Source organism: Haemorhous mexicanus, chromosome 3, assembly GCF_027477595.1.
Source record: "Haemorhous mexicanus isolate bHaeMex1 chromosome 3, bHaeMex1.pri, whole genome shotgun sequence".
In the NCBI taxonomy this organism is placed as follows: Eukaryota; Metazoa; Chordata; class Aves; order Passeriformes; family Fringillidae; genus Haemorhous; species Haemorhous mexicanus.
Window position 1 is genome coordinate 70,563,767 of NC_082343.1, and position 275,777 is coordinate 70,839,543.

At 40.6% G+C, this 275,777-nt stretch overlaps 3 protein-coding genes and 1 long non-coding RNA gene across 12 annotated transcripts; 2 read left to right on the forward strand and 2 right to left on the reverse strand.

The window, feature by feature from the left end:
* Nucleotides 1–47,623: 47,623 nt before the first annotated feature.
* Nucleotides 47,624–85,113, reverse strand: LOC132325209 (uncharacterized). The gene is made up of 3 exons (XR_009485847.1): nt 84,880–85,113; nt 50,246–50,403; nt 47,624–50,118 (listed from the first exon to the last, which is right to left on the reverse strand). It is a non-coding gene; the product is annotated as an uncharacterized LOC132325209 (long non-coding RNA).
* A 6,244-nt stretch (nt 85,114–91,357) lies between these two features.
* On the forward strand, nt 91,358–187,861 carry LAMA4 (laminin subunit alpha 4). Its single transcript, XM_059842260.1, has 38 exons — nt 91,358–92,004; nt 113,062–113,163; nt 122,813–122,937; nt 126,948–127,028; nt 131,597–131,811; nt 135,749–135,844; nt 137,700–137,851; nt 137,994–138,104; nt 140,692–140,803; nt 142,767–142,934; nt 143,686–143,879; nt 145,189–145,305; nt 146,844–146,992; nt 148,981–149,122; nt 150,190–150,286; nt 151,069–151,185; nt 151,806–151,991; nt 156,658–156,797; nt 157,975–158,148; nt 159,178–159,320; nt 159,666–159,828; nt 161,881–162,014; nt 163,175–163,346; nt 165,391–165,522; nt 166,546–166,688; nt 169,984–170,119; nt 171,257–171,394; nt 172,915–173,048; nt 174,307–174,471; nt 175,223–175,376; nt 176,120–176,310; nt 177,835–178,024; nt 178,848–179,003; nt 179,829–179,988; nt 180,986–181,116; nt 183,880–183,973; nt 184,956–185,075; nt 186,493–187,861. The coding sequence occupies exons 1-38, from the start codon at nt 91,804–91,806 to the stop codon at nt 186,636–186,638; spliced, it is 5,481 nt and encodes a 1,826-aa protein (XP_059698243.1). The 5' UTR covers nt 91,358–91,803; the 3' UTR covers nt 186,639–187,861.
* A 4,757-nt stretch (nt 187,862–192,618) lies between these two features.
* TUBE1 (tubulin epsilon 1) lies at nt 192,619–207,051 on the forward strand. 6 transcript variants are annotated; one of them, XM_059842261.1, is made up of 12 exons: nt 192,619–192,756; nt 192,830–192,903; nt 194,672–194,724; nt 196,830–196,905; nt 197,448–197,563; nt 198,574–198,695; nt 199,981–200,168; nt 200,974–201,149; nt 201,942–202,082; nt 203,609–203,749; nt 204,632–204,806; nt 205,866–207,051. In XM_059842261.1, exons 1-12 carry the CDS (start codon nt 192,732–192,734, stop codon nt 206,022–206,024), a joined length of 1,446 nt encoding a protein of 481 aa, XP_059698244.1. In that variant the 5' UTR covers nt 192,619–192,731; the 3' UTR covers nt 206,025–207,051. The 6 variants fall into 6 exon arrangements, with proteins under 6 accessions (XP_059698244.1, XP_059698247.1, XP_059698246.1 ...); XM_059842264.1 differs by having other exon boundaries at nt 196,830–196,887; XM_059842263.1 differs by having other exon boundaries at nt 196,833–196,905.
* On the reverse strand, nt 206,642–215,068 carry CCN6 (cellular communication network factor 6). Of its 4 annotated transcripts, none has more exons than XM_059842269.1 (5): nt 214,754–215,062; nt 211,252–211,502; nt 210,632–210,874; nt 208,349–208,542; nt 206,642–207,947 (listed from the first exon to the last, which is right to left on the reverse strand). In XM_059842269.1, exons 2-5 carry the CDS (start codon nt 211,364–211,366, stop codon nt 207,666–207,668), a joined length of 834 nt encoding a protein of 277 aa, XP_059698252.1. In that variant the 5' UTR covers nt 211,367–211,502; nt 214,754–215,062; the 3' UTR covers nt 206,642–207,665. The 4 variants fall into 4 exon arrangements, with proteins under 4 accessions (XP_059698252.1, XP_059698251.1, XP_059698253.1 ...); XM_059842268.1 differs by having other exon boundaries at nt 211,229–211,502; nt 214,754–215,061; XM_059842270.1 differs by lacking the exon at nt 208,349–208,542 and having other exon boundaries at nt 207,710–207,947; nt 211,229–211,502; nt 214,754–215,063.
* Between the last annotated feature and the right edge of the window lie 60,709 nt (nt 215,069–275,777).

Below are 275,777 nucleotides of genomic sequence, written 5' to 3' on the forward strand. Positions count from 1 at the left end.
AACCAGGGAGGATGTGTTCAGTTATGCATTTGGAGCATTGCATCTGAATTTTTCTGCATTGAAAACAGACTTTCTCATCATCTGAGGGGCGGAGTGACCCTGAAACAGTTGGATGATCTTCTTTATTTATATAGAAATGTAGTAAGCTGCTTACCAGATGGACTTGTTTGCAAGCTTGCCCACTTCTGACATGAATCAAATAATTTACAATGAGATTTTCTGGAAACCAGCAAGCCCCCCAAAAAAGAAAACCAATGTGATACCAGTACTGCCACCTCGTGCAGGCTCTGACCATTGCAGATGTTTTTCCTGCAGGAGCTTTACATTTTAGCAGCCCTGAGTGAGTGACACAGAAGTTATTAATGGAGCAGACCCTTTAAATGGCTGCACACAATACAAAGAATATTATTACCCTGTTACTCAGATCCCGTCCTTCAAAATCAACATCTGCAGCAACAAAAATCACTGTTGGATCTGATTCATAAGTGGACTTCCATATCATGCAGTGTAACTTGAATGGTTAATCATGATTCCTTACTTCAAGTGAAGAAATAAAAGGAAACACTGTGGAAAAGTGGGGAAGACAATGTGCTTTATGGAATGATTTGTTCCACCTGAGGAGAATGACCAAGGCAAAAGGAGTCAAAAATAAAGCAACAGGCATGATCACCAGGCAAATGGAAAAGAAAGATTGGCAAGTTAAAAACAAAGAAAATATCATAGCAAAGACCAATGGAAAAAAAGCTTGAAAATTGCTTTATGTTACTTTTTGCCAACTTGGCAATCAAACTAGGCATTTTTTCCTGAACTCAAGTAACACCGCTACATTTTTTTTTGCATCCTCTCCAAAAGCAGAGATGGTGATCAACAGACTGCTGAACTTCCAGATGTAATGCCTGCAGAGTTGTTTGTAGGGCTGAGCACTGCTGAGGGAGACAAGAGGGCTGGGTCAGTGTGTGACCAAGGACACACACTCCAAAGCAGTGTAAAGCTCTGGAACACTCCCACCCTCTCCCTGCCCCCTTTGCCCACCCCGCACCCGCCCAGGGTGGAGATGACCATGAGATCACTGAAGCAAGGCCTGCTGCCAGTGTGGAACTCTCCAGAATGTAATCCTCTCTTTTGGACATATGACACCAAAAATAAAGCAAGAATAACCAATTCAAGGACTAGGGAATATCAGACCGTGTTAGTAGGAGTGGTGAAAAGAGTAGCCAAGAAACAGGAGGGCAAAGAATCCCTCTGCCAAAGGATGTTCAAAGTTTACAAGAGCTCAAGGGCAGACTGGACAAATATGGCAAGAGAAATCCCCAGAATTGGCAGAGATGCACAAAATAAGCAGGACATATCTAACTCAGACAAGCAAGTAATTCCACATTCTCCATGTCACCCAGTCAAACACCCTGAGTCCAGAATTGTATGGATGCCTTAAAGAGAGCTCCCAGAAATCCTAGCAGAAACTGGAAAGCAGAACAAAGCTAGTTAGTCCTCCAAAAAATTAGTATTAATTTAAATTTCATTTGACTTAACAGAGACATGTTTTGTTCATGAGATAACCTCTCCCATAAAAATCAGTATAACCACAGCATTGGAAGGACTGTTTTTTTCACTATGACAAATACTATGTTTGAACTGAAATTGTGATTTTTTTTTTTTTTTTTTTTTTTTTTTTTTTTTTTTTTTTTTTACTTTTTAAATTGAACACTTTACCACAATTTCACAAAGCCTGGCTGGGTAAGGTTTCCCAAATTTTTATAAGAATTGTACCTGGAACTATCTCATTGTCCTTCCTCCCAGGAAAATTCCATGCACATAATAGCCCTTGACCACCTGTCCATCCACCAGTCAAATCAGAGTGGCAGATTTTGGGCAGAAATTGACTTTCACTGCAGCTACACATGTAGAGCAATTCTCCTGCTCACTATAAGAACGACAGCGTAGGGAGAAAGAGTGAGACCCATGAAACCTGCAGTCATACACAATGCTCAGACATTAAACAGTCACTGTTCTGCATGTCCTTGGATAACTGCAAAAAAGCTCAGGGAAGCTCTCCCTTATCACAGGCTCAGCTTTTGAAACTGCTTTTCATCTTGTCATTGTGGAACAAATTCCTTTCTCTTTCACAGGCCTTTTTTTTTTTTTTTTTTTTTTAGGGCCTTTTCTTTTTTTTTCCCTTACTACATCCAGCATAATAATGAACACCATAACTTCAGTTTTAATTGATTCATGTTTCTATATCACAGTGAAGAATTTAATTTAAGCAAAGTTGTCACAATTTGTTTGTCAGTGTAGCACATGGGGACAAGACTCACTGCCTGGAAAGCCTTAAAACAGGCTTTTTCAAAAATTTTGGTTTATTATACATTTCTGTGGAAAGCAACTGAAATATTTTATCAGAAAATTTATGGAAAATAGAATCTTGGATAGACAGAAAAACATATTAAATATCACATGGCTTTTATCACAGTCCAGTTTTTCTACTTTATCTGTACCCCTGCCATATCTGTTTGAGAATAAAAGAAAAAATTCTTCTGGAAAACATGAAAAATCACACTCCAGAAACAAAGAAGTATACTTGATAAAACATGAAAGCCCTGTCCTGGGATACATGTTTGAATAACTCTTTAAAATTAGAGAATTATGGAAATTGACATATTTGTTGCAAATGCTTATTTGTTGAGTGCTATTTGACATGTAGAATTATAGTTCACATCAATTTGTTCAGCATCACTAATGTGTCCTGCATATACATTACCTGCAGAGCTTTTAGATCCCTGTAACGTGGCTGCATCAGTGGGCAGTGGTTTAAGGAAATGAGATTAGCTCGATTTGAAGTCCCAGTGTCTAAATAAATTACTTCAGCTTCAAGACATCAGATGAGATGACATCCCAGACAAAATACATCATACTAAAGTATCTGGCAAGATTTTTATTGTGGATACAAAATGAAACAGGCAAATATAGTCATGCAATCTAAAAATCTCTGAACATCTATTTCTTAAAAACTGAATTAGTGTCTCATTTTCCCATTAATCAGTAGGCCATATCTCTTTCTGATCCTATAAATCCAATGTAGAGTGAGACACATTTCCAGATGTCTCTAGCACAAACACCTTATTCTGCGGAAATTGCAGAAATACTTTTCTCTCCATGACAATCTCCCTTTAGAAATACCCTTACAGCATGTGGAGTTACTTTTGTTTAAATTCGATGTGCCAGGGCAGGGAAACACAAACACTACAAGCATCCACTGTGTAGCAACTAAATCTGATTGAACCAATCTGATGATCAAAATGAGAAAGGCATTCTCTTCAGATCTCCATAACGTAAATCAAAAACATATTTAGGGGCATGGCTTAAGGTGAGAGCTTCACAAAGCCCGTGCAGACTGACTATCACATATAGGATTGCTCCTCTATTCTTTGTTGTTCCATCTGAAGAGTTGAGGTTACTGAGAGAAGAGGTAAAATTCAATCATTACAGTACCATATCTGCATTATCCTTTCATCTCTCTGTCTCCAGTTCTGTGACACCTTTTGTGCATCCTGATGCAATTTAAAACATTATTAACACAAACAATTGCTGCAGCTTTATCGGGGGGTGGTGTGTGCCATGAACCCACTGCTGCACCTGTATTATAATCAGCAAGCCAGTAGGCTGTGTCTAAAGCCAGTCCCCTGAGAAAGGGGCCTGAATGTGGGTCCATAGCCCAGAGCTTACAGCAGGAGCAACTGGAGCTCTGCGCCTGTGCAGCCAGGGCTGGAGAACACCCTGAGTTCCCTTGCTCCTGCCCAATGTATCTTGCTCCAAAGGGAGTCATTCAGATTGAAGTTACTTTCCCAGATTTTTTTTATAACCAGTGGAGAGCAGGCACCATCAAAGGATGCCTCATCTCACCCTAAAGTGCAGGCCTGCAGTGGGTGCCATCAAAAGTTCTTCAGAGGTTACTAGTCTGACTACAGGAGAAGATGAAGTCATTGCCTCGAACTCCTAAGAGATAAGGGGATGAGAAAACTGCTTAGCTGCCCCCCAGCACCTGCTTCTCATGAACAGAAAATTTTCAGAAAAAATTATCTACAAAGTAATTACAAACCTGCTAGAACTACAGAGTCTTATAGCTTCCATCAGTAAGGTTTTCCTGATTTCCTCTAGCTAAGCTTGGTGGTATGTGCCTGACTGAGGTATGGCACTGCATCACATGCCTGCTTAAAAACTATCAAAGTGTTTATCTGTCAATCTGCCTTTTGCTTCCCTTTGGAATTGTTCATTTATTTATACGCTGGAAAACTCTGTACAATGGATGGAAATAAAAACTCCCAATTCCGATCCTACAAAACATCCCAAAAGTTGTGGTTGGTTCCCAAAGTATTGTAGCCACACCTGTGTGGTTCTACATCAAATTGACTTTCTCAGTGGAAGACCAGAGTTTGTTACACAAGTCATAGTGGCAATCAGAAGCAATGACTTTATATTTTGGATTAAGATAATATATCTTTGTCTTGCACTGGATGGTTGCATACATAGCTCATGTTAGGCCTGGTATGAGTATGTTTTGATTTTTTATAAGATGCAGATTTGTCCATTGAAAGACAAAGTTTCCTTAGGAAAAAATACCATAAATCAGGACTGGAGGCCAAGAATTGCCATATTTTTTCATCTCTCTATATACATTCTTCTCTAGGAATACAGACATGAAAATAATGAAGTTGTGAGGAACAGAAGAGTTTTTGTACCTCATAGGAAACAATTTCAAGGTTCAGTCATCCCACTGTGCTTAAGGATGTGCTTTAATTTTTAACAGTTATGCAAGTTTTGCAAAATTAAATGCAAATTAATGGCAGGAGAACCAGATTAATGTTACTGATTAATTACAAGAGGGCAGAGAGGCAAAGGAGAGGACAGGGAAGCAGTGCATGATGGCAGGTCACTGTTGTGTTAGCCAGCTGCCAAAAGATGCAGGGTTAAAGTGGGAACATGCTGCTTCTGGCCCATCAAACCACCAAGAAAAAGCATGTCTGTGCAACTCAAGTGCAAAAAATCTGATGCTATAGGCATGTTGTTAAAGTGTTATTAACTATCATGGCAACTGTTAAATCCACATAATCTGAAAATGGGAACGAAAACTCTCTCCTTATTCAGCCCTTTTCCAGCTGCACTGGATTTGTTGATGTGACTGAGCAAATGCAGGGCCAGTGACAAATAAATATAATCAATGGGTGAAGTCTTGAAAAATCAACATCAGAAGTTGACATTTGGAGTTAGATCCTGTGTTTATATGTGACAGCCTTGTGACAGTAATGTCTACAGATTAACACAAAGGTTTCAGCATAGACTTCCCAAGGCATTTAATAATCTAAATCCTCCTATCATTCAAAACTCCAGACTCACCCCTCTACTAATCTGCTATATCAAACCCAGCACCATCCTGTATGGACATATTATGAGAGAGCAAAGGCTCAGACTCCCTTTACATACCATGGAAAAGTTTATGAGAACACAGGATTTAAAAAATACTAGAGAAAGGCTTCAAGAGGTAATTTGGCTCACAAAGCAAATCTTTTTGGCTTCTGGACTATATGTTTCACAAACTTGTCAGTCTGTCCACAAGATTTGAAAACACAGCCGTTGATTTTATAAGCTGCTTCTGGCACTTGCACAAATATTGGAGTAGCTTTTCAAAAAGTTAAGTATCGTGTAGTCAAAAGAACAGTTTCTAAGTGAACTTATCTGCTCTTACTAAATCTGCTTCCCTGAAATAATCATGGTTATTCCAGGAATGATAGCTACATACTGATCTACTGAAGCAGGTTTTCTGTTTGAGACTTAGGTTGGAGATAACATATGTTGTATTTTATTCAGCAAAAGATTGCCACACAAATGGCAGCATGAAATTGTGGAAGACCTTTTAATATTACTGCTTGGTATAGGTAAGATAGTAATAGAGAGATTGTAAGCCATAATATTAGGGCACAATCAATGCCCTTACAGAGTTGCCCAAGCCCTTGGCACACAAATTTGAAATTCAGCTCTACATCCCACAGAACATCCTACATGATGTTGGTGCATATAACAGATGTGAAGCTATTAAAGATTTGGCATGATTAGTTACATCACACAATATTCATAATTATTATTTGCTCTGTCAGTGAAATACAAGGGAGAGGAAAGTGCAGATTCAAATTCAAATATCACCAGACATGCATTATATGTGTCTGGGAAGGAGATGGAGTAAAATTCCCCTTCAGGCAGGGATGCTGCTCAGGTTCTGTTATTCAGATTGTGTTCTCTTAATCTTAGCAGCACAATCCTTCTGTGTCAGATTAAAATATTTTTAACTTCTTTTGACTCTTAACCCTCCTCTTCACCTTTGTTTCCATCTGTTACTGAACAAGCATACCTGAGCTACAATTGCCCTGGGGATTACACTAGGGAGAAACATAACAGGCTGGAGAGATGCAGTCCTGGTGGGAATGGGCTGTGCCAGCCTGTAGACCATCACACACGGTTCTGGCACTGGCCCTAGCTGACAGGAATTACACAGTCACAGTTACATAGGTGTGAAAGAGGAATTGTTTAGGTCTCTAAACCCATAGGCTAAAACAAGAGCAAAAACAGCCACCAGAATTCCAAGGACAAAGAACACTTGCTTCAGTGCATTTTGGGAAATATTGAGAGAATTAAGCTTCCAAAAGACAGGACAGAATCATAAATGAATTAACATATGACAGTGATGCAGTCACTCCTCCCACCAAGAATATGTGTCACCATTATTTCACAATTATTTCACAGTGACTGTAAGCAAAACCCAAATTTAGATCCACACATTTTTTGTCTACCAAAGTCTACAAGAGCATGGTAGAAGTCCAAAATTAGAGACCTAAATAACTTTGCCGATTCAACTTTTGATCTTGTTCTCTAACTTTCCTTTTCCTTTGTACATTTAATTGAGGATATCATGTATGTATTTACTGTTGCTTTTTCTTTGGTGCAAGAGAGTGTGTGGGGGTATCCAGATATCTAGAAAATGCTGTATTTGATCACTGTCTAAATACCACAGATGAAAATTTTCTTTTGCTCTCACTACAGGACCAGAGTGAATAAATGTCCTTGGAAGAGATATAATTCCAGAAGCACTAGGACTGCTTTACTAAAACAACTAAAAATGCCTGTATGGGCATCCCATAATTATAAACTAGTAATAATACATGAGTTAGTTTTTTTAGTAGGTGTAAATACACACTATATTTATATCCGTGAAATTTAGCAAAATGTGTGCTCCTTGTCTGGATATCCATGCTGAAGAAATAATGAAGGGCTTTTACATAGCCTGTAGCCTGCTGAATCTAATTATTAATTTTTTCCTTGAAGGAATATATCTTGATTTTGCTTTGAACAAGTGTCTTTCACATCTGCTCTGAAAAAGAGCCTACACACTGCACAGTTTAAAAGTAATTTCTCACCTTGAACTGCAGTGACATTTTTGGAGAACTGACGGAAGTTCTTCTTGGGCCTTTCTCCAGAGTTCAGCAGTTCCCAGGTTTTTTTACCAAGTTCATCCCAGAACCCACCATTTTACCTCATTTTTTTACCCCATCTTAGTAGAAGCTGTGGCTTTTATCTCCTGCACAGCTTTCTCTCACCTTCCTGGTGAAAGCACACATGACCATACAGTTTGGGGCAGAATAATGGCATTGCTTGCATTGTACAATACAGATAGTTATGGGATATAGATTGTTATTGCATGAAGGCATCTTGTCTTCTCAAATGTGCCTTATTTCTGTTTTTCAGGATGCAGAGAGTTCTCAGTTGTCTTAAGGCAACAACAGGTAGAATCAGGCACTTCCAGAGGATATTTGTGAAGGAGTGTTAGGTTTAGAAGCAAGATGAGAGGGGTCAGTGGGATTGCAGGGGATTTCTGTGGGTACCAGCAACACACAAGCAGAAATGACTCCATGTGCATGCAGCAGTTCCCTCTCACTCATCTGTGCATGTCAAACTGCAATGCTGTGCACAAAAGAGGGAACTCATGAGTATCTTGGCTGAAAGAAAATTCAAATTTCCCTAGACCTGCATGATTGTGAGTAGGATGGTGATACTTATGTGTGTTTACTTTGTCTGACAATGCTTTGTGAGTTACAAAGTTCATGGACAGCTCAGTCAAGAAGAAATTAAGCACTGTTTTAAAAGGAAAATAAATTTGCAAGCAATACTGAGTCTGGATGTTAGTGGTATTTGTCAAGTTCATATTATGTTTAGAGTGTATTGTCCAAACCTACAGAAATTACTTTTTGATAGTGGTAATGGCAGAAAAATTGAATGAGTTTTGAATTAATCTCTCTGTATATTAATTGCCAAATGTGTCAGGCTTCTAGTTTCCCTAGCTATGATTTTTTTTATGGTAGAGAGAGTACAGATTGGTTATTTATTTTTAGTGTAGTGTTGGTGACTAAGATGGACTGGAAACATATCATTTTTTTATATCTATATGTGTTTGTAAAATTAAAAAGAAAAACTGATGCTTCTTTTTGGCACATTTGTTTCCTTTGATGGTTTGAGTATTACTCAGAAATAGTTTAATTATGTGACCCCCTATTATGTTTGAATTGCTTTCAATCTGCTGATAAATCAAGCTCCATGATAACAAACAAAGCCCAGTTCTATTCATATCCCCTGTTATCAAGGAAAAAGAAAAAGAATAGTGACAAATGAAATATCAGTTATTATCAGTGAGAAACTTATATTTGCCATCAACAGAGGTGAATGCATCAGTCTACCTGATCCTCTGAGTTTTTGCCTATGATTCTATCCCCATGAATCTTTACTGCTGTTGATGGAAAATAGGAACACACAACCTGATTCACAGATCCTGATTTAACAGAAAACACGTTAGGTATTTGAATGAAGTCTCTCTCATACATGGTCCATGGCTGAAAAGTAGGGGTTTATATCATATGGTAAGCAGCAAGGCTGAATGTTCATTATAAAGGGTGCAATGATTCCATATAAGTATTGTTGTATGTGTTTCTACAGGATAGATGAATCACTCCAGGTTGTAGATAGATTAAATATTACTGAAATACAAAAAGCGTGTGTAAGTTTCATTTTAGGAAATATAAATTAGTAATAGAATAGGCTAAAATTGCAAAGCTTAAAAATATTCATAAAAGGAAGGGTGACAGCCACACTGGGAGGACTGAAAAGCCACAGAATTGAGATTCCTCCCAGTTCATGAATCATTCAGAGATTATTTCTAACTGAGGCACGTGGAGCCATACACTAGGGCTGTTCACTGAGTAGCTTGAGTGGTTGTTTGTCAGACAGCAGCACAGCAGGAGTGAAGGTGCTTATTTAGTCATGGGGAATGCTCTGTGTTCCTCAGCTGGAAAACTGATGTAGTAATGGGAGAGAGGAATGGCAAAGAAACTCATAAATTTAGCCACTGCACTTCAGTGGATCAAATAGGGACCACCTATGGGGTTTAGTGCTGCAGGACTTGAGCATCCATCATTCACCCTGTCCTGATCTCATCAAATTATCTGAAGTAGGAAAATTTGTACAGGGAGAAAAATAATTTCTCATGCTGGATTCCACAAATGTAACACACTGCACCCTAGTAATGAAAAATAGATAAAAATCTCACTCACATCCTAGGAAAACTTTGTCCTGTGAAGTTGGTGGAACATTTTGACTTCTGAGAGAGTTATGACACAGGCTCATAGTAGCTTGAAGGAGAGATAAGATGCACACAATGAATAAAGCACCACAGGGTCCTCCCCTGCTCAATGCAAGGGGCTGGATCTGAGTAGTGCCTTGATCCTTTCAATCCCATCATCTGTGATTTGCCATTGAAAAGACTTCCTTGCAGAGAGCTGACAGAAGTCCAGCTTTGTATGCAGGGGGAGCTGCAGGGACCGAGTCATTGTTGTTCTGTCATTGTCTAAGAAGCCTCTGTGTGCCAGTAGATATTTATAATCTGGTATGCTTTTTAATAAGTGTGCTATCTCCCAGAGAACAGCATGTTTAATATAATTCTGGAGGGATATATTAAACACAAGTTTCAAGTGAATGATGGAGCTTTCAGGGGAGGTGTGTGACAAGCTGCATTTGCAAGGCAAGGCTCTGTCCTCTCAGGAACACACTAGAAAAAACAACCAAGCTGCCACTTTGATTGGATCTCTTCCTGCTAATAAATTAAACAAATAAAGATGATTAAATAAAGTTTTCTGGATGCCATAAACTGAGAGAGGACCAGTGTACCTGCACATGAACATGAGTGTTTGCAGTAGAAAAATCAAGGCAGTTTAGTCAGGGCAGCAGCACTGCCCTACACAAATTTAATTTGGTCCAAATCATATAACACATAGAGATACCAAGCACAAAAAGATCCCTTTGCAGTAATTTTCTTACAGCAGAAAATTCACTTTGGCTTTGCACATGCAGTGCCACATTCTCACAAGGTGTAAAATATCACACAAAAAGCACGGGATAAAATTATCTGAACATTTCTAACAAAATTGACGGAACTATAAACCTTGTAAAGAGGAAATAATTCTCATTTTCTTCCTTACCCCTTCCCCCAAACCTCAGGCTTTTCATGAGATAATATATATGGAAGGCTTTTGTTTGAAAAGCCATATTTATACTTTCTCCAATAAACGAATATGAGAACATGCTGTGTTGCTGGAAACATGATAATTAGGTTTGCTGCAATATGAGAGCCTGAGGTGATGTAGTGGTAGATTAGGGCACACAAACCACATCCCTAAGCATTTTTCAGCAATCAGATGAGGAAATTATGAGATTTACAACTGCAACAGCTAGAGAAATAAAATATCTCTTCATAGCTCTCTCATTGCAACTAGAGCTCTGGGTGTTTTACTGTACATTGATGCTAGATTCCTTGTTCATGAAACAATGAGTAGGTCATCGATCCTGCATTTGGAGAGTACTTTTGAAATGTTTCTCTTTCAGTTAAAGCCCATAAGCACTTTCAGATAAAGAGGAATAGACACAGCAGCGAACACCAACTGAATATTTGAGCTGCATGTCAAAGCAACAGAATCAAATCAGTATCACTTTTCTTGCAGGTCAGCATAAGAACCAAAGACAAATACAGCACTGAATTGAAAGATAAAGTTCAGACCAGCTGGGTGATCAAAAAATTAAAACACAGACATCAGCATGATGAGACATTTCTCCATTTAGCTTTGTTAGTGAAAGGAGTTATCGACCCTGCCATAGTTTATTGGCTTCTGAAAAGCTGGTTTATTAAAACACACAACAGTGAAGAGGTATTGATTAATATTTTCTTTAAAGGTCTTGTAGGAGTCCCATTAAATATAATTTAACATCAAACAGACTTTTCAGAGGGGAAATGGTGTAAGTAAAATTTTGCCCAACTAATTTAATGGTGTCTTACTATAGTCCAGCTATTGGGACTGTCAATTGCACAGGTCTGTGATGATAATTTTGTTATAAAATATCAGTATTTTCTAGCAGCCTTTTATGGACACGAACAAAATTACCTTCAGTGAATACTAAGCCTCATGATACCTTTTCATCTGGTGCCCAGGTAACCACAAAGACAACAGTCTGTGCAGCTTTGAAGGAGATACAGAAACTGTTGGCTAATGCCGAAGAGTTAAGCACTTCAGAGCACATTATCAGGACATACTCCTCAGCTTTTGAGAGCAGGTCTTGACTCTTCAGCAGAGCAAAAAGCCTTTGCTGTGACACTTCAGTAAAACAGGAGCCAGCTGAGATAAGACCAGAGGTATAGTCACCACTATTCACTGGCTTCTCAAAATTAAATATTTTGCTCAACTACCCTATTCTTCTGTGGAGGTGTTTCCTCCTCCCAGAATGACTAACAACATTTTTCTGTTTGCTCCAGAGAGATTTCACTTACACTTACACTGGTTGAGTGTAGGGTGAAAACCAGCTAAGCCTGGTCATTTTATTGTCTATGGAATAGGTATGGTTTGACATCAATGGTCTTCAAAGAGCTGGTTTTATACCCTTCAGAACAGTTGGATTACAGATCCATGAAAAGCAAATTAAAAAAATAAAAGCTTTCTCTGAATGGAATCTATTTGCTCACCATATCTGGTAAAAAGTATTTTAAAATAAATGTAAATAAAATTTTTAAAAATTAAATTCACAATTTTCTGCTTGTTTTTTTTTTTTTTTTAAATAGGTTTGCTAATATAATTAGCATCACATTATATTCTAGAGCTATCTAGAGGCACACCAACACACAGGCAGCTTCAGCTCTGCCTCCCTGTATTTCCTTACAAGATTTGGGCATCAGGACCTATCTGACCAAACACCCAACAGGAGCCCACTTTCTCAAGTGTGGCATCTCATGCCACTGCTGTGGCCTGTGGGAGGAGAGGGGTGGCAGGGGGCAGCAGGCAGATCTTTTTCCTCTGGGATGGGATACATATGATGGAGTACAGAACAGTGAGGAGAGCTCTGAAACTGCCTGCAACCTCCACCATGTCTGCACACGGTGGCAGAAAGGAGCAAGAAATGCACCCCTTCTATTCCCAGCCACCACCACACAGAGTGGCAGGGACACTGGCATCGAGCTCCTGATCCTGCTGACTTCTCCCTCCCATGAGCTGGAGCACATACACTCACTGAACACATCACCACCATCTGCTCAAGGACAGGAATGCAGCATGTTGTTCAAACCATCTCCTTTGATGAGGCAATTTTTTTTTTTCTTGCTTGCTTTATTTTTAAATAAGCTTTTTGGTGGGGAGGACTGGAAGAGGTTGAAAATACTCATCATTTCTGATTTCACAAACCTGCAGGAACCAACAGTTGGCATTTGAAAGACACAGGAAGAGCAACATTACAAAACATCTTTATAGTCTTCTCTCCGTGTTCACTACTCTTTCCCACCAAACCCTGCTCATTGCTCTTCCAGCTAGAGGCCCCATGGAAAGCTTTCTATGCTAGTCAGCTGGAAGATGTGCTCAAAAGCTTTTTCCTTCCCTGCAGAGAAAGCGCCCTGGGCATCAGTTTGGAGAGGGGAGGAGCTGATAAATGAGGCAGAAATAGCTCAGCTGCTCTTCCATGGCCCACGAAGAAGAAATCCTTCCCCTTGTCCAGCAGAGATCCCTTCCTGATCTGGGTAGATGAATGGAAGCCCATTTTCCCTCAGGAAAGGGGAAAAGGCTGGGCACTGTACCTCTACACTGGTACAGATTTAAAGCTTTGATAATGCAGTTACTGCTTTGTTGTCAATCTCTGCAGCAATCTATGCTGGCCTAAAAAATAGATCACAGACACAAAATATTTTTCCAACTTCAGTGGTAAAAGGTAAAAATATTTACATGCAGTAAATGTCCACATGCATAAAAAACAATAAAAGCCAAACTTTGGCCTGCAGGAAGGAAAGAGCTATAGCACCACTGTAGGAAAGGGGCGGCCATGGCTTGTATCCAAGCTTAGCCAGTGTCATTTTCCTCAGCTTGCTACTTCAGTTGAACTGTGTTTGGGGTGGGCCTTGTCAAAAGCTGAGGAAAACAGGGACAAAGTTTATCCATTTCAAAACATGAAAAATAAGAGGTGGTTAAAGCATGTAATTCCTATTAAACACCTTTTATATACATATATCTTATTTAAAGTCATGGAAACTTGGAAAGAAGCAATTTGGTTATAGAGAAAAAGCATAAAAGAGACGTTTCATCTGCCATTTCTGTTTCAACTTTCTGTCAAAACCATTTCCTTTTATTCCTTATCTTACACTGCTGAAATCGAAACAGGGATGAAATACCTAGTGCTAGAGACACAAGGGCAAACACAGTCCTCTCCACAGAGGTTTACCCAGCCTGGCTGCTCCTGGCTTCAGTCCAGGCTCAGCTGTGTGGGGCAATTAAAGCAGTTGTACCTTCACAGTCACACAGCTACATCCCAGGCTCCCATACTGAGGGACTGGCTCCTCATCTTTGCTTGGACTGAAAGCGCACATCTCATTTGTTTCTTTCCCCTACCATAACTACTCCAGGACAGACAGGACAGAACAGGAAAGGACAGGTATCCCAAGCAGATCTCTTAACAGAAGAAGACCAAAAGTGCATTTTCCCATCTCTATCAGGAAATGACCCACCCTCCTCCATCTCCATCCATTCAGTTGCTCTCTTCTCCCTCCCACTTAATTTCCAGTTGGAAAAGTGCTGGTCACTGTCTTTTCCAAATGGGATCACACAACATCCCTTTGGCAATGGCACCAATGAGTGTGAAGAAAAGTAATATTAGGAACAAGGTACATGGAGCCTAAATTCTTCTAATGTAATTTGGAGCTGGAATTGATGAAAAAAGCCTGATTGAAGTTTGCTGCCAACAGTCCAGGAACCAGCAGCCAGTGCTCCCAGGAGCCTTGCCTGGGAACTGGCATCCAAAGGACAGGAGGTAGAAGGAGGGAGATGGCAAGGGCTTTGGAAAAGATTACGGCATGCACAGGAACTGACTTTCCAGCCCAAGAGCAACCTTAACTGGTGCCAAAGGAAGAAGTAATGAAAGGGATTTGTACTGACACAAAGAGGAAGGAGATGACAAAATGATATTCTGAATCCAACCTCAAGGAAAGCATTTAATGAAAAGAACAAAAATATGTGTTGAGAGGCCAAAAGGCCAGGAAGCCAAACGGGGAAAGCTGAATGGATCTATCATGTCCAAATTCTCAGCACTCCCAGACACTTTTGTAATCTTACCTACAAAAACAGAAGTTTAGAAGTTTAGACATTAGCACCTTACACAAGACCTCTACGAACATAAATGACTAGAGCACGATTGTCTCTATAATGTGACAAGAATACATCTGGAATTCAGATTAGTAAAAAATGCCAGGTTAGAAATAGCTATGTAAATATTGCTACAGTTAGCAGAAGAAGGTGCATACAGAAAAAGATAGTAGCCAGGATTCAGTACCAGATCATACCTTGTATTTGATAGTAATAATTAAAAAGTTAAGTGAGTCTGGACTTGGCCACAGAAAGACCCTCAGGTGAAGTAAACTGGGCCTGGAGACTTGACATAAAAAGGGTGCTATTTTTATGTACCTTTCCTTTAGGGTGCCATCACAACAGTGTGCAGAGAATCTGTTGATCCACAGAAAAAAGTATTTTGGTAAATGTGTTTTTCCAGTCTCTGTGGTCAGCAGAAGTCATGGGCACATATTTTCTCAAATGATCTTTTGAAAAAGACTTCTCTTCAATGACAGTGTATGGCCTTGCTCAGTAACTACAAGTATTTGTAAAATCAGGTAATTCCCCCTAACAAAATTTTAATATCAGCCAGCTACTGAGAGGTCATAACTGTAAATGCAGCATTATGTAGCCATGACAAAAGTGATCATATATACCAGACAATCTTTCTGTTGCAAGAAAGGCTAAAGCATGGAGTTATTTCCTATGAAACATCACAGATTTCTGGGATAGATATTCTATGTTTCATAGCCAAGGCTTCTGTTTCCAACATTGAGCAGAAACATTAGAAGTAAAACTTTGAAAAAGAGTGGAAATAAATTTGCAGTTGGACTTGATGAGCTTAAAGGTCCTTTCCAACCTAAATGTTTCTGTAATTCTATGACTGATTCTATGACTAGCTTTGCTTTTTGTTTGTTTTTTGGGAGGCAGAGGAATTGGAAAATATTGATTTTTACTCCTAAACATGTACTTAAGACACAGGACAAGTGTGTCTTGTCCTGTCATTTCTGAAGTCTTGTCCTGTCATTTCTGAGACAAAATGAAGTCAGCTTCAATGTGAAGATTTGAATGGGAAAGGCTGAGTCAAGTCTACATGCCCATTAATATTTGTATTTTTTTCTCTTTTCAAAGCTGGGGGGAAATTTGAGTTTTCCTCTTTGTATGGGATGCTTTCATGGTATAGTACAAAATGTATTGCAGTATTGCAATCAGTATAAAATGCACATGGTACATTTAAGATCAGTATAAAATCAGTACAGAAGCCAGACCACACTCTCTCACTACCCCATAAACAGTCTTTTAAGTCCTTTTAAGTCCTTATAAGTACACTCAGCTCCTTCACCTTGGTCCCACTTCCATCCATGCACTTTATCCGGCTGCTATTGGAGGTCATGCTGCTGCAGGAAACATGAGACACAGTGACAAAAAAGCCAGAAATGCAAGGTATTTCTTGCATTTCTTGGTAGAAAGTCCTGCTTCTTTTGTCCCTCTTGCCACTGCCCAAATTGCAGTCCTGATGCATCTCCTCTAAAAGAGACCAGGGGATCAGTTATAGAAGAAACCTATTCATCACCAAAGCTTCTGTGCAACATTAATCTTTTTTTTTTTTTTTTTGAGAATTCCAATCTCCACCTCACATTTTTATGTAACTGCACTAATAAGTGAAATTAATTCATATGATCTTTTGAGGCAGGGAATTTAGCATCAGATACACACTGACACAGCTCATATTCAACTCAAGTGAATATGGATTTTTTTCCTTTTTTCAATACCTTTTCACAACTAATCACAGTTAATTTAAATCTCTTTGTCATTATTCATGCCTGATGAAATTCAGTTTCATAAATTCCTTGCAGTAGAAACAACAATTTGACATTCATAAGTATCATTATATATAGAGAGAGAGAGAGTGAAAATTAATTTATTATCCTGAAGTAATACAAATGTATGACTGGAAGCAGGATGAGCTGTAAAAACTTCTGAAAAAAATATTGTAACACTCTGTATAGTCCATGTTTGTCAGCTTACATTTGCTCTGCTTGAACTGGGTTTTATTGAGGTAAATTAGCAGCAAGATGGGGATTCATACTTCAGACCTTTGTGCCATTCTCCCATGTGAAATCAGAATATAAGTGTATCATTGAGGCTGCCTATTCCCACTGCTCCTTTCTGCAGTTCCACTGATTTCCCACCCAGCTGAGAAAACACTTTGCTGTGAGACATGTGGCTGTGGAATGCTCGGAGCTCTGAAAAGGCTGGTGCATCCTCTGAAGTAGACAGCTTTGGAGAAACATAACATAGTTTTAAACAATTCCAAAAGACCGCAACAATATTTAACAAAAGCTCACCAAAAACTGTCCAAGATCCTGTAGCTGTTGCCATGGGCTTCTCTGGGTATGTTCCCCTGGCACATGCTGATGTAACTGAAACAGTGAATATATTATGGGCATAAAAGTACAACCCCAGCAGAAAAGTTGTGAGGAAATGCACCCTGGAGCAAATAAGGAATTGTAAAAATAGAGAGAAGTGGAAAATTAAAAGTAAAGATAACCTGTCTTTTCCAGCTTTAAGTTTTGCTCTCATGAGTGATTCTCAGGGATGAGAGCTACCCAAGTCTACTGCAGTTACCCCTTCCTGTGCATAGTTAGTTTGGCCTGACTCAAAGAGATCCCTCATACTTCCTTGAATTAAAAATTGTTATTCTTTTTGTTATTCAGAAAAAAATGAAGGTTTTCTACCATCATTCTGACACAGCCCCCATTAATGGAAAGGAAGAACCATTGCAGCAACAGATCCTGCTGAAGGATTTGAGGTGTGGTGGAATGATGATACAGACAAACTCCAAAGTCAACAAAAAATTCACAAAACTGTCTTGTGAGGTCTTATGAAAGAATAGGTAATGAAGAAAAGGGGTTGAAAAGCAGGAGGTCTCCTGGAAAAGGGTACCAACATCATTTACTCCATAAATTATTTCTGTGAAAGAAAGGTATGAAGCATTGCAAGGAATTACCTTTGCCAAATGAGGTGTCCATGTATCTTAAACATCACAGCAAAGTATACAGGAGGGGGAAATAGATTATTTAGATTACTAAGGACAAGCTTAAAAGTTCAATGCTGTGCCAAGAGTAGCAGGTAGGGGCATAGATAATGTTGCACTAGTGGCTGAATTTATAAATATGTTTATAGAAAAGAGGTAATGAAAAAATTGATCTACGAGGCAACTGAGATGAAAAGTACTGAGATATTGCTCAAAGAAAGTATGAAAGTCATATCTAAAACCAGAAAGATCTTTTTTCAAAATGGCAAGTCTTGACACACTGTCATCATAAATAATTTTAAAGAGCAGCTTTGTTGAATCACTAAGTCATTAGCAGTTACATTCTAAAAGGCATGGAAAAAGGTGAAAAGTCTGAAGAGGGCAGATGTGGCATCTGTTTTCAAGGAAGAGGGAAAAAAAAGGCATAGGAAACCAGGTACATACCTACTTCATTCCATTTTCAAGAGAAGTATTGGAACAGCTAAATGAATAAATTATTACAAGCATATAAATGAAATCAAAGTGATGAATAATAATATATATGGATTTTTCAGGAGCAAATTCTGTCAAATCAATATCAGTATTTTCTCTGACAGGGCAGCAGATCTGGCAAATAAAGGAGAAGCCATAGATGTGATTTATCTTGACATTAGACATGATTTTGAATATTTTATACAATTTTTCCCTAATCAGACTAGGGGAGTATACCTGAAAAGCTACATTCTGACAGGGCTTCCATGCTCTGAAAACAAAAAAATACAGTCAGCTGCATTTCATCTATAAAAGTGGTCAAAGTTAGAACCCCAGGAAAGAATGGTTAAGAAAAAAATCCAGATTATGTTTCAAGGAGTGTCTAAGCAAAGGGTGATCTCTTTATACTTTTATTTGTGAATTGTTTCGTTGCCTTTCTGAACCAGCATACTTTTTTCTTCCATCCAAAACATACTGTGGCAAGAAATACTAGGAGCTCTACTTCGGATTACAAGCAACATCTAGTGATTTTGAATCTGATTCTTGCTATTTACTTTGATTTTCACTAGTTCTTACTCTGAAAGAGAGAAAAATAAGTCTGTGTTCCCCTTGTCTATGGTACTTGTGATATGACAGACCTCAGCTGTATGTCTTTCTTAGGCTCCTCCTATCATCCTAGTTTCCCAATAGGATTAGTTGATTTTCACAGGGAAGCTGCTTTAGATCATTTTTCCTCAGACTTTTAAAGTTGTGCTGCACCTTCATTTTGATGGGTGATTTGACTGCTGTCAGTGCATAGAAGTGCTATTAAAATGTGTGCAGGTCTAAGAATAGGATTTGTGTCGTTGTTATTTAGAATCTGAGCATAGGTCAAAAAGAGCTTGTTAGTGCAGAACAAACAAACCCATATCAATATTGTATTGATATGGTACCAAAGAGATGTTGCCTGAAGTGCTCTATCCTTTTACTGATGATATTAGTGATGGAGAAAAACAAGACAAAAAAATGAACCCTTTGGACAGGACTGAGAAAAGCTCTCTGAGAATGATTAGGGACTGCACAAATAAACAACCTGGGAGGCAAGACTAGGGAAACTGGACTTGGTAATACTAATAAGCACAATCCAGGTTAGCTAGACAAAAATTCCCCTCTTCAAATAAGGGACAGAGTAAAGAAGTATTCCTGTGTCTATTTTTGTGGCAGGCAGGACAAGAGGTAGTCCCATGGCCAAAGAGCAAGGAGGAGCCCAGGAACACATGAGGAAAACCTTGTGGGTTGCAAGGCAAATGAAGCACTGGAGCCTGAAGTGGCTGAGGGACTCCATGAAGAAAGACCATAAAATGAGCTAGACAGATATCTGTGGGAATTATGACTCCTGGACTAGTGATGGAGAAAATAAACGTCTACCAATTCCTCCCATCTCTGGATTCTTCTGAATCCCTGAAAAGTAGTGAATTTTGAGAACACATAATTCTTTTAAGTTTTTTTTCTTTAAAGCATTGCTGGATTACCTTTACATAAAAATTGCCCATTTAATTTATAGGTTTGGTTTGATTTGTTTGTTTCTACCTCAGCAAAGATCAATGAAAAATTCACTGGGCCTAAATGGACCCTTTCGATACTTTGGATAGCAAAGCCAAATATAATCTTTTAAGATAAGTATTATTGCTTCACTTAACATTTTCTTTCTTAAATCTTTAAACTGTGTTAGATTCTACCTTGCTCAGCACTATTTATGGAACTTTGTGTGGCTTGTAGTTTCTTCAGATGACAATTGGGACTGATCCAACTCTGACAGCATGGCTTGCAAAGCCATCAGTCTTTGGGGAGAAGGCTCAAAAGTGCTTTCTCAGATTTCCACCTCATATTTCCAGCTCATAGCTGACCCTATTAATGCAAAATTGGTTTTGTTGTTTATCTGCCAAAGAGATAAAGCAGTTTAGAGATGTTTAGTAAATCTGTTCTTATTTTTATTTCTAACTTCCTCTCCCAAATTTGATTTTCCCTGAGGAAATCTGGTACAGGATATGCTTATGCTTGCTTTTCACTTTTCAGGCTGCTCAGAAAATGAATGGAAGCCTTTTTTTTTTTTTCTTCTACAGGATTTCCCACATAGTATATAGTTCATTAATAAAATTTTTCAAGAAACAGAAAAGAAATCAAAAATTTTTCACTCTTAAATTCAGCAGTTTCTGAGAAGCAAAGGTAAAAAATACAACCTGGTTTAACATTTCTTTTTTTAGCACTTACATATCCTTGACTGGATAAAATTACAGCTTCATCCAGAAAATAAACAATATTCCTGGTGTTGTATATTGTAGGCAATATTTCCAATATAATGTTTTAAAGATCCAGATGAAGTAGTATTAAAAGGGAAAACTGGAGGAGGGCACAAAGGGTTAATGGCCTTTCTTGGGAAAAACACTGCCTTGGGCTTTTCCCACAGTTGCCAGCAGTGACAAATCTGGAGGAAGGGGCTTTCAAGCAGGAGGAGGAGAGAGTGGAGAATGCAGAGCAGAAGTCGGAAAAAGAAGTCAGAGATTTTTGTGGTTTAAGGGGCTGCTTGAAAGGCAGAGGGGCTGCAAGCAGAGCTGCTCCTGTGCCACACAGCCTTATCTGGGGTGTACAGTACCAGCAGCACCAGCAGCCCTGGATGTGCCCCATCACACCTGCCAGATTAGCCCACAGATAGCAAATCTCTGCTTTTAAGCCCCTTATCTGGTTCAGTGTTCACTTCCAACAATTTCTAAAGCTAGTCATAGTCCCTCTGGGCATATTTTTATCTTCTGAAAAGCTGGTGGGGGGGAGACATTTCACCTCCCTCTTGGGTTTATCATCCTGACAGGCATGTGTCAGTCAGGCATTTGACTCTGCACCAGCCACTGCTGTGGTGGCAGCTGCTGCTGCTCTGGATGTGATCCTCCAAACGGATCCAAAGGGCCTTTCCTCCCCAGGGCCTTGTGCAGCAGGGCACTCGAGGTCAGCACAGATAAACACTGCCCACTCTCTTTTTTTTTGTCTGTCTTAAATTTTTTGTTTGTTTTATTTTTTGTTTGTTTGCTTGTTTCTCGGCTGGGAAGGAAGGCCTCTACCTCTCTCTCAGCAGACAGCAGCTGATTTGCCTTAATCGATGCATCCCCCTCCCCACACCTGCCCCAAACTGCAGACTGCTCCCATTTCAGATGTCTGTGCCAATAAATCCTTCATGAGATTTTCCATACTATCTTTGTATGACATGCTCACTTTGCTTTGTGAGGCAGGCTTAGCCTGCTCCGTGCCTAAGGCAGGCTTTTGAGGACATATGTGTGTAGGGATTTCACCCAGGAGCAAGGAAGCTAAAGGAGGAATTACCTGCCTATTATTGAATCACACCACTCTGTTTTGAAACTCACCCATTACACAGCATCTATTCAAAGCATGATTAATTTTCATCAGCTATTCACTGAACTTCACAAATGTTTGAGCAGTCAAGCAGTCCTTAAATGGAGGGATGAAGCCTATAAAAGTAATACCCAGACTTAAAAGAAGGGAGTGTTTTTCCAAGTACTAAAGGAAAAAAAGGTCAGCCTCTCTGAATTAGAAGATAATATTTCTGCTTCTCATAGTTAAATTTGAAATTACTAACTCCAATTAAACATTTGAACTTCATCTGTGTTTGAACTGAAAAAAAAATTATATGTGCTTTCATTTAGGTGATAAATAAAAAGTAAATTGTGCCCTTGCTAAACAGGTTTGGATTAATGTCTGAATTTTAAATGATTAGCTTTCACACTGCAAATAATCTCTTTTGAAAAATTAGGGGTATTTTTCTTCTGATTCTTTCAAGTCTCTTTAGTTCTGGTGAAAGCTGCTTGATTGACAGCCCTGGAAACAAACCAACAGTCTGAGCTCATGAGCAGTCTGGGCAGAGGGATGTAACATCCATAGCAACAGCATGAGTTCTCAAAAATTGCTGCTACATCTCAACGTGGACTTCACATATCTGGCTCCATGGGACACAGCCACACTGCCCAGGCAGATGTTGGCTTTTCAGGCCTGAAGAGAATGGTGCCCTTCAAACAATTCCCATCTTGGAGGATTTCTGTGAGGAGTAACATGAAAATACTACTGAGAAATGTGTACTCCCAGGGATCAGAGAAAAAAAAAAAAAAAAGAAGCAAACCCAGCTCTGAAGAATTTTTCTCAAGCTCTTCAAATTTGTTTTTCAAACTAGTGACAACTTTCAGCTCTATCCACCCACCAGTATTTCCTGTTTGGCAGAAGAGTGGAGGGAAGGGTAAGACGGGCAAAGTTCATTTCCCATTTGCATCACTAGTGAAAAAATTATCCTGCAGCTTTTATTATTATCATATGTGTGTGCTGTATAATTCAAAGGCAGATTAATCTCTTCTGAATAAATTTAATTTACAAAGTTGCACTGCACAAACACACTAATCGGAGTGGTGGTTAAGAAGTTGCACTATAAGGTATTGTGTGTAATTGCCAAACCTTTCTAAAGAAATCTGCAGTGCCCCAGAGCAGCATTGTGCTGACAAAAGCAGAACAGGAAGGAGATTTCTACTGCTGTCCCAAAGGTGTAGTCACCTGCACTAGGGCTAATGCCAGTGAATTAATCCGTGGGAACTGTGAGCTGGTCTTTCTGTCCACAAAGAGCCTTGCAAGTAATGTTAGACACTGCTGTAGAAAAGAGCATGTGAGGGAGACAAAAGATCTGAAAGTGACCCTCTCTTGCCATGAGAGCAGTCACAACCTCTCAAAAACCTCCTAGTCTATATCAGAAGAGGTTTTTACAGTGAAGTCCAAACCCTTTATATGTTTAGTACTTGAAACACTGCTCAGAGGGCAGGCAAACCCATCCCACCCAACACAACTTTGAAGGTCAGAGGAAAAGCCAGGGCAGAGCCAGGCTCTGTATTCTCTTATCTCCTCCAAATGTCCAGAAATGATGTTATGATGTCAGCAGCTCTTGTAACACCCTAAGCCCAGTACTTCAAGCCTTTAAGGACGTGATTATAATATTAATAAAACAAAGTATATATCTTTCAGAATGCACCTATTTTTTTCAGAATTAATCACCAAGCTCAAGCAAAAGAGAGACACATTTCGGGAAGCTTGTGTTCCATGTTTTTTCCATTTATATTAACAAATATCTTACTTTTTTTCTGGATTACCCTTGACAGTCGAAGAACATTCTTAAAAAAAATCTGTACTCTGGCCCCATCAATGTCCACTTTTGTACTAATGCTCAAAGGAAATTGCCAGTCAGGAATAATAAGATTCTTTGGTAAGAAGTACAGAGACTGATGAAATTCTGACCTATTTAAATCAGTGCCAATACTTTCATTAACTTCAACAGAATTAGAATTTCACCCATAGCATTTCTCTCATTTCAAACACATCAGTCTATGCTTTTATCATTGACTCCCTTCTCATGTCACTCAGTGCATTGTTTTTCTGCTTTTTACCTAGACATGGGTAGTGGGCCAGGAGTGTCTTTAGAGTCTTGCTTGAATGCTGGAGACACCAGAACAGATCATTACAGGATGTCTTTGACTTGAAAGCAGTCCAGGATAGGAAACCTTTATTTGTTCTTGAACAGCACTCAGTGTTAAGGCTGTCAGACCTCATCAGGGCTTGGTTACCACATAAGAAATCATTTAGAAAAGCTGGTTTGAACAGATGAGTAGGGTAACACATAATGCACCTCACTATTCACCTCACTCTCCTATAGGCAGTCACAATGGGCAGAGTATTCTGAGAGCAGGGACTTAATCAAAGCAAGTTTATGCCACATACTCCTGGGTATTCCTCATTCTTGGGGAATAATTACAGCTCCCCAGTCCAAATCACAAATGCACATGGACGTACAATGCGTGATGAATTGAGTTTCATTTTATCCAAATGCCCTACAAATTAGACCCTTTACACAAATGGCCTGAATGTTTTTCAGTCATGTGTCTGATGTCACTAGAATTTTCCTCCATTAAAATTGTTCTTTGATATAATTAAGCACTTTAATTGTCAGAACCAACAGGTGAAAGGAAATAACAGCTCTAGGTCAGATAATGCTTAATGCTTTATTCGCTTCTTGTAGTGCTTTGCAACTGTCAGCTCTTGTTTTTCACTAGAAGACTACTTAATAGATTTGTTTTCCTCTGCAATATTAAGCCCCAGTGTAAAATAACTTGCCATTACTTATGATTTCCACTCAATACCTCAGCTGGCTGCCAGCAGGGCTTGGGTGTCAGGCTGTGTACCAGAGTGAATTCCAGTGGGGACTGATGGGAGAGCAAGAGATCAAAAATTATGACTTCAGAAATCATTCCTTGTTCCTTTTAGAGCAAATTAGATCAATAGGGTCAGGCATCATTTCAGACCCACCCACCTGAGGCCTGAGGAGTTCTGCAGTAAGGAAAGAGGGTGTATTGACCACTCTACAAGAAGACAGCTTCACATGTGTTGAACTTTGCTGAGGTTCCGTAGGGAGAAGCTCAGTTAGTAGCAGTATCAGGTCATTTTACTTTGATCAAGAGCAAATCTTAGCAGAAATACTTCACTGGTTTCAGTGGAATAGCTTGTTCCAGTGAGGTGAAAAGGATTTGGCCCCGGAATTGCAGAACACACTTAGATTGACAACTACTCCTGTATTTTCTTTCTGCCTTAATGAAAGCTAAATGATACTTTAATGAGATCACGACACAGCAGGTCCAGGGGGACTGGCATGTAGACAGCACAGTTTATTCATAAGTTTACTTGCCTTCAGGTATCTAAATAACCACCACACATTGTGCAAGCAGCAGTGAGTGTTGGCTCCACATGCATTTCCATACAAGATATTCTCAATTTTCAAAATACAGGAGGGAAAACACACTACTTTGCCAACAGCTCTCCATCCTATGCCCACTTTCTTGTAAAAGGATTAGTGTAGTAACTTAATCTGAATGGTTATTTTCTGGGGCCAGAGTGTAATGCAATAGGCTATTACATGGGAAGGTCAGGCATTTTTAGTCAAAAATGAAGAAAGTAGAGGCCTGACTGAGGCCAAGGAAGACTGAAAACTTGGAGTGGCAGGCAAAACATAAAAAGCAGCTGGATTCACTACTCATGCGCTGACATGGCATTTTGCTAAGGATCTCATTCAGAGTGTCTCCTAACAGGTAATGCACCTGAAAGTCAGAAACAAAGCCTTTAGAAGCCATCTTCCTCAGCATATTGATAATGCAGAGTAAAAAGCTGTGCTACTGCAAAGTAACTGTTTATTACTGAGCTTGTCATTGCTTTGTGCATTTCCTCAGATACTGCCATGGAAAAGAGGGTTTTCCACCTCAGTTTCACATACCAGCCTTAAAGGTGTTGTGAAAGCAAACCCCTTCCCTGACGGGCTTCCAGACTTCACTTTCTCACTCATACAAGTGCATTGAAAAGATAAAATCTGTGAATCAGCAGAAAAAATAAGATCTAAAAGATCAGTAACTAACTAGATTTGAAGTCAAAGATTCATACAGCATGCTGGTTTGGAGGTTAACCAATGCCTCTTTCCACAATAGTCTCATTTTCCCTCTATCAATCCATGCCAGTGCAAGTTGTCACAAGTTCTCTCTCTCTGCAAAGACAATTTTCTACAAAGAGAGTGACCTGCCTTGGGTTATGGAAATGTATTTAATTCCCTCTGACATCTACCTCTGAGTATTCATTTCCTTCATCTTTGTGTTTGGGTCACAGAATGGGTCAGGTTGGAAGGGACCACAGAAGACGATCTGGTCCAACCTCCCTGCCCCAGCAGGGTCATCCACAGGATTGTGTCCAGGCAAGTCTTGAATATCTCCAGTGAGGGAGACTCCATAGAATCTCTGGGCAACCTGTTCCACAAGTTACCAGCAGACTAAAGAAGTTCTTCCTCATACTCAGGTGGAACTATTTTCTTTAGGTCTTCCATGACATATCAGCTGTAATGCTGGAAATATCTTCTATCTTTCCAGTCCTTAAAAAATACCAAGTTTACCACAACAGTTTACTTTCAAAACTTCACAAAGAAAGCTCTTTTTCTGCCTACTCATTTTCCCATCAGCTACCATTTCCTTTACACTTTGCAGCCAGCTTCAAACATGTAATTTGCCTCCATGCAATTCTTTTTGCTATCTGACATGACTGTGTGAAACATTTTGCTTGTACCTACAATAACTCTCCTGTTTCTACAAAACCTTTTTCAGCCCTTCCACTCTAAAATAGGAATTGCTTTCTCATTTTAGCAGCTTTTTCATCAAAGAAAAATTTTGAAATTAAAAATAAACAGCCTAAAAACCTTTGCAAGATAGTAGAAAAAATCTCATATTCCCTGTGAAAAAAGTGTCAAAAAAAGAGAGATAAAGTGAAGCAAGCACTGCTTTTTTTTTTCCTCATTTTGTAATGAAAAAAAGATTTTAAAATTTCTGTGTCCTCAGAAAAAGGAAGTAAATTTTCTGAAACTGACTTGGATACTCCAAGAAATTTGCTCTTTCATTGTGTGGATTTAAAGACTTGATAGTAGTCCATATCTTTTCAATAAAAGCAAAAGAATCTTTTATTGCCAAGCCATGGCCATCCCCAACATTCCATTTATAATTGCTGGTTTGATCCATGGAGTGACAGTCCCTGTATTCTGCAAGTTCTGTTTATCTTCTCACAGGGAGAGACCACACAACTCCACAGACCTTCCTGCTCACCTGTATTTCCCTGCTTTTCCATCCTGTAATACCAAAACTCTTTTTCAGAAGGTGGTGTCTATTTCCCATGCATTTGAACAATGTTTAATGCCTCCAATAAAACACAGCTTGTTACATTTCATCAGATGATAGGTTAACAGGAAATTTTTTAAATTATATGTTTGACTCTAACCCAACAAATTTTTCTGTCTTTGCAGATATTGATTTTGTCCAAATCCCATGCCCCTGGAGGCAGGCACAGACAAAAGAAGAACCTTCCCTCACATTTCACCCTTTCTCTCTCCTATTCTTATCACATTGAAATAATGATGCCATTTTCCCAGCTGGGAAGCCTTTCAAAATTGTACCTTTCTTACAAATGGAGGGCAAAAGTTCACAGAAAAGCCCTCTCAAGCCTTACAGAGTCAGAAATTACACTGGTGGGGTTCAGGAAATGCTGTGCACTCTCACAATGAGTAGAAACCTCAGTGGACCAGGTCACTGTCCTGAACTTAGGGCTTAGTTTCAGTACAGAGCTCACCAACCACTTGAAACTGAGAAGATGGTTTTTGGAAGTTTGGGTGGTCTATCAGCCTCACAGTTCCTTTGTCCCACTAGCCAAAACTCACAGTTCAATTTCCCCATCCTCTGTGAGGAAAACAGTGGCAAAAAAAAAAAAAAAAATAAATAAAAAGGCTGCTATCTAATTCACAAAATCTGAATCACATCTAAGCTCCAGCAATGTGGTTTATGGGTTATTCAGTCTCATTGTTATGTGCTTTGTACTAGCCAACACTGTAGCAACATGGAGCTACAGAATCATTGGCTAAGTTAGGAGGTTCAGAGCCTTAAGTAGTAAAATTTCCATAGATTATTCAAACGTACTCTCTCTGAAAAAGAAGAGAAATTACTTGCAAGGAATTTCTGTCCATAGAGGGGGCCAGAAATAGACAACACACTTCTGATTTTCTCCAGCTCACAACTGAAACCTAGTCCAGGAGAAACCAAATCCTTACAAGCCTGTAGAACTATTTTATCTTGAACAAGTTTCAATAAGCTGAGTTAGCATTTGGGATTGACCCATGCTGAATGGCAGGAACATTTTTACATGACCACAGCTACACACAGCTGCAGTGTGGTCAGGGATGGGCAGTGGTTTGCTTTTCTGTGCTATTCTGTGCCCACTGGGTATCACACTGTAGAAAATGAAAACATATGCACTCACTGTTATCAGAGATACTGCAAAATGACCAATCTGCTTGTATTTAAGATACTGTGCTATGGGCACTGTTCATTAAATAAACAAACACATGCTCTTTACAAGCCACAGCGCCACAAAATATTGACGTGCAGATAACAAAGTTTAAGTCTTGTTCAAAAATGCCAAACCCTTTTAGCTATCTTCTTTCTGTCTGTGTACTTTACTTTGATTGGATTTGCTCTGACACATTCAACTAATCATTGTGCCTGTATCTGAATAGAATATAAAGTTAAAATTACATTCGAGGATTTTTGCAGGTATCACACAAAAAATACTGAATATTTGGTTTTAGCTAATATTTCAGAGAATTCTGCATCTATCTAATTTGTTAACACTGATCTCACTGCAATATCAATATATAAAAAAGAAATTCTCTAAAGTTACATAGAGTTTGTAGCCACAATTGACAAGGCATATCTTTCAGAGACAGATTGTATCTCTATTTAAAATATACCCATAACTGTCGTGATGTATGCTAGCAAATCAAGCTCACAAACAAATGTGTGTGCTATAATTTGAAATGCTTCCATGAATAAATTTATATTCTGTCTGTCTTACAGTCTAGCTGCCTTAAAAAAAAAAAAACAACAAAAACCACCCAACTTCAGTGAGCTGAACATATATTCTTAGGGTGAAATTGCTGAGGGGATAAACATTTTGGCCTGTGCCTTGCTATACTGAAACAAGTGGGTATATCCCACATATTCAGGAGCAGTGAATGGATGTGTGGAGCTGCCTACTGACAACAAAAACCTGGAAAGTTTTCTTTATGCCATTGTTCCTCAGTCCAATCCACACAGAATGGGAGGTCTGGAAAAAAAGAATTGATGGAGATTTCAAGATGTGGACTTCTGCTTCATTGCCAGGTAAAATCATGTGCAGTAAAAGTGTTTAGCTTAGTATGTAAAGTTTCACTGAGGTCAAAATTTCTGCATAGCACATTTTGAGTTTGACCAGAATATGTTTTTTCATTCTTTCTATTTACCTAATTCTCATTAATAAGTTACAGCTACAACTGCCTCTAGAATCATGCATATTGAGAAAAATGCTGCTTAGTAGACTATTGCTGCAACAGAATCCCAAGTGCAGATTTCCTGGTGTGAAAGAGTGTGATTTTGCTAAAACCAAAGCTTGAAGTGAGTTGACTTAGTCTTGAAGGGGAGGAAATGTTCCTCTAAGGGCTGGGGGAAGTCTGGACTGGGAGCAGCGAAAGAGCAGAATAAGAGCTGCTTATTCCTGCCAGTGCCTGAGCCCCAGGGAGCTGGCTTGGTCTGTCCTGGCCAGCACTCCTCCACAAGAAATAAAGCAGTGTGAAACAAGCAGAAAACCCCTGAGCCTCAGTGGGGGCAGGCTCCCTGCCTCCTCCCCGGCCTCTCGCCCACGCTTTGAAGAAACCTGGAGCCACGTTTGTGATGTGACAATGGCCATGACAACAGCTGGTCATTTGGATCCATTTAGTTCTGAGGAAGCCCTAATGCCCCAAATAATATAGCTCTGTAGACACTCCCGACTTCCATGTCAAGTCAGCCCAGCTTTCCTCTGGGAAGAAATAATCTGTAGCAGTTCTCATCGGCAGGCAGCCAGCCTCCGTCTCAGGAAAAGTCCAATGTCTTTGAGGTTTTGTATCCTGTTAGGCACTAAGGTTGGTTACATTTTCTAGCAGCAGGGTGACAACAGTCAGCCTAGCACGGTTAATTAAAGGGATTTGCAGAAAGACTATCCAGCAGCTGACTTTTAACAGAGCTGGGTTTTTCCTGCAAGGGTGAAAGAGGTTACTTTGAGTACAGTTCTGTAAATTCGGAGAGTGATGCCCTCTCTGCACCTAAATAGGTTCACTGTAGTCATAAGCAGTGGTACAAGATTTAGGAACTGGTTTTGCATTTTCTTACATTAATTAAACTTCATGAGTTAGGTACTCTGAAGGACAGATGTAGTGCTGGCTGCCACTGCCAGAATTCTTGGGATTGTGTGCAGGGATCCACATTTCCAGTATGGGCTTAAACATGAAGCTCCACAACCTCAGCTTCCAGACACCAGAGCATACACAAGACACACTTGAGTTACCTGAAAAGGGTCTCCCTTTGTATTTCTTAAGCCAAAACACCCCCAACCACTAGTCACTCAGGGAAATGGCGTATCCTGGAATATCCTGGACCTTCAGGTGGATTGTTGGGCAAATGCCAAGGAGTGAGGACGGTGTACACAATTGGCTTAGACAAATAGGCTTTAAGGAAAATCTCTTAATGAGGCATCGTCATTCACTTGAAATTCTGGAATGGTAAAGCGTTTAGAAACTCAGCATCACAGCTCAGAAACATCCACAGTGAATCACGTGTGACAACTTTCATTTCTCTTTTCACACAGCTTCTCCATACAGATCTCCATTTTCTCCACTGTATTTGTTACCTTGAATGGTTTATTTTGTGCCTAATACCTGACACTATAGAGGAGAAATCTCTGCTTCTTTGTCTTGCTGTGCTCTTTTGTTCAAAGGAAAATGTATTTATCCCTAGGTTTCTTGATACATTATGTTTAATAAATAAGTTCATTTTCCCCAAGTCACATAAGTCACATCTTCCCTATGATCATAGGAGCATAAAACTTGCTTTCTGTGATCATTCATGCTCACAAAATTCAGTCACAAAATGCTTGAAAGCAGCAAATATTAAATGAGTGAAGAAAAAGGCCCTACAAATTCTCATTTACTTACAAACAAATATTGGCAGATAGCCTTTGTGTTAGAACTTCCACTGTAGTATGAATATAAATTACTAAAATTGAACTAAATTTAATTGAATTTTCTTTTGACCATAACTATGCCTTGTATATTATACTTTCATGCACCTGTAAAATGAGAGTTTGTGTGAGCACAAAAATTCTTTGTATGTCTTGCAAAGCTGAAAGAAAGCATTAACATGTATGGTAATCATAGAATGGATTGGGTTGGAAGGGACCATAAAGATCACTTTGTTCCAACCCCCTTGACGTGGGCAGGGACACCTTCCACTAGATCAGGTTGCTCAGAGCCCCATCCAACCTGGCCTTGAACACTTCCAGGGAGGGGCATCCACAGCTTCTCTGGGCAACCTGCTCCAGTGCCTTGCCCACCTCACAATAAATAATTTCTTGCTTATATCCCACATAAACCTACCCTGTTTGAGTTTAAAGACATCACCCCTTGCCCTATCAACACATGCCCTTGTAAAAAGTCTCTCTCCAGCTCTCTTGTAAGCTCCCTGTAGGTACCAAAATGTGCTGCAAGGTTTCCCCAGAGCCTTCTCTTGTCCAGCCCCAGCTCTCCCAGTCTGTCTCCATAGGAGAGGTGCTCCAGCCCTCTGACCACCTTCATGGCCTCCTCTGGGCTCCCTTTAGCAGGTCCACATCCTTCCTGTGCTGGGGACCCCAGAGCTGGACACAGCACTCCCGATGGGGTGTGTTGAGGGCAGAGCAGGTGGGGGAGGATCACGTCCCTCCCTCTGCTGGCCACGCTTCTCTTGATACAGCCAGGATGTGGTTCACTTTCTGGGCTGCCAGCACACATTGCAGGGTCACCTCAAGCTTAATGAACTTAAGTAAAAATTTTCAGCCCTTACCTTTACAGACCTTTTTAACTACTTAGTCCCTATAGAGATTGCAGCTTCCCCAAGACATTAGGCTGTAGTCAAATTCTCATTCATTAAACTGGAATTCTTTAGGCTCCTGAACCTTGGTTTGGGGATTGAAACAATACAATATTTGACTGCAAGATACACTGCTAATTCTTAAATGTGTATGTCAGAAATTTACTGCTGTTGTGCACTTGTTAATTCAATCCCTACTGAGAAAACAAGAACTCTTCCTCTCCAGCAAATCACTGCAAGGAATAATCAAATACTTTGCTAATAAAACAGTATCTCTTATTGATTCCTCTCTGGCTTGGCTTGATCTTATTTTCTGTTCTGTATTCATGTTTAACTGCCTTCACACATTAAATATACTTATTAAAAAATGAATGCTACAGATTTTTTTTATTGCTTGTTTGCATTAACTGTACATTAATAGATAAAGAGGGAAATATCCCCCACTCTGCGTGCATCTGAGGCAACAACCAATTGTGAGCTGCCTCTGGGCTCAGTGACCTAGAAACCAGCAATAAGACCCATAAAAATCAGATGCTGAAGAACAGCATCACAAACAGCTTCAGAAAAAGGATGAAAAATCATTGCACAAGTCCATAAGATGTAAATGCTTCTAAAATAATAATAATAATAATAATAATAATAATAATAATAATAATAATAATAATAATAATAATAATAATAATATCTCTTAAAAACAAAGTTAATGCCTCAAAAATATTTTCCGGCTCTATGTTTTCTATAATTTTTGCCTCTTTGAACATTCTCAGAGACCCCATCCTGTGCACAACACCACACTGAACGTCCCCATTTTTATTACAGAAATAGGCATTCCTCGTTCCTTAATACAACACAGAATGGTGGTTGTTAAGGTACAAAATCCATGAAAAATGAGGTTTTGGAACTACACAGAAAACACATAGCTGTTTTGATTCAAGACACCATAAGTGGTTCACAAAGCAGCTTTCAGTCAGTGAGAGACTCAAGTATGGAAATGAGCATACACCTATCAAAATCCCTGGAAAACAGAGAAAGAAAGTCACTTTAACATGAACAACTGGATTTTAGCTTTCACATAAAATCTTGCTGCTCTTAATTCGTTTCATCCTCTGAGCTGGGTCAATTAGAGACATGGCGTCCATAGCACATGACCTATAGCAGCCAAGCAGTCGTGAATGTCACCCAAAGTAGAAGTGAAAAATTATACAACTTTGGTCCACAATTCAGAATTGGTCATTTCTGCAAATACACAGCAGACCTGAGGAGAGTGATTTGGAATTGTGGAATGGTTATAACTCTGACAAAGACTTATTTCTAGGCTCATCTGGCATTTTTGCAGATGGAAGGTGTTCTATGATTCCAGGATTTTACACAATTTTCGGTGACAGGCAAAGAGAGAATGAGGTAAAGGCATTATGTCAATACATTGTGTGGGTACTCACTGATAATGGATTATCTCTTTAAATTGCTTAGACCTATTGTGCATGGGTCACTGTTAGTACTATCAAAATCTAAAAACAATAGCTGGCACACAAGACACAGAAATGATGTTGCAATGACAACAACATTACTTGCCAAAGAGAAAAGCTAAGCAGACACACATCATAATGTTTTAGATGTTTCACATGAGATGGTGGTGGCGATGATACTCATTACCAGAAACCCCAGGAACAACTCTGCACCGAGCACTGCACAAGCACAGAATATAATAAGTGAATTAAAACATTATCAAACAGGAGGTGAAACATAGCAAGGCCAGTTTTGTATCAGATCTTAGGTGTGCAGATTTCTTTTCACAACTGTGAATGCAAAAAAAAAAAAAAAAAAAAAAAAAAAAAAAAAAAAAAAAAAGCCAGGAAAACAGGCTAGAAATGTCCAAGGATTTGGTGCTTTCAGTTTTAACAGCTTAACAAGCCAATTAGGTAGGAGCAAACCTCTGGCTTCTGGCACTTTCTCAGTGGGATTCACATTTCTCACCAGTGTGTGCTGCCCTCAGCCTGAAAGAATTGCGTGCACTAGACCATTTTTAAATGCCTGCTTTCCTGCCTGTTTTCCTGTGTGCTTTGTTTCTCTCCTACCCAGAACAAGCTCTGCACCACAGGAGGTAAGCAGATAAAGGCTAAGGCAAGGTACTGGATAAAGGCTCCAGCTGTCCCAGGAGATTTGTTTTCTTCCTCACACACCACCTTCCTCTCAAGGAAGGTCTCAAGAATAGAAACAGAGCGAGTACATTTCACCCATTTTTTTTAAGATTCACACTTTCATCTGCTTGATAGTTAGATTTTCTTTTCCAGGAATTTTTCAATGTGGACACTACTGTCTGTCAATAGGATGGAGTGGGAAGGCATCCCTCCAGTTGAACTGATGTCGCCTTACCTTGACTGCCTCAAATTTAAAATAAATAAATGCAAACAAGAGGAGAGAGGTGTCAAGTGCAACACCTCCTCTTTGTTATTCAAACTTTTGAATAGTAGTTTTTCTATGACCCAGCCTGAGACCAAGTTCCATGCCACTTCCTGAGAAGGAAAAACTTGTCTGGCTTTCCCAGTCAGTGCAGACAAGGAATAGGCCTCTGGAAAGGAACTCAACATTTCTCTGCTGATGTCTTGTCTTGGTAACTGGTAGTGACATGGATGAAAGAGGGGAAAGCAGGAAAGAGAATGGAATGAAGGGTCACTTCACTCCTTACTTCCTTTTGCAACTCCTGGCTTCTGTAACATCACATATAGAAGAGTTTGCAATTCATGGGTGAGTTTTTCATGTTAGTTCTGTATTAACCAAAATCAGCAACTTTTCCATTTTCAGAATCACATTGTTTCAGGTTTTTCAGCTTGTTTTGCAGACAAAAGAATCAAAACCATTTGAAAGAAGGTCAGTAGGAGTTAAGTACATAATCCGTTTAGGATTTAGCAAATCCTACCCAGTCCTTTTTGCATTTCTAGGCACCTAACTACCCACTGTAAACAAGATCCTGTATAAATTTCTGTATTTTCAATGCCTAAGAGGATGAAACCACTGACTGTTGTCCAAGTTTTCTTTAACATTCCTGCCACTGCTGACTGGGGTGTCTGGTGGGCCCTTATGGGGAAGAGAGAAGAGATAGAAAGGTTGAAGAGACCAGGTTGTTTTCAGTGGAGAAGCTGAAGCTCCTTTCTCATCCTGCACATATAGGACAGCACTAGCTACAGCAGAGTATCCTAATGTAAATGAAAGAAGGATTTTGTAAGACATGCTTGAGAAATAGGATGTTGTCATCAGTTTTACTAAACTCACAGTGTCCTCAAGTCTTTTTTCTGAGATATGGGACTTGATACATTTGAAGAAAATGAACATCTGGTCAAAACAACAGCAGTTTGCTACATGAGAATCACTAAGGCACACTGCTCACAGCTGTTAAATACAGATGGCACTTTTGTAATAGCTATGACAGCATAACAATAAGTTGTGACAGTAGCTCAAAGTTATGACAGCACAACTAGGCAAGCATTTAATCACATTACAGGACATACAGGATGACAAAAGTAGTAATTCCAGGCCAAAAGGAAAACATTTCCACATTTTCTAAAAATTAAAAGCACTTGTACCAACAGCTTAATTATTACAGAGAGGTTATTCTAGTGAAACAGCAGCACTGCCCAAGAGCACTGAGGAAAGCACACCCCCTGAACTAACACCAAGCTGTTGCAGAGGGCTGTTGGGATCTGCTCTTGAAGCCACTGGTAGCTCTTTCATTTGGGTGAAAAGAGATTGGCATCACGTTCCCCATTCTGGGTAACCATAGCCCAGAGTTCAGAGAGGCAGGGACCCATCTCACCATAACTCCAGAGAGCAGGTAGGTGTACAGCCAGCCCTTTCTTTTCTCTTAGGCCATATTCATGCACACGCTGAGTATCCCCAAGCTGCTCCAGAATGCAAAAAAGCTGTGGTTACTCCCCTCCTGCCAGTCCTCCTGTTCAAGCTTGACAGATATCTTCAGTCCTCCCACAAAGGCTCATGCTTTATCACAGCACAACAAACAAAATCTCTGTAAAGGTTTTATTAGGATGGAGACTGAGCAGAGCCACAGGTCCAAGGCTTGGGTGGGTGAGACACAGCAGCATGCTGAAGGGACTCCCATCCAAGATCCGAGCCTCACTACAGCCCTTGTCTCTGAGGAGAAGCTACAATTTATAACATGCAAGCAAAATGAGTAATTTGGTGCTTTTAGATGGAGGTTACAAAATTATAATGTGCTGCTTTTTTTCTTGAGTGAGATTAAAATGTAGATTCTGTTGGCACTCCCATGTGCACACAGTGGAACACCAGTCAGAAGATGAAAATATTGTTAAAATGGCTATTTCCACTGTACACTGAAGTTACCTTGAAGAGTGATTCATATTTTATTTCAACCTTCCTCCCTCGAAAAAAAAAAAAAAATCAAGGTTCTGTTATTCAAAACTGCTTCTAACCTTGTATAGTTAATGTACATATAAAAAGTTTGCTCTGCTTGTTGCTTGGACACTGATAAAGGCATGTAACTCAACATAAACATGACATTTTTGAATGATGAAAGACAACCCACACAGCTGAGGTGGGTCAGAGAGGAATCACAATAAATTGGAGCAGCACCTCGATGGTATTTGATTAAGTGGATGTTGCTATATTGCTACCTTTAGCAATATATCTTTCTTTGCAATACTGTACCCAGAAAAACAATCTGAGCTTTAAGCTGCTCCCATAATACTCTATAATTGCTCCAGTCAAACAGCAAAAATTAGGACAAATGCAATATGAAAAACAGTCTCTAATCTGGCTCCGTTTTTTCTTTTTTAATGGTAACACTGAATATAACTCTGTGACACCTTCCCTGTTATTGCTGTCATCCATCCTTAATTACTGCTCTGAAGTGAAAGCAGGGGCCACAGTGGGAGTGTGTGGAAATGACCACTGCATGCCAGGGAAAACACCCCACCTCTCCTAGCAATGCCAGGGGCTCCAGGCTTTGCTGTAGACCCAGGAGCTTCACTCCCTGCCAATTAAGAGAACAGGATTTTCCCTTTGATAATATTTGTATTGGGTTTCCATGTCAAGGTTTTGCAGGAGGAGAGTAGAGGAGTGGAATCTGTAGGAAGCTGCTGGAAGCTTCCCCTGTGTCCAGCAGGATCAATGCCAGTTGACTCCAAGACAGACCTGCTGCTGGCCATGGCAGAGCCCAGCAGTGATTGTGGCAGTGCTTCTGGGATAACACATTTAAGAAGGGGGAAGTTAAACCCTGCACAACATCAGCAGCTGCCAGAAGAGAGGAGTGAGAATACATGAGAGAAAAACACTGTGAACACCAAGATTAATGAAGAAGGAATGGAAGGAAGTGCTCCAGGTGCCAGAGCAGACATTCCCCTGAAGCCTCTGGAGGACCCCATGCTGGACCAGGTGGATCCACCCAAAGGATGTTGTAATCACCTGGAGAGAGGAGCCCATGCTGGAGCAGGTTTCCTGGCTGGACTTGTGACCCCGCAGAGAACCCATGCTGGAGCAGCCTGTTCCTGTAGGACTGCACTCCATGAAGGGACCCACACTGGAGCAGTTTGTTTAGATCTGCAGCCTGTGGAAAAGACAGAGGTTGGAGAAGTTCATGAAGGACAGTCTCCCATGGGAGGGACCCCACAGTAGAGCAGAAGAGTGTGAGTAGTCTAGTCCTCCCCATGGAGAGAAATGAGTAGCAGTGTGATAGACCACAAACCCCATTTCCATACCCCAGCACTACCGGGGAAGGAGGTAGAGAAGTTAGGATTAAAATTAGGCCTATGAAGAAGGGAGGGGTGGGAGAAATTGTTTTTAAGGTATGGGGGTTTTTTTCCATATTACCCTATTTTTGACTGGATTAGCAATTAAATGATTTGGGTTGGAAGGGACCTTAAAAAAGTCATCTATTTCCAGCTCCATGCCATGGGCAGAGATGGCACCCACTAGACCAGTTTGGTCAAAGCCCCACTTAACATGGCCTTGGACAGTGGTAGGGCATCCAAAACTTCTCTGGGCAACCTGGTCCAGTGTCTCACCAACCTCACAATAAGGACTCTCTTTCTAATATCCAATCTAAACCTGTCCTCTTTCAGTTTAAAGCCATGCCCCCTTGTCCTATCACTACATGCCTTTGTAGAATGTGCTTCTCCAGCTCTCTTGTTGGCTCCCTGTGGGTACTGGAGGTCTATTAGGTCTCCCTGAAGCCTACTCTTCTGAGGCTGAATAACCTCAATTCTCTCTTCCTGGGAGGGGTGCCCCAGACCTCTTATCATATTTGTTGTACTTGCCTGAACCTGCTCTAGCAGGTGGGTGAATATCTTACTTTGAGGACCCCAGAGCTTTACACAGAAGCAAGCAAGTTATAAATTAGCTAAAACTTTTTCTGTTTCTAAGGCCCTTCTCAGAGATTTGTGTTGATATGCTGATAACCAGGGTCTGTTGGCCTAGAGGTTCAAATTTCTACAGCATCTACATAGCAATTTGACTCCAAGATGCAGCTGGATATATTTTCATTGAATAGTAAAATAGTTATCAGATGCTTATGCTTTGGATATGCCATCCCTTGCACAAAAACTCTTTATAAATGGATAAAGGGAATTCACACCCAAATGCTGGTGACATTTCTTCTTTTCTACATATACTGCATTTACAGTCTAGTCAAATTACTTCTCTCAGGCCATGCTTTTTCAACAGCCAGTCCTTCAGAAATAAGATCACTGAAATAAAGAAAGAGTTACAGTTCACATGCAACATAAGGAGAGGTCCTGGCAGAGTGAAAGCAGTTTATCTTCAACACAAAGAAGACATAAATACTTCTTATGCTACCAACAACTAATCAGATAAACTTTCTAGTGACTAACTTTGAAAGGAAAGACACTAAGTTTGCTAGAAATCAAGGGCAAGCACAGCAGCTAAATTATCTATCCACCCACATCTTTGCATAAATTTCTACTTGAATGTTATTAATCATTCATGTCATTGTTAAATTCTCTATGGTGTGTTTGCTTTTTCCCTATCAATATATGCATAAATCTATCTAATTAATACTAATATAAATGTTTACTGTGGGAAGGCAGAGATTGTTTACACTGAATTTCCAAGCTAAACCAAGTTACAGACATGATTCATAAAGAAAAAAAATCCAACAGTTTAGTCTCCAAAATTTTAAAAATAGTTTTAGCAAACCAATTGTGGGATCTTGAGCATTACAATCATGGGGCTACTTAAGAGTTTTTTGACATCCTTGCTAAACTTTATTTCTTTTCAGAAGGACATAAGCAAATACATTTGGTCAACAATATAAAAACTTGTAAATGTTTGATGAATTCTTTTAAGACTGAAATAGCATGAATAGGAGAAAACCTCTCTGGGAGCTGAGTTCCATATATACTTCTTCTTTGAAAATAGCTGTAAAAATGTTTTCCATTTACTTAGAACGGTAATACTTAAAGACATTTTGGTTTTTAATGTAATATTAAAATTTTAGACCATTTAATGGAATAGTAACTCCTACTCAGACTCTAAAAGTGCAATTGAGAATTTGTGTCTTTTTACAATTTTTATCTGAAACTGTAACTTATAGGGGAGCTGCTTTGGCTTGAGGCTACATTCAGTTATTACTGCTTGTTACCTACTAGATGCTGTCCTTCTGCATCCTGCCCTAAGGATCCTGCTTCCCCTATAAGCAACCCAATGCAGCTTGCACTGTGACATTAATCCAAAAGGCAGTTTTGCACTGTCTGTAATAAAAAAATTTACTATTAAAATTTTTATTGAAAGTTAAAAGTAATAATTTATAAAATCTCTTAAGAAACATTTGCATCTTATCTGAAAAAATAATTGAACTGCTGGCTTGTTGGAAAGGAAAATATCACTTTTTAGTTTACTCACTAAGAAGATATTCAACAAAAGTATAAAAGTGTTAATTCTTAAGTCAGTGTGTTTAGCCTCTGGAGCATATTTCAAGGCTGCAATGACAGAATGAACAATCTAATTCTTTTTGATATATTTAATTTGATTAGGGATTCAAGAGGCAATAAATATATTGTTCACATTATCTCAGCAGAACTGTTCTCTTCAGCTAGAGAAGAAAGTAACAAAGTTCAGAGTTATTCAGTATAACAATATTGAATAAATATTTTTGCCCAAATAAGAGGACAGATGATTTGTTATTCCTTAAAATGGAAATTATGATCACTTTGAAAAATTTCAGGGTTTTACCTGAGATGTATCTATTGCCTGGGAAAGCACATATATTAGTTGCCTACATCATTAGCTCTTTTCACTGTTCTCATAAAACCTGATAGCATCAAGTTCTTCTATTGTTCTTCTAATAAACATGAGATAAAAGATACTTTCCCTCCCCCTCTTTCCCATGTTTTTGTAGAGGATTCATGCCATGTCATGATGTAGGATCCTCTCCATGATTCGCAGTAGAGTTGGGCTATCCCCCCTGCCCAATTTCTGTTCTGAAATCACCACAGCACTCAGCATTACCTCTTTGATTAATCCTCCATAACTGTGGGGGAACAGTTGTATGGCCCAAATGCACATTTTGGGCTCTGTCTGTTGTCAAAAGCAAGCGTAAAGACAAGAGGGGGCAAATCCAAGCTCTGGATGTCAAACAGCTTCTTTAGGCTATTGACCAACACTCTTGAGGTACCTGTAAAGGACCCTGACAACCTGCACAGGGTGGATACTCTTGTTTTGGGCTGCTAAAACTTCCAGCAACATTTAATCCGGCTGCTCTTCACTCCCTCCCAGCTGCCAGCTCCTACCTAATAGGGCCAGTGGTGTAGCTAGGTCACATACATGCAAACAGTGTTAAACTAATTCTAGGTAAAGTAGCACAGCATTTTTGCATTTCTCTAACTTGCTGTCTGGGGGTTTACATGCTACTCTCCAAATGAGTGCAACTGAAAGGAAATAAAGGAATGTCTTGGTATTTTATAATCTTGAAACACATCACTACACCACTTACAAAAATAATAATATTCTGACAGGACTAGTCATATCAGCCCTGTTGGATCAACGTGTGTGGTCACCCTGCAGTTTCTCATCTAACCAAACCCCCTCATTCTGCCTGAACCAGGCTTCTGGGGAAGAGAATCTGCTGTGGAGCCCCTCCTATACTACTGACATCTCAGGGGCTGTAAACCACCTCCTGTCCTGCCTGCAGACTTCAAAACATATATGTGTAGACAGGCCAATATTCAAAGACAGACCAATAAATGGGGTTTTATAAGAGAACAATTCTACACCAGATGTTAACTGGTATATATCCAAGGAAGGGAAGTGCAGCCAATCAGTTGTCTAGAAAGACATTCCCTCTGATAGGATCCAGACTGAGATGCAGCCCTTAACCACATGATGACCATCGGAACAGGAATGATCCAGGCATCTTTTTTCCCTCATTTGCTATCTCCCTAAACTGCTACCACAGCAGGAGCTTGGACATCTGGATTAGAAAGAAACTATGGCATATCCCAGCTGTACTGCCAGTTCAGAGCACGAGGACAGCAGGGTGAGTTGAGGAGGCTGTAACCTAGATTGTACTCTAGCCTAATCTCCTGGCCACCTCTCAATCACCAGACAATGACTACTATATCTCAGATAAACTAGCCGCCAGACCTGTCCTCAAAATCAAAGTCAGTGAGGGCAGCAGCTTGCATTTTTGGGAGCACTAACATCAAAGCCAAGCAACTGTTTTAACTGCCTTGAAGAGAACGTGATCAATTTTCCAGCCCTTCAACTGCTTAACTCAGGAACATGTGTTTTTCTTAACGGGCAGCTCTTGCTGTTTGTTCCAAGTAATATTTTGAGTGAAAATCTATGAACCACACACTGCAAAAAATCATGTCCTGCCTGGTTCTACATTTATACATGAAAATATGTTCCAAGGGCTAATGTTCATCCTGAGGAAAAGGAGACTGCAGATTTTTAAAGATAAAATAATATTTTTAAGGTTTTGATTTTTTTTAATCTGCTTTTTCCTTTCCTCTCCACCTTCTGAGGTGCCCCAGACAGCTACATATGGTTCAAGCAGATTATATATTTCATCAGGACAGGTGACAGAAATCAAAAACACACCTAAGACACTTCAGAGACGCAGGAAAAATGAAATCAAGTTCTTTCAATAAATTTCACTTCTAGAAGACACCTCTATTTAAATGTAGAAGTGAAGCCATGAAATATTGAGGAAAAGGCAATGAAATGTGGAAGTTGTCATAAATCAAGAGACATAAAAATCTTGGAAATACACAGTAAGAACAAAGTTCAAACCTTATTAATGCTTCTATTATGGTTTACTGTAGTTGAATTTGTAAGATATACCACTCCAAATCTTTTTCTGTGAAGCCTTTGAAGGCTGTCCTGGTAAATAGGATTTTCTACAGCTATAAGATTCTGTAAGCCATATAAAAAAATATTTTCATAATAACAAATACAATCTTACAAATATTTAGTCAAACCCTGGTATAGATGTAAAAATAATAAATAACACATTATTAATTCCTTTGTCTGAACGTATGGAAGGAAAGAAATATTTAAAATTAATTGTTATTATTTTGATTCACTCAGAATAAGTCTTCCTTTTCAGTGCTCCAGTGAATGATAAATATCTGATGACAAAAGTCAATGTTTCAGAAAACATAGATAAGGACAGAAGCACTTGTTGTTTTGTCCACATTCTAGAACATCACCACAAAGGACAGAAAAATAAACCCAAATAGGTCATATTTTGAGAGCTTGTGCTCACAATTTCTTCTCTGTGGGTTACCACTAAGGCTGGTTACATGGGTGCCACCCCTGCAAGACTTGTCCCAGACTGACAGTAAAGCACAAACTCCAGGGCTAAAAGAGCCTGTGGGAGCTCCACCACTCTTCTTGTCAGGTGCATGTGCTCTCCCACCAGCAATCTCATGTGACAATTAGACAGATAGATAACAGGCACTATTACCAGAATGACAGCCAGACTCTCCTTTTATAATTACCTTCCATTTGCTTTTTGCACTACATCTTTCCATATATGATCTTACTTTATCTCCCTGATAAAAACATGGCAAGTCATTGTTCTGAATTAGCCATTGTGCTATAAACTACAGATTTTATCATTTGTGATATTTTGACTACCTGAGCCCTCCCTAAAAAAATTGAAGGTTTCTCATCTCCTGCTGACAGTGGCTTGTGAAATGCCAGTGTTTTCAACATGTGATCACGTTTGTGAGAGGGGTTGTCTTGATAAGTGCTGGAACACATTAGTCACTGAGGTTGTTGGTAAATGACTCTCAGTATCATTATTTCTATTTCATCTGAAATTCTGTGGTAATGAGGCTTTAAACACTGGCAGCGGGGAGGTAGAATAACATAATTTGTAATTTAAAAACTGTGTAAAATGGGACAAGTTGTAGAGTATTTGAGGGGATATTCTCATCTTAGTGCACAGGGCTAAAGCAGTTACTGCATTAGCACAGGGGAATGCAGAACATCCAGGGTTGAAAATGCAGCATTTGCATAATGCAGCCATTCTCAATTGAAAGAGAAATGGCACCAGAAAGACTTGAAAGTAGAAGACAGCAACATCTTCCGTGGTGGCACTACTGTGTGTTGCAATGGTGCCAGATTGTCCTGTCATCAGGGCAAAGCCACAAGTCCACAGAGACCCCAAAGAGCACACGGTGGTGGCCAGGGAGTTGGGCTGTCAAATCCCTCAGCTCCACACTCAGTTCACTGCACTCCACTTCTGGAGGTGTTCAGTGAGGATGGACTACAAACCTGAAGGAATTTTAGTAACATCACAATGACCAGTTTCAATGACAGTAGAACTTGAGCCCTTCACAAACCTACTGCTTCCATATTGGGAAAATAATTTGTTGTCTGTTTTCATGTTCAACAGCTTGCCAGTTGTCAAAATAGTCATTGTTTGTTAGGCATCAATTTAGTAAGGGGGGAAATGTCATCTAAAAGTTCTGGTTTTGATAAAAATGTCAAGACTGAAAAACGTAAATTAGTATTAGAAATTTCCCAGCCAAAACCAGAGTTTCCACTCCTAGCTGGTAGCGATTGGATGCATGCAGGATAAATTGTTGTATCGTCTTCAATTACAACTAAGAAATAAACTAAAAAATTTCTAATTAGCCTTAAATATATTTCACAGATATCCACTTAGGAATAGCTGTAGTGATGAAGCTAGTAAACATTGTCTCATGAATTCCTTGATTCAAGATGGATTAAATACATTTGCAAAGTGTTTTGTAAACTGAAATGCACCTTTCTGCAGTGCCTTTTTCTTTTTTTGTTGTGAATATTAGAGGAAAAATACATGTGAAATATTCACCTAGGCTATGCAATTAAGGAAATGTTTAATTGTGTGATGGTTTGGTTTGGATTTGCTTTTTTGTGTCATTGTTTAAAACACCATACAACTTACTATTCATTAATATTCATGCATTGTTATCTCTTAAGGCTCATGAATATTTTAGTTATATTCTCTGAATGCCTGTTATGAACTAATTTGATTATGGGAAAAACATCTGCTCAGTTTTGGATGCCCTTGCCCAAGAAAGATATAGTCAAGATTGATAACCTCCAAACACACACTACTATATATTTAAGTTGCAATTACTTGGTCTAAAGAAAAAAAAAAAAGTCAAATCTGATGTATAAACAGGTGAATAGTTAAAACCCCTCTTCTCCTCTGAGTGGACCTTCCAAACTCTGCCAAAGGCAAAAGCAAGGTAAAAGCGCAAATAAAAATAAAAAAGAGAAGGTGCTTGAAAATAGGTCAGTGTAGGAAGGAACTGCAATGAATGGGGGGCTCAAACTTGACAATTCGGAGCCCTTTTGGTGCAAAATGACCCCCCTCCCTTTTAATTTTTTAGTCTGTTGATTTTCTATGCAGTAGGACTAGGGAAGAATTTCTTGGAGAAGTAGCATAGGCAGGCTAGCAGATCTACTCTTCTGGCTTAACAGTAAATCAAAAGAGGTGGGAGCTTTACTTTCCCTGTTTATTAGCTTGTCTCCAGAATAATTATTCATTATAATAACTAACCAGTGCCCAAAATCTAGGAGCTTTAGTGTCTAAAGCTAAATTGTCTACATGAGTAGACAATTAGCAACCAATAGCAACATGTTCCAGGAAAACCAGGGAAATTTCACATATTCTTTGGCTTAGCTTGGAAGGAAAAGTCACAGCTTTCTGTGAGGAAAAATTAGATTCTGGAAAAATGAGATTCTGTAAGAATTTATCTGGTCTGGAGGTCACAGGCAAGCAACACACTCAAAGCAAACTGAATCAGAAAAGAAACAGGGCAGGAAAGAAAAAGTAGCAGCTTAGCTAAGTGGGAGGAAAATTTGCATTTTCTACTGTTCCTTAGCTGATTTGCAAGGCTTCAGGTTCTCAGGAGTTTAGTTTCTCTCACTGTTTTGTGGCACTATCAGTCCAGGTCCTTTCTAACTGGTCACCCTGTTTCCAAAGGAGCCTAAGAAAGCAGCCTATCTTACAGGCAAAGGAAGTACATCCCTTTTCAAAGCTTGCAGATGCAGTGTCAGGGATATCAAAATATGTCAGACAAAATCCAACCTTGTTGAAATTCCATGTGGGATAATCTTGTGACTTTGCAGAAATCTCTCTCTGACACTGTTTTGTTTCTTCAGCATGAGATCTAGTGATCATCTGTTCTGGAAAATTCACAAGGATGGTGACTAGTATATGAGAACTATAATATGAGAACTACTGAAAGTTAGATGTTTTCTTTAATCGCTGCTTTTCTTCTGAGACAAGCTGTAGAAAGATTACTGTCAAAATTTACCCTCAATTTCTAAAAAAAGCTGAGGGTCTCTGAAGTGCTAATGCAATACATTACAAAATCTTAAGCTAACTCTTTACAGAGAATTTGAAACAGGCATTAGCTGCAGTATCCTTGTTTCCCAAATCAGCTAGTCTGACTGATGAGCTGCTTCACCAGTTCACAGATGTGCAAGTGTTCCCACAGTGCTTTTGACATTTCCAAGCCTCTTTTGGAGGAAAGGCATCTGGGGAAAAAGAAAAAAAATGTAGTCTTTTTGCTCATTAATCTTTTGTCCTTTCAGAGACAAAAGTCAGAGCCTCTCTCTAAGTGGATGGTCATGACATGGATGTTTGTTCCCCAGGAAGGTTGTCTCAACAACACCTGGAGGAGCACAGGGTAAGCCTTTGATGCATGCATCTCTTTCTGGAGCAATTCCTCACCCAAATCCCAATCAGTGCTTCCTGAAGAGACCTATTTGAAAACAGACTTTTCTTGTATTTACTCATACCTGAAAGAGAGCGTATGCTTAAAGAAGCAGGTCCTAAATGAATCTTCTTGTCTTTAACTGAAAGATCCTAAAGCAAGATTCTTGCCTTGAAATAGAAAGAACCAAAATAATTTTTTACACCTTCTTGTCCAAAATTATTCAGGACCGATGGGAAACAATCCATGCTGAATAAGAGAACCAACAAAAAAATTGCTACTACTGGATGATTCCACACACAAGTTTTTACATATTGATCCTGTCTTTACTTGAAAAAAGTGAGTCTTTCAAGAAGTACTTGCAGGTTTTTTTGATCTTCTTAAATAGATTCTGTCAGCATCTCAATTTATTGAAAAGAAAGATTAGTTTTTCCACAGATATGGCAATTAGATTTTTTTTCCCCATAATTTAGAATTTTCCATTTTAGGTATTTAGAACTGCCATATTAATAAAATGTCTTTTATTTGAAGGGAGAGACTATTCAATCCAAACAAAGATAACAAGAGCATTCTTTCATTTGAATTCCAGATGATGCAAGGCTGATATTACCCGTGACTCGCCCAGGTGCAAAATTAGTGATAAACAGCAGTGACAACCTCTTGTACTATCCCCAGCGCTTCTGTCACTTCATGATCCATTTCTAATGTGTCATTCTGAAACAAATAGCACATGGCATATTTGCTGAGGTACTTTGGAAAGAAGCACTAGGGTAGTACCTTAGCCGATTCAGGAAATCCCCTGGAATTTAAACACTGAGACCATGTTTGGGCATTGCCTAACAATAGTTTTGCAATTGCAACTTCAAGTATTGTTTTTTATCTAATAATGCTCCAAGCAATTTTCAATGAGACACTGGAAAATACCATAACTGTACAGGAGTACAGTTCAGGAGTTGGCATCTCTTTGGGTTCACAGCATCACAAAACGGTTGAGTTAGAAAGGACCTCTGGAAGTTGTCTTGTCCAACTACCCTGCTCAAGCAGGGCCACCCAGAGCTGGTTACCAAGGACTGTGTCCAGACAGCTTTTGAAGATCTCCAGGGAAAGCGACATCTCAACTTGTATACACTGCTCACTCACCCTCCCACTGAAAGATTGTTTCCTGATGTTCTGAGAGAATCTCCTGTGTTTCAATTTGTGCCCATTGCCTGGCCAATTTCCTCTGGGCACGACTGAAAAAAGGCTGGCTCCATCCTCTTTGTACACTTCCTTTTGTTATTTATATACATTGGAAATGTTCCCCTGTGTCCTCTCCAGGCTGAACAGTCCCTGCTCTCAGTCTATTCTTGCAGGAAATGTGATCCAACTCCTTCATCATCTTAGTGACACCCCACTGGGCTTTCCTCAAAAGCTCTATAATTAAACATTTTGATTAAAAACAATGTTTTCCACTTAAAACTACAATTTGCAGACTCTCTTCCTTGTTTTCCCACTCATTACCAAAGCAGTCCTGTGTTGGCATTCAAGAAGATTCTGTTTCCTTCCTTTCTTCCCCATTTTCCTTTTTCTCCTGTTTCAGATTGTCCCTTGCACCAGATCAAATTGATGAAACACATCACGACTTGATAAGGAAATTTTCATTTAATGCCATCATTATTTCTGTGCCAAATATCAGTTCAAATGTCACAAAGCACCTAGAACAAGTCCTCTAACATTCACCCAAAAACATAACTATGAGGATATATGGAAAAAAATTAATTTGACATGCAGTTTGCCTAGGTTTTGAAGCAGAAAAGCAATTAAGAACATGAATCATGTTGTGGAAGATAAAAGCATGGGTGAAAACAGAAATACCCCGGGACTGGCTTCTGCTGAAAGCTGCAATCTGTCTGTACGTAGGAGGCCTTCAGAGTCTCTTTCCAGTGCTAAAGCTGCTTAGATCTGGGGGCAGGCTGATTCAGCAGTCTTGATCCACCTAGCAAAAGTGATGCCTCAGAGTGCACTGGTTCACAAAAGTGTCCTCCTCTCCTCCACATGGCGTTTGGGAGTGGGGGGTGCCCTCCGGTGCAATTTCACCAGCCCTGGACAATTACCACTGGGAACGAATGGGAGTATGCAGCAGAGATAATTGATGTCATGCACTGCCATCTGCTGTGTCTCTTCTCACACTACCACAGGAAACTCAAGCCTGGAAGATATGGAGCTCGAGACAAAACTATCACTGCATGTCATTCTCATTGGGTTTCAACAAGGGGTTGCATAAGGTTATGGATACAATACACAAAAGGATACAAAAGGCATGTATGTCCTCTAAAGGTCCAAATTTTTACACAGCAAAAGAGACTGTTCATATTTTTTCTTTTTGAAAACAGGCATTTAATGTGTACTAGCACATTAATGAGTGAAAGCGTATGTAAACTAGAATAATCATCATTGTCATAAGATGCTTTAAGAATATTTGGATGTGCTGCTGACTTTTATCCTATCCGAAAATTTATATTAAATCCAAGAGTGAGACCCAGAAAACCTGTCAAATATATTTGAATATATTCCAGCTCAGAATCTCCCCGGGACAGTAGCTACACTCTATTTATAGATAAAAAGCTAGTTGATGATCTGAAGGAGCAGCTGGCCTTTTGAAGTGCTAAGAGCAGACCACAAAGTGTTACATGGCAATTGCAGAGTGAGAAAAGACATAGACTCAGGACAGTGCAGGACTTTGTGAAGGAAACAGGAGTTTCATCATGGAAAGACTGGGAATATTGGCACCCCTGCCATACTCCTGCCAACTTCAATAGGACAAGTCATGGCATAACATTCTTCTCTCTGTAAAATGGGTATAATCCCCTAGTACCTTGCTGCATTATGCTGGAGATCTCCTTTATCCAAAAAAGTTATAACATTTGTTCATTTAATATCTATTCCTCCTTTCCATCCAGGTTCTGTAATCTCTCCATACATTCTACCATGGATCCATCCCATAACATGTTTTGTAGTCCCACCTGGTTTTTTATCGTCTTCATTGTATTTTTCTCTAACTGAACATTGTAATGGTATACAAAGCTGAAGAATTTCTATTGGAAAAGCAAAATTTCCTTACCTACACCTTTGCTTTCCTACCTACCTTACACAAAAACACGATTGAAGTCCAGTAGAACCAACCACTCTGCTTGGTTCTACCAGACTTCAGTCTTACTTTTGCATCAGAGCAGTGGAGGTTAAGTGATGAAAGTTGAGTCAGTGCTAAGAATGAGTGATAATTTTAAAGCTATTTTTTTTCGTTATTCTTTCTAATATTTCTTCGTTATGTCTTGGTACCTCAATGCCTCAATGCCTGAAATCTTCTACAGTCTAAAATTATTTGCCATTTTTACCGGAGTTTACACAGGTGGGTTTGTTTCCTCAGTCAAACACCAATGACTCTGTGTGGACAATAACAGGTTCTATGATGCTGGTACAATTTTCAGTTTGTGGGACATGGCATTATAACACTTAACCTGGATACATATGAACTACAAGAAGCTGCTATCCAAGGGTGTAGAATGGCCTGGCAAACCATACCAGGGGAGTTACGTGCAGCTTTTATCAGGGTGGAGCTATGAATCATGTATAGTCCCACAGGATATACCTGGAGTCCATTGCAACTCAGTATTGTCATATCTGCTCTGGGATTATCACATTTGCAGATATGAAAACATATTGAAAGGCTGATATAGAACTCAAAATGATCATGATAAATCAGAGGCACGGTCCAACAGAAATAAAATATTCAAAGGAGATGTGCAGAATTTACTGTAGTTAGATAAGGACTGTCAGCTGCACAGGTGCTGGATGGCAGATGACTAATCAGCTCTGAAAAAAAGGAGCTGGCAGTTACTATGGATCACAAGCTGAACATGAGTCAACAACATCATGATACTACAAAAAAAGAAAAACATCGCACTGAGGTGAAAAAATAGAAAATTAGTCTGCAGCACTGGCAGGATCATCTCTTCATCCTACACAGCACTGGCCAGACTTCAGCTGGGGAGCTGCACTGAGTGATGCTCTTAAAGAAATCTTCCAGCTTCTGGGCAAGAGTCTCCAGGAGACTGATGATTGAATGAGGTCTGGAACATAATCTGTGAAGAAGAAAAGAGGATATTTGACCTCTTCATCTATAGCAGAAAAGAGTCAAAAGGAACATGAGAACACTACAACATGTGCTCAGCAAAACTATGAAATTGCTGTCTTTGAGGATTGGCAAACCTGATTGAATGAGGTGTAATTCAGCCTGCAGTCCTAGCAACTTGAAAATCCTGTAGGATAAGAACACTTCTGTGAAGACATACTGAGAAAGTAGGGGATATTCAGCCTGGAGAACAGAAGGTTGTGAGACCTCACAGCTTCCAATACCTTAAGGGGGCCTACAAGAGAAGCAGAAAGGAACACTTAATCAGCAACTGTAGTGATAAGACAAGGAGCAATGAGTTCAAACTGAAATAAGGGAAAGTCAAGTTTGGTATACAGCAAAAATTCTTAACAGCGAGGATGCTGAACACTGGAACAGGTTGCCCAGAGAAATTGTTGATGCCCCATCCCTGGAAGAGTTCAAGGCCAGGTTGGATGGGGTTCTGAGCAACTGGGGCCCCATCTCATAGCAGGGGGACTGGAATTAGATCCTCTTTTATGTCACTTCCAACCCAAACCATTCTATGATTCTAGCATTCTATGTCATTGGGAGGAAGGGCTCCACGTCTTTGAGTTTTCAGGTTGGGAATGTTTAGTTTTGTTTGGTTTTGCAGGGTAGAGGTCTGTTTGGATTTTGACTGCTGAAAAAGTCTCTGTTGGCAAGAACAACTCCCTTCCCACACAGAGGTATTTGCAATAGAGATTTACACCAAATTGCACAGAGTGAAATCTATGCAAACACCAGCAGCAGACACCCCCCAGAGAGGAGTTTTATTGGAAGTGCTGACTGCAATGCACACTAAATACTCCCTTGTTTCTACCTCAGTTCATAACCAAACGCAGCAGTAATGGAACTTCTGCCCTGATCTCTAGGACATAGCCCTAGAAAGAATTCACCACACCGGGTTTTCCATTCCTTTCCCTTTTTTTCTCCCCCCAAGGTAAAAGCTCCATTTTGTCTTGTTTACTACTCATCAAAACCTTTATATTTAAAGAAATCTGTTTCTTATAGTTAGGGTATTTAGTTATATTGTGTGTGTGCTTCATTCCTAGTTGTTAAAAGTCTCTTTAAGAACCCAGTGGCTGGCATTCATTTTTTGTCTTGTTGGGTTTTTTTAAGATCATTGTAAAAATATTTCTTTGGGGGCTGAGGAGTGAACATACGTAAAAAATTAAACTTTACTAAAAAATAAACTTTATAAAAATATCCAAGAGCAGTGGTCACCCAGTGCTGGCATAATGCCAGATTTGACGCTATCTCTAACTTACTGGCAAGCTGTTTGCAGGGATATTTCTGATATAATTTCCTTATATCCATTGCAAATTTCCTTTTTATAAGGTGTTAGGTTCTATACTGCAGCTCTGGGAGCTATATTAAAGGATCTTATTATAGGACAGAAACAACAAGATATCTAGAAAGCTGGAGTGGAAGGTAAATATTTGTAGGAAATCCACGGGGATTCCACAGAGATTGCCTTTCAGTGGTTTCATGTATTATGTATGTTAAAAACACCATCTGGAATCCCAATAAGCATACCAAATAATATAACAGAATTTGGTTAAATAGGGAAACCTCTAAACATACAGGGAAAATTTCTCCATATAAAGATCACTCTTGTCTTCAACAAGTCAACATCAAATACCATCCTGCCCTCACTTGTTTTTGCCTACATTCATCTCTCTTACCAGAGAGAGGTACACAGTCACCACAGAGTAGCTTAATGGGGATGGAAGGAGAAAGGCAACAAAACATGAACGTTTTTTTCCAAATAGGATAAAGATGTGCATTTTCCTAGGTCAAGTATAGGAAGATCTAAGAAAGACACTAAGCTCCTGCTCTAACTGTTAAATTCAGTGCCTAGAGATGGTGAGAATAAATGCAGCCAACAGGGCTGCCTACAACATGTGGAGCAGCCTTTAAAGAGGGTGGAGGTTCATGCCTCAGTTAACACAGACTCTTGCAAAAGCCAAGCTCTCCCCGAGGTTTTAATGGCACCTGAAGGAAACAGATTAAGTCTTTAAGACTGTGTAAATTCGTGACAGAGAAAATGAGAAACACATATCTTGGTTAACATAAGTATAGCAACCTTCTATACATCCACAAAAGACACAGACAGATATTACTATGGATTCAAAACAAAGTGCAAAGCAAAGTGTTTCCCTCTGGGTTGTCAGCATCCTTCTTCAGCTGTCCAGTTGTTTCATATCTGAATAAAAAACCCTCCATTTATTTATGTAGTCACACTGACACCAGGGTTTTCTACAGAATCTCTCCTCATGTTGCCTCTGCACTCCACCTGGTTCCACTTAAGCTCATTAGTGAGGAATGATACCCCACAGGGTGGTTCCCAGCAGTGCTGGTCCTTTGCTCACAGAGCAGGGCCAGCTGCTCTCCTGCATCCTGCCGTGTCAGGGCAGGCTGCTGCCTGAGCTTGTGGTGCTGGACTCTGACAATAGGCAGGGACTACAACTCACAGTTTTGCCACTGGCCTAACTTCAAACATCCTCAGCATGGACACAGTAACGGGGCTGTTTACCTCTCTGAGGTAAAAAAAGTTGCTTCCAACTTACCTAAACTTATTTGGTGATGTTGAACTAATAAAACAAACCCTGAATAGCCTATTTTTAAAAACTGTTCATGTCTCTGTGTGCTGTAAATACTGTGATGTTTACTGCAGGGAAGCTGAAATTATGGAGACACCATGAGAGAAAATGAAAGGAAAATATCAAAGTATGCATTAAAAAACCCACTTGACATGTTTGCAAATAGACTTTCAAAACTTTTCAAACTTTTTGTTGCTGAAATTATGGTTGTTGATTATTATCAGCCAGCACATGTTTATCATGAGCTGTAAGATCAGAACAAAATAAAGCAGTTCCTAGAAAGAAAAATTACATGTGACTGCAAAATACCCCAAGAGAGGCTGATCTTTTCAGTGAGTGGTTTCTAAGAGTAAGGGCAATAATTTGTAACTGATTTTCCTTGTACATGCTCATCACCAGAGGGAAACATTTATCTGATGGTTGGTCTGCAGTGGAAGACAAAGTCAATCCACAGGCAAAGGGCACAGCTGGGCAGGCACCACCCTTGCTCAAGTCAAGGCAATAACCTGTGAGTGTGGGTCAACAGGGTGCAAGACCAGGTACAGACACAAGTTTAACCCAACTCAGGCAGGGACCAGCTTAAACACAGTTTCCAAAGCAAGGTGGGGGAAGCTGCAAACAGGACTTCCCTTGAATGAAGCTGGACCATGTCCCCCAGCTGCCAGGCAGGATGCACACCATGAAAACCTGATGCAACTGCAGAAACCTCTGCTGTCATGACTTAAATATATCTTGCATATGTCTGAGCTAGCATTAGCTCTTTTCCCCTAGTTTCTCATGCTTCAGCAAGAAATTCAAGTGTTCTAAGATACTGCAAGGAAAACTAGCAGCGCTCTAGTGCTTTGACAGCTGTGAAATATATCATGCTGTTTTCACAAATGGCTTTCCATTGCCTTTCCTCAGAAGATGTCCCAGCTAAATTTTGCAAACTCATGGGTACTTTGATAAGTATCAAATTACATAAGAGCTTATCTCTCAGGAGCAGATGAGCCCTTTGATATCAGTGAGTTTATTAGCTGATGCAGGATTTATCGAGTGCTTCCACAAATTCTCCACCCATCCTTACTGTCAGTGCATTTATATACATTTTAATGTACAAAGACTGGAACACATTGCATACAAACCATTTGACAGCTCCATCCTGGAGTAAAATTTTTATTCTTTTACTCAGGAATCCTTCTGTCTATCCTTCATCTCCATCAAAAGCAAACAAACTTTCCCAGTGACTGCTGCCCACCAGGAACCAAGTAGTTGCCTCGTTTCATATATAAACAGCAGTCAACTTTAATTAGCCTTTAATCTGTCAGTAGCCCTTTGGTAAGAAAACTACCCATTTATACTTCATTAATCATGTTTCAGCAGAGCAGGCCAGGATCTGCTAGTTCTGTGAGCAGAAACAGACTCTCTTGGGGGTTTTGGTTTGGGGTGTTTTTTTAAGGCCACAAACAAGGAAAAAGCATGAGTAGGTGTATGGACATGTGAGTGTGTTAATGAGTTCCATAGGAACTTGCCAGATGGAGGAGAGGCATTAATCTGCATTGCATGACATCACTGAGCAGATATTGGGAAGCACCACAGCCATTTCTTCTTAACCCTGCATTACATCTCTTCAGGCTGCACTGGACTTTACACTTTCAGAAAACCTCAAGACACAAAAACAGAACAAGAAAATAGAAAAGCTTTCAAGTTTTAGACAATGGAGACATTGCCTATTCTCATGACTGTTCAGTGAATGCTCTTAATTTGCTTTTGGGGGCTTTAACATTTTGGGGCAAAGGAGTTTGAGTTGCTTCAAAAGACAGACATTATATTAGATAGCTAAGTAAAAACTCTTATTTAAAAAGTCAGGTGAAATTTTTCTACTAGCTTCTGATCCATCTCAGTTTTTGTACATTCATAGCTAAAAATGCCCTGATCTCATTGAACACACTTATTGTAATCAGTGCAAAGTTCCCATGATTGTCACAAGTATGTGTAATAACAAACCAGAAGGATCAGAAGGTGACACAGAAGATTAATAAAGAAGAGCAAATCTCATGAAAGCTTATTAAAAAAAAATAAATAAAAAAATAAACCAAAAGGCTAAAGAAAAATCTGTGTTTCTCTTCCATCTTTTGATGTTCAACAGCTTCCACAAGAGCAAAAATGAAGACTTACATGTAAGTACTGTTGTAGGTGACATTTGAATTTTGGAAATACATTAAGTGCTTCTCATGCTTTCAGCTTGGTTTTGTCAGAGTCACTGATGAGTCTTTCCCAGATTGTCACTTTTCACTTTTGTTTTGCTCTTGAAGCAAGTGCCACACAGCTCAGTCATCCTGTCTTTCCCTTTCTTTGCCTAGACAGAGCAGTAGCAGGCTGGGTAAACTTCAACAAACTTCATGTTGTTTTTTAAGCTGCTGAGAAATACCCCTTTGGTGCCTGTGCTTGATTAACTATAGACTTGGAATCAACAGAGGAGAAAAATCTCATAAAACAGTGATGTATTTCACTGGCATATCTGATATAGCTACAGCAGCAGGATGCAGGCAGACTCAACAGATCATTTCTACACATGGGTGGGAGGCAGCTCCCCTCCCTCTGAACACAGAGTGTACCCACATCAAGGACAGAGATGGTCAATAAGACTCACACCCTGAAAAATACCTGTCTGCCTGATGAGAGGAACTCACCTGAACTAATTTACATGCTGGCCTTAGGATGACTCACTGCAGTTCAACATGATAAATCCCACTTGGGACACCTGAGCACTTGCACTCATTCCCTTATGGGAATGCAGCTCCCTGTGAGCTGGTGGAGGATCCCAAGAACCCTTGAACCACCCCAGCCAGAACATCACAATTTGACATGCAAACAGCACTTGACACACCACTAACACCTTACCCTGTCTCTCTCACTGCCAGACAGAATCTAAACTTGACAAAGGAACCACAGAAGTGGAATCATCTCTAACCATACCACCCCTGGCTGTCAAAAGCATCCACCTCCCCTCTCCCTAGCACTGAAGCCCTTCAAAACAAAGTCTCACTCCCAGACTACTCAATAGCCAGTCTTTTAAGTTGCAGGAATCATCAAAATATCATATTTCCAGAAGTCATCTCTCCGTGCTAGCGGCCCACAGGATCCAGTTCAGAGGGAGTCACCATTCTGGTGACTTCCTTGCAGGCAGCTTTGACAGCCCATCTCACTGCAGTTTCCCTGCCAGCCCCAAAATCTGCCAGCGCTTGGGGAGGTGAAGGATGGCAGCACTGGCAGGCTTAGGCTGCACAGGAGGAGCTCACTTCAGACATGCATGGCCCCATGCCTGGATGCCCTTGCAGCAGCATATCAACCTCTCATCCCCAGTGTCACAAACCCCCTGATCTTTTAATCTAAATGTTCACATCCTCACTCCCAAGAGTAAGAAACAGCTTATGCCTAGAAACCAACAATTGAAATCAAAGGACATTTCTCATCTGATGGTTAATGCTGTCCCCAGCAAGATCCCTTCTTTTCCTCAAGCCCCCTACCCAGCCACCAGCTCAGCAGGCACCACCTCATTTTCCCCCAGAAAGGCAGGATCAGACCTCAAGGCCCTGCTGCCTCAGCCTCCCACCCCAAGCTCAGCCCTGACATCCCCCATCTCTGCTCAGGCAGCCCAGCTCCAGCCTCCTCCCTTGTGCTGGTGGCACTGCAGAGGTACAGCCCAAACATCCTGCTGGAACCCAGGTCTATCCACATGCTGTGCTAATGGCCTGCATCACTATCTAGCCCATCAGTACCTACTAGTGCTTGCCACTCATTTTCAGGCATCATTTCACATTAATTACTGTTCTCTTATTTCATTAACAGCAGTAAAACGCTTTGATGAAGTCACTTCCCACCATGTCTCCATTTAAGTTCACCACTGGTACTTCTGAGATGAACAGCTCAGAGTTTGCAGCAATGGGTCAGTGAGAGCTGTAGACCTACAGATAGTCACATACTAATTTTGCATTATGGGAAATGGTGAAAAAGCTCTGACATTTGCTACTACTACATCTAAGAAAAAATGTAAACTGATGGAAAGCCAAAGGAAACACAGATGGGTTCTGTTTAATATGATGCCATATTGCAATTTAAAAAGGTCTTGTGCTGTGCTGTCTGACATGCTTCGCTTGGAAATGAAAACTTCTGGATTCCTCTCATTTCCTCTCCCCTAAACTAATGGCAGCAAACATTTGAAGCAATTGCTCCCCCTAAGCTTCACTCACTACTAAATTACAGACAATTTACAAAGTAGGTCAGAACCACGGAATGCTGTTTCCACGAAGATGCTCGATCTGGCACCCCGCTGAAGCTAATGAATCAACAAAATTTCATAAAATTTATTTTATTATTTTATTGATCTTTCCTTTTTTCCTGAGGAAAAAAGGCTAAGTCCCTACAGATACTTTTCAAAGGGACTAAACCCTAGCTAAAATCATTCTGAACTGTGTGGAAAAGACCAGAACAAACTTTCTAATAGGTATTACAGAACTGGTTGAAATGCAAGAGCATTTGCTGTGTTTAGAGATCTATGTTTAGAGATCTGTGTACTGTGCAAACTGTGCATGTTATTTCTCCTGATTTTATGCAGGATGCACAGGGCAGATTAAAATCCTAATGATGTTTTAGTCGTCCATATCCAAGAATCCATAGCTACGCTTAGGTACTGCATAACCATCAAGATACTGAAACTGCAGTCTCAAAACAATCCCTACTCAACACCTGCCCTCAAGTTTTTTTCATGAAGGGTACATGCTTGGCTCTCACTGGTGCAATTTTTTTGTACTTGAGCTCCAAAAGATTTTCAGCGCTGGTGACCTATTGAAAATGCAGGTCCCCCAACGAGGGGAGAGAATGATTCATCTGACTCCATCTTATCAGAAGGATAATTTATTACTTTATTATACTAAATTATATTAAAGAATACTATACTATACTATACTATACTATACTAAAGAATACAGAAAAGATACTTACTGAATACTAAAAAGATAGCAATAAAAACTCATTACTCTTTCCAGAGTCCCAATACAGCTTGGCCCTAGTTGGCCAATGAGTCACAACTCGCACCAGAGTCCAATCAGGCAGTCACCTTTGGGTAAACAATCTCCAAACACATTCCACATGAGCACAACACAGGAGAAGCAAATGAGATAAGAACTGTTTTCCTTTTCTTTGAGGCCTCTCTCGCTGCCTTTCCGCTTCCCAAGTGAAAAACCCTGGGCAAAGGAATTTTTTCAGAGAATGTGAATGGCACAGTGACCCCTTTTCTGTTTCCCAGGGTCCAACCTGCAGGACATTTTCAGAGCGTGAGCAGGCACGTCAGACATGCCCACATCACACAGCAGGTGCTCTGGACCATTATTTCCCCTGAGCAGTCCTGCTGACACAGTACTGACGTGTGTCAAGCAAAGCTCTAATGACTCTTTCTCAGAAGGTATTTTGATAAGCAGCTCTGTCTCTGAGTGGTTTTTTCCACACAGCTCGTTATCTACCAGGTGTCTCATGGCCAGGCAGCCACCTGCACAATAGGTTAACACTGACATTCATTGTCCAGATTGCTGATAGCTGCAGCACTCAGATATCTACTGAGTTGGCAGAGCTGACTCTAAGAGGTCACTTTCTAAAAAATTTTATTAAGCCTCTAAGAGGATCTCTCCCAAGGGCAACAATCACATTTGTGAATTTGTGTAAGATTTGCAGGAAAATTGAGATGCTGGTATATCCAGACATTTATAAAAGGTCATTAAGAATTTCCATTAGTGAGGAAGTAATTTGATAATAAAAGTTTGAGGGCATTCCATCAGAGGCAAATAAAGAAGGAATATTTAACATCAGATTAAATAATATGAGACCATTTTGCACCACATGGGTAACATTTGACTGCACTCCTAAAGCACTGTTGTGGGCAGTTTACCTGAGAAGAATGTCCACTAACTATGATTCCCCGGAAAAAAAAAAAAAAAATCTACACTACTGAAAGAAAAAAAAGGAATTTCACCCAGAAATGAGAATTATATGTGATGCTCCTCACAATGAGGAAAAGGTAGCCCAATGCAGAGCAAACAATATTGTAAAAATGGCACATTCAGAAAACATTTGAGGCAGAGAAGCGAAGGGTCTCAATGGATTTCATATGATAAATCAGAACAAACTGAGTGACCTGGTCCTTCACTAAATGAAAAAAAAACTGTTGGCAGGTGGCTTTTGCAAGGGCAATTCATTTACTACTTTATTTTTTTTCTTCAATCTTTCTGCTTCTATCTTCATTAAGAAAGTAAACTGGGCTCAGGTGGCTGACACAATTAACATCGGTGATAAAGTGGTAACAGCTCAGGCTAGAACAAAGACAAACTGGAGATTACTTACCTATGATACACAAACATTTAGTTCCACTTCCACTATCTCTAACCAACTCAGGGACCTGAATGAATTAATCTTTACACCTCTCAAAATTCATGGTGAAAAAGAGAAGTACCAGAACAATGCAAAACCCAATATAGTGCCCACATTTGAGAATGGAGAAAGGATGCAAAAATAGATATTGTAAAATGACTGACCTAAGTGTCATGCAAGGATAAATCCTGGAAAATATAAAGAAGATTTTTGTGACAATAGGGAGATAATCATCTAGCTGATATAAATTCTTTCAAGCCCAAACAGTGAAAAATAACAGAGCATGATTTCTCAATATGAAACTGGCAAAATAAATGGATCTGATTCTTGTGATCCCTTTGTGTAAAGAGAGCAGTGAATAATGTAGTAATGCTACTCATTGAAACCACCAGATTTAATTTCCCATCATGAAATCATGAAGCAAAACCTCAAAATCAAGGAATGAAGTGAAATGAACAGACTGGAAATGACATAGGCTGAAATAAAATGCAATTGAAATAAATAAAAAAAATTGAAAATAGAGTGCATGCAATTAATTGCAATGGATGACATGAGGTGCAGTGAAAAGGACCAAAGCATGCCAAATTGAGACTCATTGAAATCTTGAAATCTGGGAAAGCATTGAAACAAACAGGCAAGAGAAAACATATGATGAAAGAAATGCAATTATTAAAAAAAAAAAGAAAATTCAAAAAGTGAATACCATTACATGGAATGGCATGACATGAAGCGCAGTGAAATGGACAGTGAAATTTGCTGAAATGATATTCACTCACTGAAGTCACAAGATTTCATTTCCTTTAATGAAATGAATATTCATTAAAGGAGAAGAAATCTCAAAATCAGGTAACAAAGTGAAACAAACACAGGGAAGAGGAACTACAATGAATGGAATACAATCAAAAATAAAAAAAAAATTCTGAACTGAAGTGAAAACTATTCAATGAAATGGGATGCCCTCTTCAAGTTCACAGACTACTCAGCCTTTGACAGCCTTAGTTGGCTTTGGACTGAGAAACTGAATGTCCAGGGTGTCTGTCAGTGCTCTTCACCAGTCTTCATTGTCCCTAAGAGAGATGCATGATCTGAGTCATAAAGACACCAAACACAGTGGATGGAGCTTGTAGGTTTGGGAGGTTCATGTATTATTCCTAGTTCAGACTTCATTGTGTGCAGACAGAAAGTAACACAGGGAGAAAGAAAGTAGCACATTCTGAACCATAACAGTGATTTCCACATTTGTAATTAATGTTAATACGTTAATTATGAATGCATTAGAGTGAAATTATGCCATTTGCATTAGGAGTTATGCAATGTTAGTTTTATGACTGATGTAAAACAATCAGAGAACCAATTCAAAGTTTTCCATGTGGAAGGGCAATTGTTTTATCCTGTTGTTACTGGTTATCTCCAGTAGCTACATGATCATTTACCCTGGAGTGCTAGCACTCCAGCATGCTGAAAAGGATTATTTTGCTAAATTCAAATTCCAATTAGAAATTGTGAGTGGTTTTATTCCCTTTCCATCCCTTTTCCCAACAATCTCATTTTTTGCTCCTTCCTACAGCTGGAACACGTCTGTATATCAGCAGTGGGAGTTTGGCTTTATAATTTGTTCTCTCCAGGCCCACTGCCTTACCAAAGCATCCTGGTACCTCTGACAACTGACATGACAGTCAAGGAAAAGACCATGTTCCATTGCACCATGCAAAACATGCACGCAAAACGTGCTGTTAATTTTTGGCTTACAGATATCATAGTAAACAACTATATTGTAGACCACTGTGTCCTTGCTTCAGAGTTTGAGGAGGGGAACATAACCCAATCCAGCATACAGGGCAATGCAGACAGAGCCTTTACTTTGAACTAGAATGGGAGAAGCACACAAATAAGAAAGCTTATTTTCAGCAGGTTTTCCAGTCTGCATATCCTAACAACTTCTCTAATGGCTCTTTCCAGCATGTTGTTAGACCCTTTGCTTTATCTCTTTCTAAAGCTGTTAAGAGTCACACCCATTTCTAGAAAAGGGTTTCCACCAAGTCCCCCATGTAAAGTGATTTATTTTCATATTAATACTGTTATATCTATCTAGGCAAAAGAGAAGGATACATGTCAGACCTTATGTGTGAGCTGGTGTGCAGCCCCATAACCTTGAACCAAGGAGAAGAGGTGGTGACAGCGAGGCCTCAGCTGAGCATTGTTCTGTTTTGTCTCTCCCCTCGTTCATCCTTTTTGTGAAACCAATAAAATGCTTCAACCTGTCTTTCAAATTGCTTTTTCACACATCTGAGAGGATGCTGTGGAAGCATTGCTAATGATATGGTTTGCCTGAAAGTGCCTGAACGGATGATATATCATTTGGGGTAGTCTCAGATGAGCTAATCTCAAAGACAACTCATTAAATTGCAGTGGGAGAGAAAAATGTATTACCCTTTGACTCACACCAATGAACCTTCCTCTGCAAGGTTTTTGTTTAAGAACAGGGAAGCAGATGTAAGGGTGAGAGAGCAGGTGGCAGGGCAGGAGTTTGGGACTAAATGGGATACTAGAAAAAAAACTCTGGAGGATTAATTCTGACCTGGGAAAGATCTACTGAAATTCAGTTGTAATAAGGAGAGCACCACTAAGCAGAAAAAGGCAAAAATTGAGAGTTAATAAAGAATAGTCATGCTACAAAAATCTCACATGACACAGAAAGAGAGACAAAGTTGTTTTTCTAACTTAACCATCATCACTTGCATGTTCCCCTTGTCCAGAGCTGCCCATCTCCTCTTTCAAGGAGAACCTGTAGGTATAGATTCTGAAATACAAACAGAAAGATCAGCTCAGCAGGAAAAAAATGGTATTCCATTATTCACTTGGATGGGTTACTCACTGTATCAGAAAACAAAGGAGAAAATAATTTTTTTAAAAATCCATATAACAAAATAAACAAATAAAAAATCCATAAATATTTGGTAGCTTTCAATTGAAATTGCTCACAGTTACAGAAACAGTTTAAGGCGTTTAAAGAAGCTGCAGTGCAAAGAAATTCTTGACAGGTCCATATCTGGAAGTTTTAAATAAAAATTCAACCCTCAATAGCATAGAAATTTAAACAGGCCAGATGTTACGGGGATTTGGCATAGTTCAACGAGGGTAAAGTTACAAGTTTATTAACTACAGCAGCTGGTATTGAAGGATTTGCAATTTTTTTATGTAACACATAGCTGGTGCATGTAAGCACATGGGGGACATGGGAAAATGTTGTGAAAGCCCAACAAAACGAGAACTCATTTAAAAAAATTGGGAAAATGTGAAGTGTAAGGGGGTGTAATAAATTAAACGAACAGCAGAGGTCCTTGTTAAACAGCCTGCAGCCATACAAAGATGAAGAGATGCAATAAAGGTTCATTTATTTAGTTTGCCAGCAAGGATTTTTAAGAGCTTTTCTGAACTACAAAATCTTTTCAAATTATACCATTTGTAATTAAATCCATCTCCTTTGAACTAAATAGAATATGGGCCCTGTAGAGCTGTCCCCAGCTCACACATCTCCACAGCAGAGCTCCTGCAGTGAGTCTGAACTGGAACTTGGCAGCCCTGGGGAAGGACTGCTCTCCAGACAAGCTCATGAACCCATCCTGAAACCTCTTAAGAAAACATTTACATGGGTGATTAACTTATATTTAAACAATTTTATTAATTAACAGCGTGGATATAAAGAAATTACATCTTTAGATTTCACAACTATGTTTATCTAAAATAACACCAAAATGCCTCATAACACCTATTAGTTTCTTTTTTTCTTCCTCAAATACTTGAGAAAAGGGGTGAGTAGAGTGGTTTTGTTTCAGAGTAGTCAGACTTTTTCAAATAATAGCTTTAAGGAACAGCAGGCCTTGCTGAGGCATACTACTGTGCAGATGGTGGCATTCAAAATGCAATTTAACTTAAATGTAAAGGCAAAAAAGAAGAGCATGGGTTTGTTGATACTACATAAACTAGATTGCATTCCATCTGTCTGCATTGCAGATAGATTACTTTTTCATGGAAAATTATATATAGATAAATACATTCCTGGCATAAAAGCATCTAAGAGTAGCAAAGCACAGCAAATACATGAAAATAACTTGGTAGAAGTGTTTAACAAAACCACGTCAGCAAGCTGGATGCCCAGACTGCTACCAGCCTAAGCTTCAAGTTCTGCAGCCTGCATTTCACTTTATGGCATTCCCAAACCATCACCATTTGAGGTTCAAATTTTACACACTGTAGGATTTATCCCTCCCAGACTTTACCGGCTCAAGAGGAGAAACAAAAAATGCTCAGGTAAATTCTGGCAACCTTTTCTTCAAAATCTGGAAGTTTAGAGCACACATGTGATGGCAGTGACAGTGCAGCTTGTCTGTTAGTAATTGTTTTTCCTACCCAGTGAAAATCTGACCCAATTCAGTCAAGTCACAGAACCTTCAAAAGTAAAGTTTGTGCATGTTCAACAGAAGCTATGTTTACCTTTGCTGCTGAAGAATCTGAAGACCACACAATGAGGCATAAAACTGCACTATTGAGTTGCTCTAGAGTTGGTCCAGGAACCTCAGCTGAGAGGCAGATTTCTATATGTTTTTATTGGTCCTCCTGCTGGGTCTATGTGGAGCAGAAGAAAAAGCCTAACTCCATGATGCAAAGAGAGGTTTGTACTATCCATGTCTGACCAGCCACTCAGAATCACAGACATTTCCATCTTAACTTCTGTAGCTGTTTCACATTTACAGAGCTGGTTCAACTCGCCAAGTTGTTACAAAAACACAGTTACAAACTCTGAAAAACCCAGATTCTTGAGTAATGAGCGTTACAGAAAGCCCTGGAGAAATAAAATGCTTCATAAATCTACAGCATGCACTTCAGGGGTGTAGGATTGAGTGCAGTGACTTCTATTATGGTGGTGCTCTGAAAGGCAAAGTAGGTGCAGAGCTGCATTGTGTTGAGTTCTGTGGGTGGGGTCCCCCATCCCAGCCAGAGGTACCCATATGCCAATTTATAAACTGCTCATCATCCTGATTCCCTAAGAAAACACTGTCCATTCAGAAAAATTTATGCCTACTTAGGACATTATGCAGACCCTGTCCTGAAAAGTACAGTTTCACATATGAATTTGCCCACCTGTGTTTTCAGGCACAGATTCTGTGATGATACCAAACTTTCCAGCAGCTTTTAATAGTTAAGTAAACTCAGGAAACCACCTTTAGTAAAGATGCTTTTGTGAATATGAAATAGTTACAAATCAGTTCAGCTCTCTTTTTGTTTCGTATCGCTGTAGACAGAGAGAGAAGAGGCATGTTAAGAGTTGGAGTGGCATTACACAGCTTTTAGAAAAAGTGTCAGTGACATTCTCAACAACCCCATTTACCATGCCTAAGTCTGCAGAGTGGTTTGCATTCACCCACAGCGTGTGCTTGCCAGCATAGGAGTTAAAATGAACTGTCTCTCTGAAGCACCAGCCTCATTGATTACCCAGTCAAATGAGGTTTGATTCAGCACATCTCCAGTATAATTCCATCTCTAGTAAGCAAAAATATGTAATGATACTCCATCTTTTCACTCAGTTTGCATATGCTAAGCGCTGCCATTTTTTTAGTCACTTTTATTTTCTGTTTCCAAAAATTCTGTCATTCTGCTCTTATATTAAAACCCCACTTTGAAGATTTCTCAAGTTTCAGAGTCCTCCCCTGACAATATGCAAATATGGAGCTACCACATGAGAGCACTGCCAGTGAGTTTAGCCAGGAACACTTCAAACAGAATGCAGAGCAAATACCTGAAAACAATCTCCCATCTATCAGAGTTTTATATAACCAAATGATCCACTGATTTTCCAGTGAGGAGCTAAAGGCCAGTGAGTGAAGTGATGACCTTTGTTCCATATGTCTTGCCTTTAGCTGTCACTTACCATCCCTACACCAGCACATGCTCTGCCAACTAATCACACAGAGATTTGTGGTTGCTACACTTAAATCTTGGAAACTTGCCACATGTGTTCAGAAATTACAAGGGAAATTACAAACAGCTTCCCATATACATTAGTGCCCATTCTTCCAAGCAGTTTGAGATTCTTGAGTTTGGAGAAAGCTGAAAAATTCCCAATTTTTTACATATACTAAGGTCTTGCATAAAAATTTCATTTGCAAGAAATAGCTTTTCTTTTGAATTTCAATATTGTCTAGCAGGGACACATTTCTGCATGATACCATTCTCTGTATCCTTATTTATTCCTGAATGTAAAACATCACTCTAGCACCTCCCTCACTTAATGTGGTGTCACTTTTCCTGTTTCCAGGGTGACTGAGTTTTCCCTCAGCTGGACCAAGCGGAGGTGATGCATGCACCCTTCCGGGAATTGAATTCCATCCTCTAAAACATTCGCTGCTCTTTGTTCCATTTGTATGGAACATCCAGCCAGGGCTCTCTCCTCTAACTGTATCACTGCCTCACAAATCAAGGCATGAAGCCCTTCCTCATTCAAGAGGCTGTGTTTGTTGCCAAGGAGGATTCCACACAAAGGCAGAGAATTTAACTTGGCTTGTTTTGGTTTTGTTGTTGTTTTTTTTTTTTTTTTTAACCAGGTTAAAAAGACACAGACATCAACAGCAAGAGTTAGATCTGAATTTCTGCTCACTGTGTCATTTTCACCCTTAAAAAAAAAAATCATCTGGTGCATGAGTTCAACAAGAACAGAATTTAATTGTGCCAGATGAATGACGGAAGACTATAATGTTTAACTAAACCCCAGATAATTAAGGGGGGAAGCTTTATTTTATCAAATGGCACCTCTCTCTTTCAAGCAACTATGTATTTATTGGTATGGCTGCTTTTTCTGAACTTAATTAAATCAACAAAATCCCATATAAGCTTGCACAGCTGTATTGCCTTCCTGCAGTTTCAAACATTTTTACAATCTTGGGTGGAGCGTGAGATACCAGGTGCTTCAGCAACTAACTCTGAAAACAGAGTTAACAGATGTTATGCTCCCAAAGTGGAAATAAACATCTCTGCATTCCCATGACTAAAGCATCCTCTTTTATTCCTTACCAAGCAGCAATCAGAATACAGATTATTAACAAAATAAAACAAAATGCACTGCAGGGTAGGATAAAGAATTTTTAATGCTTCTGGGAAATAAAGAAGATAACATTTCTTCCTTTCTTTTTCCTGTCTGAATAAAAAGAATGCTGAAATGAAAAAAATATTATTGTGCAGCAGCTTCTCCCTTGATGTTGAGAAGTGAAACAGGCCTTTTAAAGCAGGTAAATATGCTATCATTTCTAAGTAGATCACTCTTTGAAGTGCTCAGTATTTTGAGAAGGGAGAGGAGGAGAAACATTTGAAAGATTAGGGAAACATTAAATTATTTTCAAGATGTTTAAACCTAAAAGTTAATCACATATACACAGATGGGTTATAAAACCAGATAATACAGTGGAAAAGCATTTCTAGAACTTTTTTTCACTTCTTGTTATTTTCTCAACAATCTAACACTAAATATAAATGAGTAGCCAAAATGAATGAAAAGAGCTGCTAGGTACCAAATAGCTTTCTGCACAGTGTGTGGTAAAATGGGATTACTGCAATGATTGAAAGGCAGATGAAACCTTTGGTAACTACAACAAATCTGTGTTGTGAGTTAGTGCCTGTTTGCTACAGTTGTGATTCCCCCCTCAGTCAGGTCTGTGACCATGCTGCCAGGGACCCCCACAGTGCAACATATGACCTTGTGACTGAGAATGCCCCTTCTGAGCCATTTCTAGCAACCCAAATATGCTCAAAGCTCAGCTACCAAAAGCTGGTCCTACAGTGTCGTGCTGGGACAACAACAGAGTCTCCCATAATTTCTTTTCATATTATTCTTATCACCCATCGTTGACATTTTCTGTCTCCATGTCAAGAAAGATCTCTCATTACAAGAACACTCACCATTGCAATCAGAAGCAAGCTGCAGGTGAAAAAGGAGGCATTTCCTGCCCATGGGAGAGCAGGAGAAAAGACTGCTCCTGCAAGTTGGATTTGAGGGTCAGCAGCCTGTGCTGGCTCCATGGCTTCACTCTCACACGCTGCAGAAAGCCAGACCATTGGTACAAGCTATGGCTGTGCACCCCCAGGCCAGCCTTAGAGGGCTTTATAGTCTCATTTGAAGAAGCCACCAGTCACTGGTGATTCCAAGTTCTGCAGCTGCCATCAGCCCTCAGCCTTCCTCCACCTCCAAATACCCACAGAAAAAATAGTACTAAAGCACTGCCAAAACCAAATCCTCCCAGACTACTGCCATCAAGGCCAAGCAGTGGAAACTGCTGAGAGAGGCAACACTCTACATGTTTTTGTGCCAAAATTCAAGTGTGTAATAACTAGGAATGTAGTCTCCTTTTTCTGCCACCTCTGAGAATGGGGCATCTCAGAAGGGCAACCCCAACCCCCTACCTACCCCTGACTGGAGAGCATGCCTACCCAAGGACTGTAGTTTGCATTCTACTGTCTCATTGTAGGGGAACAAAGAGACGAGGGGAATGAGAAGATATGACCACATAAAAACCAGACAGCAGATTTCCTTTCCCACTGGGCCCCCAAAAGTGATATACTGCCAGGAATTTCTCCTTTCAGCTTCCTGCACCCCCTCTTTCCTTCTGCATAATAATGCAGAGCATCAGGTGTACAGCTCAGCTCTGGAATGCCATGCACCAAAAATACCACACATCAGAAATGCCACAGTTTGGATGGAGGGCCTTACCACTAGTGCTGCACTTCACTTCTGCCTCCTTTAACATGAGCAGAAGACTGCACCTCCTGCAAGAAAGAGGCTACAGGGTAATGGCTATTTCTATTAACAGCTAAAAAAACAAACTTACAAACTTGTGAGACTTTGCTTTGGCTCATATCGGGTTTTCCTCAGTGTGTTCCCTTGATGCAGAGAAGGTCAGCTGCTGTCACTAAGAAATTAGCTATACCACATTTTCAGCTCCAGGTTGTGGCCTGAGAGTAACCACTGTAATTACTTTGGCTGTGATATCTCCTATTCTTCAGTTCTGCCATTCTAGACATAAGGCTAGCACATCTTTCTATGCCTGTGCTGGGAAGCAATGTCCACAAATAGTTTTATGTCCAGAAAACTTGAAACTATCTAATTTTATCAAGTTTATATTTACTTAAACTTGCTTCACCCATTCACTTTTTATCTTTATAACGCCTTTTTTTTTTTAATTTTAAATTCAGAAATGGTTGTTTCCCATAACTTTTTCAGCATCGCAACAGACCATGATGGAATATTTCCTAGTTGGCACAGGATATGAATTATAAGACACAAGATTATTAAATTTTCTCCTGCCTATGCATTTAGATTCCACCTTCACTAGTATTAACTCCCACTACTACTCTTTTGCCAGGTCCTCTGGACACTGGTGAGACACAAATACCTTGCTTTAACCACAGGAAAGCATGATTTGGGGAAGAAAAAGGCAATAATTCAAACATTACCAAAAGGCTTATGTCAGCTCTAAGCAAGGGTTAAAACAGCTGACAGAACAAGGAGTGTTTACTTTAGAAATCTACTTAGATCTGTCCTGGATCTATTCACTTCTAGCTCTTTGCTAAGACTGCTGGACAGCTGGCATCAGTATTTTACTCTTTCCTCAATATTTACAAATAGGTACATAAAAGTCAGAGGATGATGCTTTCAGAGATTTTCTAAATCCCTTCCTTTTGTATTTACCAGCCTGGGACATCTTGCAAGCCTGTCTCCTTGTAGGAAACACAGTTTAGTTGTATATGGGAACTGCTAGTTATGAACAACTTGGTGTGACTGAAAAGCAGCTGCTTTTCATTACCAGGATAAGCCTGATAAACATTCCAGTTAAACCTAGCACATATGATCTCTACAGGTCACAGTAGTTACCAGCAGACATTCATTTACAGAAATTATATTTGCACTGGCCTACCCACAATGCAATGGATAGGCTGGGAAATGAAATCCTCAAAAAAAACCACAACTGAGCTGCTGCTCTCAAAACCGAATCTCTTGTGTGTTTTAGAACTTTAAAAGGAAGGGAAAATATAATACTCATTTGTAATGAATAGCTGTCTCACTTTAAATACAAGGTGTTATCTCAGAGATGGGACATGAATATGCACAAGCTACACTGAAACAACTCTTTAAGACAGCAAAGTCAAAGGCGAGTCACCTGAATTTGGCACATTTCTGCACATCAATTAGGACACTGCTTCTAATTACAGAAATGGATAACAAGCTTGTCTGTGCTCGTCCAGTACACTAGAGGATGGTGTTCATTTAATGAGCATCCCACTGATAATTTGTTTTCTTCTCATTATTCACTCTCTGGGCCTCAGACTCATGTACAGCATGCTGTTCAGTTGTTCATTTTCCCGAGGGGTTTTTCCACAGGCTTGGCACAGCATCTGAGTGATTCATAAGCGGCATCCTTACATGTTGTGAGAACGTGGCTGTGTTTCACAAACAGGAATCTGAAACAGAGAGATATCCACAGGAAAAGTGCACGCTGATTTTGCAACACTGGTCATTGGAAAGTAGTTGCATGAATAAATTCTTGAGGAAGAAATACCCTGAGAATCAGGAGGTATGAAATGTCCCTGGCTGGTGGCAGCAGTTCTTTGGAACAGGTTTGGAACAGGGCACTGGGGAAGCAAATAATTGAGACAAGTTCAAAATTTGATCAGAAAAACACAAGGCAAAAAAAAAAAAAAATCCATTGAGGATTATATGATATAAAAATGACAACACTGGCTCAGAAGACAGTTCAGCACTAATTTTTGGAGTCAAGAAAAATACCACAGAGAATTATTACTGTGTGACACTCTTGTTCCTGTATGCTTTCCAGCAAGCCTGCTCCTGGCCACTGCCAGAGACAAGATGCAAGGAGGAGGGATTATTGGTGCTGGTCTGGCACAGCCACTCCCATCTCTGCTCTTAAACTAAACCTGGCTAAGCAACAGTTCTGAGTTTGGCCTGAGACTCTGAGATGGCTCCAGAGAGCTTTATCAACTATTAGGATGCTTTTAGTATACCAAGTAGCAATATGTTTGTCAGAAGGTGGATTGTGTATTTTAAGATCTCACTGGAATTCAAAGAGGCAACCAAATATTTTTGGTTGATAAGGTCCTGGCCTAAATGATCAGGTGATTAAGAGACTTTGGCTTTCAGATCTCAGTTCTCTCAGTGACACCTCTGATCTTGAAAATATTGGCCTTTGACTTCCTACAAACTCCCACAAAAATGCAGTAGCTTTTGATCACATAACTGGACAGTGACATAAGAAAAGGTATATATTAAATCTTTGCACTTTTCATACAACCTATTCAATATTCATGTATTCAATACTCCTAATAACATAAAATTAATGGCGTTAATATATGTAGCTTCTTTTAGGTAGGCCATGTTTATCTCAGATTTTTCCTGTCAGAAGTCACTAGATTTTTTTATATTATTATATTTTATTTCTTCCCTGGTATTCACCAAAGATTTGACATCTAACTATCATCATGAATCACACAAAGAACTGAGAATCCATCACCATATACTGGCAGAGGGATCTGTTGCCATTTTCTTGGAATGTCAGTGTGTCACCTTGTATTTAGGGAAAGAAGATTTTGATGCTGTATCTCTTGTTCCACTCTAAAGGATATTTACATAGGAAAAGTATTTTTGCCTTTCTTTGTCATACATTTTATGACCCTTTGAAAAACAAGAACACCAGCAAAATTATCTACACTTAGTTCTCTGCTGCCTGCAGATCTGTAAGAACAATGCCATAAAAGTCTGACCTGAAGGGATTTTCTAATGAGTCAATGATGTTTCTTTCATTGCTGAGAAACATCACCATCAAAAACAAGTTGGTGTAAGGATTTGCTTTGAATAAAGGTAAGTCAGAAAAGGTTTATAAGACCCAGAAGGGGATTTTAGGTATGAGAAGTCTCCATTCCAGAACAATGCTCTCCTGGGAGTGAGGAAAGGACAGTAAGGAGTAACATGAAGGGTTCCATAGCTTGGATGTGACTACTGCCTGTGAACCCTTCTCTCCATACCGCAGCTCTATACTGTAGAACTCATTAATTAAATAATCATGAGGCTGAGGAGGCAAACAGACTTTACAGCTTGCTGGTTCCAACTGGGAGAACCCATAACAAGTTCTATTTCCTTGTCACAAAGGGAAACCTAGAACAAGGTCCTAAACCTAGCATTTAGATGTTCCAGGTGAGTGTCCTGACTAACAAATTGTTGTTGCCTTGGGTTGATCTGGGAAAGGCAGAGAGGTTTTGTGGAAAGGGGCTTGGGAAGAGTTGATTTCTTCTAACTTTTGAAAACCTCTGAACAGTATCTGTTTCAATTTTCCTCTGAAAGGAAAAAGTTCAGAAACCAGAGTAACTCCTGCAAGATGAAAGAAGTATCCCCCTTCTGCCAAATTTCCCCTTCTCTCCTGGGGTCCAGCAGGACATGGCAGCTCCATGCAGGTTTATGCCTACAGAAATATCTTCCTGCCTGGAGTTCTAATGCGTGGGTACACACACGCCTTCCAGGTCAGGTTTTGAAATAACACATAACCCAGCTCAGTGTCTTCCACACGATTTCCACCTGAAAGGACTGACTGATGCCTTTCTCCACCAGCAGGAATTCTCACTTTCTCATGTTACAGCCAGCAACTGTTTCAAGTAAGGGGCTTTAGGACAAAGGCAAGAAGTCAGGTCTCTTCAGCTGGGAACACCATCCCCTAAGGACTCATCTGTACCAGCAAAGCACACAGGGCAGGTACCCAGCCTCTGTAGCATGATCATTCATTTTCTTAAATTATTATTGTAGTTAATGGCCCAATTTTGGTTCTTCTTGCCATGGTTTGGAGAATAGCACAGGATATATGGGGATATGACAGTCTGGTCAGAGACAGAGAAAACTAGATAAGCTTTCCCATGAATTGGTCTGGGAAGCTTTCGGGAGCGGGAGAAAAAGAATTGTAAACTATTTGCAGTGTTTGTAATAAGTTGTTTTTCTCATGAGATGTTTACTCCAAAGTGTGTCTTCTTAATTAGCCAATCATGTGAAATGTGTTGATTAAATGACCAATCAGGTCCACCTGTGTCAGACCAGGGTATAAAAGGGGGGGGGGGGGGGGGGGGGGGGGGGGGGGGGGCGCGCCAATAAAGTCAGGGCTTCTAGCCTTCTGACCTAGAGTTTGTGTTATTCCTGACTCAATGGTGACAGATCTAGACTTATTTCAACTAGGTTTTATGCCATTTTCTCCACTAAAGAGAAAAGATAAGTCCATGAATACAAATCTCTCTCCTTTTTTTTGCTAGATATAGGCATTGACCAGTGTGATTTGGGATGGGGACAACAGTTGACCTACAAGGCACTAAACTCTGTACCTGCTAATAATTAAGGCATTCTCCCACAAAATGGGACTTTCAGATATGACTCCCATCAGGCACAGTAAAGATTTAGGCTTGGATCTGCTGTAAAGACAAATTCACTTACCAGGAGCCTAGGCAAATACAGACAGTGGCTTCATTTCAAATGTCCTGCAGGCACAACATTTGTGTTGGATTGTGCCATGTTGAGCCTGAATGCAAAGGGATTTGACAAGTGCTCCTTCCCAGAGCAGGCAGCATGGATTAGTGCACACAGATCTGGCACAAAGACAAGTCTAAGTCCAAGCACACAAATCCCCAGGGACTCGTCTGTACCAGCAAAGCAAACAAGGCATGGACCCAGCCTCTGAAGCTGGATCATCCATTCTCATTATTAATATAATTATATTACTATAGCGGTTACTGTTCCAATATAAATATGTTAATGCCACACTTTTACTGTCTAGGACAGTGAATATTTTTTGTTGCTAGAGCCCAATGCTGTACATTATGACCAGAGACCATCAGTCAACCATTTAATTTTCTGCCCACATTAGAAACCAGAATGGATTCCTAAAATGGAGTATGTTGCAGCTCTGCTGATGTGTCCTGTAGCCATTCTTCCTCAGCTTATCCTGGCACTTGAACAAAGACTGAGTAACCCATTACTTCTGAAATATAACACTAATAATGTTATATTAATTTGGCTCTGAAGAGCCAAACTGAGGGCATAATTTCCCCACCTTCAATGTTTTCATACACACGTTGGAGAAAAGCTTTCTTTGTTTTGGTACAATAATCCACTTTACAATTATCAACAACACAGCAGGCTTGCTTGAAGAGATAAAGTCAGTGGAATACTTTTCTGCTGTAAACTATTGTAAATAGAACTATGTAGATAAAATAGTCATCTTGACTTTTTTTAAGGGGCAGTGTTTAATTTGAGTAGCTGTCATTGTTTCACTAAAGCATCAGCAGAAAGAAACAAAGAGCAGATGATCCTTGTTTCTTTTACATATTAACAATTTACTGAAATGACAAATCTCTAAAAAAAAAATAATCAAATTGTGTTTCATGGTGTCCCTATCTCTCATATATTTCACCTGGAGCAATAAAAATTCAGCAAAATAAGACCTTGATCCTGCAGAGCTTAAATACACATCCTTACCTTGCTTTATTTTCAATAGTGCTATTGAAATCAATAGTGATTAAGCTGAGTCCAGACAAAAGCTTTTTCAGGGTTGAGAACAAAGTACAATTTAAGGTAGCTAGCAGTAGCAGTTTGATTCTGAAAGAACAAATGTCATCATTTTTTATAAAGCTTCAGCAAATTGCCTCTCTGACATTTTTGGAAGTTATCTTGACAATCTTCTCCTGAATTATGTCAAGCTTGTGGAAACACACCATAATGCCATCACTTTATAAAATTTTGTCTTCCTGTGAAAGGTTCATGTAATCCTATTTTTACATGTTACTCACTACATTTCAAAAATAAATCAAGTTAATTCTGCACCACAAAGGTGTGGATGTAAGCATCTGAAGCCCAAAATTCAGACAGCCTTCATTGCTGCAAAGACTGACTCATGCTCAACATTTTGTATATCAGAACCCCAAGGTCTTTCACTGCTGAGCTGCTTTCCAGACAATAAGGTCCAATCCCATCTCCTTGCAGCTCCCTGAGGAGCTCACTGTCACTTGATGCTGATGGAGGTTTGAGTGACAGGCTTCAGGAGCAGGGTCAAGCTGAAAGATGTGTTTCTTTTCTCCCTGCACCATAAACAGCATCCCAGGAGAAGCCAGAAAAATGCCTTATTCTGCAGATCTCACTAGTTTACAGGGAAAGGTGGAAGTCCCTGGGAAGAATTGGTAAAAAGATTTCCTAGCTGAGGAAAGAGCTTAGAGGTCAGCAGATCCATGCAGGAAGGACCTGCTTCCCAGAATCCAGAGGTTTGGCAGTGGGATCTGACCAAATCCATATGAAAAAGCTGACACTTTTCAACACTAATACCTCCAGGACTTCTTAGAAGCTGAGGATGGCAATAGATTATTTTGTAGCACGTGTGCACATGTGACTGTCTAGTTTATTGGAATAATACCAAACAAAACAAGAGCAGACTAAGTTATCATCAATATACTACTAGCAAGGTGAGCATAATTTTTGCCATACATTGGAAAATAGAAAAAAGACATCACCTTGTAGAGGACCACTTCAAGGGAAATATAGGTTGGATATTAGGAAAAAGCCTTTTACAGAAAGGGTGATAAAGTTCTGGGATGGTCTGCCCAGGGAGGTGGTGGAGTTACCATCCCTGGATGTGTTTAAAAAAAGATTGGATGTGGCACTCAGTGCCATGGTTAGTTGAGGTGTTAGGGCATGGATTGGACTCCATTTAAGATCTCTTCCAACCTAGTCATTCTATGAATTCTGTAAATTCTGTGAATTCTGTGACTTAAAACTTACCCTGATACTTCCTTCAGGGGCTCAAGTTGTCACCTGGCCATCTGTGCAAGCTTAGGGAATAGACAGGAAAATCCAGTTTGTGGTCCTGTGGATTTGCTGCTTGCATGTGTACTAGCCATGCTGAGTACAAGAAGGAATAAAACTGAGATTTTACTGAGTTATCAGTTCTGCCAGGGAAGGACTCTACTATCCCCAAGGTAAGAGCCATACAGCTTTCCTAGCCTAAGGCATAATTCTTTTCAATCTGCTTGCAATAATCAAAGAAATGTTACTGCACCAAAAAGGACAAAAAACACAACTGATGTAACTCATCTGAAGCTACACAAACCCAGAAAGGACAAAACCAGAACCAGTAAAACCTCATGCACTAACAACATCACCATCTTTACTCTCACTTCCCCCAAGTTTCGTCTTCTCTGTTTCATCACTTTTGTTTCTCAGGCAAAATGGTTGTATATGCTGATAGAAAAGTCAAGGAGATGATGCTTTTTCTTTTTATATTTTTTCCTCACTAACATTCTTTGATCTTTTACTCCAGAAATAATAAAACTAAAACTCTCCTCTCATATCTGCCTCCAAACCTGGACAAGGTGAACTCAAACTACAACTTGTAATGTTCAGAGTTTAATGAAGATCCTATTTCCATTCCTCTTTTTCTGTATAAATCAATATCTTTATAGCTTTTGGCTTCTGTGCAACTTGAATTATCATCACTAACCAACTGCTGCAAATTTTAGAGTTGAAAGGCATGTAAAATGCTTCACAATATTAATTTCATTGCAGCTTTGATATTGTCTGATCCACTGAGCACTTGCTTTCCTCAAGAGAATGTTAATAGATAAAGTTCCCAAAGCTCCTTTCTAGACTTTATAACAAAATAAATAATGAAGAGGGGAAGTCAGAAGAACAAACAAGTCAGCTAGAGAATCTCTTAGAGCTTTTCTAAGTCTTGAATTTTCTAACTCTTGCAGATCAGTAGACCAGAAATGTTGACCAATTAAGACAATAACACAACTAGTTCAGAATCAACAGCTTCCAATTGCTTCAGAGTGCTCATATACAGAGAAAGGGCTATTCCTCAGTAGTATCATTGTACTTAAGCTTAGTTTGTACTTTCCTGAGAGTTTCCCAAGTAATAAATAAATTACTAAAAAACAGTGTGCTAAATTTCTTTCCAAGTACTAAATAGAGAGCTTCTAAGGCATTCAAGAACAGAACCTGTTTGGTTCCACATCTGTGCATGCACACTCCTTGGTGTCAGAGCCCAGGATATCTAACATCTGGCTGCCACACAGCCAGGACTGAGCCCTTGGTGCTGTGGCTGAAGTCCTCTCAGGCTGTCTGCTGTGCTGGCAGGGTCAGCTTGCCTGCACACACTCAGCAGTAATGAAGGGAAGGTATCCTGGTGCATTCACAGAGGTGTGTTTGTCACAGAGACAGAGCAGGGTGTTTCAGAGGCTGCTGCACAGTGCTGTGACCCAAGCAGCAGCAGCATCCTTGGGCAGTCAGTCACCCTGGCTATTCCACTTCCAACTGACCTTTGCAGCACAAACATCTCACCTGAGCACAGGCACCTTGGGCACCTCCCAGCAGCTACCTGCAAGCATGCCTGCAAGACCAGTGCAACCTTTGAATACTGTAATATATTCCTTGTAGTCAAAGCACAAGCAAAACCACAAAGTGGAAGCTTTCAGTTTATTGGAAAGTATTTGCCCTTTGACTAGGAGCACATCACATCCACAAAAGGAATGTGCCCTTTGCCTGTGCAGGTGTGACCTCTGCCCATGCCTTTCATGGCTCTTCCCCACGCCCTGCAGAGGCAGGCAGCCCTTCCTCTGGGAGCAGAAAGGCAGCTCAGGGCTGAAGTCTCCCTGTTCTGTGAAGTCCCTGTGCACGTAATCTCTGGGGTCTCAATACCTGCCAAGTGAGCAAGGAGCTTAATGCTAACATAGAAAGAGAAGGGAAGAGACTAAAAGTCTCTTCATAAAGTCTACTCAACCAAAAAAGGGAGATGTACATTTAGCATGAGAATACCTTTGTCACTACCTTTGGGGGAACAAGCAAAAGTGCAGATGCTCAGAGTTCAACCCCATGCATTTCTCTAACTGAGAAAGTGTTACAGAGGTAGCAGTGTACTGGTTAAGAAAATGATTCAGCCTCCAAATATTTCATGGCCAGGCAGGAAGTAGTCTTTAGCCAAGGAAACTGAAAGGAGAGCACTTTATACAGACTTCATTTGTGACAGGAGTTTTTTCCAAAGGTGATGTTCCGCTGCTTCTGTCTCCAAATAAAACTCCTTTTATAAATATAAATATAAATAAATAAATATTTATGTATTTATAATGTATATATATATATATATATATATATATATATATACAGCCCAGTTTTGTGTTTTAGACAGACTCAGTGCACAAAATGAGGGAAGTTTGCATGTTAAAGGAAATCAGTAGCCAGGGTCCATTCTGGATAAAATCTAAAAGGGATGTGGTTTCCATTTTAAAAGTAAACACAAAATTTCCTATACCAAACTCCTGGTGCTGCTAGCACTTTTTGCTATCAGCATTAGACAAAGCAATGACAATTGCATTACACAAGGAAATAAGCTTGTGAGTCCATGCTACCTTTGCATGTGTGTGAGCTTCTTTCCTTCCCTGCCTGTCTACCTCAGGAATGAAACAAAGTATTCTAGCAAATATTTAGTCAGAAGATGTCTACAGTCAGCATATTTGGGTCCAAAGATTCCAAAGTTGGCTTCTTACATGCAAAACAACCCTCTTTTGTATCCTTTATTAGGATATATAAACAAACATATTATAGAATACTATAAGTTTATACTGGTTTTTCTCTCCTGCAAAATGCAAAGTAAGTAATTTAGAAAATAGTTGTCAACATTTTCCTCATTTCTCTCTTCTTACTTCAGACCATTTGAAAGGAGGATCTTGTAAAGGATATTAAGACATTTGCCAAGGAGAGACAAGAAAGAGGCAAACCACACTCGGTATCTAAAAGTCAGTTTGGAATTGCATCTTCTAGGAGGTCAAAAATATATACATTACCTACCATGCAATCACTTACAGATTATTTTAATGCGCTGGCATCTCTGTGAATCTAAGTCTTTCCCATGATCCAGGGTGTGTGATGGAATTACTTTTTCTTGAGAGATGTAGGAAAGATGTTTCCCGTCAGTTACTGCTGCTCATTACTGCTGAAGAGTACTCCAGCTCTGTGACTGCAGTGAAGTCCCATATCCCAGGATCCCATGTACATTTGATGATGGCCATTGAGAAGGAGACCATTACTAAACAGTGGAAAATTCCAGTTTTGTGTCATACCTACTTTCTCTAAATTCATCAGGAACCAGAGAGAAGTAGCAGGAAAAAGCTAACAATGAAGCTGTCACTGCACTTGAAAACACATTCCAGTTCCAAGCCATGGCATGATCCCTCTTAAAAAACTTTGGTGATTGTTTCTAAGGTCATCATACAAGGATAATTTTGGCCTTGAAAGAGCTATTGTGCTTCCAGATATGTGAAGTCCCTTTCTAGACCAAATTAAACCCATAACATTTTTACATGTTGACATTTTCCTCTTCTTCTTCTTCCTCCTCCTCCTCATTTCCACTTCTTTCTTTTGTAAGATAATTAAATTGCAATACTGCTGAAAGGAAACAAATGCATTCGAAGGGAGGGGGTGGGCGAGGTCCAAAAGATGTAATCACAGTTCTCCATGATTCTGCACAAGAAAAACAGCTGCCAAACACTAGGCTTTTTAAAACAGCAGTTCTGTGTATTGGCACAGTCTCTGGAGTGGATTAATTCAGGGTGAACACCAACAATACACTCTGCTAAATACAGTGTTTTAAACCATCTTTTTCTTTTCTTTCTGTTGTTTTTCTTTTTAATAGAATCAATCACATTTGCTGAGGCTCAGTTGTGCTCTGGCTTTCAGTCTTGACTGCCAAGCTGCTCTGAATCTTTGTCTTTTATTCCACGTTGAAGCTTTGACCTTTGAGAATTTTTCCCAGATTAAGTGCTGAGAAACATTACTCATATTCAAATTGACATAGTTGTGTTGAAAAGGTTGTTTTTCCTCTGCCCAAAAAATCAGTGCTATGTCAGGCTAATAGCCTGACCTTGACAATGTTCTACCAGAGAAAGGGATCAGCCACAATATCTGGGCTGTCTCTGTCAGACAGTAGATATTGTCTGTTGTCTTGTAATCTCCTTACACATTTTTGAATCTTTCAGTGATTTTTTTCAAATAAATGTAAGAATACTGGAATGCAAATTCTGGGCTTAGTCATCTATATTGTATTGTATCCCAGCAAATCATCCGGTAAAGTGTTTCACTCATACAGACAATTGTTTTAGCAGGTAAGGAGTAACATTCATTAAAATAAATTTATTAAGATCTATTAAGGTTAAATGAGTGTTTCCCAAAGCATTCCTTTCCTCCTAAACATCAGTTCGTTTCTTGGACTACATGTAGTCATGATCAACATTTAATGTCTTCTGATTTGATTCTAGAAGTTTATCCTTTTTTTTCTTTTTTTTTTAATCCACACTGTGTTTCTGTATTTGTGAGCCCCTTTTATACAGATATATTTGTATATTGAACTATGTGGCCACTGTAAATGCAGAGAGAGTAAATTCTGGTCTCGTGCTTTACGTGGTAAGAAAAAATCTTTGCAGTCCAATCCTGGTTCAAGTAAATAAAAAAATTCCTGTGGATTCCGGAAGGGTCAAGACATCACCTTCTCTGTTCAATTGGCAGGACTATTAAATGACCCACATGACCTGGTTAAAAGATTGCAGTCTCTTTATATTTTCAAAAATTTTACTTATATTGTCTTACTGACATCTGCTTATTCATTAAGTCAGTTCAGCTATTGGGTTTGCATTTTATTTCATCAAAGTGTGTCTTAATGAGGCCCAATGAACTCTGCATTTGGGAAAAACACAAGCAAGTTATTCGAGTAAAGAAATTGATGAATCCTGACCAATGTTTCTGAATGATCCCTTCATTTAGAAGCCAGGGATCAGGTAAGATTTAGGATACCCTGCTCCTGAAATATAGCTTTTTTCCTAAACTATTAATTAAACTTGCACTGGCAGTAGTGCTTGCTGATCTCTTAGCAACCAAGTTCAGGGAGCCACATGGACTGAAAGCAATTTACTATTTTTGCAGGGTTAGTCTTCTTTCCTCTTCAGCTCCCTGAACCAGCTCACTACAGCATCAAAAAAAGACAGTGCTAGCACATGGACTCAGATCAGCATGAATTCTCAGGGAGTTTGAAAATAAGGCTTAAAGGCAATTAGACAGAAGAGTGAGAGCAGCACAGTGAGTGTCTGACTAAACTGACATCTGATGACTGCATTCAGTATACTCAGCTTATCACATTCATCATGTTGAACAGACCTATTGGACTAAAACACCCTGAAATTGTCAGCAGACCTGTTTAAATATGTAGCAACTTTGTTCAGAAACTACTCGTGAAAAGACCTGAAAGAGCAACTTCCTTTGGTTTTCAAGTTTGGGGCTTTTATTATCCCATATAATTCTATAAGAGAGGAGCAGTTCTATAAATCATTTTAAAGAGGTCCTAAGGAAACCTATGGAAAGACTCTTCTTTTCTTTCATGACACAATTTTCTATTCCTGATAGCACTATTAAAGCTGCATGGCAAATTTGTAATGAAAGTTTAAAACCCAGTTATTTGTATATTGTTTGCTTTTTTCTCTTCTGTCAAGAGCAATAACTTTAGGTTACCACAAGCAAACCCAGGTTAGCCTAAATCCACCATTAACCAACAACAGGTGGGCAAAAAGACAGGGCTGAGCTTTCAGTGCTAATGCACAAGTCCAAGAACTGTGAAATCCAGCCTTAACCATATAGCCTCAAAATGTAACCCCAAGAATTTGTCATCTCATGCCAGATAATGGCAGCCAAAACTTCCCACTCTTAATACCTTTATTTAAACTTTCTGGTTTTGCTGCATCAAAGAAAGCTAACAAAGAGAGCATGTGAGCACAGAATAACATCCTCGGATCAAAGCAGTCACATGGTGATTCAGGAGAGGGTGTGAACCACTGACATAATAAGAAGGTAAAAGAATCAAAAAGGAAAGGATATCTTGTATGATGAACAATGTAAAAATCAACTGCTCTAAGAGAGGACTCAGGCTGGAGTGTCTCATGGAAACTGGCAAACAAAAGACTTTTAGATATATTAATTTGACCTACAGGAAAACCTTCTCTGTCCCAGCAAGCACTGAGAAACCACAGTATGAGGCCCACAGCAATTATTTTTGTCTTTCTGCAAATGCAGTCAAAAAGGGAAGTTTCCTTTGTTAAATTTGATGGCCTGTATTAACAATCCACTCTTTTATGCAAATCATAGGATTTGGATGAAAACACAGAGTCCATTTCCAAGGTGGCCAAGTGTGATGTGTGCTGCTATGGATAAAATAACTGCAGCCACTTCAGCAGCCATAAATATTCCTGTCACACCAGTAAAATTTAAGAAACCACTCTATTGTCTGGTTCAAGCACTTGAAAATCCTGAAAAGATCTGAACCTAGAGCTAGATCATGAGAGACTGCCACAGAAACAGAAAGCAATCTAAGGCTCTAGCTGTGCTCATCAACTAAAAAAACCACAAACAGGAAATAGAAGATTAAAGACAGCTTTTTGCACCTGCAAGTAAGAATAAAACCTAAATGATAATGAAGAAAAATTTTGGCGGCTAGAAATAATTTCTCAGCTATGGAAACAAGTGATAGTCACTAAAGAAAATGTTGGTTTCCATGAAAACCACAATGGGAATGGCATCAAAGTGCTAGTGGGTTTATTGTTGTCTCCAAACCAGGAGTTTGGACAAGTGAATTAGATTTGTCAAAAAAAAAAAACAAACTTGTTTTCTATTCTGTAGCTTTATCAGGAGTTATCAGAGTGATGCTGGCTACACAAACATCATTTGAACTTCCCAACAATTATGAGGATAATGGCTGATGTTAGGGAGACAGAATGTGTGAGGGAATGATGCAGTAGGCTCTGAATCCAGAGGACTAGGACACATCTACTGGTGTTGCTTTTAAAATCAATACAGAACCTGAAAAGTCTGGCTACACCTCGCGGTGTAGAATTGAATCACAGGTGAAATCACCTCATTCTCTGTGAGTGAAGGCACACTTCTGCTCCACTCTACAGACGGTAACTTGACTGGATTGCTCCATTCACACAGCACATGGCAAAGCGCTCTGTGGGGAGCAGAAGGGGAGCACTGAAACTGGAATGCAAGTGGCATCCATCCACACTCATCACAGGTTAAAGGCTGTTATTCCAGCTGGCCTGATAGCCTGCAGTTACAGACTGGTTTACAGTACAGACCCATACAGACAAGGATGACCCATTTATTAGGGCTGTTAAAACACTTTCAGCTCAGAAATCAGGTCTTGTCACATCCTTCACCTTAATTATGAAGAGCAATTTCTCAAAAAGTTGTTGTCGGCCCAGGCCAAGAGAATCACCTGAGCTCAGTGCAAAGCTTAGAAAAGCCCAAAGAAATATTTTCAAAGGTATCTAAACAGTCCAGTGTTTAGCAAAATGTCAGGTATCTAGCTGTGAGACCTTCCCAGCAGGCCTAAACTTCCAATGCACAATTGAGGAGACATAAAAAAAGGGCAGTTTTCCCCAAAAACAATAGTTTGTTCCTTCATCAGTGTGTAGCAGATTTGCCTTTAAAAGTGCCCACATCACATTTGTGATCATCCTCGTTTAAGTTAATAACTTTCTGCCCCATAGAAAAAGCCACCAAGTAAAGCATCTGATTCTTGTGAAAGGCAAATGACTTTTCCTGTTACAGAGAAAGTCTGCCTAAGACACCAGAGGAGAATCAGCTGCCCCTGGTCATGCACACAGCCTGTGTACCTAAGGGCAGCTCCCTCGCAGCACTGGTCTGCTTGGAGGTTTACACAATGCCTGTCCACATGCATACGCATTCAGAGCTCCGATAGCTTAATAAAAGTAGACAAAGCATCAGGGATTTCCTCACAGCTATGCAAGCAAGTGTCTAAAACTGAAGGGACTTGCTTAATCTTGGAGCTGCCTGACTGCATAGCTAATAGCTTGGCAATTAGGGAGCTACCAGGATTCGTTTGTACGTGTGGGTAAGCAACTAAATCAGCCAATTTTCAACATGCATGCACACTTGCTCTGTCAGTTGGCTCCATCGTGGCTGGCTGCTGTCATAGCAAAACACTCTGTGCCAGCTGAAAGATGCTAGTGTCTCCTAAACCCTTTTTCATTCTGCTTTACCAGAAAAGGCAGCTTTGGTTTATGCAGATTTGTGTTATGGCACCAAGTCACTACGGGCAGAGTGTGACCCACACATTTGAAAGAAACTTTCTGTGGTGCTGGGTCTCTCTCAAAACAGCCGAAATCCCAAAGCTGCTGTTCTTTTTCCTCAGATCTGGGCAGATCTGGGTAGCGCTTACGCAATTCATTAGCCATCAAAACTTGCTATGGAGCCAGTTAGCAGCTGAAATGGTGTAGCTGTTGCTGTCAGCATTTCCTGGCAGAGGGACAGGGGACAGCTGCTCAGCCAGCTCTTTTGCTAGCAGAGAAGTTGGGGGAGCTGGTATTGTGCCTCCTGTCAAAGGGAATTGTTTTGCTATTCTATTGAATTCATCAGTTGGCCAAGGTGAAAATAACAAAAAAATGCAAAAAAGTTTTTTTAAAAATCTGAAAAACAGTGTTTACTGTACATGAAAATGACTTTCATCACTCTTGCTTTTAAGAGAAAATATGAAATTTCTGCAAAACAGTGTGAAAATTTTTTGGGGGTTTTATTGTAGGTCATAGTTTCAAACAAATACTTTCAGCTTATGCAAATTAAAACTGGTTTTGATTGCAGTGAAATCAGCAGTACAGTTTTTTTCACTTGTGGTTGAGACTTAAATGTCAAGGCCAAATGGGAAGTATAATAAACACAACCATTTTTTAAAAAATCTAATTAACTGCCTTCATTCTTTGCCTTTCTCATGTAAAGAGCTTCTATTATTCTTCTGCAATTGATTAAGCTCTTTCAGAAAAACTCAGAGCTCCAGCTGTCCATCATAATCAGTGAGCTCAGCTAATTGCATCATACTAGCCAGTGCCCTTTATCAGATAGTCAAGACTTTCATGAGCATTCATTTAGTGCCTGCAGAATTGCCATTAACAAATTAAGCTGTCAGGAGTACAGGTGGCAGAGTGAATCAAAATTTATTCCTCCTCCTTGCTTACTGGACGATTCAGGGGAATTAATTTTAGCATCTAAAACCAATAATCAAAGACAAAGCACCTTCACAGGTCTCTCCACTTAAAAAAAAAATCAGAACTAGAGAAACCAAGGATTTTAAAATATCCCCATCAGATGATTATACTGACAGGTAATAGGTGTGATGCAAAAATCAAGACATGTAAGTCTGGATCTGCCTTGCTGAACTCTTTGTGTTATAGGGAAACATTTCCTTTTCCCATCATAGTAGGAAAGTTTTTGACTGCATTTTAGGCTTGCTATGCAAGGCAACTAAGACTGACTTTTAAGCACTGCTGGCACAGAGCAATTTTAAAACTGGTGCAATGCTTAAAAAGGGAATGACTGAGCACACAGAGCTGGCTGGTGTTGGGATGGCCTCCTGTGGGACATGCTAGGTTGGAAAAGAATGTTCTTGCAAGTCCGCTATCTCTCCGCTACATCTAGCACAGAGGGACATGTCAGGGGAAGTTCAGAGATTTGAGGAGGCTTAAAACCCCACCAAACTTGCCAGAAAACAAGCTACACCAAGAGCTTTGCTTACCTAGTTAAACTGTTGTTGATCTCAGTATTGCTTCAGCTCTCTGTTGGATCACATTTTTGCTGTCAGCTGCAGGCAACATACTCCTTTTTAGCCACCAGCATATCCTCGGACTAAAGAGGATAAACTTGAAGGGATCTGAGACAATTTCTTCTTTGTGCTGACCTAGGAGGACCCCTGGGTAGTTTTTTTGGCAGTGAGCCAGAATATGTACTTTTGTATGACTTTATATCCAAGGCTAAGTTAAGCACTGGTGGATTTGGGAGAGTTGTTAGCCAGTTTTCCAGGATCTGGGCTTTTGGGTGTGGCTTTTTTTTCAGTTTTGCAAAGCTGTTTTATGGGCACTTCTACAGGGTTGTAAAATTCCGTGTGGATTTTTATGCAATATTTTCTTTTGCCAATGTTCCATTATTATGCTCAAACAACCGATGAGGAAGGGTGGGGAAGCTTCCCAGGAGGGAGACTGAATTCCAAGAAAAAAGTAGCGATATGCAGTCTGAATTAAACAAACTATTTGGGAGAGAAAGGGAAACGTCTAAAGACTCCAGACAGAGAGGAAAGAGGCCAGCAAAGCATAATGCATGGGGAAATGCTGCACTGTGGAGGAAGGCACTAAGTATGTCAGCTAATCAGAGTATGAGGACCATAAAAAAGTTGAGAATATCTGCTTGTAAGTAAGAATACATAAACTAAGTGGGGGTGGTTTTGTTTGCTTTAATCTTCTTTGGTCTTGTTGTTGTTAAGAGTAAACCCTTCCTGTCTTGACCAGGAAGAGCAGCTAGCCCCTTGTGTCCAAGGTTTCAGTGAAGGAGACAAGGAGACAGGATACAGTCAACAGGAGGAACTGTTCAACTAAGAGCAACCTCAAAAAGGAACTGCTGTAGATTTGGGCACTCTCCAATAAATTCTCAGAGGCAGTAAAGACACGAGTGGCATTATGAAGAATTAACAAGTTAGGAAGTACCTTTCTGAAGATTTGGAGAAGAATTACAAGGAGAAGAGCAAGAGGAAAAATTATAAGGAAATCTGAGTTTGGGACAGGTCTTCACTTAAAGAAAAGGATTTATCTTAGTGGGATCATTGTTAGTCAGAGCCACCTATTCTCTTCTGTGTGACATGATGTGTTGCTTTTATCTATAAAATCTGTCAACAACTCAAATAAACTACAAGCTATGCTAAAATGCCACCTCTTTCTCCAATAATGTATCTACTGATACTGATATTTATACTGGTACTAAGCACTGTCATTATCTACAGGCAAAACATACTCATCCTATTCCTCCTAACCAAATTCCCTCCAGACTCATACAAACCTACAAGCATAAAACTAGGGACAATTCCATTGTAAAAATAGTTTTTTAAAAAACAACTTTCACATAATATTTTGATTTGTTCTACCAAAGGTGTCATTTAGTGGCTATAACAGACTGACTAATTGATTTGTCTTGGCTAATTTTATCTTGTATGAACTTATATGAGAGACCATCTGGGAATATTAGGCTCTGGATGTGCAAGTCAAAATGTCAGAGCAAAATACTAGGTCAAGAAACTGAATGATTGGAATATTACAATGGTTCTCTTGCCATGGCAAGATGGCATGGGAATTGTAACAATAAATGAAAAGATTCAACTGTTTATCCTCAAAAGACAGGAAGCATGGCTCCCATCCCTGAAAATATCACCTTCATCTCACCAGCCTCATCTCTTCTAGTTCATTTTTTAACACCTGAGTGGCTTTGCTCTTTATGCAACACTACATATGACGGTGGTTTCTTTTCTCATGCACCCTTCTACAATTGAAGTTAGGCTAACACCTCTTACTCACCTCTAAGCAATTTGCTAGAAAAGCTGTCTCAGAAGCATACAGAATATTAGAATTCATAAGGAATTAAGTAGATATTATCATTAATCTTAGAATAGCACATCTATAGTTCAGGCCATTCAACATTAATAATGATATAGCAAGCGTGCCAGGAGGTTCAGATAAGACTGTTAAAAATTACCAGAAATACTAAAAGACTTTCATATTGAAAAACTGTGAAAATGTTATCATTACTTATTGGTTACCTCTGGGGACAGGACACTGGATTGGGAAAACACTACTCTAAATCTGACTGATTTCTAGCAACCACTGTAGGTTGGGTTTTTCAAGTTATCCAGTATTATAAATGTTGTGGTTAATTCCTAATCTTGCAAGGTCTATACAGTTCCCAAGGAGAAGGCTTTTAGCAAGAGAGAGAGGCAGGTTTTGCCTTGTTACACTCTGAAGATGGAAACTTTCAGACATCTTTCTTGGTAAACAAGGTTGTCTTTCACACTGTAGTTCTATTGAATTTAGTACTAAATTTCCATCAGATTAGCAAGATTTTGGCATGCTTAATTGAAGATTTACAGCGGAGAAATTGGGCAGTGACAAGTGTCGTGGCACAGAAATACTCTGAGGCTGGTTGTAAGCAACATGGAATGAGCCAGATCCCAGTGTTGCCAGTAACTAATAGCATGAGGGATAAGAACAGTTGGCTTTAAAATGTCTTCATGTGGGAAAATAATTAGCTGATGCCCTTAAATAGTATGGCAAAGAAACAAAGAACTTGTTTAAGTCTCCCTGCAGGGGTACAACTTGAAGTCTTACTGTATGACATCCTTGAAACCTACAGCATAAATTCTATCTTCCACCTGGCAACTGAGACTTCTAGTCCAAAACACATGAAATAAGTTTTAAAAAGTGATGTTTTGTTTGCATAACTACATTTCTACTAGCATCTCTCTCTGGCACAAATTGTGACGGAGAAATTCTTGCTTGATGCCCCTTGATTGCCACAGCTTTCTGCCTATACAGAATTCATTTGATGATACAAAGATATGCTGCCAACATCTTCTAACCTTTAGAAAGGTACTTTGAACACTGGTTCTGAAATATTTTGGATGGCAAACATCAGTCAACTGTCAACATTTCCACTGGACCACCATCCAACATTCCCAAATGTTCAGCTGGTAACATTTGGCACTAGAGCTCAACAGGCTGCTTGCAGATGTCCCATTGGGAACTGACAAACCACCAGGGGCCCACACACAAAAGCTTGAGATTGGTTAATTTGGAATATGTTATTTGTAATAAGCCTTCCTCTGGATTCTTCCTATTGTCTTTCACTGGTTCCACTGTCTATCACAGTGAATCAAAACCAAATGTTAAAGATGGGGGAAAGAACTTGTAAAAAGAACAGAGGATGATACAGTGAAAACAGAAGGAGAAACTCCTGTTTCTGCACCCTGCCATATTGAAGAAGTCCTGTTCCAAATCTCAGGCTGATTACGCCACACAGCTGCATCATCTCAGCCAAAGATTAGGAAAATGGAAGTCTACCACAGCATAAATTTATATTTAAAGATTTATATTTCATAAGCACTCTATGCATATTTTTAAATTTTTTTCAATTTTTACACAAATCTGCACTTCTTTTAAAAGGAATACTATCCTTTAAAGTATTTAAAATTAAATGCAGAAAGCTGCTTTTTTAAGCAGTTGGTTTTTAGCAAACTATTCCACTGTATAGTGATATCTAGGGGAATATGTAATATTTTCTGCTCAAAAGACTTTGGTCGTACTTTTTCTTGTATGGGACTAATATATTCGAGGAGACAGATCCTGTGAGCTGTGTTCTATTTTTTGTATTTCTTTAGAATAAATTATTCCCTATTTAATTATTCCGCCATTTGAAGTTATCTGTATTTCTTTTGTTATATAGAATCACAACATGAAATTTTTCAAATTTTTAATGCCTTAGGCCAGTCTGGGATTTTACAAAGATATTAAGCAGACAGCTTCAGCCTTTTAGGATTTTGATCCTGAGAATAATTACAGCATTTCCTCTTTCAAACTGCTGTAAATTAGCATCGTGAACTCTTCTACAGGGATACGAATATCTTTGTTCTGATTTTACATAAAGAAATACAATGTAGAAATTTTTTTTTTTCAATTGGCAACTTTTGCAGATTTCAAGAATATATTTTCTCTTTTCTCTAAATGTGTTTCAGGCATTTTGCATTATTATTAACCTACTAGGCAAGACACCTTCATCATACTCTGAAGTTCATTTGGTTACTTGCTACATAATGTGCAAAAGACAGCAGACTTTACTCAAAGAACTTGTAATCTTCACATCCTTAATGACATTTCTAATGGCATTTCTTGCTCTGGTGAAGCAGATGAATACTTGAAGGAAGTCCCTCAATGGAATGTGCAGGGTGCAGATGGTCAGTTGTCTGCACTGAGCAAGGCCCAGGATGCTGCTTCCTCCTGACAAGGTGGCCTCTAGAAAACACTCACAACAGTGCCACCCAAGTAAATTCTTACTCATAAGCTCGTGATTCATTCTTCCTCCATTCCTAGATAGAGCTCCAACCATTTGATTTGCGCTCTCACATAAACAGCAACCCCACCACCTCATCTTGCAGGCCTGTCTTTCATCAAAATACATGTTCAGCCATGACAGCACCCCAGTCATGCGAGCTATCCCCCACGTCCCTAACTGCACCAAAGTCATGGCCCTGTGAGTATCACAGACCTCTAATTCCTCGTGTTTACTCCCCGTGCTGCGTACCTTGGTGCACAGGCATTTCAGAGGGGTAATGGAGCGTGCCAGTTTCCCAGGAGGAGTGCAGGAGGTATGCACACACTTCAGGTGGTTGGCCTTCCGGTTCTTAGCTAGAGAGACAGCTAAGGAACATTTGCCACTGCTGTGGCTGGCCTGCTTATTCCCACCTGGATGCGATGCTCTGAGCGCTGCCACTTTGGACATCGTCCCGCAGGTCTTTCAGTTTAAAACCTGCCTTATCAAGCTGGCCAGCCAAATGCCTGGAAACAGACATAGAAGATTGGTTGGTGGTTGGTTTTTCAAAAAACAAAAAATATCCAAAAAATTTCCTCACATATTTTATGGAAATTTACTCCACAATTCACTGGGTAGTTAAAAATTTCCACTGCCACCATGGAAATTGCAATTCTACCATTTAATTTCAAGATGTTTTGTTCTCTTTCTTAGCCCTGCTTTGATGTTATCTTTACTATTCGAGGTTACCCCTGTAGCAGGAGGCCTAATGGGAGTGTCATGGAGTCCTTGCCTGGAGAGTCCCTGGTCTTCTGCATCCTACTTCAGACCTGTTACAGGCCATTTCCAGGACTGCCATTACCAGAGAGAATTAGAAAAGTCCTGGTAAACATGACATCTCACCCTCAGGCCCTGGGTGGACTGTGTGCTTGCCACTATATCAGGTTCAGCTAACAGAGAGATGCTTCTATTCCTCTCAGGGTGGAATAACCCTCAGCTACCATTTATTTCTTTTATTTCCTTCTCCTAACTTTGGTCCTGAATCTCATACCCTCGTGTCACACAGCATCTTCTTTTCTGCTGGGGGAATACTTTGCCCCACAAGCTTGAGTTGCCTTGCCTGCTCAGCTGCGAGATTTCTGAATTAGGCAGAGTTTCTTCAGAGTGAACCTCCTTATGTCACTCTGGTACAGCATTTATGGGTCCAAAACTATGCCTACAGGTGTATGGAAGTTACCAGAGCACCAAAAGTCTTCATTTTAGCCTTAAATCTCTACCAGCTGCTTCCTTGGTTGGCAATATCTTCAACCAGAAAGGAAAGGGTGAAGGGAAGGAAAAAGAAGGAATCCACTCTCAAAATGAAGCCTGGCAAGCCAATATCTGCGAAGATGTAAGAAAGAAGCCTGATTGGCCAATGGTGCTACCACTCCCTGCATTCAGGACCACTGATGGACAAGGTGCTGACCTCTTGGCTGGAGCAGTGCACATTAGTATAATTATACCCTGACTTCATCCCAAAACCTAGCAGGGATTACTGTCTTGTCTTTTTGAGATCGTAGTCACAAAATGAAGTCAGCTATGGGCAACATATTCAGCTGGCTTTCACATACACACTGGAAGCCTTGTTACCAGGGCCTCACAAAGCATCTCTTGAAAAAGGAATACAAGATGCTCTTTGTAAATAAAAGTTCATGAGTCTGAGGAATGAAGTCATTTTCCAAAATCGCAGTGAACGATATTCTTTTTCACAAGCCAGTGAGAAGCTGAGAACTGGGCTTGAGGGAAAGAAACTGAATGAAGTATGTTAGAGAAACCACTTAGCCCTATTAGCCCATGGCACAGCCAGGCTGTCTCCCTCCTCCTCTTCCTCCTCCTCCTCCTCCCGCCCACAGCCTCCCCTCCCCCATGACATAAGGAATGGCTAGTCTAGCGGGTTTTTATTTAATAAATTTGGCACCTTTCTGCCTTCCACTGAATAAACTGGAGATGTTAAAAAATAAACAGTCAGGAGAGTCAGTGATTTGTTTGGAGCAGTCAGATGGAGTTGTGGGGGGGTTGGCGTGGAGAGGGAGGAAAGGGTGACCTCACTTTCTGAACAGTAAAGTTTGAGTGGGAGGGTCTCCACACGAAAGGTAAAAGAGGGAATGATGTGAACATGTGAAGGAAGCCAGAGCACTGAACAGAGCGTCAGTCTGTATCCTGACAGGGGGAGATAAGGTGGCTGGAGAGCTAGCGGTGCTTTCCTGGAATACAATCTCTGTTTGACACTCTCTGCTTAAGCACTGCCCATCTGTATGTTATTGTGCTGGAGCCTCTGGGGAAAAAGAGGAGCCACAGGCACGGAGAGAGAACGAGGGAGGCAGCAAAAGCGTTTTTCTTCCCTTCTTTTCCTTTTTTTTTTTTCTTTTTTTTTCTTTTTTTTCCCCCTCTTTTAAATCGGGATCCGGTTAGACTGCCTTGAAGTGCCACATCTGGAAACTGAATGCTGAAAGAAAGTTAAAATAACTGAGGCACCACTAAGCCAAGGGGGGCTGATTGCAGAAGAGGGTAAACAATTACTGAGACGCTAGAAGACCACTGCTGGATGTAAGGGGAGGAAATGGCTTTGATCTCTGCCTGGCCCCTCATTTCTCCTGTATTTTTCTTTTTGAGATGCTTCTCCTCCAGCACAGCCTCGAGTGAGGGAAGCGTTTTTCAGTTTGACATTGAAGGTAGCTCAGCGGTCAGCACGCAAGAAGCCACTGTTATCAGAGGGCAGCAGCAGGCAGTAGCTACTGGAAGTTGGGTGCCCTTTGCTGAGGTACAGTAATTCCCTTCTCTCTCTAGTGTCTGCAATTTTCTGTTTTCACCTGTCTGTGTCAAAGCTCCCATCTGGTAAACGTTAGCTTAATCATTTGAGCCTTAAGCGATACAGGAGGATTTGGGGGTGAGGGGGGAGGTGGTCTGAGACGCCGCGTTTCGGGACTGGAGAGATACAGCTCAGACTTCAAAATGTACACATGCCCTGCCTGCTGTGAGAAGACAGCTGCTGTACTTTGCAGTGGAGCTGGCTTAGCATGTCTCTTACTTTCCTGCCAACATAATAACTAAACAGGCCTGTCCAAACAGAGCTATTTTACAAGAGTTAATTGTCACAACATTTTCTGCTTGCCTTGTAATTCCTGCAATTGTAATTCACTGAAATTTCCCAAAAGAGTCTGTCTTTTGATGGCAAACTGTCCTGTAGAAGTTTGTGCTTTTGCCTCTGAATACAATTCACCTCCAAAATATGAAGCTTGTTTCCACAGTGAAAGCAGGAGATGATAAATCAAATGCATCTAGGAAATTGCCTGCAGAGAACCCACCTGCAGAGATTTCAAGTTCCAAAAATGATGTGGTTGGGATTAGTGACAAATGAAATTAGAGAGATCTGAGAAGCAGATTGACAATGGAAAATTTTCCTCTGTTATTTTGGGATTGATTTATACTCATTATTTTAGCAACACTGCATGGGGAATGAGCTACTCAAAAATACATCTTGAGGAAATAATAAATTACTCCAGCATACACAGGGGGTGGGGTAAGGTTGGAAGTGGAACGGTGGATACAACACAGTAATATCTCATGCGTGGTAGATGCAAGGTAGGAGGCTAATTGAGTTCCATAAGGTCATGGGAAGGGAAAGAGTAGTTCTTCTAGCATAATTTCCAAAAATGAGGTGAGATTAGTGCAGCTGTGTCACTGTGACCATATCAAGATCACAATCTCCAATATCACACAGCTGATTTTCCACCTATCCTCCACTTGCCAGAATTAACAGCCATGGAAATAAGTGCATAAAGCCTTCAGACAGCCAGGGCTGCTGCTGCAGGGCAGGGCAGAGCTCATTCCCTTGCTCCAAGCAGCTGGATAGCCTCAGAAAACGCCTGCCCAGCCTGCCAGAGAGTCCTCATGAAACATGACCTGTGTGAGAAAACTGAAGGTTAAACCCTGCTTTGCTCAGCATAAGGACTCTCAGGATCCATCCCAGTTTTTGGACAGGCTTCATGGTGTGGGATGTACAGATTTTCTCCCCTGGCCTCTGATTAGCCCTGAGAAGCTGCATTGCCACCTGTTGCTTCCAACATGGAAAGTCCCTCAATGAAATGCCTGACTTAAGAGCTGGATGGGTTTTGTAGCTGCTTTTCATGGGATAATGAGCATAAGTGATTGTTAGTCTTTCTTGTTATGATAGCATAGTATGATTTTCCCAAAGACACAGTTCACATTTTTTCATGTACATCTATTAGATTTTATCTTGGGAAGGCATTGTGAGATATATTGGACACTTGCAAGGGAATGACACTTTAATTTCCTTCAACCATTTCAATCCTTTCTAAATTTTTGCTCAGGCCAACATAATAGACTCAATAACTGGTGTTTCCTCTGGTAGTTCACTTCAGCCCATGCAATGGCAGCACTTAGGCTCTGGATCCCATGTTACAACTGGATGACTATGCCTGGTATCACCACGCCAAGGCCCTTGGCTGCAGAACACTTTGGTTTCATGAAGAAGAAGCAGGGACTTCAGGACCCCTTGCTATGTGTATATTTCAGGCCTCACTTCCATGGCAATTTCCAAGGAGACCAGGCCCAGTAGGATGCTTTTTTGGGGCTAGGACAGATGTCTCTGTAACAGTGAGAACCTGCTTACTCATTGATCCACGTGTGTGGCTGGTAACAGGATTTGAGGAACGGGCTTTAAGCCTGGATGTTGATGTAGGGGCTGGAGAATGACAGTTTGGTAGTCTCTCATCCAAGGAAGGAACATTACTATTGGTCCTCAAAGAGCTTCTCCTTCCCACAGCTCACCCCACCTTCCCCAGCCTCAGGGACAGGGTTGTCCCAGCAGGTTTGAGTTTGAATCAGCCTCTTTGGGAGCACGAGCGCTTAACCCACAGCTCACAGTGAACCGCAGAGTAAACTCCCTTACACAGCGCGGTTTGATTCAGCTCCTTCGTCTAAATATTGACTCAGGCCTACAGCTCCCCCGAGCAGACAGAGGCTGTTAGTCATGTCAAATAGTGCCAAATTATACAAAGGGGGCAGTTTCACAGGGCAGAGTTACAAAGCCACAGATGGGGCTCCACTGTGGTCTGTGGTGACAGTCAGCTGCAACATGGAGTGCGCCAGGGGGAGCCTCCAAGATGTAACTGGTGGGATGCTCTTAGATCCCAGTAAGAGTTTGATATTATGAACCTATAGAAGAACAGGAGATCTCAATTAATTTAAATATGTATTAGTGAATGTTTCTCAGCTTTCCAATCCTCTTCCTTTACCATATGTAGCAATCCTAAACTGGAAGGACTTGGGAGAAGTGGTTTAAAAAATCAGAATTAATGAGGAACTTGGCTTTTTTTGGTTCTTTTCACCTGGAATTAGGATGAAAACCTCTTAAGATAAGAGAACTAACTACATTCTTAATGCTGATATGCTGTATTCATGCACAGCGAGTACCATGGCTCTGAGTTGGACTTCAGGCAACAGCAGCTACCTTGGTGCCCTCATTCTTAATCATTATGTGATCCAGAACACCTAAATTAGGCACATAAACTGTTCCTAGGTGTTTCAGTCAGAATCAATTGCTTATAAATTGATTAAAATGATCCAGAAAAGTATCATGACAAGGATTACAGTGTTAGGAATTTGAAGGTAGCTGAAAGATTCTGCAATCCAATTTGCCAACTCAGAGGAAGGTTAAGAAAAAAATTTGAACTTACTGTGTAAGTACATAAACAAGAAAAAAAATAGGCATGTTAGTCTAATAAATTAAGGTATTGGTATATGCAACAACTGGAAACTGAAGATGACTATGTTGAAACTACAAGTTAGTTAAAAATTTTATTTTCAGAAGTGACTAAGCACTGGATATTTTATTCAGTTGTGTTGGTTTGTCCATGAAGAGGCAGATCAATATGAAAAGCACTCTTAAGTACTCAGAGTACTTGCGTGCTATTTAGAAAAATTTAGTTCCTTGGCTCATAAAGATAATAAGGGGAGGTGGGGAGACATTACAGTGCTAAATCTTGATGTCTGTGGGGAGACAGAGAGAGTGCAGAGCATTGGATCCAGCTCATCAGTGCAACCCAACAAGACTTCAAATACTAGAGAGTATCACAAATGGTTCTCTGTGATCCACATTTTGTTGTCTCTCTCCTTAATGTAAAATGAATGTAAGGTGACATCCAGTAAAATATTCATTTCATTCTGATGTAAATGATTACAAGAGGCCAGAGACTAGTATAGGAGTTGAGTGTGGGAAGGATTAGGGGAAGAAAGGAAAGACAGACATTCTGTGGAGACATCTGCCAAGCCAAAAATAAGATAATCTCAAATGTCCTTCATGGAAAGAAGTGAAGTAAATAGTGGGAAAGGAAGTAAATTAAAGCAGGAAGACAAAGGAGAGGAAAAAATGAGAGCAAGAACGAGATAATCAAGAGTCTTAAGAGTAAAGAAAAAAAAAAAGTTGGGACAGGGAAGGAAGCCAATTCCCAGACTGAAGGAAGGCATGATATTGTTGGACAGATGGAAGAGGAAAACTGTTTCCAGCATCAGTGGTTTTGGCTCAGGGGAAAGGCAGAGAGGCAAAAGTCCTTTAAAGGAAACAATTATCATGATCAAGTCAAAATTAGCTATTTACTATAAGAGAAAGAGGCAGAAGTTACCTGATGGAGCTTGTGTGTTAAAAGGGCATGTTTGATGATCATTTTTTCCCACCTGACTTTGACCAGCAGCTGCTGATAAAACACAAGAAGCATTACTTGAGAAGCTTGCCTTCTGGTTCTCTAAAGTGATAAGCAATGATTAGCATGGGACTCGTGACAAACTCACCTCTCTAAAATGGCTCACATTAAATATATAAACTGACAGCAACCATAAGTCCCAGCCACAAGTCCCAGCCACTTGTTAACAAAAACCTGAAATATCACCAAATCGTCTTCACTGCTTTTCCCCAAAATGGCTGAAACAGAAAATCTTGCAAACCGTTGAGAGAAACTACAATTAGATCCTTACTTGTAGAATTAATCTGTTCAAAACAAGCTAGTACTACAAGAAGCAGCAGAAGACCTAAACCTGAGCCAAAAAGGGTTTTAGCTTGATAGGAACCTTTATATTCTGCATATACTTTTAAAAAGCAGATCTTTAGATTAATTCACTTCAGACCCTTGAGGTTATGTTAGGTTAACTCCTATAATGGGAAATTTGGATTTCTAGCTGCTGTTTTTTTCTGATACAACAAGGTTATGTTCTGAGAAACATCTATTAGTGGGGAGGAAGTTTTACTGCAGATGTTTGTGATTCCAACTTAAGTTTCTCATCAAAACTTTAATGAAAATCAGCTGCTTGGAGTAGTGCCACCAGTCTCCAAACCTTTTGAATCATAGGAGGCTGAAGCAAATGGAAGCACAAGACAGAGCAGATGCATAGTTGGAAGTTTTCTCCATTTCAAGAAGATGTATAAAACACCCACCAGAAAACAAAATTTAAACTGCAGTGTATTCCCACAATGTTTTGGGCAAGTACCAGCAAAGTGCCCTAAAGCTTATTCTGGGCTGTGAATCCAATAAAAGGCATTTTATGCCCGCTCTTATTCACAACATGGGAATCAAAGAAGGAATTAAAAGTCCAGATTTTCCAGGGGGCATGAGAAGAAATGAAAGAATTGCTTTCTGAAGAAAAACTTGGCCTGATTTAAACTGATAACAAATAGAGCTTCTAGTGTTCAAGAGCTGTGTAAAAGAGGTCTAGTTTCTGAGTAATGTATAAGCAGCTACTGATAATTTACAACTTGCTTCTGGATTTTGATTTCAAACACCAAAATATAGACCCTTCAGGTTTTATATTTTAATTGGTACTCTTGAATATTTGGATTTCATCCCAGTCCATTTTCACACATCACCATGAGCTAGGGATGTTTGGGTTATGCATCTGAATGCAAGATTCAACAACTGCTAAATAGCATTATACACAAAGCTGTTAGAGCTCCAAAGTTTTTGAAATCTAATTCTTTGTCATTAAAATCTCAAAGAGATTTTCCTAACTGTCAGTCAGGATACACAAAGTGTGTATTTGACAATGAAAACAGATTGACTAAAATACAGTAAATATTATCTGGCTTTGTCATTCCTTTTTAGCTGTATTTTTCAATTCTTTATATGTTTATTTCCTTGAAATACATACTTCATGAATACTACAACTCTTTTTTTTTTTCTCTTGTGAGAAACCAACAAGAAACAGTGCTAAACCCCACAGCATTCAAGGGTCAAAGAATGAGAGAGGGCTGTGAAAAATATTTTAGAAATTACTATTCCAACATTACCAGACTGTAAGAACAACTATGATGTTAATGTTTATGTCATAACATATGGAAGACAGGGAGTATGAGAGGAACTGGCACACCTGAATTAATTTGAAACATAATTTAGTAATTACAAGAAAAAAAAATACTCTATCTGGATGAACAACTTTCAATACGTTCTGTAAAAATAGACTTTTTAACTAAAACTGTAATACTCAGAACCACTGTTTGACTCTGCCTACCCAACGAAATTACTAAAAATTAGTTCATTCAATCTTTGACCATTGCTGCCAGTGTAACTACAGGCAAAGTAGTTACATAGAGCCAGTCCCTAAACCAGATACTTTCTGAGCTCTGTTACCGGTTACCACCCTACAATGCATCTTTTACTCTTTTATGAGACCTTTCAAGTGGCAAGAGATTAGCAGACCTTTCTGCCAAGGCTAATGCAAGGCCAGTATTTCCCAAGGATTCCTACTGTGGTTTTCCACCTCTGAGCCTGGATGCTAGCCCATGGAGAGCCACAGAGAGCCTGCCATTCATGACTCCCTTATGCTGTGCTCCCCACTCCTGACTCCAGGGACACTTCCTCAAAAGCACTTTGTGAAAGGAAGCATTTATCCAGATCCAGTATCAAAAAAAAAAAAAAAAAAAAAAATAAAAACAAAATCTGGCAGCACAAAATATAGCATAACCTTCCCTTCCCTGACTATTAGAATCCTTTATGCCCCAGAAAGGCTAACACAGCCTGGCCCGTTGAGGGTTGGCAAGGTCTCCAGAGCATCAGTACCTGGCACAGATCCATTCAGGGTGATGTGGGCAGGTATTGAAGGTCTAAACATGGTGTAAGGTCAGGGAATTAGCGTACTCTGCTCAGCCTTTTGCAGGTTTGTGGTTTTCTGTGGCTCTCTCCTTCCAGTCAATGGCAAGGATAGTCTGCAGAGGTTCAACAGGGTATCTAAGGCACAAGCTAATTCAGGGTGTTTGGTGGTAGATTTCTGTGAGGGATGAGAAAAAATTTGTTTTTCTCTTGATACATTGATTCTTCCCTCTCTTTGAGCCAACAGAAAATTTATTTCTTCATTATCAGACTGTGTCTATGATGAAACAAGACCAGAGGCATTGAGAGATAGAGGCAGGTTACCCCTTCTCCCCAGCCCTGGCTGTTCCCCTCTCCTTTCAGAGCACAGCCTCTGCCCAGCTTTATCCTGAATGTATGGCATGGAGTGCAAAATCAACCTTGCTGAGCTGTCTTACTCTCTTCCCACACATTTGCAAAGTGCTAAAGTAATCCAGGGGGAAAAGCCTTATTTCTGAGAACTGCCCAGAAACGTGGGATCTTCCCATCAGCCATCCCCAGCAGCTGTCTGTCTTGTACATAGCTGGGCTACCCTTGGGAGGCAGAGAAGGATGAAAGCTATTTCTCTTCATCTTTCAAGATTTTCACATTGCCTTGGGTTTCCTTCTAACAGGCTTTTAATTGATGCTACGGCTATTGGTCAAGCAGATCACTGTTCCTCTCTGCTGTGATTCCAACATTTCAAAGAGATGCAAAATCAAACCAGGAAATACTAGAAATCTGGAAGGGGGGAAATTGAAGCTTGAGATTTACCCTCTCGGTATCAACAGTGTCCCACAAGCACATTAGTACTTACTTTAAACCCCACTTTTCTTTTTCATCCATTGAAAATTTTTGTCTCTATCTGAAAATCTCTCAGGGAGTACTGTGGTTTGTCAACTGATTATGTCTCACTTATCTGAGAGACTCAGTGACTCAGAATGTACATTTCATGTACAAGTGGAGACTGGGTGGAGGGTGGTTAATAAGTAAACAACACAGGTTTATCCCTTTTCCTGTAAATTGAATAAACTTGGCATTTTTTTGAAAGAGAAAAACCAACCGGCTACACTTTCAAGGGCAGAGCTTCTATTTCCAACAGCGAGCATCTTGTAAGAGTAAGTTTTTCACTCAGTGGCAGAACAAAAAAGTAAATTAGAGACTGGTATCAATATCTGATTCTTAGCCAGCTTCCAGACAGCTAAAAGACTTCAGCCCTCCCCCTTTTGAGAGAATGCCTTTTAAGCAGAGGCTTTGTCTTCCCCACTGTATATGGAAAAAATGACTGTGCAGTTCTATGGAGAATGCCTAGCTGAGATATGTTTATGTTGGATCCAACCCCATCTCTGTTGCTGAATGGCAGTTTGTTTTCCACTTGAACTGGGGAAGGGATAACAGTCTGGAAACTTTTCAACACAGGAAATTTTTATAAAATTTAATACAATTACTTAGTCAAGGTAATAGATAATATTGTTGTTCTGCATAAAGCCATCTGGCTTTCAGCTGTTTCTTGGTTTTGGGAGTCCCCATCAGTCTGTCACTGCTGCAGCGGAGGCATGCACAAGCCCACCCAAGGAATCAGAATACAGTGTGACAGTGGGCTGGGGAAAGGGTTCTTTGTCATTTTTTTCTGCATGCCATTCTGAGCTTTGCTAACTGGTTTGGAGGTTACCCATGTGCAATTAGCCACATTCACTGTCTCTCTGACTGCCAGGTCTATCATGCCATAGGGAGAAATGGAGGTAACATTTTTTCCATGTCTTCCTGCTAGCCAGATTTTATCGAGAATTGTAGCAACTATTTTCAGTCTTGCAAGTTTTAGTTTTAGTGATCTCTGATCTTTGCACCTAAAACTTTGAGAAGAAAGTTTCCACTAGCTTCATAACCTGTCCTTTATTATCACCCGAAATAAACTTCTCTTTTGCAGGCTGATGAGTTGGTAACTCATAAATAATCCAAATTGTCTTGGATAAGTCAGCAAGTGAAGTTTTCAAGTTAAAAAGTTTTGTAGTGTCTTGTCCTGTGTCCCTTAAGGCAACCACAACTTTTCCAGTAAATTCTGAGGAGAGCTCAACCCCTCTGTATATATAAATGATGGAGAACTTCTAGTGTTTAGTCGCTGCTTAACACAGCAACAGTTGGAAAACCAGACTAAATTCAATCATCAGATACACTCTTTAGCAGCTGCAGACTGGCCAGACAGGGTCTGCCTGGCTCCAGACCAGCCCTGTGCTCTCAGGTGGGAGCATCACTGGGAATGCAGGCAAAAAGGAGCAATATTGAGATCCATGCACAGAGGCTGACAGAAAGGACACTGGTGACAGAAAATAATGCTTCATTTGTTTCACCACTCATTAAGCAGTTCATTTACTGAAAAAGCTTATATGTTCACAACCAGTGTCACTGCTTTATTTATTGTTGTTTTGGTGTTTGAAGATTCAACTTACTCAGATTCACAAAAATACACTGCTGCAGATTCATTGAGCATTTCATATCACTTATCCAGAACACTCCAAGAATTTGTCCAGATCTATGGCAAATGCACTCACTGAGGTTTTTTATCAAACCTATCTCATGTGGGAATTTAATTTAAAAATAAAAATATGCAAAAATATTGGAGGACTCTACTGAATGACAATTTAAGCGGGAAAGAATTTGCTTTTACATTTGTAATTTAAATAACAAAACAGAAACCTTGTTAGTGTGCAATTATTACTTTAGTTTGCAGTCTCATTAAATGCAATTAGAACTGAGATACCTGTCAAGATAAGTGGATAAAAAACCACCAGCATTGTGCCCAAATCTCTTCACCAACTTCTGGTTAATTTTTAATTTAAAACATCAGTGGAACACTGGAAATAATAAATATTTCGCAGTTAACAATGTCAGAAATTTAAAACAGTATAGGGATTTAATGGACTACACCAGGGTGCTTATTATAAAACTATCATAAACATTGATTTGGAGACTAAACTAAAAAATGTGTACCTCTCAGGAATGTTTACAGTTTTAAAAATGAATTTGAAATTGCAAATGGCTAATTTGCATGAGGTCTCTGCCTTTGAAATGGTAAATACTATAGAGTGGCTTTTTGCATGCAGACAGTTCCCTAACAGCTGTAGTGTCCTATTGAATGGAGTAATTAACTGTCTACCTGTGATGTCACACACTGAATTCATTTCTTCAGTAATTATAGTTAGAATGTGACCTTTCTTGTTCAGAAGAATTTGATACTGTAGACCAGAGGTAATGAAGGCTTATAGAAATTATAAATAGAGCTTGGAGGCCTAGGGGAAGCTGGTGAACAAGCTTGTTTGTTTTCAATTCTCTAGTTTGCAAGGCTTCAAAGCTCAGATAAATTTAGCAAAAAATCAACAGAGAATAAATAAAATTGCAGAGCAGATGTCCACTTTTGCCTGCAAGTTTTGGGGTACCTCATGGTGGAGAGCAGAACTTCTGTCTGTCTCTCTCTGTGATTACTTTGATGGTAGAACTTTGGCCAACAGGTCAGTTATTCACTTCTGAGGGCCTTATTCTCCAGAGAAAGACAAAGATCCTTCTGAAATGTCACTCCATAGGGATTTATATGTTCGAGTACAAAGGCAATCTTGAATTTATTACTCACAGTCTGGGAATTTAAAGTCCATTTATTTCTTCAAATGATAACTTAGAGTGAAGCATGACAGCTCTGTGAAAGAGCACCACCAGGGCATTTTATTTTTAAAATTAGTTATAGTTTACCTCAGAGGCTGGAAAACCTCACAGAAATCTCCTCCTTAGCCAAGACCTGCTCTAGGAAGATGCATGGAATAAATTAAGAGAAAATAATAGGACAGATAAAGGGGAAGTTACCATCAGAATTAATGTTCTTTGTACCGTGAGTAAGAGCTCTTGCTCTTAATTTTATTTTTTTTTAAGAGAAGAATGCTTTAATCATTGTATCTAACAGAAACAAATGCCATAGATGAGGTGATATTTTAAAAAACAACTATATCAAATAGATTTTTCCATATTCATCTTTCCTTCCCTGTATTAAAAAAAACCCAGATTTTCCTTAAATATCTGAAAAGCTCCCTTACAAAGTTAGTTTGAAGCTTTCATGTGAAACTTTATCACCAAACTGTAGTTCTTTCTCTCTATACTCTTTGACTAATCCTTTTCATATATCTAGTAAGCTCTGGCAGTAAATCGTTGCAGGCCACTCATAAAAATCACCCTCAAACACAAGAGTGAGGTCTAGCCCTTAGAAAGAATGGTGGGAAAAATGGGGAAGGCAGCACCAATGCCAAGCAGTGCTGTCTACATATCAAAATGTCTTCAAACTGTGGCTGTTTAGCTGAAGGCCAAAAACATTCTTTCAGCACTGCATTAAGAAAAGTCTTGGGTCCAGAAACAGCTTTATATTCACTGCAGACATCTGGAACAAGCAAAACACAGCTACCCGGAATGCCTGGTCACATGGGGATATTCAGTATTCCTGGTGGTTCTGACCAGTTCTCTTAAAAGACAGGGAGCTGTTGAGGAGTGCCACTGCTGGGTACACTGGGTACATCTGAGACACTGGGATTACACTGTGTGCTCTGCCATGGGTTTCACTGGGTACATCTGGATACAGTCCCAGACAATCAGCTCTAGGCAGCCCTGCTTGGACCAGTCAACATCCAGAGGTCCCTTCCAGCCTCAGCTATTCTGTGATTCTGCATGGCTGTGGTCATTATTCCATTTTACTGATGAGGAACTAAATGAAAGTGTAATGTGCATTGTCACACAAGACATGAGCAGAAGAATGTATTTTCTTGAGTCCCAGTGTTCTTATGAACATAATTGGAGAGCAGCTCATGCACGGAAACAAGGTGATGAGTTTCTTTGCTGTTCAGTGAGAAGGAATACTTTTTGTTATGTTAATTTCAAACAGTATAATGAAACTATTGCTGTGGAGGTGTTTGTAGATTAGAGGTGAAGCATATGTAATAAAGTGGGTGAGTGGCTGGGACCAGGTGCAGGGATGGGCAGGGATAGCAAAGATAGGGGAAGAGGAGTAGGAGGACAGAGGGAAAGCAGAACAGGGAGGACACAAGCATGAATAGAGAACAAGGCCACAACAGAATGGCTGTGGGAGCCAATGGGGGCAGGTGGAGATCCAAACCCTTCAGTGTAATGTTCAGCTGCTCCATTAATAGATACAGCCCAGGAGAAGCACCGAGGCCTCCCCCAAGAAGGGCCAATGAACAATCATCTCATCTGGTTGGCATTTACTGTAAGACTGTTTAAATGATATTCAAGCCTCGTTGCCAACAAGAGAGACACATAATATAGACAAGACTAAAAGGTAACCTATAAATAAAAGCTAGGGTAAGCTATAAATACAAACTGAGAAGCCATGGATTTGACCAATGCCTCACAACCTACAAACAGACTTCTTGGAAAATACTCTCTGCAGCAAACCCCTCATTGCTACAAGTACTCACTGTGCTTCTGAGGAAATTGTAACTGCCCAAATATACTTTGGCAAATTCAAGTACATACAAATTTTGGGAAGATGAGGTCTAGAAGAAATTAATAAACGAATTATTCACAACTACATACTTAGTTACTATTGTAAAAATGTGGCAGCAGCATGAATGACAGTCAAAATAATATCAGAGCTGTTATCAAGTACTTGTATATAAAGAGGCCAAGGACACCTTCTATAAATGCTTTCTCCCTTGTGTCTCAAAAAACCAGAACACAACAAAGCAGAGAAAATTTAATTAGACAAATTCTACCCCGAGTCATACACTTCAGGATCCCTCAGATCGCAGAGTCATGGAATGTTAAGAGTTTGAAGGGACCTTAAAGATCTTGTAATCCCAACCCCCCTGCCATGGCTGGCATTGTTGGAGAAGCAATAAAAATCAAAGTGTTTCAATACAGCCATCTGTTATCTCAAACATTTCAGCTTTTGAGAGGCAAAGACCACTGTCTCAAGCTTCTTTCTTACAAGGTATAATGTGAAAAAATGCGGAGCTTTACTTTGCATTTTTTGATGGCACTTTGCAGATGATCTCATGAACAGTCTGGTGTTCACGTGTCAAACAGACGAGAACAAAAACTGTGAAGAAGAGGAGCAATGCCAAATAATATTCAAAACAGAAAATAATATTACGAGCACTGTTTTCATGCAGTTATCTCTCGCAGGCCTACTCTTTTGGAAAACAGGAATCAGGAACCATGCAGAGGCATCTCAAAGCATCTGGTGGTGGGTTCAGTGATTTGCTATCTCCTAGTCAAGAAATGTGGCAAGTCAGCCTTTCATGGTTAGCTAGGCCAAATTAGAAAGATGGATTGCCTGCTGACACACACAGCTCAGATATCATACATGTACCTGTAAAATATGTACTGTCTCCAGGACACACATAAAAACAGCATAGTTCTAACTTTAAATGAATCCCAAAATTTTCTTAGGAGTTTCTCAGCCATAGTCAATATCTTGTCCCAAGACAAGATATTTTCAGCAAGAACTGGTGAGCTGGCACCACTGAGATCCTCATCCAAAAATGTGGAAAAGTCTAGGTGTGAAGCACATTGATTAATAAACACCTCATCAGTCTGGTAAACTCAATCTCTGATGGGCTCAGATTTTCCTGTCTGCTGATCCTATGCTGCAAGTACAGTTTATTTGTTTATTTGTGACCATGTAAGTTCATCCAGTCCTCTAGGACCAGGGCAAAAGCCAGCATGTGTCAGACAGCAGCAGGGCCCTGCAGAGCAGATATAGGTATATCTCTTTCTTCCACTTAACCCTTGTCCATCCCATTGTACCCACACACTTCTGAAATCCCACACAGTGAAAGGATACTCCCAAAAACTACAGATACTGAATTCTCAACCCGAAATTTAACCTCCAGCAGTAATTCTGTGATCAATAAAGTGCATGCTGGCTGTGTAAGATAGCCAGAGCTCCTGAGGGTGCTGCACACCAGTACAGAGGCTGACACCGAGCTGGAGTTGCACACAGTGCTTTCTGTCCATCTGCTGGGTTTCAAACTTTGGCAACAAGTGGAGAGAGGTTTCTTCTGCAGGTCACCAAAGGCAGGAGGGTCAGGAGAGTGGGATGCAGAGTTATCACAGCTCTTTTTGTTTGCATAAAGTTTCTCATCAGGCTGAAGAAGAACTAAATCTTTGTGTCTGTGCTTATGAATAACACATCTTTGACCTGAGGAATTTGAAATGTCTATTAGTTTGCTCCCAGAGAGCAAGAAGCAGTCAAATGACCATCAATCTACAGCTGAAAGACTGGATTTTAAAAATCCATGCTTAAATGCACTGGAAGTCAATTATGCCCCAAGCTGAAAAGCAGATGGGAAAGTCACATGTCTGTCCTCAGTGTCTTTTGATGAATGAAATACCAGAAGTATATTTGTATGTCCGTCCAAGGTAAAGAAAACAGTTTTGTAGTTAATGATTTCCAAGCATGATAAGCCATAGATTTTGTGCCTGCCCAGAGTGGTTTTAAGACAGGATGTCCATGGATTCAAACACTTTGTATATTTACATCCCAATTTGGCACAGCAATATTTTTAGTGTGCCTTTTGGAAGGTCCCAGAAAGTGTCCTCAGAATGGGATCATTCTTCTTTCTAGGCTAGATCTTCCCTGCATGTATGTAGAGAATTGTTTGGGTCTGTCAGACATCAAGATTTCCTTTATATCTATCCACTTTCTCCACCTGAACATGCTGATTTGTGGGACAGACTCTAAGGAGACTTTGCACTTCCCCAAGGATACAGGGCCCAGGAGTTTGGCCAGATCTGTGGCATAGCTGTTGCAGCCTGGACACTTCTGTCAGGCACAGCATGTCTGGTACGTGCTATAGGCTGCATCTCATGGAGTTTGTATACAGAGCTGGCACCTACACATGAGCCACCCTCCATGTCCCTCTAGGCTGTTTGGGGAGAGCAGCAGGGCCAGCTGACCCAATTTAGATACGTTTCCGTACACAAGAAATCAAACCACACCACGGGTGTCCAGCTGGCTTCTGGCCACATGGCATCCCATGTGGAGGTCTCCCAGTGGCTGACTCCCAGCTTGCTGTGGTTTAGCCTTCCAGCACAGGCACGCAGCTGCCAAGGCCAGCTCACCTCACACCAGCACGGGCACAGCTGTGTTAGCTCAGCACTGCACCTGGGGCACAGAGCTCCTCGGGGCTTCAGCCTGGGACTGCCTTCAGGGCTCACACAGACCTGCTGGGCGAGACCTGCTGAGTGCTGAATGTTTGGCAAGACTTCTGTGAGCTCTTGGCTGGGAATTGAAAGTGAAGTCCCTATTATAGGTGATCAAAACCAGCATTCTCTTTGGAAAAGAGTCCTGCCTGTTCTGAGGAAGCCAGGGAAACTGAAATAACATCAAATGTACAGTAGAGTACTGCTTTCTCAGGCTTGTTTCTCTAATGTTCCTATTTCTAATAAACAATTGCATAAATGAAAGTACTGGGAGATATTCAAGCAGGAAAACATCTTTATTTTTAGGAAGGGCAATAGGCTATTTATCTCAAGTTGGCCTAAGCAAACAAACTTCAAAAAGGCCTCAGAACTGTAGCTGCCAGTTTCAAATACTGCTTATAAAGCCAAATAAACAAAAGCAAGCATGCTTGGGTTGAGTTTGGAAATGTCCTCAAGGAGCAGAGGGCTGATGTTTCCATGGTAATGCCATGTACTTCCAGCAGACTGGTCTCTGCTTTCGAGACAAATAATTTAAAATGAATGGAGGTGGTTTCAAGTATTCACTCATCTCTGCAAGGTAAAAGATATAGAGTTTCAGAGATTTGATAAAACTTTGAGTCCAAAACCTCTGTTTTTCTAAACTTTTCCTTCCTGATGGATAAACATTACACATTGATATAGAGCTGCCAAGAAGGGGCATTACTCCACTCAATTTGTCTGATTGTTTTCATCAATTCATAGAAAACATGGACTTAAATTATCCATGTCCTACTTTACAGGTATCTATGGCTGATATGATACCTGTTATATCAGAGGAGCAACACTTTTCTGTTTTCTTTTCCCTGTGTTCTGAAGCAAAGCTTCATAATGTTCAAGTAGAATTTGTTTTCTTTTCTTTCATTCCATAAGAGACAATGGGAACTTCCAAGGGTCCTACAGTTCCAAAACTGTCACTCAATGTATGTCAAGTGATAAACATTATTATTCAAATAATTTACAATATGTGTCACAGTTCTCCATAAATGTTTTGATTGAGAGATAGCCTCTCAGGCCAGACTTCACGCTCCTCAAACTATGCCTTCCTTAGGTTTATGTCTTTTTATAATATTTTACCACCTTTACAGAAGAGATCAGACTGCAGAAAAAGGAGAATTGGAATGCACAAATATATTTTCAAGATTAAACTATATGGAAAATTAAATTTCATCAAGATAAAGAAAGTAAACAAACTGTCAGCTTAACCAGAGATAGCTATGTATGTACTTGGCCAAAATCAGATGAGAAGGTAATGAGAATTCTCTTCCACTGAGAAGAGAATAAAAGCTAAAAGGACATGATCAGGAACAGTTTCTAAGGCTGGAATAGTATATCATAATGATACTAGAGTCATTTATCTAACCTCTTGGCATATGAAGAAGTAATATATGGAGGCTGCCAGAAACTAAGAAAATGTGCATTTTTTTCCTCTTGCCATCAAAAACTACCCTTCTACACAAAACACAGTGTTTTCAATACAGGATAGAACTTATTTGTATTTTTGCAGATAGATCTGGGATATTATGTTAATTCAGTTAATTTTCATTTCATCACAAGCCCGTGAATTCATCAGGCTCAGCTGTGCCCAGATTGGATTCACTTTTACTATCCTGAACAGACTTTCTCTCTAGTAGTGAGACTCTACCAAGTAATACCATAATGTTTGATCTTTGCCTCATGCCTGAACATCCATGTAGCTCCCTGAGGATCCTCCTCAGACCTGGAAGGAAGCACTTTGGACTCTCTCTCGAGCAGCAGAGACCAAACACTGCTGGGAGCTACAAACAAGACTCTGCAGGCACTAAACTTAGAAGTGACTTGGCAGCTGATGTGCAATGGCAACTACTTTGAGTGCTGTTCCTTAGATTCAGTTCCCCACGTGCACCAGCTGTTTCCTCTTTCACAATGGTCCTGGAGGACAGCACCATCTTTTTCTTCTGGGCTTGTTCTGGACCAGATGTGATGGGATTCCTGGTCCAAGACTGAAAATAGTATCATGGATGTAACACAAGCTGAACTGTCCATTAAATGTCTATAAATGCAGACCATTTAACCCTGAATGCACATGCTTTTGTGAACCTCAGCACTTGGGAGGAAACTCTGTTAATAACAAGCACTGGTGCGAATCCAAGGGAGCCTTTTATCGTGGAAGAGACCTTTTGTGTGTTTACACACTCACAAGTCACAAGTTCCAGTACTAACTAAAGATATGTGCCATGTTTTCTTACCATCAGATGAGAGAGTCAATGGCTACATCTGAAGTACAGAATAAAGCAGTGTTGGGACCTCCTCGTCAAACAGGATAGCACAGCCTGTGTCCATGTGCTGAAACACTCCCTGTGTTTGCCCACAGAAGGGGAGCCCTATAAAAACTGCCTCTTGGGAGCACATCCTAACAGATGGCATGCCCTGAGCTGGGCCTGGTCATTGGGAGGAAAATCACTGTCTCTCAAGGAGCAAGATCAAGGCCTCCACACCTTGCCTTTCTTCAGCTGGCCAGTGCAGATGTGACCAAAGAGAATGCTCTGTGTGTGTTACCAGCACAACACTCTTCTTTTGGGGAAAGCAAACCAGAAGAGGCAGGTTCAGAGCAAACACACACCCCAGCTGCACCACTACTGCCAGCTGGCAGCAGGGAAGGAATGGGGGACCTGGTTCTGCCCTCAGTTTGCAGGTGCAGATCAGGAACAGGTACAATGAAATTGATGGAATGCTTGAATATAATATGGGAGTAAATTCACATTCTGTGTACGTGAATTGTCTTCCATCTTCAGTCCCATCTCACACCCAGACCAGCAGAAAGGTCTGAAGAAGCAGAAAATTGCTATAGGCTCCCCAGCACTTTCAGCATGCAGCTGGTTCTTGTTTTTAAGTAATGTAATCATTCAATCCAGATGCAGGGCTGGAGTAGGGGAATAAATGCCCCACGGGTACAGAGATTTTTCAGGAGATCAGCAAGGCCAAGATTTTATTGGATTTTTCAACTTGAACTGGAACAAACTTTATCCCTCAGGGGAAAAAAAATCTAATAATTGTGAAGACATAATTGCTAATGCAGACCTAACATTTTGGCCTTGTAATTGTCTTCACTATTCAGAAACAGACAGTGGACGGAAATGTTCCTCACTCAATTGCCTACATAACTATTTTGCAGGGAGGGTATTTCCATTTTGTTCCAGTCCTGTTTTTGCTTTGTATGCAATAATTTTGTGCTCCCAGAACATTGAGCAATTTGAATCCCTCAATTAGCTCAACACTCTAACACTTCTTTTTATAAATATGATGTTGGCTCAAGCTCTGGAACAACCAACCAATCACTCCATTATCACTAGCAGGGCAAGGAGCAACAGAAATATATCAGAATAATCAAGAATGCCTCAGAAAACTTCAGAGCCCAAAGGAAATTTGGATCCTATTTTCCCTTCATTCCCTTGTCCCTCATACCATTGATTGTCAATATCTCATTTCTGGTTTACATTGATGCAACCCATGGTTTAAAGTACTGTTTTAAAATAGTGAGCATCAGCACTTTCTAAGTTTTTTTGTGATTAATTGAATAGCATGGCGGGGGGAAAGACTATGAAAAAAATACCCAGATGACTTCCCCACATCTCATTTTGAAGAGGGGCTCTGACAGTGAAAATAGAGGGACCCAGACTTGAGGTAGATGTCTCAAGGAACTCAGAAGTGTGTCTGCTAGTAAAAGGAGGTAAACTGGTTCCCAGTGGACCTTAGCAATGTCTGTGCAGCCCTTGCCCTTAAGCTAAAACCAACAACGTAGCATTGACCTGCACTAACTTCTTACTGCTGGGTGTGTGGACTAGATGGAAGCTCTCTCGTGGCTGCAGTGCAGGCATACCATCAGTTGATGATAAATTATGAAGTTTAAATTATCATTATGGCTGACTAAAGGATTTTCATAGACACCTTTACAAGCATTCCAACATTTCCATTGTCCATATTCACTATCATAAGTAAAAACTTATTCTGCTTAGACCTGCAAAACTTTCAGAAAGCTTTCAGACAGACACCAGAGGAACACAGCTAGGACCACCCACTAGCTCTGTTCATCAGAGAATATAACAAGCTTTAGATCTGTATGGGTGGAAAGAAACATTGCAAAGGCAGACATTGGGACAAGAATCTGTTTTCAGTTTAGAAACTAACTGCCTCCCTTCCACAGTGTGTGGTGTAATCATTGAGCTGCAATCCTTAGTCTGGCGGGAGCCAGTCCTACCGCTGTGTAAAGACTAAACAACTGAAAGAAACAAGCAGTAGAAACAGACAGTATTTCTGCTGTCCCAAAGAGTCTGTGGTCTGAAAACTTTGCCTCCTAGGAGCTATTATCAAAGAAAATGTTTCCAAAACAAACCAAAAAAAATTCTGTGCACAAGAATGGTAAAGGCAACTGAGTTTTCCATTTATGTTCATCTCCACTTCTCAGAGTTCTCTGGGACAAGATGGGACTAATGATTAAATTCTAAACCTCTCTTTTAAAGCCTGCTGTTAGTCATCTCCTAAAATGTTGTTTTCTAAGCCAGCAGCTTGTCTGGCTGGACCTAGCCACACTTGGGAATGGAAGTTAACACGCAGCCGAGACTCAGGATTGCTGGCTCTTGCTAGCCAGAGCTCCCCAGCTGTAACTACAGCCCGCTGCAGACATGTGAGTGCAGGTCCCAGGAGTGACATGGCCACAGCATGGTGCCAGGGCTGGCTAGCCCCAGCCACCAGCAGGGATATTTGGCACTAGTGCTCACAGGCCAGTTTCTGCAGGCTGGGAGGAATCACTGTGGGGGTCTGCATTTGTACTGCATGCCTGCTGTTCTGCCATAGCTTTCCTGGGCATGAGAAGCTACAGGTGCTAAGCAATTTTTCTGCATAGTGCAGAAAAATACCTCATCCTTGATTCGAGGGCAACCCAGGAAAATAAGGAATAGGAAGATACAAAGGAAAGTTAATCCTGATTTGATCAGAGTAATAGAATAGGAAGCCTCTTAGCTCATACAAATGCAAGACACACACCCTTCAGAGTTATTTGAACTTAACACTTTTCCCACTTTTTTCAAGGGTAGGTGACCTCAAGAGCCACAGAATAAAAAATGTTCTGTACAGAGAGCCACAAAAAAATATTTCAGGAAAGTCTGGTGTACCTTAAGCTCTGACAGCCACCTCAGGGATGCTGTTTGTAAGTGATAGCAGAAACATCACTGTTGGCAAATCACTGGTGTGGCAAGTAATTTTTGGAGTGCTAAATTATTTGCCAGTGTCTTTATATCAGCTCTGCAACAATATTGCAAGACTTAGACAAGAGTGATATATTTAGGATCCAAAAATTCATTAATCTAGTATAATGCATGTGACACAGGGAGACTGGACAGGGTGAGCAGGGTGACAAAGGGTACCTGAGCTCACGGAGTTTACTGAGGAGGTCAGTCTGTGTACGTCTCACCAGCTTTGCATAATGAGGGAAATGTTCCTCAGTGAAGAACAAGAAGAATTTATACACAACACAACAAAAAACTATCCACTTTAATTTTCTTATTTCTCAGTCTTTGAAGGGTGCCTTAATAGCTTTGTATTTCTGATTCCTTATATTATTGCTTTAATTATTATTCAAAAGAAGGTGATCCAGATATTTACCATTTCTCTTTCATTTTGGTAAGCTCTGATAAATTATCAAAATTACTAAATTATATAAACAGGCAAAGCCACACATTTATTCAAAAGGGCATTGATCTTTGAAGGTATGTTTCTGTTTCCCACAGGTTATTCATCCAAATCTCATCAAAGCTTTGATGTAAAGTAAATTTTCTAAAGCGTTTTTCTCTTTTCTTTTCTTTTCTTTTCTTTTCTTTTCTTTTCTTTTCTTTTCTTTTCTTTTCTTTTCTTTTCTTTTCTTTTCTTTTCTTTTCTTTTCTTTTCTTTTCTTTTCTTTTCTTTTCTTTTCTTTTCTTTTCTTTCTTTTCTTTTTTCTTTTCTTTTTTCTTTTCTTTTCTTTTCTTTTCTTTTCTTTTCTTTTCTTTTCTTTTCTTTTCTTTTCTTTTCTTTTCTTTTCTTTTCTTTTCTTTTCTTTTCTTTTCTTTTCTTTTCTTTTCTTTTCTCAGTAAAAGCAATTCCTTTCCTATAAATACACCTTCTTTACCAAGTAAGGATTATGGTTTCTGGTTAACTCATCCTCTAGTACAACATGCAGTAAGAATCTGCCAGCTCCACACCCAGAGCTTGTCAGGGACAGGACACAGGCAGGAATGCTGACAGCTTTAACACTCTAAGGCAAAAAACCGAGCACCAGCACAGAGAGTGAAAGAACAGACTCAAGTTCAGCAGTGTGTGTGTGGTCTGCTACGATGGGGTTGGGCAGTGTGCTCTGGGGAGACCTGATGGCTGTAGCCTTGCTTTCCTCTCCTCTCACCAAACCCAATTCTCCAGCTACATATGCATAGGAAACACTTTTTTTCTCATTGCAGGGATGCCAAGAAGGATTTTATCGTACCAGCTCAGGAAAATGCTCTCCTTGCAACTGTAATGGCAATGCAAACAGATGCCTTGATGGATCTGGAATCTGTGTGGTAAGGAATTCCTCTGTTCTCTAATTGTCTGACTTTCAATACCGATGCTCAGTTTCAATATAATGCAAAAGCAGTGTCCGTACCACAGGAGCTTTTTGCTGAAGAAGTATCATAAGTAGGGGCAAGATCAATACCATAATAAATTATCCTGGCCAAAATTAATTCTCACTTAAATTATCTCTGCAGATTCAAAACACTTCCCTCATGCAGTATTTGTGACAGTTAGCATATGGAAAATTTTTAGTCCATCAGAAATATGGAAAGAGTTTTGTATACCTCTGGAGAAAAAGAATGTATAAATTCAAACACATTTCTTTCTCCCCTTTATGAATACAGTGGTGTGTATAATATAAACAATTTACAATGGTGAGTGACCCCTGTGAGTGTATAAACATGTGTTACCCAGAGCAATTCAGCTGCATGGCAGTCTCCTGCTGCCAAGGATCAACACGAGAAGGTTGAAACAATACACCAGGGGAAGAGTGTGCTGAATTCCAAGGTACTGTTACAATTTCCCACATGTTCAATCTGACTCAGAATCACCTCATACAGAAAGCTGTGGGTTAGTAATAGTAGTCAAACATTTGTAGCTCCAGAGAAAAAATCAGCCCAGTAAAACTAATCTCAACTACTAGTGGGCAATTAGGGCACTAATACACTAAAAAAAATGATGGAAGCTAATAGTGTTTAAACCACATAGCAAGAGCTAGGCACTAGTACACTTTTAGCAGGCTTGTAAAGAGTATAGCTTGTAAGAGCCCAGAACCCCTTGCTCTGCCATGTGTTACTTCTGACAAGTCATAAACCTTTGCCCTCAGTTTATCTCTTCATAAAATGGACTCACAATATTCACATACTTTGCTTTGTTGCAACCACTATCAAGTTTTCAGTTATTCAAATACATCAAGTCAAGTTCCATGGCATATTTCCTACCATTTTTATTTCTGTGGGAAGAAGACTATGCAGCTGTTCAGGACAAGAAAAATTACTATGGCTTGGCCATTGTAATGTGCTTAGAATTGTCTGGGTTTTGCAGAACACATATTGGCTTACTTTTTAATATTAAACTTTCAAAAGTGGTTTTAGACTGCCAGGCATTCCCAGCCATTCTCTTTCACATGCACAAGGCTTTTGGCTCATGGGATCATTGTCCCCTTTGTGACAATGTCAAGTGACAGTGATGCCAAGGGGAAATGTCTGATGGAAGACTTGGGAACCACATAGCTGGTCACACATCTGCTTCTGATGACCCTGGTCACCAGAGAGCTTCTGGAGTAGAATACATGAGTTAGGAAATTATTATATCCCCAGGTTACAAACACAACAGAACTGTTTCTTGTCTTCTACAAAAATATGGCTGAAGTCAAGGGTTCAAGACAAAAAAACAAAACCAGAAAATTTACAGTATCAGGAAGAAATTATCTGAAAGTAAATGTACATTCCTGATTGGTGTTTCTTCTCTTGGAAATAGCTAGGTAGTAAGGAATAAAGATAAAAGCTAAACCCTAGTTTATTGCTTGAGTTTAAATTGCCCTTTGATAGCTCATCTGAAGGATTTTAAAAGCCCTTAAGCTCAGGTCATTTATTTCTGGATAAAAAGGAACAGTGAAAATGCTTAAGTGAAATAAAAGTGAAAGGTAGAGGAAAAGTACAGAATGAAAAGGAGGTTTAAAGGTTTGATAAACCAGAGATACCCATGGGACTGCAGTAACAGGACCTTCCTGAAGACTCGGAAATTTCTGGAGAAGTTTGGAAGACTAATGAAATTGGTAAACAGCAAAATGTGACTGAGAAAGCCTGGGAGAAGAAAAGCTTAGAGAAAGATGTAACTTGAGTTACAGCAGGAAGAAGCATCATAGATTAATGAATTAATTCAATTTAGGAAAAGGTGACTTGATGGTTGGTTATGTGACTTGTATTAGAATCAGGGGACAAAGCAGCCTTCCCCAAGAGCTGGAGAAGGACGTGTAAGGATCTAGGCAAAGCCGGCTGAGGCATAAATGAGTCAATACCTCTATATCTGGGAGTTCCTGTGAAGAGATAGGACCCTGTGGTATGGAGAGCTCACCATTCTCCCTATTCTCAAATTTTAAGGCCACCTACTCCAATAAGTCTTGCAGTAGAAACCACCACACCTTGTAGTTAGATAAGATTTCCTGCATTCAGTTAGTTTTAATGAGCTGTGAGATAAATCTGTATTTATCCCACATTATTATTGCTGTCATCCCCTATTTTCATGATTACTTGCTATCTCCCTGCTTCCAAGAAGCAACAGCATTCTAAAGTTTTATCATTTATGGATTCTCCACCATAACCACATCTTACCTTAACCTTGAGCCATAGGTACAAACCATCTTTAGCAGCAGATCTTTAGAAGAACTGATCTTCCCCAAAGTTAAAGTTTTCTATATCTCCATGTTTATCAACATAATGGAATGATTTGAAGGATAAAAAAGCCATCACTTTTCAAAGTTAACTCTGCTAACCATACTAGAAGCTATAATAGCATGAAAGTAATAATAACAACGTGTTTCATTGGTAGATTTTTTTTTATAGTCTAAGTAATAACTAAGCTGTAAGACCTGAATAAATAGACAAGACAGTAAGAAAAGGAAAAAGTACTCTGCTTCAAAAGGGAAGAAAAGGTTGGGCCCCATATGATGCTCTGAGGCCATCATATTATGCAAATCCCTCAAATCAATTTGGCAAATGTAGTTCCCACAGCATACAAATTAATGAAATTTTCATTGGCCTGTGCCCTGAATTCAAAATCAAATAAAATTAAACCCTTTTAAATGATGCCTTAAGGTAGAGTGCTCTTATCTTTAATTTCTGCTGACATATATATATCTTGAGGTTCTGTTTCAAAACTTCTCTCAGCTTATTCATAGAGTGCAAATCAAATTCACGAGTCATTAAAAGCTTATTGAATGACACAGTCAATGAATCAACAATTTCCTTAGGTAACCAGACAGAAAAAATTATTGCAGACAGGGCCTTCCTTGCATAGATGTCCACATAAAACCGGCACAGAAATCAGTCACAGGACCCTGTGACTAAAACTGAAGAGACACACAGTCCATTTTGCTAGGACAGAAAATCACCCAAGTGTTAGAAGAATAGCCAGCACAGTGTCAGCTCTAGCAATGATATATTAAAAGAGAGATGTCAAATAATGCTTCATTTCAAGGACACTATCTGGTGATGCATGTAAAGCCAGTAGGGGAAAAAACACCAAATCATTGTAATGATCTTGAACTTTAGATTTTTACCGTATTTTTCTCAATCCTGGCTACAAGAAGAAAATTAGGTCTCTTTTCAGGCTCTAGCTTTTGATTTTGGAAACATGCATATATGTGATGTTAACTGGGTGAAACTGTAAGAGATTCAAGTGGCCATCTGCAGGCCCAGGGATGTGCATTTCCCCTGCATAAAGCCCATCAGGTTTTGTTGCTAGTAAGATAGGAAAGTCTGAAGGGAACATTTTACCTGCTGCACCATCCCCCAGACCATGTCCCACCAACAACCAACAGCTGACCTATTTCTTTAGAGCACCTCCACTGAGGGCTCGACATTTCAAAACTCAGACGTGGGAGTGGTCTACAAATGACTGATCATCAGAGGGGCTGTGATGGTCACCTCTGAAAAGAGTGGCATATGGAGGTGAAACAGCTTTTCTAAAGCCATGAACTGTCACACTTGCGTAGGATTGTGCAAGTAGTAAAATTCACAGGGCTTTACCATACTTAAAAATTTGATTGCACAGTCTAGGGAAGCAAGTTGCTTGAGGTGACTGCAATATATTATGGCAGTGACTCCAAAAGAACACAACAAAATGGATTGAAAGGCAGAAAGTTCTTTAAAAATACCAAGCTGTTTATCCAGGCAAAACTTTTGTAAGACTGAATATCAATGTCTTACATGAGGTGTCTACTGTTAATGGAGATTAGATCTTCCTCGATGCATGAAAACACAGAACAAAAGAAGTAAGTCTGGAGAAAGCATTATAGCAGAAGGTGAAGGCAAATTTCTTGCTTTATATAAGGTCTTGCTTTGTATAAGATCTTTATAGAAGGTATCCAAATACTCATAAGGAAATAAATAAATAAATAAATAAACAAATAAATGTGACCATTTTGGAACAGGAAAGACCAAACGATCCTCACAGTGGAGAGGATAAATCCACCGGTATCCTTTCCAGCCTTTTATGGAATTTTTTACAATAGAGCATATTGTCGTGTAAGTGATTTGTGTTTAAGCATTTGGGTTTACAGCTGAGTGGAAAGGTTGGAACAGATTTGGCAGTTCTGCCCAAGAGGATAATATGTTCCACATGGTTGCCAAGGCTGGTCTGGAGAACTGCCAGTGGATCTACAACCATCCATCAAGCATGAGCAAAAAGCAGTAGGGAGCTAGCAAAACTCCCCAGCTCATTAGGTACTTCTGCCTTCACAAAGAGCCTTGCTGCTTATAGCTCACTGCTTCTTTCTGCAAAGATGGGCTGCAGATATCTATACAGCATTGGTGACATATGTTTGAAAATCTAACCAGAATGCAGTGATTGTCAAAAACATTTGTGTTAGTCAACACATTTTATCAGGTATAGATATTTTCCTCCCTCCTAGCTATGTTTAAAGCTAGTATTTGTTGTCCTACCCAGTTCACTGTTGAAAACATGTGGCAGTGATCTCCAAAGTGTGAGCATTTTGTTTCCACTCCTACACAGCCAGTTCCATGAAGGAAATCAGGCCAGGACTGCAAGAAGGGGCTGCTGCTGCTCTCCCACCTGCTCAGCCACATTTGTCACAGTTAGCTACACCAAGTGATGGGTTGAGAAAGTAGTGGGCCAGGTGTGTTTGGCAAGGCATCATCTCCCACTTCACTAATACAGGACAAGGTCTATAAATCAAAAGTCTGACATAGAGTGGGAGAGGGTATTTTGACCCAAACCACATCAGGAAATTAGTTTTGTAGCTATTCTCTTTTTTTTTTTTTTTTTTTTTTTTTTTAATTTAGGTGTCTTTAGTGAAAAATTGCTCAATACTTTGTGTTTACTTTAAGTGCCTCATCTCCTTCTTCCATATGAAATTCTGAAAACTAATACTGCATCTCACCCACAATGGCTGGAGAGAGAAAGCCTGAAACCCTAAACCTCATAGATGGAAAAGATAAAACATGTACAACTCTTGGCTTTCAAGTTATTTTGATGCACTCTGGTTTTTATTATTATTATTATTTTGGGATAGCAACAAATTCTGGTGTGCTGGGATGGGCAATGCTATGCAGTTATGTAACCTCAGATGTTAGAGCATATATGAGGGGAAGTCTAAATCTACCTCCAAATACAGACTGCACAGCCATGTAAGCCACCTGCATCTCTTTACCTATATAATTTATTTATCCTTGTGAAATCTTCTGCATTAACAGTTGTTAAAAGACTGTCTCTCAGAAGGACAAGTAATAAGGGAGAAAAAAGGTAAACAGACAATTCCTAATACATTGCAACAACGGTTTTCATCTCCAAAGTAGTAAGATTGTCAAAGTTGGAGGACCCTTCCAGATTTCACAGACAATATTTAAGACCCTGCTATTTTAGGGGATTTTATTTGTGGTTTTGGAGAAGTGGGCAGGGTTGTTGTTGTACTAACTTTCGAGAGGCAGGGCTGAGTATTAACTTTTGATTTCCCCTGGAGTACCTCCATGCCATCCAGCATTAGGTGTCTAACAGGTGCTCTGCACCACTCTGTGGCAGGTCCTGTCTTTCTTCAACTTTAGAGGGTATACAGAAAACACAATCTGCTACCTATTTCCTATGGAGAAGGTCCAGACTGCCTAAATTGCACTTTGTTATCCCTCAGATGAAGTAATTTCCCTAAAACTGCATAAATGGCAGATTTAATGAAGCTGGTGCCTTTGAAGACCATCAGAATGAACTCTTTTCTTGCAAGTTCAGGTTCCTAAGTGAAGCTGGGGCAGATTCATGCCTCAGTTTTTCAGTAATAATAATTTATACAAGCATGCTTGTCTTGTGCTGGGAAACTTGTCCTAGTACTATTGCCTGAAGAGAAACAACAAACTTTTCATAATTATTTCTGCACAAATGTATGTACTGAGAAGAACTGCATCACATGAAGTGTTTTGTGGTCATTCCAGCTTTACTTCCAGTCAAATGGGTCTAGGAGCTCAGTGTTGATGATCATTTCCAAGTAACACCACACACCCCCCACACCCACTCATTGCACCATTCCATGTTCTTTTCATGTGTGCACTAAAAGTTACAGTAAGAACCAGGTAAAAATGCTTACACTGATTGCTGGCACTCAGTGAGTGTGCCAGAGAGGAGTACCAGGACCAGCTGAGACATTTTCTTACACAGGTAAATACAATCCTGCTACTCTGTCATCAGACAAGCTGCTGGTGTACTGAAGGATGAGTGATTTCTTGCTGCAGACTCATCTAGAAGGCTTTGGAAGCCAGGCTGCTACTGATCATCCACTCAAAATGATCCACAGAGAGACAAAACACTTTTCTCAAACTACCACGCCAGTGTCACCCAATGCTGAGAACCACCCACGAGCTGCAGGGAGGGTGTTCTCCCTGCCTTCAGGTGGGTCTCTTGGGCTTAATGCACTCAGCAGTTTAGCTGCAGGTGCAAAATAATGGGACATAAAATAAAGGACACCTTTTCTATCACTGTAAAAATGTGGCTCTAAATACACACAGAAGATCTGCCTTGCTAAATAAGATAAAGTAATTTTTACATAATCACTAACCAGAGAAAAACCACAAATGTGCACTTATATAATGGGGCATCTGTGGTAAGAGAGCCCTTTTTCACTTCCCTTCAGTTTAGATACAAAAATGCAGATTTGAGGAGCAACATTTGCTGTCCTGCTCTGTTCATTGCAGTCGTATTTGAGCTTTGGAAACCAGGAACAGATTTACTCTGTGAATACCCATGTGTTGTGAGCTGAGGACAAACAAGGTGAGGTGACTTGATCAGACACAGTGAAGGCTGCAACCAAACACACCCAAGGCCTCTGCCAGTGCTTCAGACACAGGGTGGCTCAAGCACTTCAAGTGTTGAGTGCCTACACTCCCCTGTATCTCTGGTGGTACACTACCATCATTTTTCCATTGGATAATGACAAATGAAAAATATCTTTAAAACTGTATTAGCTTTCCATAAGCCTTCTGGCTCTCACCACGTGCCCTGTGCTTAGTGCACTTCTTTCCTCCTCCTCCCTTTCCTCCTATTCAAACTTTCTCCTAGTATTCTCTCATTTTAGAGGCTCTTAACTAAAATAACCTTCTGGTTTTCCATATACTAAATATTTTATTCCTTACAGCAAATATGACTAAGTAAAGCCACCTTTAGCTCTAAAACCACTAATGGCTAGTCTAGTTAAAGATCTGTGGAATAAAAATTGACTTTTTTTCCTTTTTCTCATCACATTCTACTTGCTATAGAGTTCTCTGGCCAAATGACAGCCTTGCAGAAAGAATAATTTCTGGGCAGTGGGCTCCCTATGACTATTAAGTATGCAGGAAGCAAGACAAGCAAAGTCTTCTAGAATAAAAATGGATCTGAGCCTATAAATGAGTCCTAATTGGGGATCCTTTATGGAATTCAAATAAGGAATATTGGGTTTAAAAAAAAAAATCAGATGTGTTTTCACAAGCAAAACCAAAAACATCAATGTTGCCAAGACAAAATTCTGCCACTAAATCAAAGTCACAGCATGAGGATACAAAACCAAGTTAGGAATGTCTGTGCAAGTGAAGCTTGACTATTTATTTTCATTAAATGTCTTCCCTAATAACATTCCTCTCTTCTCACACTCTTTCTTCAAAGAACCCACCATGTGTGGAGAAGAAAGTGAGTGTCAAATCTGCAGGGGCTGCTGCAGGTGAACAGTTGGTTGGCTGAGCTCCCTCACCCCACCCCAGGGCTGTTGAAGGTATTCCAGCCACAGAGACACCGAGGTGCCCCTTGCCCCAGGCTAAGCAGCTCCCTCCCCTTTGGAGCACTCCTGAAACCCCACACACATCCTCCCTGTCAGTTCCTAGCTCCTGGGCCAGGTCCCATGCAGGGCCCCACTGGATCTTTCTGCAGCCCATGTATGATCTCCAGCAGAGGCAATGGGAGAGCCAGGCTAGGAGAGAACCTAAAATAGTTCCCATTTCTAAAGTCTCTGTTTCAGACTCCACCATCAGCCACAACTGCAGTATTAGAGAGTGTCACAGGGTACATACCTCTTGAATTCTTGGAATATCCATTTGTAAATCTGCTGCCCATTAATTTGTCTAAGGAATCCCTTTTTGTCCCTGCAAGTACTCTCACCTCCTGGCAAAAAGTAGCAGCAGTCTATGTTCTGTGTACTATATTCCACAATACAAGTACTGGGGGGCACTGACCTTTCAAGTCAGTGCCCCTCAGTCCTTGTATTGCAGAATTTGGGTGAACTATTGTATTGCATTCAGCTTATTTACAAACTTTTGAATTACACATAACAAACACACCCTCCTGCCTTTCTGTCCCAGCTGAGCAACCCTGCATTTTCTGTCTCTGTAAGACACTGGTGAATACTGGACAAAACTCATATCAGCAGCAAGGCTTAAGTGATGATCTGAACAGGTACTCTTCCTATGCTGAAAAGTTACTGTTGTATCCTACCCTAATTCCCTACCCTGTTTCAGCTTTCCATTTGCAAAAGAAACTTTTTTTCAAGTATCCTGTCTGCTTAGTTGTTTTTTTGTGGAACTCATGATAGATTACATCCTCTGATTCCCCTTGCTTATTTGCACCATTATTCAGCAGATAGTGAAGCAGGAATTCCTGAACCAGTTGATGCTTATTCATGTACTCAGAGGTCTTCTTCTTTATTATAGACATTGTCATCTTCCCAGGGATGGAAATCTGTCAGTATGCAGTTTCCATGATCCATGGTATTGGCTCAGAAGAGGAAAGAATCAAGGAAGCTACAGCAAATATGCACTGATAGGGTAGTTCTCCACATATGTCTGCCATGGATCTATTTCCTTGCTGTCTCAAGCCTGGCATAGCTGCTCACATCTGCACTGTGTCTACACAAAGTGCTGTAACCAGAGAGTTCTGATTCAGGGACACTACGAAACTCCTTGCACAGTTGCAAGAGTGGAAATCCTCTATATCCTTCCTACTCTTCCAAAGTAGCTTGGTGAGACAGCTCCCTATGCTCTTTTCCAGAAGCAGTCTTGCTGAAGCCTGTGTCTTGGCTCAAGTCTGTTGACAGTATTTACCAGCAGATACCTTTTCTTTAGTTTTGGAGTCATTAAAGGGGATTTTTCCCTTTTGGTACATGCAGTTCAAAACAAGGCTGGCAGCTACACCTGAGGAGTTCTGACACTTCTGCTCCAGCACCTTCCAGCCTCAAATGCCTGTTTTGTCCTGTAGAGCACCTTGTCAACCCTTGCTGCTGGTCACTGTAATCATTTATAATATTTTTATTTGCAGCTGTGTTAGCTTGTTTGCCCAAATCTGTCAATACCTGTCAAAGTGTGACATCAGCCACTCTTTCTGCTTGGCCAGGTCTTCAGCTAAGTGATCTTTTCTGAATTAGGCAGCACCTCCATTTAACTTCCACTGTTCTGTCTCCTTCCACTGCAGGGCTGCCAGAGGAACACCACAGGACAGCACTGCGAGCAGTGTCCCGATGGCTTCATTGGTGACGTTGTCAGGGGAGTGCCCACCTTCTGCCAGCCCTGCCCCTGCCCCCTGCCAGCACTTGCCAAGTATGTAAAGAGTCTTTGCCTCTCTTCCATTTGGCTTGCATTTGGCCCTTTCCAAGGTGGGGCCAGCATCCCTTCCTGAATGCAGGAGACAAAGGTTGCTGCCCTTGGCAAACACAGGGGTAAATAAGAGGACTACCAGTGCTCATGTTTACAAACACAGGAAACAGCATTTCATTTAGAAGGTGTAAAATATCTTTAAATGCTCATAACAATTCTTACCAAGCGGGGAGAGAATGAGAAAGTTCAAGTTCACCCTTTTATGTAGAAGAGATTATTCAGTTGTGTGGTTGCTTTTTAAAATCCCTTAAAGAACAATTCTCAAGAAAGGTGGCATCAGAGATTTTTATATGGTTGAGACAGAAAAAAAAGACAGACAGAAAGTTCAATCCATATCACCTGAAGAGTAAAACCAAACACAAAAAAGCATGAGTTTGCAGTCCCCTGAGTCTACAGCAGCTGGATCTGGTTAGCACAGTAACAGTTCAAAGGAAAGTGCTGGAGCATCTTGTGACAGTTACAGTGCCCCTTCAGCTGATGCCCAGCTACTTTTGGGTAAGAAACTCTGAAGCCTGACAGAAAACCAAGACCAAGTCAAAGAACTCCAGATGTTATGTGCTTTTAAAAAGAAAACACAAAATCCAAGCCACAACCAGCCATTAGAAACAATTAGTGGCATGTCAGTTATGCAGCTGAAAGAAATTATCAGCTTCCTCTTGCTCAGATTCATGCTGTGGGAGAGAGATATCTATGTGAATCCCACCACAGGGAGATGCTAGTAAACAGTTGCCAAGAGGCTGATGCTGGTTTTCAGGGAGCTAGCTGTTCCTCTCCTGTTGTTTCCCATCCTGCTTTCAGCAGGACGTCACAGCAAAGGGAATTTCATCCTCACTGTATTTGTTTGCTGTTGCTATAGGATTACTCACACAACCTTAAGGTGGGATGAGCTCCCTTTTGCTCAGCTTCTCAGGGCTCAAACTGGCAAAGGAACAAAATCACTCAAACTGGCAAAGGAACATAATTCCCACAGATCCCTTCTTGGCTTTTGCAGTGAGCTGCAGACATGTGAGAAGGGCCATGGGGTGAAGAAGAGCTTTTGCTGAAAAACTTCAGCTTTGCCTGGATTACAGAGAAGATCCTCCAGAGACAATGGAAGAACCTGACTTTGCTCACATGTAGAAAGGCTTAGGAGTGAGCAAGCTCGCAGATGAAGCAAACCATTCCTTCCAGTCTCAGTAGCAGCTGTAATGCCTGAAAAAATTAGAAATACAACAGTAGGGAGCAGTGCTTTTTTCCTTGGAAAAGTGGGGTTTTGTACCTGTTGGACACAGAGCAGTCCCTTTGGTGTAAGAAGCTGTTCTCTCAGCCACAGCCTTGGCTGCACGTACCTGAGGCACTTCCACATGAGCCTCAGGCTCTACCAAGCAAGGTCAGTCAGGCAAGGTCTGGTCTGTGCTCCCTACAGTTCCATTTGACACAGCGTGGCTGGGTCTGCATTCACCCAGACCCTGCCCTGTGCAGCAGCACAAAGGCTCTGCAGAGGTGCTCCCTGAGAGCAGGGAAGTGGATGGTCCACCAGGCCACAGAGCAGGGCTCAGTGCAGTGGGGCCAGCAGGGACTGTGGCTACAGCCTTTCTCTGCCAGTGCTGTGGGAGATGGCAGCAGAGGCCAAGGAGCAGTCCCAGTTTCAACATGCTCCTTAGCTAGGGACATTATGCTTCTCCTGCTCCAGACCACTAGGGAGAAGCAAACCCCAAACCCAAAACTCAGCAGCATGAAGCTGGGAAGGGAGAACAAATGTTGCAAGAAACCTGAATGCAGATGCCTCAGTATTAACAGCAATACATTGCTTGGACTCAATGAGCCTCAAGGGTCCCTTCATCCCAGAATATTCTGTGTTCTATGACATTGTCTCTGCTTTGAAACTACGTCAGTAAAAATCCACTTTGCTTCCTTGGTTTTCCCTCAGAAAAGTCCTGAAGGCAGTAATTAAAGGAACATCCCATCCCAAGTTACCTCATACCCCTATTTAAATAATGTGCAGAAACTGCCTGTTCAGCTTCTTGCATGAGACAGACCTGACCACAGAAATAGTCTTCAGCTGGGGCTGAAACAGGCAAAAAAAAATTGAGCAACATTAAGCTTTACTAAAGCTTAACTAAATTCAAAGAAAAAATGTTCTTTATTAGTTGTTTTATTTTATTTTCCTTCAATAATCCTACTACATATAAAGAGTAAGGCAAAATAACAACTCTACCAGAAGCAGAGAAGCAATAAATGGCTTAAAAACATCCAAAGGATGTTGGTTTTTATGCTGTTTTACTTTGGAAACAGAATACCAAATCTGTAAGCTGTCAGACTCACCAGATAGGTATTTTTTCCAGGAATTCAATAGTATTTCTAGATTTTCTGACCAGGCTGTCTTCATATCTTCTATCCTGGGAACTTTTGGAGCAACTTTTGGGCATTACACATGAAGTGTAATGTCATCTCTTTGGAACAAAAAAAACAGGATGGAGGTTGTTTCACAGTCCAGCAGATGTTACTTCTTTTCAAACCCAAGGAAATTACAAAGCCTTTTTCCCCCTAAAAGTTCACAAGAAGTATAAAACTTGAGGAAGATTTCAGTCCTACTTCATAACTTAGATCCACAATGTGGTTTTTGCAACTACGTGAAGGAATTAGACTTTGTTAAAGGAGACAAAGCCTGCCAAACTATTGTGACTTTCTCAACATGTCCTTGTAAAAGCCACACAGCAGTTAATTTGTAAATTCTGTGAGAGGAATCTCATTTTATGTTCTCTCTGGTTATACCAAATATTTTGAGACAGCAAAGATCCAGACAGATTTTTTGCCTCTGGTTGTCCAACCAGTTGAGAAACGCTGGCAGGAACTGAAATTATGCAGGAATTGTCATCAGCTTTCAATGCTGTTTGTTCCTGGAACACACAGTGCATGGATCAGGCACTTTCCCACTGCTCTGAGTCTTTTGTGCTGTGTGAAATGGATGCAACCCAGCCACAGCTGCCCAGCACCATATAACTGAGGAGATGTGTTTTAGCAACCATGGGCCTGCAGCTGGAGACTGCCACTCACTGCTCTGGTTGCATTCTAGTGCTGGAAGGAATTTATTCACACATATTACAAACTAACTAGAAACATCTTAGGACTGTATCTCTTTTTTCCTGTAAATGTATTTAAGCCATGTCCATCACTGTGTTTGAAATCCACATAAAATTTGCACTTTTCACATATGGCTACTGCTGTTTCTTGGGTCTCATATTTATTTAAACACTTATTAAATCCTGAAAACAAAAGAAAACAAAGGAATCCATGATTCAGAATCATGGCAGTAGAAATTACAGCCCAAGCCATTACTGCAGTCAGCATCACTACTTGGCATGTTGGTCTCAGAAGAGGCTGTAGACTCTTTCCATCTTACTTGGGAAGATGGTAGAGCAGCCCTGGTTACTGTGAACTCAGTTACTCTGGGTGAGGACAGCATTACTGAGGTCAGTCTTCATCACCAGGAACTTCCAGATTGGTATTTGAGAAAAACTGTAGGATTTGTAGGAAACTGCTGCACCCATTCCAAAATCTCAGTGAAGTGCTCACTGCAGTGTCTTGTACAAACATTTTACCCATTGGGATAACAGGCAGGAAACAATTAGGTTCACATGAGATCGACATTTATCTTATATCCCTTGTTTGAAGTGTGTGTATCAAAACCTGCAGATGTGTCTGATCCGCACAGCAAGACAACGACTTTCATACCTATCCATGTGTATTTATATAGCTCCATAGCTCTATACACTAATTACTGCTTCCTAAACTAATTTAAAGTCTAAACAAGGGGTATAATATAAATTATGTAGAGAGCTGAACACCCATTCAGCAATGAACAACCAAGAGCCAGAGTTCACACAGACAAATGTGTATACTGTAACCAAGAAACATTCCCAAGTGTCTGTCATTGCCTGGTATTCTAACTACTCATCCTGATGAAATTCCAGCTTTGCAGTCTCCTGTTACAGAAAAAGTGGAAGTGTGCGTTGTGTCTGCAAGGAAAACTATGCAGGACCCAACTGTGAAAGGTAAGAAACTCAAAGGATGGCTTGTTGGTCAGCAATACAGAAGTCCAGAATTTTTTCAGAGAATCTTGCCATACTGGGGAGAAATCTTATGCACGTGGCTTCATCAGGTAGAATTGTGTCTGGTAAATTATATTGTTCATTTCCTATTAAAAAGCACTAAAATTTGCTGTGGAGAAGTGTCAGCATAAGACAGACATTTACATATAATGTATTTTGATCTAGTTCTTGCACTTTGTGTACCTTCAAGTGGTGATCTGCCTAAAAGAAATGCCATTTAAAAGTAAAAAATACAAATCAGAAACAGCAGCTGAAGTGAAAAATATCCACCACATCGATGCCTCTTGCAATTCACCCCCTAAAATATGTAGCAGGTTTCTACCAAATAACTTTTACAAAAGCAAAGGAGAAAATCCACTATCAAGTCAAATTCTTAATGCAGATGCAGCTTTTTTCATTACATTTTAAATGCACTTCACCGACATGATTCAATAAAGTCAAGCAAACAATTATAGGCCAGTGTTGCTTTTCAACTTTCCCTTATGTCCATAAACAATTTCCAGTAAATATTCCCTAAATAACAAAGGACACAAATAAATTGAACTATACAGCAGAAATATAACTTCATGTGCTGTAAGAGGCTCTCTTACTTGTTATGAACACACATGGATGATGTTTCAATGAATGTCAAGGGCCTGATTATGATTCAGAAATTGTCCTTGAGCAGCCAATAAATTAAAAAAGCTCTAGCACAAAGACTGAAGGATATAGGATTGCTCAAACAAAGGCTTCCTGTACATTTCCTTCTGTTTTCCCTTAAAGCCCCTGAAGTATTTAAGTCTTTAGTCATCTGTCAATAATGGGCAAGCCTGGAATTCAAATGATACTTAATGGAACTGTCAGAGAAGGGAAAAAAGGGATACTTAAGATGCAAAGACAAATCAAAATGAAAAAGGTAAGATGAGCAATGAATATCATCCTTACAGATGATGCAAAATCATCAGTCAATTACCTCCACATCACTAACATCATGACAGCAACAGTGAAAGCAGATGGCACAAAAATAAAAAACCCACCCTTGTTTACAGGCCCACGGCTGTATTCTTTTGTTCCTTCAAAATGTCAGGTTTATACACAAAGGATAATGCAGACAATTAAAAGGTCATTGAGGTTCCTTAATGGTTATTAAAATGTCAACCCAGACTACAAGCAATACAAATCCTATGAAATGGGCAGCAGTAACACAGAAACAGCAGAAAATAACATCATCTTTGTTTTCTAATGGCCACTCCCCAGTCTGACACAGTGCATCTGTCTCAAGGAAGGTAAAGCTGTGTAGAAAAAGCTACAGAAAGGAATCAGCCTGTCCTGGTCACTACATTAAGAGCTTGGCTGATTGCTGGGGTAAGGTGCAAGCAGTGACAGGCAGGACTTGCCTTCTGGTCCTACTCTCACTTGTATCAGAAATGTCAAAATGTGTTTCAAAGCTGGATGATGCACTGCTTGCCCTGGCCCACTTGCTAAAGAGCAAGTCCCTACTTGGCACACACTGCTGCTGGGCACTGCCAGAAAAAGGTGGTGTGAACTCACAGGCACCCTAGCTAGCAACTGAGTAAACCAGCTTCCCAAATTGAAATTTAGGAATAATCATTTTTCTCCTGGACTTCAGCAGTAAGGCATCAGGGTGATAACTGATGCCATGCAGGTTTTGTTAATGCACAAATGTTAAAAAGAGCAACTGAACAAATTACAATTTACCAAATCCAAAGCAAATAGATGAAAAAGGTTCTTTTGGCCTTTCCAGAGAAGAGGAAGTTAATTTCGTGCTCACTAATAATTACAGGAAGCAGTTATGGCTGCAGAATGAAACAAAGACAACTTTGCAGTTTTATTATGGGAGAGGAAATATTCTTTTTTAGCAAAAAAGGGTCATTTATTGATACAATCTAGGAAAAGACATTTACTCCTGGCCTCTTAACTTTTTCAGGCCATAAAGTGCAGAGATGGAGCAGAACATTTCCAGTCAGTGGCTTCTGCTCTTTTCACATCCTACCCACAATTCAAAAGAGGTTAAAAGCTCAATACTATGAGATGCACTGAGTGGCAAATGGAAGAGTGAAGATAGCACATTTATTTTCAGCTCTAAAAGTTTCTTTTTGCTTTAAACACCTGCTCCAGATAAGAAGTTATGGCTAATAAAAGTGAGTCATAGAAGAGTTCAGTCTGGGAGGGACCTTAAAAGTCATCTGGTTCCAACCCCCTGCCATGGGCAGGGACACTTTCCACTAGACCAGGTTTCTCAGAGCCCAATCCAGCCTGGCCTTGAGTATTTCCAGGGATGGGACATCCACAAATTCTCTGGGCATCCTGCTCCAGTGCCTCAGGTGGTCATAAAAAGCAGCACTTGTGAAATGTATCTGTGGGGATGTGAGGAAATCTCCTCTACATTCCTGGCAAGTGAACTGAACCGTTTATTTTGGAAAAGAAGGGGGGAAATGGCCTTGTCCTGATGAGAGGGCAGACATGGCAGGGCTGGTGGGGATAGCACGCTGTTGTTGGTAGATGTGGGCAGCAGTGAGCAAAAGGCTGGTCTGACCCCAGCCCTGCTCAGTGGCCTCTGGGAACCTGGTGGCCACATTAGACAGATGATCATTTGGAAAATACCTGACTACAGAAAAACAAAAAAAACTGAAATTTTAGACAATCGGAGCAAGACTTCTGGCATGACTGACTAGCAGCTTTACCCATCACTGCCTGATCCAACTCCCATGGGAATGGGGAATGATTCAACCAAATCATAATCATAAATGACACTCTGCACTCGGTGTTGCACTCACAGTTCTTCAGGAGGTGCACAGAACTCCCGGCCACATTTTAATTCTTTACATCTGGGTCACCCAAATGATAAAATCTGCACCAAAGATTCTGGCAGTGTTGCAAAGAGACAGAAAGAGCCTTTGTCATTGACAAAAGCAGTGTCTGAGGCAGCCAAGTGGTTTATATTAAGATGCTTAAAATTTTATGTGTTTCTACAGTGAGGATTCAGTACTGGAACATGAACAAAGCAGTGTTGAAAAAATTGCTCTCTTTATCAAAAAAAAAAAAAAATATAGGAACAGATTAAAACTCAAAGTTTTTATCAGATCTCCCACATTTTCAGGGTTCAGACATGGCAGAACCTGAATTTGACTGTGTTCAGATTTCAGAAGACAAGTGACCTTGATTTAGGTACCCAGCCAGAATCTGGGAAAATTAATCTGCACTGCCTGAAGTGCTCACCCTCCCTTCTTACCAACAGCAGACAGAAAAAACAGCATCTTAAACAGTACTTTGGATGGGAAATAAGGACAACATTGTGATAAAACAGATTGAACTACAATAAATATTTCTTACCTAAATCATTGCAGCAACTATTCAATCCTCCAGTTCCTTCAGCCAGCAATTTTTACACCAGCCAGTTATTTCCCTCCTGTCAATTCTTCATTTCCAATTTTGGGGTATGGTCTTTGAGCTCCAGGCTTCTGCACCATGGGCATTAGTGCTCCATGCCCACCCCCGTACTAGTTCTCTTTGTGTCAAGGGTTGTTTGGCAAAAGCTCCCCTTGCTTGTAGGATTAAGCACATTCCCTGATATCAGCAGAAACATCTTTAACTGAGACTATTTCTTTTCCAAATAACCAAATCTGTTACTACCTCTTTGCTTAGGGCCACTGATCCATCCAGGAGCATTAATTGCTGGTGTGTCTATACTCTGAAAAAACACCATAATATTGACATGTCTCTCATTTTAAGATGAGAAATTTCTAGACTGAAATGCTTCCCAAACATACCAAGACATGATAAGAAATTTGGACCTATTTCAGGCCTTCACTGGGGTGCCTGGTACCCGCCTCCCTCTCTCCCTCTGCAGACCAAGAGAGGAATCCTCCCTGGTGACCGCTCTCAGCCTTTTACCCTCATCCAACAGGATAACACCAAACAGATCTGAAAACAGAGTCTGGTTCAGGGACTATTCTGTTTTGCAAAAACCAGAAGCCACCCCAATACCTCACCACAGAAGTATTTCTATAAACCTTTCCTGGTCAGTACTTTTTATGTACATTAATAATAGAAATAAGGTCTGAACTTCCTCTGAGTTTCAGCATCCTGAAATGCGGCCTCTTACCCCAGTTTCCTATATAACACAATATAGTTGGTCAGATACAGAGCTGAAAGAGACCAAAACAAACACTGTAGAGCTGCATTGCTGCCAAAGAAATTCTGTCACAGATTTTAAAACAATAGGGAGAAAATCATTTCACTGCTAAAGAAACGCAGAAAAAATAAATTAACGCAGACTGGTATGCTTGAGATACCAGGGGTGTTCCAGAAGGGGAAAATATATTACAGTACAGATTGAGATTAGAGCACAAAATAGCCTCTGCAGGAGTAAAGTTCCTAATTATCTCTCTGTCCATTAGAAGCTGCAGACAATGATCAATTCCTGGTAACACAAATAAGGTCAGAGACAAAAAGGTGTCACAGATAGGAATGTCATTGTTCGTCATTGCCGGTGTTGCTCTTCCTTTCAGGTGTGCCCCTGGTTACTATGGGAACCCTTTGCTAATTGGAAGCACTTGTAAAAAATGCGACTGCAATGGCAACTCAGACCCAAATCTGATTTTTGAAGACTGTGATGAAGTGACCGGCCAGTGCCGCAACTGCCTGCACCACACCAGCGGCTTCAACTGCGAACGATGCGCTCCGGGCTACTATGGGGATGCCAGATTGGCTAAAAACTGCACAGGTACTGTCTGCAGCCTGGTACAGCAGAGCTGAGCAGCACAGCACGGTCTGTCAGGGACCTCCCAGAAATCAGAGATGCCTGAACCAATTGTCAGATACCTGGGGCTCTGGGAGGCAGGTGATGGGATAATTTGGATGCCTGTTCAGTTGAATCATCCCAGGCACCAGAGAAATATCTCTTTCCATTTCCCATGACCAAGTCTCAGACCCCGGACTCCAACATCTCTAGTGCCTGATCAGGTTTAATGAAGGCCCTGTTGTGTTTTTCTGAATCTTGTTTTAAATAAGGTTCTCTAAGAGTTCTTTAGGCAAAGTCCTCACCTTTGCGCTTGTCCACACCATGACCGCTCAGGCTGATGATGCTTAAAAACTTGAAAGTATTTTTTATGGGAACAGGATCATCCTTCCCATCCTGACCCAATACCCACTCACTTTCTGTTATTTTCCACATTGGTGATGCATTCTGCATTTCCTACAAGTTTGTGTAAGCTTTCTAGTTGCTGTATTTTCACCCAAGAAGTACTTTCAGGGTCTGGTAAAGTGTACCCAGAATACCTCAGTAAAACATACCTGCACAGAGGGGTCGCAAAGTTTTGTCTCTAATATTGCCCTAATTTACATGGAGTTCAATCCAAACAGGGCTTTGACCTCATACCTTTTATCCTTGCTCTGGCTCTGGAAGTGAAGTTTACATCCTCTTTCAAAGCACTTAAGAACAGCCACTGCTAAAGGCAAAATGCAGGTACTCAGAGCAAGGACCTTGGGGCTCCCTTCTAAATTCTTTGGCAGGGGTCCCTCAAGGACCAGAACACAAAGGAGGGAGACAAAGTATTCCTACCTCAGCCTGTCTTGAAGGTAAGATAGTTGAAGCACACACTCAGCTTGTACTTCAGAAGTGCTCCAGGGCCTCCAGGTACACAGCTACAGGCCTCAGGGACTTAGCAATGTCTTGAACCTTCTTGCAACTCACTGTGTACTTGTTTTTTACTTCTTTATTATAAAGTGTTTTAGGACACACAGGATGGAGGCTGTGAGGATGCTATGCAATCACATGCCTTATGTGCTGCTATCTTCACTTGTAGGGGTCCACATATGATGCCATGATGGTCCTATCTGGTTCTATATTCCAGTGACAGCTGGAATTTGAGTGTACATCTCCAGGATGTAACTCACATCACAAAGTCACATGGTTGAATTCCATTTATGCTGAACAGGATGAGATGGTGCTCATGCACAGTGATCCCAAAAGCCAAAGCCATGTATCCCAACCAGCTAAAAAGACACCAGCTGTGGGGAACAGCATGCCCCAAAACTCACCACCTGCCTGGATTTAGGCAGCCAAGATGTTCATGAAATACAGCATGTCTGTGATTTTGAGGTGGCAAAAATAATTCTTGTTCAGAAACTTTACTGCCTAATTCACTTCACCTGAGATGACTTAACTGCAGTTGTCCCAGAAGGAATGATAGGATCCAGTCTGTGGGTCCTGAATTCCATGAGGCAGGAGGAACACACCTCTGCAAACCACAGCAATGGTGCCCTGCCCATGGCCAAAAGCACCTAAGAGTAACTTTGCCAGAAGTCTGAGAGTTACAGGGCATTCCAAATGTTTGGGCAGATTATGCAATAAGTGATTTTGGAAAGCATCTCTGAAAGTGAAGTTTTGAAACTCAAATCAAACTTTCATCACCTCAGTAGAGTTTTTCTGTTTGCACCCTTAAGGAGGTACACATGAGTTCTCTATACAGGCTGTTCACACAGACTTCAAATCAGTGTGGCAATTCTCTTCATTAGCACATTTCCTTGCAGTGTTTCATCTTTGCTAAAAATAAAAAGTGCTTGGGCACTTGAGTACATTGTGAGAGGTACAGCTTTTCTCTTTTCAGAAGTGAATTTAATCTTGAAGTTCACTGTAGCAAATTCTGATTTTGCAGTGTTATGTTTCAGAGAATTACACACTTCTTGTTTCATCTTCATTTCTGCTGAGCACCACAATGTGCTGTACTTGACAGTACAGTGCAGATTGCAGTGCATCAATACACCCATGATATTCCAACTATTTGTGTAGTTCACAGGGAAAACTTATCCTTTGTTTGGCTTTGTGGGACAATTAGGAACTATTGCTTAGAATTTATTCTGAAATAAGTCAAATATCTTCTTTAAACCAAAAATAGAGAAATAAAATTATTGCAAGAATCAAGCCAGTCTGCATATTTCCATAGAGCATCTCAAAGGGTATATAAAATAAAAGGCAAGACCACTAAATTAACAAACAGCTATATCAATCTAAAATCTTTGTTTTCCCTTTTGACTGGAAGACTAAACCAGGGTAAACTTAAAACTACCGTTCATAGTATGAATGGTACGAATGGTAGTTTTAAGTTGCTTTTAATTTTTTTTTTAACCACATATCCTTTAGCCATAGTTCAAAGCTCTCCACAAATGGCCCTCAGATATAAAGGTAAGTTTAGAAGCTTTCCCCACCAGCAAATTATGGTATCATTTAAAGTCTTAGTTCCCTACTAAAAATGTGGTACCTCTTAAACCAGTAGTTGAAAAATGGTCCAGACTACTTTTGGAATTAATTTGCTATAAGATTTTGAGTAGCAGACTCACAGGTATCCATTTAAATAAGAAGACACAATTTTATTTTCTTGAACACCAATTTCATTGAAATTTTATCCTTTTAAGTTTATTGCTACCTGGCCATAGCCCAGTCTCCATATTATAGGTAAAGAGAAATCTCTACTTTCAACTGATACTTTTCTTTCACTTCTTAAAAAAAAGAAATAACAATTCAAAGTAATCATAGATCCAAAAGCTGGGAGGCACAGATTTTGATAAGGTCAAAATGCTGACAGCATCAGAGAATTCATAAAAAATTTCTGTTTTTACATTAGTATAAAAACTGTACTAAAAACAGTACAAAAACACTAACAGTATTTTACTAACACTGGTCCACTTACACAAAATTATTCTGACGTTAGTACAGGATGCTTTCTTTGAAGTTGTTTTATGTATTTTCTCTTGACAAATCCTTGAACGTGCAGTGGGAAATGTAAATACAAGCCAATTCATACATAACAATTAATGGGCTGCAATAAAAAGGCAGTAAAATATTTCGTTATATGAGGTTCAGCTGAAACCATGAATCACAAGACCAAAATAAATTCCAGATAGATTGCTGCTGTTCTTGCGTTCTGCTTGAGTTCTTGTTATTGTATTGAAGTGTTCCAAGAATATTTTAATCTTTAAAATAATATATTTTAAAAGGCCAATTAAACCTTGAAAGAGGTTTAGAGATGTTAGATTAAAAATTGGGCTTTTTAAAAAGCCACTCATGCTGGCAATAAAAATGTTGCTTTCTCAAGTTTGAAAAAATATCAAACGTCATTTATTCATCATTGTAAGTGGTAGGAGATATTTACTTGTTGATACGTTCAAGCTGTCAGCGTAACTGGAGTCCGCTATCAATCCCTGATAGCTGCAAAGCCTTTTTAGTGACAGCCTGACAGAGTGCTGATAAATTCCACAGGGCTGTGGAGAGATTTGTTAACTAATAATTAACTTTAGTTGCCCGGCTTTTCTTAATACATCTCCTAAATGTCACCCTTTCTAGACATTGATGAACAACGGCCCTTCTGGGCAACTCTGGCCTCGCTGACTCATGACCAAGCTTTGAACAAGTAATTTCAGCAGAGGTGTTCTCACTCTTCTCTGGAAACAGAGGTGTTTCCACTTCATATTTTATTTGTTCAAATTTCACCAGCGCAAGAAACACCTTTTCGAAGTACTGAAAGGAAAATCAGTGCAATAAGTTCTTGATATTGGTTTGAATACCCACGCACAATCCTAAGTATAATAATTTCACTAGTCTTGGCAGGGGGGTTTGTACATTTTGAAGATTCTTCTTTCAAAAGTCCTTTCTTTTTCCCCAGCATGTAACTGTGGAGGCAGAATGTGTGACAGCCAGACTGGAGAATGCCTCGCAGACAGTCCTGAAGTTTCTACTGACACAGACTGCCCGACAATCAGTAAGAACATTGTCATAAAAACACCAATAATTAATGTTGCTCTTATATTTAGAAGACTGCAAATAGTAACTTAAGAGCTTGGTACTCCAGTGAGCTCAGGATTTTGACAGTGGTCCCACAGGGCACTTTAGTGTGTGAATATACACAATGTCCTGCTGATTGAGTACTTCAGCATGTTCTCACACACTTGTCTGAGTACAGACATATTTCCAACTCTGTGATGCAGACTGTACATTCAGGTCCAAACTGCAGAGCAGCAGTGAAGTTCTCACCAAAGCCATTTCCGTAGACCTTGAGACACACTGCCTGAAAAATAATATTCTGGCCCTAAAAGCTGTCCTCACAACTTTACCTGTGACATCTTGCATATAATTTATGGTTTTCTAGCTGTGGTTTAACCCCATCACCAACACAGCCACTCACTCACTCCAGCAGGAACAGGGAAAGGGTAAAAGCCAGAAAACTTGTGCACACACAAGCCACACACACTTTTGCAAACAAAGCAAAACAATTAATTCATTCACTTCTTCCCATGGGCAGGCAGGCATTCAGCCATCTCCAGGAGAGCAGAACCCCACCACCCATAATATTTACTTGGGAGGACAAATGCCATCACTCCAAATGCCCAACCCCCCGCCCCCCTTCCTCCTTCTTCTCCCCACTGTATTTACTGAGCATGATGTCACACGGTCTGGAATATCCCTTTGGTCAGCTGGGGTCACCTGTCCTGGCTGTGTCTCCTCTCAGTTTCCAGCACATCCCTAGTCTCATCACCAGCATGGCAGTACAAAACACAGAAAGGGTCTTGGCAGGGTGTAAGCCCTGCTCAGCAACAGCAAAAACATCTCTACATTATCAGCCCTGTGTTCAGCACAAATCCAAAACATGGTCCCATACTAGCCACTGAAATTAACTGTGCAGAAAATTACCCCAGTCAAAGCCAGTACATCTAATATAGATTGCTGCTGTTCACAACTTGGCATATGTCCATCAGTAAGTTCCTTGCCCACTATCTCCCATACCCTAATGACAGGAAGCCTGGGGAGTTTCCAGGAGTACTATGTTGTAGCTGTTGGTAACCACATGTATTTTTTTAAACGTTAGTGTATTTATACCTGTATAATGCAGAGTGTATAGCATGTATGGTTCCTGAACCAACTCCCAAGAAGAGGGGTCATGTGCCTGAAGAGCAATCAGAAGGAAAACATTCAGGGCCTGCTAAAATATCGAGCAAAAGTGTCTGTAGAAATCTGTGTTTCACATTCACCTAAGCCTCTTGCATTCAGTATTGGCACCAGCGTCACTATAAACAAGGTGGCACTGCAATCATTCATCAGGAACAAGAATATAATTCTGCAAAAGCACTTTCCAAGCACATTATAACTGTGGTTTTAAAAGTTGTCCTCATAACCAAGTAGGTGGCCAAGAGCCCATGTGCCGGACATCCTTATTTCTCATACCACTAAATTTTAAATATCAAGTTTGAGGCTCTGACAAAATGCATTTGGTTTTGTCTGACCTTCATCTGTTGTCCTTCAGTCCACAAACATGTAGCGCCTAGGGAATAGCCAGGAAATACCTCTCCCTCTCTCCCAACTGATTGCAGAATCCCTGTGTCAGCCTCTTTGAGCAGTCCCATCTGGTGCTGCTCAGCTAGAAATGTCATAACTGTACTGTGGAAATAACCTTGGAAGTGGGAGGATGAAAGTGAAAGAAAAGGGGTATCCACCAGCAAGCATCAGTGACAAAGAGAGTGAACATCATAGGTCAAGAGCACTATTGCATGAATTTAAGACACTCGCTGTAGCTGACACAAACACTAAAGAAAAATTATGCTGTCTTATTTTCTTATCAGGCTGCGATAAATGCATTTGGGATTTGACAGATGATATCCGGTTGTCAGTGCTGACTATTGACGAAAGCAAATCCACTTTACTGAGCATTTCTACAGGTGCTGCAGCTCAAAGGCGTTTGAATGACCTGAACCTCACTACCACTCATCTCCAGGTACAAGCATTGAGGATATTTTGGTTTTTTCATGTAGTTTGAATCTTTGAATTTCCACTCCATTCCTGTAAATTTCAATCCCTGCCCTCACTAGAGAAGGAGTTTGTTTTTAGATACACTGACTTTTTTTTCCCACACACAGGAGGCAATGTCCAAAAAGAAGAATCATGCTACACTTTGGACCATGCAGGTTGATGATGCTGCAGATGAGATGAATGATCTCGTCAGAGAAGCTGAAACACTTGATGAACAGGTTTGTTTACAGCCTTCTGCCAAAGCTCTGAGGGTTTGCACTTTGTCATATTCACCTGTTGGCATAAGAGGAGAGTACAGAATAGTCCCAGTTGGAAGGGACCTAAAATGATCATCCGGTCCAACAGTCTGAGGAATATAGGACCCACCAAAAGTCAAAGCATCCTATTAAGGGCCTTGTTCAAATGCCTCTTAGATCCTGACAGACATTAACCCTCTCTCTAAGAAACTTGTTCCAGTTCCTTTTCATTAAAAAAAAATTCTTAACATCTACTCTGACACTTTAGGTTCACCAAACAAGAGTGGATGTGGCCTGACAGCTGGAAGAACCTACTATTTCTATTCCTGTTTTGTAACTTTCTGCTTTAAATATGAATTAAAAGCATAAATTAATTATCAAGTCTTCTTCACAGAAATGGAAGGAGGTAAAAAATGTGTTGAGCGTGGTTGGAGGTTTGTCACCAGTCACAAAAATCTTCCCCTCAGGATCTGAGTTCCCACCTACCCCCTACACATCATGTTTGATCTGGGATAGACATGTTGCCTTTCTCATTCACATTGTAATTTCTAATTAAGTGAAGTAACCAACACTAAACTAATGCAGATTGATTTTGGGAGCATTTGTACTATATCTATTTTACATGTATGCTCTTTTAAAATTAAATTAGTCCTGATTGGACATTTCAAAATATATTACAAAACTGCCAAAAAAAAGATTTTTCATGTACCCACTGAGATGGGAGCTTGACCAGCACTCATGATATTTTTAATACAATTACAATCATAAATGTTGCATCCATATCCAGCTGCCAGGCTATAAAATTAAGGTCATCAGCTCTCATCTCCCACAACACTTTCATTGCATCCTAAAAGAATACTGATGTTAAGAGAAGAAATAGGGTTCAAAATTGCTTATCCCCTATTTTAAAAAGATAATATTCAACATCTTTCTGTTGCTGCAATATACATATATTAGTAAAATAAGTCACTCTATGTTATTATCAAAGATAGCCACAGCTGCCATACAACTAGATTATATTTCATGCTTATTGCAAAGTGCCAGACCTTTTATTCACTTCACCAATTCCTTCACAAGACAAATTTAAATTATACCTTAAATTAAAATTCAAATACAGGAGCAGGTAGGGGGGAAAAAACCAACACAAAGGAAAGTGGAAGAGAAAATTTAGGTTTGTGCGTTTTTAATCAACACTTACTTAGAAGAAAGGGCACATAAGATTTACACGGGCTATGCCTATGTTCAAGCGAGTTTGATTAAACCAACTCACACTCAGCTCCATACCTGTGAATATCTGTCTGAGCTCACACGCCTCAGTGTCCCTCTCTGTAGCTGGTGGGCAGACTGATTAAGGCATTTGGTTTTCTATGAATATTTAGTGAGTTTGGATAATAACATTTCATTTGCAGGACTATCTGGGGATTTCTTTCCTCATTCCTCAGTTTTACTGTCCCTGAACAAACAGCATTTCCTCTGGTCTTTTCTCCCTGGTTACTTCTAATGTTAGTTCCACATCAATACTTGTGGTTGCTTGTAAGGCAGGGAAATAATGACCCCAGACTCTGACAGTGGAAGACCACAATAGTAACTCTGAATATATTGAGCTATTTGCTATTTCAGGGTACATTTATGGAAAATGGGTGCTAGGGCTTGAGTGGGTTTTGCAGACACACCCAGCATTTTCTGTTCCGAGCATTTTACATGCATGTCCCTACATCTGGGGGATGGGTTGCTGCAGATTCTGATCTAAACCACAAAGGCAGGGTGAATGGACCAACTGTAGGCAAATCTTTCTGCTAAATACAACTCCTGTAACTACCTGTAACTCCCAAAGTCTGCACGGGATGAGTTTTTGAGTAAAACAGCACACAGCCTGAATATGAGGAAGATGGGAACTAGGAACGTTTCTACTAACCCTTACACTTGTTTTATCAGTCTTGTAACCCTTACAATTTGTTTCATCATTATTCCCATCCCTTTTAGTGGAGCTGTCCACCCTGGCCCTGCCTTCAAATGCCACCTGGGGCCTCCACAAACCCTAAGTAAGGGAACACAATGCAGAGTGCAGCCCCCAACACAATACGGTACGGGACTGTGTCTGTGCTCTTCAGAGTATTTTCAACCCTTGGGCTTTTTCTTTTCTTTAAGAAGTTGCAGAGCTGGGGACCTCACTTGAGGGAGACACAGGTCTAAAAAGAGTTGGGAACTTGACACCTTTTTCCTCATTCTATTTGCTTACTCAGGAAATGCCATACCCAGCAACAAAATGAGCCAGCCCCACTGAATGCCTCAGGAGACTTGGTAGATAGAGTTTTACAACTGTACATAATTTATGAAAATTTTATTGCAGCAAATGATGGATAAATATGAGACAGGATTTAATCTCTCACTCTGCAACTCTGAAAACACTGACAAGACAGATCTCCACTTTGAACACCTTTAAATACTACTTTATATGATAAAAAGGACTTCCACATGCTCACCAGGAGAAAGAAAAATGTGTGTTTATACTGCTTATCCTCACATCTGAAAAGAAATCTAATGTTTACCTCTCATGGTTTATTCATAGGGAAATGAAGCATCCAGCAAAGGCCGCCTGGTACAGAAGGAAACCACGGAGATCAACAACCGTGCTTCCCAGCTTGTGCAGCAGCTCAATGATATAAGAGATAACATTGAAGGTAAATAGATTCATTCCTGCTTCCTCTCAGTGTCAAGAATGTATTAATGAAACCTTCATGTATTAATGGATCATCAAGAACTTTTACTGTCCTATATATCAAAGGAAAATCTTCTGATATATAGGACAATATGTAATTTATGGCAACAGTGAACACCCTCTCAAGCACAACTGCACTCAAAAAAGATTTCCTAGTCAGAGATAATCATCTTCATCTGGAATATCTATGACATACCATTATCATCCTGAAATATAAAAATGAGATTTAACCAACTGCAGCCTCTTCTTCAGTACCTGCAGAAAGCAATGAAATCAATGTACTCAAAACCACCCCTGTCCCCTGTACACCTGCGACATGAAAGCCTCCATCCTGCTGCAGAACAGATTTCCCCCAGTCTTCAGCAAAGCCAACAGTAGGCAAAAGCTGTCTGTGGCACTAGAATAGAAATGCTGACTGGTAGCTGAGGTTAAATAGCCCTTTTCCAATTGAAAATATTTGATTAATAGACCTGATTAGTTCTATCTTGGCAGTTATTGCAAGCCATTTGGCAGCTTGTGTAAGGAAGAGTGGTTACATATCAACTGTTATCCTTGCTAATCCTTACCTTCATGGGTGCTCCATTACTTTCTCTCAGGAAACATATCATTAATATGTCCCATCACAAAAAAGAGCCAGGCTAAGACCATATAGTATGTTTTATTTGTACTGTATTTTTGCACCTCTGATGCTAAAAGAACATTGACTATCTGGCCATCTATCATATTTTATTTCTACAATTTGTGAGTAAAAGCGTCAGCATGAGCTTCACTGTATGTCACTAACAATCATGGTTGATGTCTGTGGATCACCTTTTTGTATCATGAATTGCTTTGGAGCAGGACAGGAACCACAAAAGGCAGATATGCATCTAATTTGGCACACAAATTGCACAATCATGTTAAGCTGTTATAGAAGAAAAAACATCCATGACTGTGAATAGAATGAAAACAGTTGGAAACAAGTAGGTGAAAATTATTTCCACCATGCCCAAAACTGTTCTTCTGCAGTTGCATTACCCATGTGCACATATAGATGTGCCAGCATAAGGAAAAAGAAATCCATGGTCTTCATCAGTTTCTGCTCAGTATGAGCCTTTAAAGCTTCACTAATGAGCTCAGGGCCCACCAAGGGCAGGCATACAGACACTCTGCCAAAGAATCAGTGGTGCCACAATTACACACCTATTTTTTATAAAAATCTTCCATAAGAATAATGCTGGTTTTGCCAACTTTGTTTACCCACAAAGCTAGTGACAAGCACTAGCCAAAGGCACACACATCACAGGACATAGAAGAGGAGGTGATTGGTATTCAAGGCCAGGGAGTGAGAAGTGAGTAAACTTTGTAATGATTACACTGGGAATGGGTAAACTCAATTTCAGCTGCAGGGATACAACAATGTTTTTTGGATTGAGACCAAAACCTTGAAATAGCATCTATCTCCAAACCAGCGAGGCAGCATCAGGCCAGAAGCCATATGTTACCTCCTTAGGGTGCTCAAACTTCTGCAGATGGAAAATGAGGTTCCTTCAGTCTCCTTAGCATTGTTATTATTTTATAAACAGCAGCACTTAAAAACCATGGTCCTAGGTGAAAGCTCCAGCCTGCTACATGCCACAGAATCCAAAATAAAATTATTCTCCCAGTCTATAAGAAATGTCAAGCCAAATAAAGCACACAACCCAAGACTGCTTAATCCCATCTTCTTCTGTTGAGACCTCCACATGTGACAGAAAGAGTGAATTATTTACAGGTTTAGTATTAAGATTGGATTAAACATAATAATTACCTACTATGGAGTTGAAGACAATTAAAACTTTGTTTTGCCATCAGGATCATCACAATTCACAAAAGTAAAAGCAGTCCACAGTATTTATTTCTCTGTAGTCATACGGAATCGACCATCTGTTCCCTTTTCCCCCTAGAAATCAGCAGCAAGTCAAAATACTATGCAATTCAACAAGAGCTGAGCCCTGAAGAAATTGCCCAGAAGCGGAGCATGGCTGAGGAGATGCTGAAGGAGATCAAACGCCGAAAGCCTTTCACTAATCAGAGGCAACTTGCAGATGAGGAAAAAAATGCAGCAGAGGAGTGTGAGTTTTAAGTCAGTTTTCCTTTCAGCCACATGCTGAGGCCCAGCTGGCAGGTGTTGGGCAGCTCTGGGTGTACTGCTGAGCCCTGTGGAGGACCAGCAGGCACTTGGCGAACACCAGCTGGTGTGCTGGAGACGCTGCTGCTCCCAAATTCCTGCCCCAAGTCCCTGCTGGTGCTTGGTGCTCCTCACAGCAGAATGGTGAGGAAAAGGTCTGTGTGTCTGTGTGTGTCTGTGCACTGCAGCACCTCAACAACAGCTGCTCAGGAAGGTTCATGGCAGGGCTGGCATGCTCATGTGAACATCATCCCCCATGCCAGCTCTGCTGTGGGGACAGCAAACACCAGCAGAGAGAGAAAAGCTGCTAGCATGGGAAAAAGTGGCAGCCTAATTCTCACAGCTTAGTGAACATGAGTCAGAACATGAGGCATAAAGACTGTCATCTCCAGAACAGGCTGCCTAGGTTTAACAATGAAAAACAAATGAAAAGCAGGCAAAGACAGACCTAGTTTCTTTTAATAAAATATATTTCAGAGGGGGAAGTAATAGGATTAAAATGAAATAGTAAAATGAGAGGTATCTTTCCTTCTCAAAAGAGAAAAGAAAATTAAAATCTAGGTATATAATCCCTCAAGTGAGCTTTACAAAATGTGTTTTACTGTCTCCTGAGTAACAGCAAAGAAATTGCTGTATAGGTACATTCTGTCAGAAATGCAAGCTTTGGATTTATTGGCCTCCAATTTTTCTCCCAGTGCTACAGCAAATTGAAGCATTTCACGAGAAGTACAACGACACCAGATCCCTGGTAACTGATGTGCTGGAGCAGCTCAGCGAACAGGATGTGAAGCTGTCAGACCTGGAGGAGGCATTAGGCGAGGCGCTTGACTATGTTACACAAGCAGAGGATATAAACAGGGAAAACACAGCCAGGCTCCAGAGGCAGGAGGTACTGTGCACCACATTTATCATAAGTGTTGACTGTGAACACTCCACCTCTGCCATTGCTTAAAACAGTAGATTGCACACAATTTAGATTCAGGAATCACCACACCAAAAAAGAATTTCTTGGAGCACTCAGCAGGATGAGTTTGACTCTTCAGTTCTAAGAAACAGCTTGTAGAAATGCAAGGTACTATTATCTATTTGTGGAGTGACAATAAATGAGAAGTTTTGGCAGGTCGTGCCTCATCAGACCGAGGAAGAGATGGATATTTATGCCTAGATTAGAAAGGCATGTTACAGTAAAACTCAAGAAGCTTGAAATTTCAGGTAGCATGGCTGCTACAAATATTGTGGTGGGATTACTTCATCCAATTTTGTCCTGACTTATAATGTGGGAGGGACTCATGTTCACACAACTAGATCTATTCTAAGAAAACAATTACTTGTAAAGACTCTGAGCTGCATTTGTGCCCTGGGCTGAGTGCATCCATACTGTCTGATCCAAATGTCCTCTAAACCACTTTAAACAAAATGCATCCCCACTTTTTCAAGAGGAGTTGACAGTTGCCCTTGAATTTTCAAGACCAAATCCATTGTCTAACTGCTCCACAACAGATACCTTGAAATTGGGTTTCCTACTTGCTAGGTGAACTTGCTAGATGAGCTATAAGGCTACAATAGTTTTCCCCTGTGTCCTGTCCAAATGAACAATTTCAGGGCTTTGAACAAAGTAAAGCTTCCACTCTGGAAGAGAGCTCAGAGGTGACCTGTCCCCTTCTCTTCAGAGCAGCTCTGTGATTCTTTCCCTGTTTTCAAAATTTCTTTTAAGGAATTCAAAACCAGAATATCCCACCTAAAATTTCTCATTTATTTTTTCAGCAAGGAAAAAAATTACAAAGAGGACAATTTTACTACTGGCAAGAAAAAGAGATCTCTGCACTGTAGATTTAAAAAAACTCCAGAAAAATATAGTCTCCAGATGACTATGAAAAATCCATTTTTAATTTGTCTCTGCTGTGCACTGAATAGTGCTTCATTCCAATAGCTACTTAGACTGTAACATAAAATGAAATTAATTTTTTTTAAATCATCCAACATTTCTTTTACAAAAGAAACAAACAAAAAGTAATTCACATCATAACATGTAGCAATTAGACCTGTCTTGGAAAATCAGACTTCTTAAATCTATTAGCTTAAATCTATTTAGCTCACCACTATCTTTTTATTAACTCCAGCACATTTAACAAAAATGATGAACACATCAAAGCACAAATGGTATTGGAAATGATTAACGTTTTGAGCTTTCTTTTTAGAAACAACACGAGAAGACAAAAGAGCAAATGAATGAAGTGAACAGCATTCTGCTCAGTGCCACAACTATTTTGGAAGGACCACAAAAGGTCAATTCTGAGTTAAGTGAAGTAATAAAGGTAAGTGCCTCAGTGGCTTGTTTAAATGATACGTTCTGATTTTTCAAAATCATGTTTAGATCACTAATGGAAAAACTCTCCTTCTTTATACTGCTTCCATGAAACACTAGTTAATATTCCCTGAAAAAGTAAATGGTTTTCTTGGATGAAAAGCTCTGTTATTACAATTTACTGCCTAAAAAAAATAATTCTAATATAAGGACACATTACTGTAGGCAAAGCATAATGAAAGACTATGCTATAGAGTTCTCAATTATTTCATTATAGGCAGCTGCCAAAAGATGTTCTGGTAAAAGATTGCATTATATGCTAAATTCCTTTCCTAGTGCCTAGGAGTGAGCATGGAAGAACACTAAATGTCCCAGATATCAGCATTAGAAGCAGGCACTGTGTCAAACATATATAGATTGTCATATAGAAATCTTTTTCTGGAACTACTATCCAGTGTTTTGAATCAGACATGGTGTTGAAGAAAATTTGTAGAAATTTTTGGGGTTTAGATTTTCTATGAGAAGATAAAGAAAATAAAACTAGGAATTTGATAACTAAAATATTTACCAAAGCTGCTTTCTTTCTTCATGACTTATTTTAAAATTTTGAAATAACTCAAGAAAAAATAAAATCTTCCACAAGCATTCATTTTGGTCACAGTTGCCCACTTCTTGACACAAAAGCATTTATAAAAAGTCATTAATTTTTCTTTGAAAAAAATAATTTGAGAAAATGACAACTTTGCAACCATCCCTGTGTTCAAGCAGTACGTTGGGGTTTTTCTCTGGTGTTTTGTGCAAAACAAATTTCTGCTGTTTACGTTTTGGGTTCCCCACTGTGGATGTTCACACTGCAGGGAAGGAAGTACAAACATCATACATTGTCCATCCTTATCAGCTGCAAGTATTTTCCCATTTCACCCATTCATCCTTCTCCCCTCTCTCAGTTTCATGCTTTTTCATGTGTTTTGTATTTATAATCACATGTTGCCACATTTCTAATCTTCAAACACATCGGCGAGCTTGTGTACTGGAGAGAAGGAGAATGCAGGCCTTTGGTCTTCCAACAAGTATTTCATAAAAGGAAGAACCATGGCTAAGGCAAAGGGATTCCACTTCTCCTTACCTATACATACATAGGTAGTATTTAGGTGGACTGATTTGCAAATTAGAGTAATCCAAGGTGTCTTAGCATGAGGAATCTCTCTGTGAAAGAAGGCAGAAAGGGGACCTCACTCTAAAAGACTTGTCATTGGCACAATTCTGGAGCAAGACTTTTACCACCTTTCTTTTTTATTTTATGCATCTCTCTCCAATGTGTTCTTAAGTGATTTCTGGAATTTTTGCTGATTTTTATCTTCCTGCATTTGCCTCCATACTTGCAATCACCATTAGATCTTTCCCATTTTTCTTTGAAAGATGTAAAATAAAACAACTACACCAGAAATCAAGGAACATTGTAATAATATAAAGGGTAAATAATAATCAAAATACAGACTTGATTTTTACAACTTTCATCTTCTTTCCTCCCTTCCCTGTTTTGTTCAGAATGCCTCAGGGTTCTACGCAGAAATAGATGGAGCAAAAAAGGAACTGCAAGAAAAAATAACCAACCTGTCCCTGTTTGATGATGAACTGGTAGAAAAGGCAATGCATCATGCACAAAACCTAAGAAGACTTGCTGATGAGCTGGATGGGTAAAATTTAACTTCAGCAGATTCTGTTCATGCAAGAGCCATTTACAGAACAGCAGAAAAGACAAGTAGAAGCGCAGTGACAATGAATAGGCACTGAACAAATCAGTGTTAAGTCTTGTGTAGAAGGACTTGCCATGGTCCACAGAGAACGGCTGAAGTTGAGCTAGGCAAAATCTACGGAACTTTTTAAAGAACAAGTATATATCTTGCATGACATTCTCTCTAGTCTAACTGGGCATGTTCTCTTCCTATAGCAAAATAGGAAAGGTGGATTAGTGAAAAGTAAAATAATACAAGCAAGATTAAATGGGGTCTTCAGAAACTGCTCATGTCAATAAGTTCATGTGCATTAAAAAAATGTTTAGCCTTACAGCTCTTAAATGAGCTTTGAGATAATTTTATTCCAAAAACAGTTATACAGATGGAGCAGTTCTGATGCTTAGTAGGTTCTGTCCCAATGAAAATGGCTCATAACAACATCAAAAAATTATTGCAAGTCTTTCTATTTGGCTGGAAGATACTAAACGCATGAACATTGCACCAATTTACTAAAAAAATCACTTCTAGGTAAATTTAATGATTTTTTTTTTTTTTTTTTTTTTTTTGCAATTGGGACTATCCATGAAAAAATCACTGCTGTAAATGAATTTTTAAATAAAATATGTCACCAAATTCTACCTTAAGTAATATCATAGGCATATGCTTTTGGAAGATAAGCTTACAACTACTCTTCAAGTATATTATCTAAATACTAGTTGTTTCTTAATATTCGTATGCCCTAGATAGGAGATTAAAATAGAGAAAAAAAATAACAGATGGTCTTCTTTTATGCAATTGTATAAAGCTGACATCTGAAACTGTTCTATAATGACACACAAACTACAGAAACATAAAAACCAAGCAATATGTTCAGTCTGAGATCAGCTAACTAGGGACAGCAGACTAACTTGAATTAAAATACCCCATATAACTACCCTTCCTCCCTTACCAAAATAATTTAAAATTTATTACCAAGTCAAACACATTAGGAATTTCACAAAAAGCAAACAAAAGTAATTACAAAATACCGAGATGGAATAATGCTGACTCCATTGTTTGTTGAGAAGATTGTCCTGCAGTGAAACTTTAATCCTTTAAAACATTTAGCCTGTCTTCAAAACATCTTGGTTTTATAGGTTTTCTTTATTAGCCGGTTAGGCTTTTATTTGATAGAGTTTATTGTTTTGCCTTAAGGGACTTTAGCAGAAAATTCTTGCAATAATGCTGAATCTGGAAATTTGATAATCTCTCGGTGTGCAAACACTTTGAAGTGAATGCACACATGTGCAAATACATCTATATTTAGAATCGATTTCTAAAATATACTTGGAAATCTGCTTATCACCAGAACATTAAAAAATAATATCTATTCAAAATTGTTAACAGAGGAATGTTGAGCACTGAACTGTCTTCTGTTTGGAATCCCCCCTGAAGACCAGTTATCACCTAATACACAGATCAAAACCATGCCATCAAAGGTTTCTTTCAGTCTAACTTCCTGCAAATTCTCATGGCTAGGGGTAGTTCTTCATCTGATTCTCCCCCTTTTCCCACTTACATTTGGAAAATATAGACAGGACAGTGACACAGCTATCCTGGTCACTGGAACACATAGGTCTTTCCATTCATGGATAGGAATTATTCCTAAAGAAGGATTACTGGTAGACTTGTTGTTCTGTTAATTTATGGAATATCTAATCTAGAAAAAAAAAGAAAGCAAAAGCTGAGTAGTCATTTGTTGCTACTCACATAAATGTTAAGGACAAAATTCTCAAAGGTAAATGGCAGGGAAGACTCTTCTATCCACACAGTTTTCACCTACTTCAGATTGGTCAGACACAATGAAGACAATACCAGTTAGGCCAAGTACATTTACGTGTGTGATTATGTAGTCAGAAACTACTTTGATTCAGTTTGGTTTCTTTCACCTTTTGCTCTCTATTTAACAGGAATTTGTATGGTGTTGATTCAAATGGTTTGGTACAAAGGGCAATCAATGCTTCAAATGTGTATGAAAACATTGCTGGTTATATCGAAGAAGCCAATGAAGTTGCATTGCTGGCACTGAACACAACAAACCGGGTCAAGGATGTAAGTAATTTTCCTAATCCCAGCTTTTACTTTACAATGTTTCAGAGACTTCAGGCACCTAATGTAAAGAAAAAACAAATTTATCTTAACTGGCAGTATTGAACTTCTCACTGCACAATTTTTTCTTTTATTATTTCCTGAATTAAATCCCATGTAGTTAATTATTCTTCCAGTCTGAAGTCCCCTGGTATTTAAAAAGACACAAAAGGTTCTTCTGTCCCTGTCCCATAGGGTGATGCTGCTCTGTATTGTCACTCACATTGAGACATATCTGTGAAATTACAGACAACTCCCTATTCCTGCAGGAACCTGAGCTGGCATTTAGTGCTTGAGTCCTCCTGCTTCACTCAGTGCCATGTGGCAGGAAATGTGATCAAGACATCACTGCATCTCATAGAAAATCAGGCTGAAATGGGACAAAGCCCACTCCTTACACAGTGTAAGTGTAAGGAGTGGGAGACTAATTCTTTCTCTGGCCTTACTGTTCAAAAATACTTCCTACAACTACAGGCATATTTTTTGTATGCCTGTGGTTAAGAACCTGTATACATGTTACTTACCAGCAATTTATTAGCGGGATAGCGAGAGGATTTGGGTTCATTAAAGGGGTCTGAACCCCAAAGGGCTGAGGGATTTCAAGTCCAGCCCTCTGTTTCCAGCATACTGCTACAGACTGCAAGGCAGCTCCCCATGAAGTGAAAGCATTAATCACCTATCTGAGGTGACAGTAGAAATGAACAGTCACAGTGACTAAATAACATGCAGCATCTAGTCATGTTTACTAAACTAGAGCTGATAAATTATGAGGATTTTCTCCATCTTTGTTACTCAGTACGGTTGTTTGGAAAACCATACATTTCTCTAAACTTTCTTAAAACAGAAAATTTTGCTTTTCAGACTTTTTTCCAATCCAACTGCCAATCTTAAATGTTAGCAAAGCAAATGAAACTGCAGTGACTTTGCAGTTGCATTTATATACAGGTAAAATATTGTCCACAATTAATCACAATAAAGTGGAATATTTTATAAGGGTTATTCTGACTTTCTTTTCTGGAACATGCTTGTAGGCTGCAGTTGGAATTGATACTCAGGTCATTTACCATAAAGGTAAAAGTGAAGAACTTCTCATCCGAGCCATGCAGCTACAACGGACAGCACATGACAGTAAATATACATCCTTTCTCCTTTCCCAATCAGTTTATAGCAATTAAAAATAAACAAAAGCACATTGAAATAAATTTCAGAAGCACATCACTAAGCAGAACTACTGCTGCAATAGAATAGGCTGTTGATTGAATTTACCACACAAAGTACTTGAAATGGCCATGGGCACAGTTTGAGTAACTCATGTTTTGTCATCCTACTAGATACTGATAGTTTATTTCATTTATGAAAAGTCCATTTACGATACAACTACCGTTTTAATATGTGACCCTGCAAACTGTTGTTCACTGGTAAACATACTCAGTTAAGTAGTTCAATTAAAATCAAATCACAGCAGCTTAAATGTTCAGAAAGCTAGATTTCACCAGTGGAGGGTAATAATAAATGTTAAAGTAGTTTGGCTTTTCTTCACTCTAAATGAAAGAAAGATCTAGAATTACAGAATTACTTTTTAAAATTTTGAGGACAATTTGAGACTAGTCCTGTGTGCCAGTTGCAGCTATTCTCAGCTCTTCTGGTAAAGCAAGGGCAAAGAGTACTGATTGCAACACAGCTCTCCAGGTTTTTGGAAGACACCCTGTGGCAAGCAGAGGTGCTGCAGGCTGGTTTTAACTTTAAATTATGTAAAGTCAGGAGTGCAAGTACGCCGTAAATTAAAAGAGGCCATGGTATCCTGTCCATGGCACAGTAAATGCCTAAGGACATACCTCCCCAGAACTGAATTTACCTTTTCAGACGCCACTTGGACACCCCTCAGCTGTACCTCCCTTTTGTCCCCGCAGGCAGCGGTTACACCATTGCAGACACCAGCTGGCAAGTCAATGGCACTTTTGCCAGAATGAACGCCCTGCGGAGCCAGCTGATGAGAGCCATCGCAAAAATGCAGTCAGCAGAGACAGGTTGGAAGAGGAACTTCATCTCTGTGATGCTTTATCTTCACACATTCAAGAGCACATTTTTATCTTTGAACACGGATGTGAAGTTGCTACTAAGAGTTCGTCACTGTGGGCACTTAGAAGAGTTTGGCTGAAACTTCTAGACCTAGATATCAAATATCCAGCTTTAACACTTTCAGAATTAAATTAAGTGTTTTGTCACTGAAATTTTTAACATTCTTCTTGAACCTTGTGCTGGTCTTGGCTGTGGTAGAGTTAATTTTCTTCACAGTGGCTAGCATGGAGCTGTGTTTTGGATTTTTGTTGGACACAGAGTTGATAATACAGAGATATTTTTGTTGCTACTGAGCAGGGCTTACACAGAGGCAAAGCCTTTTCTGCTTTTCATGCTGGTGAAGAGACTGGGGATGCATGGGAAGCTAAGAAGGAGCACAGCCAGGACAGCTGACCCCAACTGACCAAAAGAATATTCCATTCCATACGACATCATGCTCAGTGTATATAAACTGGAGGGAAGAAGAGAGAAGGGAAGGGGAAGACATAAAGTGGGGCGGGATGGGACACACGACACACTCGAATATTTGAAAGAGCTCATTTCCTATCCTTCCCTATTTGTTCTGTAGTGGAGGCCAGAGAGCGTTTGGAGCAAGCTCAGCTGAAGACCGCAGAGGCCGTAAGTGCTACCACGACAGTAACACAGGCTACAACCCCCATGGATGAGAACGTGAGGCTGTGGTCCCAAAACCTGCAAGACTTCCAGCACAATTCAGAGGCATATGACAGTGCTGTGCATTCAGCTGGGGATGCAGGTAGGGTGACCTGAAGTTTGCCATTCCTCAGTGTTAAAAAATCAGGAAATCACTGTAATTACATGTTGTATGAATTGTTTACGTTGCATATTCATCGCATATAGTCTTCTAGCATTTTGCCTCCACGAAAATTTTCAAAAATTAGCAGTTGTCTAGGTCTTGACTGTATTTTAAGAATGCTGGATCCTCAGGGACTTCCAAAAATTATTTAAACACTTAAGTGCTGAAGACTTACTGAATTCTAGTTCGTTTATATCAGGGCACCAAGGTCACACTGAATGGTAAACAGCTTGTTTAAACACTTCTTGCTATTACGGTTGGTGATATTTTGTTGTTTGCTTTTTAACATTGAGAAGCATTTGAAAACAGAGCCCTTTTGTCTTCAGGAGTGCAAACATGGAGAAAAAATGGTCCCTCACTTGATGAGCTTGTAGTCTAAACAAAGGGGTCAAAGAGGATAAAGGAGGAAATAAAATATTTAAGCAGAGTGATTTCTGGAGACGCTTGTAAACATCACATTAATTCCACTTTTATTATAATTTTTTATTATGAAAAATTTAAGGCAAATAAAAAGACAAAAAGAAAAGCTAAGGCAGACTACAAGATTAAAATGAAGATTATAGGGAAGAGTAGAAAAAGAGATGCGAAGATTAAGCAGAAATGAACTGTAGAAAGAAGGAAAAAGGAAATGTAGAAAGAAGGAAAAGAATAATTGGGGAAGAAAATAATCAATCTAGAAATGAAAATACTTGGAATAAAAAGCTGATTACAGCACCACTATTTATTACTCCGTGTATTCTTGACTCTGTTCCGGAGGCTCACTAACCCTAAGATATTCATGGCTAGGGAGGTTGGAAGTCCAGAACAAGTAATTTCCTTCACGCTTCTGATGATACCATCATCTTCAGACCTGTTCAGTGGTGCCTGGCCTCCGAAAAGTGCCCCAGAGAAATTCCACAACCTCATTGACTCTGTCTCCAGAAAGTCTGAATCTCAGATTTACTGCCCTAAATTCTTTCTCCTTCTGTCAGGAAGTTTGCAACCCAAATGTCATTTTACTGCAAATGGTGTAATGAGCACCAAACCCAACATTGTTTCTAGTGTTCCAAAGTCACAGTCTTCCCTCTCAGCTGGGGAATCCCAAGAGTCATGTTATTTTCAGAATTCCATGATCCATAAGACCCTTACCCCTAGCATTTTTGGTTAAGTGAGTGCTCCCAAGAACTGGTATAGAAGTGGTTCCCTTTACAAGAAGAAATTCAGTGCTATTCAATATCCCAATTTCTGGCTCCAGAACTGGAGGAAGCTCAGATTTCTCTGAGCTTTTCATCAAAAAGAAACAGTGAACTTGTCCCTCTGGGAATGGGTAAGCTCACTGCTAGTCACTGCACAGAGCTCCATAAGAGTGTAGTTAATATAACAGCACTTGTACTGGATTGCATTGCTGTAAAATGTTTTTGATCACCACAGAGCAGTTTAGGCTATGGGCTCTAATTACCATGTAAAATAATGCAAATGTGGATATGATTGGCCTCCCAGGTGGGAATGGTATGATGAAAAACTTCCAAGAGAAACTGTGTGCTGTAGCTTACACATGAGGCTGTTTTTATTCACCTTTACACTTGATTTACATTTAACATTTTCCCTTCCCAGCGCAGTGGGTAGAGCAGCAACACAGACTGCATTTGGCTCTTCATGCTCAAAATGCTCGCAGACATACAGGATTAAAAAAAATCTGCTCATACTAGCTCTTGTACTGGAGAAAATATTTCCAGCAGCATTTGAGGTGCTCTGTAAGAGTGAACAGAGTTAAAATGGCCAGCTCTCCCTTGGTTATGTTCCCAAAAAGGAACAAGAACAGCTCCTATGTGATGTGCCTGGAAAAAATGTCTGTGAGGGTGTGTTTGCAGGTCAGGAGTCACCTTGAAAATATTTGTTCCTATGTGAGCTCCTGGAGGGCATGCTGACCTCTGACAAACTAACTGTTGGAGAGATGCTGATATCCAACCTACAGCAAAGTGTGCCTTAGTACATTTGTGGAGGAAGCTTTCCCATGGCATTTTTGCTCTGAAGTCATTTGATTTGTTTGTTTAAAGGTACGATGAGATGTTTTTGCCGGAGAGATCAGGTGGAAATAGCTGAGAAGAGAGATCAGTGCCACACAGGAGGCTGGCACAGGTAGTGCTCCAGACAGATGTGATTGTGATTCACAGACCTGAAAGACAGATGTAGACATGGCAGGCATGGTGGAGCATTCCCAGGTCAGCTGTGTATCCTGCCAGGAGAGGTTGATCTGACAGGAGGAATGTCCATCCAAGTCCAAAGGAAAGTCACAACAAATGTTCAGACAGGTGCCTGGAACACCAAAACACCCGATCTTCGTGCCAATAACAGTACCAGAGCAGCTGAAGCATCTAAGCTGGCATGTCTGCACTGCCCTTGAATAAAGCTTGCACTTGGTGTTTAGAAGGGTGAGAGCATATCTTGGCTGTGCAGTTTGTCTGAGAGCAGTCCATCTTGACATTGTGCAGTGAACTGGTGGGCTTCAGCAGAGAGGGTGGCAGACAGTTTGGGAAGGAAAAAGTAAAAGGGGAAGCGTCTGAAAGGTCGCAGTCAGGGCATTTCCGCCTTGAAAATTTCCATTCTATTCTTTTTTTATATTTTATCACTGCATAAGACTAGTTTTCTTTTCTACTCTCACCTTCATCTCAAAGATAAAAATCGAAATCAATGTTCTTCTGTGTTGAAGAATGTCATTATAAAGGCCAAGAGGAAGAGATTTATACTGAGATTTCACAATAGTTCTAGTAGTTACAGATGTCAGTTTTGTGTTTACATGTTATAGTAGCATTTCAAGTTTAATACATCAAATTTCAAACAGTGAAGACAGTGAGTCAAACACAATTCCAATTCAGTTGCAGATTATTAAAAATAAAAAAGCAATTTGCAAAATCATTTTCTGAGATTGCAGTATTTTTGCCTTAAAAATGGAAAAAGGTAAAGAAAACTTCCTATAAGTTGATTTGGGTTTTGTTGGAATTTTTTTAAGTAGAAAATTTAATACATTTTGGGATCACCAAAATTTACTGTAATTCTCTGAGGATTCATTAAAATAATGATATTTTAAGGTACAGTAAGCTTTATATAGAACAGCTGATTACAAAGTCCTACTACATAAGGCCTTTCAGGACTAAATGGAAAAAAAGTGAGGGTCTAAAGTTCTACATGGCCCACTCCTAGACTGAACTTGGAGAGTAAAACACAAATGAAAACAGCCAAGCAGAGACAGCACAGGACTGACAAATGTGCAGTGTGGTCAGCAATGTGGTTCAGTGCAAAGTGTCCCTGCACACAGCAGGGGAGTTGGAAACAGGTGATCTTTAAGGTCCCTTCCAACACAAGCACTTCTGTGAGTCTCAGAAAAAGGTAAAAATACAATGGGAAGAACACAAGAGCAGGTGGATGTAAGTTGGAAACCCCTAAAATATAACTTTAAACCCTACAAATCTGGTCTTAACCTTTACAGTGAATCCATGTCATTAAAATTAACTCAGAATGCTGGATCTTTCTTATATGCACTTAGCTTGCAGCTAAAATCCCATTTCATTATACTCAGCTTCTTGTACCTACATTTAATTAAAGATGAAAAATGATGTGATGTGTAAATATCCTTCAAAGGGCAGCATGTCGCTGGAATCTGATGTGATAAAACTGGATTATTAATTAAGGGTAGTTATTTTTCCTTCTTGATAATTTTTCTGCTTATCTTCCGGGGAAAGGACTTCTCTGACTTTGAACAGGACAGAGCCCCTGCATTTCCCTTTGATAACAATGACATTTGCACATGTGCCACAGCAGTGAAAGGCCAAAGGTCTAGATCTCTAATTCATGACCCCTGGCAGATGCAGGCAGGAAAGTTAACGAGGTTACCAATCACAAGGCTTGGGGCAGGTACTAAGCACAGTTTAGGTGCACATGCTGCATCATCATCATCATCATCATCATCATCATCATCATCATCATCATCTAAGGCCTTCTATTGTTGCATACCACAGCATGAAATTGGCAGTGTTTCTGTCATGAGAGTAGACTGTGAGCCACAAGCAAACACATCTCCTGTGCAGCCACTGCTGCTGTCTGGGTGATGACCTCTGGGAGCCACGAGTAGCTGAAAACAGCCTATACATCTCCCCCACAGTGAATTTGAAGAGTTCATGAACCATAACTCTTGGATGCAGTTCCCAGATCAGCCACAGATATCCAGTGAGATGCTGAACAAATAATCCTTCCGCTCCAGTTGCCATAGATGTAAAATTAGGCTTAACAATCATTTGTCTTGAAGGAAAACTAAAAGGTTAAAACCATTAATGTTTGCAGAGTTCCTTGAGGAAAGTATTACAGAGGTAACACACCACAGTATTACCTATGAGTCCTAAGAAAACATAGTGCCCTTTGTGCAAACTTATTGCCAAAAACTTTAGCAATACCAGATTCTTAGAAATCACTACCCTTTCTGAAATCATTGCATCTCACACATCATGATTATGACTTGGTCAGAAAGCAGAAGGAGACAGGTGAGCTAAGCTAAGAGGATAGGGTGGAATATTCCTGGAATATTCCAGTCTTCAAAGAGGAAAAAAATCTATCTCTTCTTTTCTAACTGCAGTGAAGAAACTTACAGAAGTTTTCCCTCAACTCCTGGACAAAATGCGCAGAGTAGAACAGAAGGCACCAGCAAACAATATTTCTTCCAGCATTCAGCGGATCAGAGAGTTAATTGCTCAAACCAGGAGTGTAGCAAGCAAGGTAAAACTTTTGGGCTTTGGGGAATTTTGGTTAATAGTGCTAATAATCAAATCTTACTATAACCTCCATTTTCTTGGGCTATGCTAGAAGAACAAACCTGAACATTGTCACCTCCCCAAAACTGGATGAACAAAGCACATTGGAGGTCATTAAAATCTTTACAGCTACTATTTGCAAGCCTTTGACATGATCATAGTATTCATGGTAGACTATTGTTACTGCAGTAGCAACCTGACAAAAAAGGTTTAGGCACAATGTATAAGGTGGCCAGAACAACAAAACCTAATTACCTATAATTTGTAGGCAAATTACCTACAGAGCTAATTACCGCGAGTAATAATTACAGCAATTTAATGTAAGCTTTTCTGAGATGACAGCATTTTTTTTCCTTTCTTTTGAATTAATTTTCTACAGGGTAAGAGAATCCTTGGCTCACACATATTTAATAGAGAAAAAAACACTTTCATTACCATACATAAATAATGAGGGTTTTTTCTCTAGCAAGAAAACCAAGGTCAAATATATTTGAATTCATTCAGAGAAATAAAAAATTCAGTGCACTATTCTATGTTCACAGTGCTGGAATATAACTTGGAAAAATTAGTTGATGTGTAGTGCTTGAATGTTCTTTAAAATGTATTTTGTGATTCAAGTATACTGTGTTTAAACTTGTAAACATTACTTCAGTTATGTTGAAAGCATTTTGAACTAAAATGAGCAGTTTTACAATTTATTCTAGCTGCTCATAAATATCACTGTAGATTCAATGATATAACAGGATTACTCATGGACAGAAAATGGTCGTACTAGTCCCAAAGCAAAGAAATAAATTATGGGCAGAAGTTTTATAGCTGTGTAAGAATTTCATTATGTGGCATACATAGTAATGTAGCCCTGATTCAACTAAGCACACATCTATCTCCCACTGAAATAAAATTTACTTTATGAATATGCTTAAGCAGAGTTCATTAATCAATTTTAAGATAACTTTCTTCATAATCTTTACTGTGTCTTTCAGGAAAGATTGTTACAAACATACAATTTACATGCCAATATATAGGTGCCAACTCCATTCTTGCAGTAAGCAAGGCTGCTGGCACAGTATTGTTACATGCTTACCTTAAGTAATGACCCCAGGCAACAACATCTGTCTCTCTTTGCCCGTTTGCAACTGCAGGTCCAAGTCTCTATGATGTTTGAAGGCCAATCAGCTGTTGAAGTCAATCCAAAGATCAACGTGGAAGAGCTGAAATCTTTCACTTCCATGAGCTTGTACATAAAGCTCCACAAAGACAACCCACAACTGGCAGCCTCTCCGGACAGATTCATTTTGTACCTTGGAAACAAAAATGTAAGAGAGTAGCCCAGTTAGGTCTTATGCATATATTTTTTTTTAAAAAAATTAAATCAGTTTGAAATTTACATGCCCTCAGTTTTTCCTCTCACTGTTTCTTTCTGTTTCAGAACTAAAGTTGTCTATTCTATGACCATCATTGATTTTGTGACAAGCAAAAAGCGAGGGTTCCTGAGACCCCTGTCCTTGAGACTTGTCACCCCAAACAATGAAGGATTCTCTCTAAAAAGCAAATTAGACTGCCTGGCAGTGTACTGCTTTGATTGTCCCTGCTGAGAGCCATACTTGCTATCTCCTCTGCCAATACCAAGGCACTCTGAAGCAGTTAATGTCACCTGCCTGGCTTCTGGGAGATATGCTTTAATCAGTTTATGCTGCTGACAGTGTCAATTCCAAATCTCTGAGGTCACATGCCCACAAGATAAGCAGACTTCTTTATCTGTGGCTTGTGCTGCTGTTGTATCCTGTGTACACTCTTGATCACTACTTTGAAATAACTGTTCTCTAAACTGTGGTGGTGAAAAATAAAAAAATCACAACTCACAAGCCAGGTATCATTCTGGCAACCTATTACTTGAGAAGGTAAAGAGCCAGGCTTTAATTTTTAAGCTTTCCTAAAAAGAATGTCTACTGAATATAAATCAAGTGAAAGGCCTCTTGGCAGAATATTTAATTACAGCATAATACTTAGGCTTTAGACTATTTCCTGCACATGGCGCTGCACACTAAATAATGATGAACAGCTTCTCATAGAACATGACTAATTCATGGTCAGCAGAGATCTGACGACCTTGAATTTACCTCAGTCAAAATGGATATAAAGTAAAATATCAGAGACTTTCTTTCTGTTCAGTTTTATGCGATGAAAGCAACCAATTAGAGAGTAAAGGTTTTGTTTCTATTTAAATAGCTTTTGGTAATATTTAAAGGTGTCATTCAGCTTATCAAAGCTTACCTTTACTTATGTCCTGCATTAAATGTCTTTCAATGTTTTATCTCTAACATCCCTCTCCATTGGTGTTTTAGGCAAAACATTACATTGGTCTTGCAATTAAAAATGACAACCTTGTGTACATTTATAATCTGGGGGGCCAAGATGTGGAGATACCTCTGGATGCCAAGCCAGTCAGCACCTGGCCTTCTTACTTCAGCATCATCAAAATTGAGAGGTAAAGTGATAACATCTATTTCCCCAAAATCAAACAGTTAATGGGAAAAAACAAGCAGAAAAGGCTGTGTCAGAACTGCTGATTAGCAATTTTCAGTGCCTGGTTCTACTCCTACTGAAATATTTTGAAATTCTTCCTGCTTTCGAAGAACCAAGACCCAAGGAGCCACAGGGAGGAAGAGATAGTGTCTGTGGTCCCTCCCTTTTTTTACCTCCTGATTACTAGTCTTCTTTAAGGAAATAAAACCCTTCCTATTTTCAGTTACCTCCTGAGTTTGAGGCTTATTTGTTCTTTTATAAGTCTGACCAACATGAAATTCTCTTCTCTTACAATTCTTTTCTGCAGGATCGGAAGACACGGCAAAATGTTTTTAACTGTGCCCAGTCCTAGCAGCACAGCTGAAGAAAAATTCATCAAAAAGGGAGAGGTTCTTGGTCCTGGCTCCCTTCTTAATTTGGAACCTGAAAATGCTGTTTTCTATGTTGGTGGAGTGCCTCCAGACTTCAAGGTTGGTCAGATAAATATTCTGTATTCAAAATTAAATGGTGCAAACTAACCTTGCTGGACTTCCATTTAAACACAGAAATGGTAGATAAAGCCCTTATTTAGTCTTTTATCATCTTAGAACTCTATCTTTTAGCCATGGTGAAGAAGTTTTGCCTGGCATATTTTGTCATACAAGTATGATAATCAGGTGTCTGTGAGCTGCTTTTCAGGTTTCCTGGAAAGTACTAAAAGCAAGGCTTGCTAGCTGTTAAACAGCATGCATAAACAAAGGCCTATTAGTCCAACCTAACTTTGAGGCTACCACTATTTTTCAATGCTAATGAGTTCTCGGTAATTAGAATTTCTCTTTTACAACTGTCACAAAAATGTATTGCTAATATTAGGATCTTGTGGGAAAGGAGCAATATAGTCATTTGTTTGAATTTAAATTATCACTGATTTAAATTCAGACTTATAACAGCATGAAAAGTTGCCTGTGCAAAATATGTCTGAAGGTCTGTGTGAGACAGTAACATCAGTCTAGTTCCTAATAGTCAGCATGAATTAGCACCTCACTTACCTGCTTCTGTGAACATACCAGTTTCTCTTTCGGAATTTAAAAATTGCATGGCTGAATAAAAACACACCTAGAAAGACTTTAGAGAATCCTAAATTCTTTAAGCTGACTGTAGTAGGGTCTAAAAAGATCCAAATACTGACCCACAAGCAGCTCTCCTAAAAACATAAAAACAAAGAAAGAGTAGCTCAATACACTTAGGCATTCCTGAGCTTGGCATTGTTATGACTAGTAGACACATGCCATGGCAGGAATTTTGGGTTACTGAGCCCTGGGTGCAAACTGCCTGGGAATAGGACTGAAGACTGAATAACAGTTTCATGCACCCATGCACGTACAAAAATCCAGCAAATGAACCCTCCAAGTCTGTTCCAGAGCATAGCAGAGGAAAAAGAAAAGAGGAGTGTGAAGTGGAAAGGGAAATAGGAAGAAAAGGGTGCATGGTACTATTTGATAGGCATATGGGTCCCTTCCCCCTTAGAAAAACACACCTCACACTTTTATTTATTAACATAGAGTCTGATTTGTTAAAAGCTTTTTGCTTTCCTGTTACATACTTTTCAAATATGAAATGCACCACTTAACCACTAGAACTCCCATGCTTCACATAATTTCAAAGACTAGAAGAAACAAAGGAAAAAAAGAAAACATGATCATTTACCAAATATACCTGTGCTGCAGATAAGAATGCAATTTTCTTTTACAGCTACTTATATTCTGTATTGATGTATTACCATTACTATTGTATCATAAGAAAATGGAAATAATGAGAAGACAAAGAAAAGCTACTCACAGTGATCGAACCCTTAAGTACAATAGGTGTTATTATTATCACACCTGTTCCACAAGGCAAAATATTTTAATATAAAAAGAATCATCTAGGTCTGTTAGCTTTACTCTTTTGTATTTTCCCCTTCACCAGTGTGGCTGTTTAAATTCCATTTGCAGTGACCTTTGTTAAAAGAAGAAGTCTCTACATCCTGCTAGCTGTTCAAAATAGTACCTACTGAGGATTACCCACTGGCACAGATTTTGAATCCCTGTCTCCTGGGTTTAAAGAGCTCTCTCATTTCTCTCTTTTTAATTATGGTATGGAGTTATTTTTCTGGCTGTGAAGGATACCTATGCATTAGATGTGAAATATCCACTGAGTTATTCAAAGACATTGAGTAAGTTCTGCTATTAGTCAAACCTTAGCCTTTTTCCCTGTTTCCAAGCATGCTCTCATCAAAACTGCCAAAGAAGTTTTTGTTTGCAGTTGCCTTACCCGGCCTAATTCTCTCACTGTGAGACCATTTATGTGCTCCCTTTTTACTTACAGCCCAAAGGCCTTATCAGGCTAAGGACTGTGAAGACTATTCGCAGCAGTATCAGCCTTTTCATTTGAAAACACAAATTGCACAGGGACAAAACTGATCCCAGGCACAAATGCTCTCACAGCACCCGACTAAAGAGGGCCACCTTTCTCCTTTTAACTCTTCCTCGTCCTCTGCACAGCTCCCTCCTAGCCTAAACCTACCTGGCTTCATCGGCTGCCTGGAGCTGGCTACCCTGAACGACGATGTGATCAGCCTGTACAACTTCAAGCACGTCTATAACATCGACACCACCACATCGCCACCTTGTGCCAGGTAGGGGACAGTCCCATCCTCACTGCCGCTCCCGTTTCTTACAAGCGCCAGTCCTGATGGCTCGTTCCTGCTCCAGATTAGAAAAATGAACTTGGTATTGAGTTGTCCCAGAAGGAAGTTGGTGGCTCCTAGCTCCTAATTGCATCGACAAGTTTAATTTTTATCTATTAATTTATAAATATATGCATGTATGGAAGTTGGACTCCTTATGAGTCCCTTTTAGTATGAGATATTCTATGATTTTCCTGCTGTCTCCACTAGTTATCTCACAATCTTGTTCATGTCTTCATAAAGGAAAGTGCCACATTAGCTGGGGTTTGTTCCAGGCTCCTTCCTTACCCCACTGCTTGCCTAGGACAGAGCTTCTCCTGACTCAAATCATGTTGCTCCAAGCGATACAGCCACAACCAGCCAGGTCTACTAGGCCAGATAACCTTGAGGGAAGTCCCACCCACAGCTAGGAAGGCTTATACAAAACTTTTCTCCTGCCATACACTTAAAGCCACCACAGATTCCTTAGATGAGGCTTTCACAAACTGGGAAACGCAGCTCCTAAAGTAGAAATGAACATCAGCTGCAGCATTCATTTAGCACAGACACAGCAGGCATTTTGCTCACACTACAGGCAGCAACAGCAGAACCTCTCCCTGGAAAGAAAAGGAGAGTAATTTGCAGCAAGCACTGGGAAGAAATGCAGGAAGTATTGGGATAGAGAAAATGAGCTTCCCACACCATTCCCACAGGGAGTGCAAGCTGCTGCTCTTCAGAACAGAGCATACCAGAGTCAGCTAAAGTTCTTGGAGAATTCACATGGATTTCTGCACAAACTGGGAAAGCTCTTAATAGACATATCTGTGCACCTTATAATGAGGAAGTGCTGTGGGCCTGTCACTTTACAAGGATGACCAAAGAATTTTCCCGTCCTCTACATATAGCACAGGATAAAAGCCAGATGTAATGATGAAGGAGTTAGATGCACCTTCAAAGCTACACATTATTTCTCAGGAAAAAAATTGCAAGGAAATCACCAGTCTCACCATTGCCAGACAGAACAGAAGTTCAGAACAATTATTTCAATAAAGTATGTAAAGGCATTTAAGTTCCCCTAAATTAAAATGGGTACATGCCAACTAATCCTTCCCTGCTTGTTTTTTCCCTAGAGATAAGTTGGCTTTCACTCAGAGCCGGGCTGTGAGCTATTTCTTTGATGGCTCTGGCTATGCCTTGGCCAGAAACATTGAGAGAAGGGGAAAATTCAGCCAGGTGACTCGATTTGACATCGAAGTTCGAACGCCTACAGACAATGGATTGATCCTGCTGATGATTAATGGGGTGAGTACCAAGTCCTGCTGGTACCCTTTATCCATTGGCAACACAAGTTCCCCAGTACCTAGAATATCTTGGAAAATCCAAAATGTTTACGTCCTCACATTTAACTTCTGGAAAGAGGAAATACTTTGTGTTTGTCTCGTGCATGTATACATTAGGAGGGAACTGGAACTTGCTCTGCAAAGGGCTCAGGAAGCCAAGGCTCTGAGTTCGACTCTGCTTTTATCCAGAAACAGTCAGGACTTCAAACTGGTCATATCCTCGTGATGATACTTCAAGAAGGACTCCAGTTAAGCCCAGTTGTTGTGCCATTATTTAAATGTGAATGCTCAAGCAAAGCTATAGGAAATTTCTGTGAAGTAACTCCCAAAAAGGAGCCGCTTCGTGGTAGCTGCCACTTTAAAACTGTGCCTCAGGGTGTACTAGAGTTAAATATTTAAGTTACTGAAAATAGAAAGCAGTCCAAATTAAAAGGCTTGATCCAAATGTCAGGAGCTTTTCTGAAGTGTGAGAGTGATGCAATCTCTGTAAGAGTCCAAAGACATGAAAATATCTTCTAAAGACAAACATGGATTTTTTTTTTTTTTTCTGTCTTTGGGCATTTCCACATCAAGCTCAGGATTACAACCTAGAAAAGTCACAGAAAACGTTCTATGCAGATGCAATCCACAGACAGACACTTGTGTAGACACCTACATGTAACATTGCTTTAAGCATTTAGAAAAAAAAAAAATCCACTCTTATTAGAAGAGCTACTCTCTAATGTTTGCCTTTAGAGTAACTTCTAGAGGAGGGTCGTGGGAAGCACTTTGCTCTGCAGCATAGCATGCTACCACTAACCTTCATTCTTAGGAGGTTTTGACTAAGCAGCTGCTGTTAAAAGTTGCAGAGTGCTTATTGCAGAGCACTTATTTTTCTTCAAAGCAAAAGCACCTAGACATTTCTTGGAGATGTATGCATTTTGTATTTGGAAACTGCAATCAAGTTGGGTATCAGCTGTGGGAGACCTTGCCTGCTCACAAGCACTTTTAGAAAGTCTGTGTAAGGTGGTCCATTATTCAATTCTGCAAAGACAGCTCATAAATATTCTTAATGTAACCCTTGTTTTGTTTTCAAGCTTATGCTGTTCAGAACAAACCCAAGCTGCAGTTTCATTTAAAAGTGCTAGATTAAAACCAACTTTTACTTTGTTATGTAGTGACTTCTGAAGGTGGACTCATTTATGTCAAAGACAGCAGTTCTTAGCCTGCAGTAGTGATTTGAGAATTATTGTTCCCCATTAGCCATGAACACTAGGAGAGAAGACAAAACATTGAAAGCATTAATCCAGACGCACATTTGCTGTAAATTTTGTTTCTGTCTCTTTATGTTTAGTTTTGGAACAAGACTAATTCTAGGGTGCAGATCTTCATTTCAAGAACTCCCTAAAGATTTTCTAAAGTACAGCTCCTGTTTATAAAATTTAGGTCACCCAGCCACAGATTAGAAACTGAATCATAAAGTAGGAGCAGTCAGGAATTCTAGAAACCAAATACACAGTAAATACACTCTGGCTATTGCTATCATTTTAGTAAATACATTGGTGCTGATCAGGGCTGTGAAAAGACAAAATCCTGAGCGATTACAGACATTGTGATAGAACCTGCTAATGCAGAAACAGCCATTTGAGCACAACATTGCTTTCACCAGTATAATATCTTTCATTTAGGGCGTGTGGTATTATTTCAGCAGTGAATAGGTGTGTTTACATCAGGAATATCTTACTGGTAAAGAATAATGACATCACTGTGCTTCCAAATACTATTTCTATAAAGAAACAGTTCACCAAGTCTTTCAAAAAGTGACACTTAGAAAACAATTGTGTGTGCATGTGCATATATACACATATACTATAAATATAAACATATAGAAATTTTGTTGCAACTTTGCAAATAACAATTTATTTCCCAGCATTCTTTTCCCGATGTCAGTCTCACAACGATGTTTATAAACTTTTTTTAATTGCTGCCACACAGTCCTTTTCTGACTGCTGTTTTGTTTTACACAGAGCATGTTCTTCAGCCTAGAGATGCACAATGGTTTCTTGTACCTCCGCTATGACTTTGGTTTCAGCAACGGCCCCGTGCTTCTCGAGGACTCCATGAGGAAGGCTAGGATTAACGATGCCAAATTTCATGAGGTACAGACGTGGTTACTATCACAGCTGTTTGACCAACTATCCCAGAGGCTCCAAGCAGAAATAATTGCTCCAATGCCCATGAAAGGTGCAAAAGGATGAGGGGCAGGCAGTGATATGGTAGAACAGGAAGAAGAGCAGAGTCCATGCAAGTCCTACCCGTACCAAGCAGAGGAAAGGGAAGGCTGTCCCTGCCTCCTCATAAATCACCACTTGTAGACAGATTATGTGTATTACTAGCCAAGGACAGGACCATTCACGTGGGAGAAAGTTTTATTAATTCCATATGAAATTATATCAAGGACAGTTCTCTATATCAAACATAAAACTTTCCTCAAGTAAAACCATGTCATTATGTTAACTTGACCACCTTAGTTGTTATGCTCTGCATTACAAGAATTATGGCATTTCCAATTTCTTCAAAAAGAGAGTTGATTTGGTAGCAACCTTTTATATATGCCCAGTATTTTAGGGACTTTGGCAGATGTAAAATATCTACTTGTATTTAGTTCAGGGAATTTTCTGAAAGCTAATGTAACTGTGACAGTAGTAAATCCCCACCCCCAGTGAGTTTCTTCTCCTGCCCTTTACTTGATGTCAATTCAAAGTCCAATTGGTGACCAAAACTCAGCTATAGATCTGTCCATGTTTAAGTAAAGAACAATTTAACTTTCCATGCTTTGACAATGAAATAACTCTTTTTGAAAAGCATGACCTAAGTTTTGGATAAATCAAGAAAGCATTCTGAAGTTTACAGAGCTTATCTGTTTGCAACAGTGTAGAATTTGATACATTTTCTTTATTCTTAAATGAAATAGCCTGAGGATTCAGTCATCAGAAAAATAGTGACATCAAGACAAACTTCCTACTAGTAATCATTGTCAGCCTCTCCCAATTTACAAACAAATTCTCTGTTAAATGGGAGGAACTTTTCAAACAGAAGGTATAAAGATGCAATCAATTCTACAAGATCACCATAACAGCTTACAAAAGATGACATTTTTAAGCATAAGCTTTTCTTTTCAGATTTCTATTATATATCACAATTCCAAGAAGATGATCTTGGTAGTAGACAGAAGACATATAAAAAGTGTGGACAATGAAAGAACAGCAATGCCATTCACAGACATTTACATTGGAGGAGCACCTGCTGAGATCTTGCACTCCAGGTTGGTTTACAAATGGGATTCAATCACTATTTTCAATTAATCACCATATGTAAGTTAAGTTGTATGGGCTGTCCTTAAGGGGTAAAAATAAAACAATTTCTTTGTCATCAACCTGACATAAAACAACCCTTCAGACACTCTTCTAAGTGTGTCACAGAACTGCTAAGTACTCAAGACTAGGCTTGATCCAGCACAGTTAAATTTTAATGACACTGACCCTGTTTTAGTAAGGGTAACAGAAACAGTTGTGTTCTTCAAACAAAAAGACATTTTCAAAGAACATGTTAATATATAAAATTTGTATTGCACCTTGCTTGGCACAAAGTGACAAAGACCCTCTACCAATCACATTTTCAATCTAAAGATGATCTTTTCCCCACTAAGCATTTCAGTTCTGATTTGTCTCAGGTTCTCTTTGGATCTAAATCAGCTGGCTCTGTGTAGGCGTGGGAAGAAAAGAAAAGGTCTCATTTTCCCCTTGTATCATTTGACAGAAATGCAGTTTAATCTCAGTAGACTGTGTAACTCTCATTTCCTGCCTTAGGAATCTGCCAGACGCCAGGGTCATGCCCTGAGAGCAGAATGGCTACTTGAAGGAGAGTATGCTCTTCTGATAGGCAGTATTCATTCCCAGGGTCAGACAGCAAGGCCAGAATTTTCAAAAGGGCTCTCCAGCTGCTTTTTCACATGTCATAACTGCTAACAGGAATACCCTCATGTTAACAACAACAACAACAAAAAAAAAAAAAAAAAAAAAAAAAAAAAAAAAAAAAAAAAGAAGGCAAATGTTGAGCAACAGCTTCTGGGACTTAGTTTTAAATCTCGGGAAATTCTATTCTTTATTTTGTTGTCAGCATTAACTGCTGCCTTGAAAACTAACATCTGAGATACAAAGTGCTTAATCTTTAAGCTTTTAAGACAGTGACAAATTTCATGTAAAGAAAAATTATGCCTTTCAATCCCATGTAGTTATTTGAACATGCAGGCAAAGTGGTGGGCAAGGGAGAAACAGAGTATAACTTAACTGTCCTTTCAAATAGTTCTCTACAAAGGTCTTTCATAAGGAGCTATTAAGAAAGCTAGTGGAGTGGAGAGAGAAAATGCTGCAGTGGATTGGAAAGCAGCTGGGAGAGAGAAAATAGGACATAGTAGTAACTTTTCAATTTTCACAGTATAAAAAGTCTACAGCACATGCTCAAAGAATCTCTCTCAGGGCTGGTATTAAATACATTCATGATCTAGAAAGAAAGTACAGAAGGATGGTGAAAATTACTTGCATTAATCAAGGCTAAAGAACACTGAAAAAGCCCAGAAGGACCTAGAAATCTAGGCAATTGAGCAGCTCAATGGCAGATGAGACTTGTTCACAAATTTAGGATAAAAGATGAATCACATGAATTTTGCCTGCAGTTTTCCGAGCAGATTGTGGTTATTCTGAAAAACACCGGGAAGGTACTGTCAAAGCAGGAAAAATAACATCTCACATCTCAATTAACAGGCAGTATCAGGTAAAAAAACACCATAGGCATTGTAAAAACATTATCAATTGTAATGTTAAAAATACATATACATAACTTATTTAAGCAGAAGTGCAACTTTGTCTCTGATATTATACTCAGCTTTCATTCTCTTGACAAGAGCAGACAGCAAAAAGTATGGGCCAAATGTGGTGGCATCATTCTATTTTCATCAGGAGCATAAGTCAGTATCCTATTGATGATGTACTACTCTCTCTACTGCTGCTACTATGTACTACTGATATTTATGCTTCCTCTTTGCAGACAGACTCACATTTAACCAACTTTTCAGGGCAGCATCAGTGTGGGGAAGATAGCTCTAGCCTTAGAGTAGTCTAATATTCTTCTAAAGCAGTGTAATTTTCGCTCTCTTCAAATGCATTTTTCTCTGTCAATTTCCTTTTTTCTCCAAATAAATGAATCTGGAAGTATCCCCATACATTATTTTGCTCCCACCTCAATCTGCATAAAGCAGAAAGCTAAGTGTAGGTAGGAGCACGGGGAACTTAACTTTTAACTGAATTTAGAAATTAACTCAGAAGCCTTTTTTTAAGTGAAAGCCTTTCTTCTATAGCTTGCTTCTAGAAAATGTTGTGGCATTTAACAGAAAGGCATATTTGTCAAATCTGGCAGCCTCAGGGTCAATCAGAGTAAAGGTTATAGTGGTTGATACCCCACACTTTGGTCCAAATCCCAGTAAGGATAACAGAAGCCTTCCTGTTGGTTTTGCCTTCCTGCTGATTTCACTGAGGAGCAAATTTGGCCCCTACAGCACTCCTTCTCTCACCGTATTTCAGACATGTTCATGTGCATCTGCACTACTTCCCCGATGGTCTGATTTTGCCAATGCAAAATTAGGCATTTCTAGATCTTGACTCTTCTGCCATGTTCCAAATATCTGCCTTGCAATGAGATAACTCACAGAGAACAAGTGCAGGTAGCAGATGTCAACAATATCATGTCACATGAGGTGAAGAGAGTCCCACTGCTAAGGTACATCTTGCTTAAAGGACAAAGACTGCTTCTAGGCAGCCAGGCAGAACTGTGGATTTCACACCCACTGCTTCAGTGTATTTGCTCCCTAGTTATCTCCTGGACTGGTACTCAGCAGCTCCCATGTAATTTCCTTGCCCTTGTCACAGACTCACTGTGATTACTTCTTCACGCACCTTGAGAATTGTGAGGATAAATTCAATTATAATCACCCTGTGCTGCAATGTTGTGCTGGTATCTTGGTAAGGTGTGGAGTTGAAAAACTGAGAGTAATGAATAGGAGCAATTGGGATACCCTGCTGGGCTGTCTACCTCAAATGCGATATAAAAAGGATCTGGAAGCCCACCCATTACTCTCATTTAAAATTAGGTACAACCAGACATCAGCAAGTAGAATTTACTCTTACTTCCTGCCCTCTATTTTCATAAGAAATAGTAAGACATTTGCTTGCAAAGGCAAAAATGGGGCTTGCTAGTAAAAGCAAGACAGGAAACTTAAATCAGAACTTCTCTTCAAAGCTAAAAAAAATTAGATAAAAATCCATTTATTTTTACTGTAAGTAGTTATAAATACATAATATTTACTACAATTGGCGCATCTTGACTTTTCAAAATACAGAATGTGGCTCATTAGCTGTTTTACATAAAGATGCAAGAATTGAGCATTAGTGAGGGAAGTGACTGAAGTTCTTCCAGAACTTCTTTAGAACATCTTGCCAACAAAATCCTGTTCAGAAAGGCAAGGGCTATCTAACTGCAGTTTGTTTGGCATTGTTGTCCGACAGCATTAGTTCACATCTGGCAGGAAGTATCGGCTTTAAAGGCTGCATGAAGGGCTTCCAGTTCCAAAAGAAGGATTTCAACTTGCTGGAAGAACCAGGAACCCTGGGAATCAGCTATGGGTGCCCAGAGGATTCACTGGTAAGCATAACACCATTTGTGACATAACAGCAAATTTTGACAATGGATATAGCTGGAAGCTTGAGTTTTATTCCAAGCAACGGAAAGACAGTCTTCCACCAAGGAAATGACCATGCACTCATTGACTGGCAGAGGGGGGGAGTTTGTGTGTGTCTGTTAAGTCTGCTGACATAATACCCAGTTTTCACTCTGAACTATAGCACAAGGTGTTTCACTTAAAATTCTTCTCATACGTGAAATTGCAATGTGAAAGCTCAATCTGAAATAAATTACATACTGTATTCTGAATGGAAATATTCCTATGTAATTCATTTTTTTCTTAAAGATACGAGGAGACTCATCCTTACATGCATCCTAATACAGATGTGTGAAATGGAAAAGACAGCAAAAAATTCACCCTTCAAATGAGTTCTCCCTTCAAGCCAGATCAGTTCTTCTTCTGTGACACACACACCAACAGCACCAGCATTAGCTCTAAGAAAATTGCCATTTAGCTTCTGGTCCTTTCAATCATTCACCATTTGCCCATTACAATGCAAGGCTGGCAAACCCAAATAGTGTTTGAAGTCCTCATCCTGTGGCCATGTCTAACAAAAGCCATGCTGCAAACCTGTGAAGAGGAAGGATTGCTTGTAGAACTCATCACACCACCTCACTCTCTGTCAACATGGAAGCTCTCTGCCATTTGTCCTGCTTTGGACCTAGTTTTGCTCATGAGACTCAGAGGGTTATAGACCACCCTACCCCAGTAGCCAGCACAGCACACAAAGTAATATGTCACGTGTTGGAACTGTGACTCAGTTCCATGCAGCTGAGACAGGGGCCTGAGCACCTCTGCTTCTACTTTTCATGCTCTTTAACATCAGCAGACTTAGGATGAGGCCAACATCCCAGGAAGCTGGGAATAATTTTACTTAGTCTAAAATTGCTACTCTTTCTCAAGATTTCCCCATGATGGGAGAGAAAGCCTATATAAATTAGGACAAGATAAGCAGGAAAAATTGATTTTTAGAACTGAACTGGCTGCAACTGTTAAAAAAAAAAAAAAAAAGAAAAAAGAAAGAAAAAGCCCCATTCTTTGTATTATTGGAATGTGTTCTGAGCTGGACTTGTAATTTTGTTTTATTTAATACACAGATGTCCCGCAATGCATATTTCAATGGTGAGAGCTTCATTGCATCAAGCCAAAAAGTGTCCCTCTTTACTGAGTTTGAAGGAGGCTTTAATTTCCGGACATTGCAGCCCAGTGGGCTGTTGTTTTACTATTCTGAAGGTGTAAGTACCTAATTTTTTTCTGTTTGTTTTATTTTACTTTTCATTTTTTCCCAGGGAAATACTAGGGGAATAATACAATTTCTCACTTTATAGTTTCGTGATAGAGAAAGCAGCCTGAAATACAAAAGCATTCACTGACGACCTCATTTTTACAGTTTGCATTTGATCTACAGATGAAAACCGGTAATGCTTCGACTTTATTTTGATGCTGAGAAGAGAACTGGATCATATGCCTAGAATTAACATGCATCCACTTGTGCTCGCTGAAGTCCTCAGGGCAGAAATGCACAGAGCATCTTGCTGTGCTCAGCAGCACTGCAATCCCTGTTTGGACCTGCAGGTGCTACCAAAGTACAAATAATATTAAGGACCTGACATTTGCCATCCAGACAATCCCCGAGAAGCAAAGTTTGTTTGAATTAGCGGCACGGCATTTTGAGCATTGCTGAGCTGACAGAAATCAGTCACAAAGCTGCCTATATTCCCAGATGGCACTCAGAGCTCCATGTGTGACTGGGAAAAGCTGCACTTGAGAATAGCTCGTTGCAGCTCTGGGAAGCCAGGCTGCTCTAAATACCCCCTCAGAAGTGTGACCCGGGCAGAAGTGTGGACTTGCACTCACAAAATGTTGTGTGAGACAAAGCGATCCCAGGATGCTGCAGGCTCAGACTGACATCTGCAGCGAGCATGAGCTCAGATGACAGAACATTTGCAACCACCCCCAAATGTCTGTTCCGCTATGCTTGCAGAATATCATCAGCAGTGCAGCAGAGGAGGCTGCGTGACACCGATAACCACTTCTAAACTTCCCCGTGGTGCAGCCTGGAGTATTACCTGCGATTGAAATCAGTAACCGTGTCAGTTCTCCACACCGCTTGCATAAATGAGGCCTCGCACACACCACTTCAGGTTTTTAACTCAACAGCTCTAATCCTAGGAGGTGCCAAGTGCCCTACTTAACCAACAGAAGCTCAGTTATTCAGCGCTTGGCAGAATGAGGCAGAATGATTCCTAGCAGTGCACAGTGGCAGGGCTTGCTCTACTGGAACTGAGAGTATTCTGCTAGTGGCACAGTGATCCCGAACGCCTGACCCAGATAACACATCTTATCTCTGAGATAATTTTGAGTGATTGAACGGGTCCGATCAGAGGGAATTAGAAAAAGAAAAAAAAATGTCTTGGTCTTATGACAGCAGGAAGCTCGCAGTAACAGCTGCTCAACACAGTACCAGAAACACAAATGAAATGTAAACATCATACATTTGTGTTACATGGAGGGAGCTCATGTGACAGGTACATGAGGTATATCAGCAGCAGAATTCCCAGAATTCAGGCTTTAAAACTGGCAATATAAATTCTAACGATGTCATCTCTTGTTTTGATTCTCAGAGTATTGCTTTTTGCAAATCAAGCACAAATGTGGAACACAGAAGAAAAATAAATACAACAGGAAAATTCACAGAACTGTTAATTTTTCTGTGTAATACTTGCTTATGAAGATGCTTTTGTCTGTATTTTAGTCAGATGTATTATCCATCTCTATGGAGAGAGGTGCTGTGGTTTTAAATGCAAGTGGAATCAAAATTCAGTCACCAGAACGAAATTACAATGACGGAAAAACCCATTTCATCATTACTTCTGTCACCCCAGAAAGGTAAAGCTGTACAGCATCTTTTATTCTCTACCTTTAGAACATAAATATTTCTTATAAAGCACATTATCATTTAACACTCACTTTTAAAGTGATACTTGAGTGGGCCTTTTTTTAAGTGACTGATTTTTAAATGTGATTGAAAACTGGCCAGCTTGGGCCGGAGCTCAAGATGATTGAAATTTTTATTGAAACTAAAATAACTGTTTTTCTGAAAGCTTATTAGTTTTCTTTTCCCAGGTAAAAAAACATTTTAATAGCATTTAAGGCAAGCATGAGATTAATTTTTTAACAGGACTGATTCTTCTAACTTGTTAAAACAAGTCCCAATTTACCCTAAAGTAATTGAGGCATCTTCACATAAAGCATTCATCTGGGATGTACAGTGAAACGTGCTAAAAATATTTTTAGCACTGGCAGCCACAAATGTGACTAAATACAGCAGTAGGGAATAAGTCTCTCTCTGTGCTCCTTGTATGTCTTGAAAGGTTTGATTTATTGGTATGTTTTACTATTGTTTATATGTTCGAATTTTTTTAGAAGGTCACATAATCAAAGAAACTTTCTTTAAGAATCTTATCTATTAGATACAAGTATTCTTACTTTCCTAATGGAAATCAAGGTTTGTAGCTATGACTTCTGGCATCCAAGAATCACAGTTTGAAAAGCTGAAGGTGTGAAAAGGTGCCTTGGAATAACATTGGGGATTGTCATGTTTCCCTGAGTTTGCACAACAAAATCAATGTCTGATGCTTTAGTATACTCAGTTTCTTTATAAAGCCAGAGAATCATTCCTGACTTCTGCAACAATTAGTGGATTGCAAAATCAGTTTAGGTAAAAAGCATTGTAAAAGCTCAAACATTGTACTGTGATGAAAGAGAATAGAAAAGGGGATAGGGTCATAAAGAATTAGCATGTGCTTGGATCTTATTTTACCCAAATGGTGGCTCCATCCCTTCATCGGCAATCCCCTAGTTTGTCTTTCTTCATTTTCTTCACAATTTTGAACTTCACAATTTTGAACTTCACAATTCACTGCAGGGTGATATTAAATCCACAGGCCTGCGTACACAGCTTTGCCAATGCACTGCCACTTGTTGCACAGCTGAAATCAAGGTACTCTCATGCCTTTGAGCAGTGGCACTGAGTGATGTGTGCACTGAGTGGAGCATTTTGGGTGCATGTACTGTGCTGTCTGACCACTGGCACCAACATTTCCAAAGCTAGCCTGCAAAATGGATGCTTTGCTTTGCTTTGCAGGTATGAGCTGACTGTTGATGACAAGAAACAGAGCAAGAAGAACCCAGCAAAGGACAGAGCAGGGAAAAGCCCAGACAGCATGAAGAAGTTTTATTTTGGTGGCTCTCCCCTCAGAACACAGCAAGCCAACTTCACTGGCTGCATAAGCAATGCCTACTTCACTAGGTGAGTAACATCCTCCCAAACACATTAACAGGCAGTCACTGCCCTGCCTGACAGCTTGAATAGTAGCTCAGGAGAAGTGATTTATTGTCTCAATAAAAATTCCTCTCTCATTTTGTGAGGCTAGACAGCATGTGTGAATAAGATTCTTACCTTATTTGCCATGGAATCTGTTGGTACAGATATGCTAGGTTAAGATATTGTTAAGGTGGGAATATCTTGATGAAATAAGCTTTCAGTACTGCACCTGCTAATGCTACTGGTGCAATGAATAATTTGCATAGCTGTAATTTACATTTATGTAGCTGTCAGGTCTGCCTTTGAAACAAAATTATATTAAGGCATCTCACAGAAGCTGGGGAGGTTAGGACTTTGGTCATGTAAAAATGGTCAGAATGTGTTGATCTTAATTGCTTTATGAAATGTTCTTATATAGATTTTAAAGTTAAATTTGATGCTGCAGATTGACACTCTGTTTATGCCAGCATGTACACAATAGGCAGATGTAGTATAGGCTGTCCTTGTTACCCATACCTTGACTGATCAATCTGTGCTTTCATCCATGATCCAAGAATGAACCATTCAAATACGATTTAATTATAATTTAATATAATATTTAAATATAATTTAAATATAATTTAAGCCCACTCAAATATAATTTAAACTATAAATGTAAAATTCTGAGATTTTTATGCAGACAATTCTAACACTTGAGAAAAAAAGCTGTTCTTGTCATCTCCTCTTTGAAACACAGGTTGGATCAAGAAGTTGAAGTGGAAGATTTCCAGAAGTACTCTGAGAAAGTTCAGGCATCTTTGTACGGATGCCCTGTTGAATCTCCTCCAGTTGCTCTTCTCTATAAGAAAGGAAAAAACTCATCAAAAGCCAAAGGAAACCGTAATAAAAAGGTCTGCTATAAATTGCTCCAGTGCCACTCAAAAGTTTTCCAAAATTCTCCAAATTATGGATCTAAAGTGCATAAAGGCAGTGTCAAATATATGAACAGGATCCTGTTCCTTTATATATATTCCATCATTGAAAATGATTGCCCTGACATGATCTATCTGGCCTACACTTGCATCATTCTCTTTTGCTAGAATTATAAAATAAAATACCTGACTTCTTCGAAACAGTACTTCAGAAACAAGTCTTTTTGATTTCTTCTGTATTCTAAAGGCAAAAATCTTGCTTCTGTTCTCATCTGCTTCAGTATGGCTCTCTCTTCTGGATACAATTAGCACATATTAATATAAATGAGGAAAAACCTTCCTCCTGCATGCACAGTTTTTAGTCTAAGCATACCCTCTCATGCCTATAATATAGCTGATATCACCAAAAGCAGAGAGAAAAAGATTTAATTATTAAAACTGCAAAAAAAATTAATTGGAATTATGTTAGCTACACAAGTGTTTTGTTCTGTCTTGTTCTGCCTTGTTCTGTCTTGTTTCTGACTTGTTCTGTCCTAAATCAGCATTTACAGTAGATCTGTTCAAGGAAAATTTGACTCAGAAACAATCCTGTTATTTATGTAGGGAAACAATATATTACTAGTTTATATATAAATGACACTGTTATTTTATTATGTCCAATCTTAGCTAAAAATTCTAAAAGCTAAGCTCTTTAAGAGGTTAATAGCTCTTTTTCTATGAAGGTGGGAAGAGATAAAGACAAGATTGCACAGCCTTCATCTGGCCTCAAAAAACTGTATCAAGTGAATTTGCAAAGAGAGCCTCAGTGCCACTTGCCCATGAATCCCAAGGCAACTGAACATGCCTATCAATTTGGAGGAACAGCAAACAGCCGGCAAGAATTTGATCACATACCAAAGGATTTCAGTCAAAGGTAAAGTGACTTTAGAAATAAAAATGAAATATGCTGGGGAAGAGAAAGAAGTTTTTCAATTTTTTAAATTTTCAATTTTCAATTTTTTTAGCATTTCTGCTGTTACCCTGGCTTTGTTCCTTTACAACTTAGGCTAAATTTTGTGTTGAGCCTGTTGTTAGGTTATATTAAAAGGTGCTTCAGTTGAGTAAGAGAAAAACATAGATTGTGCTTCCAGTTACATCCCTCTTGTGGAATCTTCATCTGCATTGCATATTAACAAAATGTGTCTCCTTTCCTATTTGTGTGAAGCTTTTGAGGATGTTAGTTCTATACAAGCAATGCACAATAATCAGTCTCTTTACACAAGAAGTAAAGGCATTAAAGCAGAAAGGAAGCAGTAACATGCTGAGTGGTCCTTGTCAGTAGTTTAATCTTCACAGTGCAGTAAAACACAAAGCTATGAAAACCTGGTCTGATTCAAGCCATAATAGAAATCTAAGTAATAATGAGTCCAGATACTGTTGAAATTTAATATTCATGTTCCCACGAAATATCTCATGCAATATTCAAAATCCAATAAGGATTTTGGTTTAATACTTTCCATTAAAGACTATAAATTCAACAACACAGCACTTCCTGGAAGCATACCAGACCACTAATTCAGAAAAAAGAGTGTTCCTTCCTGATTTAAATTAGAAAGTCATTATGTTCATTTTAATTCAATGCATTTAACTTAGGGCAGTTCTGATGGCACCCATATGAAGGAAAATCCAAACTCTAGTATCTTCATCCTACCTTCACTCCTAAAACATATATTTATTTGCCAAATCTTATTAAAGCTTCATTTTTGTAATGTTGATTTTTAAAAAGTTATGAGTTGGGTCATTTTAAAACAACTAATATTGGCAAGGGACTGTCTGTGGAATGTACACACACATGGCATTGGGAATGTATAGATTTTTGAGACAATACGAAGAATGGAAACTAGGTTAGACCTGACATCAGAAGAAGGAGGAATCAGTTCTGGCACTGTCTAAAACCAATACAGCTTTGGAATGTTTCAGACCATGAGTAATAATAGCAATCACTCAAGAAATTTTCACTGTGACAGTGTCAAACCAACAATGGTATGACTTCCTATGCTGACTTGGACTTCACAAGGAACTACAAGGAAGGAGAATCTTCAGACAAGTCTGGAATAACATTAAACATCAGGCCTCCGTGCCATCACACTTAAAAATTCCCCCAGCCCTGCTGTTTAACATAAAAGGAAAAGTACTGTCAGATTTTGGTGGTCTGCATTGAACTTATTCACTCTAGAGATTTTAATTTTTGAAAAAAAGTTCCTCACCAGGCAGCTTTTTCTCCAGCTTTGAGTTCTGCTCAAAAAACCATCACAGAATGTTTCTCAGAAACACCACTTCCATAAAGCAGAAGAATATCTTTTTGGATGAAAGAAAAATCTCAGTCTTCCTCTGCCTGATGTTTGATTTAAATCAAAAGTATCTGCTTTAATGTTAATGTTGTGTTTTTATGTGCCAGAGCTCAGTTCTCTATCAGTCTGAAAACTCACTCATCTCATGGAATGATTTGCTACGTTTCGGATCAAAAGGAGACCAACTTCATGGCGCTTTTCGTAGCTCATGGCCGACTCATTTTTATGTTTAATGCGGGTCACCAGAAGATAAGGATTAAGAGCCAAGAGAAATACAATGATGGTCTGTGGCACAATGTAAGTAGAAGAAAGCAATCATGATGGCACATGCTGTCAAGGATGCAGTAAAGACACTCATGTGACAGCTCAGGGAGTTTTCATTCATGTATTCATAAACACATCTATATGATGAGAAACTTCCATAAATATTTTTAATCTTCCAAGCAGCATTTTAATAAGTCATTATCTAGGGACAGGAATGTGCGTCAGTTGTAAAAATTCAGCAATTCCCAACACTAACAGCTGAACAGAAATGAAGGAAACAAGCAGAGCAGTAAGGTAATTAAGAGTTAAATGAGTTATTAAAGGAAAGACTAGAATAATTTTGTTCAGCAAATATCTTTGAAGTGCCTAAGAAAGGAGTACAGATGTCTTAGGCTACCTCAGTAGTCTACGAAAATAAAAAGACAATTTTAGGAGTCAAGGTGAATTTCTCCCTGTAGGTATCTCTCCTCATTAACTACAGAGAAAATCTACAGCTACTAAACCACTGACTCTGGCACTTAAGTGTTTAAAGCAGGTTGGATGAATCCATACCATAAAATGAATGATGACTGTGAAAATGCTAACAGTGATAGGTAGATCTCAGTAGACCTTATGACACCTTAGTTACCTCTGCCTTGTACACCAATATGTAAGAGAGGCAGCAGTTTTACTATCTAGCCTTCATATGAATGTGAAAAATGAGGGTTGTCCAGCAAAGAATACTGGCAGTTAGCAAAACAGCCTTGTAGAGTATCGCTCACACACTTTTCTTCTCAAATGTCTCATCTTCCACTGCACAACAGTGATCCATTAACAGATGGAAGTAATCTTCCACATTTTTTTCTTCCCTTCCTAGGTGATATTTATTAGAGGCAAAAATATTGGTCGCTTGATAATCGATGGTCTCCGAGTACTAGAAGAATCTTTTGATGGGAATGTGAATAGTTGGCAAGTCACTGAACCACTCTATATTGGAGGTGTAGCTCCCGGAAAAGCTGTAAAAAACATCCAGGTAAAGCAGACCTCTATGTAGAGACCCCATACCTCTGTGTAAAGTTAATACAAAAGTTGACTGTAGGGATGAGATCAGACAAAATCTTATTAAGACCCTGACCCTCGTCCTGCTAAGGAGCAGACAGCTCAGCTCATGTATAGAGCAAAGCTTCCACAGGGCTGGGCTGGTGGTAGCTGGGTAAGGCTTCCACAGCCTTGCAGCAGCAGCTGGGAAACCAATGGTCCACGAGGAACAGAAAAATCCTAGTGACATCCAAAATTAAATGAGACAAATAATGTTAGGCAAGATTCACCCTGAGGTGTGAGAGACAGAACGAGTTTTGGAGACATTTTGATCTTCTCCTAGTACTTCTGTTTTAAGATAATACCTAGAGGTCAGGATTCTGTTCTACAGCTTGGTACTGAAGTATACGGAAAGGAGCGTTAAACCAAAAATGAACGTAATATTCTCTTTCAAGGTAATCTTTGGTGTTATGTGCCTAACAAGATCGATAAACTTCTCTGAAAAAGTAGACCCCTGTCTTGCCTTGAGACTATGAGGTATATGTATAGCACTGCCTTGCCCTACTTGTGTTTTGTTTCTCACAGTTCAGTAAGGGCTGAGAAACACAAGCTGGAATTCCCTTGAAGTCATCAAAAATACATGAGAGGCCATGAGAACCATTTTTCCTGCTTCCCTTCTCTGGAATTGTTTTTAGTTCAAAACTGATGTGCCAGACAATCACAGCCTTAGGGCTTATAAACAAGTAAAAATAAGGACAGAAGAATCTATTTCCTTCCAGAAGCAGTTTATTTACTAATCAAGGTTTTTTCTACTCCTCAGATTAACTCTGTCTACAGCTTTAGTGGTTGTCTCAGCAACTTACAGCTCAATGGAAGATCACTTACTTCAGCTTCACAGACATTTAGTGTAACACCTTGCTTTGAAGGCCCATCAGAAGCAGGAACATACTTTTCATCAGAAGGAGGATATGTCGTCCTTGGTAATATATTCCTAACCAAATGTATCCCAAAATAGGACTGTGGTATTCACTGTGCTTCAGAATGGCATTTTTCACTAAAGAGTGTGGTAATTTCCAAGGCTGTGAGCTGTAAGGATTATCAGAAACAGATCACTATTGTGCTAAGCAGATTATATTGAAAGGTCACAATGTCGCTGTGAAACTTAAATGTTGTTAAATAAACACATCTGTATGTATGTATGTGTTTCAAATAATAATTTAATAAGGGAATAATTTTAATGAGGGAACAGACCATAATATGTTAAAAATTAGCATAGAAGTCAACATGGCCAAGACCAAGTACCCCATCAAATGGTCATCCCTTATTTTTTTAATTAACATGTAAATAAAAAATCCTGCAGAAAGGCTTTTGGCATGTCTTGACACAGAACAGCATGACAGAACATATCTATTCTGTCATTTAGGCCTACTGCGTTCCAGGAAGAGTTTTAGAAGGGTGTTTCAGTCACATAGGCTCTGATCTGAACAAGAAAGGAAACTGCAAAACCCTATTCACTGGCAGCACCAAGAAGAATCAGACTAATGTTTCTAATTTGCTCTCTGGCCTGTAACCAGTTTGAAAAAGGGAGTTTCTTCTACTGAATCATCAAAGCTCAAGTGAACTCCCACTCACTCAATAATGACTGCTGAGTGTCTAGGAAATTGCACAATAAGAAACTGCCAAAAAATACAGACCATTTACTTTCTGTTATCCATTTCATTGCTAAGAAACATTTTTAAACAAAATACAGTTTTTAAATAATGAGAAAAGTAAATAAACCTTTATTAGTACTCCAAGCAAACACAACCAAAACAGAAGTTGAAATGGGTCATTGACACCACATCATGCTATCTCACATTTCAATAGTTTTAAGAACAAACAAAATCCATCCTCTGATGTTCTACTTTGACTTTGAATAAATGTCCAATTTCATCACTAACTCAGTACAAAAAGAATGTTATTCTTTTTACTTCACAGATGAATCCTTCAGTTTAGGCCTGAAATTTGAAGTTGTTTTTGAAATACGTCCCCGAAGCAGCTCAGGAATCCTACTGCATGGTCACAGCGTGAATGGAGAGTACCTGAATATGCACATGAGAAATGGACAGGTATAAAGAAGGTCTCATCTCTTCCACTGCCTTTACTGGTTTCTCTTCCACTTTCTTGGGCTTCGATGCATGCAGATTTTGTCTTATGAATTTGCCATTAACTGATTCTTACTTCTCCCCTAAATATAATAACAGCCTAGATTAGCCAAACCAAATATTTGTTTTAAAATACTAAAATCAACACCTGACACAAGTTCAGATCACTTTACTAATAAAAGCCATAAATATTTTGCTGTGAGCTGAAAAGAAGCAAAAGCACTATTTGGCACTGCTCCTTTACCCACACATTAAAAATGTATCACAGTTACAAGTAAGGTAACTATCAACATTTTTTTTATTTCTTATTTCTTAAAAAATAGTCTGAGTTACACTCAGTCTCTTCTTTCTTTATCAGATATATGTGTGATGGAAAGAGTGAGGGAAAGGAAAATTCTGACTGTCTGTTGGCCTGGTTTCTACAGGCTCTGGATTTCAAACGAAGGAGAGAGGTTTGAAATTAACCCACCAGACAGTTGTTGCTATTGCTATTTTTTATTGTGTTCATTGATAAAATCTGGATCTCTTCAGGCTATGCACTGCACACCTACAGTAATAAATTTCAGTCTTAGGTGAACAACACAAGCAAAGATTTAGAGCACAGGAAATCTTGGCACTTTTTTGGTCTTTCCTGAAGAAGAGAAACTCAGGGCCCAGTCAAGAGACTAAGCAGTGCGGACATTCTTCAATCACTGATGTGCACCTGTCAATCAAAGTGGAAGGGTATTTAACTGGGGCTGGCTGTACCTCAGTTAGAAATGCAACATCTGAGGAAACACTCTCACCTCTTCTCCAGCTACAGCAGATACCTACAACAGAGTGACTGAGTAAACAGTTAAACATCATGATTCATCCTATCCTAAAGCAGGTGTCTAATTAGGTGACTAAATGAGCTGTTATTCAGAGATTATTTTTCTATTTTGGCTATAGAGAGAACAGGTGCTTCAGTCAGGCACCTAACTTTTGACAGCTGATTAGGTAAGATGAAGCCCATTCTTACCCCTGTATCTAGTGAACAAACAGAGAAATTCTTAAGTACATTGTGCTGATATGTGTCATGCCACACCCAAAAGCTGAGTCTATATAGAGCCGGTCCAGTATAGCACTTCTTATGTCAAGTTCTAACCAATGTTCTGCATGTCCAATAATTTTTCTGGTTTTCCCAACTGTACCAACTGGTCTAACAAAAGGTGCTGCTTCACTTACTTCCCACCTCACTTCCTGTATAACGCATATGCAATTTATAAACAAAATTCACTCTGGAAAAGCAGCTTTTCTCTGCTTGTCACTGCAGCAGTTCAGTACCTTCTTAGTAAGGATCAGTGTGTCTTTAGAATTAATTATCTGCTCTCTCTGAATGCATTACAAAAGACCTGTTTTGTGAAAACCATTTTGCTGAACAAATAAGATCAGCAACTATAATTCATTTTTTAAATGTACACATTTCTATCAGTACAACTTGTCTGGGTGATTTATTAAGGAGTCACTTTCTCCTGTGATTCTTTATTTGCTTCAATCTATACATTTTGTCTAAGGGTGGATAAAATAGAACATGAGGATCATTTTAATTGTGTTTGTTGGTGCCCTTCTGGAAAAAAAATTAATATGTTTTGGTTACAACTGTATCAAAACCCTCTAGAATTAAAAATAAGTTGTTTCATTGTGAGAGACTATTTACAAGGGCATGCAGAGACAGGACAAGGAGGAATGGCTTCAAACTGACAGTAAAGTTAGATTAGATATTAGGAAGAAATTCTTTGCTGTGAGGGTGGTGAGGCTGGAACAGGTTGCCCAGAAAACCTGTGGCTGCCCCATCCCATGAAATGTTGAAGGCCAGGTTTGATGCTACTGAGCAACCCAATCTTATGAAAAGTGCTACTGTCCATGGCGGGGGGGGGAGGGTTGGAACAAGATGATTTTTAAGGCCCCTTCCAATCCAAACCATTCTATGATTCTGTGATTTTCAGTCAGCATAGAGTCAGCATAATCAGGAACAACTTCAGCATTTGAAAAACCTGAGTGGTTGGGCTCAGAGTTTGGAATTCTCTGGCAATCACCACTAGGAATCTCATGTCCCACAACAAGGGCACAGCGCTGTTTTGCTGCTACTGCACCATTTCCATGAAAAAAGATATTAATCCATTAACTAAAACAGAGGTGCAAAATTCAGAATTATGTTCACCTTCTAGCTCTGCCAGGGACTTACTGGTAAGCTTGAATAAGTAACTTAAAAGTAATACTTTATTTTTCTGTCTCTTCCTTTCTCATATCTTTTCCACTTGTTTATACTTGGGTTTTCATGTTTTCCTTATTAAGTGGCTAGCAAGATGCCAAAAACATCATCTGATGCCTCTAAACACTAATTTATCACAGAGGAAATTATAGAGTAGAGGTACTAGTAAATGAGTGAAATTAGCTCTTCTTTTTAAATCTTTTCTTGAACTCTTCCTTGAGATAATTAGGAGTGTCTCAGAACCATTGAATCTGAACAGTTAAAAAAAAACACCAAAAAAAAAAAAAAAAAAAAAAACAAAGCAGACAAACAAAAAAACAAAACAACTTAAATTTGGATTTAAAAGGTACTTTTTTTTGAAGAATTTAATGAAGCCGTGTTTTCCTTTCTCTTGGATATTTGACATGTTTTGAGTGGGGAATACAATATTATTAAAACAGAAGGTAAAAAGAGAAAAGGAGGGGGTTTACAGTGATGATTACATTTTCCCTCAGGTTACTGTGAAACTGAATAATGGAATCAGGGATTTTTCAACTTCAGTGACACTGAAACAGAGTCTCTGCGACGGCAGGTGGCATCGAATTGCAGGTCAGTAAAAGGTGATTTTCCTCTAATTAAGGTAACAAAGCCCGTCCCTTTGTCCCTAGATATCCATCTCCACGAGCTAGAGCACTGGCAATGCAGAAGTATTTTCAGTTCTTCTTTTTCACCTGCCAAGACCCAAGTTTGTGTGAAAGACACAGTCATAGTCATACCTCAGACATAGAACTGTAGGGCTTCCTGGGAAGACAAGCACGGGTTCCTACAAAGATAGGAAAACCAAACAAAGATGGAAGCTCCCTGTTCAAAGAACAGAAAGCAGCCTATCGGAAATTCTGGCTACCTTTACTAATTCATATACCAGATTACAGTCTTCCTTTCCCAGTTAGAGGTTAAATAAATTGAGAGATTTAGGTACAAGTATATGCTGCCCTTTAAAGTCAAATAACAAGACAGATGTGGGGAACCTTTTGCTCACGATAGAGAGATGTCTACAGCTGGGATTTTGCCTCTGTGCCAGACAGTCCTCCTTCTTTCCTGGTTTTGAAAGTCAAAAAGCACTTCCTGGGTACTTTGAACCACCTCATCTTCCTGTCTAGATGTGGACTTAGAATGTCTTCCACTATCACTGCAGAAGTGATCTGAGTCTGCACCCTTTCCACAAGCATTCTGTTTCCCTTCTGAAGGAAATTCAGGCACACAGTGAGGGAGAAGCCTCACTGCATTCTAATATATCCCTAATTGGGAGTGATTGGGCAACAGTTTTTTTAAAGCCACAAGCCATTGTATGCTCATAACCTGGAACCTAAACAATGCCACCAGGCATCAAGAGCCCCACTCAAAAGCACCCTTGCTCCCTCTGTATCTACCATCAGTCCTGCTGTATGCCAGAATCCACTCACAGTCACTGATGGCTCACACCCAATCTAGCAAACACAAAATCAGCTACTCACACCAAAGAGATAACTCCTGTCTGTCGTAAAAGACTCATTTCAGACTTCTTGCTGATCCCTGTTCCTTCTCCTTTCAGTTATTAGAGACGCAAATGTGGTGCAGCTGGACGTAGACTCTGAAGTCAACCATGTGGTAGGGCCGCTAAATCCAAAGGCAATGGACCACAGGGAGCCAGTGTTTATTGGAGGTGTACCAGGTACGTTTTCGGTATCTTTGTGGTACATTGTTCTGAGATTTCAGCCCTGTTTCCAGAGAAAGACTAAGTTTTAATCTCAAAAAAGAACAAAATATGTGAACAACCTGGTAAAATTCAAAGGTTCAAGAGCTGATCATAAATGTTCTGCCTCATGTTCTCAAAGAAAAAGATGTGCTGCTTCACTGAAATTAAAACATTCACAGCTGCTGGAGGGCAAGGTATGGATTCACTAGAGAAGTCAGCCAACAACAAACAAAATTTCTTTTTTTTTTCTTTTTTTCCTTCCCATGTGGGCTAACTCTTTTTTTAAGAAGTGATTTATTTATTTATGGGATTGGAAATTCACTGTAACTGGAGTCCCAAGGTTTAGTTGCTGGTAGGCTTCTTTCTTCGTCTTCAAGCAATGGCATCTTTGAACACAAGATGGAGATTCTTTTTCTTTCTAGGGGTTTCTGTTAGACAGATTTCTGCTGCTGTGTATTTGTGACTCACAGACCATCTGTGTAGCATGGGCCAAGATTACTACATTTCCTTCCCTTATTCAACAGACAGAGCTACTCTGTTGGGGTTCATATACAAACTGTAATCAACACTATGTGATCCAATTTTTAAGTCAACTCCCGTACATTTCTCAGTGAAAACATGCAGCATTATTTCTCTGAGCCTTGCATGTCAATCATTAACAGTTCTAAATACAAAATTCATTATAATGCTTATCTTGGATTACTGGCTTGAGTGCGTGGTGTTCACATCCATCCCACGCTACCAGGAGGTAAAATGAGCCTAAAGGAATAATAAAATCTATGCACAGATGCCTGCTCACTCTTTAAATCCAAACTGGAATTTTATTAGGACAGAACTCTTCCCAGAGAGGTAATATAAAGGGGTAATTGCAAATGCTGTTCTGCTTCATAATAGAGCCTCTATTTCTACATTAATTATAGAATACTAAAGCAATGCCATACACTGGCTCTATAATGCTATTATCTGCCTGGCACAGGAAACTCTTACACAGAACTTCACAACAACATAAAAGATACAATACTAAATAATGCCATGCAGATACAGCCAACTGAAGGCAAACTAACAAATCAGACACAGATTACAATACATGTGATGTTAAATTACAAAAACAGACACTGGGACTCATCTACCCTGTTACTTAAAAGAAAATGTAGTTCTCAAAAAATGGAAAATTGTGTTTCTATTGCTAATATAGCATCAAGAGTTTCACATAACTGTAGATAACTAACTTTTCTTTAATGGCTTCTAGGACACTGGCAGTAGGCCAAACATTTTAAAAGAAGATTCAGAAGAGCTGCACTTAGTAGCAAAGTTCTGTTGCCAAACTGATTATTTTGCCCGTCATGAGCTCTAAACTTTTACTTATTTAATTTTTTTGATCTTCTTTTTCCAGAGTCTCTGCTAACATCAAGCCTGACTACACGCAATTCCTTCATTGGCTGCATTCGTAACTTCATGATTGATGAAAAGCCAGTGAGTTTTAGTAAAGCAGCTTTGGTTAGTGGTGCTGTAAGCATTAATACCTGTCCAGCAGCCTGATAGTGCACTGCATCAATTTTGAAAAGTTCCTTAGACCACAGCAAGAAAAATAGAACAAAAGAAACCATGTCCAGCAAGACAAGAAGAATGAAAATATCACAGCCACATCTAGAGAAAGCAGGAAGGGGGGGGGGGGGGGTCACTTCTAATATTTACATGCAAACAAAAATCACTGAAGAATAAAAGCTGTTGCTTCTGCACTTCTCTTAACATACCACAAGAGTGAGCTTTACCATTTCTTATAGTGTACGTGTGGCCAGTCTGTTACATGAAAATATGAGATTATAAAATAAATTAAAATTATATTAAATATGTTACTTTCAAAATAGATCATCTATATAATCTCATTTCATATCTTAGTCACCCTTTGTTCCACAGAAAAAGATCTGCTAATGCACATTAAAGAATAAAGCTAGATAATAGATTTACATCGCAAATACTGTAAAAAGATCTTACTGTATATTTTTAATTTTCCATTCAACTCATTTATATATTCCTCAAATAAAATGGGGGGAAGAGAGTATACTAATTATGTAAGCTTACAAACAATGAAAAATTAAAAATTTTATTCCACTTCTAGACTTCATGGATGTGTTCTAGCACAGTATGAAGAGAGGATGTATATCTTTTAAGACAGATGCTTTATATATAGACTCATTTACCTAAACTAGGTAATTTTAGAGTAATGCTTGCCTTAGAGACAATTTTAAATTTCAAGTTTTTTCTCTGAATTTTTAAATGCACTTACATACAAACACAGCACTAAATTCACAATCTCATTGTGATCTCATTTGCACTAATGTTACACAAGTAAACATGAAGCGTAGAACGCAGAATCACAGTCACAGTTTCAGGTGACTCCCTTATCATACAAAAACATCACTTCCCCGTGAGACTCCTGCAGGACTTCAATTTACAGTAGAAATCCTCAAACAAGGAACAGGTTCCTTCAGAAGACATGCTGCTGCAGAGGAACCAAGAGTGAAACAGGAAGATGTAAACAGAAGGCAAAGGGCTGCAAATCTGAGCTATGTTATAACCATAGAAAGTAGATGGAAGTTAATAGTAGGGTTCAACTCAAAGTAGGCTTGCACACCAAACAGACACAAGTCACTTGCAAATCTTAGTCCCTTCAATCATCACCTACAAGGAATCAAAGCCATTTAGCTTTCTTTTCTTTGAAGTATAAAGTAATGTAATAAAGAATAAAGTAATGAAAGTTTTATGGTTGCTGAGCAAATTATTGTTGGAACCAATTCAAAACATGACCAGCTGCAAAGCAGGAAACTATGGAATGCAAAAATATAGAACAACACCCGAGAGACTAAAAATTAGTAAGAATTCATCTGGAAAACACACAAATGAAAACAGGAATCCAAAGATCTTGAAAGCATGGAGAGATGGAAGAACCACCAGAATAAGATACATATGTAAGCACAAATCAGCAGCTTCCCTATTACTCTCAGTAGGGTGAAAAAAGAGTTTTGACACACTGCAGCAGACTTGGCTTACTCTGGATAAAGAACTGCAACCTCTAGATACACAGGCACAGGAAATCTCCAGCAGCTGGGACCCCATCACAGACTCTCCACTTGCTTCTAGAGTCCAGTGTTGGGTGATAAAGGAACAACATAGTGTGGGTCCAGTAGCCACTGCCTCTCCTGTCACCAGCCCTGTCAGCTCTGCTCATACTTTCAGCCCCATTCCTCTTCTGCTTGTCTTCTCCTGAACATGTCCCCTTTTCCCTTCCCTGCAGCTCTCAGGCAATATGCTCCAAGGACTGATTCCCTTTCCAACTCCAAGATTACAGGGGAGTGATAAACAGACCCTTCTTTTCCTCACTCCAAAGCCCACTGCTCATACTTGAGAAGCAAACAGTAAGAGTATCCCTCTGAAGTCTCTCTGGTTCAGGCATGGATCTCTAAATCCAGTTGCCTTCAAATGCCATCTTTGTCTCAGGCACCAAAACCAGTATCCTTGCTCATCTTTTTCTGCTCCCAGCTACTACCCAGAAATGGAACAGAAAATTTAGGGCTTTTGCTTCAGGAATATTTTCTTTTTGGTGTTGAGGGCAAATGTCCTCAGATCAGTGAGCTGGGTTCCCAGTGGTTACAGAGGCCATGGGTGGTGTCAGAGCTGTACAGCTAGGAGCAGGGGTAAGAAAGGAAGTCTCTCTCCTCCCAGTGCCAGTGAGTTGTTAGATTAGCTCAAAAAAGCTCATGACACCACAACCTGAGCTAAGCTTCCTCAGGCCCTGGTCTCCAGGACCCTGTTGCTGGAGAGAAAAGAACAGCAGATTCCCTGCTTAGATAGGTTGGTTACAAGGATTACTGAAATTCCTTTTGAGTTGCCTGCAGCTGCTCAGCAGAGATAGCCAGGAATAGCAAATGCTTGTGGCCCCAAAGAGCACCAGAGTTTAGTGAATGCTGGTATTAAGTGGAGCATTGTATGTTAACTGGTACACACATGCTCAGAATGTTTTTCTGTCTCACACCTACTTCAAACCAAAGCATATTTTCTCATATCCCCATCCAAGCTCTGTGATTAACAATATTTCTCTTAGCCATATTTGCTGCAATGTGATTTGGTTTTGTTCTGTGGATTTATGTATAAGAATGAGTTTTCTGATTTAATCAGTCCTTTGCATATTTTATATATGGAAAACTAAAAATACACTAAAACAGTATGTGAATAAAAAGCAATTTAAATTCATAAACTGCTACTATTCAATTTACTTCTCTTTACTATATCACCAGCTAATCAAACACAGCACTATTTTGGAGGGCGTCTTCATCAATTTTCCCTTCTAGGCTTCAGAGGTGTGGGTCTTCCCTCTGCAGAATAGGGTTTCCAAAGAAAAACACTATAAACCAGAGGATACTTGCAGACTCAGGAGAGAGCAGAAAATAATGTAAATTTCCCTGCCCCCAACATCCACGTAGACCTTTAACATTACCATTTCATATGTGCCAAAGAAAGCCAGTCTGTGATGCATTATGCTGCACATACCTCTGCATTCATTTTAAGGGCTGCTGATGTTTAAGAGAAGGCAACTGCCTAAGCAAAAATCTTCCCAGAATTCAATTTGTCTCCTGTACCTATCTTAAAAATTATACCTTCAAAGTACAAAACCCTTCATCTACAAAGATTTGAGAAAAACCTTCAAGTTCTGAGCTACATTGTCAGATTGTCCATTTCCATTTTTAACATGAATATAACTATCTAAATTTTGCAGAAAGCTTACAAGAAATGAGCACTGACTCTAAGTAGATTATAACTTTTCTCTGGCACCTTCCAGGTTTTAATAAGTGTTGTTATAGCCATTATCTAAATCAGGGCTGCAACTACACTGTTATTGTATCCCAAAATATTCTGAAATTGGACATTTGCATGACTATGCAATAAAGAAACCAATTTCAAGATCAAAGGCTCAGGAAATTGCTCCAAAATAGAGGATTTAAATGGGATCTCGGCCCCCTCTATCTCTTACATCACAAGATTTGTAGAGAATACCCTCCTCCTCAAGAATCCAGGGTATGGACAACAGCCTAAACAAAAAAATGAAAGATGAAGTGTTACAAGCCTGACAGTAATTTCCCAAAATACAACAATTCTGAATTTAAAAAGACTCAAACAAACAAAAAATAGAAAAAAAATCAAAATTAAAACCAACAAGCCTTCATATGTGAACTAAGTCACAATATAAGTCAAAGGATAACATTAGTTCAAATTTCAGTGTATTCTCCCTACAGCAGCATGTGGCCTAAATAGACAAATGACTTATTAAAAAGATGCTAAAAGCATAGCACACATATTTAACTCGTGATACACTTTTGGCTCTTGTTACAGTGTGTTATTTAAGGGTTATTCACAGATTCACTGTGGTCCATGGAGATTCACTTCTACAAAAAACACAAGTTATTTATACAATTATTCAATTTGTGGCCCAAAGGTGTGGAACACCATTCCTGTATGACACACCAGCAAAATGTTACCTAGAAATTAAGGGTAAGAAACACATATTACCGTAAGTCTGTTGATTAAATTATTAACATAGACAAAAGTGTCTCCAAGGAGACCTATATCGATTCATGCATTTTTTACTAACAAAACAGAAAGTCATGTGTGTGATTATTTCTTTCACAGAGTTGAGCTGACTGTTTCATTAAACATCTGAGCATATTCACCAAGCCAAACTGGCTACTACACGTCAACTTCCTTCCCTTGGACCTCCTTTGGCAGCTAAAAATTATCCCCACATGAACATGAATCTCAGTTGCACCTCCAATTCACAGTGTTTCCAAGCTCAAAGAGAATAATCACTTTCCATTTGCCTTCACACACCACTTAAAGAACACTGGAAGCCAAAGCTCAGAGCGTCATCTTGCAACATCACGTTCAATAGTGTGAATCTCACTAAGCTGAATCTTCATGGGACATAGAACACAAACACTACAACTAACTTTAAAAAAAAAGTAGAAAGTGGAGCTAATTACACAAGAAGAAAGAAAGTCAGATACAGTAATGTTAAGAGATTCTGTAGAATTTAAATTAAGCAATAGAATGCTTGTAGCAATGTTGTACTGCTTTTAACCTTAATTAAGGCTGAGAAGACAAGTGAAAAGAGTTTAAGGACATGACAGTAGGCAAGAAGTATAGAAGCAGTTTGACATCTAATATCAAGAACAGAGGACAGCCTATGAGTTTGGACCACTTCAAAAAAACACAGGGAACAAAATTAAGTTATAGGTTACATCTTATCTGTCCAGAGAGAAAGGACTACCTACTTTCCTGTTTAATATTCATGTAGTTTTACACTGGTGATTAGTTTATGGAAAAGACAGTTTGAAGCAGTAGTACTCTATTCATGCTAAGCATGCCTATAACACTAAAGCCACTGGTCCTTTTCACACATTTCATACATAACACTTGAGTAAGCTTGAGCCACTCAGTACTTTTTCTTAAGAACAAGAGGATTTCAATTAAGTTTCACAAATTTAGTCTGTGTATCTATTTCTTGTACATAATGCATTCTTGTACTGTACAATATTTTATTTGCTGCAATATACACATAATCTTTCCAGGAAAGTTTGGGGGTTTTTTTTGTTAAATAGTCATTAACTATACATTTATTTTTACGTAGACCTACAATTAATCTCTACCAGGTCATGTCTAGGAGCAAAAAAAGGATTAAAAATTCTATTTAACGATTTTTTTGTACACCAGCATTACAAATAATCTATTTGGAAAAAGAGTATTTTGCTGGAAGGTTTTAGCCATAAAACTTAATGGGCTGCATGGAATTGCTTTTGTCCTCCCACAGGAAGCAGAAATGCCATCTGTGTCACAAGACAGCTTTCTGCAAGCTTTGCATGTCCCACATTCTTTACTGTTTTAGTCCTGGACTTGGCAGTGCTGGATTAACAATTGGACTTGATGGTCTTAAAGGTCTTTTCCAACCTAAAGGATTCTATGACTTTGCAGCTGAGCTCTGCTGCAGACCAGTCTTGCCATGCTGAGACAAAAGCATCTCTACACTCCTCGTTTTTTCACTGCAGACAATTATATGCACAATATGAAACTGAGCTTAATGTGCAAGCCTGGTGGGAGGGTACATTACAGCATTTCCAAATGGCCGCTTTTTCATTTAATTTTTAGTTTGTATTTTCATACCGTTTTACACATTTCACGCCATCTCCCTGAATTATGTATTTGGGGAAAATAAAGCGCTTTATTAGTGCAATATTTTATCCATAAAAGATAATGAACTGGAGTGTATGGAAATACTTTTGTTCTCCTGTACAGAGACTTTATGTTAGGTTTTTGTCAGGCCTCCTGTATCCGGGCTGCAGCCGAGACCCCGCAGCCCCTCTCGGGTCCCCTCAGACTCATCGAGCGTCTGAAAACCTCACCACACCCCCGTGCTGTCCCCCCCGCTCTCCCCCCCGCTCCCTAATGGCACGTTCCACTCGCGGCGGGCAGGCAGCGAGCGCCCGAAGCTGAAGCGACGGTTGGGACGTTCCACCGCAGGAACTCGGGGGGCGCGGCTTCCGGGCGCCGATTTCGAAAGAGGCCTGCGCCGCCGGCTCTGCCATGACCCAGTCGGTGGTGGTGCAGGGTAAGGGGGTCGTGGCGCCCAGACCTCCCGCTGCCCCCTCCCCGTGCCTGAGCCGTGTCTCTCCCCTTTGCAGTGGGACAGTGCGGGAACCAGGTGGGATGCCGTTTCTGGGACCTGGCGCTGCGGGAACACGCCGCCGTCAACAAGGTAAAGGCGCCGCTGCCCCGCCGGCCCGGGGAGACCCGCCCTCGCTGCCGTCGCTGTGGCTGCAGAGCGCTGTGTTTGTTTGCTTAAACCAAGGGCGCTTCACTGGGAGCACAACCACCCCCAGCTTCTTGTGCCGTTTAACTAATCCTGAAAACAAAACGTAAGGTTTACTCTCAAGGGACCCTGTTAAATCAGAGGGTGGGCAGTCACCAGCCGTGTGGAGTTTAACAGGGATTAGTGCATCCTGCACCTGGGATGGGACAACGTTGGATGTACGGACAGATTGGGCAATGAGATGCTGGAAAGCAGTGCTGTGGAAGGGACCTGGGGGTCCTGGTCCATGGCAAGTGGAACATGAGTCAGCAGTGCCCTGGCAGCCAGGAGGGCCAGTGGTGTCCTGGGGGGCACCAGGCTCAGCATGGCCAGCTGGGCGAGGGAGGGGATTGTCCTGCTCTGCTCTGCACTGGGGTGGCCTCACCTCCAGTGCTGGGGCAGTTTTGGGTGCCACAATATAAAAAACCACATTAAGCTGTTAGAGAACGTCCAGAGAAGGGCTACGAGGATAGTGAGGGATCTTGAGGTGAAGCCATATGAGGAGTAGCTGAGGTTACTTGGTCTGTTCAGCCTGGAGGAGACTGAGGGTCTCATGGCAGTCTGCAATGTTCTCCTGACAGGAAGAGAAGGAGCCCACACTGATCTCTCCTCTGTCATGACCAGTGACAGGACCCAAAGGAATGGTCTGAAGTTGTGTCAGGGAACATTTAAGTTACATATTAGAAAAAGGTTCTTCACCCAGGGGGTGGTTGGGCACTGGAGCAGACTCCCAGCATCAAGCCTGTCAGAGCCCAAGAAGCATTTGGACAACACTGTCAAGCATATGGTGTGACTCTTGGGGTGTGTTCTGAATGGCTAAGAGTTGGACTCTATGTTCCTTCTGGTCCCTTCCAACTCAGAATATTCTTTGATCACTAATTCTGGTCAGCTTTCTCCAGCATTTGCACTCTGAAAAGTTCGGTGTGTCTTCCTACAGCCAGGTATTAGCAGGTCTGAGGCAGTTAACAACACGGTGAGGGCTGTTCAGTGCTGGTACTTTGCCATTGGCAGTAAAGCAAAAGAGGACACGCCCAAAGCCCACCATTATTTTCTACATTAGCACATGCCATGGCTTGCTGTACAGTTTTACTGACCAAAATAGCAACATGAGGTGGGCATAGGATTTGCTGAGTACCCTAAACAAAATCACACTTTTCTTGCTGTGACTATAAAGCGCTTAAGGTATTTAAACTTGTCAGATCTCTTTAGTTTTATGTTGGGGTGAGTAATTGCCAGGGAGTTCATAGTTCTGATAAGAATAAGTGTGATTGGGCTGTCCTCTTTGCAGAACTCCATGGGCATTGGTATCACAGGCTTGGAACCCATGATGAACTGAGAGTTGTATCAGTGATGAACTGAGTCAGCTGAAGAGCAGCTCTTCAATTTAATCATTGCATTGGGATCTTCAGTAAACTACTGCAGTTGCTTAATCTTGTGCTGAAAAATAAATTTCCTAGTTACATTCTCTCAGTTTTTAATATCAAGCTGATGTTTCAACAAAATGTTCTTTTTGGAGGTGACTAGAACTAGCTGGATTCAACAGAGGTGTTCACTCAGCTTCAAGTGGTGAAGTTTGACAAGTATCCTTCAGAGGTCCCTGCCAACTTAAATTATTCCATGAAGAAGCACTGAGAATTTTTGACATTACACATCATTTTGTGTTGTTTCCTTTCAGAAAGGAATTTATGATGAAGCCTTAAGCAGTTTCTTTAGGAATGTAGATACAAGGTAAGTTTTTATCAAGCAGTTCATGAGTTTACATGGTAGATCAGCTCTTGTAGTATCTTCCTTTAACCTAAGTTATAGTTTTCTTTGTCATATTTAGCTTGTACTAGAAAAAGATTTTGCTTGTTTGTGTTCTCCTCAAAACCTTGTCTTTGCATCTCCACTTTGTCTATATATACTTCAGCAGTTAAAATGTGTTGAAAGTGTGTTTGTTTGTTTTCCTTTCCTTTTGTACCAAAAGTGGACAGTCAGGATCTGATGGCTTTTGCCCCTGAGATAACAATCAGATTGTGTGCCCTCTGAATACCAACTGAGCAGCATTTCTTGAAGAGTTGTAAGAGGAATTTATATTAGATAGTCAGAAAAAAAGTGACATTTTTTAAAGTCTTATTTGTCTGTTTTTTTACCCAGAGTACTGCCTATAATTGTTTTTTATTAGTTAACCAATTTATACCTTAAAACCATTCAGTCATCTCTTTCCAGTTACAAAAATCCTTGCAATTTGCAAGAAGAAAATGTGTACTTGGGATAGCCTGTTGCATTTTTATTAATAAAAAATCATTTGACCAACCTCTGTTTCCTTCCATTGTATGAAAAGGTTGCAGTACAGCAATGTGATTTTGACCAGAAGAGCAATGAATTCCAAATTGCTTTTTTTACCTCTTTGAAAGAGCATTGCAAATGTATTGAAGCTTGTTATTGTCATTCCATATGGGTATTTCCAAGAATACTTTTTTTTAAATCAAGAAAATTGGATCATAAAAAAATGTCTGTTTCTGTATGTGTCAGATGAAACCACCAAATTTGTAATTGGCAGGTTGGCTGCAATAGAAACATATGTTTTCTCTCTGAGAAAACCTGGTCTAGTGGAAGGTGTCCCTGCCCATGGCAGAGGGGTTGGAACTGGATAAGGTCCCTTCCAACCCAAGCCATCCCATGGCTCTAGGAATGTTGGGATTTTTTTCAGCAATTGAATCCAAGTGATTGAAGGTTTGATATGGCATGAAAGACCACAAAGCCAACAGTAAGAAAAATAAATGTTGGTTTGAGGTTGGTTTTATTTCCTCTTTGAATTTTGTTAGTCCCTGAAGAGAGATTCTCTAGGAGGATTTACTGATGCTATAGTTTAGTCCTGCAGGTGTTGTATAGGAATCACATGAGTATTGGAGACTGCTGTGAGTGGCTCACCTACTGAAGAGAGCAAAACTGTCTAGAGACCATCTTTGAGTGACAAGTTGGAAAATTCTTGAGTAATCCAGTGCAGCCCTGTATTCTTTTCCCCTTGTTCCTGATGCGACTCAGTAGGCTCGGAACATTGGTTATTGTGGTGAATTTTAGGTGGTGTTTTGTGAATATAATGGTGGTTAAATGTAGAATGGTCTTAAGACATACTTAAATTTAGGCTTGGCCAGCTCCCAGATTAGGTAAGTAATGGAAGAGGAAATAAGATCAGTCTTCCAGTATCGCTGCCTTTTTTCCCCCCTTGTGCTGAATATAGTTTGGCCAGACCATTGTATCTCATCATTTGAGTGGGAAAATTGTAACATCATGTATAGTCTGCTATGTTGGCTCAATACAACTAGTCCGTGGAAAGAAGGAGGATTTAGCTGTGTCAGCCCAGCAGATTTCTGAAAGTGGTAAATCATAATAAGCAGAATAAGTCAAGCCCAGCACTGTGCTGGTGCAGTTACAGAGCTGTCACACCTGGAACACAAGCACACTTTTGTAGCTGAAAAGCTCATCTGGAGCTTTTTTCCTTTGTTTGATGTGGATACACACATATCGCATGCTGATAAAAGATAATCCTTTCCAGTTTTGGCAGTGTTTGTAGAATTGCTACAAAGCAGAGGCTGTATCTGAGAGTAAACTTTTATGCTTATCTTTCAGCTTCTTGAAGTAGTGTTTAGGATAATTCTGATTGAGTTCATGTCCTGTAATTGCATTACTTTCAGGAATTATAAGGTATTAGCAGCATGTTCAGGGTGTTTCTATTTGTTCACGTTGTCATAGTCTTCCAAACACAATATATAAGAGATAAAATTTTATTGTAGTATATATTTTATGCTGCAAATATGATCTTTGATTTTTCTGTTACAATTATTTTTCAGAAGTGGTGATAATGGTCCTGATATTTACAAAGGAAAAATCTGCTCTTTAAAAGCACGAGTAAGGCAATCTGTAAAGGTCACTGTTTTTACACTGAATATTTATGTCCAAATGTGTGGGAATTCTCATGAAGTTCTTGAAATTGCATACAGGTTTAAGTACTGCTTTGAAAGCAAAATTTCTAACATTACCTTGCATTAATGCAGTAATGCACTTTGCTGCCAATCTTGTTCAGTAACTCATATTGGAATTTTAATAAAATGATTGCAGATATTATTAACTAAGGGTTGGGTTTCTTTGAGCCACTTTAAATGATTAAGAAGCAAGGAAACTTGAAACATAAAAATGTTTTAATTTTTTTATTCCTAAGTAGTGGGGCAAAACATTATAAAATTTTAACAAAATTCCATCTGAAATGCAGTCCTGTTGAGCAACTAGCAAATCAGCTAAGGTGAATCTAGTTGGTCTCCTAGTTAACAACTAGGGTGGGAAAAGGTTTCTCTGGAGAAGAGTAGGAACAGAATTCCTTTCATATTGTCGATAATTTCATATTTCTTTGTGTGATTATTTCAAGGGTGGTTTGCTTACTGACTGAATTTGAATTCTTTCCATTCTTGAAGGCACTGTTGATTGACATGGAGGAGGGTGTGGTAAATGAAATTCTACAGGGACCATTGAGGGATGTGTTTGATAGCAAGCAGCTTATCACAGATGTTTCTGGTTCAGGAAACAACTGGTGAGAACCTCTTTAGAATACATTTCTTAGCAGCTAATTAGATGGCATTTGAAAGGGGAAATAAAAACCGTAGCTTTCGTTCTGCACCTGGAGAGCTGCAGCATTTTACCAGCAAAACTTGGAGTCACTGTTGCCTGGAGGAGGGCTTTGAAAAGGCTTTTACAGAAGAATAATTCTGCTGATATATCATTTTGTCTCTTTTTTTCTTCTTCTTCTTTTTTGATTTTCTTTACAACAGAGCATGCTTTTTATTTTTGTTTCTTTGGCATTCAGCTGCTTTCATTGCTTAGTTGAAACCATAATCTAGTTTGAGACTGTGCAGCTACTGTGGAAATGAGATATATGAACAAATGCACTTCTGATTTCTAAGCAGAGTCTGACTTTGTTCATATAAACTACATTACCAAAAGAAAAATTCAGGAAAAGATTGGTTAACATGAATTCCAAATTTTCACAGAGACCTTACAGTGCTCTAATAATATTCAGTGCACTACAGACTGGAAAGCAAATCACCAGCAAATGTTCCAAAAGAGAGTGCAATATGGAGAGTAAAGCAGTCTTTACCATCTACCAACTTTACCATCCAGCAGACAAGTGTGTTGAAAATGAGCTGTTTGGGGTTTTTTTGTTACTAGTAGCAACTGACTTGCATAGTACTCAAAAGATTATCTGTACATTTATTATGTAGGGATATCTTTATTGTTAAGGACTATGTAGCTTTCATTACTTCAACTGGATTATCCAGCGTGAAAGTTATTTCCTTTTCAGTACAGAATAATAAATGCATACTCCAAAGTTGTGAATTTAGACCTGTTTGCATGCTCCAAGTTAAAACTACGTCCTGACTCCCATAGCCTCATATGGACCCACAACTTAGAACTCTCACAGGTGAAGTGTTGCACCCAGCTTTGGACTCTGAACTCTAAAATGTCACATAGAAGGATTTACAATTTTAAATTATAAGTTTGATTTTTTGAAGGGAGGTTTTAAAGTACTTTTCATATCCTCAGGGCTGTAGGTCATAAGATATATGGCTGTCAGTACCGGGAAAACATAGTGGAAAAGCTGAGAAAAACTGCTGAACATTGTGACTGTCTACAGTGTTTCTTTATAATTCATTCCATGGGAGGTGGTAAGTAATCTTTTTATGGGGAGTATGACTGCAGTAGCCACAAATGAAAAAAAGAAAATACATGAATCTTGAAAAAAAAATCAGTATAATAATCTACATCATTCAGAATGTAGATTTAAAAAATTAACATAGTACAATTAAATGGACCTGTAATTATTTAGCTCTAGTTTTATTAGAGCACTGAGGAGCTGTGATGTGCTACCCAGAATAAAAATGCAGCTAAAATTCTAAAGATGAGGCAGTGAGTAGATCAAGACAAGTACCAAAGACAAACACTGAGGTATTACTGATCAGAAGAAGGGTCAGTGAACTCTGAACACCAACAGCATTGTCATAATCGTTTTACTTGTGGGAAAGAGTTTTCCAAACAGCTTTGAAGGAGACTTCTAATGTTGCTTAACTTTAGAAAAACTTTGTTTTTCTATTTTCCTTCCTCATAATTCTCTTGAATCTGATCTAGTTAGTTAATAAGCTAAAAGGAATAATCCTTTGCAGTGACAATTTTGTCATTATTGCATTGTCATTAAGCCTTCCTACCCCAGAAATCTGAGAGTGGCATGTATTATAACTGGTTATGATGTGGAAAAAGACACAGAAAATAGCTCTAAATATGAAGCAAGGATTTTGTCAAGGGCCTTTTTTGTGGCTTAATTTCAGAGGCCCTGGAGGTACTGTTTCTGTTATTCTGAAAACTGCTGTCTTGTTCATAGATTAAATTGTCTGCCACTAAGAATGTAGCTGAATATTCAGGAAAAGACCACAGTTTGGTTCTGTGTGTTGAACTCAGGGCTGTGTTCTTAGTTTTAATGAGGAAAAAAGCCTGTGTGCTGGGGGGAAGGGACAGTTCTGTTTTTACTGAAGAATGAGAAAATTTCATAAAGAAACCCTAAAACGAAAATAATATTGTTTGGGGCCGTTCAATGCTTTTAAGCAAATTTTGTGTTTCATAATTCAAATTAAAGAATTCAAAATAAGTAGAAATACTAGGTCAGAAAAATGTTTGTTACGTAGTAGGACTTTTTGGTTTGCAGAAATTTTTGAGACTGTATTCTTCATTCTGACTGACGTACTGAGGGAAATAATTTTATTACTTAACTATTTTCCTGTCTGGGACAAACCTTCCTGAGTTAATTATATTTGAGGAGCCTCTACTGTTAGCCAAATGCTTCAGAAAATATTCATTAACACATATAATTGAAAAGTTGTATGTCTCCTACATGAATCATAGAGCCTAAGATAATGTGGGGAACCTGTCTTCTCTCATTCTGTCTTCATTCATAATTAGGGACAGGATCTGGTCTTGGAACTTTTGTACTAAATTTGCTTGAGGAGGAATTCCCAGAAGTATATAGATTTGTTACTTCAGTTTATCCCTCTGGTGAAGATGATGTCATTACTTCTCCATATAACAGTGTTCTTGCTATGAAGGAGCTTAATGAACATGCAGACTGTGTGCTACCAATAGAGAATGAAGTAAGAAATAATATTCTATTTATGTATTTTTTAATTAGAATGTGGAAATGTCTCTTTTCAGTACTGATTTGCATACCAAATCTCCGAAAGCATAATTTCAGTTTTTAAAGTAATAATTTAACTTCTAAGTCACTTGCAAACTTTTGAAATGAACATGGGTATCACTAAAAAGTTGCTCTGCTCCTTCAAACTAAGGTAGAATGAATTTTTTCATGTCTATTTCAAGATAAACAGTGACAAGCTTCTATTTACTGAGATAGACTGTCTTCAATTCTTTTAACAATCAATTTGTGCATAGTATTAGTAGAGTGCTTCAAGGACCTCTGATCTCTCCAGATTCCATCAAGCTTAACTGTGCTGACTAGTGATATGGGAATCATAGATATACCTGACCTTGCAAAGTGCTAGACTCATTTGAATCTAGCTTCAGTGGCTGTCTTGCTGTTTGTTTATGAAAAAAGCAAGAGAAAGTGAAATTTAGTTAGAGACTATATTTTTTGCTTCACAGGTGTTCTCTTCTAAAACTGCTTTTTAAATTTTCATAAGCATTTTGAATAGTTGAATAAAATTCAAACTTCCAAGTCAATCTGTGTATATATTTGTGATATCTAAGGCACAGACTTAGAAACACTTCAGTCAACTGGAATTGCTCAAAGCTGGACTTAGATGTATCAAGGTATAATCTTTAACCTAACAGTACAATGTCTGAGCTTTCAAGGTTATTAGAAATTAAATGTGTGGTACTGAATTTCAAAGTACTTTACTCAAGACTACTTCTGTATTTTTATTTTCCTCTCTTTCAAAGTCTCTGTTTGAGATAGTTAATAAAATTCATCAGATGATCAATTCTGGGAAGTTAGGATCAACTGTGAAGCAAAGCAGCTTGGTAACATCGAGTGCAGGCAGTGCAAAAACACTCCCTGAGAAGCCATTTGATGCAATGAATAACATCGTAGCCAACTTGCTGCTGAACCTGACAAGGTAAAGTTAAAGGTTATTCGTCTGTAACAAAGTAGGATTGCTGGAGCTGGTGAGTGCTGTAAATATGCAGGCCTGCATCAACTTGATTAATATTAATTACATGAATTACTCATATTACAATATGAGTCTTCTGTTTATAAGAACTGGTTACTAAATGCTAAAGTATTTGGAAGTATTCAGATTGTAGTGGCGTTGCTTTAGCCATGATAGTCTTAAACTTGAGGTAAGTTTATAGGCAGAAGGAAATGTCTTTCACCAGTGCCTAATGGAACCCAAGGAGGTTTGCCTTTCTAGGCATTATTTTGTAAATATTGTCAGATCATTTGTGCTCATAAACTGTCTATTACTGCCAGAAATATACTTCTGGTTGGCCTGTTTTTCTTTTAAACAGCTTGTCAGGAATTCTGAGTCACATGTGTTTTATTATAGCCTGTTTAGTAAAAGTGGTATTAATTAACTGGTATTAACCAGCTGGTATTAATTAACCAGTATTAAGTGGTATTAAACATTATTAATGATAATAAATCAATGCTAAAGACTCCAATTGCGAAACAAGGAATCATTCTTGGTAACTTACTGTTCTTTAATGAGAAGTATAAGTAAGTAAGACATAGCACTGTTACTGCCAGATGTGAAAGTTTTGTAATTATACTTGAACACAAGCTTGAATGTTGTGTTGTTTTACAGTTTTATTGTACAGAACAGCTGAAAAATAGATTGCATGGAAGTTTACCTTACAAACTAAGTAAATCACTTCTGTATCAGTTTCATAACAATTTGTTAATTTTTCAGCTCTGCTAGATTTGAAGGTTCCCTAAACACGGATCTTAATGAAATCAGCATGAATTTGGTTCCATTTCCTCGACTTCATTATTTGGTTTCAAGCTTGACTCCTCTGTATACACTGGCAGATGTTAATGTTCCTTCTAGAAGGTAAGAAAAAATATTATTGGAGTTTCACATTTATAGCTTAATTTCTGATTTTTCCATAGTTTTCATTTAAAAATTCTATTCTGTAGCAAAACTAAGGGTGGAAGTTCTGAAACTTGTATATCTGCCACATTTTCAAATTCATCCTGCTGATTTATGGAACATCTGTTGGCCCTTTTCTATGTAATGGTTGAGCCAGTAAACTTGAAATGCTTTTAATCTTTGCTGGAAGTGTTTCTGATGGGAAAATGTATTACTAAGAACCCACACCACAAGTTTTTTGAGTAACAGCTTGCACTTTACTGACAAAATACTCTAAAGACAAACAAGGGATTAACTAGGCTCTTTGGGGAACTACTTCAGTATTTATCTTACTTCAGTCTGGAGATGCAGTGAGGGCAGTGAGCCTTTTTAACATCTTGTTATAATGATAAGCTGGTGTGTCAAATTTTGTGAGATATTTATCCCATTGACATAGCAGAAAAATTTCCAGTTAAAATAGATTTTACTGGGTTTGGTGGATTATGTTCAGTCAGCAAGAGTGAGATAGAGACAAATAGTGGTAGAGACAGCTAAGGGTAAGTGATAGAAGTATACAAAGTGGAGAAAAGGGAAGGACCACACTTATTTTCCAATAGCAAGTTGTGACAGTCAGATCTGTTGAGAACATACCTTGAGGATATGGTATAGGGCTGGGGGGAAGGTAGCAGAGTGTGAGGAAGTGGTCAAAGATGTTTCAGAATGAAGTGGGAACAGTAATATTTTTGTCCTCTTTATTTTTTTATACTAGGCAGATTGTGGCAGAGGTGATATAAGAAAAAAGAATAAGAGATTATAAATATACAGTATTTGGAACATATGGAAAGAATAGCTTAGATGTTGTGGGCCAACAGAACACCATCTTTGGTATCCCACAGTACAGTGAAATTTGGTTAAGGAAGTGAAGAGAGAAAGAATATGACCTGCAGTATCATCTTTTAGAGCAGTCATGTGGGATAAAATTAGAATAAGTAGACTAGACAAGTAGATATAGCCTGTCTTTTCCCAAATCATTAATCAAAATTCATGCAGTTCTCTGACTCATTGAGCCTTTTAAATAATAAAGTGTAACAGGCATATAATCAGTTCTGTAAGGATCAGCACTTTGATGTCCCTTGTCAGATCCTTCCCAGTGGATCAAATTGCCACATAACCAGAACCCCAAGCAGTTAAATCCTTTTACATAATTTTAAGACTTTGTAACCATTGGCCTCAAATTGCCTTCGTAAAGGCAACTTCTCTGATTCAACAGTGGCTTGTAACTTGAGGTTGAGGAAAAAATGGATCCAGTATGTTTTTAAAAACTCTAATGCCAACATATGTACAAATAAAGGTCTGAATCTTTCCTATCATTTAAAGGTACATTTATTCTGGATCAAGCATACCTTTACCCAGGATTTTATGAACTTCTAAACCCTGAAGGTGGGCATTCTGAGGAACTTTTGTCTCCTACTTTAGTAAGAGTAGATAACTGTTTTCTTTTCACCCAGGTTGGATCAGATGTTCTCAGATGCATTTAGCAGAGATCATCAACTAATTCAAGCAGATCCAAAGCACAGCCTCTACCTGGCCTGTGCACTTCTTGTTCGAGGGAATGTGCAGGTTTCAGACCTTCGCAGAAATATTGAAAGGTTTGTAATACCACACAGAGTAGTCTTGGGATTTGAAAGGAAGCCGGCAGTTGTCCAGAGCATTCCAGCTTTTCATTTGAACACTTTCAATACCAAATCAGTTTACTCCAACCTCCTTTTCTTAATTTTAGAAGGGAAGAAAACACAATTAACTTATGTAATGAGTGAAAAAATGTCATATTATTCCTGGATTTCCAAATACAGAGAGGTGCTACTCCTCTCTTTCTCCAAATTGCAAAAGAAAGCAAAGTGCAGCCTTCCAGGGGTCTCCCAACAGCAAAGGATGTTGGAGTAATGAGTTCTCTAGTAGAAGTTTGGTTTTGCTGAAGAGAAGGCCCTTCTCTTTCCATGGTTACTTTCATGTAGGTAGGAAATCATCTTTATTTTAACAACTCTGTGTTGTTAGCACTCATTTTCTACCTTGAACAGTATTGAGCTACTTAGATGCAACAGGAAAGGCAGCCAAAACAGAATTTATAGGCACACAGGGGTGCATGGGGAAAATTTCTAGGAATCTAAAGTATTTTACTTATTTCAAAAGTACAGGTAGACTGATTGCCCTCACACAGTATTAATCTGCCCCTTTACTAAATCTCAGAGTGCTTCCAGTCCCTTTTATAGAAACAAGTACTTGTAACTTCACTTTTCAAATCCCGATGCATTAAATTAACAAAACACAGTTTAGGTTTGCAATTTAAATTTAACATAGAGACACAGTGGTTTAGTCTGAAGTGTAAAATATCTTATTCACAGTGATAGTTATAACTGTCCTCCTTAATCCTGAGTCCGTAAATGTTAATCTTTTCAGACTTAGTTGAAACTGTTAGTTGTTAGCCTTTGTGTTCTTTATATTTCTTAGTTAATTAAATATTTTTATCACAGGTTGAAGCCTTCTCTGCACTTTGTCTCCTGGAATCAAGAGGGCTGGAAAACTGGTTTGTGTTCAGTACCTCCTGTTGGCCATTCCCATTCCCTTCTGGCTTTAGCAAACAACACCTGTGTAAAACCAACTTTCATTGAACTCAAAGACAGATTTATGAAGCTCTACAAGAAAAAGGTGCAACTCTTATTTTTATAACATCCATAGTCACCAGTCATTAGCATCTTGCATTATTGAAACCCAGATCTTAGTGTTATGAAGAGATTGTTTATAATTAACTGCCCAAGGGTTTTATTTGTGTGACCAGGTGACTCAAAGCCCCATCCAACCTGGCCAAGAACAACTGCAGGGATGGAGCATCCACAGGTTCTTTGGGCAACCTGTTCCAGTGCACAGTAAAGAATTTCTTCCTAGTATCTAATCTAAACCTTGGAGTCCACTAAGCTTTCTCTCACTTCACTTCCTCAGCAGGACAGGAAAAAAGTACAGTGAAAAACTTGTGGGTCAAGATATAGACAGGGAGAAAAACCACCAGTTATTGTCGTGGGCTAAACAGACTTGGCATTAGGAAACTTAGTTTAATTTATTGCCAATAATAGTAAAGTAGGATGGCAAGAAATAAAAACAAAACTGAAAACACCTTCACCCCCACTCCACTGTTTCCTTCCCAGCCTCAGATTTCTGTTCCTTCTTTGCTGATCTTTGGGACAGAAATAGCCCAGCAGAAACTTTTTCTTGAGTCTTCTCTGTCACAGCTGTTGTGCAGCATTCTTACCCCTCAATCAATGCATTGTCATAGAGGCATTACCAGCATCACTAATGGGCTCAGCTGTGGCCAGTGGCAGGTCCATGGTGGAGCTGGCTGGGATGGTTCTGTTCAGCATTGGGGCAGCTCCTGTTATCTTCTCACAAAAGGCACCCCTGCAGCCCTGCGCTCCCCCTGCTGCCAAAACCCTGCCATGTAAACCCAATCCACAGCTGGTCAGGTGTACCCAAGAACACAATATGAAAAGATGGGTTTTAAGTCAGTAATACTGACTGTGATTCAGTAGGGGATTGTTACCAAACGTGCCAAGTATTTAAACAAGGGATGTCATGATATAAGTCTCTAAGTGCCGTTTCAACAGTGCTTGCACTCCCCCCTTCAGTACAGGCTAAATGGTATTTACTGAGCCAAAGCAATCAAATACCAAGAAAAGGATAGCACTGATTTTTTTTTTTTTTTTTTTCTCTTAGGCTCACCTTCACCACTATCTGCAAATAGATGGGATGGAGCAAAGCTGTTTTTCAGAAGCTATAGCCTCTTTGTCTGACCTAATAGAAGAGTACAATGAATTGGATGCTACAAAAGGTGGGCCTAGAATAGATCCCTCAAGACTGAAGATAGCTGTTTAAAGAAGGAAGAACTGATTTTAAAAACAGCAACAACAAAAAAGCACTTTCCCTAAACATCCAGCCACTTCAGTTAACCAGAATGACTTTCAGCATGCCTGGCTATTGTAATTCCAAAGTGGGACCAGCACAACAGCTTTCTTACCTCAAGAGTGGTCATTAAGTGTGGAGCCATGCCTGTGAGGAAGATTTGAAGTCACCTAATTGTGGCTGGTATCAGTAAGGACAGTAATCCTAACTGTGGAGTAAATTGACACACAATATGCTGTGAAGAATAGGAGAGGTTGTATGTAGCAGTCAAAAATGTAATTATTTTCTCAGACTTTCAACTTACAGTAAACTAAAGGTTGGTCTTGCTTCAAAAAAGGATCACTGTTACTAGATTTAGTTTTTAACAAGCGACTACGAAGAGAAGAAAAGCCCATGTAGTCTTTTCAAAGATGAAAGCAAGTCTCTAATGAAACTGCTTTCTTACACCTGCAGTAGACATTTCAGAATGCTCTAAGCTATGTTCCTCATTTTAGTATTTCTGCTCCTGTGTTGTAGTTAACTATCTTAGAGGATTCTCAGTTAATACCAAAATCAGCAATAACAGAAAATTAAAAAAAAAAATTCAAGTATTATGCTTGGAATATTAATAAATATTTTAATGATTCATATTCATGAATGCTGAGTTGCACTTGATAATGAGATAATACAGAATACCTCTGTGCAAAACATGCACTTATGATGAAGCTATAATGACCATTTAGAGAAAAACACTTATAGCCTTGAAAGAATGCAAGTAAAATAGATAGTTTTAATATCTATAATTATCAGGGTATCAAGCAGCTTTTTATATTACAGTGAGAATTTTTACAGACTAGAATGTACAGCTATTTCCAGTTGCTTGCCAGTGAACTGTTACAGATCAGAATGGATTGATTTCTTGACATTTGAAGTCTTTTTCATACAGTTGGAGTGGATATGTAAATGAGCACAATTTTGAATGTATAAGCCCAGAAGTATTCAATAAAGTATTGTGATAACATTTGTTGAGAGCATTTTTAAGAAAATGTTCTAAAAATATAAATTTTCTTAAGTCTTGCATCTATTATCTGCAGTTGCCCCCTTATTTGTTCCTTTGCACATCCAGTGTTTATATCCGTAACACTAGAGAAAGACTATCTGTTGCAAAAAGCAGTCTGAGTTTGAAGTTGACAACTTCTGTTTCAATGTTTCAGCATTGATGTGTTCTACTATTTTAGATGTATAGCAGAAAATGTTAATTTAAGAATGAAGAATGATAGATGAAGTATTACAGGGCAATTTTTTTCCCAAGAGGTTGGAGCACCTATTTGTAGGCAAAAGCTTGTTTTAGTGGGGTATGAAGGTCTCTTGCTGTACCTTTCGCAGTCACCAAGAGTTATTGTTTGAGTGCTTCTGGTGTTAGATACATCCTTCTCAGGAATTTATCTCCCCATGTGAAAACAGTTACATTTAAAAAGATGCCCTCTGGTGTTTTACAGGTGCTATTTAATAAATGAGTGAATATTCACTTCTGTAGTTTCATTATAAACACTGCTGTGGCAGGGAGTTATGCTGACTCTTCAGGGTTTGAATGTGCTGTTGCACTCCATGTGTTATAGTCAATGGTGTAATTTGTCATAGGAGTTTGAGTTGGGAAAATATATCTCCTGGAGCACTGCAAATCCTCTGACAGACACACGATGTTATCCACATCATCTTCCACCTGAAGAAGCCTTCGTTGGGACACTCAAACTGTACAGTGATCATTTTGGACTTGTTAGGAATGCAGCACCTCTTGTCCAAGCACACTCCACAGAAAGTTAGTTTATATCTTTGAGTAGTTGAGCATCCAGAAAAAACTAGCTTCTCTGCTGTTGGAAGCTGGAAAGTTGGTTGACATGTTTTTCCCTTTGGAATCTTTAATATTAAAACAAAGAAAACCCTGAACATTAATTGCAGGTCATGTAAGAAAAAGTTGCAACATCTACTTAGAAATATCTTGAAAGTTCCTCTGTCTGAAAGCTGCCTGATTTTCCTTTGTCAGTCAACAAATAAGAAATATTTTCTTATGACTGCGCATCAGGACAGCATTAGCAGCACTTTTATTTTAGGACATTACATTCTTTTTTTGAAATTGCACATCTGTAGTTTGCTATTAACACATGAACATTAATGGTAGAAAACATAGAAGAGTTATTTTAAAACCCGTAAAAAAGAAAGAAGTAAATGTTTTATTAATACTTGCTAATGCATCCATTTTTCCATTAGTTCCAATATTTCAATTTTCTATTAGGAACTAATTTTATGCTAGAAAATACCTTTATTTTCTTCAACATATTGGTCAGACAAGGCTGGATGAAGCATAATCTCTTTTCTTTTTTCATTTCACATTTTCTGTTGTCATTGGTCACTCTGCTGGATATGCCTATGCCACAGGTCCTGGAACAGGGTGTCCAGGGAGTTGCCTGTATGAGGCACTTTTTCTTCAAAACTACTGGTAAGCTTCTGTAAGCTAAGATAGCAATATTTTATTTATGCAGCCCCAAAAGGATGAATTGAAAATACAAGGATAAGAATTTGATTCTGTTCATGAAGGTACTTCTGTAGGTAAACCTAAAAATGAGACATAAATAACATTTATACAAAATTCAGCTGAGCTGTAGTTACACTTTGCGATACTGGATACTCAGATCCTACCGAGGACTATGAAATTGCAAGTATTATATGATCTTCCAGTTTCATGTGATGGAAATGTTGTGTGAAAAGAGCTAATTGTAGAATTTTTATGAAATGTCCCGATTTTTCTTTTAGGCCAAGCATAGTTTATAAAGGCTGCTGAGAACATTAATATTTGTGTCTTTGTAGATATTGATAAGACTTTAAATTTTGTATTGATAAATAAAATTATCTAATCACTTTTAGATACCACTAAAAAGCCTGAGGGCTGGATTAGGTGGAGTACACTTTAAAAATGAAACAAAATTGCTGTGAAAAAGTTCTACAAAAAACCTATGTGGAATCTGTGCATTTATGTAAGACCACATGTACAATTACCTGGAATTACCAGAACTGCTGTCTACTTAGAAAGTAGACAGCAATTTAAAGATCTCATTGAAGCAAGCATTTTAAAAGCCTGTCACCGATCTGCAACAAATAAAAGGAAGTTAAATGGTTGTTTATACTCAGTACATTTTTTAAAGTATGACCTAGTTACATCTCCGTGTATCTGAATTAGGTAAATCAAACTGAAATGGAAAGCCAGAAAACAAAGCAAGAGGAGTAAAATGAAACTTAATACTTACTATCCACTCTAACAGAAAAGGAGCTTTTCAAAATACATATTAGCCCATTGAGCCATCCATGGAATTTATGGACAAGTTGGCAAGATACTTCTGCTGGACTGGGAGGGGGAAGACTTTTCTTGGAAAAAAATTTCCAGGTGTTTTTCTTCAGAAGGTTCCCAAAGAGCAGCATCGTACAGCCGCCACAGGGACAGGGTGTTGGATCCCTGAACTGAGCCCAACAGAAGGTGTGCTTTGCCAGCTGGGTGTCTGCTCTCAAGGCTATGCTGTGCAGCTGATCCAAATTCCAGAATCATAATTTGAAGTAAGGATTAATTTTTTTTTTTTTTTTTGCTTACTTGTGTGACCACTGCTTACATGTGAGAAGTTGTCCAAACTGGACTTCAGGTTTTGTAAGCAGGACTTTTTATCTGCAGATTGATTAATGTGCATCTACTCAGCAGCCTTTGATAAAGTTTTTCTGATAAGCATTGCAATCCTTTCATTTTATTGATCCATGATGATGATTCCATCTGCCACCAAAGAAATGGCTCTGCTTTCTGGTGCCTGTATTAGCTGTAAGAAAGATGACTTTCACCATGGAAAGTTGCACATGCACAGGAAAGGAAATGGCACAAGCATAGCAGCTGTGACCAGGGAAGGGCTGGCAAAGCTGCTTCTGGCAATGGTGCTTCCTTAGAGTGCAAAAGAGATCTAATGTTAGCAGCAGTGCAAGAATGGAGTTAAAGGGAATATCCACTGACCCTGGAAGCATTGCATGGACAAGCTGATGAATGCTTTTGATCAGACTGAATGGAGAACTGGGGGCAGGTATTGTTCTTGCAGTGACCAAAATTTGTGAATGCAGGAAAGCCACTAAGGCAATTTTTATAATTTTCTGCTTTGTATTGAAAGAAGAGACCTGTGTTGTGTTAATATATGTATGTGAAAGCCAAGACTGGCTAACACCACAAAGCAGGAAAAAGTGGGGCAGCTCCCAGGCTGCAAAATGGCTGTCCAGCAGCATCCCTAATTGGGCTGATCCAATGAGCAGCAAAGCTCTGCAGAAAGATGCTTTGGCCAATTCCCTGGTGACAGAAGCCAAAAGCCTTTCTGCTTTTCCCATTTATTAGGTTTAGAGAAATGAGTCTGTGACCTGAGAGTAAGAGGGGTAAGTGGGACACAACAGTCACTCTTGCAAAAGCCTTGAGCAAGAATTGGGCAAGTGCCAGTGTGCTGCCTGCCTGGCTGCTGGAGCCAGGAACACTAAATGCAGAAAGGCTCGTGTGGAGAAAAGTTTACCAGTGTAGTCAGGCTCACCTGACATCAGTCTGTAGTTGGTTGACTGAAGTTGCTTGTGCTGTCCCAGGCCACAGATGGATTGTCCTGGTTTCTTTCTGCCTGGGACTCTGGCGCAGGGGCTTCCTGCTAACCTTGGTGTGAATGCAGGGGTACATCCGATTGTACCACTGACACACAGGCACTTATAAAGCTGGTTGGGCTGAAAGGTCTGCCCGTTGGTGTAATAAACTCCATTGAGCTCACATCCTACAGCTACCAGATCTGAAAATGGTGAACAACAATTACTAACTTGGGAAGAGCATATGGGTCTTGCTAAACAGGGTGCTAAAATGTGATCGGTCTTTATGACATCCACAGCTTTGTAAATCAGACATCAATAAGTCTGCCAATAACAGGCTTGTGCGCAATGACCTGGTTTCACTAATGCAGGTAAGTTTAAATACAGTCCCAGCCCTACTCAGATTCTCTGACTGAGCAGTTGGAGGACTAAATTAGGATGAATTCTTTAGCACAGAGCTGTGCAGCACCTGCAAGCAGAGTTTTCCTCCAAAACCATTCACCTGGAGGTCCCCACCCTCTTGGATTTCAAGAAGGGAACATGAAGGAGCAACTTACATGCACACACGCCTGTTTCATACCTAGGCTCGTCTTCCGAGTAGTCGCAGTAGAGCCCTTTGTGGGGATCACAGACATCTGCTTCATTGCAGGGCTCTCCTGCCTGCTTGGCACAGACCTTACAGCAGCCACAGCCATCCTTCACCAGGCTGATCCCGGGGGTGCAGGCTGGCACCGGCGGGCAGCGGCACGGCCAGCGGCAAACCTCCTTGCGCTGGACTTCACCAGTTTCTGAAGGTTTATCTCCAGGCTGCTCTGGTGGGCTGTGGAAAAACTTACACAGAGTGGGCTATTTTCAGCGCTGAATGCAGCATGTGTAGCTGGAATGGCATAAAATGAAGTCAAGATGGAAAAAACTGGCAAGTTGCATGAAAATACACAACATTTCTCATTTCACAAGATCAAAAAGTGAGAAAGGCTGAGGTGTAGTAGAAGGCAGATTTATCAGTCATATCAGAAGGCCTTTTTATCAGTCATACGCTGAGATGTTCCACCAGTGAGCCGGGCCTACTGCTTGTACAAAGCACAATTCACTGGTCTTTCCTTTGCCTTCTATAGAACAAAACTGAAAATAAGTTTTTAAAAAAGTGTTTTAAAGTAGGTGGTGGTTTTATTGTAAGTATTTCTTCTTAGAAACTTCTATCAAATTAATTAGCTTTTGATTCCTCACAGTGTTTTAGAGCTAGCCACAGTCCTGTGTGCCAGTTCTGACGGCAAGACTCCTTTAAAATAGGGAACCTCTTTGGAATGTTACTTTTGCTCCAAAATTTGAGTAGATGCTTGGAGCATTATAATATTTACAAATGCTCTTGTGCTAGATGCAAAAAATTAATCCTAGTAAGGGAGGCAAGTAGCTGTACTGAGTTTAATAGGTCACTTTCTAAGAGTGCATTTATTTGCATGACTAAGCCTTCATTGAATCCGGAGCTTACAGAGCAAAACCACATCTCATTAAAGAGATTTGTATCAGCAGTAGGAAGTCAAGATCTAGCCAGAATTTACTGGTTTACACGTTCTCTCTCAGAATTCATGTCTTTTTCTCTTTTTTCTTTTTTTTTTTTCTTCTTTTTTTTTAAGTAAAGGAAGGACGAACTAATTCTTGATGGGCTTATTTTTCTGAGATATGAGGGCAGATTAAGTTAGCACAGTGTGAAAGGACTTATTTGAGATAACTATAGTCTATCTGCATTTTTTAAGAACTACAACTAAAACCTAGCAGTTTAGATCTTAGCATTAAACCTTTTCATGCTGCTGATTTCGGCAGAAATGCAGATCGTGGTACAGTTATTCTCCATGGATGACAGGTTCTGTAGTTAAGTGGGGGCATACACAACAGTTGACCACTATAGAACACAGGGCCTGGAAGCTACTCTCATCACACAGCTCTGATTGCCCAAAGAGCAAAAGGGAAAGAAGACCAAGCCCTTCATCAGGTGCCAGTATCACCATCAAGCTTGCACAAAAAAGCCCAGAACGTATATCCTATATTTTTTTTCTGGGCCTGTGAAGCCTATCAGTTTCTGTTTCTCCAAACTGCAAGGATCTACTGGTGTAAAAATCACCTCCAGCAGAGATGCTGAGGAAAAGGGGTCATTCAGCTGGGGTTCTATGCTGCTTAGTTTCCAAACTGGAAGTATCTGCAGAATTCAGCATTTCATACGTCACAGCCCAGGAAAATTATATTGCAGCATAATTGAGCTGGCTTAATTGAATGCAGTAGTAAATGACCTTTTAAAAGCCTTTTTTCTACCCTTAATTTCCATTTTTCATGGTCATCTGCAACCATACTTATGATATCTTAATCTGCAGCTACTTATGAAGATCCAAAGTAGTAGCTTTCAAGTTCCTTAGGCTGGATGATTTTTAAGCTAGATATTAATTTACATAAGCAATTCATATAGTAGATGAACGTTAAACAATGTCATGGGTATTCCATGCAGTATGAAGAAGATGGCTTCATAAATGTGTCATTTGTTAAAGGATTTCTTCTAACCCTTCTACTTAAATTCAGCAATAATACAGAAACAATTAACTCAAGTATACTTTTAAGGCAGCTAAGCCTTTCCTATAAACCATAATGTTAATTTGATGAATGTGTGCATTGGAATATAAAGGTTCTTAAAGAATTGTTCTGGAAACAAGACAAGTTGTACATTTGTACAAGTACAAGACTGTACATTTAGCAGTGTTTAAGGCAATACATTTGCTTTAGGAAACAGTTCCTTCCTGCTTCTTTCTTTAGAAACAGAATATTATTTTTTTTTATTATTATTATTATCAGGAATTTGGCCATATGCCAGCAATATGAGGTTATGTGTCTTGAATCAGATATCATGTTTCAAAATGGGTTTGTGTAGCCAGAAGTAATCTTATGTGCTTCAACCAATATGTTTAATTTGTATTACAAATTGAAACATGCTTTAAACCTACAGACCTCCACTTAGGGGAGTTTTCTCTCCTTTTTTAGGGAAAGATGTCTGCTGAAAGGTGGGAGACAAAAACATTCTTACAAAGTAAGAAAAACATCATCAGGCAAATATCTGACAGTTTTAACTCTGGAATTACTGAGAACTTCAGCTTACCTGAAAAATCTTCACATATCAATTAAGTTACAATGAAAATGTAAAGTTTTCTTGTACGGTTTACAGGTCAAATATTTTTCTAATTTGTGCTTCCCCAGGTTTCTATACCAAAGCTATTCACATCACACAAGCCCCTTGCATACTTTTCCTGATCTTATGGACAGATCAGAAAATGAGACCATTATATAATAACCCTTCATGTGTTGTTTGTTTTCCCGTGTTTTAAAGATTGAACAAGGTCAGTATGGCATAAATAAGCAAATAGCAAAATAGGCAATGTATTATCACAAGTGTTTGGTTATCTCAGTCTGGCTTTAAATAGGCAGAAAGGGGAGGGAGACAGCCATTTGAAAATTCTGTTGACATTCATCTAAACTGTAAAGGAAAAAATACACTGTATACACGTAAAGTCGATTTTCAAAATGAGGTAAATAAGTAATGAAATTGGCCTTTGACACAAATATCTTTAAAAAAAGCTATCACTTAAAATTGTCTCATAAGAGGCAAAGTATAACACAGCCCAGGTTCTTTTCTTGTTTATAAAACTAGCCTGAAGTCAGACTGCTACATGCGTATGTATATATTTGCAAACACATGTATACATGTATATATGGAATATGAGCATGGATAAGATGTTTACTTTCTTACTGCATCAGATAGTAATTTTTGCTTGTTTAAAAAAAAAACCAAACAAGAAATTTAAAAAAAAAAGCAAGATCAGTAACAATTTAAGCTTCCCTAACACTTTTTTCTTCCCACCAAGTCATATTGATGTAGAGAGAGAAAAAAAAAATTACCAAAACATGACTGATGCCGTAAATAAGCCTATTCTTTATGAGGAATTTACTTCTCTGAAATTTAATTCATCATAAAGCAAATAAAACTTTTAACTGGGACAAGGTGAGGAAAGGGAAAATCTTTTTCTTCTTTTTAATGAACTTACCTGTTGAGTATAAGGGATGATGAAGATGGTGGGAACAAGGAGCCACCGCATGTTCCTGCACATTCAGAAGTGAAACTGGGAGATAGGGAACAGGCTGAGCTGTGTCAGAGGAAGCACTGAACACAAAGCTCTCCTCTGTCTCCCTTGCCAAGCCAACTTTCCCCAGCACATGCACGAACACATACACACATTCACACTTGAAATTCTCCTCTTCATACTGAACCAGCTTCACACTGAAATTTCCAACTGGCCTTCTTTTCTCTGCCCACTGCTAGAATACAGATATTCACACCCGGCTTGATCCCATCCAGCTGATTCAGCCAGACTTAATTGAGGTCGAGTAGGGTGACATCTGATTCTTAAAGTCTTGCTGCTGGAAATGCAGTGTTATTTTTAACTTGTCTTTAAATCTATATTGCAGGAGTTTCTGAAATCTGAAGGGCAGAGTCCTAAATACATGTCTTTTCTGAGATGGAGAAAGCAGAGTTCTTCAAAATTTCTAATGTATTGTGCCTAGCAAATCACTGCATAAAAATTCAGTCAGTACATGCTCTCTAAAGAGGGAAGGAGATGCTATAAAGTGTTAAAATGTTGCTGCATATTCGACACTGTTTCTTTCCATGGAATCCTAATGGGAAAGCCCAAACTATAATCTACTTTTCCCTGTAGTATGCACCTTGTCCTATTGCTGTGTCATGGCATTTAAGGACAAGATAGTTCAAATCTCCAAATTCCCTCCCCCTTCATACTATCAAGGTGATGTGTTTGATTTTTAGGCTAACAAGTGAGGGTCAGCAGGGTAAGACAAAAGCTCCAGCCCTGCAGCAGAGATGTTGGTGGTGCCCTGGTAAATGTTTTTGTTTCACATTTGTCCTTGCTCAGGTACCTCTTGAAGCCCAAGAGTTACTAGGGGAGGCTGCCAAAGACCACACTGACACAGCAGCCATGCGTGGACATAGGCAGTAGTGGGAGTAGGGAATCAAATCCAGTCCTAGCACTTCTCCTTGGCTCCAGGACTTGGAGCATCACATGCCCTCTATGGTTACAAATGCAGCCTGAACTGCCCTCCAAACTCTTGAGCATTTAGCTGTAAAACACTGAAAAACTGCTTTTCTTCAGCACAATCACTTTGTCACATAACTCAAGATGAAGGTCAGGCAGTACCTGGGTGACAAGTGGATGCAGCAGATCATTTCATTTCATTATGTTACTCTGGTGTGTGGCAGTGCAGACTGAAGCTTGTGCTTCCCCTTGAAAGCTTATGAACATAGCACACCGGTTTCTCTAAAGTCTCTTCTGTATCCTATCAAAACATAGCTTCTTTCATGGAATCAGAAGGTAGTTGAGGCTGGAAGAGGGCCCAGGGTGTCTCTAGCCCAAGCCCAGCTCATGCAGGGTTTCTTCTAAGATCAGTCTGCCTTTACTCATGGCTCTGTCTATTTGGATCTGGAAAACCTCCAAGGGTGGAGTCTGCTAAACCTCTCCTGGCAGCCTTTCAGTGGGATAATAGTGAGCAGTGCTGGCTCTCTGAGGCCATTCCAGGTTCAGTTTTCTCTTGCAGCCCCAAAGACATCCCTTTCACTCTCCAGCCTGTAAGAAGTGAGGAAGGCAAGAGGATTAGTACATCCATTCTTCTAGTACTGCAAGGGTAGCACACAGCATTCATTTGAAATGTGTCTTTATCATTGCAGAGATACAGAATGTGACCGGTGCAGGGCTGGGAATGCTCTGTGTGACCTGGCAAACACTGGTCTGATGTCAATAACAGTCCCCAGTCTTGGGAAATAGGAGAGAGATATTTCTGTAGGATTACACAATGGTTTTATATGGTGTATTTTGTTGGAATCGCCTGGAGAACATGTTATCTGAGCTTTAAAGAATGAAACTTCGAATTGTGTTTAGAGTATAATTTAGCTGATTGATAAAAAATGTTGGGTTTGGAAGGAGTGAAAGAAATGCTCCTCCCCGAGGAGGACATTCTGGTGATATATCACATGAAAATGTCATTTTAGGTGGCTGGAGGAACGCTCACATGCGTGCAAATCAATCAGCATACCTCTCCTCTTCAGCCTGAGAAGGGCCTGCTGCTAGGAGCACCACTCCTGCTATGGTAGGACTCAGCTCCAGAACAACAACGTGCCTTCACTGCCTTTCCCTAGCAAATGCACTTAAGTGAGGCTGGACCTTGCAGTACCTGCAACACTGATCCCTGCATGCATAAGTAGCCATAAGACCACAAAGACAGCAGCACTAACTCCTATGCGTAAATAGTGCACCAGGGCTTTGACTACTGAGTGTGGGAGTCTGTGTCTCTGCTCTGATTTCAATTGTAGTAGTTGGCTCTGATTTCATAGTATTGGCTCTGATTTCAATAAATGGAGGCGATCTGCCCTTTTCCTCTCCTGCAGGTTTTTAGTGATCCCCCACAACTTCAGAAGTAATGTTTTTAATGCCATGTCCAGACTCAGCAATAGTTTCTCTGTATGCATCCTCCTTGCCAAATCTCACTTGCAGATTTGATTACATAAAGCATCATTCATTTCCTGAACTAAACCTGCTCTGCTATCTGGTGCCATTCTAATACCACCCTGAACTGAAATGTAATTTAGTTGTATATTCAGTGGCCTCTACATATTGCACACATTTCTTTGCTGAAAAAAAATCACCTTCCCGTCTGTGAAATATGCCATGTAAATCCATTGTCTTAAGAGATGGAAAAGTATGAGTTAAAATCCATAAATTGATATAACCATGCATTCTAACTGGATAAAAGGTCTTAGACAAAATGCCAGAGGTATTCGTTATTGATACTTGTTGTGGGCCAGGATTCTCAATGCTCCCTGCTGGGCTTGGTGGAGTTACTGCAATAAAATCCATCAAAGCCAGGGTTGGATTTGGTCATTCCTAATAACCAGGTTTTAGTTCCAGACCCACACCAGAGGTGGGAATTCACCTTTTGACAGGAAGATTTTTGCACATTGTCCTGTTTCATTGTTCTTTGGGCACAGATGTTGCAGAGAGACTCCTGTTTCAGTCAAACCTACAGTTTGTGTCTCTTCATTCAAATAAATAAACAGATGGGTAAAAAGGAATAGGAACATTATATGATAACATTGCCCTTGGCTCACCCTGTCTCACATGCTGTTTGCTCATTTGCTCACTTGAGCTTTGGAAGGAAGCTGCCTTCTTCAAAACAACAGTGCTCCAAAAACATGATGGATTTTGCTAGAAGCTCTGCTTGCTATTTCTGGCAACTTGGGCATGCCAAGGCACAGACATCTCCCTGCTGGGAGTGGCAGGTTTGTTTCCAGACAGCATGGCATGCACCAGGTCCTGGGATTAACCATGCTCAAAGGCATGGTGAAGTTCCCAGCTGGAAGCCTGAGGCCAGGAGCTGTGATGGTCCTTGCAGAAGAATCAGCCGCCCACCACCAATGCACTGTTGTGAGGTTCCTCTCTTCTCTGCTGGTCAGCTGCTCAGCTTTTGTAAATTTGGGCCATTTCTGCTTCTCTTCAAATTGAGTTTCAGACAAAAGTTGCACTCAAAAATGTTCCATACCTCTCCTCCTGGAGCACCAACCACAACAGCACATTCTCAACAAGCTGACTAAGGAACTTCTCCCAGGATAATGGAGGTATTTCCATGAGACAGAAATTCATCTTTTCCTGCATACTCACTTCAGCAATAGCATGTGCAACACCAAGGTCACTGTTGGAGGGGTAGAAATGCTTTGTACAAGAGCAGCTATACCATATACCCACAGTGTGCCACTGTTTCTGTTTCAGCTGTGCTCTGCTTCCAAACTAATTCATAAAGTTTTTCTATAAGAGGAGACCTTGTATATGAAGAAATTTACATGCAGGTTTAAAACTAGGTCCCATTTTCAAAACTGATTTATGTGCATGCAGTTGTCTGTATCTTATTTTCTTCCAACATGCCTTAAACACAGAAAAGATGCCATAAAGTGCTTGTATTCCAAAGCACATAACTCTGAAATGTGAAACTGGAAATTCTCAGAATTTTTTAAGTTGAATATTTGTCATCAAAGACAGCCTGTTTCCATGTTTCTGGTTAACAGATCATTTAAAAATATCTGTACACACCGAACAGGATCAGTCTGTGCTCTGCCTAGCTCTGTGGGGCAGACTCTGTGCAATCAATCCAGAAAGGCACAGGCTGCAAAAAGCAAGCTAAAGTGAAGGAATAAAAATGAAGACAAATTGGGGGCCCACCGAGCAAGGCAAAGTAGCTCGACTGTGCCGAGCTAACCTATTACACGCTGGAATTGGCCGATTCTGCACACAGTGCTGCGGCTCTGCTTTTTCAGTTTGATGCTGAATTCACTGTGACAGAACAAACTCAGATCAGCCCAAAGTGTATTTGCAAATCAGCTTTTCTCCTCATAGCCCAGCTCTGTGGGCACCCCAGCGCTGGCAGCTCCGGCCTCCCCTTCCTTTCTCCCCCACAGCCGAGCTGCTTTGCAGAGCAGGCAGGCAGCTGCTCCTCAGGGAGAAGCACAGTCAGGATAAATATTTGAGCAGGGCAGCTAATCCTGCATGTCAGGAGACATGTGAATGTCCACTGAGGCTTGCACAGTTCTCAAAGGGTTTCCATTGTTAGTTATAGGAGGAAATAGTAAAGCAGCTTCCCAAGCTCCTGAACTATTTGCACATGTAGTTTGTGTGCCAGCTAAAAAACATTCCTGATGGAAATGAAAATAAGGTCCTAGTCAATGTCCTGCCCAAACCTTCCTTGAGGGTAAGGCATGGGAGAGACACAAAAAAAGAGTTGTATTTTTTCCCAAGCCATCAGTTGGGGTTTTTTTTTAATTTTATTTTATTCACAGTACATACTTTATTAACCTTAAAAAAAAAAATCCCACATAAATACTAATGCATTCACATTGCTATCTCCAGATTTATTTTGGCACCAAAACACAAACTCATCTCTTTGGTCTGCAGGAAAAGTATATGATGATCTCTACAGACCCAGAAACACATGTAAATTGTAGGGCACTGGCCAGACCTGGTGCCCATTTTCCATGCCAAGTGTCTCAGGAAGTGAAACAGCTAGAAAGGGGAAGGAAGGCTGTGCCTGCTGCTCTTCCTGCTGGTGGCATCATCTCCACTTCTTTCTCCTCATGAAAGAAGAAGGTCACCACCACATCCCTCCTCCTGCACACAAGGAAGCTGCTCCAAGTTTCAGGGCTGAAAGGATTTATTCCTTCATTCGAAGGTACATTAAAAAAAAGCAGAAGCTGGGGAACTAGTGATGGAGAGTCCAAAGAGCAAATATGCTGGGTGGGCACAGCAGATCTGGCCAGGGTCCAGGGTTCACAAAGATGGTAACAGCCCATGTTCAAATGCTTGAATGGGAAAATTTTGGAAAGGGCATAAGAGAGTTCTTGTCCCAGCCCTCAGGCTGTGTCTTTCAGGGTCTACAAAGCATCGAATTATCCAAGAGAAAAAACCCCCATACCTCTTTATGACAAGGGTATGGAAATGAAGGTATGAAATTTCTTTATTTTTCTACTTAAGAATCTCACCTCAGGGTATTTGTATCAAAGTGCAAAACCAATGGAAAACCCAGTTTAATCATTCACGCTTGGGTTTTTTCATTTTCCTTTAGAGAAAAAGCATCAAAATCTACAAACATCCGATCAAAACCCCACATCAACTCAAAAGAGGGATTGCAAGCTTGCCCAGCTTGCCGGAAAATGCACCTGAGTTGTGTTGGGTTGACCCTCTCAATAATTCAGTTGTACAGTTATCCTTCCTCTTGCATGCCTACTGCAGAATTCCCTGTAAATCATCAGGGGGAAAGCAAACACCTCTGTTGCACAACTATGTCCATTTATTTTATCCCAATTTTTCGGTTCAAATAACATATTGAGTGTCACCACCAGGATGAAAGAGAAGAGATGGCAAGAAGGAATCAGCAGGTGACTTGCCCAAGTCTCATTTGCCATGTGGGTGGAAGGGGAAGGATAAGAAAAAAAACAAACAGGAAGGGGTTAAGGCAGCAGTCTCCTGGTGAATGATTGCACCTGAATCAGACATTTGCAATCCAGAAAAGCACACAGGACAGTTCAAACAAGAGAATAATGAGATCCAATGTTTTCAGTACTGTTTTGCTTAAAGGATTACTTCATTTGCATTTTCTATACATGTGTCATGTCCTACTGAGAGCTACAAAACTCTGCATATCTGTTCTGCAAAAGTTGCACTCAAAGATGTCACCTAATGGTTTTTTGCCTCATTACAATTCTGTCTCCTCCTGTGGAGGGGGACATGGTGCTGACTCCAAGTGGGACAATGCAGTGGCAGAAAGCAAAACCAGGGAAATCTAAATGGAAGAGAGAAACAGAAGGTTTAGTGCTGCTGGAGCCAGATCATTCATGAGGCAGGTGTCCTCTCATCACTGCTCTGGTCTCCTGCCTAGGAGACCTCAGCTACAGCTGAGGGACACAGGCACTGTACCTAATACCTCATCCTTCCATTCCTGCTGACCAGTTACCAGAGGAAGGATACCCTGGAGTACCTGGGCAGACACCCAGGAGGCTTCTGAATAAACCAGGCATGGCTAATTAGGAAAAAGGAAAAAAACCTTCCCGAAGTAAATTAAAGTAGGAAAGATATTAGGGTTTTCTTTTATATATTCTCAATAATGCATCTATTCCTCCACCCCTTGCCTTTTTAGGTCTCTTTCAGACCACCTTAAATTCACTGGAGAAATGCTCAGTCTTGCATTAGGTACAGCCCTGCCATCTGTCAGATTTTTTTTAAATTAAGCACTAGTTTAATATCAGGGGGGAAATTGCAGCAGTGGCTTGGTTTTTTATTTCAGTCAAATACATATTTGCTCTCCTAAATGAGTTCAGAAACAAGCAGTAACCCTGACATTTCCTGGGGAATCCAATTCATCTGGGACCTCATCCAGGCATCCCAAGGTTGGACTCCTGCCTCAGAGCCTGTCTCACCAAAACTGTAAAGCAGTTTTAGTGATGGCAATAACCCCCTTTCTGTGGGCATCTTCGTGCACGAAAAGGTAAAGGTTCATTATAAGGGAAAAAAGGTTGGGGTTTTTTCTCATAAGACTAATAGGTCATGCATGTTTATCTATGCTCCAGAGAGACTCTCTGAGGGAAGACTACCAAGGTACCAAGAGACCTTTTAACCAAAGAAGGAGAGGGGATAGGAAGACAGACAATGGGAATTTCAAGCCAGACAAATTCTTGTATTTAACAGAATGAACTACAACACAATATATGGAGGGATGTGGCAGTTCTCTGCCTTTGTTTTAGGTCAGATTCCCTTAAGTGTCCTCCAGTGGGGACAGGTACATGTAGCTAGGAACCCTTTCAGTTTCTAGAGAACCACAAGTACTTTCATGGTGCGGATCATTTCTTCAAACAGACTCTTCCTCTTCAGGCTGAAATGAGTTGCATCTGTGTGAGTATCTCTGCACCTTTTTGTCTCTGCTGACCATGCTGGGTTCTTGGGGTGACATCTGATAAGAAAAGTATGAGCTTTCTGTCTAGGCACAACTACTTGAATGAAACAAGTAATTGTTGAATTGTTGTTCCCAAAGCTTGGGTGACCAGGCATGGTGTAAAATTTGCTGTTTAGACACACTCAGATGGCCCCACAGTCCCTTCTGGCCTTCTCTCTGAGTTTCTGGGACTGGCACTACAGCAGAGCCATTAGCATGGCATAAGCAGTCAGGACCAGCCCGTGATTCAGATGACTTTGAAAAGTGCTTTTGGTTCTCTGCATCATGTGAGGGCAATGAGAGAGGATGGCCCTTTGGCAGTGCCCAGAGTGAAGTCCCAGAAGAAATCAGCCACCAGCAAGCATTGACCTGGCAGCTCTGGCCAGCACAGCACCCTCTACCACCTTCCTCCTTTCAATATGAAGAGGGCTTCAACAAAAAAAAAAAATTAAGAGACTCACCAGAGTACCTCTGAGCACAGAGGATTCATTCAGTGTCACTGTTCTGAAGATGCTGAATATGCTCACATTACTCATTCACTCTGAACAGAAGAAATTAACACTCTGGCTTCTGTTTCCATACACTTAAGCTACATTCAACAGAAAACAAGCCCCAAGTAGTTTTTGTTGAGAGACCCAGGTAAGGTTAGATAAACTGGCAACTGGAATTTTTTTTTTTAAGAAACTATGAAAGGTGATATTTAGAAACTGCTTATTTGAGATGCTGCTGCAACTGTAGACAATGGCAGATGTTCCCTGTAGCAAGCTGTTTGGAAGTAGGATATTTAGAACAGTTGCTGTATTGGTGGTGGGGGGCTTGCATTGTGCCTCCAATAATCTTGTCCAGTTTTACACAGTTAGCTCTTACTGCTGTGTCAAAACACAGGCAAATTTCCTCTCTGAAAGCCAGCAGGCAGATAAAGGAAACAACTGCAAATAATGCTGTGGAGTTTCTATAATGACACTGAAACAACAGGAAAAAGCTCATATCTAATCTGTACTTGTGAGGTTTTCCCAGCCTCCTGAAGTTCTTCCCCACAATAGACTCAGACCAACTCAAAACCTTTCAGAGGACTTAGTCCTGCCCCAACTGCAGCTGGATCCTGATAAAAACAATGGAGAACCGAGGCAAAAATGCTTCCCTGAGTCATGTATTTGATTCAAGGCAAGGTCACAGAGTGCTGGGAGGCAGCCCGGGGTGCACACGCATGGATGAGCGGCACTCCTGACACCCAGCCTGGGTTATGATGACAGCAGCGAGAAGGTGACATTAAGTGGACTGCAGAACTCACTCTCCAGACCTTTGCCATGGGCAAATGCACTCCCACAGACATAGCCCAGAGGATGCAATTGCAGTGGTACAGAAGGGCAAAGCCCAGCTGTCAATTAAAATCTCAGCAAAGTCTCACTTAGCACCCGCGTTGCTCATACACATGTGTGGGCAGCCTGAACTTCGCCCAGACGGAGAGGAGGCTGGAGGGGAGGACAAAAAGACACAGCACTTTAGGCAGGGTGGCCACACCATCTAAATTTAGCAGCTCATGTATGGATTGTAACACCTCAGCTCCATGCACAGCCCACGTAGTCTTCAGGCATCTTCAAAGCAACGAACCAAGCTCAACTTTTCCTCAGTGATGCTGGACTTCCAGCTGCTCACACTCTCCCAGACAGTCAGGGCTCAGCATGGGTCTGGCACCCTTTGCAGGAGTTAGGGCACAGACACTGATCCAGTTTTGGGGGGAAGTGAATTTACTAGTGCAGATACGAGCAGTGCTGTGCCTGCAGCCCTCGGGCCAGGTAATGATCTCTGCTCTGTTTTATTATAGTGGAGAGGCAGCCTCTGGGTCTAAAAAGTTACCTTGACATTTTTCCATGTACCTTCTGCTAACAGGATCCAGAGTGCAGTTGCCTATTATGCATCAAATCAGGAAATTACTATCATTAAAAATCACTTTATTCAATCAGTTTTATAGTCATCTGGCAGTTGCCAACTTTTGTCTTCAACTGCACACTGAGACTGTGTCTACGTGACTGTCAGCCCTTTGAAGGTCTCTTGAAAATACCAAGTACACCTTTAAAATATCTACCTGGGGTCCTGCAGCAGAGTTGCCATGGCAGTATGGAAATCTGGCCCAGCAGAATATCTTTGCTTGCCTTTCCAAAGGTGAAAAACCATTCGGAGCATCCAGTGGATACTTCTTTAAAACAAACTGGGCTTAAAGAAAACTTGGTTAGTCCCTCTCTCTTAAAACAACAACATGAGTCCTAAAATCAGTAGTCACATAAGAAAAGGGGGAGGCCAGAGGTATGAGAGGCCTGATAGGATCTGAAACCCGTGTAAGCCTGTCCTGAGATCAGAGCAAGTCCCCAGCAATGAGAAGACAGACGTGTTGCTGTTGGTGGCTAGAGCAGCCCTCAGCACAGCAGTGTCCCAGCTCTCCCTTTGCCTTCTGCAGATGTCTGTCACAGCAGCAATTACTGCTATTGAAAATACCTGTCTTTATTCTCCTTCCTTCCTTCCTTCCTTCCCAACAGGATAAACTACTGCACTCAGAAAGTAAACAGCTTCTGCTGTTCTCCTGAATATCAGTGCTGCTATAAAACGTTTGGGAAAAAATGCACACAATGCAGAAAATAATACTGAACAGCAGTTGTTAGTATTTTCATCATGCCATAGGAGTGCCTAACATTTAACTGGCATTACAAGCTGAGAGTAGCTTCCCTCCAGGACCCCAGGCCTCAGTTCTTCAAAGACTTCAGGATGTGCTTTCATCCGACCAGTGCAGCTGCACTGAGGGACTATTTGATGTGCATAAAGGTTTGTGCCTAAGTATTTGTAGGGCTGGAGCCTGACCTGATGAGCACAGAAAATTGGAGAAAACTACAAGGAGTAGCAGATCAGTTCAATCTTGATTGGATGAAATCAAAGCTGAGGCACTCAGCAGCGCCAAACGCCATTTAGGACGAGTAACTTCTGACCCTTTGAGAGAGAAATACAGAAGTTCTTCTTAAATGCTCAGACTAATTGAGTCCCATCAAGGCCTGAGGCATACAAACATCCTCAGCTCCATCAAGTTGGTCACATTATGTGTCCATAATGTTCATCTGTACAATGATGAACACAGGGAGTTAACAAAGGGAATCCCTCCTGATTTATGGCCTGTCACTTGACCTATAATTTAAAATCTCAGAGATCACTACATCTTCATATTCTACCTCACCCAACACAGAGCTTTATTTTGAGCCAGACACCTCCAGAACTGAGTGCAGAAGCTTCCTGTTGACCTACAGCATTTCTGCCTGCAGACTGTCCGGTCTAGATTTGAGGAACCCTTTCTCCCGTGTAAACAAATCCAATGCATATCCCCAGCCTGTCTGAACCTGAAGTTCAATTGCTAGACTATCTTGCTCCTTTTAAATAATGACCCTTTAAGTCTTCTCTGAGTGTATCCCAGACATTTATTTGTAGGCTATAAGGAACTCCCACATTCATCTTCTCTTGTGCAGGCTACAGGATTTGTTGTATCTTCTTTTATATTTGCCTTCTCCTTTTCTCTATCAGCCTTTTTATCTTCTTTTCATACTTTGGCTCACACCCAATCTCTGATAGAGCTCCTGCTAGTGCAAGTTCAGGGAACAGCACTGTGCAGGGTGAGGGGCTCCCTTTGGTCCAGGCTCCCTCAGCCACCAGTGCTCACAGGTGACTCCTTGCTCCCAGCATGGATCACGCACATCAGCAGCACAACAAAATAAGGGAACAAGTAAGCTGCAGCTTTTCTCTGGGTGCTGTGCTTTTTCCTCCAAGTAATCTCTTTCCTTATAAAGGGTGGGAGGGAAGGAAGGAGGAATGGAAGCATATCAGGGTTATGTCTTCTTTGTTTGGATTTGATTGCCCCTCCTTTCACTTAGAACTTGTCACTAATTTAGAAGCCCTCTAGTGGAGTGCTCTTGTTGACAGTCTGGGTGAGAGCAACATGTATTGGAAAAACCATAACAGAACAAAAGCTTATACAGATTTTCTACAAACTCAACTGCCTTTCCCAGCCAAGAGTAGCTGCTACCCAGCAGCCCAAAGTAGAAGCACCCCATGGGATGGCCTGAGTACCTCTGTCCCCATTGTCAACCCCTGCCAGCCTCAGCACAGGCTGGCCTTGGCCAGAGACAGTGCTTACAAAGGAGCTGGTCTCTGCTTCATGGGCTGGGGTTTTTCAGACTTCCTGTTGATTAGGTAAGCCAGTCTTTCTTGAAATAGAGAGAGGAATTGCAAGGTTAATAAAAGAAAGAAGGAGAAGCAATGAACCAGACCAACATGGATACCTGCATGCCCAGCAGCAGCAAGGGAGGCTGTTCAGGCCTCTCTCCACTGGCCATGGACACTCGGAGAGGAGGGCTTTGACCTGACAGTCAGCTGCACTGCCTCCTGGTTTTCCCCAGGCTCTTGTAGACAGCTGCCTTGGTGGGGCTGGCAGGAGATTAAAAGCTCTTGTTCCTGAGGCTGTCTGCTTTGTCTAAGTGTGGGTGGCGTGGCAACACACACTGTTTCACAATCATTGTTCTCCTTTACAGAGGGACAGGAGGGGAATTTGTGTTGAATTTTGTACTGGGGAAAGACTGAATGTTTCACAGTCCCCTTTTTGTCCTGCCAAGGTCTTATATAACAAAGAAATCCTTATTTCTACAGAAAGCAGAATATCTGGTGGGAGACAAGAGAGAGTAATTGCCCCACACCTAGCAGCAAGTCCAGCAGATCCAACATTTCTCACCACTTGGGTTATTATTGCCATTTTGGAAGCATCAAGCAGAGCACTGTGGTGAAGTCTGTATCCTGATAATCAGGGAAAAAACCCACAGAAAATGTGAAAGTGGCTTTGCTGTGATATTCCTGGATGGCTACAGCTCTGAGAGGCAACCACTGAAGAGTTCTTTTTATAGCAGCAACAGCTCTAGTGTCACCTAATTGGGACTGAGAATTTGGGTCATAAGCTGGAGCTTTTGCAAAGGGACTTTTCCAAAAGTGGCTCTGCTCTGTGCAATGCTGCACGCTGAGCATCAGCAGGTGGAAGAGGAGAAGGCAGCTCTGGCACCTCCAGGTGAGCCCTGCCCTTCCCGCCTGCCCACTCTGAAGCATCGTGTCTCACAGTAGCCTTAACTCCCAGAGGGACAATTTTTCCATCGCACCGCGAGGCATCACACAGGGAGCAGGAGCAGCACTCGGCCGGGAAGCTCAGCAGCAGGATTTGCAGGGAGAGCCCTAATCCCTCGCCTAATGAAGGAGGGAGGACAGGGTGGCTGGCACGGACGGTGCACTCCTGCGCTCCCCGCGGCCGAGGCAGCCTCGCTCCCTGGGAGCGCTTTCTTCCCAGGGAAAAGCGATTTGGCGGCTGCCGGAGCAAGTGTTGGTTCAGCCCGTGAATGACAGGGGGTGAAAATGGGCTTTTTGCAAGGGTAATGGTGGGAGTGTGCCAGCTCACAGGCTATCAGTGCCGGGCCATAGGCTGCCTTTCTCTGCCCAGCTCCAGGCAGCCCTTAGCTGTGCTGCTCACAGGGAAAGGCCGGGAAAAGGAGAGGGGAGGGGAGGGGAGGCAGCTCCGGAGCTCGGGGCCAGCGGTGCTGCAGTGTCCGTCCGGAGGGAGCCCGGGACACAAACCAGGGCTTCAGGCAGCTGCCAGTGCCAAGCAGGAGCCAGCGCAATTTATAGAAGTACAGGCTAGCCGTGATTTAGCAGCTTACTTTGTTCTGTCAGAGGGAAGCAGGGAATGATTATGGTATTTACCCCAGAGACACGTCTCAAAAGCTGAGTAAGTAAAGAGGAAGGCGTAAGCAAAATTTGTTGTGAGACAAGAAATATTAATAATGAATGGATGCTTTCCAGAGTGGAAATAGGTTACTAAAATAGGCTGCTCCTCTGACCAGTGGCAAATTGGGAAAAGATTTAGAGAGTGATGTGTTAATTTGGCTAAGAATAGAAATACAGAATTACAGAATCGCAGAATCACAAAGTTGGAAAAGACCTTCAAGATCATCGAGTCCAACCTGTTCCCTGACACCTCAACTAACCCATGGCACCGAGTGCCACATCCAGTCTTTTTTAAACACATCCAGGGATGGTGACTCCACCACCTCCCTGGGCAGACCATTCCAGGGCTTTATCACTCTTTCCATGAAAAACTTTTTCCTAATATCCAACCTGTATCATATACATTTAATTTAAACGCAGCTGTAATGTGCCACAGATGCTACACATGAATCTCTACAGTGACCATCGCTGGGGTTTCAAAAGAAAAAAGTTTTGAGACTTAGGAGATATTTTGTGATATAGCAATCCTGGTTATCCCTGCAGGCTTTTGAGGGAGGACAGAGGATCCTTCCCCTTCCCAACAGCTGGACAGAAAAGGTTCGGGTTCTGCGGCAACAGCTGCATTTCAGGAATCACATCAAACAGCACAGTGTTGCAGTAAAAATACACAGTAATAAAAGGCCAATTTCTTTCATCTGAAAAACTATCCAAATTTCTCTCCATAACAAAGCTGGGCCAAGGCATGACCTCTGATGACAATGAAGGGGCAGCAGCTGGGTTAGATACCCCAGCCTACCTTTCCATCTGAGGCTGCAGGACACCAGCTCTCTGCACAAAGGAACAACAAAACTCCACAATTTGCCTGGAATAACTAAAGGTTTGGGCTCAGGGCCATATTTTCTTGGAGCATCAGCTGAATAGCCATAACTGTCCCCAGCACAAGGATTGGTGCCGTGTTGACACACAGGGAAGAAAGAGCTCATCCTCCCAAATGTGAACTGATACTCCTAAATTAACACACTCAACAACCATGCCACAAACATCAAAATTCACAAAGTTGTTTTGAAAAGCACATGATTTTTAAAAATGAACATTTTTATTATTTTTCTGTTTACTCAGTCTCTAGACTTCTGGTCCCTGGGGTTAGCTCTGCAGCCAAGGGGCTACAAACTTTTTCCAAAACTGAAAGCCTGGTTTGCCAAGGAATTGTTTAGTCACACAAACTGAGACAGTAAGGAAAAAACACCAAAGATCACAAGACTCCTGATAATTTTCTGGACTTGTCATCACACATGATTTGTCATGTAAGCTTGTGGAGAACGATGGTTTCAAAATCCTCTGAAATGCTCTGGTTTTATGGAAACTCCTGAAGAACTAAATACTGGATTTCCTTTTTAACTTTTTATCTGTCCTTTTTTCTTCTGTTTTTCCTTTTTCTCTTCTGTGGGGTTTGATTTTTTTTTTTTTTAGGGGGGGTGGGGAATGTTTTTCTCTTTGTTTGTTTGTTTGTTTGTTTGGTGGGGGGGTTATTTTGCTTTTGGGAGCGGCTTTTTTGGTGTGGGTTTGGGTTTTTTTGACTAGTGCAGTACTTTTAGTGGTTTTGTACTTAATATTTCAGAGTATGTAAGGGAGCATTCAGAAAGAAACAGATTTCTGTCCATCCAGCTGGATTCAGCTGGGAAACATTCACTCCTCTCTTCAGCACATTCCCTAGTTCAGATTTTCTAATAACAGAAGAGAGAAGTAAATACTTCTTTTATTGAGCAACAGGACAGACAGAAATGGAATTAAATACGTAATACACGAAAAATTAGTTTGCAAAATAGGTTAAAAGAATTTTTTGTCAAATTTTGTAATTTGTAATCCCCGCAGATGGTTCTGTTAACCTCCCTGTGGGTTAACAGTTACTTTAATAAAAAATGAGAAGCAGCAAAACATTTTATTAATTTGTCTTTTGTCTGTTTGAACTGTCAGTAAGATACCAAAGAGGAGTAGCTCGCTATCAGAATTAAACACCCTCTTTTCCAAAGTCTGATCATGTACAACTATATGGTGCCAGGCACTAAAAGAGGGATTTTTACAGCTGTGGAGTTTCTGTGTCTGTCACCACAAGGCCTTTCATGCTGGGATGTGCTGAGAGAAAGGCAAAAGGCTCAGTGATCCCAACGCCTTTCTGCATCCTGAAATTTCAGCCTGCAACCCGTGCCATTGCCCTGTAACAGTCAATAAAGCCACAACCACACCAGGTCTCTCCCCTCCTGCTTCCTCCCAAGCTTAGTAAATAAACTTCCTGCAGCACTTGCTAAAGCACAGACAAACACACTTCTCAGCAGCATGACTGTGAAAGCTGCAGTCCCTCTTCTCCTCACCCACATGTGTGTAAGGACACTCTGTTAATGTGCCTAGCCTTAGCACTGAAATGAAATTCTGATTTTATCATAACACACTAGCTTGAGAGTCTCTCACTAAAAAAATGAAAAGCTCCACAATATCTTTCCTCCCAGCCTCACATGCTAAGGTTCCTCAAGGTTAAATAGCTCACACTGCACTGCTGTCTCCACTACTTGCATGCAATTATATTTTCTGTGTAAGTTTGTGTGTGTTCCTCATCTCACAGCAATTCATATGGACACACTCAGGTGGCATACTCCTGTGCCAGCCTTTGGAAATTGTCTGTTTTCTGCGAGATTAAGTTCTTCCCTCCTAATTAAAAGAATTGCTCAAATTTGGCAAAATTAATTGAATATACTATTAGCTAATTTATTTTTAGTTAGACCTAAGGGAAAATCCAATTATAGATGGCAAAGTTGTACAGTGGATCTCCATCTTCTCCTTTCCCCTCAAGAAACTATTCCTGATGAGCCAAATCCTCCTAACATTTCCTACCTCCAGTGCACCACTACCACTGCAGGCTGCCTGGAGAGCTACATGTGACCAGTCTACAAACCAGGGTGACCCCAAGGACCTGAAGTCTGGGTGCTGGAGGTGGCTCTGAGGGATGGCAGCTCCCTCCACTGGCTTGCATTCTGCAGAAAACCAGGCAGCACCCACTTTCTGTAGTGCAGTGTCTGCCCCCGCTGGTGCCCAGATGGGAATTTAAAAGAATTCCCTGATGGTTAAATGAATATTTGCTTAGGAAAAATATCTTTGAGGGTAAACACTTCTTTGAAGATGGAGGGGTATTGCAGTTCTTCAGCCTGATGCTTCACAGTTATGCACCTCAATGGCTTTTAGACACGCTGGCATTTCTTAGTCGAAGCTCTCCTGATGGTGCACTGACAGTTTCCCCAGGCAGAGCTTTTGTCTTGGCAGAAAAGAGCAATACTGCAGCTCTGGCTGCCAGGCTCTGCTGGGAGTGCTCTGAGCAGCACAGTGGATGGAGTGCATGCACACAAACTGAAACTGCCCAGCTGAAAGACCACAACAGCTCCATTTTAGCACCCGGCAGCTGATAAGCAAGGACGTGATTCTCCCCTCACAAGTGAGAAGAAGGTGAAATAAAAAAAAAAAGTTCTGTGCTAAGACTCACCTGAGAGGCATCTGGCAATCAGGTCCAGGGCAGTATGTGCACTCTGGATTTAGGATGAGCTATCTGGACCACCTTCTTCCCAAATGCAGGATGTTTTATACAAAAGGGCACTGCTTCCCTCTGACATGGGAAGAATTTTAGACATTCAGGCATGTGGAGATAAAGAATGCACTTCAACTTGAGACACTCCTTCTCCTGCCTGAATTCTCCTTGGATTTATTATTAGAAATGCATCTTCTCCTGCTGTTTGTCCTCTTGCTGTATTCAGTGTGAGAGAAGGAAGGAAAGAAGGAAGGGGTGCAAGGAAGTGGCGGAAGGAAAGGAAGGAAAGGGAAGGAAGGGAGGGAGGGAGGGAAGGAAGGAAGGAAGGAAGGAAGGAAGGAAGGAAGGAAGGAAGGAAGGAAGGAAGGAAGGAAGGAAGGAAGGAAGGAAGGAAGGAAGGAAGGAAGGAAGGAAGGAAGGAAGGAAGGAAGGAAGGAAGGAATGCTTAAGACAGCAGTTAAAGGTGTGTTTCCAAAGGAGGCTGACCAACCACACCAGAAACAGAAGATTTCTGTGTGCATACATAAACACAACGCTACTATGGATGTGTTGCACAGTATAGCTAAACTGGTAGTAGCTATTATACAGCTATAATAATAGTAGCTATTGTTCAGGAGAACAAAGAGTAGAAAGGGAAGAAAAAAACAAAAAAGGAAAAGAAAACAGTGAAAAGAAGAAATCAGGTTGTTCTCCCAAATGCACATAATAATTACACTGGCTGTTTACTGTGTGCCCCTTTTCAGCCTCAAAACCAACTTCACTGCCTCTCCAGAGGCAGAAAAGGCCACTGACTATCAGGAGGGCTGCCATTCTGCTGTGAAAAGTTTCTCTGTCCAGACTGTAAATGTCTTATTCAGCAGCCTGCATGAAAACTGGATGCTGCTGCTTTCATCTGGCCATCCTCAGCACTTGGTTTTCAGACCACATTTGCATTTCCTTCACTGTAGGGCAAACCAGACCCTCCCACCACTTCAGCATGATAGCAAGTGACCTCAGGGCTCTACAAACCCCTCAGGGCTGGTGAGAGCAGCCCAGTTCCCCCAAGGATGGCCCCAGCATCCGCCTCTGCCTGCAGTCAGTCCTTCTTGCTGAGGCTGTGCAGCAGGAAGCCAGAGCCTGGCCCAGGGAATGGCACCCCTAAGAGGAGGCTGCCTAGAGCAGCTCTTGACACTGCTCCTTCAGCAGGCCATGCTCCTCTCAGCCCCCAGCAGCGGTGTCCATCACCCGGGTGCAAGCACCTGTGGTGTCAGCAGCCAAATCTCTCCTGCCAGGAAGAAAGAGGGTTGGGGGAGCTGTGCCTCAGTGGAAATGGCCTCACAAAGCTCTGGAGGGTGAGGTTTGTTGCCTGTTGAAGTTCACCTGCAGTTCTGGGTCAGCATGGGCTGTTGCAGGCTCAGCCTTTGCCAACCAGTTCCCCACAGCCAGCTCACCAGCTCCCAGCTGAGCCACCAGCCACTGCCCTGAGGCCAGGAAACAAAACTCCTCAGAGGCTTAGTGATGCCCTCAGCAGCATTGCACAGCTGTTGAGTGCCTGGCACTGGGAAGAGATGGTTTGCAGCTAAGTGCTCTGCTGGTGCCTGCAGGGCCGTGCTGACCCATTGGAGCTGCTGCTGACCCATTTCCTCTGACCCTACTGTGGGGTTTTATCTTCGTGTACCACTGCAGTGACCAGCAGATCTTGCCTGCTGGGACTTGGCTCCTCCACTGGGAAGGATCAGGGCTGAAATTTGTCAGACCAGATGCAGCTGTCTGTAGGGGTTTTTTGGGGTTTTTTGCAGGTCTTCAATTGCAAACAAGGCAGATGTCTGTTCCAAATACACATCTAAGGATATCCACCCCTCATTTGTCCTCAGTGGATAAAAAACTATTCTTTGGGTGCATTTTGTTTTCTCAGAAAGAGGGGTCTAAACAAGACCAGCAGTGGGCAAGCAGCAGAGGTGCTCCCTAATTTCCCTCCTGGCTTCCAGGGAACCCCCCTTGGCACTGCACAGAGGTCTGCTTTCAACACCAGCAGCTTTTCCTCCTGTGAGCACTCTCACAAAGCACAGAGAATCCTGACTGTACAAATAAAAGTGTGTATTTCTGTTACAAACTCAGTGGATATAGTAACTCCATGCATCACCTTTTTATGCAGCTCTCTCTCCTGGCAGTTCTTCACCAAGTACAATGTCTGCCCAGGTGAGATGCTGTCACCTCTCTGCTACAAGGGGATGCATCTCTCACCATCTCAGCTCTCATTTTCCCTCCATGCCCAGAAGATCACACCTAGCATGGAGAATAGCCAGACATCTGTGCTGTGTGCAGGGTAACAAGTGTCCTCTGTTTTCTCCCATAAGAATGATAAGGCTTTCACTGGATGTACTCAGAAAGAGCAGACCTCTTGCTCTGCTATCAGATGTTCTCCCTTATGGAAAATGCAAGCCCCAGGAAATAGTTATGGCTCTACATCATTTCAGACAGGGCCTGGCCCCAGCCAGATTTTCAAAGCCCTTGTAAAAATAGATTTTAACTCCCCAATTTCATTTTCTATCCAATTTTCTCTCAGTGCTACACCACGCCCACGCTATTTCTCCTTAAACTGAAATGCTTCCCACCACTGCTTCCTTTCAACACCCCTTGCCAGGCTTGTCATTTACTGTACATCTGCATTTTGCAAGCCACAGCCAGCAACCAAAAGGACAGAGCCTTTCATGTTTTGCTTAGCAGCCGAGGGGGAGGAAGCAACATGTTAAAAGGAGGCACCCACAGCTGACAAGACACCCCAAAATGGGATAGGTGTGAGGCTGAAGGAGCAGTGTGGGAGTGTCTGGTGGCTCTACAGTACTTAGGCATGGAAGATGCTGGGGCAGTCTGACACATGAAGGTTATTTAGGGCTAAGAGCCTTCTTGAGGTAAGTGTTCCACTGCAGTCACCAAAGAGAGAGAGCAGGGTTCACAGTCAAGTCAGTATTGCAATTTGGAGAAGAGCCTTAAAATACAGTGTGAGCTAGACAAGTTGTAGAAGTGAAGTGGAATGAAACTGAGATTAAAGAAGACAAATGTGAAATGATTCCTATCTAAGGGAAACATCAGTTGCATAAACACAGAAAGTAGGGATGTTGGCTTTGCAGAGCACAGCCCAGCCTCAGATGGGAGTGGATCCTGAGCCATACAGGAGCACTGCACGTGCATCCCAAGCAGGAACATTGCTCATGCCTAAAACTAGCAGGGGCTTTTCCCAAGGTAGACTGACACATGTGGGTCTTGGTGTGAGAACAGCATTTTTCTGTGGGGCATCCTTCTGTCACAACCGACAAAAAAAAAAAAAAAAAAAAAAAGGCTGGAGAAAATCCTGAGAGAGAAACAAACAAAAGAAGTTTTAAATAATCTGACAATTGAAAAAGGTGAAACTAAATGTGTTCAAAAGAGGTAGCAAGACACCCAAAGAAATCAGTGAGGTGTAAAAGATTGTTTCTACGATTGCACAGACTACGCCCCCATCCATTTATTGAGGACAAAATAACAAGCAGAGCACAAAGAGAAAGCAAGGATGAAATTACACATACTTTTAAGAAACCATGCAGAATTTCCACAACTGATGGAAATAAATGGGACATGCTGTGTAGTCCAAGCAGGCCTGTGCTCTGGGCTGCAGCTACTGTGAGCACATCACAGTTTCATGCAGCAGTACAGCCCTGACCACTCCTGCAGCTGCAGGAGCTTGTGCTAACCAGGCTCCCTCCTCCTCCCACCCTCAGGAACTTCGCCCCTTTGCCCCTCTGATAACGCTTCCCACACTTCATTCAGTCTAATTATCTTAATGAGCATTTTCAACACAGGTATCCTTGGAAGGATTTTCTTGCTCAGAACTATAGGAACTTTAAAATGTTGCTCATCTTGCTCATAGAAGCTTTTTTCCCCCCTTTGTTTATATCATAGGTAATCTGTTGAAAATTATGCAAATTTATTTTGTGTGGGTATCCAAAGTAATGCATCAGCCAGCACAGACAGGTGCAGAGGGACCTTCCCACAGTGTGACACTTCAGAGGGTCCCCCTGTCCTCTGGCTGGAGCTGGACACTGCCTCCTGCAGAGATGGTGAGTTGTTTTGAAATGCTGAGGAGGAGTTGGTAACCCTTTTCCTAACTTCAGGGCTTCATTTTTTTCCCAAATGGTGTACCGTGGATGTTCTGAAAGATTTATTTTGCTGCTCAGGGGGAAGGCTATGCTATGCTGTAGCCTCCTCCCACAGCTCTCTTCTGCAGAGGCTGGGGTCCAGAAAGCCCCTTGGAACCCCCCAATGCTCCACAGCCCCCCAGAGCCACTGGGCTGGCACAACAAAAGGAGATGGGTTCATTCACTGGAGCAAGAGGTCTGCAGGGATGCATCTCATGGGCTCAGTGAGCAGGGACACAGGAGGACTAAAGTGTTTATGGCTTCAGCTGCCAAATTTTATGTCTGTTTCTCTGGAGTGAGGGTCACGCTGCTCTTGTCTTTTATCAGGCACTTTGCTGTTTAGTTTAGGCAGCACCCTCTGTATTAGAAACCCCTGGGCACACGTACAGGCCTGGGCTGTCTCACTTGGAGGCAGGGGACACCACGGCAAGGCGTGGCAGATGCCCATCAAATTTTATCTATCTGGCTACACCAACGCACAAAAGACCCTTCTTCTGTACAAGGATGATGAGAGGACTGCACACACAGCGTGGCAGCAGGAGGTGTCCCAGAATCCCAATAGATTCCCTCCAACATCTGCTCAAGAATAGATTTTTCTTTTTGGTTTTAATACTTTTTTCAGTTTGAAAAGAAGAAAACAAGCAAAATCACAGGGTACAGTAAACTGCTCAGAAGGGCAGTGGTCTGAAGTTGTAGAAATCACCACATTGCTGTGTTAGGACATTGGGAATTCAAAATGTTCAACAATAGAAGGACAGCTCGTATTCAAGGGTGACATTCAAAGCAATTCAAACAGCATCATAAAGCAGTATGTAATGAGGTACACGGTTCGTATCAAAGGTCCTCTTATTAAAGAGCTGCTGAGTGTGCTGTGCAAAAGGATTTAAAATAGACATTTCTGGTTGAACAAGGTCTCTTTCTAACATATCTTCCTTTTTGACTGTACCTGCAGTCAGGGAGGTCATATCATAAGGCTAAATTTGTGACGACATGGCTGTTTCCATGGTAGCTAACTATTGTCATAAACACTGAGCTTTATGATTTCACAGCTGGATTAAAAAAAAAGAGAATCGGGCTGGAAAGGGAGGAAGTTTTTTATTCCGATGAGAGTTAGGGGAATACAGATGATTGCAGGCAAAGAAAATTGCTTTTTGCGTAAATGTTCCTTTTTAAGTTTACCCCAGTGTGAAAGTCCTTTTTAAGGGATGTAATTTGGGTAACGATCCCTCTCCTATTTAAATGCTCACAAGGCTAATGAGCAAGCTTGTCTATTTTTGGAACTCTTCAGCAGTAAGGCTGGATGTTTTGCAGCAGGAAGCCAACAGCACTAAAATGTGTTTTCTTCACTTTCCTGAAAGCTCCTGACCCCTTCCTCCATGATTTTCAGTAACCTCATCATCTAGAAAACAATGTACAGGTGAGGTGAGGTTATTTATGATGGTGAATAAACTCCACCAGCCACCCTTCACCTCCTCATTACTTGAATTAGGGCTTCTTTTTCTCAATTATATTGAAACATCCATGACTACTGAATGGAAATACCTGTCAAGATAGACAGATTGAAATACAATTGTGTTTTTAGGGAGAGTTGCTTTCCTGACATGGTGATTTTTGTCCTTAAATTAGTATTGATAATCATCAGTGGCCCTTGAATATGAATATGCAATCAAAGAGATTTGTTTGTGGGAGACCAGGAGTGGTCTGTGGTGCCAGACCACCAGAAGGTGAAATATACCATCACACCTTGGAGGACTGGACTCATTTTGCCAAGGGCAAGTCCCAGGACAACTTTGTGGGTATGAAAGTCCATTCCTGCATCCCCAGCCTCATATCCCAGCCATTCTATGGGCAAGAGTGAAGCCTGGAGAGGTCCCTGGTGCCCATCACTTGCCATGGGCAAGCTCCTCTCCAAGCAGCATCCAGTTCTGCCTCCGGGAAATAAGGCTGGGGTGTCTGTAGCTCTCTCCAGGGAGAGGAGTAAAAGATTCAGTTCTCTGGCAGCCCTCAGTGGTCCCTGGAGGGATGTCTGGCAGGTAACTGGCTTGTGTGAGAGGGCTCCCTTCATGCAGCTACAGTGGAACAGGGCAGCCTCCATCCTCACTGTCTGGGAAGAAGCAACATCACACAGTGAAACCACAGTATTCCTATAGGAATACAAGTGGTGAAACATCCTGTGTTGGCCTCCATCAAAGACAAAGCTCAAAGCTAGAGGAAGATTATTGCTGTGTGTCCTAGTGATTCCCCTGGAATTTCTACAGCAGAAACAAATTAAATGTAATTCATCTTACAAATAATTAGCACATTTCATTTCAAGAAATCCCAGCTGACTTTACCTCCTAGGCACTAGATTAGTGTGTCCTGCCCTAAAATGCATCTGACATTTAGCTTTCTAACAAAGAAAATTCATGTGCAGATAATCTACCTTGTCAAAATATAAAAGAAAAGCACAGGCAGTGCTACAGGCTGCAGAATTTCTTCTTGAGCCATTCCAAAATGAAAATGTTTTGGAGCATGAAGGCTGGGCAGCCATAGCTCCAGCGTGCTGATGTAGCCTGACTTTATTGACTATTAAAGTCTCAAGGGAGTGTTTTTTTATTTTCTTTGAAAGAAATCCAAAATAAACAGAAAGGTCACTTTGTAAGGCTGCTTCCTTCCCATGAGATGGAAAATGGCCTTGCTCTGCAAGCTGGAATTGCTAGGTCTGGATACTGAGAGCTGTACACTAGAGGTCACTGCTATAATAAAGGAAAGATCTATCTAGCAGCTAAGGCACCCTCTTTATTATAAGGTGACTCACCACGAAAAGCAACAGCTAACTGAATTATACTGTATCAAGTGCAAAGAATCATTGAATAATGCCTATTCAACTGTGTATGAAAACTGAGAGATATTGAGATTTTTGGAGAAAGAGGATAAAGGCACATATAAGGCCCTTTATTTTGAAACACCAGTTCACTTTTATTGGTTTCTATTGCTTTAACTGGAACTTGATAATTATGTCAGTCTGTGGGATTTCTGTCACACTGGTCCTCTTCCTTACATTTTTTTTTCTCTGAAAAGGGTACCACTGGGTTGGCTTATCTTGACCAAAACCCCAATGCTGCCTTTATCTCCAGCATTCAAGTTCTGCTTAGCTATACTAGCAATAAATGGACACAAGGAATTTTAATATGAATCAGAGATGCAAACCAGTGGGTAATTAGTTGAGGATTACAGATGGGATGCCAGTGAAATAGTTTCCTGTGGAGAGATTGTCACTGCTTACGGTGCACAAGTCAGCTTATCCCGAAGTTTCCCAAGTCTCCAAGCATGCTTGCCTCCTTGTATCTGTTTCTTTATACTCTTAATTAGTGTCTGGGACTGTTTATTTAATGAGGCATCCCACACTGTGGCAGTGTAGCTTCTCTCTCACAGGCATCTTGTAGGGCTGAGCACAGATGATCAGCCTCGATTTTCAGCCTGTATTTCCCAAGCTTGTGTCATAATGTTATGGTGCTAATTAAGTCTCTTTTTTCCCAGCCTTGCTGAATTATTAATTTCATTCAGGATCAAGCCATGTAACCTGTCCACAGCTTGTTTGCTGATGATTCATGACATTTCCTGTTTTGTTTCCTTTATAGGAACCATGGTTCCTGATGATATTGCACATCTTCATGTGGCACATCCTGTGCAGGGAACTTCTTATCACAGTAGACAACAACATATTTTGTCAGCTGTTTCTCCTTATTCAGCCTTAATTCCAGCATTTCACATCCTTCTGGCATTATTTTATCCCATGCACCTAATTTTCACCATCTCATTCCTCTCTTGCATCAAGTGGCATGTCGAGCAGGAACATGACAGAGAAAGGTATTTTTGTGGTGGGCAGCTGTGATGCAAGGTCAGCTCATCTCCCATCCCTAGTCCACGCCCATGCTCACCTCTTGGAAGGTCTCTCATGTTTCATCTTAGGTGTCAGACACCAAGAGACAAACTCGTCATCACTACAGAAGCCACCTAAGGCCTGATCAGCTTCTGCACAGATTACTCCATTCCTATAAAGCATTCTGCCAAAACATTTTTCATGAAACTCAGTTTATAGATTTCTTTTGTAGCTATCATCTTGCTTATCCCTGAATATTCTTCCTCTTTCCTTGCTTGTTTTCTGCCACTAACAACTAGTCAAAGAATTATTTCTCAGTTCCTCTGACAATACTATTCAAATATCTGGCAAATTATTTTTCCCTTCTGAAATCTGATCTGCTGCTACACTTTTTTGGTTTCGCATCTGCAACTGAAACTTATAGTCAGCTTTGTAAAGATGCTTTATACTACAGGTTCAGGTTCAGTTCAGCCTTTTCCTGTCTGTTATTTCTCCTATGCCTTTTTCAGCATGATCATTTCTCAGGTTTCCTACATCTTCTTGAGAATCCATTTTCACATTGTATACACCAAAAACTGTTTCCAGCATTCATCTCATTGCTGAGTCACTCCCCACCCAAGAAAAAGTTATTGGAGAAAATTTATTAGGATTTATTTTGGTCTAATAATTTTCATTTAAAGTAGCATGTGTTATATAAAGTATGTAGTGTGCTAGAGCAAATTCTGGGAAACAGCACTCTGGACCTATGAGTACTGGGAGTGTTTTAAGTGAGTATTAAGACTACTTTCTACCAAAATGTCTCTGGTCATGTCCATTACCTTCCTACAATTCTTTGTAATTGAAAACAAACTTGCTGTGAAGTTCTTGAAATGCACACAGGCTAAGGGGGGAAAAAAAAAAAAAATTATTTTCTGTGCCCTGAATCAAATAAGCAAACTGAAATATGTTGGTCATTCAGAGGAATTCCTGTCACAGCATAATTCCCAGTGTTGCTCAATAATTGCAAAGCTCTTCTAGCAAATACATAAATTCTTCCTGCTCTGCCTTACATCTGCTCTGAAAGGAAGTCCCCAGAAAAGCCCCTGAGCAACCCAGGGTGTCCTTCTCTGCTGCTCCCTCCAGCACCCTCTGCCACAGTGCCTGTCTCCCAGGCCTCGGGAGCCTGAGCCTACCAGTCCTGCTGCAGCCACCGATCTGCTTCCTCCCCTCATTGTCATCATCGACTGCCAGGCACCCTGCTGGCACCCAGCCCTGCAGCATCTCTCTGGGCCTCCCTGCAGCACAAACAAATAATAAGCAAGGGAGTTGTCTCAGAGCTGCTGGCCAGATGGTGGTTCCAGGTCAATGGTTCCCTCTCTTGGAGCCGTGAGCTTGGAAGCACTCATGCCAGTGCCACTGCCACTTGAGGCCACGACAGAACAAGGTCATGAGAAGAAAAGTTTAAAAATCAGTGCTTCAGACTGTTCATTTTTCTCAAATGGGGCTTTCTTTCAAATGCTTTTATAGAGTATTGTTCACACTGACCTTTCCAATGTTTCATAAAAAATAGGGGAGACTACATTCATGTTGGGTGTATTTTGATGCTGTTACATGCAATAAATCCAGAAGCTGACTCCATTTCTAGGCTGGGCTGCTGCACGTGCTCTTAATCATCGCACACTCTCCATTCCTTCTCCTGGGGTCTAAACATGTGTGCACACATGGTTTATTCAGTTTATACCACAACTCTATTATTTGAAGGTACCTCGGGACCCTGAGATCTCCAGGAGATTTTGCACATGAGCATCAGCATTGTCTGGAAAGCTTTTTGGTGATGTGCACATGACACCTGGGGAGGGCAGAACATTTTTCAAAAGGCCGCAACAAGAATGATTCTGAAATTTAGTCATAAAACAGAAGCAGGCTATGTAGCTGGCACCTTCATCCATTTTCCTAATTTGTACCAATTCATTCCACAGAGGAGTGGTTTTGAAGACTCTGGTAAGCCCAGACTATAACCTAACCTACATTAAATTCTAACTCCACATTTTATATAATACTTTTGTTGAGTTCTATTTCCCTTTTGCAGTTACAGAAATTCTAAGCTTGCATATAAAGAGAAGAATAAGTGAGTCATAAGGTGTGTTGCTTCATCACTTCCTTACCTGGAATGCATGAAGACACATGGTTGCTAATACAAGAAGCTATTTTAATGTCAGCTCTAAATGTTTCCAAAACATGGGTGGAAGAAGGACAAACACCCTAGTTAGCTTGAAGATGGAGCTGGGATGAGATTTGGGACACAGCTTCCTGCAAGCACAAGGACCTGACCTTAGTGACCTCCCAAGTCCTTTCCAGGCTGGGATTTCCACATCTGCTTTATTCAAGTTCCCCAGCGGGTCAGTCTGATCGCAGTGCGCTTCTCCCCGAGCGAGTTCATGCTCTCACATGGTATTTGTATGGATGAAGATTTTCATTGTTTTCAAGTGTTGTCAAGGAGTAGGATTGCAACTTTACACGCGAAATTTCATCATATCACTTGGCTGAATGCTCCTTGGGGCTGGGGTGGAAGCATACGATGAATTTTTGGATACTAAACAAATCACTATTAATATTTAGCAAGTTCTACTGCTGAGTCATGGAAATTTGTGTGTAGAATTTCATTGTTTGGATGGTTTTGGCTTTATTTTTTTCCTGGGTAGACTTGTGAAAATGCCTAAGTCCTGGCATCAGCCTCTTCTTGCTGTTTTCCAAGGATGTTTTTGGAAAGATCTTGGCGACAAATACCACACTGCTCAGACAGACTCAGCAACCTCAGAGCTCAGCCATTTGAGACACTCTCAAGATTTTGGGACAGGAAGCTCTAAAACACTTTGATTCCCCTATAATCTAAGTTGTTTAGGGGAACAATGTTTGTCATGTTATAAAAATAGCCATGTGGCTCCGGAGCACTGTCCCTTTGATTAGCACATGCTGGCCGCCACTGTACAAGACATCTTTACTGGGAACAGCCAGCATGGCTAGTGTAGAGCCCATGGAAAAGTCTGATATGACTAGAGAGGTCCTCTGAGCAGTAAACCTTCTCAGAGGGGCTTTTGTAAACCCTTTTCAAAACTCTTTATGCTTACAGACTGATAGTTAACATAGGGTTAGGCTGTGGGGGCTCCTGAGCTTCTGTGACTGTGGAGGGAAGGTTCCCCCTGGTTTGCAAAGGATCAGTGGTAGGCAGGCTGCTGTCCAGCCAAGCCATGCAGATGCCCCACATTATAAAGGAAAGATTACATCTCCTCATAAAGACTTTTGTTTGGTGCTCACCTGCTATTCCTGCTTTCCCATCCCATTTTTTCCCAACCAAAATAAGAATGCATTGATTGTGAGCATATTGCCATCCTTCGTGTGTGGAAAACATGTCAAAACAAAAGCAAGATATCTGCAAAGGGTAATATTAACAATGTCTCTCTGCCTCAGAGAATCCCAGAGTAATTCATTAATTTATTTTCAAGATGTTCTGACTGGAGTACGGATCCTGTAATTAAATTCCACTTACTCGTTGTCAATGCCTTTATGTGCTCTTAGTAAGAAAACAAAGGAAAACATAAACATGCAAAGGTACTCAATTTCAAATAAGACACACAAGAGACTCTTGTGCTTACAGAGATGATTCCTTTTTCTCAGGCTTTCATTGCCCAGATTACCTTCCACAGACATGTGGCATTTCATAAACTGCATCTCTGTGACTACAGGGATGTGGGATTTCTGGAGGCAGCACAAGGTGACACCTCATATACTCCCTGCCTGTGTAACTCCTCCTTGATGGATGACTACCTACCACCATGCCACCCTGGCAGGACATGGCCTCATCCCCTTTGCTGCAGAAGGCTTCCACGTGCCCTATCTCACTCTGCAGACCCTTGGCTCAGAAAGGCGCTGAAAATTCATTACTGGAGTTTCATCACCAAGAAGTTTGCAGAGACAAGGGCAGGGGGAGCACAGCCCCCATCTCAAGGCTAGGAAGAAGCATTAAACAAGCAGTGGGGAAGGAAAGCCTGACGGCAAGATCCTGGGACTCCCTGCCTGCAGCAGGGGATGTGCTTCTGGGACCATGAGTATACATGTACAACCAGAGAACTGCTTCATCAAGTCATTTAAGAGATGCACAGGGATAGAAGATACAACACCTTGGTCACTAGTCTGAAGAACTTTCATTTTAGCAGAGCTGCTGAGGCAAAGTCTTAAGAAGACTGTTAATGAAAACTATTACCAAAGATTATCATCACCATTGACCCCTGTGTGAATCTGCGTTTCTGTGAAGTCTGGATCAAAATCAATTTTTTTTAATCTTATCAGAAGAAAGAAATTTTTACTACTGCTTTCACACAGAACAGTGCAAGGTTACCTGCAGACTTTAAGTGGGAAGCACTATAGAAAAATTAGCTCAGTGGAAGGTGCTAATGGGGCTTATCTTTACAGCATCTGAAGGAGATGAACAGTCTGCAATCTAAAACAAAGCTAATTTTTTTTAAATGTTCCAGGGAAAATGGTGAAGGAACACACCACAAAGCCCTTTCACGGCAAGTCCAGAGAAACACAGAGCTTGAACTTCTTTGATTCATTTGCTTATAAGAAATACATGTCTACACAAAAACTATCTCTTAGTGGCTCTGCACTGGGTATTACTGTACCCACTGCTGCCATTCAGACTGGACAAGGAGCTATCAGATGACTATTTCCCAACTTGATTGAAAGAAGTAATCTCAGAAGAATATTCTTTGTCCTAACAGTCATGCAAGAAAAATGTATATGTCAACATAGAGGAACAGAGAGAGTCAGATCATCAGCTCTGGTAAAATTAGAATGCACAATGGAATCTATTAATGCTACTCACAAGCAATAGGGACTGTAACAGAAAACTGAAGTAATATAAAAAGCTTGATCATCCACAAAGATTATAACAAGTTAATCAGAAATAATAGCAGCAGGGGGCTTCCTATGTCAAGAACAGGCTTCACATTCTTGAATATCATACTTAAAATGAACTATTCTGGACAATAAACGGCAACATGAGCATGAGGGCTCTGGAAAGTTACAGAGCAGTCCCATTTTAGTTTTTGAGTTAGTTTTGGTTCAGAAAGAAATATAACAGAAAGGGATACACCCTTCAGTTTGTTCTCACATGGAGGACACCCACCTACAAGCAAATCCATAGGTCCTGAGTATTGGTCTTGCTGCCATCAAGGTCCTCACATCCATGAAGAAAACCTGACACAGACCTACAGCCAAAAAGCAAAGCCAGCAGTAGGTACTTCTTGCAAGGACAGCAGCAGTATTTCAACCAAACACAAGATTCAAGCTCAGAGGCTAAAGGGGTCACCTGGTGGTGCTGCTTGATAAGAATGCCAGTGATTGCATCCTGAGGGATTTCACCCCATCCAGCAGCCAAGCCCCACATAGCTGCTCGCTCACTGCCCCACCAGCAGGATCAGGGAGAGTCAGAAGGGTAAAAGCTGGAAAACTCACAGGCTGAGATGAAAGCAGTTTAATAGGGAAATCACCAGCAAAGCAAAACAAGGGATTAATTCACTGTTTCCCTTGGGCAGGCAGGTGTTCAGCCATCTCCTGGAGAGCAGGGCCCCATCACACATAATGGTGACGTGGCAAGATGTCATCACTTCAAATGTCCCCCTCTTCTTCCCTATCCCCTCAATTTTATATAATTAATATTTATGTAATGAACATGATGTCACATGGTCTGGAAGAATCCTTTGGTCAGTTGGGGTCACCTGTCCCAGCTGGGTCTCCTCCCAACCTCCCATGCACTCCCAATTTCTATGCCAACGTGGCAGCAAGAAGAGCAGAAAAGACCTTGGCTCTGTGTAACCCTGTTCAGCAAAAACAAAAACATCTCTGTATTATCAACCCACTGCTCAGCACAAATCCAAAACACAGCCCCATACTGTGAAGAAAGTTAACTCTACCCCAGCCAAAATCAGCACACTTCTCCAGTCTTCTACTTTGTAAAGTAAGAAAGAAGTCATGAGGATTTGGGATTTTTTTTTTAATTAAAAAAAAAAAAAAAAGGATTTGGGCATTCTCCCTTCAAAACAGTACAAACTTAAAACTTCATGGCTGCTCTGCATATGTGTGTGTGCATGCTGGGCCATGGGAAGCAAAATGTGTTAGGAAACCAGAATAGTAAATTGTAATTTAATTTACCCTACCCAATGTAGAAAAGGGACCTAGCTTTTTTTTCACAGCTTATGCAATCTTTCCCATTGAACACTACCTCACAGGTCATACACCTCCTTTCCAAACATAACACTGCCTCATAATAAAACTTAGGAAAACATATTGAAAGGTCAAAATAACAGTAACAAGTTATAAAACTATTTTACTTATTCAAAGTTTCTATTTCCAATATCCTCTCTTTCATCTTGCACTTTCAATATTTGCATACTTTTGCAAACTTTATTAGGGTGATATTTTGAGTTTGGGTGGACAGTGTTAAAGTGTTAATCCCTGAATGCATTTAAACACCCCCAACCAGACTGTGTAACTAAAATATTTAAAGTCTCTGTGTCTCTCTCTCTCCACTTTCTTGTGAGCAGTTTTCCTTAAGCTAATCCTGAATGCCCTAGCAGAAGCTCACTTTTCTGTTGATGTTCTGCCACCATCAGTAGGTATTTTAGCCTCATCAGAGAGGGTCTAAACTGGGGTTGGTCCAGATAATGAAAAGCTCAGCAGAGCAAGCAGTCTCACCCTCCCAACACGAAGTATTCCTTCCAATGGAAACCAGATCATGGAGAGCAAAGAGGGAATTACCTGTGTTCAGGCCTTGTCCTCACTAATTTTCACTAATCTGAGACATCCTCCAGTGTCCTGCTATCATACAAAAGTTAAAATACCTTCTCATGATCCAGCTTCTGGGAGGTAATCACAGACACTCATGGAAGTTTCAGCAAAGGAAGTTTCCAATTTATTATTTTGAAAAATGTGCCTTTAAGCAATTTTCCCAAAAGCACTCACCCTCCTGAGACTCAAAGCATGGGCTCCTGGTTGAGTGTGAATCCCACAGCTCTGGCTTCAGGAGTTGCTGCTGATCTGTGGGGATGCTGCGTTTGTTGTGTGCAATATTCACAGAGCACATGTGTTTCTCAAACTGCTCATCACATGCTTCCACACTGTTGTCAGCACCTCTCTGTCCCTGGCTACCTCCTGCCATGACAAAGCAAGCAGAGTAGAACATACATCTTTCAGTGCCCTGCACCAGTTCAGGCTCCATCACTGGGTGTTACATTGGGAGAGGTCAGCATTGCCCCAAAGGTCCCTGACTTGTCCCACCAGTTAGGCAAATTGCTCCCATAAAACAAGTGAGAGAACATGTCTGGGGTTAGAATGTAGGAGGAAAATTGCAGCAGATTCTTATACTTCTATACATTTCACTATGACAGTATTTGAGGGGAGGGGGCAGATTACAACCTCAGACTTGCCCAAAGGCACAGTAATCCTGCTTTAGGTTAATCCTCACTGAAGCTTGGTACAGCAATGCTACCTTGTGCTGGGGAAGGTTATGAATGGCACATTGACAGCTTAGCTAACAGGCAGGTGGAAAATGAATTTGTGCTAACATGATTGTGTGCTGTCTCTTCCTTCACATCTGAACAATATTTCTTGTGGTATCACATGAAGTGATGGTGTCTTAATTGAATCTAAAAGCTCTGAGTCGTTGATGGATCCCGAGGCTTCTGTGACAATAAAATTGGGTAATGATTCCAATATGAATGAAAAATTTCAAATACTAAAGCTTCTACTACAATTTCTCTGTTCTTAGCTGTCTCTCTTAGCCCAGTTTTAAAGCTTTTTCTGACTCTGGCAAGGAATGCAAAGCCCTACAGGATTTTTGCTGCAGTCTTCAAACTTGTGTGGCTACTGTAAATTGAGAGTGCTGGTGGAAAAGAAGGATCGTTCATTTTCTGAGCACTACATCAGCTGCTGCATATCCTGTCCTATATCCTCCTGCTCTGCCTTTGCTACAAGTGGAGTTACACATTTGCTTTGGCTGCGGCTCCTGCATCTCCAATGAAACAGCTAACACTTTCAATTGTGCACATTCGGGATGCAAATTGAACTTCAGTAGCTTCAGCTTACTCTCTTGGACTACAGGTTTAACCACAGCGATGTTACTACAGGAAACCTTTGCACCTTTGCATACAGGACGTTACTTTTATCTGCAGCAGAAAAGGAAGTCGCAGTTTCCCCCGCACATCCGCCGTGCTTTGTCTGCTCTCATCAGCGCTTCAGTACGTGGAACACTACGACTTATTCTCATCAAAGGGTGCGGGCTGAGGCGCTCCAGGAGGCGTCCGCGCTGTCCCGTGGCACCGGCAGGCGGTGGCAGCCCAAGGCAGAGGGAGATGAGGGCGCTGAGGGTCTGCCGGGGGCCGGAGGAAGCTCACACGGGTGACTGGCTGCTCACCGGCAGCGCCTCCGGTCACTCCACAGCTCAGAACTTCCCCCCATGTCTTCTTAGCACGAACAAGGTCCTGTCACCTGTGCTTAGGAAGAAGGGAGAAAGACCGGGAAGAGATGGAGCCTCGCAGACCGCTGCCCGGAGACTGCGCCTCGCCTCGGCTTCCGCTGCACGCTTCGGACGTGATGGATGGAGGGCTCGGTGCTCGGAGACCGGATGAATCATATTTTCCGTGTTCGGCTGTAATCTGTGTAATTTCTTTATCACAGGGCAAAATGCATTAAAGCCAGGCGGCTGCAGCGCTCCGTGGGCTGCGCTCTGGTTTCCTCTGCCGTCAGGACACGGTGCCATCCAGCCTGGGCAATCCCCGGCGATCTTCGGGGCGCTCGCCTCTTGGCAGCTTTGTTCTTTCCCTCTGGTGCAGAAGGGCTCAGGGGTGCTGAGGGATGACCGCTCCTGCTCAGTCGCTCACCTCTGTGCCCCAGTAACACGAATCAGCTTGGAAAAGCTCACAGAGAGCATTAGCATCTACAGCCCTGAAGCATAGTTGGCTTCTCTTCACCTTGCCTTTCCTTTAGGAGGTTCGGCTCCCCTTGCTGAACGTTGCTGCAGAAGGAGATGGACCGCGTAAACGGGGAGCTGGAGTTGAGTGATGTTCCCTGCTCAGCTACTCCTGCCTGCTTTGGCTGTGGAGGCAAGAAGTGGATGTACCTCTGCCCCGAGCACGAAGCTTCCGCTCCTGAGCATATTGCCAGGAAGTTCTGCGTGCGTCTGTCAGCCTCAGCAGGGCCCAGAATAGCTGTGCTCTCTGCCTGCCCCAGATCTTCACCACCCGTGTTGATTTGCTTTTTTAATTCTGTCACAGTCGTCACATGAGCTGCCCAACTTAAAGCAAATTTCTTAGTCATCTCTCTATCTACCAGACATAATGTCACACCGGTCACTGTGCCTGTCCATGTCATGGGGTCCTGGTTTTGACTCTCTAGCTACACCTCCACCAGTAACACTGCTGTGTCATGGCTCCTCCTGGGGTTTTTCTACACAGTCACACTATCCCTGTGGTTATGTTGCATAATTCAGGCCAACACCCCACAGCACCATCTCAGATGGAGCCCAGGACGAGTGTTGGGTTAGCAGGGACAGGTGCCATCCTTAACAGACAGGGTGGGTGCAATTACTCTGACCTGGAGGGTAAAATGTACCACTCTAAGAACAAAGCCCATGCTGCTCCTCAGTGACAACAAACAGTCCATGTTGTGGATGGGGACAAGAGCAGGAGAGCCAAAATTCTTTCTCTGTAGAGTTACCGCCCTCTGACCATCACGGGATGCACACCTCTAGGTGGGCTTCACCTCACAAGCCTTTGGCTGTTTAAATCTAAACATCCACTAGTTTCCCTCTTAGTGAAGGAACAGAAACAGGAACCTCTAATGGGCAACCTAAAATAGATGGGGTGAGTCACCAACAGGAGACATCTGTTACTATCCACTAATTAAAGAGGGAGCCAAGAGAACTAACTCAGACAACTTTCTTCACCCAGCTGAGCTTGGGTGACATGAATCTTCTTTTATGTGGTTTTGCCTCCTACCTTGCCTAGGACAAGGCATTGCCATATGCAAGTTTAACAGGTACACTTGTACAAATGTATGAATGCAGACATTCATACATTGGCTTTTTTGAACTGATCATTCCTGATTTTTGAATAATTTTTTCTGCAGAATTAACATTCTGAACATTTGTTTTCCAGAGAAATATATGTCATGCCATACAATCTGTAATGTGCAAGATTCTAGATTCACATAATAAATTAATTTCAGATATATTTTTAACCAGTATATTTGTTCCCTGATTATACCACATGGCTGAAGGAAAATACACACTTCTGTTCGTCAGACCCTACAGCTCAAGCAGCAATGTATCAGTAGTAGTGACTCTGACCACCATATGTAACAATATCTTAGCAGCACTATCATTTTATACCCACTGAAGGTGGCATTTATGACAGCAGGAATAAGTGAGAAGCTAAAAAGTGGTGCTGCCTGAGTCCTGCTCTTTTCCACTTATCCATTGTTGCAGCAGGGATGAGGCAGGAGTGTCAAAAGAAAGCATGTTTGCTTCTCCAAAATACTGGTATGACAATTCTCTTTGAAACAGGGAATAAAACTCATTTTTCTCTCGACTCCATGTGCTCACAAGTGTGTGAATAAATATGAGCTGACACAGGATTTGTATGAGTGCGATACTGTGAAGCACCACTTTATTTTGCACCGCCAAGCTTTTGGCACATCTCATGAGGAAAGGAACGGTTCACAGACCATGCAAGTCTCCCTAAAACACACATCATAAAACCTGTGGTGTGTTCCTAGCCACTGTACATGCTGTTTGTTCCACTTACTCCCTTCCAGGGCTAGTCTTTGCCTTTCAGAATCCTCTGATTTCCCCCCTCTCATTGAATAGCATTAGTTACTATGGAAACTGATCTGGGGATATGGAACTTGGTGACATCCACATGGAAGGGATGCTTCCCAGGAACCTAAATATCGACTGGATGGGTATATGCCAACACTGCATATGGCTTAGATTTTGTAAAAAACCCACAGAAGGTCACTGAGGGAAAAGAGGTATCAGCTGAGGTTATGGTGAAAGAAACCGCAAATCCACCCACTGGTATGTTTGGCAGTCCCATGACCTTTCTGGTGACACAGCCCTGTGACTCAGAGGGAGAAGAACCAGAGACAGGCTGTGCTGGACCACGGGACTGTGGATTCCTCCCAGGAACTGTTCTGTATTGAGAGAAACACACAAGGTCATACAGCTTTTGTGGTGAGCTTTAATGATGCTTACCAGAGAACTGTTAGCTAAAGTTAAAAGTAATTAAAGAAAAAAAAATCCATACACAGCACACCAAAAATATTTGTGACCTAGCTGTTTCAGAGAGGTCATTTCTCACAGCACAGAATATCACCTATTGCAAAAATCCCTTTGTGAAGATACACCTGGCTGGGTGGTACTTTGCTGGGTCATTATGAGGAGAAAAACTTCTTAGAGGGATTAGGTCCAGCAGAACACAACTGCAAGGAAGAGAAGAGAAGAGGGCCCTGCTCTCAAGCTGGCAGCACCCAGTAGAGGACTAGGAGCAGGCAGCTACCAACCCCTGTGTAGGTGCCATCCTGCACTTCACTGGAAATGCCTTTTGGCCTCATTGCTCATTAAAAGCTGCTTTCTGTTCTTGCTAATGAACTTACTGGATACCACCCCCCTGCTGCCTGACCTCCAGAGGCCAGGCAGAGGCAGTGTGGGGAGGACAACCCCCTTTCCTTCTGGGCAGAGGGAAACCTGTGAGGCAGGCAGGAGGGAGGTGGCAGTGCAGGCAACAGGCAGAGGGAAACCTGTGAGGCAGGCAGGAGGGAGGTGGCAGTGCAGGCAACAGGGCAGAAGACTGGGATAAGAGGACTGGACACAGCGTGACCTCAGCCCAGATTTATGGATTACCAGCTCTAGTTTTTGATAAAAATGTGAACCCTTTTCTAGAACAGAGGCACACAGGCTGAGTTGGGGCATCATGCTGCAACCAAAAGTGGATGTTTTAGAGCAGCAGTTGTTCATATAGATTTTTTTTTCTGTGTTTCTAGATGAGACATCTCCAAGCATCTCCCAGTGTTTATCAGCACAAGTCACTGTCAGGGCAAATGCTGCCAAATGAGTCTTGCAGGGGGATAAAGTCCTTAGAGCGGAGGGACTGCTTGACTTGCTTTGGGTTGGGTTGGTTTTTTATTTATTATTAAATGCCAGCAGTATTTCCATTCACCTACAAACCAGGTCTGCTGGCGGCCCTAAAGTATTGAAAATCCTGTTTACTTGCCTGGATGCATAAGGAGCAGGTCAGGGGTGTGGGTTCCCCTCCTCATCCATTGCTCCTTACCCCACAGCCCTGAGTGTGGTTCACTCCCCTTGCCCTTCCTCCCCTTGAGTAGCTCAAGAGGAAAAAGGCTACGGTAGATTTAGTGATCAATGGCTGAGAATAAAATCTGACCCAATTTCAAGCTCCTCTTGAAAGATAAAAAAAAAAAAAAGACATTCAGTACTTTTTGGAGGTTGGTGCTATTGCAGCAGTAGCAGACCTAGTATGGGCAGTGAGGTAAAGAGGTAAACATTGCATACTTTAGGTGGAACTATCCTCAAAAACAACCAAGTTATTTAACACCTTGCACTGTGCTGTCACATTTTTGTTTAGCATCTATGTGAAAAGTCATCATGACCCATTTTTAGATGGCACCTCCCTGTACACACTGATCTGTATAACAAGCACACAAATGCCCATTTATATTTAAAGGGGTAATTTTGCAGAACCCTAGAAATTTCAGTGGGACAGAGATTTTAGGCTGCATACTGAACAAGCACATGAAGTGATGAGTTTTGCACAGTTTCTCTAAACTTTCATGATCTGTTCTCTCTTGCCAGGCTTCCCTCTGGCACTGTCCCCATCCTCCATTTCTCTACTCTCTCAGGACACTAGCAGAACACAGGCTACCCTAGAGAGGGGAGTGGCTCTAATACACTCCCCTGTCATTTCCCAGGGCATCAATTGCAGGGATTTTCCAGAGGGCTTTTTTAGATCCACCTGTTGTTTGTTCAGCCAGCCCCACAGAAACATATAAACCTGTTTTACTTGAAAAGGGAAAGCAGGCAAACCTCTCTGTGCAATTAGATTGAGCTGTCTGTCTGCTTTCAGCCAAGAAAGAGCTGCCAACCATGTTGAAGGAACAATTTACCTGACTGACATCTGAAGAGGAACAGAGTGAGTCCCCTAAATGAAACTTTCTCTTCAGCCTCAGGAAAAAAAAAATCTATACTATTCCCACGGTTTTGGCTGATCCCCTCTGAGTCTGTGTGAGGCATGATGGTTATGAACTCTTCTTACTTGAAATAAACTGGGTGGCCCATCCCTAATCAAAACCAGTATTTAAAATTTGACAGAGGAGCAGCTGTCCAAAAATTAAGCTGATGACCCAGATGTAGAAATTAAGTGCCAAAAACTTGGGTTCTAAAATACACGTATTCAAAATTAACATTAAATAAATATTGCTAGATACCAATAAATAAGCTACAGAAATAGGCTCAATCTACTTCTGGCATTGTAGAAATCTTGTGTGCTATGTACACTTAAAAGAAAACACATAGAAGTGAAGCAATAGCAAAAAAGCCAGCAAAAATTGCACTTGATGGGAAATCAACTGGCTGAAATCCATGCTGGTCAGAAAGAGAATGACTGCATGCTATAATAAGTTGTGCTGAGGAATAATTGCGTGGAGAAATGGAAAGAAAAGTGAGCAGCAGCCTCTCCCTGTCTTTTCTAACAAGATGTCTCGAAATTTAGTGACACTTTTGAGATGGTAAAATGTAGCTTCAAAGCAATCAGCAGGAGAGCTGACACCCCAGAGCTGCAGAGTTCCCGACAGAGTGGAAAAAATGATGCTGAATCTGATTGCTAACGTGCTCTGTCCCTATACAAGCAATGCCACAAGAAAAGGCAGTGGAAATTCCAGAGTCAAGACTTGCAATAAGGTCAAAAATGAAAGCCAAGAGAGGAAAAAGATTAATAGAAGGGCAGCACCATCCTCTGCTCACCTGCATCAACCAGCAAGTCCTCTCCCTTATTTGCATTTGTTTTTGCATACTGATGTGAGCTCCAGACTTGGAGCCAAGGGACTGAATTTTTATCAGGCATGGGCTGTCAAAGCACAGACAGCGGCAGGGTAGCAAGGCTCCAACAGCCTCGGCTGAGCTGAGCGGGACCGCGGCTGCTCTCTATAAATACACGGGCGGGGTGGGCGCCAGGGGGAGGGGAGAGCTATTTCGGATGGGAGACATTTCCCAAGAAGAACAAATGGCTGGAAAGGGAGGGCAAAAGCCCTGCCTGCAGAGGGGACAGGCTCTGCCACTGTGACTGCCCTGCCGGGCATTGCCTGGACTAGGGCAATCCATTGGGAGCAGCAAGTGGGCTGGAGTGAGCCCGATGCAGGGACGGGCACGAGAAGCAATGCAAAGCCCGTGGGCTTGCCAAGGTGTGCATGCCAGGGACACCAAGGCTCCCAGCATGGGGCATTTTCACACACTGGCACCCTGGTCTCGTGTGCCTCTCTGGCAGCATCCATGTCTCAGGTCCGTGTGGGACAGCCACACATCCTGTAGAACTTTCCTAAAGGCCAGATTTCACAACAGTGGATGGGATGTCTCTATGCTGCCAGCAGCAGTGACTGTGAAATGAATACTAAAAATTAAATAAACACTAAAAAATACTCCGGGAAGAACTGCAGTGTAATTCTTCACTGCTGGTGTTCAGAAGCACTCAGTCCACAGCCGGACAAAGGTTCTGCTTGAACAGTGAATTATCAGCCTTGAACAATCTCCACGTTTCCCTTTCCAGGACAGACACAGAGCAGAAGAACCGTGGAAGAAAGAAAGCTCCACCATAAAGGGTGGCAAAGAAAGTAACAAACGGGACATGTGACAGGGGAGACCCTAATGTGCCTTTAGCCCAGGGCTCTGGAGAGGCAGAATGGTGCAGGGAACCACACATCCCTTCTGCTCCACCAGCTTGTCCCTGGGCTGCAGGGCGTGCTGGGCCCAGGGGCAGCTGGCCTGTCGTGCCCTCAGCCCTGCTGCTGAACCCCAACAGGAGGGCAGATTGGGGGCCACAGACCCACAGTCCTCAGGCAGGGCAGTCCCCAAGTACCCGGCTGCAGCACAGGGCTTTCTCTCACCAGTGCTAGGCGGTGATCATTATGTTTAAAAGGCTACTGTCAGCTCACAGACAGCCTGCTTCTTTTTTTCTCTTTTCTTTATTTTTTGCCAGAACTTGAAGTAAATAGAAGAGGTTTGAAAGGTTTGCTGGGGAGGGGGGTTCTGTTTCAGTAAAAACAGCTGGTTCAGATAAATAAATATTATATTACTATGCAGTAGCCACACCACAAGCAAGACAGCACTAGGAACCTAACAGCAAAAATACCCAAAATAAAAACTGCATTTAATTCCCCAAGCTAAGAAATAAACATGGAATGTAAAGGAAATTGTCTTTTTTTTTTTTTTTTTTAATAAGTACTGGTATTTCTGGCACACTAGCAAAGAAATATGTGTTTAAAATATAAATTTTCCATACTGAAAGCAAGGTGGTAGACTGTAGGGTACAAAAATTTCCCCGAAAAAAATCTTCCTTTTCTAAACTAAAAGATATCAGAAGAAATCTGATAAACACTGGACTCCTGAGTTCTAGCATGAAGTATTTGTGCAGAGCAGGGAAACAATTCTGTGAGATAGTGATCTCTAGGTTGAATCCTTATGTTGGTTTCTGTCCAAATTTACTTAATTCTTAATTGTCAACATCATGTAAGGAGGCAGGTCTGTGGCTTGCAATCATGGCTTAGCAGCAGCAGAATTGCAAGATGCAAAATCAAGCTGCCACCAGACCTAACTTAATTCTCACTGCAGTTCACCTTAATGGTTTAATCACATTCTGACTGCACAATCCTATCACTGTAGGATTTAGAGCCCCCTCAAGAGGGTGATTTGGAGACCTCCAGCACTGAAGGTGTTCAAACAAGCGAGTAAATGTCCTTGTTTGTTGTGGATTTGTCTATATTTGGTATCCATCTGCTTTCCTGACAAGACCATCAATGGCATAGTTTGCAAAATGCATAGTTTTATTACGCCTGCCTGGAAATTACCTCACCTAAAAAGTCTGTTTCAGCTGATTTGTTTGAAGTACTGTACACTGCATAAATACTCTTCTTCAACCATGTAATCTAGAGCAAACCCAGAGTTTATCAGCCTCCTTGTCTGACTTCCTACATCCCATACCAAAGCCCTTCACTTCTCTGGTGATACTTTCAAATAAACATAAGAGGCTTTTCCTAAATGTGGGATTTATTCAGCAGGTCACGCTGGGATCTCATTCATAAGATAAACCATGCTGTAAAGGAGATGGCAAAGAGACAAGAGATAAATGGCTTTCCAGCTGGGGGTATGAGATGATACAACCTTAGAAAATGCTGCTGGACTGAAAGAGAGCTTGGTAAACACCAGCCCAGTTCACCCAGACAGCACATGTGTGTAAGTGAGGTCTACAACTGGCTGGGAGGGGTTTTGCTGCAACTCACAGCAGAAACCAGCTGTTCCCCTCAAATTTTGGCAATCTCACCCATTCCTTCTCAACATGCTGCTTTCTGAAGCTCTGTCTACCACAGTTTTGAGGAAAAGCCTCAGGATAACTGAGCATTTTCCCATTTTATCTGGAGCTGGCCCCTCAATGAAGCTCTCCCAGAATCAGCCTTGGCGGGGGTAATTTGAAAAGCTGACCCAAGCTGTCAGCTTCCTGTGCCTTTTAACCTACCACCCTCCTCTCTCACCCCTCAGGACAGTGACATTTATGGTCACAGCTGATTTTGATGGCAGTGTGGGGACTTGTTTCCTTTCTTTTAGTTGACATGCTGCAGAGGTCCTGCTGGGAGCAATAAACATCCCCATCCATTCACAGGGACCAAAACCCACCCTGAGGTGATATTTTGGGAGTGCAAACCATCAACTTCAATGGAAAATTGACCAGAAAAGCCATTTCCGAGCAGCACTGCTGATTTCAAATATGTAGAGAAGAGTTTAGATGTGTTAAAATGATCTCAAGAAAACAGCATAATAAATCATTCAAAGGGAAGAGTAGCCCCATACCCCTCACATCTGCCCTGCAGTAGAGAGCTTGGCATTCATGTGCCTCCTGCCCCGCTGTGTCCAAACAGATCCAGACTTACCAATGCTCATGAGGGGATTTTTAAATCTGCAACCAGCATGCAGTCAAGGACCACCTTGGCTCCATCACCCGTGGGCAGAGACGTCGTGCATGTTCCGTGGGACTGCGCCACGCGTGGGCTCCTCATCCCCAGCAGCCGGCTTACCTGGAGAGCTGGGGTGAACTGATCTGTCACACCCACCTGTGCTGAGAGATAAAACACTGCTCTGGCACACCCCTGCACCCACAGGGCCCAGTCCAGGGCTGGGGCCACTCAGCACTCTGCCAGGGGAGCGTGGGTGCCAAGGAGTACTGCTCCAATGTGCTTTGGATGGGGACTCACATTCGGATAGCAGGGAAATTTACCCACCCTCACCAGTCGGCCCCAGCATCAGTCAATGCTGCCTTGTTTCACTCCTTTGCAAGTAAAGCCAAAGAGCAACTAGGGGTCAATCCTGCCTTCCAGACACTTCTTCAAAACTTGCACAAAGGCGTTACAGCAGGAAATGTACAGCATTTCCAAGCATTTACAAGATTTTCTTGTCCCCCTCATATGAGAGTGGCAGTCCTCTCATAGGAGGGAGATATTCACATTCCTGAACATGGACTATTGCACTTCTCCCAGTGACTGTTCCTACCATGTGATCTAAAATTCCTGTTTTCCTCTCCCCAAGCTTGCAGCAAACAAAAGCATTTGTTTAGGGGGAAGCTTGTCTAGAATTATGCAGTTCTAAATAGAGTCCCATGGAGAAGAGAGAGGAGGAAAACATGGCTTAGGTAGGAGTGGTGGAAGGTTAGAAGGTTTACTCCAGACTTTCACAAGAAGTCATCAATATGAAAAGATGTACGCAGCCCTGCAAGAAGTTTAGCAATTCCATCATGGATGGTCTCCTTCTAGCTCATCTCTTGCCTCATGGGCAGCCATGATCTAAATATGAATCCCAAGTACATCTGCATGAGGAATACACTGCCCACTTTTTAGCAACACCAAGCCCGTGTCAGTGTATGCAAGCCTAGAGAGGCAGTAAAAGGCAGTGGAAGTCATGCCTGAGTGTGACTGAGGGGAATAGCAAGATGAGCAATGCTGGAATGAGATGTCACTCCACTGAGGTCACAAGGGCTTCTAACTGCCCCCAGCTGGCTCCAGCCTCAGACCTGGGAGGATCTGGGCATGTATAAAAATAGGGTGTGGAAACAACCTTATCTTTTTAGCTGCTTTCCTGTTTTACATTTGCTGCCTGCTTCACACCACATCCCAGGGAGTGGGTAGGGGTAGTGCAGAGCTGTTATGCCAACTCATTCTTGACTCCCTGATGAGAGAATCCCCTCCCTTACTTTTTGTAGCAGCCCAAGTGCTGCCAAGGGTTCATCACAGGGCTTAGCACTGAGCTCATGTTGCTGTCTCACTGTATATTGTACTGTGCTGTTATTCCTTCACTTTTCTGCCTAATTGCAATAGCTTTCCATCCCCAGACTAATTCCCCAATTAATCCAAACAGGGATTTCCATAAGGTGGCACACTCCTGTATCTGGCCATATTTTCTTTGTCTGCCTCATCTAGTGCAGGCAAGAGATGGGAAAGCCTGACCAGTGAGTAAATCCACCCCAGCCTTTTGCTATCAGCTGGCAGCCAGCAGACAGGCTCTGGGTAAGGTGTCCAGATGTGTCACTGCCAAACTGCCTAGCACCAGAGAAATATCCCCTGTCATACCAGGCTTTTTTAAACTTCTCTCCACAGATGAAAATCCCTGTAGCCAAACTAATGTTGTTTGCCTCGTAACTGTTTCCGCCAGAGGAAAGAAGAGTGGACCTGCTCGGGGACATCTGCTGAACACAGCCACTTCAGGCAGAACAAAGGCAGCTGCAAACAGAGGAGCCTGCATCCCAAGACTGGCTGCCAGAGTAACAAGCCATGTATTTCCCAAGATATTTTCACCTTCCTCTCCTTCCAGGAGGCCTTTTTGGTCTCAAATGTCCACAGAACTATACAGAGAGGGGAGAGGAAACCTTGGCTTTTTACACTGTTGGTGCTAACCCTGGATGAGATCCCCAGACACATCCCCCCTCATCATCAGCTAAAGAGCCTCATCAGATTTATGCTGAGTTTTTATGGAGTCTCACTGCTAGTGCCCCAGCTACAGTGGTCTTTTCTGTTTTAGGGTGCCATGGGATTCACATAAGGCTGAATTGCCTTGCACCCCACACAGTAAATGGGGAAAAACCACCAAAGCCCACCTGAAGCCCACAAGAAGATCACAGCCACTGTGCACAAGCTGGTGGGAAAGAGCAGGATAGGGACCAGCAGCGCTGAGTAGTTCTGCTTTTGTTTTGTGTGTGTGATCCAGCTACAGCATGAGCCTGGGATGACTCCCCTGAGGAAGGAGGGATCTCCCTGAGGACGGGCTCCTAAAAGAAGCTTGGTTTCTGTAGCCAGTTACCACACAAAACTTGGCAACATGCAGCACAGACCCTTTTGAAGGCTTTTTCCCCCCTTCTTTCCCTGCCCCTACCACAGAATGTAATTCATGCCCAGGACCCCAGAGAGCAATCAGGGCAGGAAAACAGTTTGACTAGGAAATCTTTCCAATGTCAACATCCTCTATCCCAGGGCCTTGCTTTCCGTGAAAATACGGATTTTGTGTACACATTTGTGTGGACTGGGCTTAAAGGCAAAGACCCATCCTATGGGTTAAAATAAAACCTTAAAAGGTTTTATTTTACAACCTAAAGAGATTGTGCTCCCTGAGTACTCCAGTGATATGCATTTAGCAACATTTAGCAACATATTTGTTTAGACTGAGAAAAACCTTGCGCATTTAAATGCAGAGAAGTCCTAGGGCTCCAGTCCTCAGCAAAAGTTGTGGAGTGATTTAGGCACTCCCAGGCTATTCAGACTCCCAGGATCTGGGCTAGAGCATCCATGGCTGAACAGATCCCTAAGGATTGTATGTCATCACCCTTAATTTCTGCTGGAGCAGGAAAACCCTGGCTTGATCAGTGCTGTGACTTCTCCATGTGGCCAGCCCAGCTGGGGCAGAGATAAGCAGCTGAACCAGTGCATTAAGGCTGAAAGCCAGGCTGGTGGTGGCTGGTCCTGAAGAGCGACCCAGCAGGATCTGCTGAGCTGCCCCAGTCAGGGAACCACTGGTTAGGGATTGCCACAGCACCCCTGTCTTCCGTGCCTCATCCCTCCTCAGTCTCAATGCTGATGAAGGGTAATCCTGGATGCAAAGCTACCCAAACTATGCTTCCCTCAGGGACACATATCCCTGCCAAGAGAATCCATAAAACAGGGATGTTCATGACCACTATGCCTTTTCAATAGAAATACTTTTAATTCTGCAAGGCAGGAAGACATGAGCATTTTGAGAATGCACAACACCAAGAAGCAGCTTACTTCCCAAGACTGACACATGTATTATTTTGAAGGAAGTTGGAACCATGACTAAAAATAAACCTATGCCATTTCCCTGCTTGAATTTCCTGTAGATCTTTAAAGAGTACAGAGACCTAACCAAGTCATTCTCTTTGAAGGAAACATTTGAGATCATTAGCAACTTGCCTGCTGGGAGGTTCTCAAATCCAGATGTCTTTGTGGTAAATTTGCACAGAGCGTTTCATACCTGTTTACCCCCTCATTTACAAACCACGTGCAACTCATAAAGTCAGCACTACACTAAGAGAGGCATGGCTGGTGATTGCTATGCTTGCAACAGACAGGCCTTAGATTAAAATGAGGTTTTGTTGTTAAGAGAAAAGTTAACTTCCAGGCACAGTACTTAATTTAAAACATCTGAAAAATTAACATTCTTATTTGGGCAGTTTTCCAGGTCAGATGGTAGTGCCAGGATATTCTCTGGACAAACTATCTCATCCACAGTAAGTGTTTAAATATTTAGCTCACTTCTCTAATGTATGTAAGTGAAGAATTATGTTGTTTTTATTAATCATCCCAGAATAAGTTCATCATCCCTCATCACAGGTACTTGTTGCATTGCTGTGTTTGGCTCACCAAAAGCAGAGCAAATGTTACACCCTCTGAGAGTCCCCAGGCACTTTGGCAGTTTCATATTTGGGTGGCTCCAGTTGCTTTCATTTTGGATAATTTCTTGAATCCTTTCAGCACCTGTCAGCTCTAGAGCTTAAATATGCTACTGGTCTGGGGGGGGTTTTGTGAGGTTTGGTTGGTTTGGTCTTTTGGGCTTTGGGGTTTTTGGGGGGGTTTTGTGTGTTGGTTTTGGGTTTTTCTTGTTTGCTTGTTTGTTTCTTTGTTTGGGTTTTTTCCTACAAGTTAAAATCTCTTAAGTGATTTATTTTCCATGATTCCAAGCAGATTTAAAATACAAAGGAGCTGTCCACACAGTGCATCCTACAGTGGTTCCCCACTCCTTTGGTTGGTTTTCCAGGCTCTTCTTATTACATCTTCAAATAGCACCTCTGTTCATGGGCACTGTAAGCCTGAGCAGCCCTTTGAAGGGAGTGACTTGCACCCCAGCTTGGTGGAAGCTTGGGCTTACCAGACTGAAGAAGGTTACATGGGCTCTAATGGACTCCAGTAAGCCACGCAGAAGGACTTTTATTAAAATAGGTAAAATAATCTTCGTGTTCTATTTGGTGCTTGCTTCTCATGTCTCTGATGGAAAATACCCCCCCAGTTTGGGGCACCATCCTTCAAAAAAGTCAGAAATAAAAAAATTAGGGTGTAGGAAAAATGAACTGCTAGGAAGGATTGAAGTTGATTGGTCTAGTGGGGAAAAAAACTTAAGGAGATACATTAAGGGCCTTTAAGGGAAAGACAGATGCAAAAAGGGGGAAAAGAAATTATTCATATGTTCTTTGGAGATAGGAGAAGTGTATTGTATTTTGATTGCACCAAGAGAGACTAAGGGCTGGTGCAAGAGACAGCTTCCTCTACTGATAAGGACAGTAAACAGTGGAAAAGATTGCCTAGGGAGGTTGTGAAATATCCATCACTCTTGGCTTCTCAAAGCAAATGTGACAGATGTGAGTTGGAATCAGTCTAGTATAGCTGGACCTGCTTTGGGCAAGGTCTGTGGACAAGTTGATTCCTCGAGGCAGTCTACCTGAGCTATTTTTTTAAATACTTGGTGATAATGTGCCTCATAGGCAAAAAGGATTAAATATGTAATAAATTTTTTAAAATATCTCAAGAAAAGAAGGAAGATGAAAAGGCCTTGGATATCACCAAGTTTTGGGAAGCTAAAGGTATGTTATAATCTCCAAAGAGTCCTCTGATTTGTTTTTGTTTTGCACAAAGCTAATATAAAATATCACTTTGTAGGCAGCATTATGAAGCCTGTTGACTTCAGAAAGGTCACTTAAGGGGGATAAGCTGGGTGGGTACTGGAGCCATTTCAGATACCTCATCAAGTTTCTTGTATCCATCCCAGGGGTGGGCCTCATGAGAGGAAGTGCACATATTGCCTGGCCAAGCAGAGATTTGTGCTATAAAGTTCAGAACCCCTTTGGAAAAGATTCAAGGAATTTTTTTTTTTTTTTAAGAAAAAAAAAGGGGGTGGAGGGGGAGGGGGTGTCACACAAAAACTCCAGTTCCAGGAAACTGAACTGAAGTTTAGTGACCACATACAGAAGGGAAGACTGAATTAAGCTGGCCATAAATGTTTATGATGAAAATATTAGAGATCTGCTCACTGTGCATGTCATGGAGTCTCGGTTTGCCATGTTTCATACCGTGCACAAGGATTACAGGTATCCAGTGGAGAAGCAGGCTGCTGGGTTGTCCCTCTTCCCATTGAAGAAACAAGAAGAGTATGTGTTTACAAGGCCAACAGGACCATCTTTCAGAATTCCAGTTAACTTCCTCTTCTCCTTAAATCATCCAGTACTCTTATATAAGACTCCTAAATCTTCCTCACAGTTACTTCAGTAAAATCCAGGACCACATACATCATATTAAGGTGCCTTCCCCAATGGCAACTCATTAACAGATCTTCCAAATTCTGACTTCACTGACACAGTATTTAATGAGCTGCTGAGATTCAAAGCAGAATTCAAATGATGGGGAAATTGAGGTCTAAAACAGCAAAGACATAAGATGACATATTTCCAAGAGCTTCACAGCCTTTATTTCTGTGAATATTCTCATCTCTGATAGTATAAACTGGGAGCAACTCCACTAAATGTGGCAAAAACCCCCAGTAATTGCACATCAGCTTAGTCCCACTGTGGCATCATGATCAGTCCTGAAAGTGCTCTCATGAATTACCATTTAGATCATACCTTTTTTGAAAGCCTTCAGCAATAATGGAGAAGAAAACAACTTCAATAAAAGCACCTCACAGTTCTTCTCACTGCATAATGACATTTGATAAAAAGGGAAAAATCTATATTATTTTTTGTTTATGAAACTGATCTGCTCTCCAAATGCATGTATCAAAGTCAAAATACTTAAAACAATAAAGCATTTCCAAGGTAAATGTTGTTAGTTTCAGGATAACGTATGAAAAGTAGATGAAAAAATGGCATTTGAGACGTTATGGGTACATTAGAGACAAAGAAGTAAAAGACTGCTTAAAATGACAAACAGGGTGTTTTGATAGTCAACATTTTCAAGCTATGGGAAGCGGACTTGTAACAGCAATTAATGCTTCCATTTCCAAATCATCACTCAGACCTGTGACAAATATCTAAGCTCATTCAGAAGCAAAAAAAACCTCAGAGAACCCCCCTGTATCCTGATACAAGTGTAAACTTTAATCTCACAAATGACTAACTGGAACAGTCTGTACTTCTTTAAATAACTTTAAATTAAGAAACTTTTGATCATTATTTGTGGACCACTTAAGTCTCATAAACAATATGCAATTTAGTAATTTTTTTTTCAGCTGGAAGGCTGGAGAGGACAGAGTTTCCAACAAGTGTTAATTTCTTAGATTTTTTTCCCTTGAAACAGAAAATTACATTTTTGCCATTCGGTACAAAGCAAAAGCATAATCCTCAAACATACCTAATATGTAGTGTAAATCTGCCAAGTTTGCATATCAAAAAAAAAGGGGAGGGGTGGTGAGTTGGGCAGAATAGGAGAAAGAGAATTACTTTGGAGCAAAATGACAGCAGTTGGTGAAGATGAATGAAGAAATTTGAATTCTGTGTGTTTGTATTGTTTGGATCAATTTATGGAGCCTGAATGTCATTGAATGCTCTTAGTATGGATATATTTTACTTACAAAAGCACCCTTGGTGAAGAATAAAGAAATTACTAGATTTCAATACTTCTAAACTCTATGAAAAGCCCATGCTGAATATGAACAAAAATCACAGATTCTTATAAACAAGTACAATTAGTCACAGTTATGTAAACATGAGTATATATTCAATTTGTAAGCACATATTAAAAGGAAATACGTTAAAAAACATTTTCAAATAAGACATATTATACTGGACAAAATCATAGCACAAATAGGGAATTTCTTTCCCAGGAGAAAGTCATTACAATAGAGGACCCTGGGGCTGCCAGAATGGACTGTATTGGACTGAGGGCTCACCACAGAGCCACGTTTCTCTTTCTTGGCCACCAGTGAGGATGCTAACACTGACATCCTTTTCTCTGGCAGCAATTCCACTTGTGTAAAGGTGTGGATAGCTAATTCCATATGTGCTTACTCTTGGGGTTCTGTTTGTTTGTTTCTGGGGGGGTTTTTTTGTTTGTTTTTTTGGGGGGGTTTGGGGTTTATTGTTGTTGTTGTTTATTTGGCCCTGTGAAGCACAATTCGGGTGGCCAGGACAGCTCACATGTATTTTACCAGTGAACAGAGGATGTTCAGGTAATGAGCAGAGGTCTCTTTAAGGCAAGGGACTCCTTAGTCTCTCCCTTCTTTTATTTGCTATCTGTCATGTTTCCTCGGGTCCTCTAAATTTGCACCTAAGCCTCACATTACTGTTCTAGGTCATAAATTGGTCAAGTTCCTCACAGCTACTTTCTCCACTCCCTTTGCTCTTGTGTGAGTGTTCTGATACAAAATGAAAATGTTGTAGTTTCTAGATATGATACAACCTCAAGTGGTACTTATCAGACATTTTTGAGTATCTCACCTAGCTTTTGACTGATCAAACACTCTTGAAAACTGTTTCCAGCATTTCATTTGTAACTTCATGCAGCTATTGATTAAAAATAAAATCCATACTACAACACTTTCGCTTCCTTTCTTGCAAACTTGAACTGTCCTGCAATTGTCCTAGCGTAGATCATATCACTGCCAACAGCTGATCCTTAGACTGGAAAATGCAACATTAAATATGCACTCTAATGCCAGCCACCACATTTGTTGACTGCAGTTCCAAGACAGCTTTGCTCTTTGGTGTGCAAGTTGGTGTGACTGCCAGTAAGGCTAGAGGGGTTTGTGATTCCACAAGGGCTCCTCTGTGCCAGCAGTGTGAGCATGGAGTAAGCCCAGTGAGCATGCTGGAGTGAGGGCTACCACAGGAATAGCGACTGGCTCTGGAGGCATGAGAGAGCTGCCGGAGGAATGGCAGGTACCTCTTCTTCTCTGCTTCTTCCCCCTTTAGTTTTACCTAGGCCAGACCTCCAGTCTTAGTGTGAGGGATGAGTGATGTGATGATTGACTCTCACAATTACTGGACGAATATTGTGTATATAGGTTAAGAACAGTTTTATAGATTTATAGTTATGTTGTACCCCCTCACAGGGACAACAGGAGTTGGGACATCTGGGAGGGCTGGCTTGTCACTATGGTGACACCTGAACTCCAATCAGGATTTGAGGAAGAGATCTCCACCACTGGACAGCAAAGAAGGGGTTGATGGACAGAACTTTGGGAGGGGTTAAAGGGTTAAAAGGGAAAAACCTCCACTGTGAGGGGGCTGAGCATATGGCAGGGAAAATCAACCAACTGATACTGTTTCATTACTTCCATGAGACTTGCTTATAGTGAAGTTCATAGTTTTTCTCACTGTGCTGACCTAAGAATTCCCTTAAAATACCCTGGGTAATTACAATGAGTTTTCATAGAGCTGAGAATCCGGCCCATCTGACTCCAAGCATCTGTGAAGTGTGAAGCACAAACCTCTGAAAATTAGATTGTTTTGTCAAAAAAATAAACTTTAAATATTCCAGAAGCAAGAGATGTCAAAGTAAATTTTGCACACCTCAAAGCAGAACAAAGTAACAGGCCCCAAAGAGTAAAGGGAGATTCCTGGCTGGTGATTTAAACGCTCCCTTCTCTAAATTTAAATACCAAACTATTTTTCAAAGTATGAATCTCTTGGGCACTGTCATATTATGTCACCAAATAATTCATTAAGGAATGTTATCTCTACCTCTGCTGCTTGAAGTGCCTGAGGTTTCTTTGCCTGAAATGGCCTATTATTCCCAAGGATGGAGGGAAGAAGAGGGCTCTCTTTGTATTTTTCTTTCTGAGCACAATGGATTAAAAACAGAACAAAGAAGTCCTAAATAATGAGATAGTGAGAAAACTCATTCTGAAGGGTTCTAGAGTGCTGTAATAGCACTTGTCCATAGTAGGACAAGGCTCTGTTCCCACCCTGTGCACAAATTGCTTGATTGCTTTCACTGCCACAGTTTGCTTCTTAATATTTGGTATGACATTTCCTGTTTCTAACCTTGGGCTTATATGGGTTTGATCCAGCCTGCCCTGAAATTATTGAAAAGACTACTCTGTACTTCAGTGTCCTGTTTCCCTGCGGGCTGCTCCAGTGATTTCTCTCACTTTCATTTTGGCTGGCCTTCAAGTCCTTCCAAAACATCATGCCTCTTGTTCTGTACACACACACAGACAGAAAGAGGGAGAGACAAGATAAAAGTCCCTTTGCCCTGTGGTGGCCAAGGGGCATGGAATGGTTCATGGGGCAGCAGTGTAGGGAACAAACTGGGCCTCCTGTCCCAGGCAGCCCTGGCAGGTGCCCCAGCCTTCCCCCACGACTCCCACTCCACTGCAGCTGCCAGAACCAGCAGAGCCAAGAGTTGCTGCAACTCTCTACCTTTGTCAAACACTACATGTTGAGTTTTTGAGGTCCCTGGACACAATCCCATACCTAATGCTGGTATAATGCCTCCTACTTGGGTGATTTGTCTTGCAGCATTTAAATTTGTCTCAAAAAATAAGAGTGAATACTGCCCCTTGTTTATGTGTTAAGATAGCCCCTAATTATCTCTAGAGATAATGTCTCTTTGAGTGATTTGCTTGTTTGACTGCAAACACCTTGGGTTTGTGAGGCATTGTAAAGAGCCAGGTATATACTTTCTAGGTGTTCAACACCAAAATATGCATCAGGCTATTCTCCCACTGACGACTAACAGCCTTGCACTTCTGGTGGTGGGGTATTTAGCAATTGTGGGCTGATACTTTCTTGTCTGACTTTATCAATTTAATATTAAGTTCTTGGAGGACCATAGTTTGCCCCCAGTGGCAGGCTTTGGCCCATAGGTATTTCCCTTTCATCCTATTTCTTGCTCTTACTACCACTTCTGCTTGATGGGGTAAAGTACCAAAGGTATATATTCATCTTGACAGCAAGCATTTTCACCCAGGCTGCTGTTAACACATTCTGCAGGGAATGTTACTATATTCAGGGATGGCTTGGCATATATTTTCTTTTTAGCAGCTTGCTTTTATAGGTCTGTGGCACTTTTAAGAAGGGATTAAGCTTTATCATCATAGAATGATGGTGATGTAGGAGTCCTCTTCCAAGGTAAATCATCTGAACAGAGTGGCCTGAGTCAGGGCTATTATCTGAAAGCACGAGGCTGAAGGTACCAGGCCTGCTGGAATGATTCCTGCTGTGGTCAGTGCAGTGTCTGACAGTCATCTTCTTCCTGTCAGACATAGAGACAGTCCACAGTGTGTGCACAGACAGGGAAGGATGGGCAGCCAAGGCAATTTCAGGGTCTCAGGTAGGTCAGCTCAGTCAGGCAGCAGCGAAAAATATCTGGGGTGTGGATGGGAGAGCACAACCAAGATTTAACTTTTTCTGAAGCAACTATCTGTGTCTATTCCACTGAATGAGGGAGGATCAGGGACTGATTCCTGGTCCCAGTTTTCAAATGGAACACACTAGATCATGCCTACTAATCTGCAGGGTAGTTGCTTGAAGAAACCTAAGTTTGAATCATCCAAGAGAAGCCAGGAATGATAATTAAACAGTGTGGACAATATGCTCCCAATACCCAAGTTCATTCCCATGCTCTCCCTTATTTAGAGCTCAGACAAACTAAATGTTATGTACATTTCATCTGCTTTGGGTTGCTTTGGCACATACCCACATGAGCCCCAACCGTTTACCAGGTCTTTGATATCCCTAGCCATGCCTGCCAAACAGTGACATCTCCAGGTTTTGGGAGACATGCTTCATTTTCAGAAGGTGCTCTGAGGAAGCATCTGTGATCTGAACACTGTGAGCCAAATGCCTTTATCTATGATGCTATATCTTGTATGCCCAGACTGCCTCAAAAATTCAAGTACTCTGTGCATGTGGGTGGGAGTTCTCCTTTGGCACATGCCCAGTTCCACAAAATTATAGATATGAGCACTTGTTTCATATGGTTTGTTGTCAGCTTCCTTTCAGATGCTTCCTTGACAATGATAAATAATTGGCTTGATTGCTTTCTGTGCCTTTCTCTCACCCATTTTTCTAGCAAATTGAGGATCTCAAATTTTGGTTCATATGCTGTACTTTCATGACCAGAAAATTAAGTCAGCTACGTATATCTAATTCCCTCTTTTTGTTGTGTACCTCAAAGTTGTAGCATTGCAGTTCCAGCATCATGAAGAGTCACGAGCAATAACTCTTTTAAAATGCTCTCTAGTGATTTAGTGTCATTTTCTACTTCAGTTGCTTTGCACCCTCAAACTTAATGGTGAAAGACTCACATCAAACATGATTGTTAGACATTTCTTCTTCCTTTGGGTGTCTTTTGGTTCTGTGGTGACAATGAACTCAGTCAAAAAGCTACCAGCTGTCTTCTGCTGTAGGAATTGTCACTCCAAAATACAACTCACTAACATCACATAGTCTTGTTGCCTTTTCAGTCAATAGAGCCTTATTTTGGGACAGGATAAAAGGTTGTCTGTTTTCTGGTGGTATGTAATGGTTATATGTGGTAACCATGTCTGTGCTGGTTTTTTTTCCTTTTTTTCATAATTCAGCAGCTGTTTGATGGTGGGAAAATAGTACAAATAATGTCTGCTAGTTTAAAAAACTATTATTAAAGGCTTTTAGAAACTATCTTTAGATGCAGCTTTGTGGTTTTTACCTCTTTGGCACATAATCCTAAGAAGATCAGCAAATGCATGTGAATGACATGGCAGAAAAGTACATTTTACTGTGGTTACAGTCAAATTTTATTCCACTTACTGAACTCTGTCAAACCAGGTGGTGGCCAGCAAAAGGTTGTGAGTTACATGCTGCTCCCAGGAGATTCAGCTAATTCCACTTATGTTGTTGACAGGGATTACTCACTTCTGCAGGTAGGAGCCTAAACGCCACTGCCAACTTTCTTTTATCTAGATAAAGTCTATAATCTTGCAGAGGAGCAATTTGACTTACCTAGGAGCTTTTAACATTACCACCATTAGCCATGAAGCCCTGGGAATCATCCTGCTCCTCCAAAGCAAGTAATCCTCATCCAGGAAGGTATTTAGTCATGAACTCCAGCTGTCCTGTCCTGGCTGCTGTGCTTGCCAGCTTTTCCTCATCCAGTCACAGCACGGGAAAAGTGGAAGCACACTTACCTACATGCTTCAGCAACACCCAAAAGGCACTCTTGGGAAAAGGGAGCTTGATTACCAGCCAACCCTTCTTAGTTCTCAAATGAAATAAACACTGAAGTGAAGCATGGGTATCTGAAAAGAAAGAACATGCTGCTGTTCCTGGTAGGATAAGTCTGTAAGAGAAGGGTGCAGCAAAACACTCATGCACAGAGTCGATGTGATCTGTGTAGCAGAAGATGTTTATCCTGCATGAGTTGGTACAGCCATTGACACAGTGACACCATGACCTGTTGACCTCACCTTTAAGGGACTCAGAGTAATGCTGGCAGATTGAATTTTATACCATCCTACCACCATTATAGTACTTTGGTTGACTGAGTTTTTCTCTCAGACAAGACTGAAATCTTATCGCTTCACAGATTTCCTACAATCCTACTGTTTCTTTTGCATTTGATTTCCTGAGGGGTTTTTTTAGTTTGCATCATGGGGTTTTATCTCAGAACAGGTTTTTTGATGCTACCTTGTATTCATATCATTCAGTTTTCTGAGGTTTACAGCATCACTCCTGTTTCCATGCCCCTGCGCCACATTAATAACACGTGTCTGCAAAATCTGACTCTTGGTCTCACTTCCTGCCTGCTTGACAATGTTATTTTGTATTACTGCTTTTATCAGTACATTTAATCTCAATGACTTCTCTTTCCATGAATATTGTGTACAAAGTCTGTGTGCAGGGAGACCTTTATTATTCCTCAGATTGTTCACTTTTCCCTTTAATTGTGTTTGTCTAGATTTTGCCTCTGTACATTTGGGTTTTGCATTCATATGGGTACCTTTCTGTGTTTTGTCTCTTCTACTAGTGATTAACAGTTCTGGGTCTGGTTCATTTTAAATCTTGCATTTACATAGAACACTGCTCTTCACCCTTGCATGTAGCTCCAGCTTTGGGAGGCTTGTTGAGGAACAATCTCATATTTAGGTACTTTAAGATTTGATAATCAAAGGAGCTTTGAACAGTTCAGCAAAATGGTCATCTATTCCAGACTCAGCAGATACCCTTTTTAGGTGGACACAGCCTTAGAAAGTTTTTAGTTCTGCTCTTGGATGAGGACAGCTCAGGCTGTGCATCTCAGAGGGCAGTACGGCTGCATTATTTCATTCCTCCAATGTTCTGCCTGGCTTCACTACATCCTATATCTGTTTTCCTGTGCAGCTAGGGAATGTTCAAATGATGAGCATGGTCATCTGTATACAGGCAGCTATGGCACAGTGCCATGATTATTGGTTTTTCTTTAGCTGAAGGATCCAGAATACATCCCTAATGACAGATGCAATTGCAACTGCCAAGCAATAAGGACTCCCAGTTAGAAAATAAGCTGATGAGGGCACAGGTTCACTTTGACATTGTCAACAAAATAGTCCGTTCAAAAATGCTACAAGAGGTGAGAATGATGGAAAAAGGAGGGCAGTGGCCTTACTGCAGCTCCACAACAGCATTCCATGGTGCTGCCAATGTGATGACAGCAAGGTGAAGGCTGCTCTGTGGGAGTTTCACACTGAATCACATCCATTTGCAGGTGCCAGCAGACACAGTGTGGGTAAAGAGCACGATAAGTGCACTGCTGGCTAGGATGTGTTTTCCTTGGAGATAACACCAGCGGAAGAGGCTCTGATTAATAAGCTGAAAGCAAATGCAAATCTTATTAATGCTTGCTTGGAATCCAGTCCACAAGTCAGCATCTCATTAGAAAGAGGGTTACTGTCAGTAAAACAGTGCATCAAGGCTGTTGGTGTGTGATAGGGACAAGCAGATGGGGCACTAGAGAGAACACAGCCTCTATGAGCATGAGTAGAAAGGGGCAGATTTGGGAAAGAAAGCATGTAAGACAATCTGTGAGAAGCTTGGCTCCCACCCCAAGCTATGGGAACACCCACCAGCACTCCGCTGTGAGCAGATAGCTGGAAACCCACTGCTCATATACGTGCTTTGTACCTTCCTAATAATTGTCCTAGGCAGACAAGGACAGCCCACTGCTTCTGAGTGGTAACTGCAGCCTCCAGGAGGAGGAATGCAGGCAACCAAAGGACTCTCCCAACCCTCTAATAAGCTCATTAGCATATGTCTTTGCTAACGATACACATGGAACCAGTCTGCTTCCAGCTGACAGATCTCTGGGTTATTTTACCAATAGAGAAAAAAAAAAAAAACAGCCAAAAAAAAAAGCAACAAACCAAGAAAACTGGGAAATCACACCCAAAAATAGATTAAAAGAACATGAGAAGTGGAAGGTCAAGAGTTCAACAGTTGGGTAGTGCCAGAACTGGGACAGTTTACGTAACCTTGCTGTAGCCTCCCTGAGTGCATGCAGCAGTTAGTCACAGGAACATGAATAGGTTTTTTTTTGAGAAGATCCTGACTCATTTGGTGACGTAATGGCCAAAAGGATTAGAGAGAAAATAGAATTATGCCTCTCCTCACATTCAGGAGGTGGCACTGTGCAAAAATTCAGCCCCACAATGGAAAGAGTATTACTAATTTTCTTCATGCTTCTGCAGTACAGCCTGCCCAGAATATTTATAATTCTTCACAAATAGTAATTAATCTTCAGGCTGTGCAAGTAAGAAGACATTTTGGTCCCCATTTTGTATGTTGGGAACAGAAGTCAAAGTGCTCCCTCGGATAATCTGAGTATCCTCATGGACTCAGTTAGTTCTTAGCACGTGCTGACATTTTAGACCTGAAGATTGCTGTGCTCTGTTACACAGTGTGGCTTGGAGACAGTGACAGACAAGAAACTGAATACTTCTATTTTTTTTGGCATTTGGATGTAGTTCTTTGAAAACCGTATACCTCTGGGAATCACAAAGCCCTACGTGGGCCTGTTTCCTGGAAATATATCTGCAGTTTATCACTGCATCTACGATGGTGTTGGTGTCTACAAATAAATGAAGAAAGTAGTATTTAAGAAAAAACTTGGGCTTTATAGTGCTATAGGAAGCCAGCCTTCCCAGCATTCCTCTGATACTTGGCAGAGGGCTAATGCTGGCAGCAGAAGAAGGACAATGGCACATCTTTAAGCATATTATCTGTTCTTCATCTCTACAAAATTATATGATGTAATATACACAGTGCCTCCTGTATCTTTGAAAATATCCCATCCCAAGAAGAGAACTAGAAGAGAACTGCTATATTTCTTGGCTGGATTATAAATGCAACAAATTACTGTTCTTATCCCACAGGCTCCTCACTGTCATTTAAAAAATATTTTTACTGAAAGTCAATGCCTTTTACCAACTTTAAGAGAATTTAAAATGTTTATTTGAGTACATAAAATTAGAGTAAGAAATTTTTTTCTGACTTGAGTAGGACGTGACTTCTAATAAATCTGGAAGTTATGAAAAATGGCTTCAATACTTTTATGCTATTTCTGGATTTCCTAAGGTTGTCCCACGTCTGTTTTATCCCTGTGTCCATGTGTAGCCACAGAGAGTGCAAACACGTCTGGAACTTATAAACACGGAAATTTGACTTTTAGAAAATGCATGATGCCTTTTGAAGATGCTATTCTTGCAGTTTAACACCTGCTTTGCTGGTTTTGCAAAATGTCTGTGTAGTGTCTGAGGAAACACCTCTTCTAATTGTTGGGTTTGGGGTGTTCTAAGACAGTTAGAAAAGCAGGCTTATGTGAGTGTAAATGTTTGAGATTAGACCCTCTACAGCAATAAGGAAGGCCTCTTCTCTTTATTCCTTAAAGATATGAGGTGATGATGTTTCTCCTGTCTACTTGCTCCCACAAATGACCTACCTTACACACAAATGTCAAAGTGCTCTTCTCCTGTCCCTGCCAATACCCTTCCTTCAGCTTCTGTGTATTAGTGTGACTATTGCTGATGAGCATGAGGAAGAGCTCAGTTCAGACCTTCCCTCCTGCTTCCAGGTTGCTGTTCACACCTCAGAGATGTTGTCCCCGGGGAGGCAGACCTGTCACCTCAGCATTCCCTGGCAGTAATCACCTGTGAGTCAGCAAGACCCATTTAGCACTCCCCAGTTGGAGCACCTCCTGAAAATATAGTGGGATGTTTGAGGTAAATACTGTCAGCCTCCTAAAATACTGTAGGCAAGTTCAGATCCCTTTCCCCCCCGCCACTATTCTGTAATTATTTATAATATGCTATACATGACAGGCTGGTAAAATACACCCAGCCAAAACCAAAACAAATGGAAGTGTTGCCAAGTTTGCAATGTAAAAAGGGAGGAAGTGTAAGACAGAAGACAAAATGGTGAAGCAGATTAGTGACCTATCAGTCTGTGACTAGTGCATTGGTTTGAATGAAAAATTTAAGCATGATGTTTGTTAATCTTTATGAAAGGTAATCTCAATAATAACATTTGTTATTAATTAAAAAAAAATTAAAGACATATAACATTTAATGCTTCTGAGATCTTTTAAAATACAAGTTCCTTAGGATCTGACTTTTACAAATTATTGCTCAGAAGTATCCAGCAAATAATTTTGATGTTTATTCCTGACAGTCAGCCTAGTTTTACCAGGAGTGTCTTGACACAACCAAGGAAACTGAACTGTTGTCCTGCCCTGTTCTACAAAAGAGTTGCTTTTACATCTCCTTGCTATTACAGCCGTGAGCATGTTTGGCTTCTCAAAATATTACTTTTCATTGAAAACGGTGGACATTATTTATTCAGCATACATTCATGATAGCTGTCACTGACTTCTTGCCCACTGACTAGTCCAAAAGACACTTGTGTGTCATTTTGTGACTGCTACCCTGTATTCCCAGGTGCTAAATTATTTATACCAATAAATACTTATCAGACTCTTTTCATATTTCTGTGGGAAACTATGTATCACTATAGCAAGACAGGAGCAGGGAAAAGGAAGGAAAGGAAAAAATCTTAACACCACATGGTTTAGCACATGTGATTGCACATTTAAGGTTTTGACAGTATTTCCATGAAAATGACTGATGGAGAAGCAGCATTTCAATGGACATTATTTCAAGATTTTAATGAATAAGTGTTTTAAAGTGAGGTTGGAGAGAGGAGAAAGTAGTTTGGCATGAGGAGGAAAGCTACACAGACAAAGGTGGGAGAAAACAGTGTGATGAACTTAAAGGTTAAGGTTTAGAAAAGTTAAGAGAATAAGAGGAGGGTATAAAGAACTGTTCCGGTGTTATGTAGGTAAATCTAATTATTCCTTCTGTTTAACTGGGAGAATGTCTGACAGGTTTTCTGGGTGATTCCTGAAGGCAAATATCAATACAGTCAAACCATAGTGGTGACTACTAAAGAACAAGACTTGTGTGAGGAGGAACTGCTATGGGGACATATGGGCTTGGCTCACACAGAGAGAACACTCCAGCACATCTCTCCTCTGCCACTGGGCCTGCAGGAACTCACTGCAGTTCTGTGATCCTAAGGGAAATACAGGCACCCTAAAGGGGAAACCCAGGGCTTCTTCCTGTGCTTCCCACACAACTACCAGCACTCGATTTCTGGCTCCACACCTTGCTCCTCTTCAGCTCTATTAGCTCAGAATCAGACTTTCAATGACATGCTGCTGAGCCAGTTTGTCTGCCCAGGCTTACAGCAGTCCTGTGGCTGCAGTGTGATATTGTTTTGGTCTGATTTCATTGATTAGTTGGTTACTTTCTTGTTTGGCTCAAAAAAGAGTGTCAAGTAGGTTTTTGTCTGTTTCAGTTTTTTTTCTTTGTGCCATTCTAGTTTTCATTCAGAGCAAGAGCATTCAGACAGAGATTCTTTATTCCCGCTTCTTTCATTATAAAATTAAGTGCATTTCTGTCCTGTAACTTATGCAGAAAGGATATCTCGTTGTTTGATTAATTTCCAACGTGCTTCAAGTCCCTAAGAAACATCTACTGACTTGTGGGGAGGTAAGATTATGTATAAACCCATAGAAAAGGCAAACAAGGCATGCAAAAATGCCCCTTTCCCTAGAGCCATGTGCTGGCTTTCTGCTGAGGAGCCTGGAGTATTAAGCCACCATCTGCAGTCCTGATAGTCTCCAAGCTGGAAGTCCATAAATCTGCTCTTCCTCCAAACTGCTCTGGGCCAGCTGAAGCTCTGTTCAGCATGAACTGGTCCCTGCTGCTGGCCCAGTGGCTGCAGCCTCAGCTCCTCAAAGTCTACAGCATCAGGATCCCAGTGGATGTTTCT

Bases quoted from the DNA above. Each gene is read 5' to 3' on its own strand.
- LAMA4 (XM_059842260.1), top strand. From the start codon at position 91,804: ATGGCTTTGATCTCTGCCTGGCCCCTCATTTCTCCTGTATTTTTCTTT. The intron at 151,992-156,657 runs GTAGGGTGACCT...TTCTAACTGCAG, and splicing joins GCATTCAGCTGGGGATGCAG to TGAAGAAACTTACAGAAGTT. The intron at 178,025-178,847 runs GTAAGTAGAAGA...TTCCCTTCCTAG, and splicing joins ATGATGGTCTGTGGCACAAT to GTGATATTTATTAGAGGCAA.
- TUBE1 (XM_059842261.1), top strand. From the start codon at position 192,732: ATGACCCAGTCGGTGGTGGTGCAGG. The intron at 192,904-194,671 runs GTAAAGGCGCCG...GTTTCCTTTCAG, and splicing joins AACACGCCGCCGTCAACAAG to AAAGGAATTTATGATGAAGC. The intron at 202,083-203,608 runs GTAAGAAAAAAT...CTTTTCACCCAG, and splicing joins GTTAATGTTCCTTCTAGAAG to GTTGGATCAGATGTTCTCAG.
- CCN6 (XM_059842268.1), bottom strand. From the start codon at position 214,816: ATGTGCAGGAACATGCGGTGGCTCCTTGTTCCCACCATCTTCATCATC. The intron at 211,503-214,753 runs GTAAGTTCATTA...ACTCTGTGTAAG, and splicing joins TCATCCCTTATACTCAACAG to TTTTTCCACAGCCCACCAGA. The intron at 210,875-211,228 runs GTAAGTTGCTCC...CACCATTTTCAG, and splicing joins TGAAACAGGCGTGTGTGCAT to ATCTGGTAGCTGTAGGATGT.